The sequence below is a fragment of the Lytechinus pictus genome, chromosome 10 (assembly GCF_037042905.1).
Source record: "Lytechinus pictus isolate F3 Inbred chromosome 10, Lp3.0, whole genome shotgun sequence".
In the NCBI taxonomy this organism is placed as follows: domain Eukaryota; kingdom Metazoa; phylum Echinodermata; class Echinoidea; order Temnopleuroida; family Toxopneustidae; genus Lytechinus; species Lytechinus pictus.
Genome location: NC_087254.1, coordinates 7,312,469 through 7,600,826, shown reverse-complemented (window position 1 = coordinate 7,600,826; position 288,358 = coordinate 7,312,469). Strand labels below are relative to the sequence as shown.

At 35.8% G+C, this 288,358-nt stretch overlaps 2 protein-coding genes and 2 long non-coding RNA genes across 5 annotated transcripts; 1 reads left to right on the top strand and 3 right to left on the bottom strand.

Moving 5' to 3' along the window:
• The first annotated feature begins 24,616 nt into the window (after nt 1-24,616).
• LOC129269803 (uncharacterized) lies at nt 24,617-38,580 on the top strand. Its single transcript, XR_010294769.1, has 5 exons — nt 24,617-24,754; nt 30,472-30,665; nt 31,921-32,703; nt 33,075-33,189; nt 37,095-38,580. It is a non-coding gene; the product is annotated as an uncharacterized LOC129269803 (long non-coding RNA).
• An 11,838-nt stretch (nt 38,581-50,418) lies between these two features.
• Nucleotides 50,419-70,156, bottom strand: LOC129269801 (uncharacterized). Its single transcript, XR_010294768.1, has 7 exons — nt 70,047-70,156; nt 64,089-64,223; nt 62,117-62,677; nt 57,600-58,331; nt 55,289-55,349; nt 53,019-53,712; nt 50,419-51,310 (listed from the first exon to the last, which is right to left on the bottom strand). It is a non-coding gene; the product is annotated as an uncharacterized LOC129269801 (long non-coding RNA).
• Nucleotides 70,157-73,617: 3,461 nt separating this feature from the next.
• LOC129269685 (neurogenic locus notch homolog protein 1-like) lies at nt 73,618-130,261 on the bottom strand. Of its 2 annotated transcripts, XM_064105225.1 has the most exons (58): nt 129,866-130,259; nt 124,384-124,497; nt 122,500-122,841; nt 121,660-121,773; nt 119,144-119,257; nt 118,422-118,532; nt 115,114-115,227; nt 114,383-114,496; nt 113,143-113,256; nt 112,012-112,125; nt 111,092-111,205; nt 110,274-110,384; nt 109,621-109,734; nt 108,530-108,640; nt 107,950-108,063; nt 107,271-107,498; nt 106,703-106,816; nt 105,931-106,044; nt 105,432-105,545; nt 104,448-104,672; nt 103,519-103,632; nt 102,806-102,919; nt 102,277-102,390; nt 101,752-101,865; nt 101,045-101,158; nt 99,984-100,097; nt 99,050-99,163; nt 98,507-98,620; nt 97,992-98,105; nt 97,336-97,449; nt 96,502-96,615; nt 95,968-96,081; nt 94,894-95,121; nt 94,202-94,315; nt 93,417-93,530; nt 91,870-91,983; nt 91,285-91,398; nt 90,348-90,461; nt 89,429-89,542; nt 88,818-88,928; nt 88,328-88,441; nt 87,279-87,392; nt 86,677-86,793; nt 85,737-85,964; nt 84,951-85,070; nt 84,093-84,206; nt 83,132-83,497; nt 82,366-82,488; nt 81,416-81,529; nt 80,219-80,332; nt 79,519-79,638; nt 78,930-79,046; nt 78,238-78,354; nt 77,622-77,735; nt 76,961-77,080; nt 76,106-76,256; nt 75,485-75,634; nt 73,618-74,194 (listed from the first exon to the last, which is right to left on the bottom strand). In XM_064105225.1, exons 1-58 carry the CDS (start codon nt 129,975-129,977, stop codon nt 74,116-74,118), a joined length of 7,605 nt encoding a protein of 2,534 aa, XP_063961295.1. In that variant the 5' UTR covers nt 129,978-130,259; the 3' UTR covers nt 73,618-74,115. The 2 variants fall into 2 exon arrangements, with proteins under 2 accessions (XP_063961295.1, XP_063961296.1); XM_064105226.1 differs by lacking the exons at nt 112,012-112,125; nt 113,143-113,256 and having other exon boundaries at nt 129,866-130,261.
• Nucleotides 130,262-134,665: 4,404 nt separating this feature from the next.
• On the bottom strand, nt 134,666-269,131 carry LOC129269684 (uncharacterized). Its single transcript, XM_064105224.1, has 103 exons — nt 268,870-269,131; nt 267,260-267,550; nt 264,765-265,040; nt 263,001-263,288; nt 259,357-259,635; nt 256,673-256,954; nt 254,541-254,810; nt 253,515-253,781; nt 252,859-253,113; nt 251,349-251,600; nt 250,333-250,584; nt 249,733-249,993; nt 248,408-248,674; nt 246,521-246,775; nt 245,679-245,930; nt 238,700-238,951; nt 238,175-238,435; nt 236,999-237,283; nt 235,636-235,781; nt 234,524-234,683; nt 232,228-232,350; nt 231,404-231,511; nt 230,633-230,746; nt 226,108-226,224; nt 224,646-224,762; nt 222,034-222,147; nt 221,464-221,577; nt 220,240-220,353; nt 219,244-219,357; nt 216,984-217,097; nt 215,790-215,903; nt 215,199-215,312; nt 214,437-214,694; nt 213,303-213,419; nt 212,377-212,493; nt 210,512-210,625; nt 209,468-209,581; nt 208,775-208,888; nt 208,125-208,238; nt 207,474-207,587; nt 206,200-206,313; nt 204,925-205,038; nt 203,225-203,338; nt 202,068-202,181; nt 200,462-200,575; nt 199,332-199,445; nt 198,421-198,534; nt 197,806-197,919; nt 195,435-195,548; nt 194,534-194,818; nt 192,942-193,058; nt 191,957-192,070; nt 191,315-191,596; nt 189,848-189,964; nt 188,323-188,439; nt 187,696-187,974; nt 186,911-187,018; nt 185,625-185,738; nt 184,947-185,066; nt 183,695-183,808; nt 182,803-182,916; nt 182,049-182,165; nt 181,071-181,184; nt 180,556-180,669; nt 178,766-178,876; nt 177,973-178,254; nt 176,942-177,064; nt 175,928-176,041; nt 175,205-175,318; nt 174,175-174,431; nt 173,022-173,213; nt 171,895-172,260; nt 170,960-171,126; nt 169,898-170,148; nt 168,072-168,329; nt 167,178-167,297; nt 166,659-166,772; nt 166,106-166,225; nt 165,540-165,653; nt 164,598-164,717; nt 163,527-163,646; nt 161,373-161,489; nt 160,411-160,542; nt 159,703-159,819; nt 158,911-159,039; nt 158,189-158,332; nt 156,700-156,810; nt 155,981-156,097; nt 154,797-154,910; nt 154,107-154,220; nt 152,565-152,678; nt 150,719-150,841; nt 149,947-150,066; nt 148,907-149,023; nt 147,976-148,163; nt 146,983-147,157; nt 145,012-145,137; nt 144,415-144,528; nt 141,671-141,787; nt 140,284-140,400; nt 139,100-139,265; nt 138,081-138,197; nt 134,666-136,767 (listed from the first exon to the last, which is right to left on the bottom strand). The coding sequence occupies exons 8-103, from the start codon at nt 253,648-253,650 to the stop codon at nt 136,701-136,703; spliced, it is 14,424 nt and encodes a 4,807-aa protein (XP_063961294.1). The 5' UTR covers nt 253,651-253,781; nt 254,541-254,810; nt 256,673-256,954; nt 259,357-259,635; nt 263,001-263,288; nt 264,765-265,040; nt 267,260-267,550; nt 268,870-269,131; the 3' UTR covers nt 134,666-136,700.
• Nucleotides 269,132-288,358: the final 19,227 nt, after the last annotated feature.

The window sequence follows — 288,358 nt, the reverse complement described above, 5'->3', positions numbered from 1 at the left end:
TTTTAGATCGTTCTGAATATTTTTTTTTTAAAGTAGAAATGAAGGGAATGGTAGAAGTTGAATTGGAGGCATTTAACATTTTCTGCTTGAAAAAAAGAATTTCTACATCTTCCGGATATTACTGTAGCACCAAAATCTTGTAATTTTTTTTTTACACATTGCCTTTCAAAAACGTTGATACTATGTGGCCATATTAGACGAATAGTGTTGACTGTTGAGAAAATGTGAGAACAGAATGAACTATGATGTTTATATAGGTCTAGCATATAGAAAATATTGCGATTGTCTAGTAATTGAGCTGGGATATTTTTTAAAGCTTATTCTTGTGTTATTCGTCACGAATATTCAATTTTGCTTCTTCTTCTTCCAAAGAAAGTGCTGCTGCAAGATGATGAAGGTAAACACACTGGTTGTTTGTGTGTGGAACTTTTCACATCCAGTTATTTCATAATCAGTTGAAGCACTACCACGTTTCGCTGAGGTCTTTTCGGCCTTTTATATGCTCTTAAATATAATGCCACACCTAAACGTTTTGTTGGCTTTGGCAAGCAATTTTCTTAATCTCATTTTTTAATCCCACTTCTTGATAATAAGACATTGTATTAAAGGAGGAAACGGCTTCCGGAACAAAAGGTACTTTGGCATACATGTACACTGGCTGAAAACTCCAGGCCTGGCAGCCCCCTTATGAAAAATATTTTTGCTATCTTATCTCTTTAGATGTAATCTACATCACAGTGACGGCTGTCCTACTTCTGATCCTTCTGGTTCTCTCTAGCTCTTTAATGCTTTGCTCCTGTAAAAAGAAAAGGAGGTAAATATCTCCCCCACTCGTTAAAACCAACGAAATATTTATAATTTCACTGTTGATTAGATGAAATACAATGATATATTTGCTAGTCCGATGATATAGAACTCTAGATAAGTTTATATGCTCTTCATTATTAGGATATAAACGTGATGATAACGTTGACCAGGGCTCGTTTCATAAAAACTTGTTATAGTAACAAATTAACAACAACAGTTTGAAGGTACTGAAATCCTTTTATCTCGTTGGTTAATCGTATTTTATTGTGCATTTGTTATATAACAAGTCGTTATGAAACGGTGAAAATTGTTCCAAAACCTTGAACGACTGCGATGAAAATCCACACGATCATATTTTATTTTCTCAACAACAATTTGTTGTTCTCGTCTAACCTGTGCTATTACATGTATGCTTATTTCTGCATGAAATCTATATTGTTTCTCTCAATTAATAAAAAAATGTTCGATAGGATTTATTTGAAATAATTTGGTGTGATCGTCGGGCTATGCTGTGGCTCCCTACTCAAAAATGTTGACCTGGTGGGTGTTTCATAATGCTTAGCGATTGAATATAAGGCTAATGTTTACGATTGATCATACACAAAACTCAATACAATCAATCGTACAAATCGTCCCCACTATCAGTCACTAATTTTTGTGTAACATGGCCCTTCTTTGTCGAGCTAGACAGAAATTTTTGCATCATGCTTGATAATAATTCGGCCGTGGGACCCCGATGGACTCGTGCTGCCGTCAACGGAAAATAACCATAACGTAATTACTATATTTATACAAGAGTAATAGTAGAGCAAATCAATAACTATTAAAGTGAATTTCTCTATTTTTCAAATTTGGTAGTGTTACGATAGTGCAGCAAAAAAACAATGAAAATTTGGTTTTAAATTTGATTTCCTTTTCTTTTCTTACAGGAAATAGATCATACACTAAACAAAATAAAGCCAAACATCTTACATGTCTCGAAGAGTTAGATGTGCAATCTGTAATGATATGGAGTTATGCCAGGCAAGCACACAGTGTGAACACTCCCATGGTCATTATATTTGTTTATTTCTAACATATCCTCTTCTATTGATGCACCTTCTGTGTGCATTCATCAATGTGTTAAGCAAAAATATGCACTTCTGATCATACTGAACAATTATAAATCTGAACATGCATTTAAAGGGATGGTCCGGGCTGAAAGTATGTATAATTTAATAGATAGAGTAGAATTGACTGAACAAAATGACGAAAATTTCATCAAAATCGGACAACAAATAACAAAGTTATTGAATTTTAAAGTTTAGCAATATTTTTGTGAAAACAGTCATCATGAATATTCATTATATTCATTATGTCAGATCTCCACTTGTTCTTTTGTATTTTATTATATGAAATTAGGTTAATTCAATTTTTTTCCTCCAAGAACTAGAAAAATTGGATTGACAACTGATTTAGTGCGGTAGATATTTATTGCTGCAAATTATTTCATTATAAGGGAGACATACTTTTCACACAAGTATGAAATAATGACAAAATTATGATTTTATGTAACAACATAAGAAAACGGAAAGTGGAGATGTGACATCATCAGCCCACCTAATTAATATTCATGACAACTGTTTTCACAAAATATTGCTCAACTTTAAACTTCAATAACTTTATTATTTGTTGTCCGATTTTGATGAAATTTTTGGCATTTTGCTCAGTGAATTCTACTCTATGTATTAAGATATAAATATTTTCAGCCCGGACCATCCCTTTAAAGGAATAAATGAAAATACAGTTGTAGTATGAAATAAAAAAAATGTTTACATGTACCTTTTACTGCATTTAGATCAATTTCACATTCATATCAAATATACTAGAAAGGAGAGGTTCCAGAACATCACCTTTAAACCAAGTTTTCAGCACTTGGGTCCCTACAGATTTAATATATATTTGTTCCAATGGTATGAAATAAAATGGAATATAATAACTAGAAGGAAGAGGTTCAAGAACTTCACCTTCACACCAGGGGAGCGTTTCATCAACATTTTCGTCCGACAAGTTGTCAGATCTGACATCTTTCCTCTATTCTGATTGGCTGAGAGGCAATGTTACTATGGTAACTGTCTGATAAAATGGTACTTGTCGGATAAATCCTTTCATGAAACGCTACCCAGGTCTTCAGCACCTGGGTCCCTACAATGATGGATTGTTTCAATTCGTTCAGATGCTGAAGTAACTGCTCAGTTGGTGCTCGTTTTAATGTAAGAAGAATTTACAAATGATAGAAATAGTGAAGACTGTCCTTATCGACGAATCACGTTGACTTGGCGAGTTTTGTTGAAAAGTTTTGTCCATTGAAATGCATTTTCTTAAATTTATCTGCATTTCACATTTACATCCTTCGCTTGTTTCCATGGTTCCAAACTTTTAAGTTCTTTTGCGAAATTAACATTCTTTCTCATATGGTATGTTAAACAAACTATATTGACATAGCTATCAATTTCAAACTCTATTACAAATCTGATGACTTTTTCATGAAATAAAAGAATCAATCTGTTTTTCTTTTAGAATCAACTCATGTAAAATAAATGTTTCCATGTTCTTTATAAGAAATATGTAATTAAAATTGATCCTTGGTTTCAAGATGGATCTCTAAATATTAACAAATGTTAATATCAAACTAAGTCAAATTTCTATTCAAAAGTGTCAAGTCTAGTTCAGTTATTTTTCATCCTTTACATCTGAAAATCGTCATATTTTCTTGGACGTTGAGTTTCGCGTATTGTGCGTTGTCTCACAACTGTTGGTGTACGCGCTAGAGGTGAAGTTTCATTCTGCCCGGGAGTTGAAGTGACTGTGCTACTACCAGGTTCTGTAGAAACGCGAGGTGGAGTATGTACTTGTCGATGAGTTGTCATCTCTGCGCTGGTAGATGGGACGGTGGTTGGTACAACATCCTCATTTGGACTGGTGTAGGCATCATTGAGAACTTCTGCGCTGGTGTCAGATGTCGTCTGTGGTCGTCGAGTGAAGTCGGGCCTGATGTGTTGCCTATTACGGCGCAGAAAATGTCCCTCAGGGCTCTGGAGGTTGTAAGATCGTTGTCCCTCTGCTCTGGAATGGATTTTAGCAGGAGTCCACTGTCTGGTGATAGGGTTGTGATGTCGTACATGTTGCCCTGGGTGAAGGTCTGGCATGTCAGCTCTTCGGGCGTGTTTGTCGAAATAGAACTTTTGACTGTTCTGCCTTTCCCTCAATTGGTCGTAGATGTCATCAGCATCTCGTTGTGAACTCTGCATGTTGTTGGGAAGAATAGTTCTCAATTGACGATTCATGAGAACTTCAGCTGGACTTGGCAACTTCTCTGATATGGGTGTAGCACGCCATAGTAGTAGTGTTAGTTGAATGTCTGATGTCTTTTTCATGATGTTCTTAATTGTTCTGATTTGTCTCGCGACAAATCCATTGCCTTGTGGTCTCCTGGGGGATGATGTAGCATGTTCAAACCCCCACCCGTCTGCAAATGACTCAAACTGGTAACTGGCATACTGGGGTCCACTGTCACTCACTAACTTGGTCGGTATGCCATGTTCTGCAAACACTTGCTTTAGGATAGTGATTACTGCATTGCTTGTTGCTGGGTCGGGTAACTGGCGAACCACTGGATACTTGCTATAGTAGTCAACCACTATCAACCATTGTTGCCTTTGAATTCAAACAAGTCAGTTGCAACTGTGTTCCAAGGCAATGTTGGAATTTCATGGGGATAGAGTGGTTCTGGTGTTTGTGCTGGTTGATTTTCCTGGCATCTCTTACATGACTGTACCATTCTGTCTATGTCCTTGTTCATGTTGTTCCAGAAGACACATCCTCTGGCTAGCAACTTGTTTTTCTGTTGGCCTAGATGACGGTATGGAGTTTTCCTAAGATCTCAGCCTGCATCGACTTTGGAATCACGACTCTGTTTCCCTTGAGAATTATACCGTCATTGCCTGTTCATCTCTGTAATTCCAGAATTGGCGTAATTCTTGTTGAACTTCCTTCTGAGTGTTGTGTAGATTGTTTCAGTTCATCGACTTTCTTTGATGAAAACTGTACTAGATCTACTCTACATATATTGCCCAAACTAGATTTATATCGCCCGAGTCGTAGACGAGGGTGATATCAATTTAGTGAGGGCGATATATGTCCTTTCACACAACATAGAATCGCCATTTTTTTTACATATCAATGCATCAATAATATAATTCTGAGCAATTTGATACCTTGATGAACCTTCTACGACAAGTTATTACGGAATTAGCCTCCATCAAAGTTTACAGCACGCGCGCTAAACATATTATGTGCCAAAAAATGCCTATACAAAATTCATTATAGCTCTTCAGGAAGTCCGTTGACCCCCAATTGTTTTTTTCATATTCGAATCAAATATGGATAAGAGATGTGATTTCATGTCACATTTGACCCTAAATTTCATCATGACGTCATCGAAATGGAGTCGGAACAAAAAAAAAAAAAAAAAAAAAAAAAAAAAAAAAAAAAAAATCAATTTTGCTGCTTATGACGTCATCATAGTCATGCAAATTTGACTCCATAACTCTATAACTCCATAAATATTTGTCAATTTTTGCTCAGTGTTTTTATGTTGTAGCTGATGACATACTCTTTCTAATGTGTTGGCTATATTTACATTTTAAAGGTCAAGTCCACCTCAGAAAAATGTTGATTTTTAATCAATAGAGAAAAATCAAGCAAACATAATGCTGAAAATTTCATCAAAATCGGATGTAAAATAAGAAAATAATGACAGTTTAAATTTTCGCTTATTTTTCACAAAATAGTTATATGCACAATTTAGTCACATGCAAATGAGAAAGTCGATGATGTCCCTCATTCTCTATTTCTTTTGTTTTTTATTGTTCGAATTATACATTATTTCAATTTTTGCAGATTTGACAATAAGGACCAACTTGACTGAACCATAAAATGTTAAGCAATTGTAATTCAACATGTTCAGGGAGAAATAAAACTTTGTTTCACAGGACAATGAGGAGAAAATTAGAATATTTCATATAATAAAATACAAAAGAAATAGTGAGTGATGTCATTACTTCCCTCATTTGCATACCGACCAGATGTGCATAATAACTGTTTTGTGAAATTAAGCGAAACTTTAAAATGTCGATCATAACTTTCTTATTTTACATCCGATTTTGATGAAATTTTCAGTGTTATGCTTGTTGGATTTTTCTCTTTTTACTCAAATAAACTTTTTGTTGTTCTTTAAGGAACGAATCATCCTGAAAATGGCAATATTTAGAGGCATGTAATTTTTGCTTATTTTGCGTCCAATCTCTGTGGGACAGGGGCCGCGGAACAGGGGGGATGGGGGGGCTTCAGCCCCCCACTTTTTTCCAAAACCGTGTACAAAAACTTAAAAATGACCATATGATTGTGATTTTTAGCATGGTCAGCCCCCCCCCCCCCCCCCCACTTTGAAAACCGTTCCGCGGCCCCTGTGGGAAAATTACTTTTTCTCAAAACTGGATTCTACATTCCTCTATTTCGCGAGCCATATCTCCACTTTTTCTTGTCGGTTTTCTCTGAGCTTTGGGTTTGTTGTAGCTGAGATTCTAAGCTATCGCAAAGTGGTCTCTATTTGCCGATCAGATGCCGGGATTATGCTTGTATTTCACTTGCAAAATTGGATTTGAGATCCTCTTAATTTGCTTATGTGTAAAGTCTATGGGAAATAGTGTAGCTCAATTGGTAAGGCACCAGACTTGCGTCTCAAGGGTCCACGGTTCGAGCCCAATTGTGAACGTGATAATTTTTCTTTCTTTTTTGTTTCTTTTCAACATTTCACAAATGGTCCTTTATGATCATTTAAAGGTATATAAGTTAAAATATTTCACAATAAAAGAGATTAAAATTCTTTTTTTAATATAACATGTACCATGTGTATAGCCTACACCTTTTCACACAATTTTCTGATTTCCCTCTTTTTCAAGAAGTATGAACAGGTTCTTTTCGTAAGAAAAGTTTAGTTTTCATCATGATGATCATATTGATCTCAATAAACATGGTGATTGTATTCGTGATCATGAAGATCAGAGACATATCACCTAATTCGTCCTCATGACGGATTAAAATTCTAGTTTATTTTTATTTTTCCGCCCTTTTCTTGTTAACACCCAATCTGAAATCTACATCTTCAATTTTTTTTAAAGTTTATGGGGACTTTCATGTCATGTGTATGAAACAAGTTCAAGGTCAAAAGGTCATCATGACGTCATCTAGACGCCATCACATTTACCAAGGTTACCAAGGTTAAGTTTTTTTAATTATCATAACTGAAAGGTATGAATTTAATTTATTAAATTTGGACATAAGAGTATTCAAGCATCAGTGAACATCCTGTGTGAGTTTCAGGTCACATGACCAAGGTCAATGAACTTTGGCCGTGTTCGGGATATTTGTTGAATTGCCATCATAACTCTGAAAGTTTGTTCATGAACATAATGTGGACATAAGGGTGATCAAATATCACTTATCGTCTTGCACAAGTCTTTGGTCACACGATGAAGGTCAAATGTCATTTAGGGTCAATGAACATAGTAGTTCATCATCATAATGAATGATGTTTATTGTGAACGATTATTATATAAGCCTTTTCATAGTCAACATTGCTGCTATATTAAATAGTGTAATGCAGGCGAGACTGCCGGAGGATCTCCTTGTTCACTTCCATGTGAATGGGGACACTTCAAAATGAACAACTTTCAATTTGATGTCAGATTTCTAATGGTTATCTTGACCATGTTAGGGGACAATAATAGGGGTCAATTTTTACAATTCTTGTTACACTGAATAAAAAAGTATGCAACATCATATACCTTTGACCTCGCGTTAAAAAGTCATAACCGGAAAGGTCAAAACGTCAACGGACTTTTATTGGACAGGAAAATACACTAAAGTAAAAGCGGTTAGAAAACTAAGTTTTTCGTGGATTCTTAGTGTCTTTTTATTTTGAAAAGTCTCTATCTAAGAAGCCCCTATCCAGTAGAAAGAAAGGGGTCAAATTAGTCCATCTAAGAACAAAATATATGAACCGATTTAGACGTCAATGACATCCAGTGTGGTCCATTATATTGCAAGAATACCTCAGAACGATCTGACAAAGTCTAACCAGCAAATTGTTGTACGGTACCCTTCAGTTTTTCCCATCTTCATGATGTTAATTGCAACTCTTCCCGAGTTTCCTGATTTCAATTCAAGTTCAATTCAATTTCAATTCATTAGTCTTTGATATAACAAGAAACATTTCCTCCAACACTTACTTTTACAGATTATCAACAAAAATTTGTAATGTATATATTAGGGTATTGGGATAATACCATGTTTATAGAATAAACACATCAGTTGATCAGTGCTCCCAGGAAAAAATACCTAACTTCATATTTGGATTAACTTACGATTTACATACTAAAGAGGTTAATGATTGAGTGTGATATAAGTTGGGCTCCTTCCAATGTGTGATAGCTTCCAATTATTTCTGACAAAGAGGCAACATCACGCAGGCAGGCTCATTGTAGTCATGGTAGTTGTCTATCATATTGATGTGGTATATGACCATAATATTCTGGAGCCAAGGACTATGGCACTATCTTAAAACAAAGAAAAAAATTACTATCTACCCCACTCACATGACTCATGAAACTTAAAGGTCAAGTCCACCCCAACAAAAAGCTGATTTGAATAGAAAGAGAAAATTCAAACAAGCATAACACTGAAAATTTCATCAAAATCGGATGTAAAGTAAGAAAAATATAGATATTTTAAAGTTTCGCTGAATTTCACAAATACAGTTATATGCACATCCTGTTCGGTATGCAAATGAGGGGACCGATGACATCACCCAATCACTATTTCTTTTGTATTTCATTATATGAAATATTTTGTTTTTCTCGTCATTGTCATGTGAAACGAAGTTTTATTGCTCCCTAAACACATGTAATTCCATTATTTTGACATTTTGTGGTTCAGGCAAGGAGGTCCTAATAATATTGTCAAATTCGTAAAAATTGAAATATTGTATAATTCAAACAATAAAAAAGAAAAGAAAAAGTGAGTGAGTGAGTGAGTGACATCATCGACTATCTCATTTGCATACCACTGAGTAGAGCATAGAACTGTTTTGTGAAAAATAAGCGAAACTTTAAAATGTCGTCATTTTCTTATTCTACATTTTACAGTTTTCAGCGCTATTCATGTTTGATTTTTCTTTATCTATTTAAATCAACTGTTTTCTGGGGTGGACTTGACCTGTAAGGCACGTAAAATTTATTCTGACAAGATTTCCCTTCATAAGTAGTAACATATTATTAAGGACACCTATTGCAAGAAGGCAAGGGGGCACTTACTCACACAAAGATTCCTTCTCATGTGAAAGGGGCTAATAACACGTTCGTGAGGGGCATTTTCGGTAAAAATTGATAATTAAGGGAGAGAAGGGCGAGTCCGCCCCCTTTTTTCACGCTCTTCTAAAATCGTCATTTCCTTAGCAGGAAGGTCGTGCTTTAGGATGTATAGAGTTCTAGGTAATCTACCAAATACCTTATTTTCGGCGAGGACGTGCATACGGTTTTGGCAAAATGGGCCGTATAGAAAATTTTCGCTGCAGGACGAACCTGCCCCACCCTGGGGTAAAGTCGCCGGTTAGGCGGGGCGAGTTCGCCCATAGGGAAAACAGTGATATATTGAAACAAATTATGTGTTCAAATCCACTAAAAAAGCTTTCTTTTCAAAGTCTTACTGTTGATGATGTCCATTTTTTTCAAACATCCCTTTTTATGTATCGATGTAATGCCAACATGTTACCTACCTGCTTTTCCACTATGTTTCAACAAAATAATGCTATCCATACCTACCACACAAGACAAGCATCTAATATGCATTTGTATAACCCTCGCACGCTGTTGGCTCACAAATCTATCAGATATTATGTACCTGATGTTTGGAATTCCCTACCTACTAGAACTAGGAATATATTATCAGTTCATTCCTTCAAAAGTGCGGTAAAACGCATATACTTGTCTCTAAGATGTAATTTTTTTAGCAAGACACATTTTGTTGTACTGTCACTAGCGTACCTACGGGGGGGAGGGGGGCAGGGGGGGCACTCTGCCCCCCTGACGAGTCACAACCAATGCAAAAGACGTATCTTTGCCCCACCTGACGGGCTTGAAAAACCTTTTTTTGCCCCCCCCCCCCCCCCCCTGACGAGCTTGAAGGCCTTTATTGCCCCCCTGACGAGCTTGGAAGACCTTTTTTTTTTTTTTTTTTTTTTGCTTTTTTTTGCTTGTCAAATTTTTTGGCGGACGGTTTTGCCCCCCCTGTGGAAAATCCTAGGTACGCCACTGTGTACTGTACATTATAAACTTAAATATTGATATAATTTCAATTATTATTACGCCTCACACACTCTTTGTAAATATTTGTAAATAGTTGTGGTACATAATAATTTGTTTATTTGCTTTTTTTTCTTTGTGTAATCGTATTTTTTTTATATTTATGTATGTATTTAATATATCCAAAGGTGTGACAACAGCTCAAGCATATGCTTATATTGTCATACCACTGCATGTCTGCAACCTTGGTATAATCAGTTACGTAAATGATCATAATTATACATTATCATTATGTAAAATTTGATGTATTCAATTTTTAATATTTTTTCTATAATTTTTCTTAATATGCGTAATTTGACACTTAATGATAGTTCGTTGACCTATTGGCCTTTCTGTCATAACCTTTGTACGAAAGGTCAAGGGTGTATGGTGCTGTACACTTTTTGTTCAGTATAACAAGATAAACAATTCGATGTATCACACGACACAATCGGGACATTTTCAAAAATTGACCCCTATATCGACCCCATTTTGATCCCTCCCATGGTCAAGATGACCATTAGAAATCCTTGTAATGTCACAGAGCATATGAAATTGAAAAATCAAATTTGTCCGATTCGTCGAAGTAGATGACATATATGCTGCCTGACTATTCCATAATGATAGCCAGGGAATAGAGGTGAAACACCAGGAAAGAGATGAAGAAAGGGATTGATAGAGAGGGAAGGGAAATGATTAATGCACCCAATGACAATCACGTGAAAAAAATATATTCTTTTGTATTTCTATCTTATAAGAAGTTCAAGGAAGGAGGAGCATGAGAGTACAGAAACCAACCTGAAACTTGCACCTTTACCTCCAAGACAAGAATCAGGACCATACGACGACACGATGACTATACAAACTACTGCTACAGGGGTTTATAATAATACATACGAGGAACCACTTGCCAAGTACTCCAATCTTGGACCTTCGCCTCAGACAGCAGAATCAAGATCATCCGACACGAGGATTATCCAAACTCCTGCTACAAGGGACCATTCTGATGATAGACAAATCAATCATGTATACGACGAACCACTGCCCGTGTATTCTAATCAATACATTTTCTAGGACACGTACTCTAAAAGTGATTGGAAAATAACGATGTAAATGCAATCAAGAATATTATGTGAGCATGTTGTGAATGTGATAGATATTAGTAATATCCACTAGTTCGTGTGTGGATGTGGAGGGAGTTTTGGGGGCGCCATGGGCTTGGCCTGCCCCCCCCCCCCCCTCCACGTTTCTCACAAAAATTACTGTTTAGTTCTAGCATTGAATTGGGTTTTTTTTTAACTACCCTACTGATTGGAATGTCCATGCAGTTTGACAATCTATTGCAATATTAATCATTTATTAAGAAATTAAGGATCTTCGGCTTACCTGATTCGCTTTCCCATTTTTTTAACAAATACGGAACCTTAATTATTCAAAATCATATAATACTAAAATATGTGGTGTGAAAAGTAAGAAGTCTATGTAAAAAAAAATTTGATAAAATTTTTAACAGCACGAGGGTAATTATGTGTGAAACTAATCTGGGGCAGTATTTTACTCAATGCGGGAAGCATATTGTCCAACGAGGTAAAAAAAAAAAAAGGCAGCAATTACGTTAGTATGGGCAATTTTTTCATCACACTGTATAAATAAAAATGCCCAAAAGAAATGTCCAATGTTGGTTGAATACATAATTACCCTCATGGAGCATTTTTACCAAATACTTTTTTTTAGAGTGATAGATCAATGCATGAAAACAATAATGATCCTTCTTTTTTTCAATGTACAACCATTTCATTTGTTTTGCTATAGCTTCTAATTTGCGCGTTAGAATATGATGACCCAAAACTATTGCAAATAGAAATTTACTTGCCTCAAGTTTTTTAACATTCTCCCGAATTCATCTGAATTTGATATTAAAAAAGGATACAATTGAGTGTTATCAAATAACTCATTTATCAAAATAGGAAAGTTATACACAAACACCAGGGGCCGCGGAAAACCATGTACAAAAACGTAAAAATGACCGTACGATTGTGATTTTTTGCATTATCAGCCCCCCCCCCCCCCCCCCCCCCACTTTGAAAACCGTTCCGCGGCCCTGAACAGTACTGTTTAAAATGGGATAATCGCTTTTTTTTTTCTTTAAAAATAAAATACCAAATTAATTACAACTTTCTTGACTACTATTAATTGATTTCTGTATGACCTAAGGGGGATATAATATTTGCAGGAGCTGCGGAACTGTTTTAAAATTGGAGAGCTAAGCCGAAAGTGAGGGGGGCTGACCATCCATAAGAACACCCACAATCTGATCAAAATTTTACGTTTTGTAGTCGTTCATCGAAAGAAGTTAGATGGGCGGTTGGGCCCACTGCCCCCCTGTTGCACCCACAAATGTAATAACGCCCACAAATGTAATAACGCCCACAAATGTAATAACACTTTACCCACAAATGTAATAACGCCCACAAATGTAATAACACTTTACCCACAAATGTAATAATTTTTGATCGCCCACAAATGTAATAATGACTTTACCCACAAATGTAATAAATTTGAAGGGATTTTTGGCGAATCCGTTCTAAACTGAAATCCTATAGTAATGCGTTCATATAGCACAAAAGTGTAAAGTCTTTTTTCCAGACCCGATTAATTCAAAAATTATAATATGATTTAAAGTCTTTTTTCCAGACCTGGTTGTTTCAAAAATTATAATATAAGTCCAAAGTCTTTTTTTCCAGACACGGTTATCTAAAAAAATATAAAATAAATCCAAACTAGGATACGATAATGATATTCCAGTGGAATGAAAATGAGAATCGAGCTTAGTCTTTTCTCCAGACCCAGTTAATCAAAACTGATGGAATTAATGTCTTTGTTGTTGTTTGAACTTACACGGTGCGCTTTGTGAATATATACGCTAAGAGTAAATTGAGAATCAAGCGTAGTCTTTCTCCACACCCGGTTACTTAAAACTAAAAACTACATCCTTATAGTAATGCGTTCATATAGCACACAAGTGCAAAGTCTTTTTTCCAGACCTGGTTAGTTAAATATTTATGATATAAGTCTAAATTAGGTCTTTTTTCAAGACCCGGTTGTTTCAAAAATTATAATGTAAGTCCAAAGTCTTTTTCCAGACCCGGTTGTTTCAAACATTACAACATAAGTCCAAAGTCTTTTTTCCAGACCCAGTTATTTCAAAAATTGTAATATAAGTCCAAACTAAGATACCATAATGATATTCCAGTGGAATAAAAATAAAAATCGAGCTTAGTCTTTTCTCCAAACCCTGTTATTCGAAAATTATAAATAACAATATAACAAGAACAAAAACAGTATAAAGACCCCATAATCCTATTAATGCTGGATAACATGGACATATAGCATAGTCTTTCAGCCAGACCCAGTTTTTTTTTTAAATAACGCTAACAGTAATAATAAGAAAATTCCAAATCTAAGACCAAACAATCCTTCAACCTAAGAACTTGTTTTAAAAAGAGGTTTAGAGCATTGTCTTTATTCCAGACCTAATCATTAACAAAATTACCAAAAAAAAATCTTCTAACGTAAGACTATATCATATTCTTATTCTTCTGGAATAACACGAGTTTTAGAACGTACTCTTTTCACCAGACCCGGTTATTTAAAAAAAAATGAATTAAAAAAACTTCAACAGTTCAAATCTAAGACCAATCTTCAAAAGTTACACCCTTACTGGGTGTAACTGGGTGTAAAAATATGTATTTACCCCGCACACAGTTTTTTTTTAATAATACTAAGACCCTTACAAAACATTGTAACAATGCATGGGTAAAGCAAACATCCTTTCTCCAGACTTGGTTATTATTTGAAGAAAAAAAATAGTTTTTACAAATATTCTAAAATGAATACCCAATAATCTAATTACTGTGGAATAACATGAAGATCGATTGTAGACTTTCCTCCAGACACAGTTATTTCAAGAATAAAAAAGCAATAAAACCCAACCCCAACAACGAATCTAAGAACAAACAATCCTCCAAATTAAGACCATGTAGAAAAGCACATGTTTAGAGCGTTGTCTTTATTCCAGACCCAGTCATTTAAAAAATAATTCAAACAGTCTTAAAAACACAAGACTTTGTCATATTCTTATTCCTGTGGAATAACACGAGTATTATGCATAGTCTTTCGTCTAGACCCGGTTATTTAAAAAACAAAGAAATATTGAGAAAAAAAACTAAGACCAAATTTCAAAATTAAGCCCAGTTAAAATGCTTGGGTTTAGAGTGTTGTCTGTACCCCACACCCAGTTTTCTGAAAAAATACAAATTAAGCGAAACTTTAATCTTAAGACTTAACCCCAGCATCTTCTAAACTATTAAAACCCTGTGATAAAGCATACCACAAAAACGACAAATTAATCATAGGCGTAAATGTTCATATCTGAATGATACGCACCTTAAAACCCAAGATAACAATAACAACGTTATTCTACATCAATGATATTGTGGGGTCTTTGTTGATATAGTTTTTTTTTTATTGTTTCTTATTATTTCCTATTTTGAAATAACTAAGTCTGGAGCAAAGACTACACCATAGGTCTTTGTTTTGTTGTTTTAGTTTTGACTTATATTATAATTTTTAAAGCAACCGGATCTGGAAAAAAGACTTTGAAATTATATTATAATTTTTTAAACAACCGGGTCTGGAAAAAAGACTTTGAACTTACAGTATAATTTTTTTAACAACCGGGTCTGGAAAAAAGACATTGGACTTATAATAATTTTTTAATTAACCGGGTCTGAAAAAAAGACTTTGCACATTTGTGCTATACGAACACATTACTATAGGGTTTTAGTTTTAGTTACCGGGTCTGGAGAAAAGACTATGCTTGATTCTCAATTTACCCTTAGCGCATATATTCACAATATGCGCCATATAAGTGAAAACAACAACAAAGACACTAATTCCACCAGTTTTACTTAACTAGGTCTGGAAAAAGACTAAGCTCGATTCTCAGTTTTATTCCACTGGAATATCATTATCATATCTTAGTTTGGACTTATATTATAATTTTTGAAATAACCGGGTCTGGAAAAAAGACTTTGGACTTATATTATATTATAATTTTTTTTAACAACCGGGTCTGGAAAAAAGACTTTGAACTTATATTATAATTTTTGAAACAACCGGGTCTGGAAAAAGACTTTGGACTTATACTATAATTTTTGAAACAACCGGGTCTGGAAAAAAAGACTGAACTTATATTATAATTTTTTAAACAACCAGGTCTGGAAAAAAGACTTTGAACTTATATTATAATTTTTTTAACAACTGGGTCTGGAAAAATAGACTTTGGACTTATATTATAATTTTTTAAACAACTTGGTCTGGAAAAAAGACTTTGAACTTATATTATAATTATTGAAACAACCGGGTCTGGAAGAAAAGACTTTGGATTATATTATACTTTCTTTATTAACCGGGTCTGGAGATAAAGACTTTGCACTTTTGTGCTATATGAGCGTATTACTATAGGATTTCAGTTTAGAACGGATTCGCCAAAAATCCCTTCAAATTTATTACATTTGTGGGTAAAGTCATTATTACATTTGTGGGCGATCAAAATTATTACATTTGTGGGTAAAGTGTTATTACATTTGTGGGCGTTATTACATTTGTGGGTAAAGTGTTATTACATTTGTGGGCGTTATTACATTTGTGGGCGATTATTACATTTGTGGGTGTTGTAACACCCCCCCCCCCCCCCCCACATGTCCTTGTCCCACGGCCCCTGGTTCTTCAATGCTGTGTTGTGAGCAGAACAACTAGAAAGGATTTGATGTAAGTTAAATTAATTCTGTAAGGTATTTAAGTTTATTCATAGAATTTCAATTGAAGTGCCATGACTTCGAAAATAAAATGGGCATTCATTAAAATGTACCTACATGTATATTCTAGAGTTAAAAGAAAAGCTTTATGTAATGAATTTAAAAAGAAAATGCTGGTCTTGAAAAGTGTAATTGTTTAAGATTTGCCATTGCTCAGAAGATGTCTTGGGCTATAGAAATCTTATTGATGATAATTTTAATGCTTCATGGAAGTGTAATGACTTAATAATTTTTTGAGTCATCATTAAAAAAACAATAAATCAAGATGTCTCTCTCTCTCTCTCTTGTAAAAATGTAATGCCCCAGAATGTGTTTTGAACTCTATGGGTAATGTGCAGTTAGCCGACTCATTTCAGAAGAAACCACTATTTAATATTATGGATTCAAATTCTCAAATTTGAGTGCGTGTCAATCGTTATGCTGTAATAAGTTAATTCGTTCAAAATCCAAATCGTATTTACTGGTATATTATGATTATGTTCAACAAGAATATTTTTACTATTTCTAATTTGTTTAATCCGCCTTTCCCTGGTGAAAAAAAATCTTGATAGAAATAGTTTAGGAGTTTGCTATTCCTGTACTCAGAAACAAGAAAATTTATATTTTTTATTAAAAATATATCAGAAAAGTGGATGGTGGATGGTGAATTTTGAAGTTGATATTGTTGGTGTTTATGATACTATTGTATTATTGTATGAAGAAAGTTCCTTAAGGCCCGTTTACACTGCATCCTGCGCGGCAACCGTGCACGGCACCCCGGCACATTCCAACCACGAAATATGTGTTATGGGGTGATACTCGAAGGTCCACTGTATGGATTTCTTCTGTACTCTTGATACTCAATTCATGTATTTTTACTTTAAAGGAATGCTCCAGTCTGAAAATATTTATATCTAAATAAATAGAGTAAAATGCACAGAGCAAAATGATGGAAATTTCATCAAAATCGGATAACAAATAATGAACTTATTGAATTTCAAAGTTTATCAATATTTTGTGAAAACAGTTATATGCACATCGTCATGAATATTCATTAGGTGGGTTGATGATGTCACATCCCCACTTTCCCTTTTCTTATGTTATTACATAGAGATGTATAATAATTACGCTAGAGTGCGGAGTCGCCATAGGCGCGCGTACTTAACGTCTGTGATTGCGCGGAGCGTGGTCGGCCATAGCCTCTTGTCGAGGCCCTGGCGGCTGCTTCGAAGCTTCCCGAGCGAAGCGAGGGCCTCTTGACATCTGAACTGAATTATATATCCATGAGGAACGTCTTCCTAATGAATATACATGAGTCATGATATTACCGGTCACCGAGTAAACCAATGAAATGTCAGAGCTGTTTCGTTTTGGGTTCGGAATACTATATAGTATAGTCCATTATTCTGCAGGGGATTCATTTAATTGCGGGACACTAAAGGGGATATAACCAGCAAAATGCTACAAGTAGTGGTACTACTACTACTACTGGCCGTAACAGACCCATCACCGCCCCGAAACTTCCCGGGAGATACATGCATGCTCAGCCGCTGGTCAGACTCGAGTCAACTCCCAGCAACTCCACCCCAGCTTCCCTCACTGCACTGCACAGCGGAGATCGATAATCGACGCCCCGGTTCGACCGGTGGAATCGCATGAAATATTACATTTTTTCTATATCCTGTGGGTAGATTTACAAAGACATCTCGTCCTTTCAGTGCAGAGTTAATTTCATCGACTTGCAAATCCTTAAATCGGTCAATATTCAGCATTTTAGAGTCATATTCAGCGCTCTTTGATATTTCGTAGTCACTCCTCGCCAAGAATCTAAGGGTCGCCATTCAAGATGAGCTCATGAATATTTAATATGACGTCATAGCAGCTCGCGCTCTCATTGGATGATTTTCACCGACCAGTTTTTGGTCGGTGAATTGGTAAAAACAATAAAAAACAAAAGAAAGTCGGTGAAATTCGGGTCAGATGTCAAGAGGCCCTGTCTCGCGGCGCTCTGCTTCGCTCTCTCCCTTGCTTTGCCATGTTCGCTCGGAAAGCAGCCGACAGGGCCTCGACAAGAGGCTAGCTAGGTCGGCCATTGCTCGATAGGTCTTGATTTGCAAAAGTACCCGGATGTACACATAGCTCGTGCGTTGTACTTAACGCTGTGAAAAAGGGGAAAAGGGATGCCGTCTCCGGCCTTTTTTCTTGAAGAAAAGAATCCAACCTCATTACAATCGAAAATATTAATGACAAATTGCATTTCGATTGATTATTAGTGTAATTACATGGGGATTATGCTGTGAATTTGGCATTTATACCTGACTTCTCGGGATGAAATTCTCTTATATAATTTTTGCATTTACCTCTCTGTTTATAGGCCTATTTTAGATAATAATAGATAATAATATCTATTACATCAGATAAAATAAAAATATGCAACGTACATTAATGGAAAAATTAAAAATTAATTTAAAAGACAGTGAATTAGCCCATCTTCTCCGCTGGATATCCCTACCTTTAACTGCATCGTCCTTTTCCACATTCCTTCATTCACGTCACTTGATGTTCTTATGACCAATTTGTTTATGTTGGATATAATATTTTAATTTCTATATAGGCCTACTATATGTAACTTGCTTTAATTTGTAAGAAATATATCATTAACAATAATTTGTATAAGTTAGTGTTTTGATCTTTGATTATGCGCTATTATAATAGCAAGTAGTAATTATAAAGGGTATCTCATTACTTTTCTTGGCGTTACACCAGTGTACATTCTAGAATCGATTTTTTATTCGCTTTTTAAGGGGTGGGTGTAATTAAAGACTAGTGTCATACGCACCCAATCAAAATTACTTTGACACACTATGATCAAAATAAAATAGGGGCGCGAGGCTGCATGGATCCCTCCCTAAAGTGAAAATGAACATGACTTAATAAATTATTGTGATTTTATGCACCCCCTGTTTCAAAATCATTCTGCGGCCCCGTATGTCAATGATATTATAATTTTGTTCATCCGTGAAAACCTTATTATAAAACAAACCTGAATAATCAAACTCAGGTCCATAGGCTAGCCAATGAAATTAAAAGAATAAAATCAGGAGATCAAATTAGTTATACTTTTAAAGTGACAAACAAAACTGAATATGCAAAACGCATGTTTACCGGTTTAAGACATAGGCCGGTGCCAGTGCTTGGAAATCTTTGCCATAAATTTAACACAGACACAGTTAATAAATATTAACACGATTTCAAGACAGGTAATTATGATGATCACTCAACAGCTGACAATTTGTATAACATCTTATTCCAAGTATTTTCAGTTTTGCAATATTCAATAATATTATGTTTGGTTTTAGTACTCACAATTTTGCAACCGTTTTTATATAAGTTTATTAAGTTTGCATTTATGAATCTCTTTCATGATATTGTTATTAACTGGTTTTATACACCCAGTTTTAGTAATAATAATCTTTGTAGTATAATACAAATATCCTCAGTCTTCACGCCCTTTTTCTTCTCTTCTCCTTATTCCTCTCCTTCTTATTATTCTATCCTTGATTTGTTCACATAATATTGGTCCAATCATTATAGGATCACAAACGCCGGCCATAATTATTATATCAACAGAATATTTCAGCCGGTTTGCCGATCTGCATAGTATTTCAGCCGGAGTGAATCAAGTTTAGACTTTCCAGAAAATCAAAGTGAAATTGTTCTATGTTGCGTTAAACACGCATTGTAATTTGTTTACTCTCCGAAATATTGAAATGTTTGCAAGTCAATAATACACGGTAAACATCCTACACTTTACCCCATGGCCTCCTGTACATTGCAAAATTGTACTACTGCATGCGCGCATTTGATATGCAAATTTTGCTGTCAACAAACATTTCTTAATTGCTCGCACGTATATAAGTAATCAATATGACCGGATGGTTGACAGCATTGGAAATTTAAATCATACACTTATCAATTAATTGGACCAATGCATAAATCATTTTCAAATATTATCAATAAAAGTAATTTTATGACTCACGAGTTATTGTGATGTTGGTTACATCGACGTTTAAAACCATGGGGAAAGGAGTTAGGCTCTATATTCTTTATATGATTTCTATGTGTAGATCTAAATGGAAAATTAATTATATAAATTATCAAAAGTAAAGAAATAAATTATCAGCAATCAGCATCATAGTAATTAGGAAACTATACTTGAAAAAAATGCAATCGTGTTTTTTCGATAGCTTGTGTATCGGATGCATCAGACACTGTGAAAGGGCCTATGAAATTTCTGAGGTCAACTTGAACACCAGATCATGTTAAATTTGCAGGACCTATAGAACGATATGCCTAGGCCTAGCTGCATGTTATTTTTAATATTCATCCCTTCCAAATCATCAGAAAATAGAAGTCATATATAATTATGATACATCGAAATATTATGACCAAAGCAAAAACGATTGGGGATGTATCTTTGGACTGTATTATTTGTATATAGGATATATTATGCCCTATATAGATAGGTCTATATAGGCAGTTTTGTCCTCAGTTTTGAAAGATTCTTTGTTAATTTGAACTTTAATCCAGTGCGATTTACAATATTTTGCTTTTCCATTTGCTTTCAAGCTTATATGTCATCATTTTGTTCCGTTTCTGTGCTATCACTGTACATGCCCCATATAGGTAATGTACGCGCCCCCGGGGGGGGGGCACTCAGTATATAATGCACAGTGGGTATGTGCCGCGGAGGGGACCCCCATTTTTACACTCAAATTTCCGTTCCAAGGCATAGCATTTTTGTCTTTTTGAGAAAAAGAACAAAGAAAGCCGCTCCAAGGCATAGCATTTCCTTCTTATCGAGAAAAAAGAAGAAAGAAATCCGTTCCAAAGCTTCGCATATTTTTCGTTACGCCGTTCCGGTCGCATTGATCTGCTACAAGGAGCTGCAATTTTGGTGAAAAGCGGCCGTAGAGCGCTTTTCGACCATCGCCTAAGCGCGAACGGACCCGGCGGAGGCCGCGCTAGCTGCGTCATGCACGATTGCCCGTTCCATAGGGATGCATACGTTTTCACGTTTTCACAAATATTTGTAGTTCCGAAGCCCGCTCCGAGGACCCTCCTTTTTACAATAAGCCCGCTCCAAGGCCCCCGTTTTTTGCCTCGCCCGCGGCACACCCCTACCACTTTTTTGGTCGAGTGCCCCCCCCCCCCGGGTACGCGCATGGCAGGCTGCGAAGACCTATCGAGTAATGGCGGCCGGTCTCCGCGTAATCACAGAGATTTGACGAAGTACGCCCTCTAGCGTTATTAGTATACATCTCTATGTGTTATTACATGAAATCATAAATGTTTCATTTTTCATAATGTGTAAATGATGTGTCTGCATTATAATACAATAAGTTGCGGTAATATGCAATTAATGAGTTGTCAGTCCAATTGTTTTAGTTCTTGGTTTATATTTTTTAAATAAACCAAATTTCATATAATAAAATAAAAAGAACAAGTGGGGATATGACATCATCAGCCCACCTAACAAGCCTAATGAATATTCATAAAGATATGCCTAGAACTATAGTACCGGAATGATGCAAATCTTTAAAATTCAATAACCTCGTTATTTGTTATCAGATTTTGATCAAATTTTCAGCATTTTGCATCGTGAATTTTACTCTATTTATTGAGATATAAATATCTCCAGCCTGGACCATCCCTTTAAACTTTTCAAAAATTCTCTTAGCTGCAATATTTGTGGAAAGAAAGAGGAATCTCTCATACATTTATTTTGTGAGTGTGAAAAAAATAATTCACTTTGGAATGATCTTATTTCAGAAATTAAACTCAAACATTACTATAACCACCTTGGAAAAAAATGGTATCTTGGGTGATAAATTAATTCCTTTGTTCTTGACGTCAGTTACAATGCTAATGATAAATGCAGTTGTTCACTCGATCGTGCATAAGTATGATAGACCATACACAAACTCCTGAAAAACTTATTGATCATGAATTCAACATAATCATCCTCAATTTATGTTAGCTCTAACTGACTCAAAAACCTCTCAAAAACTGGAAAGCTAATATAGCACAACCGAATTGGGATATTCTTTACAAAATTGAGCAGTGCTTGTCCAAGCAGGAATAACTTTCGGATATTGTGGTATCAAATAAAGTACGCGATGACTTCGGTCTATGGGCCTTTAATGAATATACCTCTTTCTGGAATCATAGACATGTATATCATTTATTGGCAACTACTCCAAAAGTGTATTTTCAGACACACGTTATATACAGAAACATAAAACTACAAGATGTAAAGAAAGGCGTAAGCTGGTTTGAGCATGGGGAGGTGGTGGAACTAAGGTTTGTTTTGATTGACAGTGTCGGAACTCCTCTGCCTCAGCGAGAGGGTGCACCCCACCCTTATAACATACGCCCTTGGTAAACATGTGAAAAGAACCTGTAAAGGTGAAAACTTCATGGACTTTAGATGGGTATGTCTTTGTAAGGATCGAAAACACAAGCGTAAAATCATCAACAGAAGAGATGACTTGAACTATATCATACTGTATGATGTAAATATGTAAATACGACTAATTGCTTTAATACTTTTGTTTTTCAATTAGCAGTTTCCAGATCAAAATAACTTGAAATCATGACGTTGCGTTTCATCGAGCACTAGAATTGTATTTTACTAGCTGTGACTTTACATTAATGCTTCCACGTTTTCGAATTAATTCCCATGCATGCAGGAACTCAAACCTTTTTTATCATTCTATATCTTTTTATTCAAATTGGTTGTGTTATGTTTACTTTGTCGCTGTATATATATATGAATGTATATATATATATATATATATATATATATTTGAAACAGATTAAGCACTCTCTCTTGCTTTAAATTATTGTACCCAATGCAAAGTCTCGACAAACTTACTTTTTATGGTAATGGTGATGAATATCTGTCGAAGTAGTATCCGTATGTACGTTTAAATAAAGATATATTTAATCATGATAAACTTTGAAATTTGGCACTTACGAAGAATGGCCTACTTTATACTCTAGGATTGTGGGATTTAAGTTGAGCTAGTATTCTATGTCAGACGGTTATTAATGTATTTTTCAGGAAAACTTTTATAAAAAATAAATATATAAAAATCGGCGAATCAGACTTGTTTTTTGTTTGTTTATTTGTTGACGTTTTAAATTGTATTCAGCTTGACTATGGCTTGAACACATTAAGCTTATACAAGAAGTCCCTTTGCATAACTTGCACCCAGCACTGCTGTTATTTGTATATTCATATACCTCAGCTAGAGACTCTATAGCTAGTGCATATTATGTCAAAATCTATATCACAGAATTAGATTTTCATTTTAAAAAGGTGAAATTTTGTGCTCGTTCGCAGGCTTGCTTTATGCCACTAATCATTTTCTAGGCCTGTAAGTTTTGGCGCCGTAAAATATCCCTTGCCTTGGCTGATCGGGTGCCCCCGAAATTTGAAATTTCGGCTGAGTATATATTGCTGCCATCTCCCTCCCCACTGCTCGGACCGAATTTACGTCACTATATGGTACCAGGTAGTTGTTCTTAAAACGGTGCTGCATGAGGCCTATTGAAAAAATAGCTACAGTTACACTTCGCGCTCAATTTATATGTCGTCTTTTTACCACTAAAGATCGCTTTGCTCGCTCGCAACATCAGTGTACTGTGCGAGGACGACCTAACGCAATTAAGCCTTGGCGTATTTAGGTCTATATAGGCCTATTTGATTTTAAAAATCCACCTTTTCATGATTTCAATTTTCTCCACCCCCGCCATCATCCCGCTGTCTTATAAATTTATTAAATAAATAAGCACTTTTGATTTATTTCTGTCGATAGAGGTCGTTGGTTTAAAATCGCCTGCATGATATGCCGTTTAAGACTCGGAAAATGTAAATTGAATTATTATCTGTATAAATTTAATCAACATGAAAATGGTTTATGTTCCCATTGTCAGGTTCCTGAGACAATAGAACATTTTTTACTACAATATGTAAGAAATATGAAAGAGAAAGAAGAATTATGCAAAGAAGCCTGAAATTAAACAAGCCAATATCAGATATAGCAACATTATTGGGAAGAAATGCAGATTATAAAGTCATCCTGAATTACGTGAAAAAAACAAAGAGATTCGAATAAGAATATTCCACTGATCTCTCTCCATCTCTTTCTCTCTCTCTCTCATCCTTTTGTTCTGATGATTAGTGATAATTCTTAGACTACTAAAATTGAGCTTCGACCTAGCTTCTTATATAAGTTTGCATACTATGAAGTACAAAAACGCACAATTTAATGGTGGTGGTAACTAATCATAATTATATTGCACCTCGCTATATGACAGGTCAGACTAGTCTAACGCCGAGGACATTGATGCGGGAATTAAGCAACTAACTCGGAAACAGAGATGTATTAGTATATATCTCTATATATGCTCGGAAACGACCTGGCGCAGATAATCTACCAGATTGAAGAGCGCCAACTTAACTCCAACACCAACCAACCGCGCATTTACTGTAGGCTTATGAGCTATATGATATGAGTATACGTCCGGCCAGTCCGTGGTGTCTTTGGACTACTTCAGCATAATCGGTTCAAGCCCAATGTTGTAAGTAAACCGAAGACAATGTTTATAGATCTATATTTTTATGTAACTAAATGAATGAAGCCAAAGATTGCACAAAAATTAAAATTAGGTGAAAGAATCAGTTTAGGGAGTTCATTGAATTTGAAATTGAATGATGTGCAAGCTAGCCAAGCCCCAAGCCATGGCAATGGCAATGCAACTGCAATGCAAGGCAAAAGCCAATAGCCAACGGCAATACAAAGCTTGCTATGTACTGTAGTATGTGCCACATGGCAAGCTCAGTGTTAGACCAAAAGCTTCAGTCTCTGTATTTTGGTTGTTCCGCTGAACTACGTTGGCTCCAATGGGGATGATAGTAAAATGTCAGAAATTGTTGAATAAATCCCCAGAAACGACGGTTATTCCTGTCTAGCTCAGTGTGTGATGAACGTACTATGACAAGAGTCCATAAAATACGGTCAGTGCGGTGTAGCCTATCATTTCATTTGTAACGTAAGACCTGATGATGTACTTTGGGGAGAGCTGCCGACTTTGTTACCTGCCTGGGACTTGTGGGGGACTTGGGGGGGGGGAGGAAGTGGGGCCGCCTTGCTTGGCTTGAGCCTGGCCCAGGGACCAGGGTGAATGCAGACCCGTGGCGTGAGTTGGGCATTAACATTGGGCATGTTGTTAGGGGGGGCAATCCCCTCCCCTATGCAGCCACGATAATTATCAGGACTTTATTAGACATCATCATCAGACGTACGTCACTGTAAACTAACGTACTTTTGATGTCCAGGTCCACTCATTCAAAGAACAAGGTTATGATATAACCTTGTTCTCTGTTTAATACTAGTTTAGTTTACTACTCCATGTGTGGTAAAATAAGGTTGGCAATGTTTGGCTTATTTTCTCTTTTTCTTTGGGACAAATGCTTAATTGCTTAACCCTTAAGTAAATTTGATTCTTTAAATTTTTATTCTTAATTAAAAATAGAGATTGAAAAATGACAATTGTCTTGCCATATTACTTTCCACCAATAGAGGGTGTATACAAATATATGCCCAAAATTCAAGTTTTCGAGCGCTCTGGTGAATACAAAAATTACTCCCAAGTTACTAATGAAAAATAGATTGCAACTGTATGGAAATAAGTATTTTTGGTCACAAAAGTGATATTTAATGATTTTTTAAATTGTGTGCTGTGTACAGCATTGGCATACCATAGTCCTACCTGTAGATTCCCCACAGGCAGGATGGTAATGAACCCTTGAGTGGTCCAGGTCAATCCTGCGTCCAGGATTGAACCTTATTCAATCTGATACGTTCTTATCATATTCTCTTGCCTTTTTGTTTTGTTGACATTTTGCTCAATTTTTGAGACAATATGCCCGATAGTGTCGTGATACTGATAGTGATAACTAAATAGTCTAGAGTCTAATTTATTGTACCAACAGCTGTTTGACCACTTTAGGGGGATCAAAGGGATGTCAGATCAGTGGCGTAACAGGCGGGGGGGCAGGGGGGGGCAAGTTGCCCCCCCTGGCGGATTTCACCGGGAAAATAAAAGAAAAACGGGAAAAAGAAAAAGGGAGGGAGAAAGAAAGGGAAAGGGGAAGGAAAGGAGGAAAAGGAAAGGGAAAGTGAAAAGAAAACGAAGTAAAAACTTTTTTTTTAATGGAAAAGGAAGGAAAGCGGGAAATTGTACGAAAGAAGAACATTTGAGAAAGAACAAATCATTCCGAAATAGGCCTATGTAATGCAATAGCACGGTGGGAAATAAATTAAAAGATGTCAAAATGGCAAACAATAGCGGGAAACGAAGGTAGAGAGTAATTAGTCAAAAGCTAAATTGGAAAACAAAGAAAAGGGACAAGAAAAAAAAAATAATAACACGACCTGGCTGCCGATGATTGAAATTAAAGAGCGGGAAGAAAGATGGACTGCATACAACATTGTGCTATAAGCTTGCTAAATTTTATGCAAATAAGCTACCGGGGCTTTGCCCCAGACCCCACGCAGTAGGGGCTCTTCATTTATAACCTTCAAATGACTCTATAACGCCCCCCGTTCAATCACGTTCAATCACTGGCATACAGATGGGGGGGGGGGTCTTGGTTCCACACCCAAGAGAACATAAAATAAATTATAGGAGACAACGTATAATGAAATGAATGAAAACAATGAAATGTGTTATTTGCTTAATATAATGGAAAAATCTATCACATAATTAGAATTTAATTTCAATAGGCAATTTTTTACAAATTTTTCCCACATTGCTAAGTTTTTGCCCCCTCAAAATATTTGGTTCATTACGCAACTGGGTTGAATAAATGTGTTGTGTAAAAGCTATATTCTGTATATGCCTGCGATTTGATTAAAATAGCGGCAATCTGCGAGGTTTAAATGGCTTTGATATCAAAAAGTTCCGGGGGCTCTGCCCCGGACCCCAACCGCGCAGCACTGCCGCGTATGGAAGGGTTGGGCCATGGCCCCAAAAAGTTCTACAAACAAGAACAAAAAAGGAGGATAGAAAAGCAAAGGAAAAGTGTTTAGGATATGATTTTATTTACTGAATATAATGTTAAAAAAATAGCTCAAAGTTAGATTCTCATGAAAAGGTGATTTTTTTCTCGCTCGCTTCGCTCGCTCGGGACTTATATAAAGCAGCTTTTTAGCACATGTGCTATACTACGCCCCTGTTTTTTTTTTCCTTTTTTTACTCTTCACGATACTGCCACAAAGAATCCTGTTCACAGTGGCGTACAGACCACAGAAAAGGAATCTAAAGAGAGAAGAGTGAAATATATTATTTTCTGGATATTATGTCAAAATTTATCACAAAATTGGATTTTTGTATTAAAAAGGTCAAAAATTTTGCTCGCTCGCTTCGCTCGCTCGCAACTTTTTTTAAAAGATAAATTCTGCCCGATCGGCAATATCTGGCCTTCTCAAAATAGTCGCCCCATAACACCATTACGCCTGTTCATACCAATATACCATGATATGACCGGGAAATTTTTGGCTCTTGCCCCCCCTGGCCACCGACCCCTGTTACGCCGCTGTGTCAGATGCGAAGTCTAGGAACCAGTTGGGAGGGAGACCATGTATTGTAAGGGAGTGTGACTGAGTGGTAGGCCTAGAGAGTATATAGGAGGGAGGTAATATACCACCTGCTACAGTAGGGAGATTTTGTTTAATTTGAGATGGATGAAATTATTGGATTTAGGGCATACCCTATGACTGAGACCAGTGGCCGACCGTGACCTGAAGGAGACAACGCATTGTAGGGGCGCTGTATTGTTTTTGAACAATGCTGTGCCCCTCCAATGTTTTGTCTCCTCCGGGTCACGGTCCGCCCCTGACTGAGACAATTTTGTCAAAGGTGTGAATTGCACCAAATCTCATGACTTCACTAAAATGTTAACACTGCACCCAAATTCATACGTGCAATTGAAAAATTAATTGAAAAAACAGATCGCGACCAGAGATCAGGGGATTACCAAGTGCTATTCAAACTTATGGTGACTGATGCCCTTTGCCAACATTAGGGACAAAAAATATCATGAGTGAATAAGAAAGAAGAAGAGACTGAGAAAAGAAAAAAGGTGAAGTATTTCTTCATTATCCAAGCCTATCACCAACTTAGATTTTTGTGTTAGAATGGCCAAAATATCGGCTTACTTTCTTCACTCTTTAAAATTTTGCCCTTATGCAATATCTGGCCCTCTAAAATTTTAAACTCATTACACCAGGCCTCCCCCCCCCCCCAAAAAAAAAAAAAAAAAAAAAAAAATGAATAATAGAAAATAATCCCATACTGAGAACAATATTTTGTGTTGGTAATCACCCCCCCCCCCACCTTGAACACAAATAGACACCCACATGTTCATATCTACTTGAGATATCTTGCATAGTGTGTACTGCCAAGCCCAGCGCACGCTATTCGATACAATTTTTTAATAAAATCACATATTGCATAAAATGTGGAAGTTCCAAGAAGTAAAATTATTTTATGTGAAGTTCGGCATAATGTAAGGAATAATAAAATTATTTTGCTTTGAGGCAAGCCCTATGGTCGGAGTAAAGTCCAAATTGGCTTCAAGTTGCAGCCGATCATGTCATTATAATATGGAATTGAATTTGTTTTTATTTCTACAGGGGATGAGAATCAAACTAGACTGAATAATGATTTCAGTAGTCCTACCACTAGTACTCTGAACACTAAGATTTATAAGAATGTTCGTATCAACTGTTATTACTATTTTTTTTTTAATTTGGATCGCAATAAATCACATAGTGTGCGCTGTATGCAATGATTGCATGCGTGGGGTATACTTCCTCCCCCCATGACTTGATACGACATGGTTCCTGGCTGCCAGAGATCAGGGGACTGCCCATGCTATTCAAAACAAACTGAGATCAATGTTATTTTTTCGTCCCATTTATAAAAATCATTTAAAACTTTATATGATGAAGAATTACATGTATATACATTAAAATGAGGATGGGACGTCATCACCTCGCTCATTTGCATACTGCCATTTTCATGCATATCACTGATTTATAAAACTGCTTAATTTAATGAACCTGTAAATTTATCTAGTTTACATCCAATTTTGATGAAATTGTTACTGTTATAACTTTTAGAATTCAAATCAACTTCGCACAGACTTTCCCTTTGAATGTAAGTAATAATAAGTGAATAATAATGATGTCCAACTCCAAGATAGTACTCAAGCAAGGAAATATTTACTAAAAAATGTCAGTATTATAGTTTATGTGAAATGATACAAGTTATTGCCAAATGTAAGACAAGTGAGACAGCGTTTTTCATTTAGCTACACTTGCGCAAGTTTATTTGAGGCAAGGGGAAGATTGGACAGTACGTAGAGCGCGCAATGAAACTCTCGGGAAGAGCGCTTTACAGCGTTGAGTAAGTAACAACCTTTTTTTACCTTTGCGTATCGCGATATGGTTGTGTACAAAACATAGAGGAATGGGTGAAGGAATAGACGATTTTTACGTTATATAATTTTTTTTTATTTAAACTTTTTTGGTAAAGGCTTTTTGGTAGTAAAACTAAAAAACGGGCATACATACGTATGCATGCAGCTAGCCCGGCGGCACAGGCGCCGGGTGCGCAAGCGCAGATGCGATGGTCGGACAGCGCTCTGCGGCCGCTTTTCACCAAAATTGCGGCTCATTGTAGCAGGTCAATACGGCTGGAACGTGCTAACGGAAAATATGCAAAGCTTTGGAGCGGATTTCTTCTTTTTTCTCGATAAGAAGAAAATGCTATGCTTTGGAGCGGCTTTCTTTGTTCTTTTTTCAATAAGACAAAAATGCTATGCCTTGGAACGGAAATTTAATTGAGTGTAAAAATGGGGGTCCCCTCCACGGCACATACCCACTATGCATTATATACTGAGTGCCCCCCCCCCCCCCGGTGGGCGCCCTACCCCATGAGCATTAATCGAGCATTTCAAAAAATCACCAAAGTGTCCGATCTTCCCCTTGTAGTATCTTTCTTTGAGGTTCTTTAAATCACAATGACATAAGGTACATACATTACCGGTATGTGCATTCAGTATAGGACATGAGCGGAATAGTTGTGCAAGATATTTACATCACAATGGCCTTCCATTTGTGCAATGCATATTTGTTACCTCTTACAAATGCAAGTACATGAAATGTAACTGTGGAGGCCCTATATGCAAATATTTATTATTGTCTGTCTGTGTAATTCTTATGCTGCAGATTTGTGTGCATCATATAATAACAAGGAATTCTGCACTACTGAGTCATATGTTTGAGGTCATGGGCAGTTTTAACATTACATTAGCAATGACCACAATTGAGTACAAGGCACAAGCTGAGAAAAGAAATCATGTCTGATCCAGGCGCCACGTCAACCGCAGAATTTTAATAGCAGAAAGGTGTTCTCAAACAAGGTAACATTCAACATGTTTTCTTTTCCTGATATAACTGCATGTTGAACTTCATAAAGTGATTTCAAATATATGATTTTAGTGATAGCCAGGTATGTTCGAAACAATATTTAAAACGATTGGAACCTTTTAAAATGGCTTACTGAAGTTTGCCAATGCCTAATACCAATTAAATCAAAAGGAAAGGACTGCTCCTGTCAGAAGTTTATAGCATATCACTGCTTTAGAATGTGCAAGGCAAGAACCCTATAGGTAAAGGTCTAAATGGGGATTTGGGAGCAGTGAAAGAGAGTTTTTTCTTGTAAATGAAAAGTGCATTCAGTTTTTAAAATGAAATTTATTAGGGGCCCGTTATAAATGTAGGTTATCAATAATACACAAGATTATGATAGTTGCTATAGCCTATGGCAAAATTACCAGTTACCATTGTTGTAAGTCTCTATGAAATTGGCACAAGGATTTAGAAAGATTCTTGAAAGTATAAAGGCCAAGTCTACCACAACAAGAAAAAAGGAAATTTCGTCTTTCCTGCACAGCAGAAGGTTGAAAATAACATCTAAATTAAAGTCAAATTCAGTGATCAGAAAGCTGAAATGTCATAAAAAAGTTATGTAAAATACATATCTTTTAATTTTACATTTTTGTATGCATGCCCACATGAATGCATGACTGCGTTTGATACTGTATTTAACAACAATATGCAATATAACAAAATAAATGTGCTAAAATTTAATGAATTTCAAACATTGTAACTCTTTCGAGACACCATAAAGTCAGCAGGCCCGCAGCCCGACATCGACAGTGCATGCGCATGGATTCAGCTGTACACTGTACCTGTACATGTTATAGGTGCTGTACTGGGACTCTTGACCATGTCAGCCTGCTCATTATATGTGACCACTGGTTGGTCATCATGTGAATAGGTCAACAACAAAAATTGTGATTTTTGATCATCCCAGAACTATTTGAATGTTTACCCTGACCAACAACCAAATTGCAAAAAAGATATTCGTCCCATGCCTAATCTGAGTTGTTTGCAATGTCAGCATTGCTGCTATATTGAATCATGTAATGCAGGCGAGGTTGCCACTGAGAAGCATTTACACTCATTTTGGCATACCTGGTATGTGGATTGACAATGCAATTCTAAGTTGGTATGAAAGTAATGGGTTTCTAGATTTAATATAATTTTTGTAACAACAACATCTGCTCCATGGTGACTGATTCTTATTTGATTTTTTCCTCCTTGTTTATACAGGCAAATAATCAGCTTTTGGATACGTCCATGTCGAGTGCCCTTTGACAGAAGGAATGTGATAATACCGTATGGGTACTAGTATTCAACCCGGCATAATTCAAAGATTTTGACATATTCCCCTAAATATTTAGAAATAGGGAATTTATCTTAATTTCACACCTTTATTTCCAGGGTAATCTGTTGTCGATATTTTCTTTGTCAATCTGTCGACTGTATGCGCGGAGGATCGAATTATGCGGCGATGGCCTTTTGCACTGAATGGTACTAGTATTCAACCTAGTGAGGATTGATAGCAAATCTCAGAAGGGTTTAGATTGCTAAATTAGATCAATCATCTATGTAAATCTCTGGCTTCTATTAATTCCGTTTGGTCTCATCTCAAATGGTCTAGTCCATAGTCGGATGGGACAAGGGCAGATTGAGAGATAGGGCCATCTTTCATCGCTAGGTTGAATACTAGTGCCGACGGGTTGAATACTAGTACCAAAATCCGTCGCCGTATAATTCGATCGCCCGCGCACACAGTCAAGTGGTTGAAGAAAAAAATAACGGAAAAAGAATAACCAGCATTTGCTCTTGGAAATAAGACGGGTCTGAAATTCAGGTAAATTCTATATTTCTATATATTTAAGGAAACTCTCCAAACGGGTTGAATACTAGTGCCCTTACGGTACATTCAAAACATCAATTAGGGTCCTACATGTATATTGGATAACATGAATGAGCCAATCAATGACTGGACTTATTTTGAATATCTTGATACCATCATGCTGAAATCAAAAGGTAAAATTTTGACCTAAGTTTCAATTGAGAAATAAAGTCACACAAGAAAAAATACTAAACTCTCAAATGAAATCTTGACTTAGAAATTATTGTACTAGAATTTTTTTGAAGAAATAATCCAAAAGTATTTCCTGATCTGAAATATTCCATGAAAATACAAATTTTGTAGAAATTTTTCAATAATTAACTTTTTATGCAATGATTTGAGATGTGACACCATCATGTTCCTATGTTTATTTTTTTCAGCTATTTAGTGCTTTTTATGGTGGACATGAATTATACATGTGTTGATTAATTCTTTATCATCGTTTATATCATCATGTATTTTCAGCGTTTCAGGCAGATAAACAATTTTCTGTTTCATTTGTTAGGACCTTTATGTAAGCATGAGTGGTAACCGCAAAGACAGCTAATGACGATGAACTGGAGAAGTGGGAGCAGATGGAAATTTCCGCAGGTCAGGCTGTCACCAAGGCTGCTGCTCAGGTAATACCTCGGTCAGAATTTGCTCTACGGCGGCCGTATTGTGAGCCAAAAACAGCCGTTTTAACATAATTGGTATCAGCTACATAAAGGTGGTTTGAATAAAAATTAATAAAACGGCTGTTTTCGACTCGCCGTACAGCTGCCATAGAGGAAATGTGACCGAGGTATAAACATATAGCAATCATTTCATGATGCAAGTAGTGATTTTCACAGATTATTGTCATAGTTCACTGAAATCCTCACAAACTTATTGTCTCGGAACAAATTTGCCATTGCAAATCGTTCTCATTACAATCCTAAAAACTAGTACTGGAAACCGGTTCAGGAAACCAGTTTGGAAGATCGCTTTGCTAGCGTTCCCATTTGATCACCCAAAAGTGGTTTTCAAACCCACGCCAGGCCGCTAAACGGAAAGCGATCTTGTTGCTGTGGGTATGCTCTCAGTTTTGCGCAATATTTGAAAGCGTAGCATAGGAATTCTATACACGACATTTGCGAAGATTGCTTCCCGGAAGAATGGTTGTGTCCTCACTTGCGCCAAAACCAGTTTAACGAGGGAAAGCGATCTTGAAAACTACATCGCGAGGTGGTTTTCGGAATCGGTTTGGAAGATTGCTTCTGAGACTGCTTTGACCGTTCTCATTACACATTTAACTTGTTTCCACTAAACTAGTTTTAGTACAGTAGTGAGAACGGTGTCCTAGTTTCCACTATAGGCAAAAAAAAAAACTGAGGCTCTTTCGGGTTAATAATGTAAGCCATTAATATTGGCCAATGTTGACAATGGGTAGATGTTTGTTTGCTGATTCATATTTGTCTCACCTGCAAAGCAGAATGAGAATGGCTTATCTGACCGTTGGCAGCGTCAACATTGTTGTTTAATATCACAAATAGTATTAAATGAAAAATAGGTTTGCTTCTTGATAATAGTCAACGTCAAAGGTCATTTATGGTTAAAGGACTTTCTTTTATTATCAAATTAATGTTACTTTTCTCTTTTTGAAAAATCATTCATGTTATAACTGAACTAATTTGACGGCGGCGGCGTCAACACTAAATCTTAACCAAAGGTTAAGTTTTTGAAATGACAGCGTAACTTAGAAAGTATAAGGACCTAGTTCATGAAACTTGGCCTTAAGGTTGATCAAGTATTACTGAACATCCTGTCTTAGTTTCAGGTCACATGACTAAGGTCAAAGGTCATTTAGGGTCAATGAACCATGTTGGAGGAATCAACATCAAAATCTTAACCTAAGGTTAAGTTTTTGAAATGTCATCATAACTTAGAAAATACATGGAAGAAAATATATGGACCAAGTTCATGAAACTTGGACATAAGATTAATCAAGTTTTACTAAACATCCTGCTTGAGTTTCATATCACATGACCAAGGTCATTTAGGGTCATGGAGCTTTGGCCAAATTGGGGGTATCTGTTGAATTACCATCATAACTTTGAAAGTTTATGGATCTGATTCATGAAACTTGGACATAATAGTAATCAAGTATCACTGAGCATCCTGTGCAAGTTTCAGGTCACATGATCAAAGGTCATTTCGGGTCAATGAACTTTGGCCAAGTTGGGGGGTGGTATTTGTTGAATTACCGTCATAACTTTAAAAGTTTGTTGGTCTAGTTCATAAAACTTGGACATAAGAGTAATCAAGTAGATCACTGAACATCATGTGTGAATTTCAGGTCACATGACCAACGTCAAAGGTCAATGAACTTTGGCCATAATGGGGGTATCTGTAGAATTACCATCATAACTTCGAAAGTTTATGGATCTGATTCATGAAACTTCGACATAAGAGTAATCAAGTATCTTTGAACATCCTGTTGAACATCTAAGTTTCAGGTCACATGACCAAGGTCAAAGGTCATTTAAGGTCAATGAACTATGGCCATGTTGGGGGTATTTGTTGAATTACCATCATATCCGTGTAAGTGTTTTGGTCTAGTTCATAAAACGTGGACATAAGAGTAACCAAGTATTACTGAACATCTTGTGCGAGTTTCAGGTCACATGACGAAAGTCAAAGGTCATTTTAGGTCATTGAACTTCGGCCATTTTAGAGGTAATTATTAGATATCTGTCATGACTTTCAAAGTCAATAGATGTGGATATAGAGGTAATCAAGTATCACTGACAAGTTTTAGGTCACATGATCAAGGTCAGATATCAATGAACGTAGCACTGTATCATTACATGAATGGCGTTTTTTTGTGAATAATTATTTTATAGTAGTTTTCAAAGTCAGCATTGCTGCTATATTGAAGCGCGTGATGCAGATGAGACAGGCAGAGGCATTCCACTTGTTTAAAGTCGGCATTGTTGCTGCTATTTTATGCATAATGCAGCTGAGACTTCCAGAGACATTCCACTTATTTAACGTTTTCTGTTTTCTTTTCCCCCTTTCTGTTTCCCTTCCTTTGTTTCCCTTTCTTTTGCCATTCTCTCTCTGTCTTCCCCCCCCCCCCCCCGTTTCTTCCTTTCCCTAATATTCCTGCTCTTTTTCCAAGGCCTTCTTTTTCTTTCCATTTGCCTACTTTTCTTTCTGTTTTTCTGTTCCCCTTCCTTTTCTTCCCCTCCTTTCCCTTTTTCCCTTTCCATTTTGTTCCCCTCTTTCTTTCCCTTAAAGGGGAAGTTCACCCGGAAGAAAAGTTTGTTGTAAAAATAGCAGAAAAAATAATTATATATATTGGTGAAGGCTTGAGGAAAATGCATGAAAGATTAAAGAAGTTATTAAAATTTTTATTTTGGATTGTGACGTCGTAAACAATGCAAGCAGCTGCCCCATATGTTATGTAATATAAAGTGCAGAAATTTCAATTTTTTGATGGTTCGTTTTGACTTATTTTTTTCTCTTTAGGAATAGGTGTGAAATGATTTGTCTTTTGATATACTTAATGTACAGTAATTCATTTTTCTGAGAAAATGGCATTTAATTGAATTTTTACCATTCGATATGTATACATTACGTCTTACCCCCGTTTGGGAACGGACCGCAGTTCGGATTGCAAACTGCGGTATTTCACCCCATTTTGCGTTTGAAAATCTAAAACATCATTTCCAAGCCCTGGGGGTCGTTTCATAAAGCTGTTCGTAAGTTAAGAGCGACTTTAACAACGACTGGTGATCATCGCCAATTGTACCATTTACCACAAGACATGATCACCAGTCGCTCTTAACTTACGAACAGCTTTATGAAACACCCGCGCGCCTGATCAACCCCGCTTGGCCAGGTAATCCCCACAGGCCAGATTATGAGTGTTGAGCCAAGGACGAAATGATAACAACAGCTGTGCTATTACGTAAGTCTTCTCTGCCTGTAGAAGGACCTTCGGAATTAAATTATTGTATTCGATATTTAATCACGTTTTCAAAGGCATATTGTATTCAGAAATTCAATGCTAGCCCATTTTCAATTTCGAACAAAGAAAATCAACCTCGAAATAAGGAAAGTAAGTGAATAAAAAATGGCGACATGTTTTCCCGGACCGCACTCGGGCTGTTGTGTTATCTTCGGACCGAGGTCAAGAAACAGGTGTTTTGATACTTACATTGCATGCCTGGGGCAGTAGGGTTTTCGTACTTGGAGAAGAGGGGTATAGTGTTATCAAACGGAGCTCTTTCGTCATGAGGAAAGCTGCTCGCATATGCCGTCACAAGTCAAATAATCAAAATTTTAATAACTTTTCCCTTCTTTGGTGGATTTTTCTCTAATCTTTGGCAATATTTGTTATTATTTCTGCTACTTTTACAATACACTGTCAGGGTGAACTTCCCCTTTAAGTCAGTTATTTTGTTAGGTGCCTGAGAAACAGAATATGTGTATATATATAAGAATGTTCATCTTTTTTCTTTCTTTTTTTTTGTCTTCTGTTTTGTTTTTCCATGAGCAGAAGAGTTAATCCGGTGTCGACCAAGACTTCTATCCCATTGAATACATTAATGGATGATCCTGAGCAGCAACTGGGTGAGGAATGGAGTTTTCGTCCGGAGGCAATAGCAGGTCAGGTGGAGAGGAGAATGTTGCTTGGAAGGCATCCGCTTGTGGTTCTCTTAAAGTGAGATGAGGTATGACTTCATTGTTGGTCATTTCGATTTCCCCTGGAGAGGACCCATGCAGTTTGACCGTGAAAAGGAAGAGAGTGTGGCCAGGGATGTGAACAGTGGACTTCAGGCGCCTAATACACCATGCTAATACTATTTTTGGGAAGTCCACCCGATGCAGCTTCATCATCATAGATGATCAAGGATCCAGCTGATCATCCTGCAAGCCGGCTGGAACCCAGGGGACCTTACGTTACTTGACGCGAATGTTCCCAACGACGATCAATGCTCCGATAGCATGTGATGGAAAAATTGGTCACAGAATCAGTGCATTTTATACCTTCCATGCATGTGGCAATGCTAATTTTATATTATTCATATAAAATAATGTAAAGAACAAGGTTAAATAGAAGGCAGGGTCGGATCCATCTTTTGTCAATAAGGGGAGGGGGATGGGGGTGATATTTTATCCTCATTTTCCCTGAAGCATAAGTAGTTGCAATTTATAGGGCACCAAGGGGGTATAAAGAATGGAGAGATATGTATCAAATGTTGTGACAAACTCTAAAAATAAAGGGACTAGAGTGACTATCTTGACAGTTTCTGAACTTTCAGTGGTGAAACCAAAGGATTTTATGCACAGTTTGGTGAGTTTCAATCTGAAAATGTAACTTTCCAAATTTTTTCCCTTTACTTGAGATGGGGGGTTGGGGTGCAGGGGCAACTGCCCTTCTTGTTTGCAATGCTGTTTATGACCATGAAGGTAACCCCAACTCTCTCTTACCTCATAAACGTATATTTTGGGGCAGGCGGTGACTTGATCAAATGAACAAGATACCAGTATCTGAGTATTGAAGCAAAATATTTTTTAATAATAAAAGAAAATGCATTTCTTCACAAAATTTGTATTTCAAAATAGTATAAACCTAAAGGTAAACTGATATTGTGGCACCAAGTTGGTGTGTTTAGAAAATGAATTTCCGCTTGAACATACATTTTAGAAAATATTTTGAATTGATAAATTTTTTGGAGCACCCTGCATATTTAGGGACCACATGCACTGACAAGATATGAAGGTTTTAAGTTTGGTAGAGGCGGGGTTCCCCCCCCCCCATATCCATATACTGGTACCTTGTTGGTTTGATGAAAAGTACTGTGTAGTAGAATGATCCTACCCTTCCTGCTCTCACTGGCTGTGCTGTGGACTTACTAGCTTAGCTATTGCTTTGTTTTCTTTATAGCCTTCAGAATGATACAACTCTGTAGAAAACTAGAATGTTGTATGCAGGGGCAGATCCAGGATTTTTCGAAGGGGGGGGGGGGCACATTTTCCCCAAGGAAAAAAAAAACAAATAGAAAGGTCTTCACTTTCAAAGGGGGGGGGGGCACACTTCTGTTTTAACAGCATTTTTACATTACAAATTTTAATTGTGCCTCTCTAAGTGGGGAAGGGGGGCACAGGTCAGCTGTGCACCCCCGGATCAGCCAGTGATTGTAAGTGAAACAAAAACAGAAGCATTTGGCTAAAAGAGAGATGAATTAAGTGAAACGTATTATTTTCTACTACATCTTGTTTTTCATGTTTGGGGGTTATAGGGGTGGGGCGAAAATACATTGTGTACGTCCACCTTTTAGGTCGGGCTTACATCCCCAGCCCCCTCCTGTTCTTGGCACCCATGCTTACTCCATAGGGAAAATTTGCATCATTAAGACAATTAACTTATTTTTAAAAGTACATGTACTCCCATGCCTCATATCTTTATGAGAATATATTTCTTAACCCTTACTTGGTCATTGGCTAGGGGGCTTCAAGGCTCCCCCTGCCTCACCATGCTTTGCACAATAAGTTCAAATTGTGAGAATAATTGATTTTTTTAAGGTCTTGCGCACCTTTTGATACCAAATTTTTAACGCCCGGTATGTGGTTCCAAAGTTAGGTAACATATCGTAAATGTATGTGAGACCAAAACTTGCTCAAACTTGATTTCATCATTTCAAGCTAATTTTTTGTGCCAAAATTCTTAAATGTATTATTACTTTTACTTTCATTGAAATCAATTGTTTTTATTTTTATGATCCAAATAGTGTCTAACAATTTCCATTGAAGAAACAAGGAAACAAAATTTAGAAGAAAGAAATACATTGAAAATTCCTGAAACAATAAGATACAAAGGAAATTACTTTTAATTTTCCATACAAGATTTACATAGAAGGCCTCAAAAGGGTTTCTGGACCCCAAATGTTGACAGTTCAATATTTATTTCTTACTTTAGAGCAATATTCTTAATTCATTCCTAAAATATGCATGAATAAGTATATATAATCAATGTAATTCATTGAAAAAATACTATGTTTGCATTTTTTTTTCAATGCCATGGACAACGATTCGGGGAGGGGGGGGGGGCTTTGGAGACCCCTCCTGGCTTTATGAACTACCAAAATAGCCCAGCCAAGTTAGGGTTAATTTGGATGCCAAGATGCTATTGGCAAATGGTTACATATTAAGAATTCTCATAGCGCTGAATGTATCTTATTTAACATTTGTACATAACTGTGTGTAGTGATTTACCTCGGGGGGGGGGGGGGGGGGGCGGTGGCGTATACTGCTTTCACTAAATTCTTGATTATAGAGTGTAATCTGTAATAACTTTCAGAAATGAAATAAATGAACAAATGAGTGAATGAATGAGTGGATGGATGGGTGGGTGGGTTGATGGATGGATGTGGATTTTGGCTATTTGTATTTATTCTTGTACTGGTTTCATCAAAAAACTTTCCCACTCTAACCCCCCCCCCCCCTTCCCTCTCTCTCTCTTGGTATATCTCCCTTCAAAGTTAATGTATTTTTATCACCAACTATGTAATTCTTAATTTCCTTCTATATCATGTAAGATTTCTATCTTCTTAACTCTTATCATTTGCATTTATCATTTCAACACATTCCTCAGATTCCCAACTTTTTTATCGACACATTACAACCCCTATCCCCTTCTCTTTCTCTTTACAGATGATCATTCCTCTTGTCTACCCTCATAGATAATCTGTCATTCATTTTTATTATATCTGTAATGATTTTTTCATTCAAACTTCATTCTTTTATCCTAAAAAAACAAACTTACCCATCTCCACTTTTTGCTTGCTAGTTATCTGAAATGCCCTCATGTATATCTCATCACCTTTTTAAGCATTATGCATTTTTACTTCATAAATCCTTCACCTTTCCTTGATCACCTTCATACATTACAACTATTCTCACTCTATTGATGTTAGTCTTTAATTCTAGATCCATCCAACTTCACCCATGACTCTGTCACCCCTGCCCCCCCCCCCCCCCATCAAACAATATCTCATCACCTTTCTAATTCATTTAGTGGTATGTACTTTAACTTCAGTGATCCTTCACCTCTCCTTGCTCACCTTCATACATTACAACTATTCTCACCCTATTGATGTTAGTCTTTAACTCTAGCACAATCGCATACAACTTCACCCATGACTCTGCCCCCCCCCCCCTATCAAGCAATATCTCATCACCTTTCTGATTCATTAAGTGTTATGCATTTTAACTTCAGTGATCCTTCACCTCTCCATGATCATCTTGATACATTACAACTATTCTCATCCTATTGATGTTGGTCTCTAGTTCCAACTACACCCATGACTCTGTAACCCCCCCCTCCCCCCTTATGAAACAACATCTCATCACCTTTCTAATTCATTTAGCGTTATGCATTTAACTTCAGTGATCCTTCACCTCTCCTTGCTCACCTTCATACATTACAACTATTCTCACCCTATTGATGTTAGTCTTTAACTCTAGCACAATCGCATACAACTTCACCCATGACTCTGTCACCCCTGCCCCCCCCCCCCCCTATCAAGCAATATCTCATCACCTTTCTGATTCATTAAGTGTTATGCATTTTAACTTCAGTGATCCTTCACCTCTCCATGATCATCTTGATACATTACAACTATTCTCATCCTATTGATGTTGGTCTCTAGTTCCAACTACACCCATGACTCTGTAACCCCCCCCCCCTCCCCCCTTATGAAACAACATCTCATCACCTTTCTAATTCATTTAGCGTTATGCATTTAACTTCAGTGATCCTTCACCTCTCCTTGATCACCTTCATACATTACAACTATTCTCACCCTATTGATGTTGGTCTTTAGCTCTAGCTCAATCGCATACAATTTCACCTATGACTCTGTCACCCCCCCCCCCCTTCCCCTTCATCAAACAATATCTCATCATCCGACCTACTTTCTTTACTTTATGATGACACTTCTTATTTCCTTTTATTTTCTCACTCCCACCTCTTTCTCATTCCCACTCTCTTTCTGTCTCTTCCCTCTCTCTTTTCCTTTGTCTCTCTTCTATCCTCTATTCTACAATCCTGTCTACCTTCTCCATGATGACCCTTTCCTCTTTTTCTCTCTCTAACACCCACTTCTTTCTCATTTAACTCTCTCATCACTTCTACTTTCTCTATGATGACACTTTCTATTTCCCTTTTATTTTCTCTCCCTCACTGCCACCCTTCTCATTCCTCATCTGTCCTTTCTCGCTCTCCTGACACCATCTTTCATTTTGCCTTTCTCCCTCTCTTGCCCCCACTTTCTCTATCCCCCTTCTATCCTTGCCCTCTCTGAAGGGACTTTCACACTTGGTTGTGCGACTGTTTGATTACAATAATTGTTGCACATGATAGCAATGCGCACAGTCGAGCAACCACTTTTGAAAGCTCCTTTATGTAGATTCTACCCTTGGAAACGAGAGTAAATTTCATGAAATGCAAGTTATTAAACCTGATCCAACAATAATTTCTGCAGCAGAATTGAAAAATTTCAAATTATCCTCGGTTCAAAAACTCCTGATAGATGTGAGACACATTTGAAAACTAAACTTTAACCAGCATGGCATTGCCAATATGAGGTATAAAATTTCTTTGTAATATCCATATTCTTTTATGCATTGTCTCTTGAAACATTGACGATTAGTATTCCAAAATACCAATCAAGTTTATGAAAAATCTGAATCATTCTTAAAATCAAAATCTAAATATTTTCATTTTCAGAAGTTTACTCTTGTAGAAGCCCCTACTTTTTTCAGTACTTGAAATGTTGCAAAGTTGATTGTTCTTGACGTATTCATTTATACATAAACATTTTACTTCATGATTTTTCTTTTGCATCATGGAAAAACTTTGTGCTAGACCATATTTACTTCCATTTGAATGGATATTGAAATATTTCATTGGAAAATAGCATAACACTTGGCATTATAAACCATATTTTATGAAAGGAGAAAAAGCTTGTCATCAATTTCAATCCATTTTGCAACATTTTATCAGGTATGAAATCTGGATGGGAGTGGGGCAGAATGGCCGAGTGTTGCACATCTACAATGAAATAATTTATTTTAGAACCACGTAAAAATGAATTCAGTGGATATTATGGATAACATTTCATTCAAAAGAATAGACTGGCAATATGAACTTTGTGAATGTGCAATGCTCAGTTGTGGGGGGGGTGGTCAAGGGGTGTTAAATATAAGGCCTTAAAAAAATTGTTGCCCTCATAAGCCCCAAATTGGAGAGGTGCATTGTTTGGTCGGTTTTTTCTCTCCCCCCCCCCCCCCTTTTTATACTTTGCTGCTGTGCAGAAAACCACGCATTAAAATATGTTGTGGAAGTGCAAATTAATTTTTTTTACCAGTGAATACAAATTTGAGCAAATTCTTTACCAATCTCTATTATTGGGTCAGGTATATGAGGGCAACAGTTTTTTTTTAATGCCTAACTTGCTGCAAGCCAAAATGTGACAATCTTGCCCGGGGGGGGTGGGGTGGGGGCCACTTCCATTGACGAGTGGATACCATGCGCGACCCCCAAAAAAAGGAACGTAACATAATAAGGGTGTCAAAAACACTAAAATGAAAAAAGGGTAACTATTTCGTTAGGAAAGCTATACGTGTTTAGGGTCAAATTTGAGGGGGTATGAAAATTAAGTTTTATAAAGGGTATACTTGTTGCCCCAACACTACGTGTTTAGAGTCCGATTTGCGCGAGATAGGGCCGTAATAAACCCAATATGTAGGTAAAGGTAAAACTGATGTCCGTGTAATAAATATCACTGTACTTGTTTAGGGGGTCAATTCAGGGAATACTTGCAAAGAGTACCATTTTGTTTCCAATAGTTAAGGGTAGGGTTTCACACGCCAATACTTGTAAAGGGGTGCATTTTCAGAATATGGAAAATACATGTTTAGGGTGCTTTTTGAGACCCCATGGTCGTGCATGGTATCCACTCGTCAATGGAAGTGCCCCCCCCCCCCCCACCCGGGCATTCTTGAAAGCACTGTCTAAGCTTGAATAATCATGGGTTTCCAAATATCTGCATGCTTTAATATTGTGTTCAGTGCAAAAAAGGTCATCCAAATCATTAGGCAAATGAGAGGCATTAATTAGTGAAAATTTCAGCTTGACCTTTGTCAAAACTCCCCCCAAATGGAAAAGTATGGGGAGGAAATTTGGATGACCGACACATTACATAGTACCCATGACAAACCTAAAAACTGGAGCTTTCAGGAATTGTCACTTTTTTTGCACTGAACAATATTTAGGCATGCAGATATTTGGAAAACCATGATTATTCAAGCTTAGACAGTGCTTTCAAGAATGTCACATTTTGGCTTGCAGCAAGTTCGGATGGGAGGGGGGTATTAGGGGATCAATTTAATAAGGGGGGATAAAAAGGATAAAGGGGTGGGGAGACCACAATGGATAATTAAAAGGCAGGATAAACAGTATACAGGTACACATTTCTTCTTCATTTTTAAGGTTTAATTGGCATATTCTCAAACAAAAAAGGTTTTAAAAAAAAACGACCAGCAGCACAGAAAATTCATCCAAGTCTTCATACCATGGCAGCTAACCTCTTGATCCAATGGAGTTGACCCCTTCACTCACAAAGTGACCTTCATCCTGATCCAAGCTGGGGTCTCCCAAACAAAACCACTCAATATGTGACATCATTACAAGAGTTCTATTTTAAAGCATGCAGGGTGGGGCACTGGACACTGTCATGCATGACATACAGCATCTGTTATGTATGTGCTTTATTTTCAATGATACTTTGTGTAGCCATGAGTTTCTTATCTTTATTTTCTTATCTTGATTTTGAATACAATAAATTCTTTTCTTTATGTACCAAATCAATCTGTTGATCTCCTTTGTAATCTCTTTATTCATCCGTGAACAAAGCCGACACCCCCATTTCCTTTAATCTGCTCCTTTTCTCAATACCATCTCCCCTTCCCCTCTTTCCTCCACCTTTCTACAGGTTTACCAGTTAATCCACTAATTGTGATCTCTCTCCATACCTCCCTGTACTATCTATCACTTTACTGCCAATCTATCATTTCCCATAATTTTAACATTTATTACCCATGACTGATATTAAAATGTTTTAATTTGGTTTTTTTTGTGTGTGTGTGGGGGGGCTTTTTCTTTAGGGGGAGGAGGGTGGAGCTTTTTTTAATATCAAAATGTTCTAGATTTCATTATTTTGTGTTTTTGGTTCATTTTTTTTTTTTTGGGGGGGGGGGCTATTTTTATTATTTTTTGGGGAGTGGCCTCTTCTGTTTAAACGAGCAAATAGAATCCATTACAATTTTGCAAATAAATACACCTCTTTCTGTACATAATGCAATGTGTTTCTAGGAATTTCAAATGAACACTTCATTTACAAATAGATATTAACAAAGAAACCAACAGGGAAAACTAATTTGCTGGTCTTTCCTGGGTTTTTTTTTCTGTTTCTTTGCTTTTTTTGTTTGTTTTTGTTATCCCATCATTTTATTCACCATCTCGTATAGGACAGGGATGTAGTCAAGGCCGTCACTTCCGAGTTCCGAGGCCGTTGGAGAAAACCTTCTCCCATAGATTTTGTACGCGAGATTGAGGCCAACGCCAGCAAAAAGTGACCTCGAGGCCGGCCTTGACTATATCCCTGGTAAAGGATCAAATGTTTTGTGTTTGCATACTGTACCCATCACTTATTTTCACACAACTCTGAGAGACAAGGTAAGGCAGTTGAACTGATAAGATATGTGAATCAAGACCTCAACATAGGCCTGTCCTGAGGAAGTGCACTTTAAATCCCACAAATTATTTATTAATTATAATCCCCTATCAATCATCAACAGTACAATGCATGTATCCTAGTCATGAAGTGCAATGTCAAATTTCAGGGATAACATCCACCAAAATTTCTAAATCTCATTCAAGAGAAGACTGGAAGTAGAAAACCATTTCTTAAGACAAAGGGTCGTTGAGGAGCAATGTCAAATTTCTGAAACCACATCCAAGTATTTTCCAAAACTTGTTCCAGACTGGATGAAGGAAATTTCTTTAGCCATTGGGTCATTGACAGCTGAAGCAATCTACCAGAAGTCATCAAATATACTCCTTATCTTCAAACAGAAATTCATAATTGCTTTAGAACACACAATTGTCCCTGCCACACTTCACCCTATCTACATGTAGGCCAGGGTATTTTAAGAGATCATATGGCCGGGGGGTGGGGGCCTCACAGGCCCCCCCACCCCCTCTTGAAATCTCGGCCGTCGATCCCGCGATTGCGCCGAAAATTGACATACAGATTGTCTGGGACATAATCTCAAAAGTGTACAGTAATTCATTTCATTCAAATTGCTATTTAGTAATTATGCTAATTTATGCGCACTCAGTTTGCAAAATCATACTTTTTCCTCTAACTCCCTAAAAAGGTTTAAATGTTCTAATTTTTGGTATTGAATCTCTTTGTAGTGTTTTCAGCAAATGTACGTGAAAAAAAATTGCGATATCAGATCAATTTCTTATGTTTTATATTGTTTTTTGCAATTATGTATTTCTTTGTTTTTTGGACCTTATGTTTTTCGTTTTTTATCAATAAACTTTGTTGGGGGCTCTTTTGAGATCATAGATGGCATAAAATAAATCCATTTAAACCAGCTAAACTAAAAATAATCATAGATTTATGATTTTTGGTTGAAAACACAATTTGCATTGACTTTGTTCACAAAATCACGTTTTTGAGCCATTTTTGGTCTGACATGCACTAACAAAATGTTGTTTAATTGTACCCAGGGTAGCAAAATTGGTCTCAAAAGATGCGCAAGATTTGAAAGTAAAAAATCAGCAGCAGCGCGGTCAAAAAATTTTGTGCCCCCCCCCCTCCCAGCCTAGATAGGGTTAAAAGATGTTGAGGCTATTCAAGGTAAGACAAGCCTCTTTCATTGATCACCATGGTCAGGTCTCGAAGAGTCATTCAACTCTGGCTCCTTCTCTCAGGATCTGTCACCATCCTTTATGACCTCAATGGGTATATCCGTGACTAGAACCAATTTTTTTCAACCAAATCAGATATGCGAAGTGCCATCAAATGCCTTCCCAAACCTAGCCACTCCTCTAACATTAATCCCGCCAAGAGAATGAATGCAAATCTCATTCAGTCAGGATACGACTTGAAAAGGAAATGTTCCCTGAGCCTGACGAGAATTCTCCAGATGATGCAATGATTGAATAAACATGGCGGAAAACAGGACATTGGAGAGTTCAGAAAGCTGACAATCTGGTGTATCACTACCCCACCAGACAGACCGGAAGGTGGATGAACAGCCTGGCATCACCTCATGTCAAGCCTCTGGATCTCATTGAGAAAATTCAACTTTCCAAGACTTCAAACTGCCTTTTATTTCATCAAAATCTAGTGATTCTGGATTTAAAAGCCAAGAAATCATCAACTGGAACTAGATCCACTGAGAACAAGCTAAGGTGCAGGCCTCTCAAAAAATATCAGCATTTGAATGTCCAATTGTGATGATGATGATTGGAAGGCTCTGGATGTCACGTGTACGCTGAAAAGAACACCATTCCTCTTTATTCGACAATACTTGAGGATTATCACATTACCAGAGCACCAGATTTTGAAACATCAAATACAGAGATGTCAATGTGAGTAAAGCAAATTTCTGGAAGTGAGCAGCACTTCATAGTTTCTTCTCGTCTTTGTGCAGATACAAATGGGGAAACTGGATCCAATTTAAAGAGCCAAGTGGTTCTTGATCAATCCTGATCGATGTCACCGCGCTTCACAGACCCATGATCTTGGCTAAACCACTCCAGTGATGATATTTGACAAACATGCAAGAATCCCATTACAAATGCATGTATTGATAAGGGCCAGTAAAGCTTGGAAAGTAAATCAATGCTGGCAGAAATAAAATCTAAATTTGACATTGCACTTAAGACACTAGATTCAAGACTAACATGCATTGCTGTGATTGAAGGAGCTTTTTTGTTTACGTATTGTGGGGAAAAAAAACATTGAAGCACACAATCCTCATAAAAATAATTTGACATTTTATATCCGAAGAAGAATAAATAAAAAAATTTGAGGCAGACAAACCAATGAGATTGAACCTTCATCACATATCTTATCATTCCAATGCGGGCATCTTAAATCTCTACACGTTATGCGATTACATGATGCATACGCATATACAGTTTTGCACAAACATGAGGTTTTTATGGTGAATGGGAAATACAGTGACTCAAATCGTCTGTCCCAAAATATAACATGTACAGAAAAGGGAATAAATAAATTGCAAAATTCATAATGCTCTAAATGGTTCTGAAACTGATCAAAAAAATGAGATCAAAGTCTGTAAATACATATAAATTTCCTTGCAGAATAATTTCTTTGTCTTTTTAGCACATTTTTATATCAGTCATGGCATATATCATGTTGCAACAATGTGAAACAAAGATAAATTTAGAGCAGCAGCTATAGCAGATAGTACATGGAGGTACATAAAGAAAGAATACAATCAATGGATCAACAGATAATGCAAGTATTGTTGAGGTGAAAGGAGGTGAAAGTTGAGGGGAGGAGGGTGGAGTAATGAGAAAGACAGAGATTATGGAATAAGAAAGGGAATGGCTACATGTACACAGGAGAATAGAGAGACTACAATAAACATCAACAGATGGAGATTTCAAAATAAGTCCCAATGTGGTTTTGACAGATTTTCATGAAAAGAATTTCATCCAAAAGCTTTAAAATGTGATTGAGGCAAAAATGTAGATAAAAATCCCAATTAGCATGCAATGCTGCCAAATGTTTCTTATTTTCCTAACTGTCAGTGTAATACATTTGTAAATGTTGGAAAGACCCCAATTGCATTGTCTCACATACTCTAGGCTACACAAAATATCATTAAAATCATCAATAAAGCACTTACATTATGGAAGCTGTATACCATGCAAAACAGTGTCCAGTGCCCTCCTCTGCACACCAAAAAATAGATCTCTTGGTAATGATGTCACTAATTGAGTGATTCTGGTAGGAAGACCCCAGCTGTAACCAGACAAAAAGTCATCTTTGTGAGTTCAAGGGCCTACTCCATCAATCAATGATGAGGTCAACTGCTATGGTCCTCCAACTTGAATGAATCTCCTGTGCTGCTGGTCTTACATTATTTTCAAGAAAGAAACATATAAAATCATTAATACAAAGTAAGTACAAGGTAAAGACAATAAAACACTAAAGGGCAGGTCCAAGCTATCTGACATTACATGTGATATAAGAATTCAATGCAAGGGGTGTTTCACGAAGATTCAATATCTTAAATATCTAAGTTACGTGTGAAACTCACTGAGATCATGCTCATGGAATGTGCTTTACTGGATATCAATCAATAAGACAACACTTTAAATTTCATATGCGCATTACAACTTCAGCAGGAGTTCTTGTCATATCAAGTAGATGAAGTTGTGAAACGCCCCCCACTAACTGTTTTGCTAAGTCAAATAAACTTTTCGTGGATTTAAAATGAACTTATCTTATATAATTTTTACCAACACTTAGATACTGTGTGGGGTGTTTTTCTGGATTTAAAAATAAAAACACACGGCTAGCAGTAGCACCATGTATTACTCGATCTATGGATAATTTGAACCAAAAAATCCAAGAAAAAAACAAATTCACGAATGAATATCTCCAAAATATGGTCATGAACACATGTACATTAACACATTAATTCTCCTATAAAATCTTTGTCAGGCACTGTACAGGTAGACTTCATTATTCTGCATTCTGATATCATTAAAATGAACACAGACAGGCCACACAATGATCGAACCCATGATACATACATGTATCTTTGGATTACATCAGGGTCAATTAATAAACTTTGAGATTTTGTAGAATGAAAGTCAAAATCCCATTCTATATATTTAAGGTGAAAATCCTATGAAAAATGTGTTTATTTCCACTTTCAGAAATATGAAAAGAATTTCAACATGGATTTTTTCTTTGTGCATGTGGATTACCCTTAATCTCAAATTTGGCAATTGAAATAGATTATTAGAAAAGCGAATGAAAATATAGATGGAAATAAAATTGATCAGTACATGTACAAAGGTATCATTTAGGAACATCTTTCTATTAACCCTACAATGTACATAGCCGGGGGGGGGGGGGGGTGGGTGTGTTGTAAATTAGTTGGGGGTGTTGTAAATTAACCCCTTGATATTTTTTTTACAATAAAACGAAAATAGATGACGCTATTTTTTAAACCAAATTCATAATGCCTAGGTATGCGGTTCTTAAGATCCCAACATTTTTTAATATATAATGTTCAGATCAAAATATTTGAAGTTTTGGAGTTTCACAAAACTTAGCATAATAATTTTTTTTTAAATACAAATAATTTGCAGTGTTTGTACAACCACCTATCCAATTTACTGACTTTGTCAGTTTACTTGCATGCTGATTTTTGTTGCATGAAAGAAAGGCTGGGATATGTTATTTATTCCCCCCCCCCTCCCCCCGGCTATGCAATTTAGAAATAGCCCAGGCTATACAGGGTGTATCAAGAAAAACGAAACCCAACTTCTAACATGAATAATTTTGAGAATGGATATTTGATATCCAAATATCCATTTTTGTGTAATATTTTCAAAACAATGTGTTCAGCGCTGCATAGTCCTATATACATGATGAAAGTACAATTTGATTGCAAATAAGATGCACTTTAAGGTGTTGCTGATTTTCTATTTTTCCCCAGGAAAAATAATGAAGTTGGGTTTCCTTTTTTTTGATATACCCTGTATAGGGCTAAACAATTCTACAAGTAGAACCAGGGTAAAAAACCAGAGATAAAACACAAGAGGGAAAAACTCTGGAAAACCTTTGGATCCACTTTTGCAGAATTGTTAAAATGAATTGATAAAAATACAATGGAATCATGATAAAAAAAAAAGCCATGCCTTACATAAACAATAGACAATTCAGATATTCGAATTGTCAGAAATTAGATAATAGCTTGGACCTGCTTCTTGTAGTGACACAAATGAAATCTTAAAATACATAACAAAAATAAGTTCAGGAGTAGCAAAACCAAATTCAAGTCATACATGTGATGCCTGAAATATTTTTGACAAAGTGACCTAAAAGTTTTAAACTGTTGGTTCCTTCAATTTGATTTACACGACAGAAGATTTATGTAAAATATTTTGAGTTTGACTTCTAGAAAATGGTGCTTGCTTCTCCAGGCACATGGACCTTTGAACCCAATGTTTTGCGATGGATTGCTCTGATTGGTTCCTGGTGCATGTAACTGTGATCTTAATTGGTTATTGTAATAAGCGATTGATTGCAAACATTTGTTATGTAGCCTTAAATAAAAAAATATATATATTGGGATATTTAAAGGCAGTAACTTTGTCCAGGATTCAAGATTAAATCAAAATCAATTATTCATCTGATAATTCAGTCATAATCTGCAATCCTGTAGGTTAGTCAGGAATGAACTGTAAAGTCAAGTGGTCAGTTAAAATATCTACAATCTCTGCTTCCATCAGGCACTGTTTCCATATCTCACACATTGCTGTGCTGGGCCACCCACATGATCTGTCTGTCCTTGTCTCTGATAGACCATCTCTCTCACCAGATAGGGGGTGTGTCCATGTTGCATACTGAGTCACATGACCTGTGTAAAGAGGAAAGGAAAAAACATTTTAACAATTTTTTTTCAAAAACATTCATCTCACTATGATACATACCGTATTCATAAAAAAAAAAACTTTGTATTTGGGGAAAATGCACTTCTGGTGTTTATTGGGCAACTCCATAAAGTATTAGATTTGCCAATCTGAAACAAGAACATTTTGGTATTTTGGTAAGGAAATCTGGTTTTCCAAAGAAATATCATTGGACAACACATTAACTGGAACTTTAGAAATCAGTATTTTGAATGAAACCATCGTGTATTGTATTTTTTCCAGTACTAATTACTGAAGATCAGTACAATTTGCACATTTATCAACAACACAAAATGAAATGAAAAAAAATCACTTGCTTATTTAGTTTTCTAACTTGGATATCTTTTTGGAAAAGACATATGTGAATAATGCAAATTAGAGGGGAATCCAACCATAGTCATAGTATGATGTGTGGGAAACAAGAAAAATAAAACAGAATGGTGAAAATTTGAAAGAAATCAGACAGGAAATAAGAAAGTTATGACAGTTTTAAAATTGAGGTCTCTAAAACGATGTAAATTTCAATGACAAGTGGGAAGGACACCTTTTCAATAGGCCATGTACTTTAACCCTATCTTAACTGGGCTATTTCGTAGAACCGGATTTAAACTACCAGAGTGTATAATAAAATTTTCAATTTCTTTTTATTTTTTTATTTATGCAAATAAGTATATGAAATTTGCCATAAATTTGGTTCTTTGTGTATGTATTTGCCTTTAACTCAATTTATATAGCTAGTAGAATGCTAATTTTTGGTGGGAGTATCAATTATAACATTTCTAACAAACATCTACAAAAAATAGCAAAAATGTTAATTTCTTATGTATTTTATTGTTTTTTAAATTCTTATGTATTTCTTTGTTTTTTCAAACCTTTGTTTTTTAGTGTTTTTCCCGATGAACTATGTCGAGGACCCTTTTGCGATCATAAATAGCATAAAATAAATCCTTTTTAACCAACAAAACTAAAAATAATCATACATTTATGATTTTTGGTTGAAAAACACAATTTGCATTGACTTTTTACACGGAATCACGTTTTTGAGCAATTTCTTGTCTGACATGCACTTACACAACGTTGCGTAATTTTGGAACCGCGTACCCGGGCGTCGCAAATTTGGTCTCAAAAGATGCGCAAGACTTGAAAGTAAAAAGTCTATGAGCGGCGCAGTCAAAAAAATTCGTGCGACGGCGTAGTGACAAAATTTGTTGAGGGGGAGGTCAAATTGATCCCCCCCCAGTTTAACAAGGGTTAAAGGATTTGTGGTTTTTTCTCTAAAGTACCTATTTCCATGGGGCAGTGCTCCGAAAATAACAATGTGTATCCTCATGAAAGTAAAATATGGTTTAAAATAAAACTTTTGAAAAAACAACAATTTAACAATTCTATGTATTGGAGTAAATAGGAGAGTAGTCCTTGCCTTACATCATTATGACATCACCAATGTGGCAAATTTGAAGTCTCCATGGGTACAGCGATAACAATTTTTTACAACTTTTAAAAATTCATAACTTTTTCACAGAGTGTCCGATTTTGTCAAAACTTTCAACCATGTACTTGTCTGATTTTTCTTCTTCCGATAAAAACAACTTGTTATTTGGGTAGGATTCCCCTTTAAGGCATAATATTGTTTGATAACAAAAGATCTTGACCCACCTGCACTTTCTCTGCCTCTTCTATGGTACACGTATCATCTCTCTGCTTCCTAAGATTCTACATCTCTGCATAATAACCAGGACCTGGAGCTACCATTGGTGGTGGTGGGGGCAGGAGGGCTGGGTAGGAGGAATAAACAAATATTCTCCATCTCTACATAATAACCAGGAGCCAGAGATCTCACTGGTCTTGGTGGGTAAGGAGGGCTAGGTAACTGGAGGAATAAACAATGATTCTCCATCTCTGCAGAATAACCATGAGCTGGAGCTACCATTGGTGGTGGTGGTGGAGCAGAAGGGCTGGGTAGCTGGAGGAATTAACAAAGATTCTCCTTCTCTGCATATTAACCACAAGCTGGAGCTACCATTGGTGGTGGTGGTGAAGCAGGATCAAGGGCTGGGTAGCTGGAGGAATTAACAAAGATTCTCCTTCTCTGCATATTAACCATGAGCTGGAGCTACCATTGGTGGTGGAGGTGGTGGAGCAGAAGGGCTGGGTAGCTGGAGGAATTAACAAAGATTCTCCTTCTCTGCATATTAACCACGAGCTGGAGCTACCATTGGTGGTGGTGGTGAAGCAGGATCAAGGGCTGGGTAGCTGGAGGAATTAACAAAGATTCTCCTTCTCTGCATATTAACCACGAGCTGGAGCTACCATTGGTGGTGGTGGTGGAGCAGGATCAAGGGCTGGGTAGCTGGAGGGATAAACAAAAAACAGATGCTTCTATGGAGTAAAATTGACAACAGAAACCATTGGACAAAAACACCAACTAAAAATTCAGCACTTTTGTCACTTCCATATAAACCAACCTCTCTATAGGGTCATGACTTTGTTCACAACACAGTGCTGATTTACCCCCAAAACAGTCATAAAATCTGGAGTGATGAATCTTAGTTGAGATAATAACGAATGTAGAATGGTGATTTTTGGACTCCATCAACCCCCCCCCCCCCACTCAACCCAAATGACTTTTGGGGGAAGCAACTTCTCACTTTTTGCTAACTTTACAAAATTGGTGTTGTATGCCGAGGGAGATCATATTGCATCAAATGAGCATGATCCTATTGATTCAAAAGACCATAATTTTATGGTCAACCCCTGTTATTGTGAAAGATCATTTGATAATTCTACTTCTATCCATTTTCACGATATGGAATGAGCGAGGTGAATGATTAGGCTCTACAATGAATGTATAGCCAGACAGACTTCCTGAATCATCATTCATCATACATCTGGAAGACTGACGTCATATGTCCAGTTCGGAGACAGTATTTATTACATGTAGCAACTTTTGGATGGATTTGGCATGATCGACTGTCAGTATCATCCGAGTTCTTGGCTCTAATAAATTAAAAGGCCTTTGGTGTATATGTGGGAGAAATCACATATTTTTCCTGCAAAATGAAAATACAATCCGTTCCAAGAGCATGTTTATATTGCAACTTTATGATGGACTTGGCATGATTGACTCAGCATAGCAATTCTCTGTCAATATTGTCTGATTTCTTACCTCTAAAAGGCCTCTTGTGTATATTTAGGACATATGACTTTAAAAATTTCATTTTTTTATAGCGTAATAAAAATAGAATTATATTGGTGACAATTTTCCTTTTATAGACATCAAATCACAATCAGAAGAATTTGTATATCAGGGTTCCCACACAAATTTGAAAACAGAATTCCATGACTTTTCCACGACTAAATTGCTGCTTTCCATGACTTCCCGTGATGTCCCGAGAGTTATGTAGAATTTGGGATGTCACAAAACTTGGGAAAATGGAAATCATGAACACCAATTATAAAAGCAGACTATGATCACAGAGTATGAGAGTTGCGAGACACGACAAACTGGGAAGCTGCCATAGCCAAGAGGCATAAATGCAATTCCATTACTTTTCCATGACTTTTCATAAAGTTTCCAAATTCCCTGACTTTCCATGACCACAAAGTTTTCCAGGATGTTCCAATAATTTCCATGACTGTGGGAACCCTGCATATGTATTTTGATCTGGATTCTGTTATAATTGGGCTATAATCAACAATTGAATTAACAAAATTTATGTTGACGATTGTATGCATGCATATGAAACAGGTTGGATATATTTTATTTTTCTTCAATTGTTGACACAATTGTCAGTAGTGAAAGCAGTTTATTGACATAGATGATAGTATGTCAAACTTTATTTGTCTAAATCAAAATGTCAACTTTCTCTGGCTAGTTAGAATTTCTAGAATAATCCAAAACGAGAAAGAAATTATACTGAACTCACCTTCTAATTGAAAACCTATTCAAGCTTTTTTTGTTGATACTGATCCTGTCAGGGAGGTGTCCTGTCATAAAAAAAAATCATACGATAGATTATAAAACTACACTGTATGCCTTCATTGCAGAAATAAGATTAAAGACATATTGCCAGCAAACAACTTTTTTTAGATCCAATCCAGGATGAAGTGTGGTCAGGTCCATATCAACAAACGGAATGCCTCTGGCTGTCAATTCAATATATCAGCAGTGATTTTTTTAAAACAACTTCTATGAATAATTTTTGGAATGCACGAAGGAAGGCACATCATGTAATATTTTTAGGAGAGTACATTGTGAAATATTTGTATATCTTAATTCTTAAAATGTCACTATCAAATGTAAATGGAACCCATTTTTCATGTTCAATAAAAGAACCGTGTGAAAGGGTAAATACACGTAGCAAAACATAGTTGGAACACCTCTGGCAGTCTCAGCTGCACTACGCAATTCAATATACAATGTCTCCAGGAATTATTTGTAACATAGAACAATGCAAAATAAGATGAACTATGTTAGAACCAAAATATTCCTAACTTGGCTATTATATATATATATATATATATATATATATATATAAAGAGAACAAGGGTAGGCGTAGCTTAAATCAAGGTTCCCCAGAGCTATCTACCCTTTTGGAAAAATTGGTGATGCCGAAAAAATGTCTCTGCCGGGAATCGAACCCGGGCCCCCAGCTTTGAACGCCAGGGGGGGGCCCGGGGGCCCGGGTTCGATTCCCGGCTGAGACATTTTTTCGGCATCACCAATATTTCCTAAAGGGTAGATAGCTCTGGGGAACCTTGATTTAAGCTACGCCTACCATTGTTCTCTTTATCCATTTCTTTCACACAATATTTAAATAAAAGAGTTGCCAAAGCTGTAGTACATGTATAACTTCACACATTTATTTATATATATACAGTATATGTATATAATGGAAAATGGGTAAAGCCTTTGTTTTTCACCTCGTTGCACATTGTGATCGGTCAAACATGAATGATTATGAATCATAATATGAAAAAATGCAAATGCAAATGCAAATGGTGATATAAAGCATTGATCACAAAAGGTATGAAAATTTGCATTATCTCAGTTAATGAATTATAATCATTCATGCATGACTGATCACAATTTGGAACTATACTGTAGCTGAAAAGCAACATCTAGATGCTTCCTTATTTCCTATGATTAATGTATACATTTGTATATTCATTCATTTTATGAAAGCCATGTAACGAGTTTTTGTCTTTCATCATAGTTCTTCCAGTCATTTTACACTGTTTTTAAGGTACAGATTACAAATAAATTCCTATGTACATACACTTTTAATAGCAGCAGTGCTGATTTTGAAAACAACTATTAACATGAGTAATTATTCATAATAAACAGCATCCATATGATTATAAAATCATTCATTGATCCTGAATAACCTTTGACCTTGATCATGTGACCTAAGATATAAGGCTCAGTCTTTAAAAAAAATAGTTCCATGAACGGCATTTCAATACCCACAACATGGTCACAGTGCATTGACCGTGAATGTCCTTTGACCTTAATTATGTGACATGAAACTAATGAAAGAGAATCAGTGATACTTGAGTACTCTTATGTCCAAGTTTCACGAACAAGAGTGACATAATTCTTTAATAAGTTATTATGACATTTCCGAAATTTAACCTCAGTTAAGGTTTCAATGTTAATTCCCCCAACTTGGTCTAGGTTTATTGACCCTAAATGACCTTTTACCTTGGTCATGTGACCTGACACTTACATGTAGAAAGAAACTATATAGTGATACTTGATTACCCTAATGTCCAAGTTTTATAAAAAAAAAGGTCCATATACTTTCTAAGTTATGACATTTCAAAAACTTAACCTTGGTTTTCAATGTTGAGGCCAATTCTAGTGCCTTAGGGAAAGATGCGCCTATAGTCTCACTATGCTATGCAGGCGAGAGCGAGACAAAGTTAATTGTTAGCACTTCATATTCTGGCACCTTAGGAAAAGATGCACCTATAGTCTCACTCTGCTATGCAGGTGAGAGCGAGAAAACATTAATTGTTGCCACTTCAGTGGTAGTGCTCGTTGAATCTGTCCACCACCCAAAATATAAGACAGGCACTCGCCTGCCAAGCACTTATTTCCCCATTGAAAAAGAAAATGATATGAAAATGATCAGACCACATAGTTTTCGTCCCCCTAAAAGTCCCATGGCAATGTGAGGGGTGTTTTATCCTACCACCATTTAACGTCACTCGTAATAACCCTGTTCAACATACCTCTTGATGATCTGCAGAAGTTCCTCAAGGTAGTCGCCAAGGGTGTGAAGGACGTTCCCGAAAACCTGGTCTTCTTGTAGGCTATCTCCACTCTCCTCAGGGCATCTCCAACCAGCCAGCGATAGCAGTAGAAGCTACCCAATTCAATTACTGAAGGGTCTTCTCTTACCAACAGGTTAACTCTAATAAGACTGGGGTATTTTTGGAAAGACGGCCGCCGGGGCTAAACGCCCCCTAAATATCTCTGCTGTTGTAAAGTGATTTTAAACGAGAATCCACTCATGACATGATCAACAAAATTGTATATTTCATTGTTCCGAAATAATTCAAATCTATTTTCAATCATACTATTAAACTTAAAGAATGCACGGAATTAGAATGTGGCTGTAAATCCTTAAAAAAAAACCTTCATGTGCTAATTTTTTTCTTTGTGGCATCCGAATTGAATGCACATGAAAAAACAATTAGTATCAATAATGTCCTTTATAACTTTGAATGCGTCTAAAATTTCTCATTTATTCCTTTGTTTCGCAACCTTTTTTTTTTCTTCTTTTTTTTTTAAATGGAAATCGTTGGAGGCCCCCAGTCTTTTTAGGGTTAAGAGGCATGGTAGAGAGACCCAGCTGTAAAGAGGTCTTGACCGTACACCAGTTTGGTACTGCAGGGCTGCTGATGGTAGGAAGCAATACGGGAGAGGCATGCCTTATGCTCATCTGCTCTGGCTCTAGATTCCTGGAAAGAAAAACATGAAGGCTTAAGAATAAGTACCTTTTTTTTATAGAAGTGGAAGATTTCATTCTTAAAGGATCACTATTTTTTAAAGGAGAAGAGTTCAGTAAAATACAAAAAAAATAATCACGTACTAAAAGGATAACAATAGGTATTCTTTTTGTAATATCATGCTTCTTTAGATAAGTTTGTTTCCAAATAAATTTGGTTTTGCTCTGTTTTTGCTTAAGTCAATAAAATGACTGAGTATAGTCTTTATTTACTGGCTGTTAGTAAACTTGCCCTCACTCTTCTGCTATCGATGTATTATAGTTTATGTTTTCAATCACAGGGTGCGACATAAGCGCTTGCCCGATTGCCCGGGGCAAGTAAAAGTAAGAGTCAGGCAAGTGTTTTGAAACAAAGACAAAAAGTAATTGCCGAATCGGGCAAGCAAAATTCTCCTATAAAAATAATATTTTAGAAAGATTCCCCATATTTCACCATGAAAACTATAGAAAAGAAATAGAGACAAAAAAGCCATATCATTTTCTTCTTTCAAAAAAGTTTATAAGTCATGATTCGAACTGCAAAATTTGCGCGATTTTGTGCAAGAGACACACAGCTCAGACACATACATATATACACACACAACCTCACACACAGAATCAATGGCATGCAAGTCTAGCATACCTAGCTAGCGCCTGGCCACGTCCACGCAGCCCATATGCATGTAGTTAATACCTCTTTCATAAACCCAATTATGCGGCTAATAGCAGCATAATTTGGTCGTAAAATCGGAGGAGGACCAGAGTTATCCGTATTATTTTGATGCTGAAATTATCCGCATAATAGCGGCATCGGGACCAGATTTTGACTTTATGAACGCAATCCAAAGTAATGCGGATAATTGCCATGGTGCGGTCACAAGGTCACCCTTTTCCAACACAACCGCATCGGAGGGGGTGTGTGCGGTTGCCATGACGATTATCCGCCTTTTTCAGGACGGGCGCTCGTAAAAATAGTGCGGATTATTTTCGGAGTTTGTGAACGCAATTTTTATTGAATTATCCGCATTACTCTTAGGCAGCTAATGGGAGGATGGGTTTATGAAAGGGGTATAAGTTTCTACCGACGAACGAAGTTTGCACTGGAAGAAATCTCATACAGAACTGTCAAAATTCACATTTCTTACCAATGGAAACTCTTGTAATGTCCATATTTCCAAAAAATTGAGGTAATTCTGTCATTTGTAAGCAGTAAAAGAAGAAATCATCACTTCTGTATTGCTTCAAAACGATCGGGTTTTTAATAATATCGTCTGTCACATATGCATTTGTGTGTATGTTGATAAACTTGAATTGGTTTCTCTCGTAACTATTTTTTTTAGCCAAAAAGAAATTGATAATTTTTCTTCTTTATTTATGACTGGATAGTTTGAGCTTTCTTCCTCTCTGTTTTCTTTCTTTCTGCTTATCTTTCCTACATTTCTTTTCAATCTTTGATCTTTCTTTTTTCCCCCAACCATCCTTTCTTTTCTTCCTTATTTTTTCTTTCTTCCTTCATCTCTTTCCTTCATTCCTTCCTTTCTTTCTGTTCTACTTTTCTTTCTTTTTTTCCTTCCTTCCATCTATCCTTTTACATTTTCTTTCTTCCTTTCTCTAGTTGTTTCTTTTCCTTCCTTCCATCCATCCTTTTTCCACCTTTTCTTTTTCTCTTTTCTTTCTTCCTTTCTTTCATTTTACCTTTTTTCTTTCTTTAGTCCTTTCTTACCTTCCTTTTTCTTCCCCTTGGTCTTTCTCTCTCTATTTTTTTTCTTCAGTTTTTTTACTTTCTTTCTTTCCTTCTTTCTTTCTTTCTTTCTTTCCATCATTCTCTTCCCCATGGCCATTCTCTCTCTCTTTTGTTCTTTTTGTTTGTTCTTTCTTTTTTTTTTCTTTCTTCCATCCTTTATTTCTTCCTTTCTGTCTTCTTTATTTTTCCCTTCCTTCCATCTATCATTTTACCTTTTCTTTCTTCCTTTCTTCTTTCCTTTCGTTCTTTCTTTCCTATTTCCTTCCTTCCAGCCATCCTTTCTTCAGCTTTTCTTTTTCTCTTTTCTTTCTTCCTTTCTTTCCTTTTACCTTTTTCTTTCTTTTTCTTTCTTTAGTCCTTCCTTTCTTTCTTTTCTTCCCCCCAGTCTTACCTCTCTATTTTTTTCTTTTTTCTTTACTTCTTTCTTTCCGTCCTTTCTTTCTTTCTTTCCATCTTTCTCTTCCCCACAGCCATTCTCTCTCTCTTTACTTCTTTTTTTGTTCTTTCTTTATTTTTTCTTTCTTCCTTCCTTTATTTCTTCCTCCTTTCTGTCTTCTTTATTTTTTTTTCTTTCATTCTCTCCCCCTCTTAATTTTTGTTTTCTTTCTCTCGTTATTTTCAGTGATTTTCCCTTTTTTATTGTGTGTCTTAATCCCCAACAAAGTACATGGAAAATATATGAGATTAAGAAATTAATTAAAGAGCATATTGACCATATTTTTTGTCAAGATGTAGAAGATAAAAATTATTTTTTAAAAAGAAATACAATTACACGGTATACATCAGTAGTCATGTTGAAAAATATATTAAAATAGCCATCAATGGTATGGAATGTAAATCGTAAGCCTATATTGTTTTGAAGCAATAAAACTTTGTTTTCAAGGATTTTTTTCGGGCAAGTGAAATCTACATTCGGGCAAGTATTTTCCAACTATTTGAAAATTTACTTGCCCGACCGGGCAAGTGCTTCAAAAAAGTTATGTAGCACCCTGAATCACCAAAAAAAAATTATCTTTTCTCATTAATATAGTACTAATACAGTATTCTATTTGTATGGGAGAAACAGAGAGAGAGAGAGAGATGGGACTAAGATTGATTTCCCCTTTTCTGCTTCCTTGAGTTTCTCAGCTGCTTCTTTCTTTCAATGATTTTGAACTGTCCATTCTTGTTGACACCATTATAAAATAACAGGGATGAATGTATTGGGGACTTTAAAGGAAAACAATCTGGAAATTCATCTAAACAGCACAAACAATACATTATACACAGGTCTGTCATTTGTATTACCCACCCCATGACCCCCGGGAATGGTGCATCACTTGTCTAACGTGCATCCGATTTTACTTTACCATGACACACCTGTGCGTCTAATCAATAACCGACACCCTCGTCAAATTTATTAAACCATTTTCGGATTTGGACTGTGCTTCTGTAGATATTGACGCAACAAAGGTATAGTGACTGACACTGGTGCACACCACGGGCTACGTTGTGACGCACAAAATAGGTAGAATGACTGTACCTTGCGTCACTAATTTGATGTAAATGACTCATCCATGACGCACCTTTCCCAGGGATCATAGGGTGGGTTATACAAATGACAGGTGTATTATTCACTAAACTTTCGCTCAATACCATTATACAAAATGCACTGTGACTCATCTTGGATGCAGTCCGATACAGTCTCTCATTTGCATATCACTATAAATGCTGAGTATACAACCATTTTTTTATAAAATAAAGCTGTATACACCAAATATTGATTCTGTATTCTGCTCTGGTGGTTAGATTTTTATCTTTTATTCAGGGGCCTAATGCAGAAAGATTTGTGTTTAAACCCAAGTCAAAATATTAAGCGCATGTCCCGAATACGGGTGCTTCATTGGCTGAAAATCAAGTTGCTCAAGATTTTTTTTAGTTGCATTTTATCGCAAATCTTTATACAACGGGCCCCAGATCTCTTTAATTCGGGGTGGACTTTAAAATGTATAACTAAAATGTGAAGGTTATCTTACCACTTGGAGAGAAACTGGCCACAGTTGTCTGACAGACTTGAATCCCTGATCATCGTAGCAATATTGGTTGCCTTCTCAAATGCCAAGGACAATACAACAGTCTTTGTGGAAGGACTTGACATCCTTGACACCTCCCGACATAGCACTTGAGGCAATGACATTCCTCACTGCCTAATCTATGGTAACATATGGACTCCTCGGCCTTGATTACGAGCTCACACAGTATAGTATGTCATGCACAACTTGTTTGCGGCAGTTGCTGCTGTTGCAGAACTACCTGTATCTGCTTCATCTGTAGAGGGAGACCGACCAGCAGTGACCTTTGTAGAGACTACAGCCTGAGCCACCCTGTGCAATCAACTGTCTTTGAACTGGTGTAATTGCTGAGCAGCTTGGAGCTGGGTGGCAGTGTCCGACAGAACCATTTGCAGAGTGCCTGGTCTTTGGACAGCATGGGTTGTGGAGTTTGACGAAAGCTGCACATTGACAAGGTTGGCTTGGGTGATTGGGTTGTCAGAATGATCTGGTGTCCTCTTGATGGCTGAATGATGTTGATACCGCCTGATGAATGAATAAAAGAAATACCATGTGTGATATCAACTGAATGTCTCAAAACTAGTAAAACTACTGTAACAAACAGAAGCAGTACCAACATTTGTGTATGATCATGGCATATATATTTTTTTGGTATTCAAATGAAATAGTAATACCTTCCCAGAATCATCTATTGCAAATCATGTAGAGAGAGTACACAAGGATCTACATGTAATCTTACTTTTGGTAACAGGATGAAAATAAATATGAGACAGTATACTATGAAAAATACAATAAAAAGGTTATAATGACAGATTGTTGACATCATATCTCATCAGTGATTTTACGATCTGGCTCAAACCTCGTCTGGTCTCCAAAACATGATTTCGAGATAATTGCGGTCAAAGTTTGGATGTTTTTTCAGACGCTCATAACTTTGCGCTTTGAGAGAAACCAGGGGAGTGTTTCACAAAGATTTAAGTATGACTTTGAGTCGCACGTAAATACTGAGTTGCGTACGGTATGAAAGGCTTTATCGCATTGGTCAGATCGTGTCATGAGGACGCGCACTACTGCGTATCTATCAATAAGATTGCACGTTGCATATCATGTACGCATAGCCATTTAAGTGCGACTTACATGTAAGGCATACTTAAATCTTGGTGAAACAACCCCTGATCAATTATTTACACCAATTTAAAGCATACATTCTATTCTTTTGTAATATACAAAATTTTGTTCGCAATTCGTATTCATTTTTCAATATTTGAAATGAAGCGCATGTATGCATTTCAGAAGCTGCTGATTTTTACCCCAAACAGGTTTGAGCCAGTTCGTAAAATCACGCGAACCATGCACACTGTTTTTTAGCGGCATAAACCACAGTGTGAGCCAGTTTGTAAAATCATTTATTCCATGCACATGTTTTTTTTTTTTAATAATAACGGTTACTTATATGCGCTTTACATAAAAAGTATCACAGTGCTTACAATTGTCAGAAATAAAATATGTATATAAATCTTAAGTAACAAAAAAGAATAGAATTGTATACATTAAATTGCATCAACTATTGGTGTTCTCAACTGCGCCAGATGAGGCCTGGTGGCCTCTTGCATAAACCCTGCGCCAATCACAAACGCGGAGCATCTAGGTTGGGTCTTTGATGTATGTGTACCATTCAAGAGACTTTATAGTACACAAAGAATGGTTTGAGCCAGTTCATAAAATCAAAGGAGGTTGAACCGGTTCATAATGCCCTCATTTTTTAAATAATGCAAATAATGCAAATTTCGATCTGAAATTTGGCAAATCAATAGAGTGAATCACAGGCTTTCAGAATATGCAAAAAAAAAAAAAAAAAAAATCAGGTTTGAGCCGGTTGATAAAATCACTGATGATCTTATGAATGGGGAAAGTACATGTAGAGTGAAATGGTTACCTTGTGGGAGTTTTATAATTGACCTGCTGGTAACCTTTGACCCGTTTGCTGAGCTGAACTTGTGTCCCTGATTGTAGCTGTACAGTGTTGGTTGTGTAGTGATTAGCAAAGCTTGTCCATTCCAGCTCCACTCACCTGCAGATGCAAAAAAATACAAGATAAAATTTGGACATTATTACCTTTGAATTCTAGAACTAAAAGAAGTCTGTTTTTTAATATGCTAACATGGCATTGAAATTAAATCTTTTTTAGACAGAAAGTAAGGTAATGAATAAATATTTTTTCTGGCTCAATGATCAGTAATATTTGGAGAATCTGACATCATTCTAATATCTGAAATGCTTCTATACATGGAACCAGGCATTCAATAAAGTGCAGCATTTATTGTCTGTTATTGAAATTTCACATTTTTTAGATTTGCTTTTTGTTATCTTTCAGTTCACACTATTTTTAAGAATGGACAGTGCTGTTAGACTTAAAAGAGCAAACAAATAGCAATATGAATAGATTTTCCATCTTAAAGATACAATTATAAACTATATTGCTAAATTTGAGGAATTTTTTTTGGATTTTTCGACTGAGTAATAGAGGTTTGAACTAATTGTAGTGATCTTGCGAGGTCTAAAAAATTTGCAATTCTTAAGAATATCAATTTGGGTGAACTTTGAAGCTCTACATGTATAGCAAAAAAATGGACCCATGTTGATTGTTGCATAATTGGAATATTCAGGTGCTAAAGTATCTATAATGTTTGGAGATAATGACATGGATTTCACTTGAACTGTGGAACATCCTCAAGTGGTTGGGAGTGATAGTGATACCATCAATCATGCGAGGGAGGCCTAACGTAAATCGTAACTTCGAGAAGGGAATATGACTAGCATGTAAGTGGAACTGCCACTGGCATCCAGTGCACAGTGGCAAATATCAGTAAAGGGCAGGTCCAAGAAAAGGACTCCCTAGAAGTCAACATTTCATCTCTGTAAGAGGTTATCTTTGGTTGAATAAGATGGCCCAAATGTTGAATTAAAAAAAATTTCCACTTCCCTCATCCGTCTCTGACCGACCTCTGGATGTATATTCATCTGTTATCTCAGAGCATCCGAGATGCACATGATGCTGCGAGAGCCACCCTCCGGAATACACAGCGAGGGATGAAGCAGGATTATGACATAAAGGTGTACTTGTGGCAATTTAAGGAAGGGGACCGAGTATACCTTCTCACCAGACCCCCAAGGGAAAATGTAAGAAGCTGCAATCTCCCTGGAAGGCTATAATCGTGAAGCGATATACCCCTTATGTGTACCGGGTGACCTATCGGAACATGGCCTGACTGTAAATCACAATCAACTCAAAAGGTGCCTTGAAAAGACCAAGCCCTCAAGCCCTGACTGGAGGGAGGAAAGATATTGCTAAGTACTGTAGAACCCTCGATGATGGATCCTTCATGATTCAGTGTGATGGATGCAATGAAATGGTTCCATGGTGCATGTGTTGGTGTTACCCATGCGGAAGGAATGTCCACTGACAAGTATTATTGTCCATTTTGTAGCTGTGGGTAACCCATTTCCTTTTCTCTTTTCAGATGGCCAAGATTGAGCTCCATGCAGATGAGGAGATATTTGACCCCCCCCCCCCAATTTAGATGGACACTCGCCCTCCTCCTCCCCCCAAAGGCTAGTTGGCAGATAGTTGAAAGCCCGGATAGGTCCAGTCCCACCACCCGGCACTAAGCGGAAGCGTACATGGCTACGAAAGTTAAGACGTCTTATAGAAGTCAACTAGGGACAGGGTCCAGGGATTCCTGCCCCAGCCATGAAAGGCATTAAGACACCCAAAGCCATGGGGAAGGGAATAGGAAGGGTTAGCAAGGGCTCCATGAATCCTGGTACCAGTACCGGTACAGGGACTTTTCCTAGCAAGGGGAGAGGGAGGGGTCTCCTCAATTATCTTAACAGACAAAATAATCATCTCAATGTCTAAGGAATACCCCCGCTTCTGCTCCCAGCTCCCACCCCTACCTGAAGGGTTTGACATCCACATGGCTGGTATGAAAAAAGGGGAAGCGCATGGTGACAAGGCACCCTGTAGAGGTTGTTGGTGGGGTCCTGATCTATTGCGCCCCAGAGTTCTATGGACCCCAGCTTTCTCTCCAGGGTGCTGCCGTGCTGGCCCACAGCCCCCCAGCCCCCCATATATGATGAGGGATTCGTTACAAGCCGGGAAATGGGTTGCTGCCTTCCCACATTGTTAATTCGGCATTGCTGGGATGGCAGCCTACTTTACAATCAATCAGATTCCAGGCCTTAGGGCTGTTCCCGCAAATCAGCTGATTTTGGAGACTGATGCTCCGCATTTCCCTCCTTGCCCAGACAGGACGGTGACTTCATCTGAAAGCCTGGGTGATGTGGGGCGGTGGTAAGGGGTCTTACGTTCTTCTCTCCCATGATGCATTATTTTCACTCTCTGGAGAATGTTTTATATGCCGTTTCGTGGTGGAGAAGGTCTGAGAAGTTTTCCCAACGTACCAGGCCGAACTAGACCACATTTTACATCCCCAAGTAGAAAGTGTCTTTTGGCTGTCATCTTTCGGACCCTCCTTTAGTCTTCAGGGATTGGTAAAGGTTGCGGACCCTTATCCAGGGGATATTAGTTTGATTATTTTAAAAAATATTGTGCCAAGTTGTGTCACACATAAAATTATATATCCAGGTGATATTTTAGTTATTTCAAAAACATTGTGCCAAATTACTGTAAGTAACAGATGAATTTTTTTTCTTAGAGCTCACCTTACAAATCATGAATCGATTATTATGCCGTTATCTGACGTTTTCCACCTTTTTTTACAGCAAGGAAGCCAGGAATTTGTGTCATTTTGTGATCATTGTGCTTACTACATGGAGAGTGGAATAATCTGGTTTGTACACTTGCATTTATTTCTGGAGGATATACTGTGAACATATATGATCAAGATCACTACCAAGTATCCACTCTAGTCCCATCAACTTCTTTCTGTGCATGTGGAAGAATGATCTCGTATCTCCAGAAGTAGAGCCGAAAGTGCAATATATATACTCTTCCAAATCGTCGTGATTTGTGGGTCCAACCTCAATACCCTTCATACTACCCCGGCATACTACCCACATCAATCTCGTTGACTTTATTTAACTTTACATTTTGTCTTAACATGTGAATTATCATTCATGTTACTTTGAACTTTATATGCATCAGTCTGATATTTCATGGAATAGCTCGCTTCATACTGTTCTGATTATCCTTGCCCGATTCACTATGCCTGTACAACTAGATTAGAAAAGCGTAATATCGATCGTAGATGAAGCCATTCAGAAAAGTTTTCAGAGTGACAAGTTCTACAATAATGTGGGACTGGCAGTGCGTGAAGCAACTGAAAAGGATCTGGGGACATTAATTGAGAGAATGGAGCGAGCCAAAGCAAGAATAATTGACTTAGAATCAGCGATGGATTCCAAAACAAAGGAGATTGAGCACCTTCATAAGGTGATCGATGGTCAACGAAGTTCAATCCAGTCCCTCAATGCATCAGTGGACGATCAAGAACAATACTCAAGAAGGAATTGTCTTCGGTTTTGGGGGATCCCCGAAACGGAAGGAGAGATCACTCAGATCACGGATGAGATAGTCTGTGGCATAATCCAAAGTAAAGTAAACATCCAAGTTAGCAAGAGTGACATCGATCGCTCTCATCGCGTAGTACCGAAACAGGACAGGGGAGGATGTGTGACCACTGACCAGGCAATCGAAAACAAAGGAATCCAAACCAAGAGCTATCATCGTGAAGTTTGTGTCATATCAGAAGCGGAGGTGACGAGAAACGAAAGAAGGCTAAAAGGAACAAAAATCGCCATCGAGGAAGACCTCACGAAAGTGAATGCTGACCTGCTAAGAGCTACAAAAAAATGTAAAAAGGTCATCGAAGCTTGGCCATCCGAGGGAAAAATAATCACGCTCCTTCTATACTGGAAACAAGACTATTAAATGAGTCATCTGACACAAAGCTGACCTGGATTAGATATGAAAAATTTATGAACCCAATGGATAGATAATTCATGGTTTCGCCAATACATTATTTGACTGATGCATATGTCATGCATACATGTACGTTAAATTTGATTACCCTTGTTAATTTTTCCTCAAATATTTTATAGCTCATTTTCCCCTTTTTCTTTTTAAGCATATTTCTTTGTTTTTTTTATATTGATTTGTATATTTTCTCACTTCATTACCAACCTCTGACTATTCTGTTATACTTTTAATGTTTCATTTCATTTTTAGTGTTTATTTTTTACATTACATTGTTTAATGTGGTAATGTTTTCTTCTGCTACTTGTGTGATAAGCAATGATGAGTCACGTATATATTCCCATTTCACGATATTGATAATAAAGAGTTTGTTCAAATTGATGTATTTGAAGTAAAAACTGAAAATCGTGTCAATCTAGACAGATTACGACTTAATCTAAATTCTCATTTCGAGAACGACAAAGATGTGAGCTTTAAACCAAACGCCCGTTGAGTATATATATGACCATGATGACTATGAATTCAAATGAAAATTAGATACTGATGACACTACTCTTCTTGCCTCCAATAGTAACTTTAATGAACTATGTGCAAATGTTAATTTTAATCTCTCAAAAGTCGCAATATGGTTTAACTTAAGTGCAATAAATTGTTTAAATGTAGATAAAACAAATTATATTCAATTTTTTAAGTATAATTCTAATAATGACATGTCATGTGTGTTTTGAAAATTAATGATAAAATAATCAAACGTACGGTAATTCTTTGAGATTTCTCGGAGTAATTCTTGATGAATTTGGAATGAACATACCGTATTGATATTGAGGAGTAACTTTACAATCCATTTAATCCAATGTCATAATCGATTATGAGAGCATGGATTACACACTGTAGTGTTAGAACGAGGCATCATACTTTAGCTCATGACATTGGATTCTAAAGTAAAGGTAAGCCGATATTGATAACAATTAACATATCGAGAAAAATTTCAAAATATTCTGAATCATTTAAAGTATGAATTACCTTTTGAATTAATATTTTATATCAATTGTAATCAACTGAAATGCACCAAAACGGGAAAAATAAACTTATAAGGGGAAAAAACAGTGACTTACTTCGGCTGTAGCGCAACTCCCAGACTTAGGTTAGCCTACTCGTAACCCAGAGAGCTCCCGCCCGCACAGCGGGCGGGAGCCCAGAAGCTTACCGTGTATTTGACCATATTCACCGGACTAGGGTGATTTATGGTCTAAATATTTATCCAAATGAATTGTGAAAACAGAAAGTATACAATTACCACGATTATATGGATGAAGGTCTAACGAGTGGCAGTTTCCTGACATCTGGGCACAGACTGGAACCTCAAAAAAACGAAAAGTTCTCTCCTCTACCCCAGTCTCGATCGGCCATTTTGTTACGATTTTTAACAAAAATGGCCGATCGAAACGGGGGTAGAAGGAGAGAACTTTTCGTTTTTTTGAGGTTCCAGTCTGTGCCCAGATGTCAGGAAACTGCCACTCGTTAGACCTTCATCCATATAATCGTGGTAATTGTATACTTTCTGTTTTCACAATTCATTTGGAGAAATATTTAGACCATAAATCACCCTAGTCCGGTGAGTATGGTCAAATACACGGTAAGCTTCTGGGCTCCCGCCCGCTGCGCGGGCGGGAGCTCTCTGGGTTAGCCTACTCGCTACTGTCACTATTTTATCCTAACTTAATACCGGTACATAAACATATGGCCATTGAGTCCCTGTACAGATGGAGCTAGAACTTTGGTCTCTGTATTTGGGGAGTGGAGCCAACGGAGTTCAGCGGAACAACCAACATAACACGTTGGTTTCCCAATTCACCTTATGCGAATTTATTTCGTTAAATAAATCAAAACACTCACCTCTAAATTATGCACGTACTACAAGAAACAAAACAGCTTTTTGAAAGACATGTCTGATCTGCTTGCCTTTTTTTCTTTCGTCACATTCTTGAATATGGCGCGTCCACTGTAGTATCGGCGAAACGTCCAATAGCAAAATGAAAAAAAAAATCAGAATACCCCATGTAAGAAACCGAGCAGCCCGCTACTTGGGGCTACTTGGCGCCCCTGGCGCTAGTCAAGTGATTGTGCTTTTTTGGGGGGGGTCGTTATTTTGTTTTAATTTCGTAATAAGTGACCCCAACTCCCATCCATAAGACGAAAGAGACTTTAGCGACCTCTTAGAACGGGGGGAGGTATATAACGAAAGAAGTGTGAAAAATTGAAAAGGTTACTATTTTTAAGGGGAAAAAAGCTGAGCCGACGAATGCCCCTTGTTATTCTCGTCAAAAGGTGATGATTCTTGACATTTTATAACTAATGCCCCAATACCCATCCACAATACAAAGTGACCGTTGAGCAACGAAAGGATGGGAAACCTTTATCGCCAAAGAAATGAGAAAATTGAAAATGTTCATATTGAATAGGCCCATTTGTCGATAGGCATAAGTGATGATTTAAAAAAAAATACCCCGAACCAACTCTTGGAGATTTTTTTTTAAGAACTACTTAGAAATGAAGAGCTGTCATGGCCGATGAAATAAGAAAGTAAAGGAAATATTTCATAGCTTTTAAGCAAAATTTTGATTTTTTAACCATTGTATTATTTGTCAAAAACTGATGAGTTTTTATCATTATTTCGTAATTACTGCCCCCCCCCCAAAAAAAAAAATGCAAAAGGCACAAGTGAATGCTGAAAAATACTCTAGGATGGATAAGGCTTCAATCAAACGAAATAGGATGTAACAATTTGTAATGTTATTTTTATAGTAGAAATTTCCTTTTGCTAAACAAAAAGTGTTTATATATATATATATATATATATATATCTTGATAACAGCCCCGTTTAAACCCCATCCAAAAGACAATAAAGACTGTTGAGCAAACTTATAGGATCGATGAAAATTCATATTCATATATAAAAGATTATATATATATCCAAAGTCAATGTGGAAAACTGAAGCTTTCTAATTTTTAACAAAAAAATCTAAAATATTAATACTTATCATTATTTTTATTTTTTGCTCATGTAGGCAGTGGATAGGGCAAACCACTAATTTTACTTTTTTGTTGTATATATTACATCTCTTCTGGTTTACAGTTCATCTCATCTGGTTTACAGTCCTTTTCAGGACTTCGCTCACTTTCAAGAAAAGAATACTTCTAATAGTCTCTGTTCATTCTTTCTCGTCTTTCCATTTCAATCTTTCTGCCTGTATTTCCTTCCCTTCTTCATATTACACATGGTGAACCGTAAACCTTCTCCCCTTTACAAACTCCACCATGCAAACCTACAAAGATCATATTACATCTGTTATGCTCACTGTTTTGTTCTCTGTAATGTTTGAAAGAAAAATAAACAAACTTAATTTATCTTTGACTCGAACTCATAACTAAAGATTGATTGAGCCATCCCTGAAATTAAAGGTAATGAACCATTCGTTTTTTACGTAATGCCATGTAAATAATTAATCTTGCCGATATGTTACAAAAATACTAGAATCCCGCCCTTTTTCAAGGTGCACACTGTATAGGCCTACTTAGCTGCAGGGGTGGATCCAGGGTTACACCGTCCCGGCGGGGGTGGTATTCTAAATACTGCCTTTTTGTCTAATTTGAGTAATTTTTTTAAAATTTACTGTTGATTTTTCAACATTGTACAGGGCAAACATATATCATTAAACATAATGTAAGCGCGAAGGTCGAGCTTTTTTTTTTAAATAATTCATTTACTGACCTGAATAGGGTGACCTTATAAGCACCGTGTGAATTCATCAAGATCGATGATAGGTAGGCGTAGTACGGTGCGAGCGCGAAGCGCGAGCTAAATGTTTTTGATATACTGTCCTCATAGCATTTTTGTTATCATGGGAAAGAAATAATATCATCAATAAAGAACGCTATTATTGTAAGCATGAATATAATTGGTATTTTACTCTACAAATACTACAGGCGTGCAGGAGTGCAAGCTGAAAATCAAATTGACTAAAAAACGAACATGTTTTTTTTAATACCGGGTAATCATAAATGCAATACATAAGCAAAAGCGGAGGGTTTGAGATTCCGATGACCAGGGTTCGATTCCCACATGGTGCGCTAGGGACCTTTGATATGGCTTTAATCCTCATTATCAGGTCCATCGTCGGTCCTTTGATTGCTTGCTATTACAAGCATTCACGCTTTCTTAGCAATCAGATTTTATAAAATCAGCACCAGGTTAAGATGTACTAGAACTTCTCTTAAAGAATTCATTAACAGGATGTGTATCTCAGTAACCAAAACATATATGAGCGCGAAGTGCGAGCAAAATTTTTGTTATATTCAGGAGTAAAACCATGACATTAATGAAAATGCGAGGAGCTAACTATAATGACGTAAGAATTAGACCTTTCATTGCCAATTCTAATTCTTAATTATGAGTAAAATAGGTCTATCATTAAACGAGCCATCCTATGGCGCGAAACGTGAACGGATTTTTTTTTAATTATTATAATGTCTTAAAAGGTTGTTTTTTTTTACCAATATCCCCTTATTTTCTGCACTTTTTGTCATCCTTCTATTTTTATATCCTTTTCTTTTCTTATCCCCTTCCTTCCTTTACTTCGTTTTCTTTTCTCTCTCTTTTTTTCTTGCGCCGCGATGGGGCGGGGGGAGGGCACGCCCACTATATCCGCTTATAACTAGCTTTTCATTTCCCTTCCTTTCTTTCATTAATTTGATACAGAAGGAAGCAGGGCTCCTAGGCTCTGAGGCTCAAATTTTTTATTTTATTTTTTCTTCCTTCTCCGTTTCCCTTCTATCTCTATCTCTCTACCCCTCTCGATCTTTCCTCTTCATGTATTTCCTGCCCCTTTCCATTATTTACTTCTTCCTTTCTTTCCTTCCCCTCTCACTTATCCTTCTCTTTCTCTATATATTTCCTCCTTCCTTTCTATATCCTCTCCCTTTCCATTTTCTCGTTATTCCCTTCTTTTCTTTCCTCTACCCATTTCCATATATCTTTTTTCCCTCTCCTTCCATTCTTTCTTTCTTTTTCCTTCTCTTTATCTCTCTTCTCCCCTCCCCCTATTTTCCCTCTCCCTATCCCTCTTCTCTTTCTATCTCCTTTTCCCTTCATTCTCCTTCCCCTCTCCGTTTTCTTCTTCTTTTCCTTCCCTTTCTATCTCTTTTCCCCTTCCTTTTCTTTTGTTTTCCTCTCCCTACCTTTCCCCCACCTATTTTTGTATTTTTTTTTTTTGGGGGGGGGGGAGGTCCCCGAGGGTAAGGCCCCTTGAATATGCGAAAAGACTAGGAACCCTTGGGGAGTGCACAAAATATGATATTCTAGACATAAAGTAGCAGAGAGTGAAGTGTTTGGATATCATATCTGGATTCATTCATTTTAAATGACTTGAGATAAAGACTCGCATGGAAGACAATTACTTGTAAGTGATCGGAGAGTAAATAAATCTTTATTATATTTTGCGATAGGAAATATTATTACATATGTGCTAAATTATGGTTTCAACAGATCATATGACACAGATATACATGGATATTCGATGAAGAACATTTAAGTAAAGAAATATATTTTTTAAGTTAGTTTGAAAAAAAAATCCAACGCCAATGTTCGAATATGTTCGTTTTGCTTGAAGAAACCAAACGTTATTCATTAAATTTGTAGATAATCATGCTTAAGAAATTCAGATCGATGATTGTCCAAAGTATTTTTAAAGTATTGTCCTAAAGAATTGTATTAACTCATGACCATTATCCTTCCCGATGTTCGGAAATAAATTGCAGGTATCAAAGTTTTAAGAAAGCCTTTATTGTTCACGTCAATGAAATAAAAAAGAAAAATAAATTCACTTCAAATATATAAGAAAATGCGTTAAACATTAAACGTTTGATAAGCAGAAATGGAAATTCTGTTGCATCGCTTTTTGTCCAGTTAGAGGTGGGTCTTCTGCATCTCATCCGTACTCTGCGGCCAGGGATTCTCGTAACTGTTCACCTCTCGCACATTCGATCTAAAAAAGTAAATAATAAAAAAGAATATCAGAAATTTTGCACAACAATAAGAATAGTAAAGCAATCTTAAGCAGAATTTTTGCTCTGCTCGGCATGGCGGAGGTGGTGGATTCATTTTGGGGTGATCTGTCAAGTGATGATCTGTTAAAAAAAGAAAATAATCCAACATTTCTATAACAAGTTCACCATCAGCCAATCAAATCTAATGATTTCAGTAACTTATAACTGTCATTGCAAATCTGCTATCATTCAAAACAGGACCCTGAAGCCAAGCGGCGTAGTGAGCCTAAAAAATGAGGGCGCCAGATATGGCATATTGGGCAAAATTAATATAAACAAAACTGTAAGCATGCAAAGCGAGTAAGCAAAGATTTTGACATTTAAATTACAGAAAAAAAATCAAATTTTGTGATAGATTTTGACATAATATTCAAATGATATATTTCACTCTTCTCTATTTCTTTTTCTCTTTTTTTTTCTTGGTCTTGAAGCCCTGCCCGCCCCATCTGAACACCCTTGCTGGAGACCAAGAATTCATACATGCGTCCAACACGTTTGTTCACTTTCATTAATTTGGAAAGACTGAGATATGACTAATGTTTAATTAAATTGACATTCCATTGACATTTAGGCACTCAATGAACGAAATGTGTTATTTTGGCAACATTGTGCTGATATGATAAAGATACCCTTTTTAGAGAAGATCCACGAGGCCGGGTGTTACGGTACGATTGTGTACATCAAAAGATTTTCTGCTGATCCCGATCTTTAATATAAACTGAAAACACTTCGTAATTGTAACCATGTATAAGTAAACTATGCATCTTCAGAGCATGTTTTTCAAAAGCAAAGTTCATACGATTAGGATAAGCAAAAAATAACTTTGATGTAGACAAAAGTTATCATCTGCCTGTAGGATCCTCGGCCTCGTGGGCACTAGCATATAGTGAATCTTTTGTGTAATGCTTCCACTCTTTATTCTCTTCTTTTTGTTTAATGGCAACCAGTCAAAATTGGTAGTGATATTTCTTTTTTACCTGATTGCTAAGAAAAAATTGACTATTTTAGTCACAGCATTTTTTTCCCTTTCCCCAAAACAAGTTATATTTATCTTGTCTTTTTTTCATTCCTTTTCTTATCATTTTTTACAAAATAAAACAAAATCCCTTTCTCTTGCTTTTCGATTTTGACTCATATAACTATCAGGAAATGCAAATTTCTTGTTTTCTTCAAATTATGTTTTAAGTGATAGTCTTTGTTGTTCTACTTTAATAAAAAGAGAGACTTACTCGACAGCATGCGGTGGCAGGAAACCATAGTCATTCTCACGAGAGAGTGGACGATCAATATCATCAAAGATCGGAAGAGTGTCATGTAGCTGTGAGTTAGGTACTCCTCGCTCCCTTTCCTTCTTCGCTAACTCAGCGTCGTAGAGGGCACTGTAAATGATATATATGACAGTGACTTTGTTATTCACTACCATTTTAGATAGGAAAGGAAGTGCTTCGGGTTATAGATATTAATACATATATTTTCCTTGTACGGCCACCATATGAATTACCATTGCATTTGACTATCATACCGACTAAAACATTAACAATTATGATGATAATAATGATAGTAATGATAATAGAAATAATAACGATATAATAACATTATCATACCTAGATTATCATTTTACATTCTTCATACAAAATTGACGTCTATTTTGTTTCCTGATATGGATATACGTATATATTAAACATATGGTAATTCAAAAAAAAAAAAAAAAAACATCTGTACAAAAGAGGAGTTTCTGTGTAGCAAAAATAAACAAACATTTGAACGATATACCTCCTCAGTTCTTACTGAAATCATATGCACGTTTATCTTACATTATGACTTTTTGGGTGAAATCGTTTGGAAATTACCTTTTCTTCTTCCTACAGACCGAGGATGAAATGAATAAGAGTAAGAAGAAGATGGCAATAAGAGCCAAGGCCACGATGAGAAGAATGTACCACGGGTTAAGATTGATAGATCTCCCCAAGAAAGTGTCTCCACTCTGCGCCAGCGGGATATCTGGATAAATAGAAGGGAAAAAAGAATGCTAATGAATATAAGTGATATATACATAAGGGGTGTAAGCGATGAAACCATCATAATGAAGAAGAGGTTGGGATTTTTCTTAAAGAAATAATGTGTGTAGGTCTCAGAAATAGTTTCACTTCACAAATAATTATGATGACACTCCTACCACATAATAAAAATAATGATAATAATAATGACAATGGAATAATAGTGCTAGTGCTAATAGTAGCAGTAGTAGTAGTAGTAGTAGTAGAAGTATAGTAGCAATAATTATTCCATTATCACTTTTCAAATTTTTTTATTTTTGACGATGGTAATGCCTTTCTCATGATATTCACAAAGGATATTGGCAACTGTAATTAAGTGAAAATAAATAATCTACAATAATGTATTTCTACTTTATAAATATAAATATAAATACAAAAAAAGAATTTTAGAACCACAAATGTGAATTACTTGCTGAAAAGTATACTGATGATTTCTTATTAGAATAATTTCTTTAAAAATTGAAACTTTCAAAAACTGAAAACCAAAGAAGTTTCAACAAACATTTGATACAATTCCTGAAAAACAATGTAAAGAGGGATATCAATGCTGATTCGCTGTTTAACATTCATATTCTCGATTGCATCCAAATTCCAAAGTGAAAAATAATATAGCTTCACGTCCAGATACAAGGACGCCATAATACTTACTAACAGGAGAAGCACAAACAGGTTGCTCAAGGGAATCAGGGCACTGACAGAAGAACTTGTTGATCCCGTTCAGGCAGGTTCCTCCATTCTCACAGGGGTTACTGCTACATTCGTCTATATCTGATCACATGACCAAAAAAAAAAGGAAACTGGTTTACAGATGAGCTATTTAGTCTTTCTTTTCCACCCCAGCGCATCTAATAGAGGGCCTACACATACACATTATTTAACCGATAGAATAGAATGATCGACACCCCCCTTCTTATGATATTCCTAGATTCACGATATCAAGGGTATCAAAATCACCGATTTTAAAAAAGGGGTAGTTTTTAAAGACTGGTCAATGGTCAATCGCAGGGTCAAACGTATTTAGGGTATTTTTTTTCCAAAGTTTTTTTTAAGACTAGCCAAACGTGTTTAGGGTATGTTTTTTCCCCAAGCTTTTTCCCCAGGGTCATATTCTGGTGACAACTTGTTTAGGGGCCAAAACTTAAAAATAAAGCCCGCGAAAAAACTTGTTTAGGGAGTTATTTTGCACACAGAGAAAAACTCGTTAAGGGGGTGTTTGGAAATAATTTGGCCATGCGTGTGTATAGCAATACACTTGAATGCCCCCTACCCCGGGCTGAAGGTACTATGTACGCTGGTACTGGCATCTTACCTATTTCACAGATATCTCCAGAGAAGCCGCTTGGACAGTAACAAGTGAATGCATTGACACCGTCTTCGCATACACCGTTATTAGCACAAGGATATGGATCACAGTTATCAATGTCTGGACAAAGATAGACCAAAAAAAATGAGAAAATTGGTTGAAAATGTGATGCTAACATAGCATATCAAGATGAATTTGACCTTTTTCTGTTGATCAATGAATTTGTTTTGACACCCATTATTTGTTTATCACATAATATTAAAAATAACGATAACGATGTAATTAATCATGATAATAGGGTTTTATAATTTGTAATGCACCGTTTATGAATGTCTCATCTAATATATTATGCATCAAGTAATGCAATATCTTATTGCCTTAACCAACGGCATATACTGAGGCGCTGGATAAAGCTAATCCTCAAATGCTCTATCAAGATTTTGGAATAATGGGTAGCCACATGCCACACAAAGCTGTCCTGATTGCTTCTAAAATGAGATTGACAAAATTTTATTCTGATATTGAAAAAAAAAAAGAAATATGTGAATATTGCAAAAGATATAATTAATATCACGAGATTAATGACATTTTCTCAATTTCTTGTTTGTGTGTTGATACATACTTGTTTCACAGAATTCACCGGTGAAGCCGGAGGGACAGGAACAGAGATAACTATCATCGATGTACGTGCAGAGGGCGCCATTTTGACACGGGTTTGCATATACACACGTCAGAGTAACTGTAGTGGAGAAAAATAGAGGCAAGTGACTTTAAAAAGTTTATATAAAAGACTTTCCTTGAAAGATAAACACAAAGAAATACCTGGTGCGAAGACGGTAAATAATCATCAACCATCTTATATTTGTTCTTTGTAAATGACATTCACAAACACACAAAAAAGGATATCTGTATATTATTCTATAAATGTTGCACAGAATTTACAAAATGCACAAAACAACGAGATGGCAATGATCACATGAATGAATTATGCGCTACGTATAAAGAGATAAACCATAAAGGCATATAAATCTTCTCCTAACTCCTTTCCTTCTACAACTTCATTTTCTGTTACTTAAACTAATTCAATCGCCTCCATCAACACAACATTAACTTTTTTCTACAACGTAAATTCTTGCATGAAACTGTTTACTCACTAACAAGTTCTCGAAATAATCAAGAAATGGATACAAATTTGAAAATAACACGAGAACAATCTTAATCTCACAATTCATTACCGATCAATAAGACAAAATAAATAAGAAGCTACAGTGAAGGGTTACAAAGGCAGGAGTATCTAGAACCGGAAATCCTTACCCTGTATAGAACAGGTGGTTCCAATGTAGCTGTCCGGGCAGTCACAGGAGAAAGTTCCATTTTCACTGGCACATGTACCTCCATTCAGACATGGTGCATCGCGACAGTAATCTACATCTAAATGCAAAACGATAAATAATGATATATAAAATTAGAACAAATGTTTCACTAATGAATATGATTATAGGCATCTTTACGTTCCCATAAATGCATGAGATTCTATATTGTTATCGAAATTTCAATATTCCGTCTGGATAAGTAAAACAAAGTTTTAAAAATACTCTTCCGTTCACAAACCATCATAATTATATCCCCTCCCTATGAGTTGAATTTCAATTTGTGGGGTTCAAAAATGCTGAAATTTAGAAACTGTTAACTTCATGCATTCTGTTTTAGCTTATATGAAACAGATTTAATTTTATCACATTAATTCTGATGAAAAACACTACGAATGTACATCCCATCATCCCTAATATTGAAGAAAGAGCTATCAAGTGCAAGTCCCTACTGCGCGCATTTCAGTTTGTTGAAAAATCAAGTTGCGTTTGATAGCATTTATTTCTGCAATGGGCCTATATGATGCATTTACCTCTCTCGCAGTAGATTCCAGAATAACCGTCTTGGCAATCACATTGGAAGAGTCCACCATAGAAGGAGCACTCACCGCTGTTCTCACATACATTCTTTATGCAAGCATCACTGATAGGGGCTAGATTGGTAGAGAGCAAAAAAAAAAACCATTCATTTGTGAAATCAATACGAGGGTGGTATTTTTCGGTGTTTTATAGCAAATGAGTTTAGTCATTGAATCTGAAATTTCAAATACAAATAAATGAATAAAATGTCATATTTGGGCGTAATCGGGGATTATCTATGTCTTGGCAATAATGCTATAAAAAAGACAACGAAAGTACTCCTTTATTATCTATTTATACTTATCACATTAAATCTATCACAATGTCTACAATTTGTTGTTTTGATCAAATTCGTTAATAAAGAAAGCATTTTGGATATAGGCTGTTATTGGTGATCTAGACATAAATGTCATTCATATTATGTATTGACTTTATCTTGACTTATGGGATGGCTTTAGATTTTATGATTGTTCTGTGCAAGGATTCGTGCCCACTCAATGAGAGTTCATTTTAAATTCATTATTGATATAACCATGTTGTTTAATAAATCATCTCATTCTCTTACGTTAAGGATACACACACAAGCAGGTCCCATAACAAATGTTTTAAATAACAATTTAGTTTGTCCATCTTGAGAGCAATCATCGCTCATACCTTGATCACAGTTGACACCAGTGAAGCAGTTAGCACAGATACAGACATAGGACCCAATGAGATCCTGACAGGTGCCTCCATTCAGACAAGGATTTGAAGCACATTCGTCGATTTCTGTTCAAGAAAAAGATACCAATTATAATCTACATAATAGTAATAGTGCCCCTTGGCTCTGATCTGTGGGTTTTCCATTTAAAATGATAATTTACAAATTTGTGGTAAAACCTTCATCATTATTGATGTGCTTGCACAGGTATATCATATAAAGATATTCCTTGTTAAAGAGAGAGGTAAGGGAATGGGGGACAGGAAAAGTAAAAAATAACAATGAAGATAGACAGAAAAGTGAGAGAGGGGGAGGTAAGAGGAGAAGGAAAGGGAAAGGTATATAATAGTTTCATACATGTATTTCATAGAATCAACACATAATATTCTTTAAATAATAAGAAGCCACTTTTGAATTTAGATTATAGCTTAATTTGAATGAAATAATTACTGTTATTTTTCTACAGATATACCTACCAAAAAGTTTCATTTGCATTTATTGATTTTTATAAAGGAGTTTGATTCATGAATGCTTTAATTGTTGAGGGGATCCTACTGTGACAAAAGCGATTTATCATTAAATATCAGCCAAGAATCCTAGGTGTTTGTCACAAATTATATACTTGCTACAACTGACTGCATATTGAATTTCATTGACAGATCAGGGAGGTGTTACGTTGAACAAATCACGAATATACGAATGATTTTACGAGTGAATGGAATATGGAAAACAAAACGTGGATTGTCAGTCATGTTTAGTCACATTGTTTTGCATGAGAGCTGTATGCAAACGTCGATTTTAATGCTCAAACATACAATGACATACTCGCGAGTACAAACTACGTATTTGAAGTAATATCAACAACTGTAAAAAGGTCAGTAGAAAGGATAGGCTTAAACTTTCAGAATAAAACTGAGAAATAGCCACAAGCAAAGAGTGTGAACTAACCCATTGAACAATTCTTGCCAGTAAATCCATCTGGGCATGTACATGTGTAATCAATTTTGATGCTCAAACATACACTGACATGCTCGCGAGTACAAAGTATTTATTTGATATAATATCAAAAACTGTAGAAAGGTCAGTAGAAAGGATAGGCACAAACTTTCAGACTAAACTGAGAAATAGCCACAAGCAAAATGTGATCTCACCCATTGAACAATTCTTGCCAGTAAATCCATCTGGGCATATACATGTGTAATCGTCTCCCATGTTTGTACATTCAGCTCCATTGGTGCAAGGATGGAGTGCACATTTATTCGTATCTGTCAATGGAAAAAAAATCGGTGTAGCATAATAATAAATTATGTTCGGGTTAATCATGAAAAATGTAAGATTGTTGCTAAAGAGATTTAAATAAGCTATTGACTCTTAACATATTATGCCCAACAGATATCACTCTGCCAAAAACCATTTGATACGACGCTATATGGTGGAATAAAACAAATGTTAACTTGAAAACAAAAATTACAAACTTTTTCACCAGAGTGAAATCAACTGATTTCTATAACCTGTTTTGTATAGTCTTAAAAATGCTAGGAACTTTTCTGGATCATCTGGTGCCCATTTCATAAAACTTGTTATAATAACAAATTTGCAATAACATAATAAAGCTAGTGAAACCATGCAATTTAATTGGCTGGAAGTAAAATTGTTGTAAAAATTGTACATTTATCATTATAACAAGTCATTATAAAACGACACCCTTAAGTGTTTTACAGCTTTCTTTCTCTATCATTTCATGATTTACTTATTTAACAAGGTCGTCTAACAGTTCGCGATCATTTGTATGACATATTCGAAATATAATAATAATAGCTGGATTTATAAAGCGCTTTTTGCCTGAGGATACAAGGCGCTGCTATTATTACCCCGGCTTTAGCTCGAGCTACCATCAACGGAGCTCAGTGCATGCAAGGAATTACTCCTGCCGGGTACCCATTCACCTCACCTGGGTCGAGTGCAGCACAGTGTGGATAAATTTCTTGCTGAAGGAAAACAGGCCACGGCAAGGATTCGAACCCACGACCCTCTCTTTCAAAGGCGAGAGTCAGAACCACTAGACCACGACGGACCCACAATATACCCAATATAATCTCACCTGAAGGTATCTCGCAACTCTGTCCTGTCCAAAGACTGCTACATGAGCATCTAAAGCCAGTTCTGCCAACGTTTTCACACGTACCTCCATTGATACACGGTTCAGCGTCACACGGTGTAATAGCTGAAAGGGACATCATTCCGGAGAAAATGTAGTTGATAAGTTTACAATTGACGAAATAATGAAGTGTTTTCTAGTTCTGGAAAGCGTTTCATAATTTTTTTTTGTCTGACAATTAAGTTGTCACATTTCACATCTTTCCTCGATTCTGATTGGCTGAGAGGAATTGTTACTATAGTAACTGTCGGATAAAATGGTACTTGTCGTATAAAACGTCCGACAAAATCCTTCCGTGAAACGCTCCCCTGTACATAGGGCTTAGTATCATTCCAAGGCCATAGAAGAACATGACCTTGGATGTCCTGTTGACTATCCTCTATGTTCCTCTCACTGACCTTGGACTTTTGTATCCTTTCTAATTTTCCCCGTTTATGATTCTAATATAAAAATATGTTGTTTTTTTTCAAAAAGTATTCTTGCCCCAAAATATTGAAATTTAAGACATGTTTACATGAAAAATAATCTTCTTCATCAAGCGATAATCAACAAATATATTTCGATTAATCTTTTGAATCATCTTATTAATATGATTTGTCGTAATCAGCTTTATCATGGATGCTTTGAAATTGGATTTCAAGGTTGAAAAGTCAACTTCAACATACAGTAATACTTCTCATTATCTACCTCATGAATACTGTATACTAACCGACATACGCAGAATCTGTTATTTCAATGGAAAACCCTCTCTCGGTTTTTTCGTTGTCGGTTATGAAAGTCGCCCAGATGTTGTTTGCCTGAAGGGTTGTTGTTCTTGTGGTAAACGGAGTCGGGCCGGATAGCGTTATCCGTCTCGAACCCTCGTCATTGGGATTCGATCCGACGCCAAGCCTGAATTCGTCATACCGATTCTCAGTGATGAAGTCTTTAATCTCCACTGTTACCACGCGTCCGTTGATACCCTGGATGAACCAGCGACAGTTCTCCATGTTGTTGTAGTTCGATGGATAGTTTTGAGAGTGTATTTCAATCTTAGTTCCTTCAGCCAGAGTGTAGTTAACTCGACAACCAACACCTGATTATGAGAATTACAAAAACATAATGTTGAATTACTTATAAGATACTTATATTACGCAATTACGAAAAGGTGATAAAAGGAAAGGATAAGTACAGATATCTAATTCTTTATGACTCTATCATAAGTTATAAATTATGTTTTACTTTGGGATCATTTTTTCATGAGAATCTGGCCAGCTGACTCAATTTATTTTATGGCATTATTAATAATAATTCAACACAATTTACAACATACAATAACAATAAATAACTATCTATAAATCATGTGGACAAAATTGAAAACATTGAAAATAATAAATGTAATGAAATCTGTATATCAAATGTATTTTGGAAATTATTTTGTGCTTTATTTTAGATCTATAGTCATTGGGAAAATAGTAAGCTGAGGACAGAATAAACGTCTTTGTGTATTCATTACTGTTTAAAAAATCCTAAGATAAGCATCCCAATATACCACTCTGTAAGATAATTATTGCTGCAATATATAATAAATAGATTAGCCGCAGTCAAATCCATGCTGGACCTGCTTTGAAATTACAAGGAAACTCGAAAGACATCAATTATAATCTTGTGAATTTGTCTAGAATACTTACTTCGTTCACAGTTATCTCCTGACCATCCCATGGGGCAGGTACAACGAAAGCCATTAGCAAGATCATTACAGATACCCCCATTGAGACATGGTTGACTTGCACATTCATCAATATCTGTAAGGAATAGCAACATGATAATGTTCACTTGTTGATTGTTTCTTTGTCTTGTTGGTCCCATATCTACATTGCCATGTCTCTCGGACATATTACTTTCGGTTCCCTTGAGCCCAAAGAAAAAAAAAATGTCTCCCACAGTGGTCTATATTATCTACATTATGACTTAAATGCAGGCGTCCAATTTGAGTAAAGGTACTATGATGATATCATCGTAAGAAGTTGAAATGGTTATGTACAACTCTTCAAACTGCAATACACTCTTGAAGGTGCAATTAAGTTATATTTTGATTAATTTGTATTTGGCATACCAGGTGAAAATTATTATTCTGTTAATTTTAATATTTTATATGCTAAATATTATACAATTTCACCTAGATGTTTAAAAGGTTAATTATTGTTTTCATAAATTTTTTTAAAGGTATTTAATTATCAGCACGAGGTAGAACGCACTATAATATGCAACAAAATATGTTAACAATAGATCTTGATGAATCGAGGCTCATCAAACTTATTTGAATTTTGTTTTCTATACATGCATAGTGTACAGTATTGTATGTTATGTATTACAAACATTTTTAATTTGATTATATTATTTGTAGAGAGATATTGAATAAAGACTTTCTTTTTTAAAGATGATTATGTATCACTTTCACATCTTCAAGTAAAAACAAGTTGCTACAACAACCTTAGTTTACCATTAAATCAAAAGGAACTCCAAAAACGAGTTAAGAGCATACTTACTGATTTCACAGTGGGTACCAGTAAACCCAGGCTGGCAAAAGCAATCATATCCATGGTTGTCTACACGGTTGACACACGTTCCAAAGTTATCACATGGGTTACTCATACATTCATTAAGATCTAAAAACAAAGAGTATGGAAAGAATGGTTAAAATGACATGAGGCATTAGCAGATTAAAGGAGTGCTGCAGTGTCCCATCAGTCAAGAAGTATAGGTTTGAGGAGGGATGCCCACGCAATATTTATCAGTTACTTCGGTCTAGAATAACAGAGTGACAAAATCGCACTTTGGAATTTGACGAAGAGTGATTTGAATTCTATCAAACACACATCCAAATTAAGGAAATACATGCAATGAACTCACTAACTCGAAAAGATGAATGACTATATATATTAATCCCCTTTTACCTTCCTTTTTTTCATGATTGATATAATACCTTATATTCAACTTGAATAAAGTATATAACAGTACTACATATATTGCCGAAGCCTTCGCACAGATCACTCGAATTCATATCTTATTACAGGGTGTGCCGGGTCGAGCGCCATAGGGGGGGGGTAAGGGAGTGGAGGTTAGGTAGGGCAACCGCCCCTATGATTTTTTTAAGTCGTAAAAAAAGAGGAGAGAATATATAAAAGCGGAGAAAAGAAGACAGAAGGAAGAGCAAACAATTAGATGTCCGAGTTGAGTAACTTTATATTACCCCCTCTATTCAACTGAGAAAAAATTATGACGTATTGCCCTCCCTATCAGTTCATCCCGGTGCCGCCTAAATAAACTCTCACCTGTTTCACATCGTTCACCGGTGTATCCAGTAGGACAGGAGCAGGTGAATTCGTTGATACCATCGCGGCAGGCTCCTCCGTTCTGGCAAGGGAAACTCTCGCACTCATCGATGTTAGTACCGCAGAGAGATCCCGCATAGCCCGGCTGACATAGACAGGAGAACGAATTGAGACCTTCAACACAGGTCGCTCCATTGAGGCAGGGGTCCGATGCACACTCGAGGATTTCTGATGAAAGAAAGCACAAAGCAATGTCTCGTTGTGTTGTCATACAGAAGTCAAGAAAGTGTTATTGGTACACATCTTGTATCTGTGAACAGCATTAAGCAGTTTCAGTCTTATACTAACAATATGTTTTTGGCAAATCATTGTCTTTACTTCTATTGAACCGCGAAGTTTAGCAGCGGGATGTCCCTGTACATTGTGGTATAGACGGGGAAAAATCACCAAGGATTATTCTATGCACGTTGATTCTACGCAACAATATTCCCTCTCATCCCAGGACAATAACAATTAAACCATTCTGGTATGTACGTGTCCGATCCAATAGTATGCGTTATATGGAGTTGTCTTTCTGTATAACATTTCCAGTAACATACTCTCTAAAAATGTTTACCCAATATTGGGTAAAATGGGAACATGCATGTTGGTAGTTATTTTGTAAGTTTTACGCGATTTTGCGTTGAAATAGCCCAATATAGGGTAACAAAATTACCCAGCAAACATGCGTGTTCTCTTTCTACCCAATATTGGGTATATTTTACTCAGTGTTTTTAGAGTACATATGTACATATGCCTGAAGACCTCCATGGGGTCCATGAAATTTACTTCCACAAATGATTGGCATATTCCAAAGAATGTGTTTTAAAGAAAATACAAAGCAGATGAATAGAATCCATGATTGTGCATGGAATTTTAATTAAAAAAATAGCATCCTCACCACTTTCACAATGAAGTCCGCTGTAACCTGGTGGGCACTCACATACATATCCATCACTTCCGTCATTGAAGCACAGACCTCCGTTCATACAAGGGAGACTGCCACATTCATCAATATCTGCAAATAAAAAAAGAGAGATAGATGATAAAATCTTAATTTGTATGATAATTCTTATACAAACACGAAGAAATTATTTTTTAAAAATTGATATATTTACCACACCTTCTATTGTGTCATAATACACCAGGGTTCCGTTTCATAAAGACCTGTTATAGTAACAAATGTACAATGTCTATAACAAATATACTATCAGCCAGTCAGATTGAAGGATTTAAGTAGCTTTTAACATTATTACATATTTGTTATTATAACAAGTTTTATAAAACGGGGCCCAGAACAGCTTTTGACGACTTTCACATAATATTGTAAAATCAAAAATTTCTTTACAGGGTTTTACAGTACATTTTACATTCAAGATTTTATGCAATATACGGTTGTTGTTGTTTTTTACTCTGAATTTATATAGGTCTACTGCCGGCCGAATGAACTTTGTAAAAGTTTTAAAGCATAGAACTGACAACACAAAATTTAGTGAATCTTACTTGTTTCACAGATAATGCCTGTATATCCAGTTGCACAAGCACAGGTAAACCGTGCAAATTCGTTGATACACACTGCTCCATTCAGACAGGGCATGCTCGCACACTCATCAACATCTGTATTGAGAAAAGGATCAACAGATAATATTACCATTATTATACGACTCTAATATACTGACTCTAAGAACAGAATTGAGAGTCGATAATTACTGCTATTTATTTTCAAGAAAGATAACACGGTGTTTTAAATACAGTTTCCAAGGCTATGTTCAGTTTCAAACATTTTAGATTTATTTCTGGTTTGTAAAATAAAAAGTCAAATACTTGATTCTCATACTACTACTACTACAATGAATTAAAATATACGTTAGATCAAATGTTAAACTGACACTATACGACTTTTAAACAGCAATTTCATGTTGTATTTGTAGTGATAATGTGAGATTTATTTAGATTTGTTTGTTTGAAAGAGACTGGAAATTGGATTTGCAAATATAAAAAAGTAATATCTCTTAATATTGCATAATTGGATAAACTTTTGAGCTGCAAAGCATTTACACACTAGATGAGTGGGGAATACTTACAATACTTGTTCTTATTTTTACTCTTTATCATGCTACTTTTTAAAACTGATAATTTCATCATTGGCCACACTGGCTGTATGCCTTGCTGTATTTTTATCAATAAACGATCTCAATACATTTAAATAGTCTTTTGTTTGAATGAGCACTCTCAGTTCACTGGAACCCTTTGTTCCTTGTTCTGAACATGGGTTTAATATAAAATTTTGTCTTTTTAAAAGTTTTTGTTCAAATGTTGATGGCCAATTGTGACGCAAATCTAAAGTAATACTGTATCAATTTATCAGCTCATCTTATGGAAACAAAAATCATCAATAGTTTTCTCCACAATGAAAGCATAAGTGAAAAACGCTAAACATAAGAATCAAACAATGTAAACAACATATTTGATATTTTCGACTTCCCATAATTTAATGCAAAGTGACTATGTACTACTTTAAAACTGATTTCATAATATAGTTAAAAATTTACCGTTGTTGCACAATCGACCAGTCCAGCCTTCAACGCAGACACACGTAAAACCGTTTACTCCGTCAACACAGGTGCCGCCATTCTCACACGGATCGCTGGCACATTCGTCGATATCTGTTTTGAAAAGATTGGAAAATGTCAAAAGATAAAAATTACAATGGAATCTACATTTTTGCAGTTAACATGTTTCTATGTGCGTTAACCAGTTGACTTGTTGGTCGTAATGCTTTTCCAGGTGATTACATGTTCATAAACAGGATAGAGAGATTCTTGCCACATAAAATAAATATTAAACTCAATATAGATATTGTGCATTCATTTACTTAATGAATCAGGACCCTGAGCTATGATATCAATCGTATAAACGTTTCTTTAAAAGTAAAAGTGTTCCCTAAGTGTTAAAACAAACTGGCCAACTAACTAAGTAATTAGTTCAGCTGATGAACTATACTCATGAAGCTATCAAGGTCACGTCTTAGGTAATACTTACTGAATTCACACAAAGTACCGTTGTAGCCAAGATCGCACCTGCACTCAAATTGATTCTCCTGATCGATACAGATACCGTTTACACATGGGTTGCTGGAGCACTCATTTATACCTGTGTTGGTTCACATAAGCAAAACATTGTACTAGTATATCTTATTTAATGAAATGAAGTATATACAATACATTTCGATTTATGCGGTACTTATCAATATATTGGAAAGGGTAAACAAACATTTCACAAAAATAACATAATATACTTGTGAGTAATATAGATATGCAGAAGTTGTAGTATGCTCTAATGATTATGATTCATTTATATTCAAACATCGATTGACTTGTACTTCAAACGAACTCTACTACATCAAATTAAATTTAACCTAACCTATCAATATGTATCACCCATCCACCCCCCCCCCCCAAAAAAAAAAACAATAATAATGATAATGAATGAATGAATAAATAAATAAATAGACAGATAGATAGATAGATAAATGGAAATCATTGTTCACAAAGTTATAAAAAAGAGCCATATTTCTCGGAGACTATTTCCTATATTTGAAGTCATTCAGGGAAGAGATAGGAAACATAGTTGATGAAAGGCACAATCTTTACCTATCTCGCAATTGACACCAGTCCAGCCTGCCGCGCAGGTGCATTGGTAGCGGTTCACAAGGTCTGTGCATTGTGCACCATTTTGACAAGGTACACTCTGGCATTCGTCAATGTCTAGAATCGAGACAAAGCAAGATACATTATCGAACATTCATTAAAATATCAAAAGTCGTTTTATTGTTAGTTAAAAGTACACACGCACAGCTGTTGTAAACATGTTTGCTTTGTAATATTTGTGTAAAATATTGGTATTGTTTTTGTAATATGATTTTGAATAAAATCTTTCTATGAAAGAAAGAAAAAAAAAATGATTACAATAACAACTTAACAAGCCAAACTCAGTACAGAATATATACATATAATAAATCCACTTAACCCCAAAGATATATAAATGGTGAATGTATTGACAGTATCTTCCATGCAAAGTTGTAGGGATCTATCATACAATTCTGATGAAACCATGAATATTATGATTTATCCATATAACTTGAAATTCTACTCCGTTATGAATCTTTTACTGGAATTCGCGACGACAGAGAATTGTGAGTTTCTACTGTACAATTTTCACAAAATTCCAGTAAAAGATTCTTAACGAAAAAGTAATTCTGATGAAACTTTAGCAATGAATAGATTACAAAATTGCAACTTCTAGACATAATTTCGGTCATTTTGGTTATGCATTATAATAGAATAAAGGCATTCAAAACTAAGCACTGCATATGATGACTCTTTAAGTGCATTTGGAGTATACAGTTTATTTCTGCTACTCGTATTGCTATTACGACTGCCTAATAAAAGCAATTGAAGTTTGGATATAAGCCATGTAATATCAGTAACCATTTGCAAGAGAAAGCTGCGATATAAAACTCTTATATCCGAAACCGTTTTCATTCATTGGTAAACGAAAATCTGAACTTACTTGTTTCACAGTTCGTCCCTGTCCACCCTGGTTGACAGGTGCATGTGTAGACGTTCCTTCCATTTGTGCATATACCAGAATTCAAGCAAGGCATACTGGCACACTCGTTGACATCTATGAAGGAAATGAGCAATTAATTACTTCAATAAATAATGAGAAATTCAGTGATCATTGTAAGTAACTGTCACTGTGACATTTGGGAATTCACTGCTATAAACAAGGGGATCTTAGTATAGGAGATCCACGCTCTTCAAGCAATGCTTTTTAGTGGATCCACTCATTTCCTTACAAGATTTTGTTAAAACTATCTTACAAATGTTTTGGAATTTGTAGTTGATTTGTAATAATTGTAATCATATTTCATTTGTATTTGTTTATAATGTTAATGATGGAAATTAAAATACAAATTCGAACAAGAATATAAGATCTTGTAGATTTAACGCTATTGATGACTTAAGTTTTACAAGTAATTGTATACAAAATGAATAGTGTAATGAGTAGAATATTTTGAAGGGCAAATCCGGGCCTCATCCGGGCCATATCATGACATACGGGGATTTTTAAATAGTCTAATTTCATATTTTACCTTTCCCCTTCTACCCCCTTCTTTTCTTTTTACTCAGTTGAGGACCCCCAAGGCTCTCCCCTCTGTGGGTATGCCAGTGTATGAAATAATCATGTGTTGAGATACGCATTATATAGTGTGTGTTTTTTGTTTCTGTAAACGTTTCATAACCTGAAAAGTCCACAACAGATCTTTAAATAATTATTTATGTATATGAATAGGCGAAAAGATAAAAGGTTTGAAACACTAAAAGAATCATATATGTTATCGTAATTTAATGGATATGAGAAGTGTTTGCCTTCGGAGATCAAGTATTTTCTTAGAGAGTGCTTGAAAGAAGGCGAAAAATATTTTGCTTTTCCTAATGCATACCTGATTCGCATGTAATGCCAGTCCACCCAGCTGTGCAGTTACAGCTAAAAGCATTCTGTAGGTTGTTGCATTCACCTCCATTGATACACGGGTTACTGGCACATTCGTTGATATCTACATAAAATATAAGTCAATAATTCATTATGAAGATAATAATAATAATACATAGTTCTTTTATAACTAATATCACATTATAAACGTCCCTATGCGCTTCCAAAGGACTTCTATATCATTAGCCCAGCTTCAACCCACTGCCTATTAAAGTGCACAAGCAATTCAAGGAATGAATCATGTCAGGTCCCCATTTACCTCACTTTGGTTCATAGCGTAGATAAACTCCTTTCTGAAGAAAATTGATCATGTTCACTCTGCACCGTGGGATATTACTGATGACCGACTTCTTACTTTCATTCATTCATATGGCAAAGTGGTTCAAATCTCTTCTCAGTTATAATTTGCATAAAATTTATTGCATTGGTGGAAAGAGGGTGCTTAGTAATCTATTGTTAAAAATAACGTTAATATATTTCTAACCATCTGAAGCATTAATAAATCTAATTTTTATATATCACATTTCAATCTTACCTTCATCACAATTGTACCCTGTCCATCCGGGGGCACAAATACAGGCGTACCTGTTGATTCCATCAATGCACGTAGCATCAACCTGACAGGGGTTGCTGGCACATTCATTAATATCTAGAATGCAAAATAAAGAAATAGGGTATACATTACATTTCTTTTATGAATGTAGCTCCTTTTTTGGTGTTTTACATGCTGATTATGCAGAGCAGAATTCTGTAAAGCACTTCAATTTTTATGTATTGAAATCTCTATCCAAACGTATTATCCAGCAAAATAGGATTTTGAATTTTCTTATATAATATTAAATATTATGTTATGCAGGGCCCGCTGGAAGAGCAGTCTCATGATTGAAGTGGCTACCGTGGGTAAATAAAACGTAATCGAGTGCAAATGTGTGGTTTGGCGGCCACCTTTTTTTATCTTTATTTACATCCAAAACCAGATTAAAATCCCCACCCCAAAGAATCGATTCGCAATGAAATTCATGTAACTTATGAAGTATTTCATCAAAAAATGTATAATTATCATTGTTAGGGCCATACATATTCATCAGTGTGATTTTTTGTTGATTTAAAATGGTATCTAATATTACAAAACGACCAAACTCATCATGATATTCTTTTTTAACAGTAATATCTAAAACGTTTTTCAAAAGAATACATACTCCTCGACTATTGGAGGTTCCATGCGAAAAGAAAACTGAACCCACTCCCCAATCCTCTACCCAACTTTTCTCATTAGCAATGGTAGAGTGGGTTTCTTGTAAAAAGAAAATACTAGCATTTTTACTGCGTAGCCAAGATAACACCTGTAATTATTATTATTATTATTTCTCTACTGGTTTCCGAATGTTTCAATGGATTCTTTTGTGAATTTTGCAATTTATCGGTCCATCTGTTTCCTTTCCACTCATAAATATTACAACCATTAAATCAACTAAGATTTTTTTTATTCAAGCTGCAATCTGGAGGTTTTTAGATGACAAGCTGTCTTTAATTTCGGGGCTTAATTTTTAAGTTGCCATAATGATAATTTTCTCAAAGAAGTACCTTAACGCCACATGGTTACACCATTGCCTCACCATGTAATCCATAAAGAAAGCAAGCAATATACTTCAATATCTACAACTGAGAATCAGTCATGGTAATTCATATACTTTGATATACCTTGCAAACGTTGTGTATAATTATCTGGTCTCATACACTCTGGAGGATGGGATGCTTTGGCGCTTTGGGTGCTTGTGGAGTACATGGCTGCCCTTTTAGAGAGCTATTTGGGTTTTTTTGGTGAAATTTTAACTTGAATCAAGATGCCATTACTGAGTTTTGAATTATCACTTTATCATCAGAGTGTGCATACTGCTGTTTTAAATATTTATATGTATTTTGCATCATGATATTGTAACTTTTATATATTTCATAACCTTGTTAAATCAGGACATTGATGTAAAACAGCAATTCAGCTGATCTTTTTATCCTGTATAACTATTTTCTAATAAATAAATAAATGGTAACATGTTAACATCGCTAATTAATAATATATACTACCTATGTCACACAAATCGCCTGTGAATCCAGCGAGGCATGCACACGTGAAGTCATTGTCACCGTCTAGGCAAGTGGCACCATTCACACAGGGGTTCATTGCACAGTCATCGGCACCTGATTAGATGAAAAAGATATATCATGTGAAAGGGACCACTAGAAATATACACTCATGTAGAGATTAAGTGAAATACATATTAACTCGCACTAAAAGAAATAACCAGTTTATTAGATACTCATTTCACAAAGCTCAAACAGACCGTTCATCCCCAAACAAAGCTTTATATGGAAAAACACTTATTATTGCCTTTATTTTATTTCAAAGTTTAAAAAGCGTAATAGAATGTGTTCTCCACTCTTCGACAAAATTATCTAGTAAATTAGATTTTCAGCAATAGGTACGTCACAGCAATCACAGCAATCAATCGATGCATTTAGATTGATCTTCTGGCTACCGTTTCATATAAAGACTAGTTAAGAATAATAAATTCGTAATTTACATAGCATGCTATCAACCAATAAGATTGATGTATTTCAGTAGCTTTAAACTGTCATTTGTTATCATAAGAAGCTATATGAAACGAGCCCCAGGCCCTACAGTTTATATTTCCTACACGTTTTTATTAAAACATGTGATGAAAACTATGTATTTTTACCAGGGATGATACCTGCTTGTTTTACATTTCTTACTCAATTCAATAATTAAATATTTCTGGCTAAAGCATTAGCATTCTGATTTGCGCCTTCAAATACCGTTAATCACTTGTCATATATTTCTGTAAGCTCACCTATATCACAATTAGTGCCAAGCCACCCAACCTGGCAAGTACATACATATCCGTTCACAAGATCGGTACAATTTCCACCATTTCGGCACGGGTTGCTGGCACATTCGTTGACATCTGAAAGTAAGGAAAATCATAAAGAGAATGAATCAATTAAGACCTACTGTATTTAGTTTTAGTTTGTGGAAAATTGTTTGACCTTAATCCAAACCAATTAATGTACTCAAATCTGCATTCCGAGTTTATTGTTTTTGTACCGAGATAAGCCATTGCTGTTTGTGATACAATTTGCATTTTCACGGAGAAACTCAATTCCTCATTAAATTCATATCTATTTCCAACTATTTTGCAGAGGTATACAGTAAAATGTGAAATTAAAGCATCTTGTTTACACTTTTCACCGATGTGATAAAATTCCAAAAAGACGGCGTCAGTGTGAAACATGTTGAGAGGATCTGTATTGACTATTTAACCAAGAACATAATATTACTGAGGTACTCAGAACAAGCACTTCATTAAATCGTGTATAGTGAACCATTCCGCCTTACACAGAGTCATATCTAAACGGTTACCAAGTGATTGCTATTTTATTAAAGAATGCAAAACTAATAAGGAATTTATAATGTACTTTTTTTTTTAATATGCCTCCATCATTTCAACTGGTGAATTCCTATTATCAAATATTGCATCTTTACCAATTTCACAGTTAATGCCCATGTATCCTGCAGGGCAAGCACACGAGTAAAAGTCGACAGACTGCGAGCAGACTCCTCCATTCTGACAAGGGTTACTTCCACATTCGTTGACATCCGTCTCACACGTGACTCCAGTATATCCAGACACGCACTGACAGGTGAACGAATTGAATAGATCAAAGCAACGGCCTCCATTGGCGCAGGGATTGCTCCCACATTCGTTGGTTCCTGAAAGAAGATTTGAATAACAACTGTTAGGGCAGTCCGATTATGAGCAATGTTACAGTGGTTCTATGTTTTTATTTTATAATATATCCTTTCCTTATTAAAAATTCCATGTAATATTATTTATGATAACAATTTTCTCTCAAATCAAATATACAGCCTAGTTATTCAACAGGGTTTCCAGCTTTTCAAGAAAACAAAATTCCCTGATTTTTCCCTGATGTTTAAAAATTCCCTGATAATTATTTAAACCCATTCCCAGTTTCGCATGTTTTCTAAGTTGTTGCAGTGAATTACATGTATTTTCAGTATAAAAGCAATAATGTTAAACTTATTAGTACTATTACACAAGTATGTAATGGCCTCCCTTTCCCCCATACAGCCATCCTTTCCTCACATAGAGAAAGAGGTTGATTCAAGACAATCCTAGTACATATCATTAAATTACAACACACAAAGTTAAAGACGCTACTTTGATGAGCAACAAAGTATAACAGAGTATGAATGACTATCGTGCTTTCGACTTTTGGGCCGATCAAAATTCCCTGATTTTTCCCTCATTTGAGGCATTTTTCCCTGATTTGAGGTATTTTGAAAAATCAAATTTCCTGATTTTTCCCTGGCTGGAAAAGGGTAAAATAATTTTCCCTGATGAGCTGGGAGCCCTGTTCAAATGAAATCTTCTGTATGGTTGAATGAAATAAGCCCAGGACCATGGGTCATTCCTTACTTTTCATCAATTTAGAATGCATACAAAATGGAATAAAGAAATAAATCTGACAGTCCCTATAAAAGAGAATATATTCTTTTCTATGAATACATTCCATTCGGCACTAGACTAATGCATACCCAGCTCGCAGAAAGTTCCTTCCCATCCAGACGTACAGATACAGTCGAAATTATCAACATCATCCACACAGGTGGCTCCATTCTGACATGGATTACTTGCACATTCGTCGATATCTGAGAAAAAAAATAGCAATATTCTTGATGATATCAGAGGTTGTACACAGTAAAAATTAATTTAAACAGAATGATAACATCTTACATCCTGATTCGAAACTTAAAATACATTTATTTGTTAACAAATGTTTGAAAAAAAAAATACAGCAATTCTAAACTGTACGCAATGAATATTACAAGATAAAGCTAAAGCTTATAGGGCCACTGTAACACATGCAGAATAATACCGCATGATTAAAACCTTTAGGAAAATATTTATTTTTTAATTCTAGTAGTGTTTCATGTTCTGAAAAAATAAAAATGCACAAAGTCTCTTCGTTTCAAAGAACAAAGAATCCACGCTTTCTTCTAAAATCTATTAAGTGAAATCCAATGTGTAATAAGAAAACAAGCAAAAATGGAAAATAACTTAATATTTACCTAGTTGGCAGTTGATTCCAGTCCAGCCACTGGCACATTCGCATGTATACAAGTCAATCTGATCTGTACAAGTTCCTCCATTCAGACAAGGACCACTGGCACACTCGTCGATATCTAAAGGATTATAAATGATTATTCATCACCAAATCCCATATCTCTATTATTGTTCTTGGTACTGACCACAACTATCAAATCCTTTAAATTATGTTTTTGGTATCAATGATGACAATCATGACTAGTCCCCATCACCATCATTGCTGTTTTACCGGGGGCTTGTTTTTTTTTCATTACCAATTCTATTTGGCAAGCTCCTAACTAATCATATTTAGTATCAAAACGTGGAGAGTAGAATCTAATTGAAAGTTTCTTGCAAAATGCCCTGACTGAATAATTGATTTGATTGGTTGATTGATCTTTACCTAAATATGGTTGAACGCCCTATAAAGGGAACGAAGGTGAAATGGTAAATCAATTTACCATCATATATCAACAGGAATGAGTCCCATTTGGGAATTATGTTGCATTTGAAACAATACTCAAATGGAAATTTCATTAGACATCCAAATGTTAATATCTTGATATTTTAAGCAGTTTGATTAAAACTCGAAAAGTGAAATGCTCACTTGTGTGAAACATCGTGATGACAAGATATTTAGATATCAGACACGTACAAGAATGCTACTCAAACCAATATACATCCATGAAGGTCAACTATGGAGGGAGACATAAACCTATGTCCCGTTTCCCCAAAAAGGTATATTGATTCTAATTTTTTGTTTTTAATCAGATTGTTACCAACCAATATTTTCCCCAAAAAAACATCTGGATGGTTACCTGATTCACAGTTGGTTCCTTGAAATCCAGAACGACAATCACATGTGTATTGGTTTACACCATCGTTACACACTCCTCCATTAAGACAGGGTGAACTGGCACATTCATCGATTTCTGCAAACAGATAATAGCTAGCAGATTAGGCATACTATTTCTAAATCCCTTATTGTAAAATAGATACAGCTTTTAGTGTTTATTGAGTTCATTATTATAAGAGATACAATTCAAAGACAGTAAATATGATGTGAACCTTGTTTAAAAATTAATATTTCGATGTCCTGTTTTGATAATGCGAAACATTACTCCAAAATGAAAGGATAAAGCATTGTCAGAGTACATACAATAATATTTGACTTGTTCTTTTCTAAAGGGAGATGAAATAAAAAATCAAGTGACTTGAAACTGGTGTTTATCATCGAATCTGATTCAATTGCACCATTCTAAGAACAGATGAAATAATAAATAGACCTTGAATTTTCAAATAATAATACATCCTGAGTATTCATCTCACATATCTTTGTAAACTATAAGCCTTTCGGTATGTGCTTCTGAATAAAAAAAAAGAGTGATCGTCTTTACAAAGGTATTCCTTCAGTCTATCTTAATTTTTCTTTACATTTTGTAAACAGACATCGAAAAATTGTGTATATTCTTACCAAATTCACAGCGAGGTCCAGTGTAACCAGCTACACAAGTACATGTGAAATCATTGACGAGATCATTGCAGATTGCACCGTTTCGACAAGGTCCGCTATTACATTCAAGGATGTCTACAAAGAATAAACAATCATTATAAAACAACTAAAAGAAAACGGGATACACGAGGCATTAAAGTCAAGTCACCCCAGCCATAATGTGTCTACAAGAAATAAAAGCTACATTGAATCACATAGCAATTTATAAACAGATATTTCAAATGGTAAATTTTTATAAATGAACGAGTCGATTGAATTACTTAGCAATACTAATTTAAATGTGACCCATGCAAGAAATTTAAATATATGTAATAAAAAACAAGAAAAAGAAAAGAAAATTTGTCCCCTTTATTTAAAAGGCAGACAACTGATTCATTGTTTATACGTGACATTATGCTTTTTACAACAGCTATGTTAAAACGACAATTTTTGCCTCTTGTTCTTGGAGCCACGCAGTATATTACATTGTGTTTTACCTTCCTCACACCGGACTCCTGTATAGCCAGGTTGACAGGTACACGTGTAAAGGTTAACTCGATCACTGCAGGTTGCTCCATTAAGACAAGGACCACTGGCACATTCGTTAATATCTACGGTTGAAAATAAAACGTTTTAAGTATTGCGATCAATTTGTTTACAATAACAACAATTGGCTCTTATTTAGCGCTTTTTACAGATAACTGATCAGAGCGCTCTGCACACCAACAAAAAAGATAGATATCAATTCTCACAATTGATTGAACAAACTTACACACATTTTACGTATTTAAACATTTTAGAAAGGGTAAGGTTTTGATATTCTCTAACTTGACTTGAGTATTTACATAACGGAGTTAATGTGGTAGAGTGCTCCAGATGGATGGTCCGACTGTCCTAACATGATAATTAATTCTAATATTCAATTTTAAATATAATAGAAAGGCAAGAACATTGTAATTGATGCATGGGGACTATCATATTCTTGAAATGAACATCTTTATAATATGGAACGACACAATTTATTTAAAAAAATCACTTACCGAACTGGCAGTTATTTCCTTCATATCCCGGTGCACACTGACAGCTATATTGATTGACCTGATTGAGGCATGTTGCTCCATTCTCGCAAGGGTTACTGGCGCATTCATTGATATCTACATCATTGAGAAAAAATAATTGCTTCCATTAATAACAAGGCTTCAGGGAATATGTTACCCAGTTGGATATCTTGCTGTTGGTTCAAAAGGCAATTATTTAGACATTCATTTAAATAATCAGCCATTTTTTACTTCCCACTTCCAGTTTTCCTTTCCAACATCACTTCACGGACTGCCTCAGTCATTATTATTTGAGAGCATAATACATATCCATAATCTCAGGAAGGTCCCACAAATAGAGGATTGGACGTATGTATTTCATGCAATGGTCCTACTACAAGAAAATGATAATTGTAGAAATAGAAAAGAAAATATTGAACTTGACATCTGTTGTCAATTTACTTTCATTAATGATGAAAGTGGTCCTATTATTATGACATGCTATCAAAATACATAACACCAAACTGATTAAAAGATTATTATTGACCCGGTTATCAGATTCTGTCAGTATTGCCCGAATAAAATGCGTGCACAAGAGTATCCACCGAAGGTAGTATTCCAGTGGAGCGCTTCATCAACATCTTTGTCCGACAAGTTGTCGGATCTGACAAGGTTCCTTGATTTAGAATAGCTGAGTAGCTCTGTTACCATGGTAACTTAGATAGAATAGGACTTGTTGGATAAAATTTCTCACAAGTTATTTCATGAAATGCACTCCAGATGGAGAAATTAATGAACAAATTTACTAGATGATCTAAACTGAATCCCAAAGTCAACAGGATCAGATTCCTTCCTATAAATTAGAGCATCACAATTTGCCTTTAACTAACTTTCTGACATATACTTTGATTTAAGATGGACATTTTGTGATACAGACCTGTCTCACAGTGGGTTCCGGTAAATCCAGTTACACACTGACAGAAGTACCCATCAATTCCATCAAAGCACATCCCTCCATTTTGACAAGGATCACTGCTACACTCCTGTCGATCTGTGAAACATAATGGAGAATGGTCTTATATTGAGGGACATAGCATCAAGTCCAACGTTTCTCAGTATCACATAAGATCAAGAACTAATGCATAATGCATTTTTATATAATCTGAGCAGGTCTAACCAAAGGGTTAAATGCAACAAACTAATGGAACATGTCATTTCATAGTTTAGCTTTTACTACAGAATTTCACTTTGATTTTCATATGCTACATAAAAGTAGGCATAAATGAAATGGATGTGTAAAAGTTTGTCATTCATTCCATTCTTAATCATATGCTCATATAGTTTTCATGCAACCAAAGTCGATTTTCCCTCGTATTTTTAAACATATATATCTTTCATTTTCTATTTTAATTGCCAAATAAGATAATTTCATTGATGAGAATAAAAGCTTAAATAACCTCCATTTTATTCAAACATGACATTATTTTAACCATTCCCTTTTTGCCTGCAAAAAAGTACTGATTGTTTGCATAAATGGAAAATGAAATATGAATAAAGGTAATAAATCTGAATTGCTTTGATTGCTTAAAAAACAACCGATTCACTTTTGATCATTACTGTGAATCAGTAATCAGTGGAGCGTCGTGGCCCAGTGGATTAGTCCCCGGACTGTGAAATAGAGGGTCGTGGGTTCAAATCCCAGCCATGGCGTAGTTTCCTTCAGCAAGGAATTCATCCGCAGTGTGCTGCACTCGACCCAGGTGAGGTAAATGTGTACCGGCAGGAAGTAATTCCTCAAAAAGCTGTGTACACCTGAATAGGTAGCCTAGCTCAGCTTGGGTAATAATAGCAGGGCCCGCTGGGAGAACAGTTTTCGGAACTGAAGTGGCTACCCTGGGTAAATATACCGTTATTATCATTATTATAGTTATTATGTTTATTATTATTATTATCATCATCAAATACTGGGAAGCATCAAACGATAAACTGTGGTCGTACCTGTTTCGCAATTGTATCCATTCCATCCGGGTTGACATGTACACACGTAGTAATCGATGCCCTGTGAGCACGCTCCACCATTTAGACAAGGACCGCTGGCACATTCATTGATATCTGATTAAACAGAAGTTGAGTGAAACAAGAGGATTACATTAGCTCAATGTACTCTATCAAAATTAGTGAAATATAAAAGGGCCTTCAAGGGGATAGACAGGTCTACATAATATTTTCTGTGCTTTTTCTTTGATGTAATGAATATATCTGCTTACATAGTACCTGGAACTTTCTCTAGTAGACATCTCTGATTATTCGACATAGTTCCCGTGGCTTTACTGGATCAGCTGATACGCTCTCAACTTTTCAACGAATGAATTTTTGTTAGTTAGATTTACCTCAAGTAGGATGACAGCCAAAAATATAAGAAGATATTTAGAACCATAAATTAGAAAATCACGTACCTGATGGTTCAAAATCTCGATGTTACGATCATTAGGTGTGTAAAATCATTTAAGTAACTGTCAACTGCATCTAATAATCAGGTGGTATGATTTAATTCCTACGAAAATGTTCTATGCGTGATGCTAACTTTAGTTGAGCAACAAAAAATGCACAATTCTGTAATGTAAATGATGACTATTTGAATGATAAAGGAGAGATGGAAATAAAGAGTAGATGTGTGTAATTACTTAAAACGATATTATAGTTACCTATTTCGCAGATAGTACCGGTCCAGCCTGAAGCACAATCGCAAGTAAAGCTGTTGGTTCCATCTTGACACGTTCCTCCGTTCTGACAAGGGCGACTTGAACATTCATTAATTTCTGCAGATGATAGATTTGATACGGTAACGCACGTATGATTTAGAGTTGGACAATTACATGTATAGACGATAATTTGTCATATGATCATGAGTATAATCATGCTTCATTTGATTCAACACAAAATATTGTATTTTACTTGCATGAAAATGGGGAATCTTCCGTAATTGACGCTGACGTGGCTAGGACAGATATGAAGAAATGTAACGTCAGTATGATACGGTCTCTATTTTCTGTCACAATAATTTTATTCTTCGTGCATATTTTAATTAAACATCACCATTTGACGATTTCCCATTATTTCTACATCCAATGATATGAAACAGAAAGGTTTAACTGTTTATTTTAGTTCATGAAATTACCGACTATCAGGACAGGGTGACACGAGTGACCGCTGCCTGTGCTATATCATACCAATTTCGCAGTTAACACCGCTCCATCCGGCATCGCAATCACAAGTGTATCGATTGACCTCGTCCAGACATATGCCGCCATTTAAGCAGGGAGTAGATTCACATTCGTTGATATCTGAAATAGAAAATATTAGAAGGAATTAGGTTTAACACAACTTGTGCGAATTAATATAAGTTTATTTACGAGTTTAACCGGTAAATTGCTTTCTCTGGCTAAGTGGATGCCATAGATTTCTTCAATCTATTTTCTTTCATTCAGTGGTATAGTACTAAATAGACTAAGAAGAGGCAAACGTAAAACATGATCTGACATATTAACATGGGTGAGCACGGAAAGAACAGGGAAAATGCTTAATAAAATTACGAAAGGATTGTCAACAGCAAGAATAAATGTGTTCTGTTATAATTATTTACTAATCATGAATGCCGAGATTGTGTTGTCATATTATCACATATACACTTCTTACGCCGTGCAGCAAACAGCAAAAAGGGTAGATTAGAAGATTTATGAACAAAGAATGAATACTTACTTGTTTCACAGTTTCCTCCAGTGAATCCACCGGCGCAGGAACACGTGTATCTGTTCTGCAGATTGTTGCAAGTTGCTCCATTTAAACATGGGCCGGACACGCATTCATCAATATCTATTACAGGAAATGTTGGAAAGAATGTATGATATGTTCAATGAAAAGACTTTACATCTTATTTCTGTCATATAATAGATGAAAAGCATTCTGATGCAAAATATTGTCTCTGTTTATTGATATACTGAAGGAAATGATGCTAGACAAAAGATATCAAAATACTATTATCTTTGCGTTTGAGTATTTGGGTTGTTGTCTGCATGGCTCATTAATAAATTATTTGGAATTTGAGCTTCTAATTCGGAAACTAATCCAGCAATGCGAGTTTCAAAAATTTAGTTTAATCATCTAAAAACCGAAAAGTTAAAGAGCGTTTCCAAAAGAATTGATCATTACTTTCAGTGTCTTTGGAAAAAGTACACAATTTAGAGTGTGATATACCAACAGTATATATTCAAATAGTAAGTAAACACGAAGTATATCATGAATTATTCTTACTGAATAAATAGCACACTTTCTTGTTAAAGAACTTATAGAGAGAAAGATCCGAAAGAGCATTTCTCCATTTGTTTTGTGAAAACGGTGTTTTGAATGTTTTCTCAACACACATTTTATGTACCATGTTACAAGTATACACACTTTTTTATTGTTGGACTTACCAACGAAACAGTTTGTTCCTGTCCATCCTGGTGCGCATGTACACAAATAGTTATTAACCTGGTCATCACATGTACCACCATTCCCACAAGGAAAACTAGAGCACTCATCGATATCTGAGGAAAAAAATGGTTGAATTAAAATAGAATGAAATGTGTAACAGAAACCGCTACATTGATGTGGCCACTTTCGTATTTACATGCATGGGAAATTGAGTTATTCATCATTAATTCATCATTGGGCGATTCCATACGTGTCGTACGGGACATTTCGACAACAATTTCTAGTTTCCTAGCCGAATGCTTGAGCAATAAAATATTTTTTTGTCAATGATAAAGCTATAGTGGGTAGTCATGTGAAAAACTAATAACCAACACAAACAAATTGATAATTGGTAAATTATAGGTGAATTTGTTGTGTGTCGTACGGGACGCAGAAATGTACCGTACGACACGCAACATTTTAAGGTCTAATTCACCTATGGACAACATATTTTTGTTGGTTGTCAATTTTTTGCATGTCTACCCAGTAGTACTTTAATATTACCACAAAGCAAATTGAAGTTCTTCGTTCGTTTGGACAGCAGGTTGAAAAATGTTGTGAAAATGGCTGATTTTTCTAGCATGGAATCGCCCCATTAAATCATCACAGAGTAAATGTGGAGTGATAATAGATATAACAATGAAAATGCTATTCCCCTCACGTAGATTCGATTCCCCATAATGTTGCCTGCCCTATTATAAAACATTGTTTTCCTTGGTCCTCCCTAACGTCGATGCATTGACCACCCCCTACCCTATTGTAGCTTTTGGGCAGATATGAAAACAATACCAAAAAGGAAACATCGGTAATAATAATAATAATTGTAATAATAATAGTAATGATTGCTGTTGTATAAGCATACACCTAATCTTAAGCAGGAATGAAATACCTGTGTCGCAATTTACACCAGTCCATCCGGGATTACAGGTACAGAAATACTTGTTGTTAGCATTACTGCAGATCCCATTGATACATGGGTTACTCGTGCATTCATTGATGTCCAGACTGCAGTGAATACCAGTCCAACCCGGTGCACAGGTACAGGTGTATCCATCTACCAGATCATTGCAAGTACCTCCGTTACGACAAGGGGCACTGGCGCACTCATCGATATCTAGATGAAAGCGGGAAAGACAGGAATAAAGAAAGATTGATAGATAGATAGATAGATAGATAGATAGATAGATAGATAGATAGATAGATAGATAGATAGATAGATAGATATATAGATAGATAGATAGATAGATAGATAGATAGATAGATAGATAGAAACAAAGAAAGAATGAATGAAAGAGAGGATGGAGAGAAATAGAGAGGGAGAGAAGAGGGAGGTTTATAAAAAGAGCATGAATGAGAGAGACATCGTGACAGAAAGGTAGAAAGAAATTTAAAAAAAAAGAGATTATCTTCTTTTATACTGATATTTCTTTTTTTTTTATTCTTGGGGCCATATCTTGTTTTGAAATTACCATCAAGACCAACATTCAAAGATAATCAGTTAAACGATCTTAACCAACAGGACTGATCATGGATTAAATTGAGTTTTGTCACTGTATATCACCCTGATTACAGTTCCAAGTAGAACACTATTGATCAATCTACGCCCCTCAGGCTAATATAAAGAGCTCCCGTATCTGTTCAATGCATAATCCCTTCAATAACAATTGATATATAGCTTCTGCCTGTACTGTAAATGAGCGATTTGTATCTGAAATGTCATCACATTTCTGTCGTTTGGAGGCGCTATCCGCTTTTATACTCACATTCCCCTCATTGCCGTAAAATGTTGCAATATGATTGGAAACTCCTTGCAGACTGATCAACACATCGAATCCTAAACCCTTTCTAAGATTCAAAGTCAAGGTTAACTTACTTGTTTCACAGTGAATGCCCGCCCATCCACTAAGGCAAGAGCAGACATAGGCATCAACCAAATCAAGGCATGCCCCTCCATTCTCACAAGGCTGGCTGGCACATTCATCAATATCTTTAGGAAAGAAAAATAAATAAACATAAAGCATACACACGTATTATAAAAAGAAATATAAACACAGTTATAGCAATTTGATTTTTAGGAGCGTATAAGCATTAGCATATTCCTCAGTGGAATACTATTGCTATCTTTGTTCAGAATTAAAAGCTATCTACATACATAAGATATCGTTAACTGATCAAATTTGAGTCATATCAAAAGAAAGGAGCGGGTTGATCATTAAGCTCTATGCAAAGCATCGCCGAATCAGATAATGGAATGGCAGTGCGATTCCATCTACTAAGCACTTGCAAGAGTATATCATATTGATGCAGGCCTTTGTTAAATCCTAGAAAGGCAAATTACATGTATGAAAGTGTACATAAGTCATTGAAATTACCTGTTTCACAATTGAATCCTGTGTATCCAACAACACAGACACACGAGTAGCTGTTCAGGAGATCGTTGCATAGTCCGCCATTCTGACATGGGTTACTACTACATTCATTGATATCTGAAGAATGAAAAAAAAACAAATTATATGACTGAGTGTGATAGTAGCAGTAAACTTTAATATATTAGCAGAAAAATATTGTTTTCTTTTCTGATCTTTAATTCTGACCATTTTCGTTGGCTGATTATGAGTGGAAACATTGTATAAAGTAATGGATAGTTATTGTCTTGAAATCAAAACCCCGACTCCAGAGTTAAACCATAGAAACCTGTAGAAGTACAACTATCATGCTCAAGAGTTATGGATTATGAAAGGCGAATTTATTACGTTTTTTCAAAACATTTTTTACTCAAAATTATCAGTAAAATGTTTGTCAATTTACAAAACCTCTTGAATCTTTATAATAATAAAAAGTAAAAGAATATATCAGCAATCAACACACAGTGGTGTTAGAATTATAATTTAGTAAGGCGAAGACGTAAAAATAAATTATTCACTTTACAACTAAAAGACAGCATGTTAGGATCAAAAGATTGAATAAAGAACTGGTACCCGTTTCCTAAAGAATTATAACTATTGTACCTTTTTTTCATTTTGTCAACTACCATGGTACAGATCTCAACAGCCAATCACCGTCAAGGTCTCCATGGTAGTTTAAAAAACTGGCAAAGTTACAATGGTTCTTAGTCTTCATGAAACGGGCCACCATTGATCTTACCTTCCGTGCAGAATGTCCCAGAATACCCGGGAGCACAGTCACAGGTAAATGAATTTAGTTGATCGTTACATGATGCTCCATTCTGACAAGGATCACTGGAACACTCGTCGATTTCTAGAGAAAAAAATGTTGAAGGATGCATCTTATTATTTTTTTTTTATATCAAATGATATTCATGGCACTAAACGCTTCCTATACAGCAGCCTTATTGACTGGGAAAATTAGAACGAACGCATATTACACACTGATTGAAGTCTTGCTCTTAATGTATTAATGGAATACAGAAAAATAGAGAAGATTTTATTGAATATAGTATGAAATAATTTAACAATTGATTACATTCTAAAATTAAATATATTTGTATTACTCTACATGGAAGAAAGAACTGAATTCAGATATTTAATACTGAAAACGTTTAATGACACCCATATACTAATTAAATTTTCTCACCCCTCCAATAATACATCAATGCTTCAAATGATCAAATAATTCTATCAAACCAAATATACAGAAATTTCGTGACGGAACCAACAAAAGTGGCGAAAACCAGCGTTTGAAGTTGTCTTACCGATGTCACAATTGACACCGGTCCAACCGGGAAGACACTGGCATTCGTATCGATTGATGAGATCGGAACACATAGCTCCATTTTGACAGGGACTGTTGGCACACTCGTCAATATCAATCTGACAGTTAATTCCAGCCCATCCAAGCACGCAGGTGCATACAAACTGGTTCTGTTGGTTGCTGCATATAGCCCCGTTCTGGCACGGGAAGCTGGCGCACTCGTCAATATCTGTGGAAAAAAGGAATGGTTATGAGTTTTATTTACGTCTTACAACAAGTGAATAATAACAATAATGATAAGCAGTTCTTAGAGACGCATAATACCTTATAAATAGTCTCTATGCGTGTAGAAGATTGTTGTTTTCTATAGGGCTAATACATGTGTTTCTTACAAAAATATGTTTTAAACACAGATTTGAATCTGTTGAAATCTGTTATTGATCTTATATTATTTTGTATTTTGAAACGTCCTGACTGTATATAAATATTAACTTACTTAAATCACCTTTTTTCGTTTCTGGAGAGAAATTTTAAAAGACAAAAGATTAAGAGTACTACTTAACATTCATGCGAGCGTAATCGAATTAAGTAGCTACCACCTTAGAACATATTGTTACTGTCCTGAAAGAAAAAGGAAAATTTCATAATGAGGACACATCTATACCGTCTATACAGCTTACCGGTTTCACAGTGTATTCCGGTCCATCCTGGTGCACAATCACATGTGTAGAAGTTGACAAAATCATTGCAGGTTGCTCCGTTCATACAAGGTGCGCTCGCACATTCATTTATATCTGCAAGTTATCATTAAAACGATTAATTTTCTCACTATAGAATAATTCTACATTATCATAAGATTTTTCTATCCATGATGGGGTTTATTACACAAATCTATCAAAAAACATATAAAAATACTTTCTTAAAAAATAACCGAAAAAAATTAATAGATTCGACTTAAATAAGGTCCCTATCCTAGTTGAGTTCGACATCAATTCAAAAGAGTAATCCTTAAATATCGAAAATTATTTATCGCTGTAGCATGATCTTCACGTCAGGTATAAACAATAAGTGAGTACGTTTTTAATCTAATACATTTCGAGCATCCAACTTCAAAATATATTACTATATGCAAATAATATTTATCCAGAAGTGCCCATGTCTTGGATATGGTATGACAATCATCTTGATGAAGAGAAACTAGGGAACAGCAACAACAAAAGTAAGGACATCGAGGATCAATTTTTTCCCTCTGTTACTTACTGACGTCACAATTAGTACCAGTCCATCCAGGTTCGCATGTGCAAGTATATGCATTGATGAGATCATTACATAAACCGTTTACACACGGAGCAGAAGCACACTCATTGATTTCTGGAAAATATATAAAAACATAAAACATCATAAAATGATACATGGCATGGGACCTATAAAATATGAAATTATCAACGCAGACAAGCGGACCCCTCCTAGATCCTTTTTTGTTCGAAAAAAATTAAGCTAAAAATGGCTAGAACAATCTCGAGCATTATGGTATATCAAAATATCATCTTAATAGATCGTGGTAATCTGAAATCTTATGCGAGACTCGCATTTCTGTCGAAAATGACTCTTATCTATAGGACCGATATGAATCTTATTTCCGCCACTCCGTCAGTCATTTTTGTGAAACTTTTATATCATAGAATGCACGTCATCGAGAGAATAAGAAAAAATTACATGCACGGTGTGTCTTTGGAATAATTCTAAGACGTTTTAGATTGTTTTTTATAGGTACCAAGTGTTTGAAAGAAAACGAAGTGTATCAGGGGCGGATCCAGGATTTTCTAAAAGGGAGGCACATTTTCCGATAAAAAAACCTGACAAGCCAAAAAAATTAAGGACATTTCGTCGACGAAAAAAATTGATAAGCAAAAAAAAGGAAGCACACTTCTGTTTTAACGGCATTTTTACATTACAAATTTTAATTGTGCCTCTCAAAGGGGCGAGGGGCACGGGCAGGCTGTTCCCCCCCCCCCCGGATCCGCCAGTGATGTGTATTATATGTTTTATAAGATAGTGATGCGGATACATGTTATTTGAAAAACCACCCTCATCTTGAAACCATGACCAATCAATAAGGAACTAGGTATTCATATCAGTCATTAGAAAATTAACCTGTTATTGTCTAAAGATAAGTGTTCGTTCACGTGATAGATTTCAGCCAATCATCTGATTGGGATCCATATTACAATTTCATAAACAAAATATATGCACTGAAATGAAATACACACATACCATTACAAATTTGGGGAAGACAGTACACTGTATACAAAGTTCGTTTGTTAATAACCCCTATTACGAAAGTTGCTTACCTATCTGACAAAGCACTCCTGTATATCCAGGTACACAATTACAGGTATATCTGTTGACCAAGTCATTGCATGTCCCACCGTTCTGACAAGGATCACTGGCACATTCGTCAATATCTAGAAAATTAAAATGCAGAGGTGTTGGATGGATGATACTCCTTCATCGGTGTTTTAGGCTTGATTTGATTTTTGTATATTGAATTCGTCATACATTTGGCTTGAAATGTCATTTGACTGCTAATTTGGTTTTCCATGGACTTTGTATATTTATGACATAGTGAGGATTAAGTGATTTATATAGGATAATCTAATAATACGATTTCTTTTCATTTCCTTTGGTAAACTGAATCTTGTGTATCTATTTCAAAGCCCTTAAGGCTTCGGTATTCTGCTCTTGATAGCAAGTGAGCAATATTATCAATGATATTATAATTATTTTATTAATATTTTTACCAATATTACTATTATTAGTAGTAGTACTAGTAGTAGTAGTTCTAGTAGTAGTAGTAGTAGTAGTAGTAGTAGTAGTAGTAGTAGTAGTAGTAGTATATATTATCATTATTATCATCATTTTAATCGTATCATTATTATTTTAATTTTCATCGTCATCATTATTATCATACTCATCAGACATACTGAAAATGCAATATACTCACTTATTTCACATCGCGGTCCTGACCAGCCTGCTCTACAGGTACATACATATGCATTCAGTGTATCGACACAATCACCATTTACACATGGATTGCTGGCACACTCGTTGATCTCTGGATAAAGAAAATTATAATCAAATTTTTCTTTTAATTTTGATATGTTATGTGCTAAATGATATATATTTCATAATAGATGTTTAAAGGGCTAGTTATTTTTTCACCATTGCAATAGAGATTAAGTGTCAGCATTAAGTACAACGATCTATGCACATGCAAAATCATATGGTTTATTGTACATGTATATTTTGATGGATCGAGGAACATCGAACTTTAAATTGTGTATTTTGAATATATGCATGGTGTTGTAAGTAATTTATAACATGCTATTTGTATTTGATTTTAGGCTTTGTGGAGAAATAATGAATGAAAACTTTCCTTGAAAAAAATCATAACGTGTCAATTCTATTGATTAAAATGAAATTAAACATTGAACAACAAATCGGACGGCGATCCCGTAGGGATATGAGGCTTGTCCGCCCCCCCCCCTTCGAATTTGAAATTTTGTACAGCGCTGCCCATAGGAGATAGTCGCCTCATACCCCCAGCACGTCCACAGGAGGGGGGTCACAAAATCGCCGCGCATGAAGCATATTGATGTGATGTTAAAATTGTAACATTTCAATCATTGGCAACCGAATGAGAAATTAATCATTGTGGACGTAAAATCGTTATCGAAATATTTGTTAGAGAGTATATTCCAGTCAATTCTTGTTCATAAAATTCTAGATTCTAGAGTATTCTCTTTCAATGTATTTGCTAACCTGATTCACATCTTGTACCAGTATAGCCAGGTTCGCAATCACACTCGTACCCATCCAACATATCCGTACAAGAGCCTCCATTGACGCAAGGGTTGCTCCGGCATTCATCCGTGTCTGAAAAGAGAACAATATAAGATTGCAAGCCTTTCCCCTTTTTTGCGCAAAGTTTTTCTCGATCATTGCATTATTCAGGCGCGTTGAAGATCTTGAATTCTGAATCAGTAGTGGGGAATATATTTCATAATTCTACATACACATAACATAAACCATATTGCAATGATACAAATGAGTATGAAGAACGAAAATTCCATCTCTTTGCAATATTGAGTTAAACCTGGAATATTGTCGCTCATTACATAAGCACTTCTTGTGTGTTTCACCAAAAAGTGCAAGAAATGAATTATAAAAAAATGCCCGAAATCCTTTTCTGAAAACAATTTTGTTTTCCCTGGTTTACTCGAAATGAACTATCATGGCGTAGGATCGTTCTTGTATTTATATACTTCAATATACATCATTGTAATATCTTGATAAATAATTTGAAGTAACTCACAATGTTTTTGAGAGAGAAATCTAAACATCTTAGACATTATAACGAGATGAAATAAAAATGAATAAATATTTAGATTAGTATTACATGCATGCAAGACCAGATATATATCAATATAGGACAGCAATGGATGGGCATTTTATGAATATGTTTTAGTATAATTACTGATATAATAATGTAAGGCATAATCTATGACTGCTACAATGGGGAAAGAGTTGTTAGTATGATAAAATCTCTATTAACAAATTCAGAGGGTTAAAGAATACGGATGGGTCGTGCATCGATTTTCATTATAAATGTAATTTAATTTGGTAAAAGATTCACAGCATGGTCTGGTTACCATCAACAACATTCTGACCATGCATTTTACCTATTTCGCAGTTAGCTCCTTCGTATCCTGCTGCGCATGCGCATGTATATCCATTGATTCCATCAGTACACACGCCGCCATTTTGGCATGGCATGCTGCTGCATTCGTCGATACCTGAAATTAAGGTTAGATATGAATTAATTTCAATAAAATAACACAAATTCACAAATGATTCATACCTTAATGCAGAAGTCTATAAATGTAAATGCATTGTACGTTTTGCAGGCATCAAAACTGCATATCATTGGTTCAAATAAAGGATACTGAAACTATAAGACGACAAAATTTAAATGCATTACATGGGATTGTTTTTAAGATCTTTTTCCTCAGCCGTGGAACCATAAGAAGAAACAAATATTCTGGTCTTAGATTCACTCAAACAGTGGTATATAATTGCGTAAAGTATAACGATATCTTGCCCCCCCCCCGAGCTTTCTTGATATCCAGATCACATCAGAAGGAACTTCAATTCATTATGAATAGGTAATCCCAAAATCATGAAAGTCATTTGGTTAAACGAAAACATGTAGTTGATTTGCATTCATTTGCTACTTAACCTTCTCGTAACTCCCAATAAGCTCGATTTGCCATTGAACGTATAGTTTCTGTTAATTATAATAATGATAGTAGTAGAAGTAGTAATAGTCAGTTTTTTCATAACGCATATCACTTTTTATACCTATGTCTCTAGCGATTCAGAAAATAAAGACACGAAAAAAAAACATAGGTTACTGCGTTCACGTTGTTGAATTGAGGTACATTTTAAAACAAGTTTTAAGAGCCGTTAAAGAAACGTCCAATTGAAGAAATAGCCGGCAATGAACGTTGGTGGCGCATGAATTATTAAACCAGAGCAATTAATGTGTGTGTGTGTGCCGTGGCCGAGTGGTCTAAGGCGCCTGGCTATACATGAAAAAGTCCGGGTTCGATCCCCGGCCGCGGCAGCTATGCCCGTGAGCAAGGCATTTAATCTACAATGCTCTTTTATCCTGCTTTAAAATAAATGGAAATGCTATATGCATTATTGGTAACTAGGTGTGAATTTGTTTGTTTTTTTTAAATTTAAAAAAAAAATTAATGAAATTAATTACTCTGCATGAAATGAACGGATTGATATGATTGGCTACTCACCAATGAGACACGTGACACCGGTCCATCCAGAAGCGCATACACACCGGTAAGAATTGACAAGATCAATGCACTGGCCACCGTTCTGACAAGGGATTGACGTGCACTCATCTACATCTAATGGTGGAAATTAAACAATTTACGCGTATACATATTTTAACAACAGATTAGTAGGCCTACCCACGTAAACCATAAGATTCACATCTTCCACCGATTCAGGGAAGCATTTCATGGAAGTAATTGTCAGTGATATTCATTGTCTAATGTTAAAAGCTACTGCGAATCCTTGTATCTGATTGGTTGAAAGGACATTAGTGAGTGAATATCACTGACAAACATTTTCATAAAACGCTCTCCAGATTAAACATGACACTGTATCTACAACCGCGCTCAACAAAGGAAACGTTTTATCCGCGACACATTTGTGCTACGTACTTTACTGTATATTCCGTTTTGTTTGAGGAAATTCAAATCAGAATTTTGATTAAAATTCGAAATGATAAGGAATGTTTTCAAATGTTTCTCACAATGCAAGATACTAAGCATCAATAATAAGTTTCATAGAGGTCTCTTTCAAAAGTCTGAATGAAACCAGTGTGACGTCAAAAATATTTTGCAATTGTACGATTGATGTAGTCTTTGAACGACCTGACTTTTCGTCATTCAAGGAATGAAAAAAAAACTATTGGTCATTTTCCATTTCAACGTCTTTACATAGGTATCACATTTCACATGTTTGTCAAAATACAACGAAACCAACCATAGTATACGCACTAATGGCATTCGAACAAATTTACTTTGTTAAAGCCGATTCGAACACAGGCTACATTGTTAGTCCGTTTTTACATTCAGGCCTGGTAAATCGGGTCAAATGCAATGCACAGGTGATGATAATAATACCAATGATTAAAATGGTCGAAAGCGAATTGATACAAATCTGCAGTTATAATTATGAAAGGTTACCTAAGTGAGATGACTTATTGTATACATTTTTTATTAGAGTCTTTTATCCCAAATGGTGCAAGATACTATTTAACGTGAAAGATATGGTACTAGATGTATCCCTGACTGCTATAGGCCCAATGATAATTGCATGATAGGATGATAAGAAAGGAGATGGTGAAAATGAGTAGGAAATGTTTATCAGTATGGGATGATAAGAATGATATGCATGGATTCGTTGCCTGGATAATACCATCTCTAAAAATAATAGTGAGATGACATTGCTCAATTCTAAACTCACTTATTTCACAATTATCGCCAGTCCAGCCCGGGGAGCATGCGCAGATGTACGCATTTATCTGATCAATACAGGATCCTCCATTCTGACAAGGAAGGCTAGTACATTCATCCGAATCTATAAAAGAATATTAGGAATAAACAGGTCAGCGACTTAAGGGATAGATCATCCAATAAAACTTTTTTTTATTTGCTTGTTTATTTGACCGAACAATAGGACACATGATACAAACATAAATGGATTTTACATGGCATAAACAAACAGAACAGAATGGAGCAGTTCTACACGTACATGCTGGTCAGGAGTGTCAAACGCATTTTAGCTGTTGCTCGGAAGCATATCACCCCCACACATTTAGTACTGTTTACAAATATCAAACATAACTGCTCATTAACAAAGATGTGAATAAAAAAATATCATGTGGATATTAATTGATACAGAATGATTGCATTATAAAGATATTAGATAAATCAATAAATGAATAGCAAGCAAGAAGGGTAGGATTTCAAAAACAAATAATTCTGATTTGTAGCTGCAAATACTATGTAAAAGGGTCAGCAAGGGGTGTGGATGAACTATTATTTTAAGCATGGTAACAAAATACAGTCTGGATACAATTTACAAAATTTGGTGGAAATTACACAATACAATCTAATTGAGTGTTTAACAAGATTCTTATGAAAGAATGATTATAATACAGTAAAAGCATATTTAGAAATCTGAGCAATTCTTACTGATTTGACAGATATTTCCTTCCCATCCTGACGCACATGTACAGTTGAAACCATCCACTCCATCGATACAAGTTCCTCCATTAAAGCAGGGACTACTGGCACACTCGTCGATATCTGAAATAAATCAGCAGATGCCCACACAAATACATCAATTATTGATCTTCGTGAGTGTGATCATTACCGTCACTGTGTCGTTGTTTTATTCATTGTTCCTTACTAAACAGTTGGCTGTACAAGGTGGCTAGCACGTAAATACTAACACCAAGACGATTATCGCTCTGACTTTCCACTTGTACAATACGATACTTCTGATTTACAAAGGTACCTTTCAATACGAGACGATAGCACGAAAATCACTATAATTCCAATCAAATGTCATTTTACGAATGAGGCAACGCTACCACTTTCCGTTTGAATGGTGATAACACGACATCAATGATTCGGTATGCATACTAGTGAAAGTTCGACAATGCATTCAAATCCATAACACGGTTTATCTAATAAAACATGGATCAGTTGGTTTTCGACGAAAAGAATGGTAAAATAAAAAGGTAATATTAAGTAAATAGAAAGTTATTGTCTTATTGATATTCGGAAGGAGATTTACAGATATGTTGGAAAAGGAAAAAGAGAACTCACAAAGAAAGGATATTGTATTTGTGAAGGGACGTGAGAAAATGATCATTAGTCAGAATCTCCATGAAAATAATGAAAACTTCTCTTTCATTCCTTCAACTTTTCCATCTAGCTACAAGTTATCATTTTCTATGAGATACTCATGGCGCCATTGGATGCAGATCGCTCTTACACGGGTGCATGTCTTTGCATTTAAATTGATTTTTTAGACAAATCTTACATCATCACATTAATTTCTTACCAGCTGAAAATAAGGAAATGTTAAAAAAATCTTATTTCCGAGAAAGTCCACAAATTTCAGCGTTATTCTGGCGTCAAATATTTACAAAACGATTGTAATAATTAGTTTTATCCTTCACCATTTTAAATTGGTAAGATAAGTAGAAAAACAGCCCGTGTCCTAATACATACGAATTTATGAAATAGTGAAATGGATCCTATACAAATTCAATTCAATTCAATTTAATTGAAATTCAAATGATTGAATTACAAATTATTGGGTCAATTGATCACATGATTATTAATTTTAGCCAAAAAAGAAAATTTGCAAGTGACTAGTAGTAATGACTAGTTCAATTGTCATTTTGTAATTATCTGTGTTATTGCTTGAACATTTTTGTGTCATAATTACCTCGCAAATACATCGCAATTTGGCCTTAGCCGCGATGATGTATTGATTTTCATTTATCTATTTATCTATCTATCTATCTATTGACCGGCCACGGCTTTGAAATGAGGATGGTTCATAATGAGTCGTTATATGTCTATCGGTTCATAAGGATCCAATTCACTACCTTATAAAACAAATAATACACATCATTTTGCTCCCGCATTAGACTACTTGCACACACTCTTTACCTTTGAAACAGTCCAAACGCCCTCGGCTACAACCTGTTAGAACTGTTCTAAAGGTACCTCGGGCGTGTAATTTTGCTTAATCCCAAAAGGGTTTGTATTAATCACCGGCATAATAAAAAGGGGAAGAAGAAAAATCGAATCCCGAATCTTTCAATAGAAAAACCACAGAACCGTCAAGTATTGCTCTCCCTTCAAGATATAGGAGATATACAGAAATTTGATTTAGCAATTTATCTTCCACTAATAAATATCCATACTGAACCAGATCAGAGGAATAGGGATTGACTCTGAATAAAACAAATGAGTAATAACCATAAACCAAGAATAGGAAATATAAGATATACCACTCTATTCCCTTCTATTTGGGAAACCAGGTGATGGAAAATATAAAACCTTCATAAAAGTAATACAAGGGATTCGTTGGTAATTATAAAATAATTGGAAAATACCACTAGGTCAACACGATCACAGAGGAAAATAACATATTTGGGATAAGGAAAATAACATATTTGGAATAAGGAAAACATATCTGGGATAAGGAAAGTAACATATTTGGAAGAAGGAAAACAACATATCTGGGATACGGAAAGTAACATATTTGGATAAGGGAAAGGCGTATTTCATATGATAAAATGTTATTTCATATAACATCCCCATGTATGTAGGAATCCTGCACCTGTATCTTGAATAAAATTTTGCATTATGATGACATACCAGACGAGTTAGACGAGCTAGACGAGTTATACGAGTCAGACGAGTTGGATAAAACACGGTACAATCCTGTTCATGGAGGCAAGTGTTCATAGAACGGTTAGAAAATGATTAGGCGTACACCTTGGAATCGCGATTCCCTTATGAGCAATGTCGCTGAGGTAAGATTGTCCGGAGGAACATACCCTTGGTTTTCGCAATGCATAATGCAGTCTAAAGAAGGAGACTAAATGCGCTCATGCTGTGCGGTGTGGCTGCTCATTGTTTGGAGTCTACTCCCCCCCCCCCCCTTCCCCCGCCCCGCCCTCGGTATGATATGTATTTGTTTTTTAAGACTAAAGCTAAGAGAAATATCTAACATTTTGATTAAATATATTCAGTCGAATATGATTTGAACAATCATGAATCATGCGGAAGTTGCAAATGGTATCTATTCTGCTGTACTTTTGCAAAAGGAAGCAAGTTAAAAAAATATCATTTGTTGTAAAGGAGCAATGTGTGTTCGTCATGTACATAGGCGTCGATGCAATTTAACAGCATATTTTCGTCGATATCTTTCCACAGAACAATCATTTCTTCCCCAAACTTTGCCTGAAAGTGCAACATACAAAGGGTGTTTCAGAAACAAGAATAACTCAAATTTGACTGATGTGTCACTTGTTTCCTTTTGCCAAAGTTGGGCAGTATTGTGGTTGACGGTACTCCAAATATCGATTGATTCGCTCTTTGCTTCCCAGGTACTCAACGGTGATATTCATTTTATATGCTGAATAACAATAATAAGGATAATAATAAAAAGCAACATGTATGCGCTTAGTACAACATTTCTATGCGCTGCATACTATTATCCCGGCCTTAGCACGGCTATCCTGATAAGGTACTCGAGCATTCTAGGAACTCCTTCCTACCGGGTTCCCATTGGGTAGAGAGTGGCAAATTATATAGCTAAACGTCTTGCCAAAGGACGCGAGTGCCGAGGTGGAATTCGAACCCCAGACCTTGTAGTTCAAAGTCCGGAGACTCATCCACTGGGCCACAGTACCTTTACAAATGACCGAATAAATAAATTTCCATTGAACTTGTCAATCAGTACTTGTACTTACCAATATCACAGTTCGTACCAGCCCATCCAGAATCACAGGTACAGTCATAACGGTTGATCCCGTCGGTACAGATGCCATTTTGACATGGATTACTGGCACATTCGTCAACATCTAAAAGGGTGGAAAGTGGATTAATGCTACAACCATGAAATCTTGAATAATTGATTTATCCTAATTAAATTCAAGGTAAGCCTGAGAGGCAGTTTGTACTAGCCCAACTCTGACATACTGGTAAAAATACGAGTGAATGGACTTGAAATCATACAATCCATAAATCAATCAATGAATAAATTAATGAGTACATAATACAACTGTAAATTATTCAATCAATCAATTCATGAGAGTTGAGACTGTGCTTATACATCAATATTACTCTGAAATAAATGCATTATTAATCTATCAGTGTGGGAAGTTCACGGTACGCCATATATTCCTTTTTGTGAGCATGAGTGTGGTCCCGGAAATTACCTCCCAAAGTCGAAGTTTCTACAAAAATGTTTTTGTCATCTTCTGACAAAATAGAATCCACAGTTTACCGTGAAGCATCTACATTGATTAACTCTGCGCCATAGAAACATCAGAGGTAACTAAATTGTTTATTCTCGACTCCCCGTGAAAGAAAATCTACGCATTGTGTCTAACATTAATCTCATTTAAGTTATATTGTCCTATATGTTCGTTTTATAATGATATTAAGAAAATTTTAAAAATATATATCTTACTGATCAGGCAAGTCGGCCCGGTCCAACCTGAAGCACAGTTGCACAAATAGCTGTTGACGCCATCTACACAGGTACCACCGTTCAGACATGGGTTGCTTGCACATTCGTTGATATCTTCAGGAGAAAATACAAAGATAAATTGCAGAATTACTTCACTAAATTCATTGAGTGAAACATAGAAAGGTGATATCCCAAAGGGCCAATTCAGATCATCGCCTGGTAAGGGTGTTAAAAATATTTTTGTTGTATATGAGCTTCTCCACTAATCAAAGGGAGCGTTTCATCACCATGTTTTTCTTTTCATGAAATGCTCCCCGGATCTGACAACTTTCCTTGATTTGATTGGCTATGTGTTTCTATGGTAACTGAAACACCCAACAGATGATGCTATTGGAGTATTGGGGTTTAATCCCGTCAGCGGAACCATGTGGTACATACAAAAAAGGTCAAATCGATAAGTCCACCCCAGATAAGACTAAATCTAGCATGGGTATTCATGGCAAATATTTCTTGCAACATAATCGGGATCCGTATCAAGCGTTGTATTCGAAGAACAAACGCCGCTTTGTCTGGATAATGTCGTGAAAACCAGTACGGACAAGTACGACATTGCTCCCGCATTTTTTTTCCATTTCAATTCAGTTTAGTTCTTTGCAATTCCGATAAAAAGAATTGTACAAAGAAGTGACATAATTATTTTTGCGGTTACAATGATACGAAGAATATTTAAATGAAGTAGTATGGACTAAATAGCAATACCTAAATTATACACATTGTAATACAGACATGAATACATAACGCAGCGAAAGTCGAAACGAACTTAGAACAAAGATGTTAAAAAGCCCCCTCAAGTTTCTGTTTACGTCATTGGACTTTAGCAAGGAGCCCTCACAATTTTTCCCATTTTCACCGTAACGTCTCCCTCTCTAGTCATGGCGCCTAAAGATAATAATTCTGTTGAGGGGCATGATCTTGATTAACCTTTGATTAACCCTCAACAAATTTCGCCGCTACTCCGCCGTGCAAAATTTTTTGACCGCGCCGCTCGCTGACTTATTACTTACAAGTCTTGCGCATGTTTTGAGACCAAATTTGCGATGCCCGGATACGCGGTTCCAAAATTACGCAATATTTTGTCGCATGTCGGTCCCGAAATTGCTGAAAAACGTGATTACGTGTACAAAGAGATCAATGCAAATTGTGTTTTTCAACCAAAAATCATAAATGTATGATTATTTTTACTTTTGTTGGTTTAGATGGATTTATTTTATGCTATGTAAAGTGAGTTAAAGACAAAAACATACATAAAAAATTATGGCAAATTGTATACGCTTATTTGCATAATTAATCAATAAAAATATAAGCAATTATATACCTTACTTAAGATTGTTGTATTGAGAGTGTACACAAGGAGAAAAAGAATAGTTTTACTACGAAAATGTTTGCCATGAAATAGTTCATTTTCCTTGCTGACGTCACGCATAGTCCATTTTTTTCCCTAGGGAAAAAGTGAACTACACGTTTTTTGACCCCGCCCCCTACTCGATTCGCGAGCTGTGCGGCGCGATGCGAGCAGAGCGCTGCTCAGCCCAACGGTACTCTCTACTGCATGCCACGGGGAACTTTCGGCGAGCTGCACTAACCAGGTGCGCTCGCTGAATAGACGATCAATACGGCAAGGCTTATTGTTTTCTCAACTTCTCAACGATTGTTCCACCATCGACTTATTAAAAATCGTTTTGCTGTAAAAGTCGGGTATCAACGAAGAATATCGTATGAAGAATATATATGAGTGGAAGGGATATAAAACAAATATACAATGACCCATTCTCGGAACTGGCTAAAACTATTTGCACTCAGGAACATCACATAGTACTATTCTCCCTCGGGCCGATGGCCCTCGGGAGAATAGTACTATATGATGTTCCTTCGATGCGAATAGTTTTAGCCAGATCCTCGAGTGTCATTGTATATTTGTATATTAGTTTTTTTTTAAGTGTTGCTATACTGTCTTGTAGTTTACATATGGCTCTACGCGCGTGCAAATTTTCGGGGCGATCGCGCAATCAACGGCCGAGATCTGACCCACTAGCGTACCTACGGGGGGGGGGGGCAGGGGGCACTCTGCCCCCCCCCCCTGACGAGCCACAACCCATACAAAATACATATCACTGCCCCCCCTGACGAACTTGAAAGACCTTTTATGCCCCCCTGACGAGCTTGAAGTTGCCCCCCCCCCCTGACGAGCTTGAAGACCTTTTTTTTTTTTTTTTTTTTTTTTTTGCTTGTCAATTTTTTTTCTGGAACAATAACCTTTATTTTTTATTGAAGACCTTTTTTTTTTTTTTTTTTTTTTTTTTGCTTGTCAATTTTTTTGGCGGCCGATTTTGCCCCCCCCCCCCCTGTGGAAAATCCTAGGTACGCCACTGCCCCCAGCCGTATTTGTTGGTCTGAAATAGCCCAGTTAAGGTAGGGTTAAGTGAGAAGAAATGACATATAATGATTTCTTGACAAACCTGTCTCGCAGTTGAATCCAGTAAACCCAGGGGCACAGTTACAAGAATAGCTTCGTATGGCATCCACACACGTTCCTCCGTTGATACACGGAGCACTCAGGCAATCATCACCATCTGAAAGAGTAAGGTATTGTGGAATGTTGATGATGTCAGTGAGAAGAGTTAATATGTTTCGTGCTATTATATTCTTCCCACAAATCAAACTCACCGATCAATATACCCACCATTGTGACACAATTGATTGTTAATGTTTTGTTCGTATATCGTATTCATTTATGTGTTATTTCTATTTTTCTTTGTTTGAAAACGAAAGAAACCTTTTTAAAGACTTCACATGCGGAAAAAATACAGTTCTGTTGATGGAACTTTCAAAGAGTATTTCCGAGACAATTCACAAATAGAACTACATGTACTGTACATTGAAGAACGTTCAGCGGAGTGTTTTATCGACATATTTCGTCGGTCAAGTTGTCAGCTCTGACAACTTTCCTTAATTTTAATTAGATGAGAAGCATTGTTGAAGTAGAAACTATGGGATAAAACGGAGTTTGTCGGATAAAACTTCCGATAAGTCCCTTCGCGAAATGCTCACCAGGGGCCCGTTTCATAAAGGAATTGCAACTGTTGTAGCTTTGCCATAATGGTAACCTTGATTCTGATTGGCTGCTGAGCCCTGTTACCGTGGTAGTTGCCATTATGGCAAAGGTACAACAGTTGCAAGTCATTTATGAAACGGGCCCCAGGAGGAGTATATCTTATTTTGATCAATGGTTGCCCAAATGGTCAATAAAGTGATTAAGCAAATGGTAGCTATTAAAAAATATTTCTACTAATTGTTACCTGCGCTGACGGAAATGCTAAATCCTTTCATCTGGACGTTACGATCCGATGAGAAGAGAAACCAGGCCGATGATCCAGGGACAGAGATGACCACTGGTAACGTATCAAGGGTACCCTGGTAGACCCCTTCTGGGTTGTTGATATCAACGGTGTCCCCAAAGCCGTATTCAAGCAGGTCTTTGTTGAGCTCGGTGCTGAAGTCTTCGATTGTGAAGTTCATGATATGCGCTCCGTGGCTCCGGATAAGGTAGAAGCATTCCTGTCGTTGTCCGTAATTCGAAGGATAATTCGGGCTCTGGAAAGTGCCTACCTGGTCGTAGATGTTGGTCCCGCACTCCTGAACTATAACATGTATAAGATAAGAAAGAGAAGAGGGTTGATATAAACAATCTCCTTTTTAGGGAATAGCACAAAAACGTACGTGTTCATCACGGTTTCATATTGATAGATAAAATATGACCAAATTGGATCTAGATGTCGTTCTAAGTTATAGACTGGCATTCTAAAGACTGTGAATCCAATAGGCTAGTGTACCACTTCCACCTATTATAAACTGACATGTATACATGAAGGCCTTGTTTCATTCGTTGAATTCATGAGGCAAAATATATCAGTCCTTACTACTGTAGACATGCCACACCCTAAACCACTGCTAATGATATTGGGTTCAAATAGAACATGGATGTAATATTGAAAATGTTGTGTGTTCTTGGAAAGGTTCTTTTATCATTATTTGGTGAAACTGACACAACACTGCTTGTTGGTGTTAATCAATGTATTATCTCTTTTACCCAAATATCGAATAGAGCTTTCTTAGGGGTGTTAAAAAACCTATTTGTAATCAGTTGCAAATTTTAGATACCCATTTTATCAAAAGCCAATCATTTTACACTTGTAAATGAAAAAGCAGACCATCAATGAACTGCACATTTGCAGTGAACAGGGTGACTTTCAATGGATATGTGGATTTCTTGAACACCCCCATTAAAGTGCAAACTACTGTCTCAATCACCATCGTTAATAACACTACTACTTTTTCAATACATTAACTAAAATCCATTATCGAATCAAAGACCTACATTTACATTAAAACTGTATAGAGTAAATGAGTAATAAATTATTTGTCAATAAAATAGACCAATACTGTGTAGTCCCTCATTGAATGTGTGTTATACAGGTTTGCTTGTTCGTATTTGACTTAAAGGGGTACTCCAAGATGAAAATAAAATGATTTCAACAGATTTTTTAAAAATCAGACAAACAAAACACTGAAAATCTGATCAAAATCGGACAGAATCGGATCATAATATATTTAAGATTTGCATTATTTCGGTGAAACATGCATGCGTTCGTGAATAATTGATAATGTCATATCTCCACTTGCTGTCGTGTATTTGTTATATGAAATTATGTTTATTCAACGTTTATCTCAAAAAAATGGATTGAAAACTAATTGAATTGCTGCAACTTATATGTTACTTGTAGAGGTGTTGTGGCTCAGTGGATAAGTCTTTGGACTTTGAACCACAAGGTCCGGGGTTCAAATCCCACCGCAGCACTCGCGTCCCTTGGCAAGAAAGGAATTCCGTGAATGCTTGATGCATATTATTATCATTATTATTATTATTATTATCATCATCATCATAAGGGAGATACATCAAACGCACATGTATGAAAATATGAAATAGTTATGATTTCATGTAGAAACGTAACAGACATCATCAGTCCATATAATGAATATTCATGGCAACGTGCATAAACCGCATACTCTCAAATATTTTGGCTAAACTATAAAATTCATTATTTTCTTATCAGCATTTGTTCAGTGGATCATTTTTAGCACGGAGCACCCCTTTAAAGGAACTTTCCCACTGAATTACTTACGCAATGGTTGTTCACAATTGGTGCCATGAAAATTCTGTGCACATTCACACGTGTATGAGCCTTCCAACCCGTCTCGGCATACTGCTCCGTTCTGACAAGGTCCACTGTCACACTCTAGGGATGGTAAAAATTTTAAAAATATGAAAGAAAAAAGGTTATGACGTCATAAACAATCTGTGCGGGTTAAATGGAAAGAGTTATATTCCAATGCATGACAGACGTTTTTGTGCAGACAATTCATTGCATGGTTTTATTTAAAAAATATTCAGGAAGGAAATGCACTATTAAGAATTTTTTTCATAATTTATTTTTTAATTCCATCTATCCTGTTTAAAAATCATGAATTTCTATTTCCAGAGTTCAAATGACCAAAACTGAACCTGTTTACAATAATCAAAACATATTGGTAGATGAATTAATAATAGCAACGGAAAAAATAATGAACAACGTTAAAACAAAATTATAAATATATGTTTATAAAACAAGACCACAGTGTTTGAATTTACATGTACTCTGCTTTTATATACATGCATATGTACCTTGAAATTGACGACAAAAAAGAACAAAAAACGATTACAATTTCAATACATTCAGTACATAACATGAAGCGTGAAAGTATCATCTGAATATAAAATCTCCATATGAATTCTGATTTAGAGAATATGAAATGCCACGGTAGGGCCTATCCAATGGCAATTCTATTACCGCTCTATCCCTGGCCCCACCCCTATACGTGAATAATTGGACATGACATAGAAACCAATAGAAATGCAGTTATCATCTGAATAATGAAATAAAGGAAAATACGCCAGTGTTTCATTATTCAAAATGAAACGATGCGCTGATCATTAGACTGGTATGTGGAGTAGAAAGTCATTTGTCATTCTCATTACGAGTAGATGTGTGTATTCAGACCTTTCTAATACAATCATCATGATCAAGTCATATATACACCACTACGTTCGCCAATTTTTATCCGATATAGTCCATATCTCTAAATCTACAATGCACATTATTTTAACTTGATTTGCGTAAAAATATGATTTAAAAAACTACAAATTATGCATCAGAAATAGCTCTTTTGATGATTAATCAACTTATTCATTTTTCCATAAATCGACACGCACATAATCATCATTTGACAGATATCGATATCATAATAGAATTATATGTTTGAAAAGGAAATTGATACATGTAGTATTGTTGATACCGTTTATTCCATTACTCTATTGCACATTTGTTGGAGGTCTACATACAGTAGACATGCATGGGAATTAATATTCAACAGGGTTTATAGCACAAAAAATGAATATATCACACGTTCCCTGTACGAAGCGACTACTAGAATGCACTTGCTCAAGCAATATAGATGATTATGGTGCGCGGCCATAGTTGTCATGGTAATGCTTAACGCTTTTAATTATCTCAATCGATTTGCCTTGTAAACAGACAGGGAGCGATGGTTGATGCATTGTCAACGGGATTAGCCCCAACATCATGCATTTTTGTATGAAAATTAACCATAACCATGTACATTTTGCAAATTTTCGTTTAATGTGTTATACCGAAATTAAATAAAGAAATTTATAGGAATGCTATGAGATCAACGCAGATGAAGGTTGAATTTCAATCGTTACTTTAATACATATCAGCAAAAAGTCGACCTTTGTGTAAACGATTGTGTACTTGTCATGATATAAAATTATTCACTTTCATTTTTTCAAATATCATTTTAGATGATATTTCCTTTCTACAAGTGTAGCATTTACTTGAGTATTAGTCTTGTGATGGTAGATGTACATTCACACCAAGTAAATGGTTCTGATTATATTTTGCTGCATGTAAGAGTTTACATGTACATCATACTGGATAGAGTAATGCCAATAAATATTAAATTTTGTAATATTTATTGCTTTGTTGCTAGATGTGGCACGTCATGCGTGGTCATAGACAAATGATACTACACCTAAAATTGATTAATGTGCGTATGCTCACACATCATCTGCGCAATCCCTGTGCAGCCAATGTGTTCCATTGAGTTTACCCATGTAGTACTTTTATGTACATTTATCATAATCGTTATCCTGAGAACTTACCGGGCACAGGGAAAGAACGGTTTGGAGTTACATATATAGAGAGATATAACGGATATTGCCAAATGAAAGCAAAACATATATATGTATTTCTATGAGTAATATCTTTGATAACGTAAATTCGTTCAAAATAAGAAGGAAAATATTGCTCCATTGTTCGAAATCGCCTTGCAAGGGTAGATAAATATTGAAGTTCTTCTGGTCTGCTGGTGGTGGTATGATGTGTCCTTCAAACCTGCTACTTGTCATAACGGTCAAATAACACACGAGACAGGCGTGTGATCCAGTTATTCAAGTGACTGATATACATGTATTCTAGTTTTGTTTTCTAATGGTACGTCAGCCATCATAATGCTTGTATAATTTCAAATTGCTTCATAAAGTTGTTGTGCGTCAACAACGACTAAATGATATAGAATTTTGTTACAGGCATTTTGGCACACTAAAGCAGAATTTGATGAAAAGCAACAATTTTGACAAATGCTACAAAAAGAATTTTTATAATGATAGAATAATAAATAGTGAAAGGGAATGTATATAAAAACAATCGCATTATTGACGTAATTGTGAGTGTATTTATGTATCTCAGAGAGAATAAATGTTTAGGACTTTTGTTTCTCATGATTCCTTTTCTGCTTTTTTTTGTATTTTATAAGCGCATCGTATACATGCGTCACAGTTACATGTATAAATTGTATATAACAATAATTATATATTTATATATATATATATATATATATACATATATATGTATGTATATATATATGTGCTTAAAGTTTTCTTGTTTTTTATTCCATATCCCATTGAGATCTCCATGCATATCATACCAAAGCTATGAAGTGGCAACCTGTATATACATGTAGCAGTTGTGATATTCAAATGCGATGTTTTGATTCAAGATTATTTTCCCCCATGTCTTTGGACAATAATTATCTTACGTAACGTCGCATTCAATATTAGCATTCTGAAAGGGATTTAATTTCGAAACCTATTGAAGGGGAACCTAAATCCGTTATAAGCTAGGGCAATTTGTACACAATTTCCACGATATGTCTGGCATATAATTCCGTTATATATCAAAGATCTCATGTCAAATGCTTTGGTAACGTATAAGGCGGTGGCAGATGAAAACTCAATATCAGCAACATGATCAAGGGTTTACACTGAGTGGGGAATAATCAATGAATCGATATCACGTGACCGACATCTAGATTAGTTTTGAGAAACACTTTCCCTTTGTATCCTTGATTCGTGGTTCAATGAAAATAAGGTGTTGCTGGTGAACGGGTGTGGTCGAATTCTTGCTTGAGGGGGGGGGCGAAAGAGGGAGAGAGTGAAATATAGAAAGGAAATGAAGAGAAAGAAAGAAAGAAAGAAAGAAAGAAAGAAAGAAAGAAAGAAAGAAAGAAAGAAAGAAAGAAAGAAAGAAAGAAAGAAAGAAAGAAAGAAAGAAAGAAAGAAAAAAATAAAATAAAATAAAAAAGATAGAAAGAAAGGGGGAAAGAAAGAAGGGGAGAGAGAAAGAGAGAGAAAAAAAAAATAAAGAAACCCAGTAGGAAAAGGAAAAGAGAGATATAAGAAAGATGACTAAACTTCATCTTCGAGACAGGATGCAGAGCTCTTTGAAGATTATAGCAGAAGGAGATTTAATGATTTAGGGGATTCAAAATATCTGCTTTTAAATTAATTCAAATTATTTATATCCATCTTTTTCGTTTACTTACCTCATTTGCTTTACGATTGTTCCAATTGTATTCATGTTTATGCCTGTTATGTTATTATACATGTATTTGATAAAATATGTATATAGTGTCGCATGGCCCCAATCACGCCAATGGCGGCCAACATGTTGTTCAATATGTTGATTATTACCGATGTGATCAATAACAATAAATACATCACATGAGTATATATAATTTTGTTTTTAGACAGAGAAATGTCAAAATGTCTTCATATTGATACGTGAATAAAACTATGTGCAGATAATAATTAATATGGCTTACGCATTAACATCATATGTACAGTATGGGAGGAAAGTATGGTAGTGGAAGAACCAGAGCATTTATTTCTTTTTAACATTGTATCTTCCAAACAAATTTCGTATCCGTGACACTGAATGCTTCATCTTGATCTTATTATTATTCCTCATCCCAAAAAAAGTGGGATGATACACTCTAATCATGAAGTGCCAATTTAGTGCTTAAGGAGCTTGTACATGTATAATGACTGCACTTCAGAGTGCTGATTTCGTAATTCAAATTTGAAGTAGAAAATCAGCACTCCAAAGTGCAGTCACTATACATGTATACAAGCTCTGTAAGTGCTAAACTAGCTAGCACTTCCCTTTTTAGAATATAAATACCAACTCCAATGGTAGTTGGTCAACATTTTCGGCAAAGAGGGAATACTATTTAAGTATATGGTTTGGGATCATTAAATTGATACAAGTCAGCAGAATATTAAAGCAAATTCATATATTACTTCCATAATTTCATAACTCGTTGCCTTAATAAATACAGAACGATAAAGTCTGCCGAATGAGTTATACAAACTGCATGCTTTAAAGTGCTTCTATACAAAGTCTATTAAGAGTGACTTAATAGTATTATCAGGTTATTAATATTACAAATGGGCATAAAAATATACATGTATATAAAATCTTTGCTTACTTCTTTACGTTATAAAGTATACAGAAGATGATGCACAAAAGTGTGAATACGCCTATTTGGTATTATACTTTATAATTTTTATGAAGTATAGAGTATTAAAGCGGTAGTAAATGTATATTATAGAAGCTTTTTTGTTTTGTAATTATATTTGATGGACATGGTTAGTTTGTAATAAATTGTATCAATTATAAGGCTAGAAAGTGTAACACCCATGGTAACTTATTAGTTGTGGTGCACCTCGTACTAGTGTGAGTGGTTCTGGTTTAGTTGCCACTTGTACAAATTTCTTGGGCTTAATTTACGTTTAATGCATTATAAACGTTCCCAATTAATAACAAGTCTTTCCTTATACATGAAGTTATGCATACCTAACAATGATCTTCAATGCTAATTTATTGACTCCAAGATTTCATACAACCAGAAAATGAACATGGAATAAAGATGAAATAACAAATGAAGATTGAAACTCATGTGTAATTTCACAACATACCTTGCACATGCTTAGAATGTATATTTCTCTTCCAGATTTATACAGTATCTTATGGCCCCTCAAGGAAATGTTGTCAATCTGGGGTTGGCCTGCATGCATATATTTACATGCATAATCCATATAATAGTATTTCACAACTACAGCAAATTTTAGTAATAATATTTCAAAGAACAGCATTTTCAAGTTTAACATTAATAAAATAAACATGCAAGAAAAGTAAAGATTCTTACCATTCAAAGCAGCAACTCCTGAAATTAAGACGAGAGAAAGGCCGAGAAGGGTGAACAAGTACGAATCCATATTCGTCTCACCTTTCCGTCTTATTGATATTCCATATAACATTAATTATCAACCAATCCTTGATGCTAAGAGATCAAAAGGCAAAAATATAACCACCTCTGTCCGTTTTGTAACTAATTTTGCAATACGTGTGGCAGGTTTGGTGGTGGCGCCGCGATTATGTAGGTAGCTTTCCCCGCGACTCGTCCGGTAGCTCTTCAAACCAACGCGGAATTCTGAGGTCACTTATTGATCATCAGTTTTCGCGAAACCCGCTTGGGTGTGTGTACATCCACTCAGCCTTCCTTACGTCGCCCGTATTGTTCTCATGAGAGTGCTCGCTATGCTCCGGTGGACGCCATGAAAAGGCATTTGCATCTTCTATTGTAAAGGAGCCTTAGTCAATAATTTGCCTATGCAGCGAACAACTCACCAGCTATTGAGCTCGATTCAAATAAAAGCAATGCTCACAATGATAAAATAATGGTCACCTGCTCATATCGATTGTTGATATTATGGCGAGTAAAATAAAATCATGGTACCTTTATCACATGATATCCTCTCTCTCTCTCTCTCTCTCTTCACTTCTTCACAACTTTACTCATTAAGGTTCACTTTATCATACACAGACACACAAGCACACTATAAAATCAATAAAAATTACCACCTTAATGAATATGAAGTATTCAAAAGAAAAATGTCCAGGATTATATTTTCAAAATTGTATCATAAACAGTAAGAACATACATGTCTGCAATAGACCATATCCAGTGGCGTATAACTACGGGTGGCACGCACCCCCCCCCCCCCCCCCCGAATCGGCTGGCAAAAAAAAAACCGGGGGAAAGGGAAAGAAAGAGGGGGAATCTTAGTGGAAATTAAGCAGGAAATAGCATATTTTTTCAGAATTTGATGAAAAAAAATTTGCTGAGGGCATGCGTTCACTCCTCCCGACGCACGAATTGGTTAATTGAATAATAAGATACATGATAATCACCGTCCAAGAGTATTGAATGGCGCTTAAAACGTTAACTCATATTTAAACATTCCGTTTCAAGTAACAAATATTTCTACACGCTGCGAATTTTCGTTAGTTTATTAAGTGCATACGCATCTTTTTTTCAGGATCACTGCTATAAGTGCTTATAAACTCCCCTTTATAGGTCTGAATACAAAAAAGCTTCAGCTCGCGCTTCGTACTCGCCTTTGTTTACGTATGGTCTTCATGAATTCTTAAAAACAGTCCTTCAAACATCAATATTTAGGTCTACAGTGTATCAGGACTTTTAAAAACCTTTTTAAAGAATTATTTGATTAGTGAGATACTACTTTCTTCATTAATTCCTACAAACAGTCCTCAAGTTGTCCCTTTTCAGTTCCGATAATGAAATTCTAGCTCGCGCTTCGTGCTCGCAATATTTGATGAGCGAGATACCTATTATTTTTTTATTAAAATGCTTAAAAAATGCTTAGAATTTTCCTGTTTTAAGGTCCTAATCTGAAAAAGTTTCAGCTCGCGATTCACACTTGCATTATTATCATTCACGCATGTATCCACTTGATCACATTCCTACAAGTCAGGCAGTGCTTAAAACGTTTCATTTTGAATAGACCCACATAAATATATATATACATGTATATATATATATTGTAAAGAAATGGATGAAGAGAACAATGGTAGGCGTAGCTTAAATCAAGGTTCCCCAGAGCTATCTACCCTTTGGATACCCCAGATAGCTCTGGGGAACCTTGATTTAAGCTACGCCTACCATTGTTCTCTTCATCCATTTCTTTACAATATTTAAAAATAAAAAAAGAGTTGCCAAAGCTGTTGTACATGTATAACTTCACACATTTATATATATATATATATATATATATATATAGTGTGTGATGATAAGTTTACTTCTACCAATCGCTGTTGAGTTGTGAATATTAAACATAATGAGATGAGGCAAGGCCAACTCAACAGATGACGCAGGACACCATTATTTGCTTTAGCTTTCGTCTTTTAATTGAGACTTCGTCAGAAGCGTCTGTAATTACAGACTATTGTGATAGTTTAGTATGACCGTATCCTATCTCGTTATTTAGGAAATAACGAGATAGGAAAGAACGAGATAGGATACGGTCATACTAAACTATCACAATAGTCTGTAATTACAGACGCTTCTGACGAAGTCTCAATTAAAAGACGAAAGCTAAAGCAAATAATGGTGTCCTGCGTCATCTGTTGAGTTGGCCTTGCCTCATCTCATTATATATATATATATATATATATATATATATGACGATATTACATTCCGCGTGTTGGTCACAGATGAGATAAAAGAGGCAAAGGGGTAATGCATTGTTATAGTTCCAACAAAGTTTATTTCCAAGTCCAAATTTTCGACGTAAACCCACGTCTTCTTCAGGGATACATTATATATTTATATATATATATATATATACATATATATATATATAAACAGCTCGCACTTCGCGCTCGCATAGTAAGCTGCGCGACATAAGTACAAAATAGTTAGTAAACCAATAAGAATGCACTGTTTTCAGGCCTGAATATGAAATAATCAGCTCGCACTTCGCGCTTGCATCATTTGATCAGTGAATTACCGATGCTCTTCATGAAATCCTAGTCTTCAAAATGGAACATTCTATAAATCATTTTCTTGTCCTGAAATCCAACAAGCACACAAATATAAAAGTCTATATTGTTTAATAAATTTGAAAAATATAATTAAAGCCTTCTCTATCGCTTTTTCTAAAAAAGAAATCCGATTTTGGTAGGTTCCTCTGGAAAAGCTGAAAATTGAAACAAGCTCAAACTCGGATGTTTGGAAACGCAGACCAAACATCCCTTCAACCTTCACATCTCTCTCACAGTAATGTTATGATAGATGTTGCTTCAATATTTTGAAAATATAATTGGAAATTCCAACAAACTGATATCTAAAGGATTGAAAATTGTCTTCATACGATAATTTTTTCAATATCTTGTGAATGTCGTGGCGGTCAAATAATGAATGGCAAAATGTAACCATGGTAACAAAACCAAAACCAAAAAAAGGAAATGGGTTACCCCAAGCTGAAAATCATTTATTTAAAGTTCAAGTCCACCACAGAAAAATGTTGATTTGAATAGAGAAAAATCAAACTAGCATAACGCAGAAAATTTTATCGAAATAGGTTGTAAAATAAGAAAGTTATGACATTTTAGAGTTTTGCTTATTTTTCAGAAACAGTGATATGCACAGGTCAGTGACATGCAAATCAGAGAGTCGATGATGTCCCTCACTCACGATTTCTTTTGTTTTTATTGTTCAAATTATACAATATTTCATTTTTTACAGATTTGACAATAATTAAAGGACCAACTTGACTGAACCATATAGTATTAAACTATGCCGATTCCACATGTTCAGGGAGGAATTAATCGTTTTTCACTAGACAATGAGGAGAAAATTAGAAGATTTCATATTTCATATAATAAAATACCAAAGAAATTGTGAGTGGATGACGACATCAGTTTCCTCATTTGCATACCGACCAAGATGTACATATAACTGTTTTGTGAAAATAGGCAAAACTTTATGATGAAATAACTTTCTTATGTTACAGGCGATTTGATGAAATTTTCAGTGTTATTCTTGTGGGATTTTTTAAAATTCAAATTAACATTTTGTTGGGGTGGAAATGTGGAATTACATTAACATGATATGGTTCAGTCAAGTTGGTCCATATTGTCAAATCTGTAAAAATGGAAATATTGTATTATTCAAACAATAAAAAACAAAATAAATAGTGAGGGACATCATCGATTCTCTCATTTGCATGTGACTAAATTGTGCATATAACTACTTTGTGAAAAATAAGCGAAAATTTTCTCTGATTTTTCTCTGTTGATTCAAATCAACATTTTTCTGAGGTGGACTTGACCTTTAATAAAGTGAGTAAAATTTAACAATCGAAACACTGAAAATTTAATCAAAATCTGATTAAAAAATACCCACTGAAGTTTTTGAATTTTTTTGAAGTTAGGCAGTATTTTGTAAATAAAAACGGTGATATGCTTGAGGTCATAGATATGCAATAGGTGGGCTGGTGTTTTCAAATCACCACTTTCCTTCTTCTTTTTTTATCATATTGCATATTTACATTTTTACATGAAATCATTATTTGTAAAGCATGTTTTCCTTGTAATGAAACAAGTTACTGCAATGAGTATTTTAGACACTAAATCAGAAGTCAATCCCATTTTTACATTCTTGGAGGAGATAAAAGATGAATAAATATGAATTCCTATAATGAAATATAAAATAACGAGGGAGGATATGACATACTTGCTCATTTCATATTCATGAGGACATGCATAGAAGTTTCATAAAAATAATGCAAACCATTGAAATGTCATACTCTTGTTATTCCTTGTCCCATGAAAAAAAAAAAAAGTGTTTTATTCGTCTGATTTGATTCTATTTTTCAAAATTAGAATTTTCTGCCTGGAGTGCCCCTTTAAGGTTTGCATGTTTTTACATATAACCAGGATTGTAAAGTAAATTAAGAGGGATGAAAGGATGGTTAGGAGAAAGAGAGAGGGAGAGAGTGAATGAGAGAGCGATGAAAAGTGAGAGCAGTATAATTGAAAAAATCACCTAGAAATCTTTATTTCTCTCACATGCATCAAATTCTCAACCAAACTTGCTCTTACTTTGATTCCAACTAAAAAAAAAGCAATAAAGGTTGATTTTGGCATGCCTTTTTATTTTAATAAAGTAGTATATAACCCATACAATATCCCCAATATATTCAGTAATGTAAGCTTTAACTTTTATAACATACTTTTAAATCAACTCTAATTCGATATCATACACATGATAATAAATAGAACAATTATAAGAATATAAACTAAAAAATACATATATTTGACATTTTCAGCAGATGGTCCTTTATCTTGATATACATTCTCTAACATTGACAGATACTTTATCTTAACACTTGTCACGCTAATGTTGCAATTTTTCACATTGGTACAATCACATTCAACAATCGTAGTAAATTTTTCCCAATAATTTTATTCCAGGGAAGCTAATAAATGGCTATAAGTCTTTAATTTTGTCTATACAATAATGATCAGTACGAAGGGTGCAAAATATGAATCTAGATTCATAGAAAATATCATAAAAATAGTTGTCATTATTCCCTCAGATATAGCTTAATATGATTTGTTGGCGCTCTGTAGTTACAATGAATATGTTCAAAGAGTGCCTGCTCTTCCAGTAAATGTAATTTTCTAAATGTATGCATCTAAAAGATTATTTCAAGATAATGCCTGTAAATAAAAAAAAATATACCTCATGGTATACAACTCAAATTTTAGCATGGAGATATGTTCATGTAGATTTATAGGTTGGACGACGGACATAAATCTACAACTTATCTTTATATTATGTCATGTCTTTTTGAAAATGAATTGAATGATGATATATTATGGATACAAAATATCAACTATATGAGAGAGATAATGAAATACTAAATTATGTATGTATGCCCAAGTCTAGCCGCTAAATGTCATAATCTAATGAAATTAAGACTTTTTGTGTTTTTCATTAGCAATGAAATATTAAAATTGAAACATGACATTCTAGAAATAAAGAATTTCTTACTGACAGTAAAGATTACTGGAACATATTGTTTGAACACTACAACTAGGTATGCATGATAGACAAATATCATATTTTAGATTGTTATATTCAACGTTCTTCATTATATTAAATTTTTTCTACTAGGGAGCAATGCATGATATATGAGCTGCATTTTAAGGATTAAGATATTCAATGTAGTAATGCTGGGTAAACTAATCTGAATAAAAAGTGCATCGGAAATGGTGTTTAAAGTGAATGACGCATTGTAAAGCATTTTTAGAGCTTCAAACAACCCAATGAGAACATTGGTCAATATTTTGGAAAGCAAATAAACTATAAATTAATCAATTTTTGCCAACTACACAGAGAATTCTGGTAACCATTTTGAAAATTGCTTTTCTCTTTCAGATATAGGCCTATTATTTTTAGAAAAAATAACATACCGTAATCTAAAAAAAAATGTGTGATCCAATAGAATAGATAATCTCTGGCCTCTAACATGAATAGGTACAAAATGTCATAATTGATTTGGCTTGAAGGCCTATGTTAAGCAAATTTTCCAGCTCAAATCTAATCGAGAGTGATTACATTTCTTCATTCTAAAAACATTATCTCCACATATTCATTTTGTAAAGAAGATTGTACTAGGAAAGTACACTGATAGGATTATGTAAACGATTATCAAGTTTATCCCATGACCATTTCCCTAAAATAAGCACACTGTGTAAATCATAAGTAAGATTACATTACCCCGACTTAGAGAAGTACAAACAATAACCAAATTGTAACAAGGAAGTGTGAGTATTATAAGTGTGAGTATTATAAGTATGTTCAAATATTAATTATTATATAATATGAAAACATGAAAACATGAAAACATGAAAACATGAACAGCATCAAACAGCAATTATCTGTGACATAATCATTTTTTCCCAAGAAGAAAGATGCTGCTGAAATCAGAGACACTTAAGATTATATATCCCAAAACTGATACACAGACATACAAACTATTATTGCACTGGAACAAGTGTCTGAGTAAAATGACAGTATTCTTAAATGTGTATCATATATCAATTACTAAATATCTCATATAGTATAGTTCATGTATATTTGAGGTTCTCAGCTCATCATATGATGGCCATTAGATGTTGGCAGCACTCTGGGGCCACGGTGACTGGTTCGCATTCATTGCAGAGACACTCCCAGATCTACATCAATCAGAAAGGGTAACAAATATAGTCAGATGTTACTCTAATGTTCTAAGGCAAAGAGAACTTTAAAGCTTGACTTGAAACAAATATATTCGGTGGTCATTCTACACTTCTAACGTAAAAAGAATATCAAAGCTTGTCTTGAAACAAAAAAATAACAATGACCAATATGAAGGGTTACATCCTCCCTGAGCATCAAATCCATTTATATTCTGCTTGAATCATATTGTGCTTTGAAGAGAGTAAAATAATTAGATGAATGGGAAATTGTGAATTTACTCACATATAATTCATTACTTTGACATGATAACAATGGTGATAATATCAACAAAACTATGAAATGATATTAGTCATGCAGACAACTGCAGGACTGCTTTAAGATATTTGCTTATGAGCAAGATTGGCACAAGCGTAATTTTATACGGGGCAAGATGGTGATTTGAATAATGATATTCTAAATTTACCTAATGCATGATACATCCAAACACCTCTTGTTACAGTGCCATATGACCACAATCTTTAAATCCATTCTAATTTCTGAATATCCAATTTGACAACAGTCTTAGTTTCCCTCTTAGACTAGTGATTTATTCGGGGAAGCATTTTATTTAACGATTTGTCAGTGATTTCCACTGAAAAATTGTTACACGCTATTGAAATCATGGCAGGTGATTGATTTACTTTCCCTCTGGATCAAGTGGTTTATTCTATAAATCATAATAATAATAATGATATGTTTACCCAGGGAAGCCACTTCAGTTACGAAAACTGTTCTCCCAGCGGGCCCTGCTATTATTATTACCCTGGCTAAGCTAGGCTGCCAATTCAGGTGCACACAGCTTTTTGAGGAATTACTTCCTGCCGGAACCCATTTATCTCACCTGGGTCGAGTGCAGCACATTGTGGATGAATTCCTTGAAGGAAACTACGCCATGGCTGGGATTTGAACCCATGACCCTCTGTTTCAAAGTCCGGAGACTAATCCACTGGGCCACGATGCTCCACAATGTCCACATACAACAATGTCTTACTAATTCACACCAAACCATCATAAGCTACATTAATCCTTGCAGGTGATTGGCTGAGAAAAAGATGGCCAGTGGAAAATCACTGAAAGGATACTCCGGGTGAGGGAAATAGGGGGAAAAAATCACTAGGAGGGACTCAACGAATGATCAAATTGGTCTGATATTCAAGATCAATCATGGGGATTTTCAGGGCTCTTTTGAGGATTTCGGTGGCAACATTGCCCCAGGGCCCCCCCAGGTGCATTTTTTCCCAAGGGGGACCGAAGTGATCTAGAATTCTACCTTGCTCCTCCTGGTAGGTGAACGAGTTCATAAGCTCCCATTTCAGTAGGAGGGACCGGATCCAGAGCTCTGTTTGAATACTCCTCAAGAAGCTGCTCTCCATCTTCAAGCCGTTGACTGTAAGGGATAAGAGTCAGTAACATTTATTAATTAATTAATTAATTAATTAATTAATTAATTAATTAATTAATTAATTAATTAATTAATTAATTAATTAATTAATTAATTCATTCATTCATTCATTCATTCATTCATTCATTCATTCATTCATTCATTCATTCATTCATTCATTCATTCATTCATTCATTTATTTATTTATTTATTTATTTATTTATTTATTTATTTATTTATTATTTATTTATTCATTCATTTATTTATACATTTATATATTAATGATTTTTTAAATTGATTAATCAATTAATTAATTAATTTATTTATATATTCATTTATTTATTTGTTTATTTGTTTACACATATGTTTATTTATTTACTTGCAAACCCGCATTTATTCATTTATTTTATTTATCTATCAATTTGCTTATTTATTATTTCATTATTTTAAACAGGGTAGCCCCCCATCAATAGTAGATAAATGTACTGTTAAATTGTTGGGTCATCAAACAAAACAAAATGCATTTATATACATGTGAGCAGTATACAAGAAAACATCAGTGGCAGTTAGTGCAATATGTGGCCAATTAATTCATTTACCATGACTTTCCAGTACCGAATATAGGCAGGCTTGATGCCTGCCCCCCCCCCCCATGACAAATCTTTGTATTTGCTTGTCAATTAATTTTTAGGAGATGGGTGTTATTTTTTTTTTGATAGTGATTGACTTATTTTTTCTTCTTTTATTCTTCCAGTTAATACTTTAGCTGATACTTACATAATTTTTAGGCTAATAAGACCTTTTTTTATAGCGGAAAGGAAGGAGGCCAAGTTTTTTTTTCTTTGCAAACGAATCAATTTTTGTCTCTCCCCCCCAATTAGTGGATCAACAACATTAATATGACCTACCGCCTTCCTTGATAGTATCTATATCCAATGTACATCCCCATAACAATGATGATGATGAAGAGGACAACGATGACAGCTATCCACGATGCTGATAGATTTGTTGATGCCAGCTCAGGTAAACTCAAGTTCATGCCATCCCGGGCAGAGGAGCGAGCAACATTAGCATCTAAGAAAACAACAGTATTACTCATAAAATGCATCATGGAATAGATTTTTCTCGAATGACATTGAGCATTTAAAAATGTAGGGTTAATTTTCTTGGATAAACTAACATTGGTATACTAGTGGAAACACAGGTCCCTGGGCAAGTGATAAAATCCCCCCCATTCAAAGCACTTTTTTTAAAATTGTTTTCTGCATTCATATCATTCATATAATATACTTTTCCATATCATAAGAAACACAATATACTGATGCTGAGGATAGCACTGAAATCATGTCTGGCAGAATTTTTGCATGATATTGGATCAAACTTTCATTTTCATAACTTTCGCCAACCCTGCTCACTCTTTCTGAGTGGCGTCAAAGGTGCACGTCCCTCTAAACCCCTCCAAAAATGTTACAAAGACTACATAAACAAAGTCAAAGGCTGTAAAACATTTTAAAAACAAATGCAATGAGATCAAAATAAATTTGGTTGTAAAAAAAAATATGAAATGAGCAGGACGCAGGAACATGGAAGTGTTCATCGCTATCAAAATAGCTCTCCTCAACAAACACAGCAGCTATGGAATACTAATTCATTAAAGACATGAAATAATAGACAAGGATATGAATTTGCAACATATTTTGGCAGATTATGAAGAGACAATCAGACTTATAAAGGGTGTGGCCTTCCAAGGTGTGAAGGATCGAGTACAACAAAGCCCATCTGGTGATTTGATTGGTCTTAGGTAATGTCTTTATGAGCAAGGATCCCCCAACCCACCACTCAGGGATTCAGCTTATCACCTTTGCTCTTCAGCTAAATCTTTTGTTTTTATTACGGGCATTATAGTGGCGAGAAAGTGTCCAATATCTGCACCTCTTTCCAGAAAGTTCTGTTACTATTCAATAATCTAGACATATGTTAGAAACAAAGAATAGTCATTTTTATAACAATTTTTAAGATGTTGCAATACCTATGGGAGGAAACATGTTCCTGAATTTCATTGTGTAAATTTGATTACATCAGGTAAACTCACTGTTTGTTTCGCAAAGTATTCCAGAGTATGGATCGCGACAGCTGCAGAAGAATCCATCAACTTGGTCTGTGCACATACCACTGTTGAGACAGGGGTTGCTCTCACATTCATTAATATCTGCAAAATTATATTTTAGAAATTGATTCATTTTAATCAAATTTCTGAAATAAGGTCCCATTATGATAATAGTCTTATGAATCTACATAATTTAAGTTATTCAGAGTTTCATTTCATTGACACAATTGCCTCCAATGAATATGGTGAAAACAGGTACCACAATAATTCATTAAATAGAGTAATTGGAGATAATTGCAATAAAAATAGCTTTAGCTTAAAACATGACTGAACTATGCCTTTTTGGACAATGTAAGGTGAAATTGACATTCTGTCAAAAAGGATTGGTTAATTGCCACTTGGACTTCAACAGCTTGGTCTACTTCCCGTTTGGTCTCATCTCACTAACCCTATAGTTCGTCTCATAACAATTCACTCTAATTTCCATTAAACCTACTTACCATCTTTTCTTATTTCCAATTCGGCTATACCCATTTTGTCTAATATCTGATTGGTCTATATAGTTAGATGAAATGTTTCAAATTTTCATTTTTACAAAGCGCAAAATAATTAGTAGGCGAGTGGAAATTAGACCAACTGTACATCAGACTGAAAAAGAATGAGACTAAGCGTGTATTACACCAAGTGTAGAGAAGACCAAATGGTCATTAGACTAAATTGATAACAAACTGATGGGGTTTTAACCGATTTGGTTTACTAGTATAGCACTATCTGAGTAGACCATTTGCTGTAGATCAAGTGAAATTAACCAAAAAGATGACAATAGGACACGATATTGTGCAAAGCCATTAATAGAAAGCGAGTTCGGCCAACTGGGTTTCAATGGGTAACCAACAGTCCATTCTTCTGTCCTATTTTTTTATGCTCAGTTCCTACTGTGTAATATTATTAATGTAACGCATAAAAAAATATTTTGAAGTGCAGAGTCCCTTGAATAACATTGAATGTAAGTAATTCGTTTAAGTAAAACATGGCTCGAAATAAGCATTCATGAAAACAGAACAAAAAATGAACTGTTGGTATGTAACATTATATTCTGTCAATTTATTTCTTGTTATGCATGGTGAAAAAATAAAACAATCAAACAAGGCCCAATTTTTTTATTTATTTGGGCTTGCCTAACAAAGCATTATGCGCTAAGTCGGTTACTCTCTCTATCAATGGCTCTGATATTGTCTACCATGAAGTCACTAAGCTGCAAACAAAAATATTATCTCTGGCAGAACTATCAGTCTCACAAATCTTATTAAATCATTTCTTTCCATTCCTCGGCCATTCCTTCTAAAATATAAATTTTTGGTGCTACACTCACTGGTTTGACACAGGTTTCCTTCATATCCAGCAACACAATTGCAGCTTGCCAAGCCTAACTGCGACATCACACAGGTTCCTCCGTTCCTGCAGTCAAGGCTGGTGCACTGAGTTGTTACTAAACAAAAATAGAGATTGATCAGTATACTGGAATAACAAGAACTGATATTGTCTGTAAACATGACATAATTGTTGTCAAGTTGGTTTCTTATTTATTCCTTATTAAAATCAGATTGATTATCGAAAAAAAAAGGATTTGAACTCAAAATTTACAAATACTAAGAGATTGAGTCTTTATGGATCTACAAGCTTCTATGACTATGTAACCATGATTTGGATAACTGTTTCTTTGGGGTAAAGTTTACATGTTTTCTCTTCAGTCTTTTGTCATTTAATGAAAGCAATAAGCTTTCATTAAATAAAAGTAAAACGCAGTGTGTGATTTTTAGAAAGAGGGGTGTGCAATATAATACTTCCAACATTGTTTTAAAAGTAAACGGAACCCGTCTACAATTATATGACTCTGTGCAATTTCTAGGTGTTATATTGAGTAACACACTCTGTTGGGATGTTCACATTAATTTTATTTGTAATAAGGTTTCTCGTTTTATTGGAGTTCTAAATCGACTCAAATATGACTTGCCAAAACACATTTTATTTACTCTTTATAACGCTTTCATTTTATCACATTTGACCTATTGTAACTCAATATGGGGAAATACATATTCTTGCCATCTACACAAACTGTTTTTATTACAGAAAAAAGCTATACGTATTTGCATGGGATCAGATTATAGAGCACCTACTTCGAAACTATTTAAGTCGTTAAGAACCCTTAAATTACAAGATATTAATAAACTACAGATTGCTTCTTTAATGCAGCGGTATCATACTGGAACCCTTTCTCCTCAATTAATGAATATGTTTTCTTTCAATTGTAATATACATAATCACTATACAAGGTCTTCACGAAAACTTCACAGATGGAATTACAAGAATGACTTATCTAAATTTTCACTGCGTCACACTGGTCCCACAATATGGAATAGTCTGAATCTTGAACAATTTAATATTACTTTTCATAATATTTTTAAAAAGCAATATAAAAATAAACTGATCCAAATTTACTAAGATCCTCATCGTACTATAATTTCCATTAGTTTTGCCTTATGTCTTGTTTTTTATGTTTTTATGTTTCTGTTTTTGTTTTATTTGTTTTGTTCTTTTGCTACTTGCCGCATCCATATATTACAATTATTTTAAGAATTTATTTATTTTGGGTGTGTGCGTTTTAACAAGCCTTCTTATGGCTTTTTAGTACACTCCTGTTTCCCATTCATTTATCTCTCGTCTTGTTTTTATATTGTTTCAATGATTTGGCAATAATACTTTATCACTTTCGTCTGTATATATTTATGTTTCAATGATATGTTTTAATTGTTATTGTCTCTTTGTTTGTACATTGTATTTTTAATGAATTGGAAATAAATGCTGAATTGAATTGAAAAAAAAAAAAAAATCATACACCATGCCATGAAATAAACTCCCATTCCAAAATCCTTATAACCCTTGTGCCACAGTCTTTTAAAAATAAATGCCAGTTGAGTTTATGACCTCAACATGAGTTAGATCAGAATCCTGTAAAATGACCACCCAAGTGTTTCTATGTATAACAAATATGAGCCAAATGATTGTGGTAGGAAATGAGCAAAACAAACATATATACCAGCTAGATGTTAAGTATTTTCTCCAGCAATAAATATATGTGGTCCCACGAGTGCTATTTGGGGGATCTGCAGTGTTATCGTTTTGTAAGCTTATATTTCATGATTTCATAATATAACTTTACCAGATCTAGATCTATGGTGATATCATGACAGTTGACCTTGATTTTAAAGATTTATACTCATGGAATCTTTATTTGATGCAATTGTACTAATTTTTTTTTTATTCAATTCATTATTCAACATTCTTTAAAAAAAAAACCCAATCACATAGAAAATGATATTAACACAATGACAAAACGATACAATAAATAAAAGTAAAAGAACTTTACAATATAAACAACAAGAATATAAAGGAAATGTAAACGAAATGAAAAGAGAACGTAGCGGATGTCGCGAGTGAAAAAGGCAATAAGCTTTAAATAGCATCATCCACCATAAAAAAAAAGCCCACTAGATTGGTGATACTATTAAATTGCAGTGAAGCCAACACTACCTGTTACACTTTAAAGGGGAAGTTCACCCTGACAAAAAGTTTATTGTAAAAATAGTAGAAAAAATAATAAAAAATACTGCTGAAGGTTTGAAAACATTCATAAAAGAATTAAAAAGTTATTAGAATTTCAATTACTTGACTTGTGACGTCATATGCGAGCCGCATTCCTACATAGCGAATGGTAAAAAATAATGAAATGTCATTTTCTCAGAAAATTGAAAATGGTTTTCACTGTACCTTTTGTATATCAATAGACAAATCATTTCACACCCGATCATGAATAGAAAACAAAATCAAGTCATCAGGAACCATACAAAATTTGAAATTCATGCATTTTATATTACATAACATATGGGGCAGCTGCTCGTTTATGACGTCACAAATACAAAACTTTGAACTCCAATAACTTTCTTAATCTTTAACGGATTTTCCTCAAACCTTCACCAATATTTTTAATCATTTTTTCTGCTATTTTTACAACAAAGTTTTCTTCAGGGTGATCTTCCCCTTTAAGCATTTACTTACTTGTTTGGCATCTGGGGCCAAACGTGCCTGAAATACATGTGCATGAGTATGCGTTAAGAAGGTCATTACATCTTCCTCCATTGAAACAGGGGTTGCTGGCACACTCGTTCGTATCTAAAAGTAACAGGATAACACAAGTACATATTAAGAAATCAATGTTTGTAATGCTTGATTATGTCCGGCATTGAATTACATTTCCCCGAAAGACTAAACCAATCATACTCTTCATGTGATTATTTGTATCATCAGTAAAATCATTATTGCAAGCAATATCATGATCATTTTCATCAACATCAATTCTATCATTGTCTTCACAATCAACATCAGAATTATCTTTTTATCATTATCATCGATCTTGACCTGTGAAAATGAGGATTAATAAAGCAATTAAAGCAACCCTATAAATGCTATCATCATCACTGCCATCATGATCTGCTCATAATCAGCATTATGTACTTCAGAAAATATTTACATTTTTTACATTTTTTTTTTATTGTCAGAAAATGTGTGCCCCTCCTGATAAGGGTTTCCAGATACGCCACTGCTCTTAACCACCCCCCCCCCCCCAGCCCACAGCGGTTGAAGATACTAGCTTACCATCAATGCAGTTATCTCCAGTGAAGCCATCCAGGCACAGACATCCGAGGACCTGGGGTTGATCAACTACTACCACACACGTACCTCCATTTCGGCAGAAGTCGGGTGGACAATCAGCCATGAATTCTGTATAAACACATTTCAAGCAACATGTTACAAGGCTTGAGATCACTTTTATTTTTATTTCTATTTTTTTCCATCACATTTGCATGTTTCACTTGCGAATAAAAAAGGTCAAAGTCATCAATTCACACAACACAATATATGATATATCTGAGATACATGTATCTTGTACTATGCATATCTTATATTCTTCTTTCTTAGCACTTTGAAAAGTCCGTATAAAGCGCTTTATAAATTTATATTATTATTATTATTATTATGATCAGCAGCCTGGATTACCCAGCATGCATCATGATTTTCGGCCACCTCTTTTTCCACTTCATTCCAGCTCATTGCGAGAGCAATGACTTTTTCAAAATGACACTTTTTTTTACATTTATCTCACCTTGTTGGTACAAAGAATACAGGGTAGACTTACAGATAAACCCTGCAGTTTCAGTGAAAGTTATTTAAAATTCAACCAACACATCCATCTCCAGGAACATCACAAAATCAACTGATCATTTACTATGCATACAGCCTATGCACGCACATGCAGCCAATACTGGGCAACTGGTTATGCCAATTAGGGCTTGATATTTGTCCTCTCCAATATACGCTACAATTATGTGACAATATCAGCATTTCTCAGAAGGGGTACAGAAAATGATACAAAGTTTACCTTAAAGGAGAATGAAACCCCTGAAACCAGCTGAATCCATATCAAAGAGAAAAATCAAAGAAACATATTGTTGAATAATAAGAAATTTATGAGCATTTGAATATTGAGATCACTAATGCCATGTAGATCCTCCAATTGGCAATGCGACCAAGATCTGTGATGTCACACACGTACAACTCCCTCATTACTTTAGTACTTATTTCACTTATATTCTCACTTTTATATAGTCTATCACAAGGTGAGGTGTTCTCTTTATAAAAGGACAAGTACAGAGGTTTCACAACATTATATCATTGATGAATCGTTTGTCATATGATTAGAATGAGCAAAAAGAGATGTTTTGGGGTATATTTTCAGTGTCCAAAAGGGGAGAATTGTTCATCTGTGACATCATAGATCTTGGTCGCATTGCCAATGGGAGGATCTCCATAGCATTAGTGATCTCGACATTAAAATGCTCATAACTCTTCTATTGCTAGTCCTATTTTACTCAAACTTTTGTTGATCTTATTCTTTGATTTTTCTGCTTTCACAACAGCTAACTTGCTCCAAGAGTTTCATTCTCCTTTAAGTTTGTAAAGATCAGTTTTCTGTGCCATATTATTTACTCTTCAAATTCATCCAAAATAGCGTTTTGCACTGAATTCAACAAAAATTCAATGGTTGGAAGGGGGACTTTAGTATCAACAGAGGGTAGACTGACCTAAGAGGCTGATATAAAGGAAAGACGGGGACAAGAAGATACATGAATACGAGCAGGAAAAAAGACACAAAACATCAAAGGATTGATAACCATAGGGTAAGAGGAAGTCAAAGATATAGGCGCGTATTCTGAAGTCGGGTTTAACTTAAACTAAGGTTTAAAGTTGTGGTTTAAGTATGGATAGCCAATTGTTACATAAATCACTAACGGTGGAGATATCATACTTCAGCTCATTTGGCACTCAAATCATTCATAATTGTCTAGGAAGTATAAATAGATGATTGTCTTCGCCATCAATGAATCAGGAAAGAGCACAGTAAACATAACAAAAATACAACTTAATAAAAATTTTGACACTTTTGGCTTTCCATAATTTTAGCACAGAGTTAGACCATGGTCTAAGTTAAACCTGACTTCAGAATACGGGCCAGTGAGTTTGATAGAGTAATCTGAATGTATTGGTGATACGAGAAGCTAAAGATACCTGTGGTATCCACATCTTGGACCGTGAGTGCGAATCCTGGATTGGTGACCCATAGATCACTTTCAAATAGGAGCCATCCCTGGTTGCTGTCGATGACAAAAGGCGGGACCTGTTCATCGCCAGACAGTCTCATCAGAATGGAGGTCTGATCATTCAGATTTCCACCATTTCCAGCCTACAATCAAGATCAAGTCGTTGATACATTTCAATGCTACAAATACTGTTTAGAATGCCAGTAAAACTGATGTATGTTTTGATTCATTCATTAAGAAAGACAAAGAGAAAATACATTTGTTTTCTCTGGACTTACTGTTATTTAAATAGAGAACAGAATCCGGAATATTCCTCGATGTCTCAAAGACAATAACATCTATTGTGCATCGGCGCCAAGTTGCAACGACGATTTCTCGCCAGTTCAGATGGGCTGAAGAAGCATTCCGGATCGGACGTGAAACTGTTCTGCGTTTCAATAACAGTATTCCAGATGAACAGATTGATCTTCTCTTTGAAATGCCAGCAAAATATTTTGGGTAGAGTTTCATTCCCCACCAATCAGTCAAAATGTGATGCCTACTTTAATAGAAAAAAGACAACTTTGCTCTTGCAGGCAGCTAGATGTTATTGTATTATCAACCTCCTCTAGTTTGAATATACTACAAGCAACACAATGTAAACCATACATAACGTTTTTTCTTCATCCCTATTTGTATTCTTCTCCATTCTTTTCTCTTTCTATATGGTCCACAAGTAAGACCAGTTGAAAGATATTGGTGTGGCTGGTGATGGGCTTTCCAACCATCTGTTATCTTTTTTCTTATACCTTGGTTGTAAATATCCTTTAATTATCGTTATTCAATTGTACTCTTCCTGACAAATATTTCAAACATTTTTCTTTCACATTTTGGTGTATTTCTATGTTGATCGTTTATAAGACCATATGATTGCACATTCCATTTATGAGGAAATAAACCCAACATAAAGACAAATGCTCACCGTAACATAGTCATGCTCACACTCGGTATCGAACTCATTGACAGTCACGCGTAGGCGCCTGTTTGGATCTGATGCTTGGAAGTAGATCTCACAGCGAACCGAGTTAGGATAGGGGTTGGGATAATTAGGGCTTGTCACTGCCACCTGCTGTCCCTGGGCTAAAGTATAGTTCCTGGAACATGTCGTTCCTGGCAAGAAAAAACAAACAAATGATAATGGCAATTCCATAAAATAATTACCCTCTTTGTGCACAGGATCTCCATTTTCTCCGTCCTTACTATACATTAACTACTCAGCCATAACAAATTGAGAAAAATGAAACATTTTTATGATGTTGAAAACAAAACAAAACAATGTCAGGAATTGATATGTCTGATGATATATCCCCTGCACAAATAAAATCACTTTCCAATCGTTTGAAAAAAAATGACATTTGGGGAATTTATATCATATGCAACCCATGGAGGAGCTGCTTTCTTGGGCTTCACAAAATCAAAACTTTAAAAAAAATCTTAGCTGTATTATTATTTGACAGATTTCCATCACACTTTTAACAACGTTTTTCTCAATTTTTTGCTACTTTATGTTCAAAGAATTAATCGTAAACCACCTTTAAAGCAATTAAATGCCTGCATGTGATTGGCCGAGAGCAATATTATTAAATGAAAATCACTGGCAAGAGAAATCTCATACCTGCCAACCCTGACAGACAAGAAATGGAAGCATATTAAGAAATTTCCAGAAATATTAACATTCTTGAATTTTCTATCCAACACTACAGACATTTTTTTTTCACAAAAATAGGAACACAAGGGGTAAAATGACAATTTCATCACTCCCCTGCCTCCATAGGAATGTTCCTATTTCATAGGAAGAATTGGGAAGTATGAATTCAGGATGCTTCCGTGGTCAACCGAACTGGAAGACTTACTTGAGAGGCACTGGTTTCCATCAAACTCTTGGGGACATTGACAGACATTCACACGATGAAGAACATCCAACACACACACCCCTCCGTTAGCACATACGAAAGTACAATCTGTAGCAGCTGATAAACCAAGATGAATATAACACAGACATTATATATTAATAATAATAATATTTTTAAAAAAGCTGTGCACACCAAAATCGGTAGACTAGCTTAGCCAGGGTAATATAGGAGAGCCTTGAGCACCTAGCAAGGTTGATACGTGCGCTATACAAATCCTATATTATTTATTTATTTATTAAATCTTGTATAATGCATATCACGTACCATGTAACGTCTATATGTGCTTCCAAAATGATTTGAATATTGACGTTGGTCTGGCAAGTCTTTTTCAGCGCACTGAGCATTTTCAGGAATACATCCCTTCCTGGTACCCATTTACCTCACTTTGGTTGAGTGCAGCACAATGTTGATTAATTTCTTGATGAGGGAAATCACACCATGGCTGGGATTCAAACCCATGACCCTATGTTTCAAAGTCAGGAGACCAATCCACTAGGCCACAATGCTCCAATAGGTACATATTACACCAACATATCAAGACAGATACTCAGTAATATATTTCAAGGTTTAACTTTCATAAAGAACATATTTAATCCAAAATGAAAATTGTATACACGACAATTTTTTAATCAATATCTTTAACCCTATAAAAATACCAAGGTTATTCATCTCTGCAATATTCATTTTGGTGCATTTATTTATAAATCAAAAAGTAAAAATTTAGCAATTTTCAAGGAATATAGTATTTGAAATTATAGTTAAAAGTCACTATGGTTGTAATGGAATAAAGAGATAATAGGCTTCTCTTATTTTCCTTTAACTATGTTTTATTACACGTGCAGTTCTATCTTGTCAACTGTCATTTCATGTTTTACTTGCCATGTACTGTAATGCACATTTGAGTGTATCCATATAGAAATTGAAAAATGTAAATTTACAATTATTATCATAATCATTAATAAATTATCAACATAGCTCACTTGGTGTCTGGCAGGTAGATCCGGTATATGTAGGCAGACATGTGCAAAAAAACACATTACCAATGGAGGAGCAGGTACCTCCATTGCGACAAGGGTTTGTAGGCTGGCATGGAGATGGAACTAGAAAAATATAATAACATAGTTTTATACTATTAGATAGGGTTAATATCTCTAAAGGATATATTATTGAAGTCAATGTTGCTGAACATTTCTTACATTATCTTATTCATTTGTGTTGTGATGTGATATCTCATTGGGGTAATATCATACAGCATTTGTCTTTGTATTTCAAGCATTTATTGTTATTCTGAAGTGACCCTTGACAGCCCAGTTGGCTTTCTTTGAGCCCTCACATTTTTCCATGTTTCTAGTATATACAACTACTCTTTACTGCGTAAAATTTGATTCTTTATCCTACATTTTTGTGTGAAAAGAAAAATGAAATGACCTGAACTAAACCTTTTATAAACAGAACTATTCATTAATGTATCTGCAACCAGTGTTCAATTTGGGAGAGCAGTTTAACTTAAGGTAACCACATGCCTCAAAAACACCTGTTCCTAATGCACTTTTTTTTTAAATGTCTTAGATATATTATTGTAGAATCTATGTATAAAGTCAGGGTGATAAATTTAAGTAATCAAGATAGATATAATTCATATTTCAAGATATGTTCTCTACTGGATTCCTTTATTCCCATAGGCTTTGTACAGAGACCACTTGATTCCAGTAGGCAATGGGTTAAAAGGCAGTATAAGATAAAGACGCTTACCCACTGTTGTGCATCTGGTGCCTCCGAATCCAGGTTGGCATAAACATATAAAACCACCAGTTGGTTGTTGTGCACAAGTACCTCCATTTTCGCAAGGATTGGACTGACAAGGGCTGGTAGCGACTTTGGAATCAAGGTGGGATCAAGATAATTCAAGTTCAAAATATATTTTATTTATTCCCAATCAACATTATTTTGATTTTTATCATAGTAATAATAACATTTATATCTATAGCATGTGTGAAAAAACATATTTGAAAGGGAGAAAATTGCTGTAGATCCCTTACTCTTAAGGGCAGTTCAGCTAACAATTCCAATGCCAACCTAACCTATACAATACAATCTTCCTCTTTATTTTACTAAATATTTGAACGAATTGCAAAACAACATGTGCAGACATCACTTGACTATTCTTAGAATCATATAATCCATTTCTTTGTTCTAAAAATGTTTTACTCCTAAAAAAATATCAATGCTGTAACTGTGAAGGCCAACATTTTCTCGAATACCCCCTTTTAGCAGACTCTCAATTTGGTGAAACTCAAAGATCCATAGCAGAACAAAAAAAATGAGCACATAAACCCATGTTAGATCTTGTATATCTGATTTGGCTTGTAAAGGTACTAAAGCAACTGTGCAAATTTTGGGGAAAAGGACTTGGATTTCATTTGAATTGAAGAATGTCTTTAAGGGGCGGGCTGTCACTCCTGGACCGTTTTAGCCACCACATTATGAACGTCAGTGTACAGTGCGTCTCGCAAAAAAGAAAACCCATTTTCAGAGATAGATTTCAAATTTATTAAACATGTTTTTAATCTGAATTTGTTACTTATGGTAAGAGCGTAATCTCATCTTTAAAGTGAGACTAACAGCTTAGGAAATCATTCATGCATGGCAAAAAACAATAAATATTGACGCCTATCAGAAACAATCTAAATCCACTCTCATTTCAGGGATCAGTGAATGAAACTTAACAAAGAATACAAAAGAAATGCTAATGAACCCATCGTCGAATAAGCATGGTTGTCGTATTACGAACCAATCTTGTCTAATTTCCCTGCACAACCTGCATTTGACATTGAAATTTCAAACTTGTCTTGCTCATTAATGCGAGAAGTGTTTGTCACATATTAGGTATCAAAATGTAGAGGAAAAATTGAATTGTATGATGATGTAAATGAAATATCATAATTTATTTTTCTTTGAAGAAAAAAAATGTGGGAATCCCGGTTTCCATTTTTCTGGGACACACTGTACACTGGCTAAAATATCAAGGTATATAAGACCCTAAAACTCCAATATTATAAATTATTATATAGATGTAGGGTTTTAGAGGTGCAGATATTTGTTGACGTCTTGCGAGGTTGTTTCAAAGAGACAAACTATCAAAACTGATTTTTAACGTTTATTCGTATGAATACCATCCAATAATTTCCATATTGGATGAAATCAATATTTTGCCCCGCCCACAAGATTATTATTGGTTAATATTAAGATTGTGCACATGAAGCTATTGTTACATCACAATGAAATTGCATTGCGTATTAGTTGCGCTTTTCTTCATTATGCAGACGACGCGAAGCTACGTGTTAATAAATGATTGTGCGCATGAAGCTACTGTTACATCACAATGAAATATGCTCATGAACAATTTTTTTTGCTTTTGTTAATTTATGTTTAGCTTTGTCGGGGAATCTAAATAATAATAATATTGGATGACCAATTTTCGTGGGATGCGTAGAAATATTGTTACTCGCTGAAGAACAATATTTCTACGCATCCCACTCAAGGCCATCCAATATTCCCCAAATGTGTGGTGCACATGTCCCCTATTGCATTTTCTTACCCAATATCTCACATCTGGTACCGGTATATGCTGATGGGCACGAGCAGGAGAATATCCCTCCAGATGAGGAGCACACTCCTCCGTTAAAACATGGGCTGGATGAGCAAGGTGATGCTGGAATATGATAATAATCATAAATATAATAATAATAACAAGAATAATAGAAGTAATAATAATGATAATAATAATACTAATAACAATGATAATAAAAATTATTAACAATAATTTACATGGGTCGTGTGGTCCAGTGGTTAGAGCATTGGACTCATAATTGCAAGGTTGTGAGTTCGAATTGCCACTCTGCCATTGTCTCCACTTTGATAAAAAAAACCTGAGAGTAATATCTGTCATCTCTAAGGTCAGCCATTATGACTGATTAACCTAGACGTAAAATGTTTCCTAGGTAATTGGTTATATACCAGCCTGGCGGCGTTTACCAGCAAAATACTGTCCTGACAAGCTCCTACAGGAGTTACCATAAACAGAAACAGAAATAATGATGACAAAAATTTCTACCAAAAAGCAAAATAAATATATGAATATGTAGTATTCTATTGCACTCCAACAGCTCCTAACTGCTGAGATGTTCTAAATGAATAAATATGTTTTTAATTTTGATTTGGAATTTCTTTTAATTCATTCATTCATTTCGGTATAAAAAACATTGCACAGAATTGCGTACAATTTACAATGTTTGATACAACAGTTAATAACATTTAAGAACACTAAAATAGTACATAAATAACTAAAATCTGATCTAGATTCATTGAATATTGGTAATATAATTTAAAAAAATGAATTTGATAAATAAAGATTTCATAGTATAATTTAATCCGGTTGTTTTGGGGTATATAACTATGTCTTATATGGTATATGTCATCTGTCATATAATTCTCTTGAGATAATGTTTTTCCTATTTTAAGTGGCAATTGATCACCAAGAGTTAAAGTAATTTTATGTTAGGATGTTTGCAGCATAAATTTGTCTTTGTTTACTTTGCTTTGAAATCTAGCATAGTATCTTAAAAAAGATTCTTTGTTGAACTGGCAAACAGTTAGTTCCTTAAGAAGAATGTAGTAAACAAGGGGGTTTCTTTGATAGAGAGTTAAGTATGAACTAAGCAATCATGGGCAATCATGGAAAAAAATATAAGTGGTCTCTCAATAAGTGTGTATTATGAATAGCTTGTCTTAAAATATCCCTTTTGAGACAACCATCAATACACAACAGAGAGCAAATTAGCTAATAATTTCAGTTTGTAAACTTTGAATGGGAAGCTACTTGTTTTCCTACTTGCATACTCGAGGTGAATTAGTATGTTGTCATTCAAGTAGGCCTATATCATAACACTACAACGCTCAGAATGTAGCATGATGGGTTTAGGAGCCAGGCCAGGCAGTTTAAGATTTCAGGTGATGCTAAACAGGGCAGCCGGGTAATATGAGCTCTAAGGTGCCAGTGGGAACATTTGAACACTGTTAGAGCACTACTTAAATGACATTTTATTAGTACCACATTGAATTCAAGGAAAGGAATACTTACGTGGAGTCTGGCATCTGTTTCCAGAGTAACCAGCTAAACACGCACAGAAGAATGTGTTTCCAGTGTTGCTGCAGCTTCCACCAAACAAACATGGATTGGAAAAACAAGGTAATGCTACAGGGGAAGAATAAAGAAAAAAAGTGAATTATATCATTTTCCATTTTAAAAAGCATGATAAAAAGGGAATATTTTGGAAAAAATCACATGCTATTGGAAGAAAAAAGAAACCTGGTATATTTAGAAAAGGAACACGAGGAGCAACTTTTACAGGTACAGCTTTGAACCTTTTCTGTCTGAAGGTGCAAGAATGCACCTGCAAAGGTGCCCCAACACCAGACAGATGCAAATTTACACCTTTTAAATATATATGTTACCAGTGTGGGATAGGAATGAAAATTAATGTTGAATCGTTTTCTTTAAGTGTCATTCATCTAAGATATTCAGATCATTATGATAAGCAGGGCCCGTTGGTAGAACATTTCATGAGAACTAAAGTGGTTAACCCTGGGTAAATTATTATCATCATCACTATTATTAATAAAAATTTATCATTTTTTATTATCACAGTCCTCATTATTCTCACTATTATCAAGATCATCATTATCATTATTGATATAAGAGAGAAAATGATGATAAAATGGCTTTTGAACTAACACAACGAACTATACGACGAGAGAGATTTGCACTTACGAGGTGTCTGACACCGAAGTCCAGTGAAACCATCAATGCAAGAACACCTATAGATGTTACCTTCCACATTACATGTTCCACCATTGAAACAAGGGTTAGACTGACACGGTGATACTAAAAGAACAAAATGAGACACCAAAATAATGTAAATTTCAAAATAGCTTTTAGGGATATCTAGTCAAAGTCAATTTGTACTCTACAACATATTTACCTACCATAAAAGAACATTCGTGTTTGTTAGTATCAAAATCTTGGAATATTCTACACACAGCTGTGTGATATTTACCCTTGAAATGTACTTTTTAGTTTTTGCTTAACATGATACCAAAGAAACATTAATGTTTGAATTGAATTGTTCTATTTCGCCCCGATCTGTAATTAATTGTTACTCTATTTTTTTTAAGTAGCAAATATATCACTGCCTCTCACTTACTAAAACCAGATAATACCTTTGCAAAGCCGGAAAGTCAAAAAATTGTTCACATCTGAACAATTCAATTTTGCTTTATGAATTATTGATGAAAATTATATTCATTTAGATAATATAAAAAAAATAATTACCAAACAATTTTATATCATTATGGTAACATATTTTCTTCATGGTTGCATGGACATAAGACATTTTAAAGAGGAGCAATAGTAAACTTGCACCAAAGCATTCAAGGGATTCAGACAGTTGGGAAGATTCAAAGCAGACAGACTGAAATACAAAATATATGGACATAGCAATGAAGGCTGCATAATAGGGCTATCGCTTTTCACCATGTCCATTGTGAAGGAATTAGATATCAATTGTATTCAACTTTGTTATTTAAAGTTAAATATTATTAAGGTAACATTTCAAAATCATATGTTATTGTTGTCAGTCAGTGTTTTAATAATAATCGGCATTTATATAGCGCTTTATCAATCTACGACTGCTCAAAGTGCTTCACAATTATTATTACCCGGTCACTGGATTCATAGCATTTCAAGCAGCCTGTTAGGTGCACACTTGCTAAACCAACCACAATGACGGTTGTTTCCTATCGGTACCCCTATCGGATTGACGCCTTGCCAAAGGACAATAGACCATGGTGGGATTCGAACACACGACCCTCTGATTACAAGGCGAGAGTCAGAACCGCTACACCACGGCGCTTCCTCGTTTTGAATATAAAATGAAAGAAACATTTTATTCTCACCGTTACTCTGCTCGCATCTGGTTCCAGCAAAGCCAGGTAGACAATTACACACGTAGGCATTGGTGGATACCTGGCAATTACCTCCATTTAGGCAAGGGTTTGAGTTGCAAGGAACAGCTGAAATCAAAATTAAAACAATGGTACGACATATAAAGCAATGGTTAAGAGCATGAATATTGCCATTTTCGTTTTACTAGTGTACATGTTTCTTGATATCTCAACAGCTATTGTGAAGTTAACTCATTATGCAATTTTGCGGGCACAATATTGTAACTTGTTCTCAATTCTATATGAATTATTGAAGTTTTGGAATCATTTTATTTCATAGATAATAAAAGAGAATAAATGCTAATTTTAGTTTTCTAATGACAGAAATATTAAGGAAAAATTTTGTTTTTACAATTGTTTAATAAATTTCAATAAATTTGCATATGAAATGCGCAACAAAATATTTTGATGGTTCACTATGATCATCTTATAATTTGACATGTAAATTGTCAAGATTTAAATAAGGGATACCATTAACAATGTTAATAATGTTGATTTGATATAAGCACAAAATCCATTAAGAATGGGCCCTTGGGGGCATGAATTAGTAATTTTTATGGCCAAAATTAAATTGCAAAATTAGGAATTCTTACTTTTGTCTGAAAAGTGGAATGCTTTATACACATGTTATGATAGAAACAAGATGGGAATTAGTAAGCTATCAAACTCACATGTTTGGCATGTTGTGCCGGTAAACCCAATTCGACAAGTGCAGAAGAAGGATAATCCGTTATTGGTGCATGTTCCTCCATTCTGGCAGGGATTGTTCTGACAAGGTGAAACTAAAAAAAAAAACACCAAAGATAACAAGATCTAACCTTGTTGTCATTGACCTTAAAGTTGCATTCGTGTCATGCTAATGAATTACTCTACAAGTGCAGGTGTAAAGGTAATGATGTGGGGATTATCATTTGGTCATTCAAAAATAACGAAAATAATGCATACAATTATGGGAAGCCAAAAATTTAAAAATTCTGTTTATATTGTACATTTCTAATGTTTACTAATACTATTTTGTTTTCTGATGCTTTCATAATGAAGAAAAATAGTTGTTATTCCCAGAAAATTATGAACAATTTGGGTGTCATTTGAGTTAATAAATTGAATGTGTACTGTTCGGGATTTCTGACCCAATTGGCTCTCATAGTTAAACCACAACTTTAAACCAGGGTATCATTGAAACCCAAGATCAGAATACGGGCCATTATGGTTTGGGAGACATCACAATGAACAGTGATATATTTGTGTGCCTGTTCCAGTAGTTTTGATTACAATTTACATGGAATTTCAATGCAACCAAAGACGTTTTCTTTTAATCCATAAATTCCATCCAGATCATTTCAATAGTAAAGTCACAATTGTAAAAAAAAAAAACAGTATGCAAGCCCAAGTGTAACAACACTATATTTTTGTGTCTATTATTTCACTGGCTGAGGATGAAACGATGTCTTTTTGATTACATAGAATCTCACTACAAGTAAATGATATTTTACTACAAGCCATACATAAGATCTTTTCAATCGCGGAGTCATATTTCTTTTAAAATACACAGAACTGGAGGTAACCAAAAGCTATTGATTCGTTGGGATTTTTTACCTGATTGCTAAGAAAGCATGAATGCTTGTAAGCAAGCAACCAGAGGACCGACGGCTTAAGGTCCTCTCCGAAGGACCTGGTAATGAGGATTAATGCCTTACCAAAGGGCAACGGCGCACCAAGTGTGAATCGAACCCGGGTCACCGGAATACGAATCCCCCGCTCTACCGACTGAGCTATCGCGCCTCCTCCTATAAGCTTGCCTACAGGTAATCTACATCTATTTCATTCCTTAATTCAGACATCGTAGTCCATTTCATAAAAACTAAACAGCAAAATAACCTGCCAATAGCATTAATAAGGAACAGTTGCCTGAAGCTTATTTGCAATCAAGTATCGAGCTATTTTTTTTCTCAAAAGCACATCAGGATACACTTTCTTTTGCATGAAGCAACAAAGAAATCTTTTTCAAGCCTTTTGTGAATTAAACAAATTATTAATTTTGGGGCTAAAAACCGACTATTAATTGATTGAAAGTTTATGGCAACATCCATTCATTCTTTTTATGTTTTAATGATATATTCGGAAATCAGTAAATTGTATAAAACACAATTTTGGCTCTACCTGGAGGAGTTATTAAAGTCTGGCATCGTACTCCTGTATAGCCTGCCTGGCAATTGCATTCATATCCGCTGATAGTTCCTGATGTCGTAAATACCGATGAGCATATTCCTCCATTTAAACATGGGTTTGATGAACAAGGGTTTGCTAGAAAACAAAAGAGCATTATTTATTCTTAAAAATAATACAACTATAGGTAGTACAAATATCCCACCAGTATTTATTCTTACAAAATCGTCAGTTCAATCTAATTCCTCTCTGATTATGGCCCGCTCAATTTTACATTAAAGCACGCACTAAGTATTATATCAATAATCTTTTTTAAATGTTTCTTCCTTTGAGGCACAAGACTTAAACCCATCTCATTATCCTATCCACGTATTTCTCATACCATCGTAGTGTCTCAAACATTTTATTTTCATGACAGTAAAATGTACACCCTTTACATGTATCCAGGCTATAGAAAATTATATCTTTTCTCCATGGCCTGTGCAATTTTATAACTTTTACACTACACATGCGTACATCAGCCATCTTTGTTTGTGAAGAACCTTTCAAAATTATGTGTTTTTGTGTACGAGCATGGTGTCCACCCCATCCCCGGGTCTCCCCCCTCCCTCCTTTCTCCTCCAATATTCCCATGGATAACTGCATGAACAGAAAGCAAACTAAATCACTCAGTACAACAAACGGAAGAAAGAAAATTTGGAAGTAAATGCACTTACCACCTACACCTGCACATGTGATGTCAGTCAAGCCAAGTCCAGGTGGGCACATACAGAAGAAGCCATTCTGACCACTGGTCATGGATACACATGTACCACCATTCTGACAAGGCTGGGGGAAGCATGCCGCTGTCAATTATAAGTCATTATAACAGTAATAATAATAATAATACGTAAAATTCTAAGGGTGCTTAACACTTTTCTGTTCTAAACGCAGTTTTCTGTTTATTAATAAAATGGACATAATGATCCAAAAATCATTTTAAAAAAGGAATTATGAAACAATTAATACTGAAAATTAAAGCTTGTGTGACCAACAACTGGGAAGGTATAAAAAAAAATAATAATGCCAGAAAGTCATTATCATAGCAGTAAAACTTGCATAAATTGACCTTCCATTAGTTGCATATCCATCAAAGTTGAAGCAATTATTTAACACCAGATTATACAAACGTGTGGAATACCTCTCCTTAATCAAATTCATCTCAAGTTGAACAGTTTTTGTTTGGGGTGGGGCAAATTTAACTTTATTCGAATGCAAGATTGTTATTTGTTTCAGAATTCTCTGAATGGTTAAAATCTTCCCAATGCCCTATTGTTTTAAATTGTTTGTAAACGCTGTGATATAGTTAACTATGGAGAGCGTACTAAATGCTAGTTATTATTATTATTATTATTATTAATGCCTACTTGAACTGAGTGGTCCCTGAGTAAAGCCTAATGGAATTACAGAATTCAGGTATCAACAGGTTAATAGACTATGGGCATTACGATAGTTCCAGACACACTTACTCTGCCCAACTTCACAATTATTCCCTGATGTCCCAGAGTAGCAGACACAGAAATAACTAGCTCCATTCTGAGTTGGTAAACAGGTAGCTCCATTCTGACAAGGTGAATCGGCACAAGCTGATGAAAGGAAATCAAAGGGGGTCTTTAAAGCTCTTAAGTAACATCACAAACATCTAATTTTTTCAAAAAATCAGATATTGATGTAAGATATGTATAAAGAAAGAAAACATCACTAAATTTAATTCCTGGGGACACAAATGTAACACGTGTTAGTATATGGAATAGTTTGGGATTGCATTTTGGATCACTTTTTTTTTTACGCACTAAATAATGATTTTGGGGTGCAATATTTCCAGGAGTTCATTTTTGCAGCATATCACAAGCACAGTGTTAGTGCACTTTCAGGAATATTCAAGATACATACATAGCAAGTAAACCAATTCTTAAATATTGAATATTTACCTCTTAGCTTTACATCAATTTACATCACAAAATGATAATTTAATCTCCCAACTTATGGTAAAACCTTTAATGAAACAAGGGCAGTGTTACTCCAGTTTCAGGAATATTCAATATACAGACATAACAAGTAATCAAACTCTTGAATGATAAACACATATCTCTTAGCTTTGAACCCAACTAGATCACAAAATAACATAACACACCCAATCAAAGGTAAACCTATAATGATACGAAACCAAATCTTACTTGTAGTATCGATCGGCTGGCTACATCTTACTCCAATAAATCCAGTGCGGCAGTTACACACATAGGTAGAATCACCAGTCCTTACACAGGTACCTCCATTCATGCAGGGTGATGACATGCAGGGATTGGCCACTGTATACATTAACATTCACCATAGATAGATAATGAAATACATTCAGACAAATATAACAAGGAAGAATCGACCACATATATTCTACAGCAAGCTCTAGCTAAATATATTATGCAGGATTGGGGTGATTAAAGAGAGGGTGATGAAATACAGGGGTTTGCCACTGTGCGCTTGGGCTTGGGCTTCGTACAGGATCCCAAGGTTTAACCCAGGGAAGTTTCGGTTTTCGCCGTACCCAGCATTTTGCTGATATGTTGCGCTTCATTGCAGAGCCAATGCTAGACGGAGTCGGAGATGACATTGTGGCCGTACTAAAGCAGTAAAATTTCTATAATTGTCAACTAGCATAATCATAGTTTCTCAAATCTATGAAGAAAAATGAGTGTTGCTCTTCCTGTGAAGTATGAATTTCAAGATCGGTGGTGTAAAAATATGTCATAAAAGGGGTTATTTTGAAAAAAATTTGTGCAGTGAATTGAATGCGCATGCGCAGGTGGGATCTCATGTAATAACGATTGAGGAAATATGAGAAAATATAAAATAAAATAATGGATAGTGTAATATATACACTAAATAGATTTTTCATGTATTGTTTTCTTTTTAATGCTTATATTGTATGTATTCCTGTACTTTTTAATAAAGTAAATTTGAATTTGAATTTGACTTGATTTTGGACTACAGGGACACTTTAAGCAGGACAGAATAAAATGGTGATACACATGATTAACCCAAATTAATACAATCTTGATTTACATAGACTACAAATGTTAAAAATAATTACTGTTTATGTTTCTAATAGAGTAACAATCAATAAATCCTTGAACATGATTACCTTGTATAGGAGTTTCACATCTTACGCCATTGAAGTTAGGTTGACAAGTACAGCTATATGCATTGCTTAAGTCATTACATGTACCTCCGTTGAGACAAGGACTGCTAATACACTCATCTATGTATAAGAAAATTAGGGGGTTATTGCTTAAAACCTTCAAACCATTTTTTAAATACATGTAAGAGGAATACAACTCTGTTAAAAAATAAACAACTTTTGTCTCCAGCAGATTTGCTCTGACCAGATGTAACATTGAATACTACTTTGATAAAACAAGTGGAATGCCTCTGGCGGTCTCACCTGCATCACGCGATTCAATATAGCAGCAGTGCTGACTTTGAAAACTACTATAACTCGCACAAGATGTTCAGTGATACTTGGTTACTCTTATGTCCATGTTTTATGAAATAGACCAATACACTTGCAGAGATATGATGGTAATTCAACAAATACCCACAACATGGCCAAAGTTCATTGACCTTACATGACCTTTGACCTTGAACATGTGACCTAAAACTCGCACAGGATGTTCAGTGATACTTGATTACTATTATGTCCAAGTTTCATGAGTCAGATCCATAAACTTTCAAAGTTATGATGGTAATTCAACAGATACCCCCATTATGGCCAAAGTTCATTGACCTTTGATCTTGGTCATGTGACCTGAAATGCGCACAGGATGTTCAGTGATACTTGATTACTCTTATGTACAAGTTTCATGAATCAGATCCATAAACTTCCAAAGTTATGATGGTAATTCAACAGATACCCCCAATTCGGCCAAAGTTCATTGACCCTAAATGACCTTTGACCTTAATCATGTGACGTAAAACTCATGCAGGATGTTCAGTGATACTTGATTAACCTTATGTCCAAGTTTCATGAACTAGGTTCATATACTTTCTAAGTTATGACATTTCAAAAACTTAACCTTAGGTTAAGAATTTGATGCTGATTCCCCCAACGTGATCTAAGTTCATTGACCCTAAATGACCTTTGACCTTGGTCATGTGACATGAAACTCAGGCAGGATGTTCAGTAATACTTGATTAACCTTATGGCAAGTTTCATGAACTAGGTCCATATACTTTCTAAGTTATGATGTCATTTAAAAAACTTGACCTTGGGTTAAGATTTGGTGTTGACGCCGCCGCCGTCGAAAAAGCGGCGCCTATAGTCTCACTCTGCTATGCAGGTGAGACAAAAAATTGTACAAGTACAAAAGAAAAAACAGTTTAGTGGTTATTGCCGCTACCCACTTAGGTAGTCATTTTTATCAAATCCTGACAAAGCCACACGAAAGACTTAAAATGGACACTTTGTTTTTTTCATTTTGTTCAATTTTGTTCAATACATGACACAGAAATGTGGAGGAAACCTTAGGAAAATGCTTGTAGATAAGGATCCCCTTTTTTTCATTCACAAGCTTTATTAATGCAGATGACATCATAATTAATATTAAAAAAAACAACTTCAGGCACCAGCATTTTGGATCTTATAAAGACACAAATACCTGCCAAAGAGTAGATTTATAATTGAAGTAGCTACATGTACCTTGGACAATAACCAGTATAAATTATGATTATCATAATAAATATGAAGACAAAGATAACTAAAATTCCTATCTAGTATTATCAGTTTCAATGTTATTACTACTACTTCTACAGTCAATAATTCAATAACAATGATAATAGAAATGATGATGATAATGAAAATTTAAAAGAATGGTAATAATGATAAGTACATAAATAGTAATAGTCTACTACTACTACTCCTACTGCTATCTACATCAATGACCTTAGAAATTAAATTAAATTAAAATAAATTATAACATTACAAAATATTACACGGGACCAATGAAGATATTGAAAACAATCAAACATGTCAAGGCATTTCTATATAACATGGATCAGTCATGGACTGGTTTAGAATCACAAAATTTATTCCTTTTTAATGTCAGTGTTAAATTCCATAAGTTCGATTCTTTGAAATGTTTAATTCTTTTCTTTAAGCTGTCAAGCTACAAGGAACAAAATACGTTTTATGCATGAACACTGTGCATCTCCCGAAAAAAGAAAGTGCTATAATAAAATAACTTCCAATACTAGTGGAAACTAACTGCAAAATTGTCATATAAGAATGAAATATACTCACTGTTGTTGATTTGGCAAGTGTCACCACTAAATCCAGGAGCACAATTACAGGCAAATCGGCCGTTACCATCGATGCACACACCACCGTTAGAACATGGGTTTGACAAACATTGATTACCATCTGATACAGAAGAAAGTTTATTTCAATAAGAGATCTAATTATGGAAACACAATTTACTTAATTGGTTTCTATGCTTAACCCTGGTTCTGATTCAACCCGTATCACTCTCTTTCCAGATGACAAGTCACCAATTAAATCAATACTGATAGAACATTCATATTTGGATGATGAAATTATTGAACTACTTGTAATATTTCAAGAACTACATACTACATAGCATTTCTCATTCTTTCTTGACCCAATTTGCCTGTATTAATGCAAGTGTCGTGAGGTTTTAAGACATTTTTTCAAATTAAGTTTTATTTTCAGGTAGTGTAAGGAAGACAACTTTTCTAAAAGTATTTTCATATTGTAATAGTGGTGTGTTGTGTAAATGAATATATTTTTTACACAACTCACATGACATATGCAGTTTTTTTCTCTTTGTTATGATACAATTATATCTTTATGTGTATGTATTTGACTTAATTGGAAGCTAAATATCTTTGAATGCCTGCATTCATGGACCAAAATAAAATAATCTTGAATCATTTACTCTCCACTTTCCACAGATGCATAAATTTCCACTTGGAATATTTGTATTATAACTTTGTACCGGTATATTTCTTTATGCTGTAATTTTCATATATTTCTGCAATGATTTTGCAATATATATTTTTTCTGTTTGCAATCTACATTGAATTTGAATCTTGACACAGTGGGTGATTTCAAGTTCAGTGTTGACCTTTTTTGGTGTTGGTGTTAGGTCAATTTTTACACGAGTATAACACCAAACATAAAATAAAGATGGTCCTGAAAAGTGTCTCACTAGTTGTTGAGAAGTCAATAATGTGATCTGGTTCAGTTTTACAAACTCAGAATAGGTTTTGGAGCTAAGGGAACAATCTAATTTGTCCTTCCAACACCAACACCAACGCCAACACCGGACTTGAAATCACTCAATTAACTCACCGAATTGACATTGGTTTCCACTATATCCAAACTGACAGGTACACAGGAAACTACTTGGATTGGCGGGGTTGATGCTGCATGTACCACCATTCAAGCATGGTGCAGTCGTGCAGGGGTTGACTAATTGCATGAAAGAGAGAAACAGAAAGTTGTTAGCATGTTCCAGTAAAGAGAATGATACCACAATTTTATTCAAATTGGATTTTATTTTTATTTTTAAAAAATACTGTGCAGCAGTTACACACATAGGTAGAATCACCAGTCCTTACACAGGTACCTCCATTCATGCAGGGTGATGATATGCAGGGATTGGCCACTGTATACATTAACATTCAAAATAATAGATATTGAAATACATTCAGACAAGTATAACAAGGAATAATCGACCACATATATTCTACAGCTCAGACATTAGGCTGTACACTTACATGCATGTTTCATTTTCATGAATATTCACGAGGTGTAGTATTTGATTAAATAAACCCTATCATTTTCTTTATATTTTTAATGCCCTGCGGATATTCTTTAAAATGTTTAATTTTTAGCTTACTACAAAGGAATGGTGGCTCAACAAGTAGATTTAGTAACAAAAATTATTTTCTTACTTTCTATTAAGAAACAAATGGCTGAGTTTATTTCTATAAAAACAAGGCAAAAGACCATGATTATTGTAACACATATATCAATCCATTGACAAAGATACGTTGTATTTTCAAACCGAATTATGCTACAGTAGAAAACTGAATAGAACTTATGCATTGATGTCACTGCGCCGCCATCTTGGAGGCTGAAGTCATTGCCTGGCATGCTTTAGTGATCTGCAGCTGGCGCATCTCTGACAATTATTTTTACGCATATTCATACTTCCCCCGAGGAGGGCGCTATGAGATCATGACGTCGCATAAGGTCTATACAATATTGCAAATTGAACAGGTCACTCACCAATAGCAAATGCACAGGTCTGTCCAGTGTAGAACTGGGTACAGGTGCACGTGAATCTATTCACTCTATCAAGACAGGTGCCTCCATTCAGACAAGGGTTCGAAGCACACTCATCTTGAGAAGAGAAACAATAATATACTTTCACATTAAACTGCTGTTAATTTGCAAACAATTTCAAAACTAAAATAATGGCTTTTGATGTACGTAAGTACAATCCGCCATCCAAATGTCAATATCAATAATTTTTCGGTCGGAACAAGAAATACAATGTGCCTACCTTCAATCATTACATATTTATATGCATCACAAAGGCTATAAAAAGATACCAATTTATATAACAAATGTGTAAAACAGTCAAACGCCTTAAACCTAATACAACTGATGTCGATGATACGTGTTAACATTGCCCATTTGGCAAAAATTATACTCAACTTTTCCATGGAATTAAGAAACATTGCCATCACCTAGTGTTCAAACTACCTCACAGAAAAGAAAGTAAAATAATTAGTTGCTAGTCTCTTAGAGTTTAAGCCTTTATTAAATAAACATGAAAATGAGTCATTTACTGATATTTATTTGACAATTAGCGCCTTGGAATCCTGGTTGGCAGAGACACTGATATCCGTTATTGATTCTTGTGCAGGTTCCTGCATTCTGGCATGGGTTAGAGATACATGCATCAGGTACTGTAACAAAAGATCAGAAGAAAAGATTTGGAAAGCTGTAAGCATTAATTTATATATATATATATTGAGGGGGTTTTTACATATCAAACATGAATATAAAGTTAGAATTACCAGGGATACTGAAATTTGCATCAGACAAAAAAGTATATATCTGATGTACCTGAAGGATTGTATTGAAAACGCCAAAATATACATTTATAGAATTAGTTGTCAGACTAAAATTCTAGACAAATAGAAAAAAAATCAAGTTCAGCCAAACCCGTCTTGGCAGCTAACAGTTTTGACTGTTATATGACCTTTCATGAATCAACGTGGCTGGAATGAACTCTTGCACACAAAAATGTCACACTGTCAGTAATTGAAAATACAAAGTAAAACAATATAGAGGGAAAAGGAATGAAAAGGTAGAAAACTGTAGCTCCATTAATCTTACCTAGTGGAGTTTCACATCGAGTTCCAATGAAGTTTGCGGGACAGTTGCACAGGAAAGCGTTGATTTGATCAAGACACTGTCCTTGGTTTAAGCAAGGATTGCTGCCACATTCATCTGTATTTGGTGAGGGGATATACGAGAAATGTTCAAATCATCAGTTTGTATCTGCCACAAGTAATTGTAGTATATTACCACCCATAAAGTATTATAGTGTTATTGAAATAATTTAATGTTTGGTAGTAAATGAACAAAGAAATGTCTTCACTTCAATTTAATCAATTTCCATTCAAAAATACTATCTTAATAATTCATAAGTATTTACAACATATGTGCCCACTTTCATAAAGTACAGGAAAAGGGAAGCTCTAACATTATTTACATATATGTGTCCAATTTCAAACAATAAAGGAAAAAGGGGAGTGCAATAAAAACACAATAAGATGATTTTTTTTTAGATATGTTCCCCTAAATGTAATATAACTGACATGGTATTTTGTCCTCATAATAGCAAATACTCACTGAAATTGGTTTCACAACGAGTTCCAGTATACCCTGACAAGCACATACAGGTAAAGCGGTTGTTTCCATCAATACAGCTACCAGAATTCAGACAAGGATTTGAAAGACACTGATTGGGGTCTAAAGGAAATAAACAATATACAAAACATACACATTGTCAAGGGCATGAGTAAAAATTTAATGCACATGTACCTTCAGAACACTTCTTACATGCTTAACCCTAAAAGAGCCGGGTTAATTGGACCCATCTCACAGCCAATCATAATCAAGGAAAGTTATCAGACCTGACAACTTGTCGGGTGAAAATGTTGATGGAACGCCCCCCCCCCCCCCCAAACTAGCTTTTATTAGTTACTTTGATCATTAATTTTTTATTACATAATATCCAATTCACTTTTTTTCTTTGTACATTTCAAATTATCTTCATTGTAAAACACTCTATATCAATTTCATGAGAGCACTTTATAGCACTAAGTTATTATCATCATTAATGTCAATGGCCCGTATTCTGAAGTCGGGTTTAACTTAAACTCAGGTTTAAAGTTGTGGTTTAAGTATGGACAGCCAATTGTTACATAAATCACTAACAGTAGAGATATCATACTTCAGCTCATTTGGCTCTCAAATCATTCATAATTGTCTAGGAAGTATAAAAAGATTATTGGCTTCACCATCGATGAATTAGGAAAGAGCACAGTAAACGTGAGAAACATACAACTTAATAACAAATTTGATACTTTTGGCTTCACATACTTAAACCACAACTTTAAACCTGAGTTTAACTTAAACCCGACTTCAGAATACGGGCCAATGGGTTTACAGTCAATAGGACTTAAAAGTAAATATTTCATGGCCACATGCCCAGACCTTGATCTGGTACCCTGACTGCATTACCTTGAACGATCTCACACATAGATCCAAAGAATCCTGGCAAGCAGTTGCAGAAGAATCTATTTAGACCGTCAGTGCAGGTCCCTCCATTCTGGCAAGGATTGGGTGCACAATCATTGGGGTTTATCTCACAACGGGACCCAGTATAACCATTAAAGCAACGACATGCGAAAGTCCCTGATCCGCTAAGGCAGTCCCCATTCACACAGGGGGATGGTGAGCACAGGTCGTTACGTTCAAAGCAATTGGCCCCTGTGAAACCTGTTGATGGATAGAAGATAACTATGTGATTATCAACAAAAATTAACCTGAAAGAGAACGGATATCTATGCAATTTTGCTGTTAAAAGAGTTGTAGAAATCCTCACAGGAGTGTCATATCCAATAAAATTTCTTGTGGAGTATCAGGTATTTTAACATAAAGAGAAAAGCTTAATATTTACAATTGATTGCAACTTTTTACAGTTACACTCATTTTAAAATTGATTGTATGTTTTTTGTTGCAAGGACCAGGGCCCCATCTTACAAAGAGTTACAATTGATCCAATCAATTGTAACTCTATGGAAATCCATCAGTGTCATGATTTTTTTTACAGGAAATTTGCAAACTTTCTTTAGTACACTTAGAACACAAAAAATTGTCGAGAAATCAATGAATTTATAGATATACATTCATATCTAGAAATTTTTTGAATTAACGTGCATTTTATATGTTGACTTTGCTGGCTTTCCAAAGTTGATCAAATCAATCGCAACTCTTTGTAAGACGGCCCCAGGGCCCCGTTGTACAAAGAGTTACGATTGATCCAATCAATCGCAACTATGGAAAGCCAGCAAAGTCAACATAAGAAATGCATGTTTGTTAAAAAAAATTCTAGATATGAATCCATATCCATAAATTCATTGATTTCTTGACAATTTGGAGTGTTCTCCTTTGATTACAAAAGACATTTTGCAAATTTCCTGTAGAAAAAATTATGACACTGATGGATCTCCAGAGTTACGTTTGATCAGATCAATCGTAACTCTTTGTACAACGGGGCCCAGATCCCTGTCTTACAAAGAGTTACAATTGATCCAATCAATCACAACTATGGACGGCCAGCAACGTCAACATCTATTATGCATGTTTGTTTGAAATATTTTGTAATTATGATGTATATTCATGCATTCATTGTTTTCTTGAAAAGTCAGTGTGCTTCTTTTTGTTTACAAAGGACATTGTGCAAATTTCCTGTAGAAAAAATTATGACACTGACGAATTTCCATAGAGTTACTATTGATTGGATCAATCATAATTCCTTGTACCCAGACGTGCACATTTTTGCTTTAAAACATATTTGTATAGGTCACTTGAGATGGCTAAAAGATATATTTTGTTGAAGTAATTCGTGATCCTGCTCACTTATGCACACAGATTTGATTTGCCCTTGATTGACAATGTCAGCTGAAAACAAAACAACCAGGTTAACCAACTTTAATGTTAATCTTACATATTGCAACCAGGAACTCTATCATAATTTGATGGCAATTGGGAAAACAAACATGCTCAAATACATGCGAATATTCATTGGTGATTCAAATGGTGATTAAGCGTTACTTTGTATATTTCATTAAGGGCATAAACAATTAAACACTGAGTCTTAAGGGTTTGAGTAGTGTTACGATCTGGGCCTTGTTTCACACAGACTTGTTATTATTTTGTACATGTTTACCATCAGCCAATAAAATTCAAGGATTTCAGTAGCTTTTAACCATTACTGCAAATTCACTATTATAACAGGTTTCATGAAGTAGGCCAAAGAACCTCTTAGTGCCGAAGATTCTCACCTTGTGGACAATTGCAGATATAGCTATTCACATTGTCAATGCAAGTGCCACCATTGGCACAAGGCTGTGACGCACACTCATCTACGTTGATTTCACATCGGATCCCCGTGAAACCCAAGCGACATTGACACGTGTATCGGGCTAGACCATCCAGGCACGTGGCTCCATTCAGACAAGGTGAGCTCTGGCATTCATCAATGTTAGTCTGACAGAATACCCCAGTGAATCCCTGATTGCACTGGCAAATGTACCTGTTGAAACGATTGAACAATTGTCATTCATACTCATGGTCAAAGTATTGTTTTTGGTGGTGATTTTTACCTGATTGCTTTGAAAGCATGAATGCTTGTAAGCAAGCAACCAGAGGACCGACGGCTTAAGGTCCTCTCCGAAGGACCTGGTACTGAGGATTAATGCCTTACCAAAGGGCACTAGCGCACCAAGTGGGAATCGAACCCGGGTCACCAGAATACGGATACCCCGCTCTACCGACTGAGCTATCGCGCCTCCTAAAGGACTTGTTTTCCCCTTTGCAGTGGAACTCATACCTACTGTATCTAAAGTAGGTATTTATTAAAGGTTGTCTTTGTTTTCATGTAATTAGGGATTGATTGCTAATTTCTAGTAAAGGTCAATGTCATTGAACTACATTGGAATGATTGAACTTTGATTTGAACCAACAAAGTTTTCATCAGAGAGACTTTGCTTCCACACTAGATTTCAAAACACATTGATTACTATTACAGTAACTTTGCCATCCAATGGTTACTTCCCTGAAATACTTGATTCTGATTGGTTGATTAGCATTGTTACCATGGCAGTTACCATTGGGTGGCAAAGTTACTATAATAGTAATTTTTATGCAACGGGGCCCTGATGTACAGATATCAAAAACTTCACATCTCTCGTCAACAGACAACACCAATGAAAATTAGATAGAAAGGAGTTATAAATTTCACATGCTACATCAATATCAATGAAAATAAGATATAATGCAGTTTTGTTCACGGGTTCGATACTCATAGACAGGTTTCATCAAATTATGAGTTAACTTATACCAACCCTTGTTGCTGCGTAAGGCAAGCACCGTTTTGACATGGATTACTCTGGCATGGTGATGATGACAACTGACAAAATATTCCCCCGTAACCAACAGGACACTGACAGATGAAAGAATTCACCCCATCAATGCACGTTCCTCCATTTTGACAAGGTCCACTTGAACATTCCTGTATTAAAGTGATGCAAATATTTGGTAATTTTTCCTTAATATCTCTACTGTAACTACTAAATACTTATGTTAACATGATACAAGTGTCAAACATTGATCTCAAACTTTTCAAGATATTTCATAATAATATTAAACATGACTGTCATTAAAAATATATAATTTTTCCTAATAATAATATTTAAGTATTGATCACTTTAACTAATGAGATTAAAATTGGAATGCATAAAATATCCATATGGCTTGGCCCATTCCAGTCATTCTGTAAAGCATTTTCATGACTCTGCATCTGCTCTGATGTATGGATACAATCATCATATTTATGAATAAGTATTCCTGTTACTTGGTCATGTTAATCTGTCATGGTGTGAACAATGCAACATCAAGGAATCATAGTATCACAATTACTTTGACACATAGGCCCGTATTCTGAAGTCAGGTTAAACTTAAACTCAGGTTTAAAGTTGTGGTTTAAGTATGGATAGCCAATTGTTACATAAATAACTAACGGTAGAGATATCATATTTCAGCTCATTTGGCTCTCAAAGCATTCATTATTGTCTTGGAAGTATAAATAGATGATTGTCTTCGCCATTAATGAATCAGGAAAGAGCACAGTAAACATAAGAAACATACAACTTAATAAAAAAAAAATTGAGACTATTGGCTTCCCATAATTTTAGCAGAGTTAGACCATGGTCTAAGTTAAACCTGACTTCAGAATACTGGCCATATCATCTCAATAAATATTGTGTAACATGTTCCATACCGGGATATTAATTTGACACTGTTGACCTGTAAATCCATTGGCACACTGACACTGATAAGTTGTGGATAAGGTTTGGCAGGTTCCGCCATTAAAGCAGGGGTTGTTGGCACAGAAATTCGAAATCTGGCAGAGATTACCAGAGAACCCTGCCAGACACGTGCACGAGAACGTGTTCACTCCATCCACACATGTGCCACCATTCTGACAAGGGTTCTGCACACAGTTGTTGCTGTTTGTTTGGCACCTAATTCCAACAAATCCACTGACACAACTACATGTGAAGAAGCCATTATTGCTGTTGCATGTACCTCCGTTTAGGCAAGGAGAACTGGAACAAGCATTCTGAGTAATCTCACACCGTTGTCCCTAAAAAGAAATAAAATTGAACAGAGTGAATGTATTTGTACACAAATATTTCTTTTCCTATATTTCAATTTCTTGTAATCTTTTCCTTTTGATTTTATAATCAGCAATAGCATTTAATAGGCATGCATTACTTCTTCTGATTTAGACTTTTAGTATGTAAAGCCATGAGATTAATTTTTTTTAAATGAAGAAAAGTTAGTTACAAGCTGCCTTGTAGCAAGCAATAAACTGGTTCTGTATAACTCCACACATTGTAATTATAGATTATCTCCACGATATCATTCTTTGCTGTGAATTGGAATATGGTACTCTCTGGGTAAATTGCTATCCGCATATCAAGGGGGGGATATATTGATATTGGGACAAATAACCAAAAGAAGACACATTTTTCTTCATTGAGTTATATGGGTATTAAAGAATAACACAGGCCAGAACTTCATTTTCTTATACTCTTCTTTCTTTCTTCCTTTTGTGATCTTTTTTCCCCTCATTTTCCCCTTTTCACTACTTAAAAAACCAAGGGCAGTTGTCCTTAACCTCCACTGTGATGCCACCCCTTTTTAGCACCATGTTATCAAAACATATTCATACAGAGCACATCAAACAATGAATCTTACATTCCTCTATTCTAGAAGCACGCAAATCATGCTGAATAAATGACACCATGTTTGAAGGTTTGCATGATGGTACAGAGAACGTTTACAATGAAATGATACCATGTTTACGATTTGCACATAAGAAGACACAAATTGACTACTTACTGAGAAACCTAGAAGACAAACACAGGTGTAAAGATTGATTCCATCATTGCAAGTACCTCCGTTCACACAAGGATTTGAGGTGCATTCGTTGATATTCACTTCACAATTAACTCCACCGAATCCAAGGGGACAATTACAGCGATATGACCCTTGGAGATTAGTGCACGTCCCACCATTGAAACATGGTTGGTTCTGAGAAAAGTATAGTAAATAAATTATTTTATTGGTAACATTTCAATTTCCATACTATAGAAAAATCAGTCCAGTAAAGTTCTTTCTGCAAAGAGATTGATATATTTCATCTTGAACAAAAACACATATTTTAATGTTTGTCGTACATAGTGATAAGTCTGTATAGATATGTAATGACAAAAAAAATCTGTAATAATGAATCATTCTTGACAAACGATTCTTTTCGAATATTTCAACAAAATATTTCAAAATATCCTTTCTGTTATCAATTTGTTGATGATGAAGGTTATTAGACCAAAAAACAAATGATTTTATATTTATTATGGCAGTAAAGCAGTAATGGTGCTGCTTCAGAAAACTTGATCAAATTTCACTCACAGTTTATTAGCATTTAAATAATGTATAAATTATGCAATAGGGCTATTTCTCTCAAATGTTCTTTTAAATGTATGAAGGGCACATTATCTTTGGACATGCTTTTGTCTTGATTAAACGAGTATTCTCATTAACTAGCTCCAATTATCACATATTTTCATACCTATATGATATCATCAAATATACTTTTAGAAATATTTGTGAGATATTGCTTGTAAATATCATTGTAAATGTTTAAACTGTCCTGACATACAATATTTGGGTATAAGTATTATACATAAAGTAATCTACATGTATTAGTCTGTTTGAAGAACCTCCACAGGGCAACTCTGTATTATTAATGTAGTTTATGAATCATGTTGGGAGATAATATGAATTCAGTATTTTCATATGGCATTCTCTTTAGAAGGTTGGGTTAAAGAAGATATTTATGTCGCACGCACTCTCAGAAATTCATTAACCAACCTGAAATTCGATTAAAATATTAACCTACCAACTGTTGGTCAGTTTAACCGACTTTTGGATTAGTTAAAACAATTCTGAGATGCGTAGCTTGAGAAGTGCTTGAATTCTTGAACTCCCTTACCTGGCATTCATTGACGTCTGCAGAACAAAATATCCCGGTCCATGCGGAAGGGCAAGTACAAGTAAAGCTACGGAAGCCCTCGTTGCAGGTACCTCCATTCCTGCAGGGATTACTGGCACACTCCACCCCATCTATGGGGTTCTCACAATTCACACCGTTGAAGTTTTGCGGGCAAATACAGACGTAGTTGTCATTGTTCTGATTGTTGCTGCACGTGCCACCATTTAAGCATGGGTTTGATGTACATGGTGGGTTGACTTAATATTTTAAAAAAAGAAATGCAAAAGGGGATGTTTGTACTTGCAAATGTGAGTGTCAATGAATACAGACATTGCAGACTAATAAAATGAAAATGTTACAACATGGAATTGCAAGGAGAAATGTTGATTTATTCCAAAAGCCTTCTGGAGATTTTTTTTGTTTACAATCAAACTCGAGCCAAATTTTAAGGAGAAAATATGTTTCAGAGTCATATGGGAATAACAAGAAATGGATTAAAACTGAAAGTCTTTTTTCATGTGACGTTATAGGCCACTACCAGCTTCATATAATTGCTGATGGTAAGATATCCACAAGTTATCTGCAAAAAATGTTTTTACTGATGTCGTCCTTTATATGTAAACAGCATTCAGTGAATTTACCGGTATTTTGCTTCCTCCTTGTAATGCTCATTTGCAGCAATAGTAAAAAAGGTCCTAAATTCTACTAAAGAAAAACTAATGCTGCATTCACATTTCCCCTGCGGTGCCCGCACTGCGAGTCAAAATCAGACGTTTAATTTATTTTCATTCCAAACACCTACATATGTAGCTGGTACAAAAATTCTAAAACGGCTGGTTTTGACTTGCCGAATAGCCACCATGGGGAAAATGTGACTCGCCATTACTATGATATTGTAATATAAACAATTATTTTTCATCAGATTCATAGCATTCTAAAAGAAATAAAGTTCATATTAGAGTCTCTATAATTTTCAAATGTTAAGGCATAACTTGCATTCAAAATATGAAGCATGAAATTAAATACTTACATGATTCACAACGTACGCCCCTAAAGTTTGGTTGACAATTACAGAAAAATGCATTAACCTGGCTAACGCAGTTACCACCATTGAGGCAAGGAGAGCTGGTGCATGAATCAAGAACTATCAAAAAAGAAAAGAAGTGGAAAGTCATCAACATAATAATGAGCACTGCATTGTTAATAAACTACTATATACAATTACGTTTCTACTTTTTAATCATCCTATCATCAAAAATTGTAGAACACTGAGAGACATAGTTGAGATGTATTGAGCACAATATAAGAGTGAAATATTATATTATTCATATCATTCAACATCAACAGGGTTCACAGAATGACCATCTGATCGTGATTTTCTACAAGGTCGCTTTCCTACTGTTGGCTCAGCCCTCGCCACCCGGGACAATTTAAAAACTGTTCCGCGGGCCCTGATTAATTATTGATATAAATGAAAGCGCATTAATGAATTATTATATTATAATCAGTGTTAATTTAATTACCTGAAATGTTAATTTAATTACCTAAAATGTTACCTCCAAAATGAAGGCAATTATGCAAAACGGACCAAATAATACCAAAGTTCTTTAGCATGTAACAAACAAAAAGTACTTAATTAATAGTAATATCTTCACAATACAATGGCGAATAAACTAAAATCCCTTTTTCTGAAAAGACATGGAAACTGCATTTTGAAATACTAAAATTCCAGCATATAGATCAGAAAACTTACCAGTTTCACAGCGAATACCCGTGTAACCCACTACGCACAGACACGAGTATCCATTGACTGCATCTATACAATTTCCCCCATTGAAACAAGGCCCAGAAGCACACTCATTGATATCTACAAAGGGAAAAGCAACAGCATTATCAATTATTTCAATCAGAATAATGATTTTGATTTGAAAAGATGCTTTGTTCCCATAAACCCTATGCACATGACGTCACAATCTCATAGCACCCCAGATGATATGGGAATATGCATAAACAGAGTTGTCAGAGATATGCCAGATGTAGATCACAATACAAAGGCAATGGCTTTAGCCTCCAAGATGCATAAAGGTTTATTGCATTTTTTTTTCTTGAAGGACCAAATTACATCTTTTGAACATAGAAAAATAAATGTTAACCTATTTTCCTTGTTACATAGGCTACATACATGTCAATTGTATTAGAGGTTACAAGTCAGCTTAAAAAAGGAAACTAACTGTTGTCTAAAATGATTTTTACTTTCTTACATGAAACATTTCCAAGCTTTCAAGAAAGTACACAGCAATCCCCCCACCCAGGTCCATGTCAGCCATATTTCACAATGAAAATCAGTACGCATGTCACCCATAAAGCAATGTAAAGAATAGTAGCCTATAGTAAATTTATCCCAAAAAATTACACAATAATTAAAGCTAGAAAATGCTAGATTTTGGTCTGGATACTCTTTTTAAGCTTTGTTTATATAAAACAGATTTGTAGTATCATCCCCCAACTGTATATATATTTTTATTTTCAATTTTATTTGATTTCATATTTCTTTGGGTTTTTTTTTACGTTTTATTTTTAATGTGTTTTCCAAGAAAATCTTTGTCACCTGCAACATGAAATTCATTGTTGCTGGACGTCACAATATTTGGTCTCTGAAATGCACGAAACTTCAAGGATTAGAGCAAAAGTACATTCAATCAGAAATGGCAATAGGAAAAACATATAATCAATCTTGCAGCGATCAGCAAAAGGTCTGCAGACATACTTATTGAACATGTGGTTCCAGTAAATCCAGGTGCACAGAAGCACATATACCCAAGAGGCGTGGCAGAGTTAGGTGAGCAGGTAGCCAGGTTCTGGCAAGGCTGGCTGACACAACCATCCTCAGCTGACATAAAAGATAAAATCAAATGTGACATACATCGAGAGGTAAAATTGTTTACATACTCAAGGAGATACTACCCCTATTGAGTGGTATCCATTCAGTTTAGTACTTTTATGAAAACTTTGTGTGAAATTGATCATAATTTTATTGTACATGGAGATTCAATATTTTCTTGATAACCAACTATTTTTATCTGTCAAAATCAAAGAATAATTGTAATTTTGAAATTGCATGTGTTACACTTTTTCACTAAGAAAATTGTCATCCAGGACATACTGCCTATTTGTGTTTTTACTAAAACTTGCTATGGCAATGCAATTTATTCGAGTTTGGTCATGTTGGCAGAAAGTAGATCATGGCATAAATATAAAAAAATAAATGTTATAGTTTAATTTCATATCTGTCATATAAGTAATCTTAACGGGAAATTGGGCTAAACCTTGTCAAGGGACCACAGGTAATTCCGACCAATGTCATGAAACTGAGAAAAAATGCCATGAATCCCAACATTCAACGTAACAAGCATGATTGGTACCTGACGAGCCATAAATAGTACAAAGGCTATTTACAGCATGGGCAGAGCTTACATCATGTATGTAAAATGAAGAATTTGTTTTGATGGCAGTACAAGAACACACAGTGATTAATCAGACAATCATCTTAATCAAATTTTGTCAATAATTTGTGAAAATTTCATCTTATTCAAAAACTGAGATTCCCTAGTGTCATTTATTCAATCACCTACATTTCACGTCGTGTATAATACCAATGACAGATATAAACCAGATTCAATGGCCTTCAGAGGTTTGAGGAAACGTTGGTCCCCTCAGTGATGCAAATGCAAGCATTTTCTTTCAAGAACCATAGTTAAAACCACCTCCTCTGACGACGGTACATATTTGTTCACTTACCATCTGTAGTGAATGGAACACGGACTAATTCAAAGCTCTCCTCTGCCGTGTCAGCAGCAATGATGACTGTGTACATCGCTCCTGGATTAAGATTTGAGAACACATAGCTTATCTCGGTATTGCGCGGTGGAGCGGTTGGTAGGGTCGTTGACTGCACGACATCAGTTCCATCAAGTAAGAGAAGACGATGTGCAGTGGCCTCGGTATTTGGACCAATGGAACTAAATACTATTTCAAAGGAATTTGACGTAACCACACCTGGTCCAGCTGGAATTACCCTTGCTGCAAGATAAAAATAAGCGTTCTTTGATCACAATCTACACAGTAATATTGATAAAAAAGACAACAAATGTAATATGGAAATCCTAGTACTTAGACAGTCAAAAGGGAAATATTTGGACCAGCGGTGTGAAAAATTAGGAATCAGCATCAGTCCTTTACGCCTGATGGGTCCATGATATAGTATGTACGGTCCTAATCATTTTCACACTGGTAATATGTAATAAATAAATACCAATCATATGGTTTACAAAGAGAATTGTAAAGAGCATTGAAATTTACATGGAAAACAAGATGTTTGCAACATAAAATCATGAAACAATGTTAGTTTGTCTTTTTAGACATGGTTAATGCAATAGCCCTACTGTGTTTATTTTCAGACCTTTTTTTATAGAAACATGTATGTTTTTTCCCACTTTAAACTGTGTTTTGGAATAATTAGAAACAAACCTATGCTAAACATCATAATTGGGTGTTTAACAGGGAAGAGTAAGATAAGGGTATTCATACTTACGAATAGTGCAAAGATTTCCTATCCAGTTGGTAGGACAAAGGCACATCAGAATTCCTGGAACACTCAAACAAGTCCCACCATTCTGACAGTTCAAACCACAGACATTATTAGCTGCATCCAAGAAAAGAATTGTGGAAATGAGGGATATGTACAAAGATGAAAATGGTGCGACTAGAAAACAGGTTAGGACAATAGGAAATAACGGATTCAACCCTCAACATATCCCAAATGTTATAGGATCAAAGTTGCACTTGTCAACAGATTGCATGTAATATGTTCTGGGCCCCGTAACACAAAGCTCAGCGATGAATAGCAAATATTAAAGAAAAAACCTGTATTTTAGATGTTGACGTTGCTGGCCTTCCATAGTTGCTATTGATTGGATCAATCACAACTCTTTGCAAGACGGGCCCCTGATTAATTCTTGGTCAGTATTTTGAACTAAATGCACGTGTAAGGTTGATCTTGATTGGTCATTCTATTTTTTATGGAGATTGATCGCTAATCTTTGTGTAACGGAGCCCAAGTGGGTGTTTCATAAAGCTGTTCATAAAGTTACGAAAGACTTTATGCGCGACTGGAACATATTTTTAGGTCATAACTCAATTACATAGAGATATCACATAGCACAAGAAAGGATCATCAGTCGTTCGTAAAGTCATTCTTATCTTACGAACAGCTTTATGAAACACCCACCAGGTTGGTAATAGAAAGTCTAATTCAAATTCTATAATAGTGACAAGTTTTAGGCATCAAGTACTGGCAAGAAATGTGTCCTTCTTTCATACATTTTCGAACAACAAATTATTTGCCATGGGCTTTTTATTCATACATTTTTCAAAGAGTATGTCCAATACAGACAGCCTCAGCTTGTACTATCGATGAAGTAATTCCATGCCCTTATTATACTTTCTAGGAAGTCTAGAGCTCCCAAACTGGTAATGCACATAATTTATTTGTTATTATTTACTTTTTAAAAATAATATTGAAGCAGCTTATGAGTGAATAACCACTTTGAAAGAAAAAGTAACTAATATCAACGATAATAAGAATATACAACATTCATATATTGCTTACTGCAACTTTTCTAAGTGGTACTACATACTAGTATCTGGCTTAAGCACAGCTAACCCGGTCAATCTCTCAAGCATTCATGTAATTTCTTCCTACCGGTTACCAACTTACTACACCAAGTGGCCTGGGTGTTCCATAAAGTTGTTTGTAAGTTAACAGTGACTGGTGACCCGTTCTTACGTGATAAGAACGTGATAGCGTGGTGGCCCAGTGGATTAGTCTCCAGACTTTGAAACAGAGGGTCGTGGGTTCAAATCCCAGCTATGGCGTAATTTCCATCAGCAAGGAATTTATCCAGTGTGGTGCACTCGACCCAGGTGAGGTAAATGGGAACTGACAGGAAGTAATTCCTCAAAAAGCTGTGTGCACCTGAATAGGTATCCTAGCTTAGCTAGGTAATAATAATAGCAGGGCCAGCTGGGAGAACAGTTTTCGGAACTGAAGTGGCTACTCTGGGTATATATATACCGTTATTATTATCATTATAAATAATCACCAATGAACATCTAATGGTGAATATCATTTACCACAAAAAAGAATCAACAATCGTTCTTAAAGTCGCTTTTAACTTACGAACAGCTTTATGAAACAGCCCTCTGGTAGGAGAGGCAAAAGCAGGTAAATGACAATATGCTTAAGGAAGCAAATGCTGCAGTTGGAATTCGAACTCCGGACCTTGTGGTTCAAAGTCTGGAGACTTAACATACGACAAATACCTTGTCCACAGAGAGTCCCAGTGAAAGTAGAAAAACACCGGCAGGTGAATGTAGATCCCGTTGGTGTGCAGGTTCCTCCATTAAGACAAGGGGATGGATTACAAGGGCTGTTTACTGGAACAGACAAGAACAAAATCAATCAATAGTTTTGCATTGTTTTCTTTGTCTCTGCACTCAATACCTTGATATAATTTGGGCAATTCTTCAGAGTTGGAGATTACTTACTATGGTTACTACAGTAACAATTATAACAACCAAAAAAACCTTTTAAATGTAAAGCAAGGGTCTAGTTTTTATTGGAATCATTTCATTCACTTTTGACGGTGACTGTGGAATGTCTGTGAAGACTCTAATGTCACTTATGCAGAGCAGTCTGAATGTTGTTGAGGAATACTGCATGAAATCTGGCAAGATATTTCATTTCCACGATGGAAACAGAGGCAGAATATTCTTCAAGTACAATTTATACAATAGAAAGTGAGTAATACGAGAGGAGATTCATCATGTGAACTTACAAGTTTCACACTGAATACCAAGAAAGTTGGTTGGGCAGAAGCAGAAGAAGCCATTTACTGTGTTCTGGCAAGTCCCTCCATTCAAACAAGGTCCCGAATCACAAGCAGATGGAGCTGCAAACCAATATGTAGAAATTATTATTATGATGATTGTTTTCACAGTCAGCATTATATACCTCTCTTTAAGAATATCGAATAATACATTCCTCTGATTGGTTAAAAGTGGGGTCATGTATTTCTTCATGCCTGCAAAACAACAAACTAAGGTGGTTACCAACTTAAGGGTAATGGGCATAGTTAATTGTGTCCGTTGCTCCCTGATCTGGCCCTTTTCAACGGGCATAGTTAAATTTGGCCGAGATCCCAATTTGATTGTGTGCAAAATGTTGCTTTCTGTGGTGATTGCGGATACCATAAATACCAGCGTGATTTAATCCAAAACTTTTGACAACTCACGCATTTACACGCTTATTGTGCAAGTGCACGCAATGGATACGACATATCAATGAAACTTTACCAGTTCGTGACTCCTGTTTGTTCTATCTCCAATATTTTATTGAGTATTGGTGAAAAATAAAAACATTGGAAAGAATCTAAAGGAAATTTAATAGCAACACTTTGCATTAAAAATTCAGCAAATAAATTTGTCAAGAATGAAGGTGTCATGTCGCAGTAGTGCTCTACAAATGCATGACATAAACACTTTCAGTGTTAAATAAAATGAAACTTATCGAACAGGAAAATATGTCGGGAGATATGCACATCAGAGTGGTTTAATAATCTAATCTCAAAACAACAATTACATTTTTGGATGGCTCACACACTGATACAGTAGTTTATGAAATATTAAGCCATGGGATTGGGATGCTCGATTTTAACCCATGCTCCATAGCATCCAGTCAGAGCCACGCAACAAGAGAAAATCACAATGGCAAAGTCATGTCGGCTACAATTTACAACTAAGAATGTTTGACTCACGTCTTTCACAGAAGATGTTTGCATTTGAATTTGGAGGACATATGCAGTCAAAGCGATTGACACCGTCGATGCAGGTACCACCATTCAGACAAGGATTGCTGACGCATTCGTTGTTATCTAATCAAAACACATCAAAACATCACATTGCAATTATAAACTCTTAAACGATACAGTTTTATTTTGCAATTAGGCAGAAGCCATTTGGTGCAAGACATTATACCAATAGCTCTACTTCATTCAAGAATGCAATCTAAATTCATTGAACAATATAGTTTTGTCAATTCACATTCGTTGGTGTGTTGAACCTAATCATTAATTTCCTTGGCAGCTTCCTCGCCCATTATATAAAAATAATATTGTACAAATGGTCCGCGGGTAGAATGTGCCAACCGGGCCTATAATAGGGTCAAAAATCCATGTTCGCAAAGTTGCATTAAAATGTTTCCATCAAAGAAAGAAGTACATACTCAGTAGCTACTTAAAATAAGCTTAGAGTGCATCCATGCGACTTCAAACCCCTGGACACCAACAGTCAATATGAACAGATCTTTTTTTACAGCATGAAATTCAAATTGTTATTCAGTAACAAAAAGCATAATGACTATTAGAGATATCATACTTCCATGAAAAGTTTGCAGACTACTTTATAAAAGGTCAAAGACTGGGCTATTTTGATGCCTGAAATTCTAATATTTCACCAACAAATTTGATTTGAATAAAGTGAACCCCGAATGATAATGCAAAGTCCACTTACTTGTTTCACAGTTGGTACCAACATAACCAGGGATACAATTACAAACATATCCATTGACTCGACTAACACAAATTCCTCCATTTCTGCATGGCAAATTCAGACACTGGTTGACGACTTCAGGGAAAAACAAATGATGAAAAATTGATTACTAAAAAGTACATCACCGGAGAAATGTTAAAACACATGTACAAACATAATGACTTCCCAACCATGCCATAGGGCAGGCATGAAGGTGGTGAGGGAATAAGCCATGACCCTAATTTTCTTGCAGTCATGCACAGTGTCACATGCAAGATTTCAGAATAAAGATGAGGATGATGGTGATGACAATGATATGAATAATAATGATCAATGAAAACTTGTTCTACGCAATCAACATAAAGCTCTCCAATAATATCATTTCATTGGTTGATGAATAAACTCTCAAATCTATGATGGCAATTCAACAAATACCCCCAACACGGCCAACGTTTGTTGACCCTAAATGACCTTTTATCTTGGTCATGTGACCTGAAACTCATGCAGGATGTTCAGTGATGCACATTACCCTTATGTCCAAGTTTCATGAACTAGATACATAAATTTCATAGTTACGACATTTCAAAAACATAACCTTGGTTAAGATTTTGATGTGGATTCCCCCAACATGGTCTAAGTTCGTTGACCCTAAATGACCTTTGATTTCGGTCATGTGACCTGAAACTCGGGTTCCCTTATATGTTCAAGTTTCATGAAGTGGGACCATATACTTCCTAAGTTATGATGACATTTCAAAAACTTGACCTTGGTTTACGATTTCAATGTTGGCGACGCCGCCACCACTGTCACCGTTAAAAAAGCGGTGCCTAAAATGGTATGACTAATAAATGAATTAAGTTAAAGTTAAGCTTACTTGTCTGGCAGAATTCCCCAATGTAGCCTTGCAAACAATTGCATGTGATACCTATGGTACCAACAATACATGTACCTCCATTTTGACAAGGACTAGGGTTGCAACTTGGTGTTTCTTAAAGAAAAACAAATCAATATGACGTGACATGGTTAATACAAAGATTATAATTATTGCTCTTAGAGTTTCAAGGTAGAACATAATTTTTTTTTTAGAAAATAGGTTGACATTCTGTCAGGAAAGCTATGTAATCTAGTTCACATTAAATCAAATCAAATCATTTATTTCCACAATAATATAAAAACATTGCAAATATGTACAAAAATAGGAAACAAATAAACATAACTGAAAAAAGGAAAGTGAACCGAGTTGTTTAAAAGTAATACAAAGAAATGTATATTACTGTGGGGGAGCCAAAGAAGACAAGATAAAGTCTTAAAATCAGGCACCCAACATAAAATAAACAGATAAGTGCTATTAAAATAGACATTTCTTAACAATATGTAGCATGTAAATATGGCTCTCATTCATAACTTTCAAGATAATAGTTAAGAAAAATTAACACATTCATAAAACAAAATCAAATAACGTTACGTATGGGAAAAGAATTTAGAATAATTACAACACTAAGAAATACATGTTTAATCACTATTTTTTTTACACACCTATAAATTGAATTGTGTTCATTTACCCGGTTTAAGAACAATGAAATAGGAGAGGTGTATAAAGTATATTCCAAACATTGCCCCCGCAAAAATTTATCAAGGCCATACTAGGGTTATATACAGTCTTATCACTTAAAAAAAATGAAAGCCAATTAAACCTTTTAAATTGTACAAAAAAATATTGGAAACAGTGTCAAGCATTTAAAATAAACAGAACCCAATCTCTACGATATACAACTTTCCTTTTTCAGTTTGTACGATGATAATAATAATATGCAACATTTATATAGCGCTTAATACAAATGTTTCTAAGCGCTGCATACTATTACCCCGGCTTTAGCACGGCTACCCTGATCGAGCGCATCAAGCATTCAAGGAATTTCTTCCTACCGGGTACCCATTTACTACACCTGAGTCGAGAGTGGCAAATGTAGATAAACGCCTTGCCAAAGGATGCTAGTGCTGCCGAGGCATTTGAACCCCGGACCTTGTGGTTCACAGTCCGGAGACTTATCCACTGAGCCACAACACCTCTATACGATGATATGTGTTTGAAAGAACTATAATGATGAACTCTGCTGAAAACTTACGACTTTCACAAAAGTCTCCTTGAAAACCGTTTCGACAAAGGCAATTAAATCCAGGCTGCTGTGTAGATGGTACACAAGTCCCTCCATTCTGACATATATTTGGACGCAACGTGCATTGGTCTGGATAATGAGATGGAAATATCAATTTCAGAAAAATCAACGGAAAGATTCGAGTATCAATTGAAAAATATTGTTTGGCATAATTTTTTAAGAAAATATCATTAAAAAAATAATTATCATAATAAAATAAAGACAATAACCATCATTATAACAATGGTAGGAATATTGATAATGGTATCAATAACTTATAGCATAATCATAAATCATAATTTTTATGATAGCTTCTTCTCTTCTTCTTATGTTGGTTTGAGTGGCAATTAGTCATATTTGACTATTGTCGCCATTGACTTTATCTATAAAATCTCACTTCTCATATTATTACCAATATGATGTAGCATTGTGATTATTATTCTTACAATTATGGTGTCCTCCGGTTAAAAATGAACATTCAAATCCAAGTATCTATCTACATTTTCTACTAACAACATCCATCAATTAACATGATTAACTATTATATTGCACATCATGGTTTAATATTTTGATGAACACACAGAACATCAAATCTGTTTAAAGTTTATTGTGAATTCTATGAAATAATACACAAAACAACCAACTTACTATTTTGACAGTTTACACCGGATAAGAAAATGGGGCATGCGCAATCATACCGGTTCTGTCCATTGTTACACGTTCCCCCATTCTGACAAGGCTGGCTCAAACATTCATTAATATCTGTATTAAAATAACAAGTTCATGAAATTGGCAGTATCACAGATGAAGGAAGAAGCTTGTAGCCATGTCATCCGATCCCTTGTGGTGGGTAGACAGAATTGGATCTTTTGTCTAATATCAATGAAATACTAAAAAGTTGCACACAAAGATTAGCAATCAATCGCTAAATGAGCTAACCAATCAAGAGCATTGTTACAAAAGCTTTGGCTCAAAATACTGACCAGTATCCAATCAGAAGTGTTCTTCCATATTTTCTATCAATCGCAAAGCTTTGTGTTACAGGGCCCAGATCGCATTTAAAGGGTAGTTCAGAAAGCATATAAGCGAGGAAGTGTGACTCTTAAATGTTGAAGCAGGTTGGATTAATCGCATCTGAGAACAGAATTCCTTATTCAGCTGCAACTTAATTTTTTTTTTCATTTAATTCATTTCAGCCTATATTTATGTGCAATGTAAACTACTTTATTGATAGTTACATGTACGTGATACATCGTTTATCATCAAAGAACATCATTACACCAAACTTTTAAGAAAAGCCATATCAGGCTTTTCAAAGATTCGTCTTTTCCATTTTTAGAATCTATTGTAAAAAGAACATTCTTTGTGTTTTACTGCTTACATTTTACCCTGTTTGAAATAATGGTATCATTATTTTACATGAGAATGGAAAAAATGATTAATCACATCATTTTCTTCTGGTAGGTCACATGTTAAATGCAAGAGTCAAAATTTCAATTTCAAGTCAAACATACCATCCAAACTCAAGAATAAGAAATAAACACATGAACATATAATTGCTAGTGCACGTTTACTCATTAACATGACTCTGTTGTCGTGTGGAAAGTACATAGACAAAAGAAAAGACAAGAAAAATAACAAGCCTTATCTAAATTGGTTGTTTACAAGCAACGTCCAAATCATCATCTTTTCTTTTGTCTATATATATATATATATATACATATATACTTCGGGAATTCTATCCTTGTATAGAGTGCTCGATGTCCTTCACATGAAGAGCTTTGAATAATAAACACAAGTTCACAAGGTCATATATATATATATGTGTATACATATATATATATACACATATATATATATATATATATACATACATTCAGTATTTATGCAATACCCTTGAAATCAAAGGATAACTTTTTCAAATATAACCTTACCTTGGCAGTTAGTATTTGGATCAAAACCAGGCTGACAAACACAGAAAAATGATATTCCAGTATCCACACAAGTTCCTCCATTCAAACATGTAGTTGGGGTACACAAAGCTATCGTGTATAAATAATAAGGTAACAATTCAATGTTTAGTTATGCATTAGTCTACTCATACATTTCTCTGTTTATTTATGCATATGTTTAAACAAAAAACAGGACTAACCTATTGGTGAACAAACCAATTCACTCCAAAAAAAATTGTTAGTTTAATAATTGCAATAATCTAAGAAATAAAAAATACTTACATGCATTTGTGCCCACTTTTAAACCAAATGTTTTGTTGGGGTTTTTTTTATGTCTTCATTCTCATTTTTTTTGGAAGTCATATTATTATCACTATTATCATTATAATCATTAATATTATTATCATCATTATAATGCATATTAAATGCTTTTATAATCATTAGTATCGGCAACGTATTATTATCAAAAACAATATTACCATTTTTTTAGGCCTATAATAATCCAGATAATTATTTTCACTAGTATTTTCACCATCATTAAAAGCACTAATACATTTCTTATAACCATTATCATCAACAAAATTAATCCCTTCTTCTAATGCTAACTAAAGTTTTTCATTCATCTAACATTATTTACCGGGAGGCATTTCATGAAAAGTTTGTCATTGACTTTCACCAACAAGCCGGAAACAAATAAGTCAGGATAATCACTGACAGAATTGTTCATGAAAGGCTTCCTAGGTGATTCCCAATGCCATATCACTCACAAGGGGTGTTCACTGGTGTAGAGCCCAGTTGGAATGTCTGTCCACTGATAGTTCCTTGCACGAATACGATGTATCCCGAGCCGGGCTGAAGGTTATTGACCGGGACAGTAAACTGTCCATTTGAAGCTTGGTTAGGATTGACAGGGACATTTTGGACAAGGTTTCCCTGCAAATCATCAACTTCTAGGGTGTATTGGGCAGACCCGCTTGGTAGCTGGGTGAATACGATTGTGGCCGAGGTCGGGGTGACTGTGCCGGTGCGTACAACAACATTCAGTGCTAAATATGAAATGATGAAAGTATCATACTTTAATGATCCGTACTGTTGGCTTTATTTTTGTTCTGTGGATCATGAATTAGAATTCAATTAAAAACAATCATGCTATGTAAGAGAAATAAAATGGAAACTAAATCTATAAACATTGGTAACATATTAACAATACATAATCAATGGAGTGATCAAAATTTAAAAATATAATAGCAAACTACATCAAAAATAAGTGACAATAATGATGAAATAAGGAAGCATATAATATAAATTCAGATATAAATGACACAATTTTATTAAAAAGAGACATGACTTTACTTCAATATCAATAAATTATCATTTATTTGATGGATACTTACGAATCTGACAAGTGGTTCCAGTAAATTGAGGAAGACAAGCACATCGGAATGCGTTGATGAAAGGCTGTTGACATGTGCCTCCATTTGTACAAGGGTTACTCAAACACTCGTTGATATCTTTTCAAGTTGTGGGGAAAGATGGAAAGATTATTGTGAGTTCTTTGTTTTGTATTTACGAAAAAATCATATTCATATCACCTAAAGCAAATTATCATTCTAAATGCTCTCACATTCAAATAATGCTTACAGCTGCAACAGATGGATCATCAATTTTTTATGTAGTTCCATACATTGGCTTTAGTGCAGATGACTCTCAGAAGAATTGAGTCAAGATATTACTATTATTTTTTTTCAGTTATTATTTTAACCGGTGTCCATAATTTTCAGATTCACTAGTTGTTAAGTGACTTATAGGCTATTGCTCCTTATCACTATGATAAAGTTTCTTTCACATTTCAACCTTGCAACCAGAACTACAGTCTATGGCCCGGATTCTCAAGTCAGGTTTAACTTAAACTCTGGTTTTAAGTTGTGGTGTAACTACGGAAAGCCAATTGTTACATAAATCTCTAACAGTAGAGGTTCAATGTACCAGCTCATTTGACTCCCAAAATATTATTAACTGTCTGGGAAGAATAAGTATGACAGTTGTCTTCACCATTAAAGAATTAGTAAAGAGCACAGTAAACATGAGAAGCATCACTGTAAACAAAATTTTGAAACGTTTGGCTTTCCATAATTTTAGCAGTTAGACCATGATCTATTAAAGTTAAACCTGACTTCAGAATACGGGCCTATCTCTTTGCAAAAGTTCCAAAGTACTCTGCAATACCCGACCTTCATCAGATCAGCACTTTCCCACTAAAATCAAATGCTAATACTCAACAACAAAGTGGTACATATGTCAATGTCATCAATTACATTAAAGCCCAGCTAGAGCTTTGGTTAAGGGTCAATAATATGCATTTTAGTACTTATTATTATTATTATTATCTAAACATACCAATCTTACAAAAGAGTAGTAGTCATTGAATAATTTTTCAACTGCCAATTTTCTGTGAAAATTCAAATATTCAATTATTAGATATATCTAGCACCCTCTTTTGTGAATGCTTTTTTTAAAGGCACTTTGAACTCTTATCTTACAAAGTTTTTTATTTCATATCTGGAAACTACAAAGACTATACCATACAATTCTGACATTTTCATCCCATTCCACTTTGTTGATTTATTTTGATAAAACTTTTGGAATGAGTTTTAAATTAAAACAAATGCAGATATCTTCCATTTTGGAAATATTCTTTTTACTGACTGGATACCTGACAAAAATAGATTTCCATGTAAAATTCAAAACAAGGTATAAAACACATTTTAATTTCATATCATCCACATCATAACTATTTTAAAACATAGCCATTCATATAATCTAGTAACAAACTGCAATTGTGACTTAACAATTCAAAAATTTATGACGATGAAACCAACCACTATAATAGGAGTAGGAAAAACAATAATTCTTGCTTACCTGTTTGACAATTAATTCCAGTGTAGCCGGGAAGACAGTTGCATGTATAACCTGATGATACTGCTTGATTATTTTGGCACAATCCTCCATTTAGACAGGGTGAAATGTCACACACATCTAGGTATCATTCAAAAAGAGAAAATACACATAGCATCTTAGTTTGATAATGTGTAAGAAAGGGTAAATTGTCTCACAGATCTAGGTATTATCATGACGAGAAAGATCTAAATAACATTTTAATTTGATAACATGTGAAACAATCTATTCACTCTTGTCTAGGTTAGCGGAACAGTTAAGAAATGTTGATTTGCAGAAATATAGGGACCTACTAGGAGCGTATGCCAGGGGGCCATTTCATAAAGCTGTTCGTAAGTTAAGAGCGACTTTAAGAACGACTGGTGAACCTTTCTTACGCGCTAAACCATCGCCAATGAATATACCATTTTCCACAAGATAGGATCACCAGTCGTTCTTAAAGTCGCTCATAACTTACGAACAGCTTTATAAAACACCCACCTGGATCAATTCAGAAAGATATATTGGAGCATGACCATAAATAGATTTGAATGTTAAGAGAAGAACTTTGAAATGTATGCAAAATCTTATAAGGAGCCAATGCAATCAAGGTGTATTTTGTTTGATTCTTTTGAAAAAAGTTGGTTTTAGTGCAAAAACAGAGAATTTTGTGAACAGAATCTTACACTTTTAAAACCTCTGGTCATATAAAATAAAACCCTTGCAAAAATAACAGCTAATACAGAAGTGCATATTAATAGGTTTATGTTTATTTTGTTCAATAGGATAGTGAAAGCTGAGGAAGAAATGAATGTTTCATAATACACTTTGTGTGTTTTAAGAGACTGCAAGATAAGAATCATATTTACATATTGAGATATTTTCTTATTGTGTTTAATTATACTGTAGTTCAGTTAATTATTACCCTGTATTCAATCCTGTTTATCTGTAAATTAATTTGCAGTATTTCGAAATTGTTAAAATAAAATATTCATTTATCAAATCTCCTTTAACATGGACACTTTGCTGCCCACTGAAATTTACTGTTTCTTATGATATTATTTCAACTCGAAGTAACATTAATTCTGTCTTTACCTACACAACAGATCTACTTTATTTAAATTTCAATCACTTGACCTTTGCTTCAACTACATCACTCATTTTCTGCTTTTGTTCATTGTTGTTCATTTAGTCCTATTTGTTTGTTTCTGTATTTTGATTTCAAACACAATACTTGTAGTAGAAAATCAATTTATTGTCATTTCTATCAATTGCATTTGGCATTTTATCAATGTTAATTCAATTTATGTTTTATCTCTCACCATTGTATAATTATACTATCTCTGTTGATGTTTTTGCTTATAAATTGAACATTTTCAGCCTACAAGCTGCCTGTTTGATATTTTTTTCAATAAACCATACTAATTCAAAAAAACAAAATCAATTACTTACTTGGCGTCTGTGTGTTGGCACGACCAATATCAAGAGGTCCCTCTGCAGTGCGACCAGTCACTTGCACCTGGTAGGCAGTGTTGGGCTGTACTCCATTGAAGGTGTAGCGGAAAGTACCGTCTGGCTGTATCTGGGCGGGGCTGATTACACCGGTCTGGACCGGTTGTCCCACAATGTCTAGCAACGTCACATCATATGAGCTGTACTGGCCTGGGGGCTGGTTGTAGCTAATGATTAGGGTGTTGGGATTTGGTGTGTTGAAATTTATTGGTATCGACCGAGCTGTTGGAGAATAAAGCATTAACAAACTGTGAGATGAATTAAGGATTTTTTTATGAAGTGTTAAATTGTGATAAACAATAAATAATGATCACACTTAAGTAAAACATGGGGAAATATGTTACTTAATCAATGTTGCATCTAATAACTAATGCTTAAATTTTGGGAGATATTAATACAAACATCAATATAGACTGACCACTATGAATCAAATAGCAAATTAACTTGCAAATCAATTATGAGTTCCCTATTCTAGATAATGAATATTGGCTTATTTAACTTGTATTGCTATTGCATTAAGCTGTGGATTTTAAATGGTTAATTAGGGAACAAGAAACAAGAGGTCATGATTATACCACTTACGGTAAGTACAGATGCTTCCTTGCCACGCAGCTGCACATGCACAAATAAATGATGATCCGGAATTCAGGCAAGTACCTCCATTTTGACATGGATTGCTGTCACATGGGTTTATTTCTGGAAGTCAATGATGAGAATATTGAAGTTTTTGAAAAATAAACTGATATGATTGTTATTATATCAACATACAAAATTCTATTATATATTATTCCTTTTGTTGTTATATTCATTCTTACATTCACATGTATGTATTGTGTCTGTGGCTTTGACAGAAGCATGAACAGTCTATTGCTGCTTATGTTATTTAAGTTAATGAATGGATATAATGACATTGTTGACGTACATCATTTTCTTCCAATAAATGCTGTTTAGCTATTGATCAATATGACTTGAAAATAATGAAATTAGTTATCTGACTGGACTGCTATTCATTTCTAATATTTCTCTGAGAAAATACATTTAAGTAGCAATCATCATAAATTTTCCTATGATTTTCATTCTAAAAGTTGATCTCATGTATATTATTTCTATTTTGATAAAATGAAAGAAAGTCAAACCAAACAAAATAAAGTAATGCTGATAATTATCAACTTTTATTTAGCAGATGGGGCTGAGTCCTTAAGATACATATTAAAATCATGGTCATTTGATTTTGAAATATATACTTGTAGGAGATAGGAAAAAAATGTTAAGGATGAATTATCAAAACATAGTTGAAAGAGATTGAACAGACTTGTCTATAAGATATTTATATATCATATGAGATATTTAAGCAAGGCATTTTGGGTAAAATAACAAATTGATGCTGAGGTTTAAGGTTTGAGCCCTTGTCAAGTCTTTCAAATAGCGACAATTAAGGTTGGTAACGGACATAAAAAGTGACATCTGATAGATACGCTTCTGAAAAAATAATTACAAACATATGGTTGGCAGAATGATTATTTGGAAAACGTTGAATAGAAAATATCAAGGAATACAAGGTACTCACGAATCAAGCAATTTGGCTGTTGGAAACTTGGAAGACAGGTACATGTATAGCCCAAAGCAGTTCCAGGAGCTTCTGTACAGATCCCTCCATTGAAGCATGGTCCCGAATCGCAAGCACCTGTCATGGTTAGAAACATTACAAAAGTGAATTCCGTCAGAATTTGAATTTGGATTCATTGGTTTGTTTCCTTTGTTCATCAATTTTCAACATACAAATCAGAAATAAATACAAATCAATAATAAACCCAAAACAACAAGAGCAATCAGCTCTGTGCTGGTTTGGGTTCTGATTGGCCACATAAACATCTTAGCATAGATGTAACAAAGAGGCACAGTTGATTGATCAGAATACATGCACTTGATTTGTAAAGTGATTCAAGCATTAACTTTGGCAAAGTGTATATTTTTTGTTTGCTTCATTGCAAATTGGGCTTCATCTTCACATGATCAAGATACATATTTCATATTTCAACTATTTTGAGTTCACCAAGTATTTTGATGAGAGTAAAGAATGGTTCCTAAGACTCATTGCATAACTTAAACCTCATTAGGGGGTGTAAACTAACCAACACTGAATGATTGAATGTTATAAGAATCTAGTCTTCAAATACACCTTTTGGGTTAACTATTGATGATAGAGAGCATAAATGTGCCTCTTAATTTATTCATATAGAGAAATTAAAATGTTTTTATAAGAAAAGTACTGTTTTGCTACTTGGTAACAAAATTATTGCAGTACGAATGTATTAGATATTTTATTAATTAATGTGTTATCATTGAAGATCAAGTTTTACCTCAGCATAATTATATAATAAAAGCCTGTATAAAATAGTATTAAGCGTGTATGGAAATGAGGGGATCCACTAAAAGGCATTGCTTGTAGAGCGTGGATACCCTATTGCGAGTTGAAGAAATAATATCTATTGAGCAATTGAGAAAAAGCTAAGTAATAACAGTTAATGAAATGTGGAAATTCATTCGATTGTACAAATATACAATATCATAAAATGGGAAAGTAAAATGTAATGAATAGAAAAAAAAGTAGGCCTATTAGAAGACTACACAATATTGCATTATCAGGGTTCCCAGCTTTTCAAGAAAACAAAATTCCCTGATTATTCCCTGATGAAGTTTAAAAATTCCCTGATAATTATTTAAACCCATTCCCAGTTTGCATGTTTCTTAAGTTGCTGCAGTGAATTACATGTATTTTCAGTATAAAAACAATAATGTAAAACTAATTAGTACCACCATAACCAGTTATTCAATGGATGTAATTTCGATATGCAACAAAATATAACAGAGTCTGACTGACTGCCGTGCTTTTGACTTTTGGGCTGATCAAAATTCCCTGATTTTTCCCTCATTTGAGGCATTTTTCCCTGATTTTAGGTAATTTTTAGGAAATTCCCTGATTTTTCCCTGACTGGAAAAAAAGTAAAATAATTTTCCCTGATTTCCCTGATGGGCTGGGAACCCTGTAGACTACACAATGTTGCATTATGGGTTAGAAACCCAGCCAGATTTGAGTAAAGGGCGGACTTGAGGTGGGGCTATACAAGGCTGCTGGTTCATTTTTGCTTTAAATCTTACCTGGTGGACTACTCATCATGGTATCAAGAGTGAATGTCCCTTCCGGTGTTCGGACCTGCAGATCCACCGTGTAGGTGAGGTCAGGATCAAGTCCAGGGATATCTGCCCTCACCCGTCCGTCGCTGTCCACATCAGCGTCGGTGAATGAACGCATGTCAACGATGGTCCCGTCTGGTGCCGTCACGATGACATCATATACGGCATTCGGTTCGCTGTTGATCGGGTCAAACTCAACACGCAGGGTCCTTGGGACCGTGCTTGTGTCAGTCATTTGAATCACAAGGGCTGTTAATGTGAAGTGAAGAAATGTTGATTCACTAGTGGGAACACATTCTATGATAAGCATGTGGTCTACCTTGAAATTGAAGTATGAATTACCTTTTATTTAACTTTCATTTAGGCTGCCAGACCTCAATGATTAAACATGAAATTCATAAATAAATTAAAATACATATTTCACTACACATATCCAAATAATAGCTTTATTTAGCTAATCATATTCAGATTCTTCATGTTCAACATGAATTATTTAGCTTCCTTATTTTTTATCAATATTAAGCCTGTGGAAATTACAGACTTCAGTAATCAACAGGTTAACACTTTGCCCAATGAAGCCAAGGGGGTCCCTGTACAAATAAGAATGACAGAATTCAGTGGACAATGGATGATTTCAAGTCCGGTGTTGGCCTTGGTGTTGGTGTTGAATTTGGATTGCTTCCCCTTGCTCAAAAACTTATTCAGACTTTGTAAAACTGATCCACATCACATTATTGACATCTCAACAACTAGTGAGTGACTTTGCGGGTTTATGTTTGGTGTTATAATCGTGTAAAAATTGACCTAACACCAACGCCAAAAGGTCAACACCGAACTTGAAATCACCCAATCGGTGAATACGTACGTATCGTGCACACGATGCCTTGGAAGAAAGCAGAGCACTGACATCTGAATCCGTTGATCAAATCGGTACAGACACCGCCGTTCTGGCATGGGAAACTGGCACATTCATCGATATCTAGTCAAGATAAAACAAATATATTACAATCATTTTAGAGTAGAAACCCCTTCATTTTAAAGGGGATGAGTATTAACCTTGTTGAGGTTTGAAAAAATATGAAATACAGGGCCCGACATGCTTTCAGTGCATGCAATAATATTTCAACAGGAAACACTGACAATTTTATTTCATGAGCATTATTTTATATTTTATATTTTGCAATAAACGTTTTAAAAGATTATTTGCACTCCATAGACTACAGTGTTAACTTAGCATACCTAGGAATACTTTTGAAAGTCAAAAAGGGGCCTAAGCTTTCGATCCTAGCAGAATCTTCGTCGGAGGCAAAATGACAAACATATAAAGTGGAACAACCATAATATAGACCACAAACAAGCTACAGCAACACTAGAAACAAGGAGACAAAAGGGGCATTAGTGAGTAGAGAAGACCAATCAGGTTAGTGAAGGGGATGAAAGAAAAGGAGTAGGCAGACACAAAGGGAAGTTAGTGTAAGTAAGGCCAGTAAAATAGGAATACTTTTAAGATACTAAATAAAGTTACATAATTCCTTTGACGACAGTCATCTAATTCTGAGTTATATTTGGGGTTGAAGTGATACTTTCTTATCACCAAATTATCCTTTTCCATCCTCAACTCTAAAAGGACTAAAAGGGCCTCCATGCCCCCAATGCTTCACGCAATATTTCCAAAACGCAAAACGATAGAGCCGCAAAATTTTATAACTTATTTTTCAGAAGTCTCGCGCAACTTTTGAAACCAAATTCGTGATGTACGGGTATAGTGTTGTGACGCCATGTGATTTTTTATGAGGCAATGTCATGCCAAAAATGGCTCATTTTTATTCTTTGAGTACAATATCTATGGGAGATGAAATTCATAAAAGGGTGATTATTTTTCATTCTAATTGGTCTGCTTAATTGATTAAAAGTTTAATTTAGGTTGATAAATGGTCTGTAAAAATTTCCATTGAAAAAAACAATGAAAAACAAAAGATTAAGAAACACAGAAATACATAAATTCTAAAAACAAAGAAATACAGGAAAATTTGGCTTTCACAATTTTTCTTTGTGGAAACCTTTAAATAACATTACAAAGATGACACCTCGGAAAAAAATGGAAATTGAAGTAAAATTGGGTGTTAAATATGCAAATAATGCTTTTCACAAATAAATTTGCACATTTCATTCCTAATAAATAAAAAAAAGAATTATTTTCGAAATGTTTTTTATACTGGCTTGTAGATTATGTGGTAAAGAAAGTGCTTGACGTGATCAGAAGGGGGCCATCATGCCCCCCCCCCCCCAGTTCTCAATAAATCTTGAATAGCCCAGTCCAATTAGGGACAATACAAGGTAGTTGCCTTTATAAATGACTACCTTGATTCCAGGTTATACAACTTCATCTGATGTGATATCACTACTTCTGGTAGAATTAATCAATCAATCAATGAGGTAAATTGCTTCTTTTATTTACAATTCCACATGGTTTTTCATTGAACAGAACACCCTATTTATTTACATCATATTGATACCTAAAAAAGATAATTTTCGCAACAATAAAATTTTGAATGGTTATCTATGAAATATAACATCCAAGAAGCAAATGCATTAGAATAAAAAAATATGCATAATAATAAATATGTGTTGCAGATACACTTGAAGTAACATAACAATTCATCAAGCCCAAAAGCACTTTTAATGTTAATTGGATTGATTTCTTTTCAAAATCAAATGAATAGGGGTTGGGATCACTATAAGTTTATGTTAGAGACCCCAGCTTCCGTTTTCTCAAATGGTAATTCCAAGTTCATCAGTAATCTATTATTTAAACATTACATTCCATGTTCTTCGATGACATTTACAAAATATACGAAAAAGTGATTGTAGAGAATTAACCCAACGATAATGCAATAGTAGATAAAGAATCCTTTCAAAAAATTAAGTTTAATTGTAAATAATCATGGCAACCAAATGCTCTACAATGTCACTGCAAACACTTTGATGGGAAGATTTTTCACTTACCAATTCTTTTCACTTATAGTATTTTGAACTAATTTTCACTGTATTTTTTAAAATCAATGTTTGGGAAGCCATGAAATTGTGTTTTCCGTGTATTTCATGGTCTTCCTGAATTCCATGTGTCTTTACCCCGTTTTCCGTATAGCAAAATACTGGGGCTCTTGTTTTAAGTGAAATTGGGCAGTAAAACATTCTCAATATTTAGCTTGAAACATTGAAATGATGCTACATACTTGTCTGACAAAACTGGCCATTGAATCCTGGAGGGCAATTGCAGGTGAAGGAGTTGATTCCGTCCACACAGGTTCCCCCATTCAGACAAGGATTGTTGAGGCATTCATTAATGTCTTTAACGAAAATGCAATAGCATAACAAGAAACAAAACAAGACACTGTATAATACCAATAATGGCCAAATTGGTCCCTTGATTAAAAGATAAATTAATCATATACGTGTCAGAGAAGAGAAATCAGATTCCTTTTTCATGTGTAATGTTTTTTTTAACATTGTATATCTTTTATAGAGATTGAGTTAAATTCTAGGGAATGTAAATGTTATTTATTTTATATACATGTACTATGATCCTTTATTGAATATTTTAATAAAGTAATACAAAATCAAACTCTTTTTTACACACATTTCAAGTGAAAATGCTATGACCAAATAATTTAGCAAGATATTTAAGTTAAAAATACAATTTTCGATGTAGTTCAATATCCACTTCTGAAACAAAATATGCTGGAATATCTTAGCCAATATTATTTGGTAAAATGTACAAAGTGAATGTAATTCTGGAAAATGGAAAATTTAGAGAGCAGAGAAGAGAAGAGTAAGAGGGTAAAACTTACCAATATCACAGGTGGGTCCGGTAAATCCAGGAGGGCACAGACACAAGAATGATGCTCCCACAGAGATACAGGATGCCCTCACAGAACAAGGTGAACCCAAACAAAAATCAATTCCTAGTAGAAAAAAATGAAATGCACCGAATGTGAATGTGAATCCGAGTTTATAGATAACAAATAAAAAATCAAAATGTTAAGATATGATTCAAAATTTATTCAATGGAGAGGGGGAATGTACAGATACTAGGTGTAGGTTAACATGAGGCACAAAATATATACAAAATCTAGTGTTGTCTACGTACAGAGGTGCTAAAAAGAAAGTAAACCCCACCAGAAAATGAACATATTCAAAAGTGTTCAAATTCTGCCATCTTTTAGATATTTGATTGTGAACTCAGGTGATAAAATATAACATTCAGTAAAGTTTATTTTTCTAGGCTCTCTGAACATTGAAGTGTTGCTGTCTATGTTCATCATTCGGCATAAAGAAGTGCACTTTCTGGTGGGGTTCACAAACTTTTTTAGCACCACTGTAATTGAAGTTTATTCTAAGGGGGTTGACTTGAATTGGCAAACATTGCACTTGGCTGCTGTACTATCATACCACACACACACACACACATATATATATATATACTTCGAGAATTCTATCCTTGAACAGAGTGCTTAATGTCCTTCACAGGAAGAGCTTTGAATAACAAATACAAGTTCAAAAGGTTGACTGGAGGTTCATCAAATTTAATTGCAACTCATAGGCCTGAAGATCGCACCTCACGTAGGTTGCGTGAAACTTAAGCATATTGATCGGAGGCACTTGACACAATCCGGGTAATTTTCCCCCTCAAGGCCAGTCAATATCACAAAAATTTGTATATAACAAAGGTAAGAAAAAATAGAGGAATGTATCAACTTACGTTCAGCGCAAGTAGCTCCTATAAATCCAGCCGCACAAGTGCAAGAAAATCGATTTATACCATCCACACATGTAGCACCATTCACACATGGATTGCTGTTGCACTCAAGGATATCTGAATTGAAGAAAAAAATACAGTATATCACTGACCACCTATTCACATCCACATCTTTCTGAAAATACTTATGTCGATAAATATGAATGACTATATCAGTTCACGCATTGTCCCGACACGTTCACAACATGTTTGCGCATAGTTCACAGTGTTCACGCACTGTCCCGACGCGCTTTTGGCAAATATTCTCAACACCCTATTTTTAAACATATCTAGTGCAAATTTAAATATTCCAATATTCTGGGGTTGACACCCTCTACTTTCGTTGATTAGGACGACTTACACTGATGCACTTACAATTTTGCGCACATCATTCGCGAACTATTCGTGAAGTATGCATAGCCTATGCGCAACCTGTCATGAACTAGTTGTGTTCTGCATGCTACTACCCTGGGGGTGTGCCTACTATATTTTGCGCCACAAAATCTCTATTTCGATGCCACACAGAGGTAAGCAGTGGCACAACTATGTTCCGCATATTTCACGAACAGTTTACAAATTTGTAATGCGTGCCAAAATTGTCAACATGTTGAAAATGTTGGCATGCATTTCACACACTGCCACGCACCTATTCGCAAGCTGGCACGCATAGTTCGTGCATTGGCCCACATGAATGCGTGCCCATGTTCAAACTATGGGGGAACCACAATGTGTGCAAGTGTCAACCGAGCATAATACGCGTTCCGCGCACTGAGCGCGTGGCTTCAGGAAAAGTAGGTCAGTAAGCGCAGCGGGTTATCTTGGTACAAATTTAAAAAGGATGAACTACGAGTACAAGAACTAGATTTTAAAATCTATTGCTCTAACTTATTAAAGTAGGATGTAAAACAAATATATCAGGCCTTCATGTCAAAAGTATAGAGGGAATTGTTCATCCTCGGTTGTACTGGCAAAATTACTAAATAGTAATGCCAGTCCAACCTCGGATGAATAATCCCCACTACACTAACTCAAAGCCTTATATATTTGTATACTATATACCCAAAGAACAAAGGAATTAAAACAAATATTCCTACTTGTTTGGCAGTTGAAACCTGTATATCCAAGAGCACATGTACAGGAGAATGTACCAGGAAGATCTTGGCATGATCCTCCATTTAGACAGGGATTGTTGAGGCAATCATTTATATCTGTGAATGTAGAAGGACCATAAAATAGGTGTATTATTTCAAGCATCGCGACTGGTGAATACACATCACATAACATTCAACCTAATGCACAGCAATGCACAAAATGCACAACAAATATTGAGATCGCATGCTCCAGCAGACCAGAGGTTATGACAGAGTAGGCGAGCAACAAAAAATGTATAGACCTTATGCATTGACAACATAGTGCCACAATCTTAGAGGCTGAAGCTGTTGCCTTTCTCACATTGGGGACAACTTTGACAACCCCTTTGCATGTATTCCTATATCCTCTGAGGGAGGGCGCTATGAGATTATGATGTCATATGCATAAAATCTATTGTAGAACCTTTTACAGACTCATGTTTCTGTGTTGCTCTTGCATAAAACAAATAATGCACTTCCTCTGTTGTGTGTGGAATTAAATGCAGTGAAAGCTCAGTTTCTTCAGAACTTGCACACTTTGCACACACCTAAAGAAAAGTGCACAATGTGACACTTACCTCGCGTGCTCTGCATTTGCACTCGTGCACCATAGCATTATTATTAATAGTAGTATCAAGATTATGAATGAGGAAAGTAACATTAATGCATCCGTTTTTCTCTGCGTATGTGGAGATATCATTACATCATATGTGTGAATGTGGAAAATGTTATCATTACATTTATTTCTATTTTGCATATATAGAAGTGATATCAATTTGAACTTGGGATTCCAAATGTAGCAGTAACTAAATAATGGATTCCAATTAAATGGCATTGGTCATGACAAGTATTTGATTATTTTATTACTGAACACAATTAAAATACGGACTGTATATAGATATATACAGCGGTAATTGAAATTTTCCTCATTGTATGTTCAAATCAAATAATGTTCTTTATTGCAAATTCAACGACAACTTAGCTTTTTGGTTGTGAATATTAAATAAAATATATCTTCATCCTGATCTCTTTATCTTATATAATGCTTAAAATGATATAGAAATATATATGAATTGATAAATTGACAATATTATAACCTATTGATAAAAATTCTTTGAATCCCTGACCACATTTCCATCCTATCCATCTATCACATAAAAAATTCATAGGTTCAAGTTTCCAGAGAGCAAATCTGTAAAAAATAATTTATATTCAACTTTTAAACACAAACAATATCAGAGGGTGGTGATAAACATGTTTACATAAATTGGATGACTTTATGTACAACTGGTGGCTCATATTCTTTGCTAACAATTTTCCTGTTTAACAGAGTTGGAGTTTCTATCAAGGCACTCTAATTTAAATAAATAATAAACTTTGTATTGATGTGCTTCTCCACAGTCGGACATGCATTTTACACAACTGTTTTTCAATTTTAGTTGTTGATAATCAAATTTATTGACAAACAAATTGAGCTTCCACTAACATGTCGTGAGTCAAGGTTAGAGGAGTTCCGACAGCTTTATGAAACATCAACCTTGAAGCATTATAGTATATGTATATAACTTACCAGTTTCACAGATAATTCCAGTCAACCCGGTGGGACATTCACATCTATAACCATTGACCTGATCAATACAGGTACCTCCATTCTGACAAGGTGAGGAAACACATTCATTTGTATCTGAAAAAAAAAGATGTGTCACATTCAATATGATGAAAACTATCTTAAGAATCTTCCAACTTATGATAGAATGCCCAAAAAAAAACAAATTTGCAATCTGTATTTCATACTGAGATCTTATATTCGCTGTAGGCCTTAACAAGATTAGGAAATCCCAATGTCCTCAAAATATCATAAGCTGGTACTATCATTAGACCCATATCATAGGGTCATTTCCTACGTTGTTTAAAATAATTGTATTCAGAATGATAGTATGTAGAGTGCACACAAACTTACAATTTTATTTGCATGTACATTACATGATCATCCATGTTGCTTGTTTGGTTTGTTTTTAAAGGTAAATGATAGTTTTGGTAACGATATCAAAATGAGTTCGTACAGAATCCAATGAAATGACCACCAAAGTGTCTGTTTGTATAAATAAAACGTATGTGCTAAAGGATTCTGGAAGAAATTGTGTAATTGCTGAGAGATCAGCAAATAAGCACAGGATTCGGGTAGAGCATCGGGCCCGACGCTCAAAGCAATAATTATACACTGTCCCACGTGCGCTTATCTGTGTTGGGGAAGTTCAGTCTGAACATTATTCAGCGTAGATTTCAAGATTTCACAAAGTTCAGTTTATGTAACTGTACCAGATCTAGATCCTCGATGATATACTGACAATTAAGCCTGGTTCTACAGACTTTCTCATGAAATCAGTGTTTACTGCAACTACTGGAATTTCTCTTTAACTAAAAATTGTACATAGGTATAATATATTGTTTATTACGAGGGGGGTGCCATACACATAATAAATTATGTTGATTCCATTATTCTCAAGAAGAAACCATTCCCAAGTCAGTATTTTTTTTTTCCGCAAATCGCTTCTGGAAATGTCAGTGACCATTGATTTTTTTTTTTAGATGTCAGAATATTTTGGGAAAACCCCAAGGCCACCTGACAAGGTTTCCCAGGTATGCCACTTGTAAAAATTGTATTTGCTAAATCACAAGTTTTTAGTAGAAGTAAATTAAGCAATCAGGATTTGTTTTCAGACTCACTTTGTGTGCATCGAGTCCCAGTAAATGCTACTGTACATATACACCTGTAGCTAGCAACTTGGTCCAAGCATGTTCCCCCATTAAAACAGGGATTTGACAAACACTCATTGATATCTGTTATAAGAGAAAAAAAGTACAAGTAAATTTAGCTAATTTATTATCGATTCATGCTATGAATATTCATTAATGCTATAAATAATAATTGATGCATCACCAAAAGTAATAATTCAAGTATAGACAACGTCCAGAGACATACATCATTTCATAAAGAGTTCCGACTACGCAAATTCTGCCATTATGATAATGGCCATTTAAACAGGACTCAGTAGCCAATAACAATCAAGGTTTCAATGGTTGTTACAAAAAATGTCAAAGTTATTAACACAGTTGTAACTCTTTTATGAAATGGGCACCCAGACTGATTGCGTTTAGATTGTACCAATACAGGAGCACTTCATCTTGCAACTTGTTATTATGACAAATTTTCAAAAACAGTCCTAAGCTACTGAAATAAACCAATGTGATATTGGCTGATAGTAAAATTCATACAGACATTACGCATATGTTATCACAAGTCTTCATGAAATAAGATTATGTGTTCCCTGCAGATAGAGGAATTTTGATATCACACCCTATTTTGGCAGAGAATGGTGGTCTTTCACATTGTGAATGGTGACAAAAATACTCATCAAGGGCAGAAATCTCTCCCTAAAGGTAGGGGGGACCAGGTGCTGGAAATTAAAGTCATTTTGACCAAAATAAATTTGACAAGCAAAAAAAAAAGGTTATCACCCCAAATGTATGATCATCTCGTCCATAATACGTTATTTATATCAATTTTGAATGATGTTTTTCTTTCCATCATAAAAGACTAAAAGACTACCCCCCCATGGTCACAATGTACAATATGCAACCTCAAATTGTCAAAAAAAGGGAAGCTTTCACATTAAAAAAAATACTTTTTGCTGGTGTGTGATTAAAGGAAATAAACATAGATCTACGATCAGTTAGAGGAAGCAGTCAACCAAGAGATGTCTACCAAAGTGTCCACTTATGAATGAAGTGGACAATAATGGACATTCTTCTAATCTACTCTATCCTTAGAAATTTCCTTTTCTCCTGTCCTATTGCATTCCATTCAAGAAAAAAAAAACAATAATAATTATAATTCCAAACTGAAATATGCATATGATACAATTTAATAAGTCACAACTGCACATGCACTTCCACTGTTACTTATCAGAAAACTTTTATTCCTGATGCCATTAGACTGTGGAATATTCTCCCTGCCATTACAGTTAACTGCAATTCAGTAGCCAGCTTCAAGGCTGAGGTGCAGAAAATCCAATTGCGCTAAGACTGCGCTGATTTTTTTTTTTTTTAAACCGCACGTGTACGTAGAATAGATCTTCCACAGCACTGTACATACTCCTGCATGATTCTACAATTACGATGATACACCAACCTGGTGGACTGTACTTTAACGGATGATGATGATGATGATTTCCAGTCATATATTTTCTTCTGCATTTAAGTATTTGTAGATATCTCAATGCTCATTTTTTTTTCAAATATATATAATGATGCTAAGGAACATACATTGTGGGTGACTGGTGCCAGTTGTATTGAGATCAAAGTTGACAAGTATATGTACATATGGGATGTCTATCCCAACGCGATAGGGTCATAGTTAAACTTACTATTTTCACATCGTGTTCCATCGTATCCATCTGGGCACTGGCACAAAAATCGGCTAACTTGATTGATACAAGTACCTTGATTAAAACAAGGATTGCTACTGCACTCATCGATATCTGAAAGAGTAAACAAACAAATGAATCATAGAGTATTACTTTACTCATTGCTATCTGAAACAGAAACAAATTGCCCAAACAAATATCAATACTTAAATTTTATTCAAGTCATGTCTAAAAATCATTAACAGAGTTTAATTTTGAATGGTACTACATATACTTCCTCAGTTAGATATATGTTTCTTCAGTTTTTGTTAAAGGGGGGGAGTGGGTATATTTACTACTAATTCAATAGCATCGTACATATTCAGAAGCTTACATAGCATGTAGGCATTAAGTTAAAAATCAAAGAGGTCATGGTTGAGTACACATTAAAATAAACAAGTGGAACGCCTCTGGCTGTCTCGCCTGCATTACGCGATTCCATATAATGCCCAAAGTTTGTTGACCCTAAATGACCTTTGACCTTGGTCATGTGACCTGAAACTCAAGCAGGATCTTTAGTGATACACCATTACCCTTATGATTATGTATCATGATCTAGGTTCATATTCTTTCTAAGTTATGACGACATTTCAAAAACTTAAACTTGGTTAAGATTTTGATATTGATTCCCCCAACATGGTCTAAGTTCATTGACCCTAAATGACCTTTTACCTTAGTCATGTGACCTGAAAGTCAGGCAGGGTGTTCAGTAATACTTGATTACTCTTATGTCTAAGTCTCATGAACTAGGTCTATTTACCTCTTAAGTTATGATGAAATTTCAAAAACTTAACCTTGGTTAAGATTTCAATGTTGACAACGCCGCGTCGGAAAAGCGGCGCCTCTAGTCTTGCTCTGCTATGCAGGCAAGACAAAAAGGGATGCATTGAAATCACTTTTAATATGGCACAAAATGTCTACTGCAAACTTTAAATAAACTTTAATATTCCTGTGTTTAAGGTATACTCATTCATGCACAACTTGATAAATCTATTAATTTTTACACAGAAGTCAGCAAGTGCATATATTTCTCTATGCAATCAGTAATTCTACTCAAAACCTTTGGTTAAAAAGCTATGCTATTTTATTTAAGGAGAACTTTTGATTAGTACTATGGTTACTAGTTCTTTAGTATTATTTGTTGACATGGCCCTGTGTAAAGAGAACTGATGATAAACTATCTATATATTAAATCAATAAGAGTGATAGGTTTTCTCATAGGGTGACCAATCTTACCATTTTCACATCTTACACCAGTAAAGCCTGGAAGACAGCTGCATAAAAATCCATTCACGATGTTGATACAGTTCCCTCCATTCTCACAGGGAAAACTTATGCAAGTATCCACCTCTGTTGATTTAATACAGACAAAGTGCAGATCAAAGGAAAACCCATATGAATACATATAAGACTGATCATTCAAAATAATCAACAATTTGCATCATATTGGAAGAATTCTTTGAGCAAACAAGCATAAAGCTCCAGCGACGTCAAGACGCTTTATTTTCAAATGTTTCATATTTTTCACCAGTAAAGCTTGGAAGACAGCCGCATAAATACCCATTCGCAATGTTGATACAGCTCCCTCCATTTCGACAGGGAAAACTTATACAAGTATCACTTCTGTTGATTTAATACAGATCATATGCAGATCATAAGAAAACCTTGATGTATATACAATACATAAGAGAGTTACCATGAAAAACAAGAAACAACAATTCGTCCATAGATTTAAAGATTTCTTGAAATATAACTCTGAGTACAGTTCTACTGACAACATCAGGTCTATAAGTTTTTCTTTTCAATTGTGCATGATACTGGGGCAGGGGAAGAGGGGGCATACTTCCGATTAATCCCAATCAACGAAGATCTGTCATTGATAATATGAATCTGTAAAGAAAATTGCCTGGCATTTTCCTGAAATTATTGCCTGTATTTATTACTGCTTTTTTACCTTTGCTGTATTTGTGACTCTGGTTTGACTAACAAGGTGCCTTATAAAGCAACAAGTTTGTTCTTTATTAATTTTTTCAAAAATATTACCATGCGATGAAAGCCTGACCAGGGCCCCATCTTAAAAAGGGTTACAATTGATCAAATCAATCGTAACTCTATGGAAATCCATCAGTGTCATAATTTTTTCTACAGGAAATTTGCACAATGTCCTTTGTACACAAAAAGAAGCACAGTGAATTTTCAAGAAAACAATGAATGCATAAATATAAATCATAGTTAGAAAATATTTTGAACAAACATGCATTAGAGATGTTGATGTTGCTGGCTGTCCATAGTTGTAATTGATTGGATCAATTGCAACTCTTTTTGAGACGGGGCCCAGGAATTTCTCAGCGCATACGCAGGGTGAAATTTTACCAATAGAATTACCTAGAGTTACCATCGCTGGCCTTAAACAAAGCAGTCTCGTGGATCAAGTGAAGGGGAAGTACTGAAGTACGCCTACTCTTTTGTAAATGCAAGCATATGATTATATATTACAATTGGATACGTACGGGTTTCACATCGTAGGCCAGTGAATAGACCTTGGCAAGTACAGGTAAACTGATTGAGTAGGTTAAAGCATATCCCTCCGTTCAAGCATGGATTTCCAGCACACTCGTCGATATCTACAATTGAAAATAAAGAAAAGGAACAAATATTTATTAGGGGTTTTGCCTAGACATGGCTCGTAGAGGGTATACAGCTGAAAAAGTCAAGTAAATTATTATTTTTGCCAGTTTTTTATATACTTTATGTATATGGAAGGGAAATGTGATTGTATTTTTTCACCGATTTATACCGTGTTACAATGGCTCATAGTCAAGAGAAATTTAGTGAATTCACTATCCCAACTATTTGCTGCCCCTTTATAAGCTTGCCTTCATGGTACACTGCCAGGTCAGAGGATGCTTATGATTGCGTATCAATAATAATATTAATACATTACATTCTATTCTAAAGCACATGAAGCCCTTAAAAACACTGCACTAATATCTCGCTTCTGCTAGGCTGGCGAGACTTAAATGATGAAAACATGTGATTCAAATTTTTGTGTTTTATATATCTACTCCTCTACAGCTTTACTTCACTGTGATAGTAAATAGCACGGTTAAATGTTACAAATTTCTTGTTCAGTATTCTCATTCACGTAGTGGATAGCTTACCAATTTCACAGTTAGTTCCTGTAAATCCAGGGATACACGAACAGAAATACCCCGTAGCAACATCCGTACACGTTCCACCATTCACACAAGGAAAGCTTAGGCAAGTACTTATTCCTAATAGAGAAAAAATTATATACCATAATAATATTAATAATAATGTCATAGTTTACCCAGGGTAGCCACTTCAGTTCTGAAAACTGCTCTCCCAGCAGGCCGTGCTTAACATGATAAAGTTATTATTACCCCGGCTTTAGCATGGCTACCTTGATCCGGAGCTCGAGCATTCAAGGAATTTCTTCCTAACGGGACCCATTCACCTCACCTGGGTCAAGTGCAGCACAATGTGGGTATATATTTCTTGCTGAAGAAAAACACGCCATGATTTTCTATCACAAATTTTTTTCATTTTACTGTACATCATATGCATATTATTGTTCAGAACTCTCTTTATTACAAGATAATTATTCTTTCTTTAAAAAAAATTCTGAGTTTGTCATGATTTCACTTGCAGTTATAATTATGTCCATAGTTCTTCAACATTTGTAAAATTTGAATATTCATCATTTTTAAATCAAACACATCATTGCAATAAAGACTCATATTGATCATACATCATATTTATTCATATATATTTTGTTATTGATACTTACTGTTTTCACAGTTAGTTCCTTCAAAACCTTGTGCACAAGAGCAAGTGAAGCTAGCAATTCCATCAATACAGGTTCCACCATTCAGACATGGTTGGCTTAAGCACTCATTAATGTCTACAAAGTAAGTATTAGAGATAATATCAAATTTCCAAATTTTCTGCTGAGTGATATGATTAAATCTCTAATTTGTCTAATTCAGTGAATGTCAGACTGTTTAATTTACATACAGTATTTCAGAAATATTGATGTTTCTCAATCAATTACCCACTGTAACAGCCATAATTGATGTGTATTTACAGCTTTAACTACTCTTTTGAAATAGAAATTACTTGAATAATTGTGTGACCTAATTGTTATACGATGCAAACATTGTAGTATAGTATCTAGACTAAAAGATCATATGGGATAACATTATTCAATCAAATCTTTCAAGCAATTAATCAGTATTTATTTTTACAAGTCACTAAATTTAGTTTTACTTCTATTGCTAACATACAAAACGATTATCAAAATAATTCATATCTCTCATTTATCCTTTTCAAAAAAAAAATTTAAATAAAAAAGAAATGTTGTTGTCACTGCTGACGAGAAGAATGGCATTCACGTAAGCAAATTCAAATATTGAGGCTTGTTTTATTATTATCTCTAGTTCACTACATCAAACATGTTGTAGAAAGTAGAGAAATCCTTTACTTGTTTCACATCGTGAGTCAGTATATCCGGGAGGACAAGCACAGAAGAATGAAGTAAATGCATTGATGCATGAGCCTCCATTGTTGCAGGGACCACTTGCACAGTTATCTATCGCTGAAATACAAGAAAAAAATTATAATAATAGGCATTTATATAGCGCCATCAATCTAGAAATAATCTATTCCGAGGCGCATTGTCATTATTATTATTACCCCGGCTTTAGCTTGAGCTGCCTTTCAGCACTCATTGCATTCATGGAATTAATCCTGCCGGGTAACCATTCACCTCACCTGGGTCGAGTGCAGCACAGTGTGGATAAATTTCTTGCTGAAGGAAAACACGTCATGGCTAGGATTCAAACCCACAACCCTCTGTTTGAAAGGCGAGAGTCAGAACCACTAGACCACCATGTGCCCACACATAATAAAAAGGAAAGGTTGAATTTCATCTTAATCATACAAAAAAATTATTACATTTTATGAATCATTGATTTTAAGATACATTGCAGACTTTGAAGTGTCTTATAAATAGCATATTAATAGTATTAACACAAAGAGCAACTACATCTTTTATTACTGTATGTAGAAAAACCCCAAAACAAATCATTTAGTTACAAAAAAGCAGTATTCAAGATAGCATTCAAACAATACTAATATCAATACCACCATACTATAAACCACAATGATCCTGACAATGATAACAAGGAATAATTTTCCTGGGATGGCATAGCAATTTGCTCCACAATATTTTAAGGCTGCTACACAAACTTCTTTTGTGTAGCAGTTTCCTCTATGACTAAATGCTTATCAAATTTGGTATTATAAACAAAAAATGTTCCCCGACAAAAATATAATAATTAGAATTACAATACTGTTCATACACTGTCTTAGAAACATTTTTGACAAGTGAATTATGAATAAGTCTAATTTTTTAATCTCATTCCACGTATGATTAACCATTACTAGGAATTTCATTTCATTAACCATTCACAACAAGTGACTAGCAGTAGGAGGTTTTACAGTCACTAAAAATAGATTTACTTACGAGTTTGACAATTAATCCCAGTAAATCCTGGCGGACATCGACATACATATCGATTGGGTTCATCATCACAAATACCTCCATTCTGACAAGGATTGCTTAGGCACTCATTAATATCTGCAAAACAAAACACCATATCACGCATGTTTGTGGGACTAAATATTATTTTGTAGGCCTACTTCATCCCTTTTTTATTCTTCAAATTGTATAGTATAGTATAGTATAGTAATGGTTTATTGGCAATACGTGATTGGCAGCGAGTGGCTAAAATATACAAAATATAAGAACATACACAGATATTTTACAAAGAGTACATAAATTTAAAAAAAATCATTCAATACCTAGTAGATTAATTTACACAAAGATTTTTATTATGACGGATCTAATTACATAAAGGAGTTCTAAGTGTAAGTGAAATTATAAATCGCATTGAATCAAATATTGCATATATAGACATAAGAATGCAAAATGAAATCAAATGGTAAAACAAAAGAAAATCATATTCAAGTCAGCAAAAATCTTATTACAGATCAAGTATTAGAAGATTCATTACTGATTAATGAGTAAACAACATAAATGTGTAAAAATCTCATTAATGTTGCATTGTATTAAATAAAAAGAAATTAATGGAATGATAGATTCAAAGGAAATGCATAAATGACCATTAGTTATTACAAACGTACAAATGTATTTGGGTTTCTAATAGAACAAACGAAAGCAGACTCTAAAAATTACGGGCAATCAGAAAGAAAGAGATCGGCAAGAAAGTGTATATTTGATTATTAAGAAATTTGCATAAAAAAGAGAAAACGTGCTTCAGTACGGGTGAGCAAAACAAACTACGGTAATCAAGGTTATTTTTTGCCATTTAACAGATCAACAAAGTTGGGGAGTGGACTGTTTTTTAATCTTTTCGTTTTGCATTGGATTTGTTCATAGATGAGACTTTGACGGAGTTGTTTGGTGTTATTTCTTTTTGGGGGTAGCCAGTTAGAATAGATAGAGTGTTTTGATAGAGACTTAGCAAAATCTAGACATAATTTTCTTCTCCTTGTCTATGTAATATTTTCATTTCATTGCGATATAGCACTTTTTTCTTCCTAAATTTGATGTTTTAGAAATGAATAGAGATTGATAGAGAATATCTCTAGCATTTTAACATTGCAAAAGTGCATGTGAAAACAATGAATTTGATGATTCAATCACATTCCCAATTTGGGGGTTTTATTGATCATCTTTTTTTAAATTGGTTTAAATGAAGGTGAATTACGGATGAAATCTACATAGGTAAAATTTCTTCCTCTTTATCCTGATGTGTATTGAATATTTTAGTAACAGGAGAGATCACGCTGAGATCATACTCACTCTATTAAAGGTATTGTTTAACTTTGTGAGCAGCCGATTTAAAAAATTCTCAAACCAAGATGAAACATGTGTACAAGTGCATGTATTAGAACTAAAAAACCCTGAAAACAACCATTATTGAGAATGAAAAGCTAAAACTACAAGGCAAACCCCGATTTTGTAAATAGGCATCTTATAGACACCTAAATAGTACACATAAGTGTATGGGATGAAATTAAGATGGTGTTTTCGGTCACTTTATATTTCAATTTTTGAAGCACTAAATAATTATTTTCAAACGCAATTTTTTCTGGGCTTCATTTTTGTAACATATCACAGACACAGGTGACAAGTGTGACCTTCTAGCTCAGATTTTTTTAAATTCAAACCAATGTTAACCAATCACTTTAAGATTGTGTGCCTTGGAAGCCAGCATCGCATACCAATATACAAATATACTACATGTTATTACTCACATAGAAATAATGTAATGGAAACATATATATCTGATATCATATACTCACCCTGTTCACATTGTGTGCCTTGGAAGCCCGGGTCACATATACACATAAAAGAGCCAAAGGTGTCAAAGCATCTCCCAGTCCCACATAGGTTAACAGTCACTAAGCACTCATTGATATCTATCAGACAAGGAATGAGGTTACTTTTGTTTGTTTTTAATCTGTGATTGAAAATATGATTCCCCGACAAACCAATAGAAGTATTAAGCAAAATCAAATGCAATGAATGTGCACACACATACAATAGACTATGTTAAATCAACTTAAATGAAGCTTGATTTTATAACATATTTCAAGCAAGAGTCCAATAAAACCAAGTCATCTTGGCTTTCATGGTCTAATGTGTTCAGTTATTTTGATACTTTTTAACTTGTACCTGTTATGTCATGCCTGGTATAATGTAATACATGTGTGTGTTATATTAATGAGCAATATTTATATTCACATGCAATATTTTCTTTATGCAATGAGGAATGTATTCTCATGTACGCGATTGTGCATAATGTGAACACACATGAAACAAACAATGAATAAAAGAATTAACAAATCAATAAATAAATCAATAGATAATGAATAATAAAGTTAGATAAATAAATAATAAACAAAAACAAATTAGTTTGTAAACAAATTTTGGGCATTACTCCTATGTGTTTAAGATTGCATGCTTGATCTGTAATGAAAATCATAAGTCAGAAAAAATTGGAACCAGTGGGATTCAAACCTGCCATCTACTGCTTTTCAGGCAGCGACTTAACCACCAGGCTATTCCGGTTCACGGCTAAGCATGCGATTTTAAACACATAGGAGTAATGAAGAAAATTCTTTTACAAATTATAATTTCCTCCTATCAAAGCCTCTTTATTTACAAATCAAATTAATAAATGAATAAGCATTAAAGGTTCAATTCAAAAGAAAGAGCAATTCTTTACTTTGTTCACAGTTGTCACCAGTGTACCCAGTTGTACAATCACAGGTATAACCACGTGCTGCTGTGCTATCTTCCCGACACGTCCCTCCAAAGAAACAACGTGCGACATCACATGGTGCTGCAAAGGAAAGAGCAAGAAAATAACCATCATGGGGCTGTTTCATAAAGCTGTTTGTAAGTTAAGAGCGACTTTAAGAACGACTGGTGAACCTTTGTTAAGCGCTAAACCATCGCCAATGGTATATAGCATTTACCAAAAGAAGGGATCACCAGTCGTTCTTAAAGTTGCTCTTAACTTACGAACAGCTTTATGAAACACCCACCTGATAAATCCATAACAGATAGAGGAACGGTAACAAAAAAAAAAAAGGTTATGTGTAACAGGTGGGTTTTTCATAAAGTTGTTCGTAAAGTTGCGAAAGACTTTACGTGCGACTGAAACATGTTATTAGGTCATAAATCAATTACTTAGGGATATCACATAGCACAAGAAGGGGACACCAGTCGTGCGTAAAGTCATTCGTATCTTATTATGAAACACCCACCTGGGTTAATCTAAGCTGAATATCATTTCACGGTGGTCAAAACCAGTACTGCAATCTTAAGACTTTAGAATTCACAATGGTATATCAAAGATATATTTGTATTTAATAGTTTTTTTCTCTCTTTCACTTGCAGCACTCACTCAAAATAAATTCTATCATAGACAATTTCTGGCAGTGATCACTCTTGTGATGAATGTGATGTTATCATAACAATGGGATTTCTAACTCTCCTCGGTCCTTTTACACAAGATGTACCATCTAAGATTAACTCAAGGGCCATTTCGATGACAATTCCACACATTCTAAATGACATAGTCATTGTCAATGGGCTCGATTCACTCACTGATATAAACTAAACACATTTGGGACTGCAAGCAAATGACTTGAAAATTAGCTGATATGGTAAGTGAACTTAGTTTTGAAATGGTAAATTAAGGTTTATTCATCTAATGATAGAAACCAATACCAATACTAAAGGGAGATGGAATCTAAATATATACCAAGTTATCCATTCTGCAACCTTTTTTAAAATCATCTAAGTTTCTGTTTTCATTTTAAACCTGCTGCTTTCCCAAAGACCGGAAACTCACGTGTATCTGTTGTACCAAAATCTCGACTGAGATTGTAGTCTACACCGTCTGCAGTTGTTTCCAGAGAAACTAAGTACGTTGTGGTGGGGTCAAGGCCGGAGAATGTTGCAGATGTCTGGAAAACTGTTTGGGGAGGTGCAGCTGGGCTCCCATCTAGATTTTGGAGAGATATCCTGTATTGAACGACTCCAGGTTGTGCTGGCCAATCAAAAGTAAGTGTCGTGGGCGTTGGGGTGTAAGTGAGTGGGATGTTCCTTCCTGTGTAAAAAAAACAATGATTAGAATAAAAATAGCATTAATACTAGTCATATTTATTATAACAACATTGATAACATAAGTGTAAATATAAATGATACAAGTAATAATGATAGCAATGATGATAGTAATGATAATAATAATAATGATAAGTCCTTTTCATCCTGATACTTCATGTTTGAAATTATTTATCCGCAGTTACTGAAGCATGAACACAACTACATGTGGGTATTAGTGCAATCATTTGAAATAACTGAAAGCAATATCAGTAATAATAACAAATAACATAAACAGGAGGAATCAAATGAGAAAGGTAAAAAAGAACAAGAAATAAGGGCCTGTTCGATAAAGAGTAACCACTAATGTCACTTTGCAACGACCAAGGGTACATGTCTCAACAGCCATCCACAATCAAGGTTTCCATGGTAGTTGCCATAATGGCAAAGTTGCAATAGTTGTAACTCTTATATTCTATGGGCCCCAAGAGTATACTCCGTTTTTACTCACCTATTTGGCATCTAGGACCCTGGAAAGAAGCAGTACATGAACACGTATACTGATTGATACCATCATTACAAGTTCCTCCATTTGCACAGGGAAAGCTAGAACATTCGTTGATATCTGTTAAAAGAAAATTGGAAACAAGTCTTCAAGCAATTGTGATGTAAGGAGAAGTGATTGTCCTTTTAAATACTATGCTAAATCTTAAAGTTGATCCTTCAATTGGTTCTTCCACTATCATGATAAGATATCTCAATGTATGTAATGACCTTGGTGATCTTTGACATTTGACCTTGATGACTGAAAATCTATAATCAGATCATGGTTCATATTGCATTCATACTTGGACCAAATTGAAAGTTTATCTGTCAGATGGAAGCAGAAGGATATAAATGCAACAAATAACTCCAAAAATTTCATGAGAATTAGGGTTAAAACACAAAAGAATCCTAATGTGGAGCCGATTATTTCAAACACTTGCTATTTCAAATTATGTATATGTCATTGTATGATAAATTTGATAATCACTCTCAAATTAATATTGCTTTGTCCGACTTCTAATGAACAACAGTATTATATGTTAAAATAATATCCTACTTGTTTCACAGTTTGTTCCAGTGAAGCCAGCGGGACAAACACACTGGAATGACGGGAAAAGATTGGTACACGTTCCTCCATTCTGACAAGGTGGTGGGTTACATGCGTCCAATTCTGTGTATGAGATATCAAGAAAATATTGACGACAAAAATGTTTAAAACTTCACAACTGAAAATCTGATAATTTAAAAAAACAAACACCTACCTTGGCATTAATAAACAGAAGAAAATGCATACAAGTACACAGAAATTTCATACATAATTTATTACACATGCCATTTTTGTTGTTGAAATGTAATGTATGTAACCCTGTATTATGGAGATTAATAGACTTCAAACAAGCAATTAATATGGATCATACACATTATCTTTTCTGAAAACTTTCAATCACGAGCAACTGTTTATCAGAAACCAGGGCCCTGTTTCATAAAGACCATTATGGTTAAAGGCCAGGTCCACCCCAACAAAAAGTTGGTTTGAATAAAAAGAGAAAAATCCAACAAGCATAATACTGAAAATTTCAACAAAATCGGATGTAAAATAAGAAAGCTATGATGTTTTAAGAATTTTGCTTAATTTGACAAAATAGTTATATTCACATATTATATTCTGGTCTGTATGCAAATGAGGGGGCTGATGACATCATCCACTCACTATTTATTTTTGTATTTTATTACATGGAATAAGTAAAATTTTCCCCTCATTGTCATGTGAAGCTAAGTTTCATTCCTCCCTGAACATGTGCAGGCCTATATACCATTCTTTTAACATTTTGTGGTTCAAACAAGAGGGTCCATAATTTTCAAATCTATGAAAATTGAAATATTGCATAAATCAAACAATAAGAAACAAAAGAAATAGTGAATGGGGGACATCAACTCTCTCATTTACATATCACTTACTTGTGCATGTATTAAGTTAGGAAAACTTTAAAATGTAAAACACTTCCTTATTTTACATTCAATTTTGATGAAATTTTCAGTGATTTGCTGGATTGTTTTTTCTCTTTTTATTCTAATTAACTTTTTCCGGGGGTGGACTTGACCTTTAAACTTTGCCATAAGGGTAATTACCATGGAAATATTTTTATTGATTGACTGCTGGGGACATGTTATCAGAGCAGTTACCAACATGGCAATGTTACCACAATCGTAAATTCTCCATGAAACAGGCTTCTGACATAGATCAACTCACGCATAGCACACGTCGTTCCGGAAAAACCTGATGGGCAAATGCAGGTGAAAGACTGCGCTCCATCTATGCAAGTAGCTCCATTCAGGCAAGGGTTATTTCGACAATCATCATTGTCTGTTGAAAAAAATGAAGATATCCATCATGTGTTGATATGATTGATAACAGTGGTACTTGAATAGCCAATAGAAATAAGTGCTAGCAAAGAATACATTAATATCTTGGTAACTCCCGTAGAACTCAGAAGGACAGCGTTTTGCTGATAAAAGCCAGGCTGGTATATACCGTATTTTCCGGTGTATTAACCGCACCTTTTTCCATCGGGGAAAACCTCGAAAATGGGGGGTGCGGTTTATACACGAACACAGAGAAATCCGACCTCAGAAACTTAATTGACTTGACGAAAATTTAGCATATATAATGAATGTGTGACATGTTTGAAACGTGGACTTGTAAAAAGAATGAAATAAAACTCACTTTACATCATCTCTGTCTTTCTCTTTTCATAATTTAATGATTTTTGTCGTGGCGTTCGTGGACGGCAAATCCATGTTCGGTGAGCGCTCCTCGGTAGCGCCTGCTGGCATGGCTGGTCGGCGCTGGGCGCGCCGCAGCCTAGCGACGTACAGGGAAACTGAAGGCGGAGCGTCGCGCAGTACCGTAGACGTAGTTAAAATTTTACCCTCTTCTGTTTGAGACCGATCTGCTAGTGTAATTGACAGCTAATGTCATACCTCTAATACTGAACAGTAGGGCACTAAATTTTGAAGCTGCCTACTATCGCTTTTCCAAACCAAAAATAAGAAAAATCCCAGAAAGAAACAGAAATCTTGCTCGAGGCCTTTCTAATGTGCAGCTAACTAAACTTGAAGACTGTACGTGTTGAAGCGCCATCTACCGGTATTGATTGCTTTTGCAGCAATGGAGAACGTTGCCAACTAACCCTTTCGTGACCATTGTCGCCAAATTGCGACAAGCGGCAACCCCGCGCCATTTACCAATGTCGCATTTTTGCGACGAGAATCAGTCCCTCCGAAAAAAAAGAATATAGGATTTTAAATCCTCTGGCCCATTTTATGGGCGGGCCCTTTTCAGGGCCACCAATTCTCCAAGAAAGAATAATCTTAATACCCCATATGAAATAAATATTCAATGTTCCCTTAATATGATATACGATATCATTACAAAATAATAATATACGATATCATTAACAGTACTATATCAAGAAGACAACAAAACAATTTAAAAAAAAATTGTATTTCATCCACATCCACATCACATCATTTTTCTCATTTAAAAAAAAAACTTAATATCAATGCAAGATGCAATGCCCGATCGTCCCTTCCCATCCCCCCCCCTGGCTGCGGCGACTCACGAGCCACGCGCATGCGCTCCCTCCATGTATGCTCAGAAAAAAAAAGTTAAAAGCCGACGTGACTGCTCGTCTCGCTCGGCCAACAGTCCGTTCTCAAATTATTTGGTCATGTGATGGTGTTGAGTTGCTTAAGTAAACACAATCCCAATTCGTCGTCAACAGGTAATAAGTCTGTTTTATGAGTATTTATGCAAAATTCATACGTCAGGACGAATCACTTTGGACGTACCAGAGGCAGAGCTCGGGGCAGCCGGCAGCAGCCCGTAGACTCAGCACCACGCACAGGCATTATCGCTGTGTATTGCATGAGCGAGATAATTGCGTCAAAATTGTCGAAGTGAAAACACTTTGCATCGAACAAATAATATCTTTTCGTATATTTTATTGCTTCAGTATCACGGAGAATGCATGAAGATATTCCTTCAAATATATAGAATATGACACAGATTTCACTATTTCTGGTTTCCTCAATTTTTTTTTTCTTTTTTTCCAAGAGTAAAAAATTGGGGGTGCGGTTTATACACGGCCGCGGTTTATATACCGGAAAATACGGTAACCAATTACCTAGGAAACATTTTCCGTCTAGGTTAATCAGTCAAAATGGCTTACCTTATAGATGACAGATATTACTCTCGGGCCTTTTTATCAAAGTGGAGACAATGGCAGAGTGAGGATTCGAACTCACAGCCTTGCGATTATGAGTCCAATGCTCTAACCACTGGACCACACAACCCGTAATAACAGACAGATAAATTATTTCACAAACAGCGAGTTGGGTTCATGGCAACAATAGATATGTTTTATGTGTGTCATGTGTGTATTGGGAAATTAGGAATGAATTCACAATTACGGTGAGGCTTCAGGCTTCATGCCCATGTCAATACTTACTTATTTCACAGCGTATACCAGAGAAACCTTGGACACAGTTACAAATGTATATCCCTGGGAAGTCCCGACATGTTCCGCCATTCTCACAGGGGTTACTTGCACATTCATTGATGTCTGGATGGAAAATACATAAAATTACTAGATGATACAAACTGAAACACAACATCCATTTGATTGATTTGATTAATTTAGGTTCCACACAGTTTCTTACAATGCATGCATTTACATTGAGATCAATCTACAATACATACCAAGACACCCAATGAATGACAAAATAATTATTTTTTCATATTAAAGAAATGTATTCTGATTGGTTTTAGATTCATGAAATGGTTTTTACTGGGGGATAATTTTTATTTCTATTTGTTCGTCAACAACTGCGACTTTGAAAAATAATTAATATTGAAATTATTTATCGTTATTTATAGCGTTGTTAGAAAAAAAATATGTAGTATCAAAACAATGCAAACCAGCAAACAGTATCTTATATTGCACAATTATTATTGATTTGTTCATTCATTCATGTCTTTAATTAGAAAATATCTTCATTGAGGGCCCTACGCAATGATAACATATATTTGAATAATATCTACAAACCAACTCCGTCACACTACTAAAACATAGAGATATGTCATTTTACTCCATGAAATATTCCCAGAATCACGGTCATAACATGATGAGGGTTTTGTAACCATTATTCATTCAGGTTCCGAGAGTTGATCTATAAATAGACAAGTTGGATAATGCTTAGAGTAGTAGTTATTTTGAGATTGTTATTCTTTTTCGGTTTCACAATATTAGATATCTGCATGCTACCCTACGCATTTGATGGCCTTGCATTTCAATTCATGCTCACATTTTCTTTTTCTATCATGCCTGAAGCATTAGTACAAAATGATTTTTTGGGGGCGAGATGGGAATGGACTTTTTGCCTTTTTTCCAGGATTTGAACACCTTTCAACGAAATATGTATGAAGGCTATTGAGACTGACTTACCCGTAGCGCATGTTGGTCCCTCGTACCCTGCAGGACACTGACATCGGAAGAACCCCAACTGATTAAAGCATGTGGCACCGTTAATGCATGGTCCCGATGAGCATTCATTGATATCTGCAGTAGTGATCCAATCGTGGATTAAGTGATGATAGCGAGAAATATGACGAATATTACTTAATGAAAATACTAATACATCTATAAAAAGGAGTGAATAACAATAACAATACTAGTACATTTTACTAATATATTAGAAAATATTACATTAGAAATATGACAATGAATATAATGAAAATACTAATACATCTATAAATAGGCGTTAATAACAATAACAATACTAGTACACTACTGATTTGTTAACATTTAGAATAGTGTAATGATCATGGTGATACTAATAAATAGACACAAAAACAATTTGCTAATATATTACACCACGGAGACTGCCAAAGCTTAGTTTCAACTGACGATTTACTTGAGGCAAACAGTTTCCGTTGCTAAAGGTGCACAAAAGAATCCAAAGGAAATTAGGTTCCTCTGATGTTCAATGCCATTTCATTGGAAAATCAGGAAATCAGTTCAAGGAGCATAGTGACAAGGACCCCGTCTTACAAAGAGTTTTGATTGATCCAATCAATCATAACTCTATGGAAATCCATCAGTATAATTTTGTCTACAGGAAATGTGCAAAATGTCCTTTGTAAACAAAGGCAAACAGACCAAATTGTCAAGAAAGCAATGAATGTATCAATATGCATCATATCTAGAATATTTTTTGAATAAACATGCATTTTAGATGTTGATGTTGCTGGCCTTCCATAGATACGATTGACTGGATCAATCGTAACTCTTTGTAAGACGGGGACCAGATGGTAAATATGAGAACCAAATCTTTATTGAAGTATGCCTAAGAACTTGGGATATGTTTGATCAGTTTCAATTCTGAAAAAAATACTTATTTTGAATTCATACTTTGTTAGTACTCACACAGAGCAAGTCATGTATTCATCATATCATCAAAAAGTGGCAGTGAAAAGGAATCATTACAAATACCCAAACTGCACTTTGAATGGCATGTATGTCTGTATTAAGCTAGTGAAGAATTATTTCACCAATCTGCAAGAAAAGTTCAGTTTCACAGGCCTAAACTAGTTTTGCTGTTGACTTCCATCGTGGCTCAACAGGAAATGTTTACTGCGATTCAAAATATTATATAAGCCTGGCTCTGACCTGTTTCACAGTTTATCCCACCAAAGGCCATTGGACATCTACACTCGTACGAGTTTACACCATCCAAGCAAGTTCCTCCATTGTTACAAGGTTGACTGGAACACTCATCAGTTTCTTTTGAAGAAGAAAAAATACACAGCAAAAATTTTAGTGTTGATTGGTGTAGATGTACATACAGGACAACACCAGTCATTTTACTTACGTGCTAAATTTGTGGTGTTATTTCAACACCCATGGGTGTTAGTTTCAATTGAACACCTCTGCTTATTACTTTTACACAGTTTAGTGTTATGTTCGAACTCTAGGGTGTAATTATATCACAAGGTGTGATCCACTATGGACATCAACTGGTTTGGAGGAGAAAATGTGCTATACATTGATTAGGAGTTGACCAGAAAAAAAAGAACAAGTAATCTCTGCAAAAATTCAATTGTTTCCTAAAGTACCATCAACCTTTTTAGATATTTCAACAAAGTATTGAGAAAGAAATTAAAGCAAATCTGGCCGAATCAAATGTTGATGATCCAGTGGTCTAATTCTATATGAAACTAATATCACTGATCAACTTACGAGATTCGCAGTTTACTCCGGTGAAACCAAGTAAACATCTGCACACATAGCTTGAAAGAGCATCTACACAGGTACCGCCATTTACACAGGGCAACGAATTACATTCATTAATTTCTAAATAATTTAAGAAAAGAGAGTGTTGAGAAAAGAATTAATGTAAAGAAAGCACCACTATTATTTCAATGTATAACAAAAACAACTACATATAATTACAAAGAATTTATTTGAAAAATACTTACTATCTACTGTTTGCATAGTTATTATTTTGTACAACTTTACAAATACCAAGGAAGTGCAAAATTTACTGGAGAAAATTATTGCTATTCAAATTTTATATTGCTTTGAAAATAATGTAAAGCATTCAATATATTGTTCATGTATTTGTCTAACATCACACACTGTGGAATATTACATGAAATTGGTCTTTTAATACATTTTAGAATACTGGAATTATTAAACAATTTTTAAGCTTCAACCAACCTTAATGATTATTTAATTTATCATCCCCAACTGATGCAAGTTTTCTGTATAACTGGAATTATTCTCTCTTTTTATTCTATTATTTTACTTGGCTAAGTCATTTTTTTGTATTTACTCCTAAAAAAGATATTGTTGAAGTAAGTTATCACTAAAAGGATGTTTAACATTTATGTTTTGTAATTCTTGGCTGTGTTTACTTTCCCCACTGTGGTTTTATGTCTCATCCAAGGCATATGTGATCATTCACCTGTATGGATACAGTGGGGTAGTCTTAAATGAAACAAAAATCCAAGAATTAATTTAAGAAGAGTAATTTATGAGACGATCAATATAAAAGTAGTTTTAGCAGTATTGGTTATAAAATAAGAGATTTATAGAAAGTCTGAAGAGTGTTAATGTACTTTCTATAGGGATCCTTAAATCTACAAAACTATCTTTCAAATGATGGAAATCTGAAGATTTGTGTACACAACAAAGGGAAAGTTGTCCACAATATCAGCCATTTTAAAGCATGTTTGCTAATTTGAGGATCCCTGCAGAAAGTTTTTCAAGGATTTTAAAACTCTATTATCTTCCCGGCTACAGAGAATTCAGAATATCTCCGCAGGTAGCGAGTACACGCACTAGATATACAGCACCTACTTCATCCATTCTGCCCAATCTCCACTGGCTCCTGGGGCGGTATTCTGAACATTGTCTTTTCTCAGAGATATGACAAAATCTGTATTCATAAATTTTGTCTCTTCTCTTTAGCATGCACAATAAATATGCGTTCTTAAATGCGCATAATCCCAAAAACAAGCAAAAGATATGACAAAAGTTATGACAGGGTCTAGCAGTCATAAATTTTGTCATATCTTTTAGATACCAAATATCCCGATACCCTGCATGCAATGGTATTATTTAGATTAGATTGTGGTGTTAGTTTCACTCATCATCCATGACTATTTTCAAAAATATTTTTTCATGCTACAATTAGTTAGGCCCTACATGTCAATTCTTCCTCTTTTTCTATGTTTTCCTTTTTTTCTATCTTTCTTCTTAAAATCCTTCACAGCTACCTGCCTCTCTTTGTAATTAAGCAGACCAATATATGAGCAGTTACGTGATGCCAGCTACTGTATTGAGGATACGCCCCACGTGCCGCCGGGCCATCCTGTTGGCCAGAAGGGCTCCCACTAGGAACTAACGGTGATTTTAATTGGTTTTCCTCCAAAGAGATGGGCGGGAAATTAGAGATATGACAGGGAAAAGACAATGTTCAGAATACCGATTTGTGACAATCAAAGCGTTGTCACATCTCAGAGAGAAATAACAAAATTTATGACAAAAGTTATGAGTGTTCCAGAATAACACCCCAGGTTGATAAACGAATGTAATTCAAGACACTTCGCATCACCTACAAGGCTCTACTTGGACTTGCACCTTCGTACATTCCAGAACTACTTCAATGGTATCACTATTCGCGTACCCTTCGTTCACAAAATCACCTACTCCTCCGGATCCCATCTGCACGTACCAAGTACTATGGTTCTGGGACATTTGCCTTCACTGCACCAACACTTTGGAATGCTTTACTACTGCACATCAGAACTAAGACCACAGTTGAATCATTCAAGATCGCCTTAAATGTCACCTCTTCACAATGAAATAAACTTTTTTTGAACATGGATATTGTGTACTTTACCTACTTATATATGTTTATGTTATGTTATAATTATTTGTACCTACCTGTTTAATGAAAAGCACTTAAAGATTGATTTCTTTTAATATAAGCGATATATAAGCTTAACATATTATTATCATTATCATTTAATAACAGATTTTGATGAATATCCTTTAAATTGCTCCAATAAAACTAATTCTGTCCTTGGGTTTTGATTTCCTTTTAAATTCCGATCTCATTTGTGTTCACTTTCAGTCAATAGTGGAACAAAGTTTAGTGAGCGATCACTCTTGTTGCGATTCTTATGTTGACAATACTTACTTTTGACTTTCAATGTGTGATAAACTCATCAAGAATACTGTATATTTTAATATGTGATACTTTGAAGCTATCATGATACTATTTTCTCACAAGCTTGAACTGCTTCTGTACAAAACAAATAGAAAGTAGAACATATGAAGCTTACCAGTCTCACAATTCTGCCCGGTGAAGCCTTGATTACAAATGCATGTGGATGGGGATCCCGGTCCAATTGTAATACACACACCGTTCTGACATGGATCAGGATTGCACTCATCTATATCTATAATGTATGATATCAATACATGTATGCATATCAAATATATGCATTTTATAAATTTGTGTAAATCACTCATTCCAATTTTTATCAGACATTAATTCATTATTTATTCATTTACATATTATCCCAATATCAAGTCATTACCCTGCCAAACGAAAGGAAACCAAACTGAAATAATCTCTATGTAATTCAAATTTAATGCTTTCAAATGTGGGCATTGTACCTTGAAAGGCTAATCTCTTAACCCAATACTCCCGGGTTATTTCAATGCTTGTTATTACAGGGGAGGGGCCATTATGCTCCCCCCCCCCAAGATCTCTTCCATGGGTCGCCTGATTGCCTCAAAATTTTGCAAAAGGGTCAAGAATTGTGTAATCTAACAAAGTTGTATAGCTAGATTTACGGAAGTCCTGTTTTTAAATCACATGTAATTAATTTATGCTAATTTATGCAAGAAATCATAGATTTTGGTATTTCACACTAATTAAAGCCTCAGGAATAGCAATTTTTGGTACAAATGTCTTTCATAACTCCCTCATCAATTCTTGAAAGAAATAAGGTTGTGGTAATCATTTCTTATGTATTTTTGTTGTTTTTTCTATTTTCTTACGTATCTCCTTGTTTTCTATCGAGCATTTTCAGATGCCTATGTATAGGGTGTGAATGTGGGTGAGGGTGTGAGAGGTTGGGTGTGTGTGGTAATTATTTACACTAATTGAAACGATGATACTAAAAAAGTATTTACATAAATTGGAAACGCTCCTGATTTTGTCCATATAAGGTAACATACAGTCATTTAGAGAAATAGCGAAATTTCAGTAAACGTGTTCGGTAAACGTAATCTGACACCTGCGCTGTAGGTGCAATTGCCATAAAATTGGTGCCGGTATCAAAATATGCGGAAAAGATCCGAAAAAATGTCATGAAATTTTGTTTTTTAATAATGAGGCATTAGGGAAGTACCGACAAACCCCCCCCCCCCCCAGGAGTATTAGGGTTAATGGAGCTGGGCATTATGGCGTGCATCCTTCCACACCTGCAACCATGCATACACACATTAACAATCCCAATGATCCTATTTCTTATATGCCAATACAAATTATTCATTTTTTGTGTCTTTGTCCAAGATAGAAAAATCTGAATTGTAGTGCCAACTACTACTGATCCAACTGATTAATACACAAATTTAATTTTTTTTAAAATATAAGTCCATTACTTTTCATTCTATGAAAAAGAACTGTCAGTGATGTGAAATACCTTTTAAAATTTCCCATGAATAACCTCATGGTTTCATACTTTCCAATAATAGTTTGGTTATATTTATAAATATATGAAATTTTTGTATTACCTATTTCACAGTTAGTGCCCGAGAAACCAGTTTGGCATATACACATGAAACTGTTGACTGCATCTACACAAAAGCCACCATTGAGACAGGGGTTGATTGGTGCGCAGTCATCGATATCTGTGAAGTAAGTTTGAATTATGTATATATTTTTTATTTCACCAATTTCTACATTCATTGTTTAAGAATCCCTATCTTGGAGTCACCAACAATGCAATTGGATTATGACAATGCAATAAATAATCTTGGTAATCATAATGTTTGAACAAAACAATGTCAGCTTATGATTGGTCAAGGATGATAACAGGTTATTTTATTTATATATAAATACATATATTCATATAAATCAAGATATCAATATAAACAAAGAATGGTGCAGGAGACTAATAACCAGTGCTTAAGCTTTAGTCTTATTGGCCCGTATATAAAAGTTGGGTTTAACTTAGAACATGGTCTAACCCTGTGCTAAAATTATGGGAAGTCAAATATGTCAGAATGTTGTTTACAATGTACAATTCTTTTGTTAATACAGCACAGTATTTTGTAATACTGTGCTCTTTCCTAATTTTCCTATGGTGATGACAACTATCTTATTTATCCTTCCTAGACAATTAAGAATGATTCAAAAGTCAAGTGAGCTGGTGAATTGAGCCACTACTGTAAGAGATTTGTCACAATTGGCTTTCCATAGTTTAATCACTACATTAGACAAGAGTTTATTAAAATCAAACCCAACTTCAGAATACAAGCAAGTGACTTCACCAGAAGCAAACTTGGTACTGGTCTCCTTAATTATTCTTCGATATAGCTCTACTATACCACGTTGCATTGGTTATATAACTCAAAAGGATCTGGTACACTTTGCTCATCACGGCTATATATAAATATGAATATAATTGAAACCGTTAAAATTTTCTAGTAATCAGGCAGATAACGCAATTATATTCTATTCTCCGGAGATAGCAAGATGTAATTCCATTACATTCGTTAGTCAACAATCACATAGTTTTGTGAATCCTCACCCCATAGGAATAAGTAAGGAACTATCAAACAATAAAACAAATAGGGCCTCAAACTTACTTACTGTCAGACAAATTCAAAATAAAGACATTAATGATCATAAGAAAACACATCAGGTATCAATCATTATGTCCAGGGGTGGTATTCTGAGATCCATTTTATCTCAGATAAAATAAAATATTTTATCTCCGTTAAAATCAGTGAGATAAAATACCCTAAAATCTCTCCGAATTGGTATTCTGAAAACAATTTTATCTTCATTTTATCTCTGTAAGACACACCTATTTTTTAATCAATATCCAATTAGAAACGCGCTTTTATAGCTCTCTCATATCACTGAACCAATGGAAATCCATTCCGCTAGGAGGTGTGGCGAAGGAGTGAGATTGCGTCAAATTATTGACTTCAATACGCTTGTGCGTCTTTACAGAGATTTATTTTTAACAACAAGTGGAACGCCTCTGGCAGTCTCGCCTGCATTACGCGATTTAATATAGCAGCAGTGCTAACTTTGAAAACTATTGTAAGATAATCATTCACAAAAACACCATTCATATAATGACATAATACCACGTTCATTGACCATAGATGACATTTGAACGGTGACTTAAGACTTGTCAACTACACCAGACTTGCCAACATTGGAAAGATAGAATCCAGTAGATTTCGCGGAGGTATGATTTTGTGACGGAGCGGCGGAACGTTGTCCCACAGATGGGAGTTTTGGGTAGCAAAACACATTAAGAAACAACATTTGATAGTAACCGACAGCTGTCTAAACCATCAAAAAAATTACGATAGATGAAATGCACATTAGAGAGAATTCATGAATTGTCATTGACTAAATACACACTTCAGGCAATACAGTAGATTTTTTAATTAATTCATAAAAGAATGCATTCAACATGAAAATACCTTTAATTGGCCAGAGGGGGAAGGGGCTGCAGTAGTGGTAAACATGGTAAATGAGCTTATAAATATGTGGACTGTTTAAAGTCTCCGAGGGATTCCTGTGAAAACTGTCACACAGTCCCATTCTGCTTGAAAAGTATCTTTATACTTCGACAAGTATTTTGTCGTCTTGGTCTTGGATGACTCCATCTCCATGATCTCCATGGTCACTGGCGATGCGATTGAAGTGTGGATGAATCGGGACAGGGCGTGCTTCGCACAGCTCAGCCAGCCAGCGCCAGGCTAGCTCACTCACGAAAGAGAAAATGTTTGTATCCGATCAACCCAAGTGAAAGTAGGCGAAAAAATCTCCACTTTGCTTCTAATTCTTCAGGATTGTCAATAAAATTATTCCTAAAACTGAAAGTCGAGGTGTAAAAGTAATCCACTTGTTAATCCCATCGTTGATCCACATTTTCAGCTTGAATAAGGCGCAAGCAAGCTTACAAAAATGCCTCGCAGTGCTTGTGAACTTTCCTTCTCGGAGCTTCCTGGCGCAGCGCGGCCGGCTGGAGCCCCGCCGCGCCGGGGCGCATCGGGGGCCATGTGCATGGAGTACCGCTGAAGAGTTTTCATCACACATTGCAGAACCCGGAAATAAATGGCTTGTTAGACTACTTCACCAGTCGTTCAGTAAAATTATCTTCATTTACATGGGAAATCAATGTACGATTATACAAAAACTGGTAGAAGTTACTGGGTAAAATGAAAATGTGATAAGGAGGTTCCACGTGGGTTTTAGGGAGTTGAACATGCTAGACTCGTTAAACAGTCGTTTGTATGAATTTTACAATTTAACAGCTAAAAATCCTGATTATCCGGGAGATTTTGGCATGGGGTCGGGAGAACGGGAGATTGGATTGCAATCCAGTATTCTCCCGCAGGATCCGGGAGACTTGGAAGCTCTGCTACACCCATGTCCACATTTCATTCACTCTATCCATAAACTTTCAAAGTTATGATGGCAATTCAACAATTACCCCAACATGGCCTAAGTTTATTGACCTTAACTGACCTTTGACCTTGGTTTTGTGACCTGAAACTCACAGGGGATGTTCAGTGATACTTGATTACTCTTATATCCCTAGTTTTATGAAATAGATCCATAAACTTCAGAGTTAGAATGGTAATTCAACAAATACCCCCAACACGGCCAAAGTTCATTGACCTTAAATGACCTTTGACCATGGTCATGTGACCTGAAATTCGTACAGGATGTTCAGTGATACTCGATTACTCTTATGTCCAAGTTTTATGAACTAGATCCATAAACCTTCAGAGTTAGGATGGTAAGACCCCCAACACGGCCAAAGTTCATTGACCTTAAATGACCATTGACCATGGTCATGTGACCTGAAACTCGCACAGGATATTCAGTGGTACTTGATTAACCTAATGTCCAAGTTTCATGAACTAGATCCATAAATTTTGAAAGTTATGAAGGTAATTCAACAAATACCCCCAACTTGGCCAAAGTTCATTGACCCTAAATGACCATTGACCTTGATCATGTGACCTGAAACTCAGGAAGGATATTCACTAATACTTGATTAACCTTATGTCCAAGTTTCATGAACTTGATCCATAAATTTTCAAAGTTATGATAGTAATTCAACAAATACCCCCAACTTGACCAAAGTTCATTGACCCTAAATGACCTTTGATCTTGGTCATGTGACCTGAAACTCGAGCAAGATGTTCACTAATACTTGATTAACCTTATGCCCAAGTTTCACGAACTAGGTCCATATACTTTCTAAGTTATGATGTCATTTCAAAAACTTAACCTTAGGTTAAGATTTGATGTTGACGCCGCCGCCGTCGCTGTCGGAAAAGCGGCGCCTATAGTCTCGCTCTGCTATGCAGGCGAGACAAAAATGACAATACTCTCATCTTTTTTTCGAAGTCTATATCGCATCTTTTCAAGCATCATTTTAAAGACAATATTAGTCAAGAAAAGTCTGATGAAATGCTTCCTGATTGTACAGGAATAACTTTAAGGTGTTGTTCTCAATGAATATATAATTTTTCTTAATTTTCATGCCAACATTTGGAGTTAATTAACCTAGAAATATTGGCGAAATGAACGTCGCGGAGATAAAATAGCCCCTACCCTCTTTTAAGTTTATTTTATTTTTTCTTCAAAGTAACTTGGGCGCAAGCACATCACCCGCGTTGCAATGGCCAGATACGCGATGGGTATGTCTACGCAGCCACTGCTCTGTTGCGTATCATCATAAATACGCAAGATAAAATTTATACGCAAGATGAAATTTTAAATTTTATCTGAGAGATAAAATGTCATCTAAGAATACCAATTTCATTTTAAGAGATAAAATAAAATATTTTAAAGATAAAATGACATCAGAATACCGCCCCAGACTGCCACTGGTTTATTTGACGAGGAAAGGAAGGTTTCAAATCGCAAATCATGGTCATTGTCATAACATTTGAATGTAGGGCTGTTCAAGCATTGCAATTTTGGTAATTTTTTTTAGTAGTTATACCCCTACTCCATGATTACTCTGGAGGAGTAGTGTAAACATGTATGACTTACCTGTTTCACACAACGTGCCAGTAAAGCCAGCAAGACAAGAGCATGTAAAGGTTGTCAATACTTCCACACAGGTCGCACCATTTAAACAAGGATTGTTGGCGCAAGGCTGGGGTCCTAAGAATGAAGAAACAGTCCGGATAGGGAAATCACAAATGAATATTGAGAGCTAGTTACACATAAAAGACGAGTATGCTTGAAATATTTCATAATTCTTTGGGTCTTGGTGAATTGCATTGTTCATGCTTAAACCATAATTGAATTTTCTAAAATGATTTGATTTTAAATTGATATTCAATAACATGTATTTAAAGAACTATTTGATGGATCCATATTCCAGAAGCTGTACCCAATGATTTCAATCCAGTGTCTTAACCCAGTACTCATCACTAGTTTCTAATTAAAAATAACTAAATAAAATGATATAAATTATTAAAGTTTGCCAAATAAGCCTCGATGTCAGCATTACTGTTATTAGGCTTATACAGTGTATATAATACAAGTATATGAATATTGACGCCAGATTCAGCCTTCACGATGTCAGCATTACTGTTATTAAGCTTATACAGTGTATATAATACAAGTATATGAATATTGACGCCAGATTCAGCCTTCACGATAGCCTCTTGATCTTCATACTTATAATATAATCCCTACAGTAAACAGCTTTCTCAGCATCAATCAAACTACATCCAACAGGAATCATAGAAATATACTACATTACAACTCACACTTTAAGCAACAATCGGAAAAAAAATATTCATGTTTACATACTTATCTCACAGTTTGTGCCAGTTATTCCAGCAAGGCAACGACAGATATAACCATTTTGGAGATCAGTACAGGTCCCTCCATTTAGACAAGGTGTGCTGCTACATTCATCTAGAAGGGAATGAACATCAAGAATATTAATTATTATCAGAGCATTGTTTCACCAAGAGTTAAATGTGACATCTAAATTCCCAATTGCAAGCAGTATAAAAAGTATAAAGTATAAAAAAGGAGATGCACATCAGGATTAAGAATAACTCTAGGTTAAATTCAAGTCTTTGTGAGACATTCCCTGCTATTCGCCTCTACAAGGTCAATTGGTAAATTTTACGCTACGTCAAGCGTTAATTTTACTTTCATAAAGCCCTTCCTAAGTTATGCTCAAATTTATGCTTAACGGGTTAGTTGGTAATGAGGTACTCCGCTTCCTCCCTGCCATTTCAAGCAGAGGTTTCAACAAATTGGAAATGAATTTCCTAAAACCCTTAATCAAATTTTGATAAGTAACAAACTCTGTGTTAATATACTTGCTAAAAGTAAGAATTTGAATCTTCAATCATCGAATATCACTCTAAATCATTTTTACTTACTGAGTTGCCTGTTCAATTATTCTCATGACCTATGTATAACTGCATGTTTAGCCTACCACAAAACCACTATAAAAAAGTGCAATCCATCATTTTCAGTTTTCTTTAAATGCCAGTTTAACGAATGAGGGCAAAGAGAATAGGGACAATGCTTTCTCCATATCAAAGAAAATGTATTTCATTTGAATTCACTCCCTACTTTCACACATATGAATTTGAGAATAAGATTATTATTATTACCCGTGTTTACTTCGCAGGTAGTACCGCTGAAACCATTGATGCATTCACATCTGAAACTGCCTCCTGACACACCAAAACACTGTCCATCATTCCTACATGGTCTACTTGCGCATTGGTTATCACCTGTAAGAAGAATGGAAAAAGTAAATCAGTTGTTGGTAGCAATAGTGGCATATCTAGAAAGACACCACTGAAGCATTCACATCAGAATATGCTTTCTGATACACCAAAACACTGTCCATCATTCCTACATGGTCTACTTGCGCATTGGTTATCATCTGTAAGAAGAATGGAAAAAGTAAGTCAGTTGTTGGTAACAACAGTGGCATATCTAGAAAGACACCACTGATGCAACCACATCAGAATATGCTTTCTGATACACCAACACACTGTCCATCATTCCTACATGGTCTACCTGCTCATTGGTTATCACCTGTAGGAAGAATCTTTAAAAAGGTTATAATCTGATATTGGTAGAAATAGCAGTGTATCTAGAAAGACATGGGACACATGCACCAAGGCCAATTTCAGGAATGCACAAACGAATAGGAAATTTATGGGGAGCAATAGTATTCTTCATTCAAAAAAAAAAAATTATATCTATCATATGACATTTGTTTTACAAACAAAAATAAACAAACAAGTGGAATGCCTCTGGCCGTCTCACCTGCATCACGCGATTCAATATAGCAGCAGTGCTGATTTTGAAAACTACTATAACTCGCACAAGATGTTCAGTGATACTTGGTTACTCGTATTTCCACGTTTTATGAACTAGACCAATACACTTATAGAGATATGATGGCAATTCAACAAATACCCCCAACGTGGCCAAAGTTCTTTGACCTTACATGACCTTTGACCTTGATCATGTGACCTGAAACTCGCACAGGATGTTCAGTGATACTTGATTACTCTTATGTCCAAGTTTTATGAACTAGACCAACACACTTTCAAATTTATGGCTGTAATTCAACAAATACCCCAATTTGGCCAAAGTTCATTGACCCTAAATGACCTTTGACCTTGATCATGTGACCTGAAACTTGCACAGGATGTTCAGTAATACTTGATTACTATTATGTCCAAGTTTCATGAATCAGATCCATAAACTTTCAAAGTTATGATGGTAATTCAACAGATACCCCCAATTCGGCCAAAGTTCATTGACCCTAAATGACCTTTGATCTTGGTCATGTGACGTGAAACTCATGCAGGATGTTCAGTGATACTTGATTAACCTTATGTATAAGTTTCATGAACTAGGTCCATATATTTTCTAAGTTATGATGACATTTCAAAAACTTAACCTTAGGTTAAGATTTTGATGTTGATTCCCCCAACATGGTCTAAGTTCATTGACCCTAAATGACCTTTGACCTTGGTCATGTGACATGAAACTCAAACAGGATGTTCAGTAATACTTGATTAACCTTATGGCCAAGTTTCATGAACTAGGTCCATATACTTTCTAAGTTATGCTGTCATTTCAAAAACTTAACCTCAGGTTAAGATTTGGTGTTGACGCCGCCGCCGCCGCCGTCGCCGCCGCCGTCGCCGCCGCCGTCGGAAAAGCGGCGCCTATAGTCTCACTCTGCTATGCAGGTGAGACAAAAACACTTCAAATATTGCACAATATGAAATTGGAAATGAGTGAGAAGTATACAGTAAGACAGAAGGACAATCAGTCTACAAATATTTAAGACTTAATTTGAGTCAGAGAAATAAGATGAGACCTAGATAAAAGCAAGCTTTTATAACTGTATACAGCGTATCCAACAAAAAGGAAACCTATCTTTACATGTTTAAGCTAGATATCACAATAATTAAATATGTTTTGATCATAAATTAAACATTAAATAGCAAGAATGAAATCTCATCTTTGAATTTGAGACCTAATACTCAGTGCATTGTTCATGCATTGCAGAATACTATATATAACAACAAATTCTGAGGCATGTCAAAAATAAATTTTGCAGAAACTCACATGTGAATCAAAATCCACTCTCATTTAGAGATAATCAAAAGAAACTTAGCAAAGTATACAAAGTATACATCTCTTTATTATTCAAAGTCATTGCATTCTTAAATCTCAACCGATTCTAACGCGCAACTCTGTGTTAATGCTGAATTTTCAAACTCTTCTTCATCATCTATACATAAACTATTCAGATCACATTTGGTATCAAAATGAAGAAGAGAAACTGAATTTGATTATTATATAAATGGTAGATTGTAACTACCTTGAATAAAGGTAATTGGGGAAAAAAGAACGGCTCGGTATCTTGGGACTCACCTCTATTTATTTCCAAGTTAGAATTTTGTTGCTGAAGTAGCTCGGCAAAATCACTAAATGTATCAGTTGAATTCCGATATGATACCAGTCCTATGGTAGAGGGTATGATAGGACTGAGTCCTGAGATGGCGTATGCCGTCTGACCAACTGGGATAATAGCCTGTTGGAATGTACATGTAATTAGAAAAAATCTTTATGAATCCTATCTGACCTGCAAATGATTTGTTTATCTCATTAACCAGGTGATGTTTCATAATGCTGTTTGGAAATTATGAATGACTTTGACACACAACTTGTACTTGGGTGTCAAATCAGATTCTCATTTATATTCCCATCATTTAACCCTTTGAACCCAAAAGGCCGGATTCCAGCCTCACGGTGAACTTGCAAACACTCAAAGCCATGTGACTTGAAAAACATGGGATCTAAATGTCAGGTGATCTTTTAAAGATAATGTCCTCTTTCTAGTATATGGAGAGATATTCAGTAGAAAATTTATGTCAAGATTGGTACTGATTTTGCAAAGTTTTAGCATAAAAATGACAGAAATATACTACTCTACAGTAACTGCGGAGGCGTGTGTGGCATTATACATGGCAAGTCACCTGCTGACTATGGGGAAGTTAATGATACATCTTATTTGAGTCAAAGCAGTGATTTTGAGCCTAAAATAGACACTATAGATGATACTGATATCTGTAGACTAGGTCTACAAGAAGCTAAACTACTTCAGTCGGGCCGGGCTGGGTAACAGCATGGGGGGGATGCTGTTTGGGGCTTGAATCATGGAAGTTTGTGAATTTGTGAATATGGTCAAAATGTGTTAATAATGCAGGATTCAAAGGGTTAAAGTTAACACACACCTGAATACAAAGTGTACTTTTTTGTCAATAGTTGATTTAGGCTATAGGAAATTTAACTTTAACTATCAAGATTCAATGATTTATTGATAAAGAATTTATTTTTCTTCAAATGTTAAAGAATAAAATCACATGAGTAAGTGAGCTATATCAGACAATATGAGGTCAAAATGTAGGATAGTGCATAAGATCTGTAACAAATGACAAGCTGTTGAAAGCAGTTTTATTCAACGTCCATGTGAGTGCCCTTACCTGGGTCAAAGTAGTTGGATCCTGGGTTTCTGCACCATGTATCACTACATACCCATCTATTCTCCCATCAGCAGGTGGATTCCACTCAAGTAGTACTGTCATTCCATTTATCTCGGTGAAGCGACCATCGATAGGCGGATTTGGTCCTGTGGTCATATGAGGTATAGACATTACTATCAAAGCATCTAGGGCTCATAGGGTGACGCATTCAAAGATACGTTTCATATTGATAAAGTGGAAGTGAGAAGCACACAAAGCGATTTTGTAAGATGTTAATTCTGCGGGGGGGGGGGCAGACGACCCTCTCCCATAGGCTGCAGTACAAAATTTGAAACTCGAGGGGTACCCCAGTACCCCCCCCCCCCTCCCATGATCACCACTCATTACATGAAGGCATACATGTTGAGTATAGGGATATGGACAGCAAATGGGGGTATAATTCTGGTGACGGTTTAATTGGCTTCCACAATGCAAAATCAACAAATCAACATTGGATTTCATTGGACGCATCATGGTCAAGTGGTTCTGACTCTCACCTTTCAAACAGAGGGTTGTGGGTTTGAATCCTAGCCATGGTGTGTTTTCCTTCAGCAAGAAATTTATCCACACTGTGCTGCACTCGACCCAGCTGAGGTAAATGGATACTGGCAGGAGGTAATTCCTCAAAAAGCTGTGCGCACCAGAATTGGTAGACTAGCTTAGCCGGGGTAATATAGGAGCACCTTGAGCACCAAGGTGGATATGTGTGCTATACAAATCCTATATCATTATTTATTTATTTATTTCAAAATACAATATGCCTTTGAAAACTTGATTAAATATCAAATACAATAAATTCATTCTGAAGGGCCGACTACAGACAAAGCTGCTCTTGTGTAAGATCACAGCTGCTGTTTATCATCAAACCCTGGCTCAACACTCAGGCTTGCCTGCAGAGGTGAAAGTTAGATAAGTGGGATTAACCTGGCCATGCAGGAGTGATAGAGCTTGGAAATGAAATAGCTTGGATCCTCTAACAAGGATTATGTAACAGGAGGGGGGGTATACGACCGCTTTTTCAATCAGAGAAGAGGTGTCTCTCTAACAATGGTTTGATGTAATGTATATTTCAACCTGGAAAATAACTCTTAAATCCCTATAAAACGTTTTTTTTTTCCAAAAAAATTGTAGCATTTTTTCCACCCTATGACCTTCTTATGACTGTATTTAGAGCTGTTTTGGAGGCAATTCATTATTGGTAGCTCGTTTCACCTACAGATGTGTTCAACTGTGAACTTATCATTGAGGCCTATTCATCAACGGCTATTATCTATTTAAAAAAAAGTGTATGAAAAGGCTTAAAACTGTCAAGCGATCATCTTACTTGTGAAAACGTTGAAATTGACTTGATCCTCACGCACTCCAGTACTGGTCACACCTTGAATGTTGACATCATATTCTGTGCCGGGTGTAAGGCCCACAGCATTGACTACTATATCTCTACCATCACGATTTGCCGTGGCTGGAAGTTGTACTGAAAAGGTACCACCTACTTCACTGACTGTCGCAATGTAGCTAGTGTAGGTGAATTCGGGTCTGTCTTCCCACATGATGTCGAAGCTTGTCGTTTGGATGTTTTGAGCACTGGCAACCAGATTCAGCAGTGTGTCTGTGAGAGAAGGCAATGTGCATAACCTCTAGTTATTCATTACAGAAAAAATAAATCCAAAACATCTCAAATTATAACCAGGGCCCCGTCTTACAAAGAGTTATGATTGATCTGATTAATCTCAAGTATATGGAAATCCATCAATCTCAAAAAAGTTTCATTGGAAATTGCTCAATGTCCTTTGGAAACAGAGAAAAGCATACTGAATTGTCAAGAAAACACTGAATATAGGAATATACATCATTCCTAGAAAAATTTAGAACATGTATTTTAGATGTTAACGTTGCTGGCTTTGCATAGTTGCGATCAATCAGAGCAATCGCAACTCTTTGTAAACATGTAGATCAACTTGGGGAGCAGGGTGAGTCAGTACTTTGCCAAGTTAGTCCATCAGTGTCCCTCAACTTTGCACTGATCAGATGATTCAAGATTGGTAATCTTTAGACATAAATATAACATTTAAAAAGATAGCAACATGTACTCTTGACTTTATTGCATTTATGCTTCTCTTCAGTACAAACACAATATTTCACATCACAACACAGAATTACTTCTGACCATCCAAGTGGAATCCTATACCATATAAAAATGATAAATTATTTGAGAGGAAATAATCTATCAGAAAATAAGCACGTATAATATGGATTTTCGTAAATCATATGTGGGTTTTTTTTTCGCTGAATTAGCCATTTCTCATGTGTACATTCTTTCTTAAATACATATACATACATATATATATATCATATGTATACATGTAACATATTTGTATATAATGCTGAAACCTAATGCTTTTGCAAAATCAATAATTGCCTAATTAAAAAAAAATTAAACTAAGGATTTATTTTTTTATCATTGGGACCAGGGCATGAAACTGTAAGATATTATGTGTACCTGTAGTTGCAGTCGCAGTGCCAATATCTGTCTGTTGTCCAGTATCAGTGTTAAATGCCCTTACAGTGATGTCATACTGAGATGCAGGAGTAAGACCAGTAAGGGTGAAATCAGTGGTGGGATGAAAAACCTGCCCCAGTTGCTGTTGCCCGTCTGGTCCAGTATATATTATCTGATAGATATTGGTACCAGGGACAGGTGTCCAGGTGATGTCTATGGTGTTTGGTGTAACAGCACCCACAGTAACTGAAGTGTCAATACCTATAGCAACAGCAATATTTAAGGGCTATTTCTTTTAATCTTGAGCTGAAAACCATGACCTTCAGAAAAAAAATTACGCTTACTCTATCTTAATTGGGCTTTTCAGACCAGGCTTCTACAGGGGGGGGGGTGAGCAAGTAGCCAATTAATATGAACTTTGTATATATTTCATATTTCTAATTTAATCAAATTCATCAAATTACATGCAGATATATACAGTTGGGTTACATCAAGAATTCATGCAGATATAAATGAAAAGTGCACCTGTAGTGGCAGTTGTAGTGCCAACATCTACCAGTTGTCCACCATTAGTAATAGCCCTCACTGTGATGTCATACTGAGATACAGGATTTAGTCCAGTAAGGATGGTGTCAGGGGTGGTCGGAAAATCCTGCAGCGCTTGCCCATCTGGTCCAGTGTAAATTACCTGATAAGTATTGGTATCGGGGATAGGGGTCCAGTCCAGGGCGATTGTGCTTGATGTAACGGGGCCCAAATTAACTGAAGTGCCAATACCTGGAATAACAGATAAGGACTTGTAAAATATTTCCTAAAATAAGAACTTGCCTTTCATGTAAATCTATTTTCTTTTGAAATTCTTTGCCGGTTAATTTGAAAACATCTTGTTCATTTGATATTTTCAAACATAGCTTAAGAAATGTCTTAATGATCAATAAACCTGTTTGTAAATATTTTGTATATATAATTTTAATTAAACCATTGATTATATTATACCATTATACCAATTATTGATATTGTCAATAGTTCTTCTTTTTAAATTAATTTGGGTCAGAATTATTTCAAGGAAATTTTGTCCTTCTTGGCTGCTTCCCTCTCAATGCTTTTTTTCTTGTAACCTTACATGTCTTTGATGTTATGTATTCATTCTTCCTCAAGTATTTTATTATATGTTCATTTAACGCAGATAGAAAAATAACTTGAATTGAAATTTAAAAAAATATATTTAATGTGATGCGGCCAAGGAATACAGATATCAATAACACGATTAATCAAAGAGGTACTGCAAATACAGGAAGGTCTAAATATTTTTTAAAGAGCTGTTTACAATCACGGGGGGGACTCAGTATATAATAATGATATGTCCATTTATATAGTGCAGTTACTATGTGCATATACTCAACTGCGCTTTGATACTTGGTATATTATTACTTAGTACTTGGTATATTTGGGACCTTTCGCAATCCTCACGGACGCTAATATTTGGGTCCCCTTACACAAAAGTTAACGCTTAATCATACACTTGATTTTTAAGATTGATTGTACATTATAGTCAATAGAATCAAACGTAGAAAACTGCTCTACAATCAATTCTAAGCTTTGTGTTACAGGGGCGTTACAGGCCCGACAGATCTGCTTTTCGTGTGCAAAATCCTTTCCCGCGACACCCGCACCATACATACATGTATATAACGACTAATGGCTGGAGGTATTCGAAATGCAGGACCTAAAAAGATTATAACATGGATAAGAAAGTGGTTTTTCAAACCAATCGAGTACATATTAAGTGAGGAAAAACTTACTGAATGAAGGCTTAGATATAGATCATTACAGTCCATTGAATCGATATTGCATTTAATGTGGATTATTGGTGGATCACTGGCAATTGATTTCATGGGTCAGATCAACCTCTTTAGCCGAAACCATTTCTGTACACAGCATATGCAATACGTTTGAACTGTACGGGTTTCTTTTGTTCTATTGTTTACTCCTTCTACACAAACGATATGCCTCTAGCACACGATGTAATGGGCATTATGTTTGACTTTCCCCAGAAATGGGGATTAGATTCGAATTCCGGCGAATTCCAGGGGGACCACTTCCATTGATGAGTGGATACCTGGCACGACCATGGGGTTTCGAAAAGTACCCTAAACAAAGGAAGCAATTCTTTTCCAGATTATGAAAATGCATCTCTTAACAAGTATTTGGCTTGTGAAACCCTACAAGTATTGGATATATATCCCTTTTTTCAGCATTTTAAACATCGTTTTGACACCCTTATAACGTTACATAGGCCTATATGTAACGTACTTGCCCACTCTGTCCCCTTTTACGCGTAGTCGCTCCTGGTATCCACTAATCAATGGAAGTGGGCCTCCCGGGCGGCCTCTCGAGCTCTAGGAGGAGTCAAATGTGGCTTTTGAAAGTCGTCCTCAATCGGATATATCGCTGTTACCATAGTAGCAACCAGAATTTTGCACACGAAACGCATATTGAATGTTTCCGTTGCAGATGCGAAACGGAAAAAAAAATCTCATGTCACACAATTTGCATTGCAGGACAGAGTTTTACGACCATGATGACGGGCCCAAAAAGTCTCTTCCAAAATCAACTACCGTCGTAAATAAGCGTGCGCGTCCTCAAACGAAAGGTCAGGATTATCAGCTGTATAATCACTACATTGGTCTCGGAGAGTTTGAATGGTATTGTCCCAGCTGTGATGTACTAAGATTTAAAGATTCATTTTTTGAGAATGATACTGTAAACCCTGAAAATAGCGACTCACCCGATCTGTCTGACATGAGTATAGATTTAAACTTACTACCAAATGGAAACACTCAATCTCCATCTCGCATCAATTCACCAATGGTAATGCCCAATCTTGGTATAGGGAAGAATGAACAGGCAGATAAGCAAACTGGAATTCGATTTCAAACTAAGTGCATTGGGAAATGTGATGTTAAAATTTTGACAATTAATGCGGAAGGGCTGAGTAATAAAGTTGCTGCTTTTCATGCTCTCATAGACGAACATGAGGCTGACATTGTTTGTGTAACAGAATCTAAAATTGATGAAAATGTGTCCTCATACGAACTGTTCCCTACACATTTCAATGTGTATCAGAAGGATAGGAAACGTGGAGGTGGTGGGATTATCACAGCTGTTAAATCAAATCTTGTTAGTACTCATTGCCCAGAAATGGATACCGACTGTGAAATAATATGGATATGCATCCATTTACAAGATGCGAAACCACTGTACATTGGAAATTTCTATAGAGCACCTAGCCAACTTATTGAGTATTGGTCATAGCTTGAAGAGTCATTAGGTAAAATCTACCAAAAGTACATGCCTTTTATTGTGTTAACTGGAGATTTTAATTGTCCAGAGATTAATTGGTCTACTGATCCACCTACGGCTGGAGGCCACCTTGGAAGGCATCTGTTGTCAGTCTGTGATGAATTTCATCTTACGCAGATGACCAAGGAGCCCACCAGAGTCACCGAGACAACGGCCAACATCCTGGATCTCGTATTAACCAACTTACCCTGCAAGGTCCAGAGGTGCATAGTCAGGGCAGGCCTTAGTGACCATGATGTAGTTGTAACTTCTGTTGTGTCAAAACCCAAGCTTCTCAAGAAACCAAGACATAAAGTTTACGTGACTCACAAAGGTGACTTCGATCAAATGTGTAAAGATATGAGTCAGTTTAAAGAGCAACACTTCGCTCAAAATTCAACTCAGAAATCTGTTTCGGAAATCTATAACAGTTTCAAAGATGCTGTGCTTAGGTCCAGAGATAAAAATATCCCATGCAAAATGTCACGGCAATCGAATAGTCTTCCATGGGTAACTAAAACCATTAAGAAACTGATCAAAAGACGCAACAAACTTCAGAAGAAAGCCAAGAAAACTCTACTGTCTAATGACTGGGAAGTATGGCGAAATGTCAAGAAAGTCATCAAGAAGGCAGAGTCCAAATATATCAAGAGTAGCATTTATGACCTGAAGAAAGATCAGCGACCCTTCTGGAAGAACATCCGAGGTAAAAGACTGGATATTTCATCCATACCAACTCTGAAAAAGGACTCTAAACTTTTAATTACAGATTCCAAAAAGGCTGTAGCACTTGCTAATCATTTTAACTCCGTCTTTACAATTGAGAAGGATGACTGCATCCCGTTCACGCTAAGTAAATTTCCCGCTATGGATGACATCGAGATTAGACAAGAAGGTGTTCTGAAGCTTCTCAAAAACTAGTAAAGCTGCTGGTCCTGACGAGATCACTGCCAGGATTTTGAAAGAATCAGCAGCAGAATTGGCTCCCGTTCTGACATCATTGTTCCAACAATCCCTGGACACAGGGATTCTCCCAGACGACTGGTTCTTGGCAAACATAACATCAATCTTCAAGAAGGGATCTAGAGAAAATCCTGAAATCTACCGTACTGTTTCCTTCACATCAATTATGTGTAAGCTTTTGGAACATATACTTCACTATCAGATCAGCAAACACCTTGATAAGCATAAAATCTTGACCCCGTTGCAACATGGTTTTTCGGAAGAGACATTCATGTGTCACTCAATTGATTCAGGTTGTCAATGATTGGACGGAAGGAATTGACAACTCGCAACAAATCGATGCTGCAATTTTGGACTTCACCAAAGCCTTCGACTGCGTGCCTCACGAAAGGCTTAAATAAGAATTACACCATTATGGCATCAGAAATAAAGTTTTGAACTGGATTAATATGTCCTTGACCCAGCGACAACGTGTTATAATTAATGGGGTAACCACAAAATGGCACCCAGTAATATCCGGGGTCCCACAAGGGACTGTATTATGCCCGCTGTTATTCTTAATCTACATCAACAACATTGTAGAAGAGCTTCAGTGCAATGTACGACTGTTTGCGGACGATTGCATCTTATACACCACCGTCTCTAGTGTTCAAGATTGTTTCAGGCTTCAAAAGGATCTTGACGTTGTTTGTCGATGGGCCTCTAAGTGGCATATGACCTTTAATCCTAAGAAGTGTAATATCATGTCCCTGGGTCTGATGAGATCGAAACTCTTTCATAAGTACACCATGATCGGAGAAACTCTGGATCGAGTTCATGAGCATACCTACCTTGGAGTAATGATTTCTGCTGATCTTACTTGGAAATCACACTATCAGCGAGTAGTCAGCAAAGCAAATAAGATTCTTGGTATCCTTCAAAGAAATATCCATCAGTGCAGCTCTGATACCAAAGGGAAAGCTTACAAAGTTCTTGTTCATCCAAACCTGGAGTATGCATCTGCTGTTACTGATCCCTACCAGGCTAAATACATCCATATGTTAGATAAAGTTCAGAGAAGAGCCACTCGTTTTGTGATCAACGACTACAGTCATAAGTCCAGTGTTTCTAAGATGTTAAAACAATTAGAGTGGGAAAGTCTTGTTGACAGACAACACAATGCCAGATTGAGTCAGTTCTACTTAATTCATAAGGGGGAATCTCCAGTAACGTCAACCAAACTCCACCTTAGAAACTCTAGCCGTCCAAGTCAACGCTTCTCACCAGATGCCTACAACATCATCGAATCCAGAACTGATAGGCACCTGTACTCATTCCTGCCCAGAACCATACGGGACTGGAACGACCTTCCCTTAGTCATTACATCAATGCAATCCCTTGACAAATTTAAGGCTGCTCTAAACTAGTCAATGTCGCATCTGCACCCGACCACAGGATCATGGAACTTTTGTTCTGTTGCTATGTACCCGTGATGATGATGATGATGACCCCGGCCGTAGCTGAGCCGCAATATTAATAGGCGCTAAAGCGTTCAAGGAATAAATCCTACCGGGTATCCATTCACCTCACCTGGGTCGAGTACGGCACAATGTGGATAAATTTCTTGCCGAAGGAAATTATGACATGGCTGGGATTCGAACCCACGACCCTCTGTTTCAAAGACAGGAGACTAATCCACAGGGCCACGACGCTCCACAATATATAACGCATATTGGGTATATGCCGCGGAGGGGACCCCCATTTTTACACTCAAATTTCTGTTCCAAGGCAGAGCTTTTTTGTCTCAATGAGAAAAAGAACAAAGAAATCCACTCCAAAGCATAGCATAGAAAGAAATCTGCTCCTATGCAAAGCTTCGCATATTTTCCGTTACGCCATTACGGCCGCATTGATCTGCTACAATGAGCCGCAATTTTAGTGAAAAGCAGCCACAGAGCGCTGTCTGACCATTTCCTTTGCGCTAGCGCACCCAGCGCCCGTGCCGCCGGGCTAGCTGCATGCACGTTCCATAGAAATGCATACGCACTCACACGCAGGCGACCCGTTCCAAGGGCCCTCATTTTCACAAACATTAGTAGTTCCGAAGCCCTTCCGAGGACCCTCCTTTTTACAAACAAGTGGAATGCCTCTGGCCGTCTCACCTGCATCACGCGATTCAATATAGCAGCAGTGCTGATTTTGAAAACTACTATAACTCGCACAAGATGTTCAGTGATACTTGGTTACTCTTATTTCCACGTTTTATGAACTAGACCAATACACTTATAGAGATATGATGGCAATTCAACAAATACCCCCAACGTGGCCAAAGTTCTTTGACCTTACATGACCTTTGACCTTGATCATGTGACCTGAAACTTGCACAGGATGTTCAGTGATACTTGATTACTATTATGTCCAAGTTTTATGAACTAGACCAACACACTTTCAAATTTATGGCTGTAATTCAACAAATACCCCAATTTGGCCAAAGTTCATTGACCCTAAATGACCTTTGACCTTGATCATGTGACCTGAAACTTGCACAGGATGTTCAGTAATACTTGATTACTATTATGTCCAAGTTTCATGAATCAGATCCATAAACTTTCAAAGTTATGATGGTAATTCAACAGATACCCCCAATTCGGCCAAAGTTCATTGACCCTAAATGACCTTTGACCTTGGTCATGTGACGTGAAACTCATGCAGGATGTTCAGTGATACTTGATTAACCTTATGTATAAGTTTCATGAACTAGGTCCATATATTTTCTAAGTTATGATGACATTTCAAAAACTTAACCTTAGGTTAAGATTTTGATGTTGATTCCCCCAACATGGTCTAAGTTCATTGACCCTAAATGACCTTTGACCTTGGTCATGTGACATGAAACTCAGGCAGGATGTTCAGTAATACTTGATTAACCTTATGGCCAAGTTTCATGAACTAGGTCCATATACTTTCTAAGTTATGCTGTCATTTCAAAAACTTAACCTCAGGTTAAGATTTGGTGTTGACGCCGCCGTCGCCGCCGCCGCCGCCGTCGGAAAAGCGGCGCCTATAGTCTCACTCTGCTATGCAGGTGAGACAAAAACCCACTCCAAGGCCCCCTTTTTTGTCTTGCCCGTGGCACATACCTACTACTTTTTTGGTTGAGTACCCCCCTCCCCCAGTTTACAAACTTTCTCCAGTATGAAGACAAGCTAAACATACCAACCTGTTGTAGCAGAAGCTGAACCAATTGGAATGGTCTGTCCGTCCACTGTAGTACCAAGAACAGTTATTGTGTACGTTGTACCTGGTTGTAGACTATTAATAATTGCCGGGGGTACAGGTGAATTGATAGATCCAGTGTGTTGGCCATCAGCACTGACAAAGTCTATGCGGTATGTCAAGGCATTTGTTATCTCTGTCCAACTTGCACTGATTGAATTGGGAGTTGTTTCAGTTATTGTAACTTGTGTTGGAACTGCAAAAAACAAGATCACCGAGATACATTAGCATACATATCTGTAACTTCTGAAGGTTTCCATGGTGAAGCAGAAAGGGGGCAGCAGTTTCACGGTAAATCATGTTTTCTTGAGTGGGCATGTGTTGGTCCTGAAAAGAACCACCTAAACTCGAAATTTCAATAAGCGTTCTCGTTGTCTTCAGGAGAATGAGCAAACGTAAAAAGAAGCTGTATACTCTAACAGGGTTCCCTGAGCATTGCAGAGTACATGTCTTCGATTGGCTGGAAAAGTCACATGATACCAATATATAAGGACGTCAGTGACAGAGTTGCAGATGCCAGAGTTTTGGATGTCAGTACACAAATAAGGACATAGGGGTTTGCTATATACAATGAAAGTGATTACCACTCCCGCAACGCCGCAACTCTGTAATTTACGTATGTGTAGATGTCATGTGACAGATGGACCATCCATTGTGTTTCAGAGAGCCAATAGTGTTGCTATTGGATGAATCATAATAATCATACCAGATGAAATTTCTTCTTGAATGCATTTTTTGTGATTTTTTTCCTCTGGATTTAGTAACTATTATTTAGGGAATATTTACCTGTGGTAGCGGTAGTGGTACCAATGGCTGATTGCTGTCCTTGGTTAGATGTTGAACGTACTGAGATGTCATACAGAGTGGCAGGACTAAGTCCAGTAAGGATGATGTTGGGGCTAGTGCCTGAGGAAACCATTTGTTGTGTTCCATCTGGTGCAGTGTAGGTTATCTCATAATTTATGTTGTCTGGCAAATTTGTCCAGCGGAGAGCTATCGTGTTTGGTGTTACCGAATCCACAATAACCTCATTCAGAATACCTACAATTTAAATTTATATTATTTTAATTTGTCATTCACCTGCGCTCATTAAAATGATTTGAATTGACCTAAACATTCAAGAGATAATCTAACCTTTTTCTTTTCTTTTCAACACCCGATGAATAAAGGGTTTATAACGTTAAAAAAAAAGAACACGATTGAGTCATCAAAGGGAATGAGAAAATCAGAATGAAGACAATTAAATTCTAAAAATTCAAAAATGATAAAAAACGGGATAAGCAGATGACACAGATGGCGTGTTCATCAAACTCTCCGGCAAAGTCTTGAAGGTACCACTCATCGAAACTACAGAAACTATCGAGTATCCTATGAGAAGAGAGAGCCAACGGACTTTCCCATCCCTCCCCAACAGAATGAAGTTGGAGTTTAGAATGAAGTTTAGGTCCTGTGAGAGATGGGGCGGTCCCAGGAAACCTGCTCATAAGCTGTTTGTGTGTTTGTTTCTCTGATGTAAATGTAACTGAAATGTGCATGTACTACAAAAGGATTGCTGCTAATGATGGGGCTGTTAAACTATCGCTGCGCTTGTTTAGGGGATTAAAGCAAGGGAATGCTTTTCAAGGGTACCATTTTGTTTAAAATACTTGTTAAGGTAGGGTTTCACATTGTTAAGGGGAGCATTTTCAGAATATGGAAAATACTTGTTTAGGGTGCTTTTTGAAACCCCATGTTCACACATGGTTTCCACTCGTCAATGGAAGTGCCCCCCCCCCCCTCTGGAGTTGGCCTCTTATCACTCACACTCGTCAACTTGTCATCAAAAGTTTCAGAAGGTTAGCTGGAAAATGGTAGTCAATCCAAAAGATCTGGCATGTAGCCAGGTAAATTTCTCAAGGACGCAAAAATCTTCCAAGAAAATGAGCTCCTGTGTCCCATCTGACAAAGAGCTGTGATTGATCTGATCAACCTCAACTATGGAAATCCACCAATGTCATAATTTTTCATTGAGGAAATTTACTCAATGTCCCTATGGAAACATAAAGAAGCTCACTGGAAGGTCAAGACAATGAAGCATGCATGAATATACCTATTCATAAAACGTTTTTAACAGACATATGCATTTTAGATCTTGCGGTTGCTGGTTTTTCATAGTTGTGGTTGATTGGACCAATAGCAACTCTTTGTAAGACAAGCCCCTGGACTAGTGTTAGATGGATCATCGTTCTGATCAAGACTGAGCAAGTTGAGAGAGACACATATAGCATTGTCAATGACCTGAGATAACTGGACAATCAAGTGAGACTTTGATTAGGTTTTTAATTCTCCTCAGTCATCGACATAAATAATATTTGCTTTTGGCTCAACATAATTTTTGTAACTGGAAAAATATTGAATGTCATATATAAGGCATACTGATAACTATAAACTGAAATATGAAGGATGTTTTAAATAAATATGTATTTGTATAAAAATTGTAAAAATTGCCATAATAACCAACAGGACTATTTCTGTACTTTAGGAAAAAGGATTTTTGTAAATAAATTTATACTCAATCAAATATTTAAACACGTGGTTTCAAACTTTGGTACCATTTTGAGCTGCATAACACTACTAAGAACCATCGACATAGCCTTCAGATGTCGTGATTGAAGAAAAATTGTGGGTACGGACCTGTTGTTGGCGTGATGCTTCCAACTTCCAATGGTCCACCTCCCGGGAACGCCACAACTCGAATATCATACGTTGTAGCTGGTGTGAGTCCAGTTAGTGTGGTTTGGCTGTTTTGTGGTCCATTAGGAACTAATATTTGTTGTTCCGGTTGAGTCGTGCCAGTAGGCCTATATAAAACTTGGTAGAAAGTACTACCATCTATTGCCGTCCAGGAAAGTGTAACCGTGTTGTCTGTAACTGAATCCAATGTTACTATCGTATCCAAACCTGGTAAAAACATTGCAAGATAAAAATAAGTCTCCATCCAACTAAACTCTACAATGTAGAGCAAAGAGTAAAATGTAGTTTTATATATGACCTTGATGATCGACATATTTTCTGAAGAGAAAGAAATCTACAAAGAACTATCAGAGAGGCCTAGGCACGGGGGTCTACTTCCCTTCACGAGTGGATACCATGCGCGACCATGAGATCTCAAAAAGCACCCTAAACACGTATTTTCCATATTCTGAAAATGCACCCCTTAACAGGTATTGGCGTGTAAAACCCTACCCTTAACAAGTATTGGAAACAAAACGATACTATTGGCAAGTATTTCCTGAATCGTACCCCTAAACAAGTACAGGGATATTTCAAACACGGACGTCGGTCGTCTGTTTTACCTTTACCTATCATTGGGTTTAGTACAGCCCAACTCGCGCAAATCGTACTCTAAACACGTAGTGTTGTCTCCTGGGGCAAAAAGTACATCCTTTATAAAACATTTTAGTCTTGCTTCTTTATACCCTCGCAAATTTGACCCTAAACATGTAAATTTCCTCGCAAAATAGATACCCTTTTTTCATTATTTCAGTGTTTTTGACACCCTTATTACATTACGTACGTAACATGCCCTATCTTGAAAAAGACATCCTTTTTACATGTTTTTTTGGTCGCGCATGGTATCCTCTCGTCAATATAAGTGCCCCCCCCCCCCCAGGGGGCCTAGGAAATCCCTCTGACAACCCTCTTCTTTGAGATTGATGGCTTCCTGTCAATTTTGTTACTGAAACTTTGCACTTGCCCTCATAGAATGCCATACAACAACAATCTGTATTGATACTTCCATTCTAATTTATAGCTGTATCATGAAATTATCAAGCAGCATACAACTCTCAATCACACACACTGACCCAATCTTACACACACATACACACCCACCCTGACACACATGCACCCTCATGCTAATGCTTTTTGCAAAATCAATAAATGCCCAATTAACCCCCCAAAAAACAATAAACTTTTAAGTATTTTTTTTTCATTGAGACCAATAGGTGAATGTGTACCTGTAGTTGCAGTAGCAGTGCCAATATCTGTCTGTTGTCCAGTATCAGTGTTAAATGCCCTTACAGTGATGTCATACTGAGATGCAGGAGTAAGTCCAGTAAGGGTGAAATCAGTGGCGGGATGAAGAACCTGCCCCTGTTGCTGTTGCCCGTCTGGTCCAGTGTATATTATCTGATAGATATTGGTACCAGGGACAGGTGTCCAGCTGATGTCTACGGTGTTTGGTGTAACAGCACCCACAGTAAGTGAAGAGTCAATACCTATAGCAACAGCAATATTTAAGGACTATTTTTTTAAATAATAATAATAAAGGCATATTTACTCAGGGTAGCCACTTCAGTTCCGAAAACTGTTCTCCCAGCGGGCCCTGCTATTATTGAGCTGAAAACCAATACTCTCAGAAAAAATTATTACCTTACCTCTATTTAAACTGGGCTTTTTCAGACCAGGCCTTTACCGGTGGGGGGAGCAAGTAGCCAATTAAAACGAACTTTGTCTATATTTCATATTTATAATTTAATCAAATTCATCAAATTACATGCAGATATATACAATTGGGTCATCTCAAGAATTCATGCAGATATAAATGAAAAGTGCACCTGTAGTGGCAGTTGTAGTGCCAACATCTACCAGTTGTCCACTGTTAGTAATAGCCCTCACTGTGATGTCATACTGAGATACAGGATTTAGTCCAGTAAGGATGGTTTCAGGGTTGGTCGACAAAACCTGCTGCACTTGCCCATCTGGTCCAGTGTAAGTTACCTGATAAGTATTGGTATCGGGGATAGGGGTCCAGTTCAAGGCGATTGTGCTTGATGTAACTGGGCCCAAATTAACTGAAGTGCCAATACCTGGAATAACAGATAATTGTAAGGACTTAAACGAAAATCAAACTGAAGACAAAACACTTTAGAAGCATCATTTTTATCTTTTGACAGAATTAACAGTTTTTTTCTTTATTCAAAAGCTTTCATTCATTATCTTTAAACAGAGAAGAAATTTCTTTCCAATTCACTTTTCACTTCCAATAAGATATTTCCTAAACTAAGAACTTGCCTTTTGCATAAATCTATTTTTTTTTGTGGCCCAGTACTTTGGAATTCTTTGCCGGTTAATATGAAGATGTCTTGTTCATTTGACAATTTTCAAACATAACTTTAGAAATATCTTAATAATTAAACCCATTCGTAAATATTTTTTATATATAATTTAAATCATACCACTTGTGTCTCTATGTCTTTTTAATGTTTTCTAATTGTTTAATATATTTTGTAACTATTGATATTGTCAAGTTATTTGGGTTGGACGTATTATAAGGAAATTTTCGCCTTCTTGGCTGCTTCCCTTTCAATGCTTTTTTTTCTTGTAAACCTATTATGTCTTTGATGTTATGTATTCTTTCTTCCTCATGTATTTTATCATATGTTCATCTTATGCAGAGAGAAAAATAAACTTGAATTGAAACCAAAAAAATATATATATAGATGAGGACAAGGAATACAGATATCAATAACATGATTAATACAAGTAGTACTGCAAATATGGGAAGGTCTAAATATTCATAACAGCTATTCACAATCTTTTTCCAGTATGTAGACAAGCTAAACATACTAACCTGTTGTACCAGAAGCTGAACCAATTGGGATGGTCTGTCCGTCCACTGTAGTACCAAGAACAGTTATTGTGTACGTTGTACCTGGTTGTAGACTATCGATAACTACCGGGGGTACAGGTGAATTGATAGATCCAGTGTGTAGGCCATCAGCACTGACAAAGTCTATGCGATATGTCAAGGCATTTGTTATCTCTGTCCAACTTGCGCTGATTGAATTTGGAGTTGTTTCAGTTATTGTAACTTGTGTTGGAACTGCAAAAAACAAGACCACCGAGCATACAAATCTGTAACTTCTGAAGCTTATCATGATGAATCAGAAAGAGTGCAGCATTTTCAAGGTAAACCATGTATTCTTGAGTGGGCATGTGTTGGTCCTGAAAAGGACCACCCAAACTAATTATTTCAAAAAATGTTTTCTTGTTGTCTTCAGGAGAATGAGCAAACGTAAAAAGAATCTGTATACTCTAACACGGTTCCCTGTGCACAGTGCGTTGCGGAGTTGGCTGGAAAAGTCACGATACAAATATATGAGTTGCAGACGTCAGAGTTGTGGATGTCAGTACACACAAACGGACATAAGGGGTTTGTATACAGTGAAAATTATTACCATTCCCGCAATGCCGCAACTCTGTCCCTAACTCATATGCGGATGTCATGTGACAGATGGACCATCCATTATCATTACGTCAAACCCCCGTTTGGGAACGGACCGCAGTTCAGATTGCAAACTGCGGTATTTCACCCCATTTTGCATTTGAAAATCTAAAACATCATTTCCAAGCCCAGGGGGCCGTTTCATAAAGCTGTTCGTAAGTTAAGAACGACTGGTGATCATCGCCAATGGTGTGTACCATTTACCGCAAGACAGGATCACCAGTCGCTCTTAACTTACGAACAGCTTTATGAAACACCCGCCTGATCAACCCCGCTTGGCCAGGTAATTCCCCGCTGTCTCAATTTCACCTCCACAGACCAGATTATGAGCGTTGAGCCAAGGACGAAATGATAAACAACATCTGTGCTATTACGTAAGACTTCTCTGCCTGTAGTAGGACCTTCTGAATGAAATTATTGTATTCGATATTTAATCACGTTTTCAAAGGCATATTGTATTCGGAAATTCAATGTTAGTCCATTTTTAATTTCGAACGAAGAAAATCGACCTCGAAATAAGGTATGTAAGTGAATAAAAATGGCGGCATGTTTTGCAAGGACCGCAGTCGGGCTGTTGCGTTATATCCGGACCGGGGTCAAGAAACAGGTGTTTTGATACTTATATTGCTTGCTTGGGGCAGTAGGGTTTTTCGTACTTGGAGAAGAGAATTGATTGCAAGGGAAACTGGGGTATAGTGTTCTCAAATGGAGGTTTTTCGTCATGTGTGTTTCAGAGAGCCAATCGTGTTGATAGTGGATGAATCATAATAATCATACTAGATGTAATTTCTTCTTGAATGCATTTTCAGTGAGTTTTTCCTATGGATTTAATAACAATTATTTATGGAATATTTACCAGTAGTAGCTGTAGTGGTACCAACGGCTGATTGCTGTCCTTCGTTAGATGTTGAACGTACTGAGATGTCATACAGAGTGGCAGGAGTAAGTCCAGTAAGGATGATGTTGGGGCTGGTGCCTGACGAAACCATTCGTTGTGTTCCATCTGGTGCAGTGTAGATTATCTCATAATTTATGTTGTCCGGCAAATTTGTCCAGCGAAGAGCTATCGTGTTTGGTGTTACCGAATCCACCATAACCTCATTCAGAATATCTACAATTTAAATTTATATCATTTTTATTTGTCATTCACCTGAACTAATCAAATTATTTAAATTGACCTGAACATTCAAGAGATAATCTCACTAAGCTTTTCTTTTTTCTTTTCAACACCAGATGAGTAAAGGGTTAACTACGTTAAAAAAAGAATATGATTGAGTCATAAAAGGGCATGAGAAAATGAGAATGAAGACAAAAATTACAAAAAAAATTGCAATAGGCAACGGGACTATTTCTGTACTTTAGGAAAAAGGATTTCTGTAAATAAGATAATACTCTATCAAATGTTTAAACACATGGTTTCAGACTTTGGTACCATTTTGGGCTGCATAACACTACCAAGAACCATCAACATAGCCTTCAAATGTCGTGATTGAAGATAAATTGTGTACGGACCTGTTGTTGGTGTGATGCTTCCAACTTCCAATGGTCCACTTCCCGAGAAAGCCACAACTCGAACATCATACATTGTAGCTGGTGTGAGTCCAGTTAGTGTGGTTTGGGTGTTTTGTGGTCCATTAGAAACTATCATTTGTTGTTCCGGTTGAGTCGAGCCAGTAGGCCTATATAAAACCTGGTAAAAAGTACTACCATCTATCGCTGTCCAGGAAAGTGTAACCGTGTTCTCTGTAACTGAATCCAATGTTACCGTCGTATCCAAACCTGGTAAAAATATTGCAAGATAAGAATAAGTCTCTATCCAACTAAACTCTACAATGTAGAGCAAAGAGTAAAATGTAGTTTTATATATACATGTAGCCTAGATGATGGACATACTTTCTAAAGAGAAAGAAATACAAAATAAATCTACAAAGATTTATCAGAGAGGCCTAGGAAATGCCTATGACCACCTCTTTCTTCTTTGAGATTGACGGCTTCCCGTCAATTTTATTACTGAAACTATGTGTTTCACCTGCCCTCATAGAATGTCGTACAACTACAATCCGTACTGATATTTTGATATTCCATTCTAATTAATAGCTGTATCATGCAATTATCAATCAGCATAAAACTCACACACATTAAGCCAATCTTACACACACACACTTGCACCCTCATTCACACCAAAGCTCACTGGCCCGTATTCTGATAGCAGGTTTAAGTTAAACTCAGGTTTAAAGTTGTGGTTTAAGTATGGGAAGCCGAAAGTATCAAATTTGTTATTAAGTTGTATGTTTCTTATGTTTACTGTGCTCTTTCCTGATTCATCGATGGTGAAGCCAATAATCTTTTTATACTTCCTAGACAATTATGAATGATTTGAGAGCCAAATGAGCTGAAGTATGATATCTCTACTGTTAGTGATTTATGTAACAATTGGCTCGCCATACTTAAACCACAACTTTAAACCTGAGTTTAAGTTAAACCTGCTATCAGAATACGGGCCAGTGACTTCATTAATTTGTGTTTCGTATCACCTACCTGTTGTACCTACAGCTGATCCGACGTTAAATGTATTTGTGCCGTCTGTTCCTAACACTGAGAATGTGTAGGTAGTCTGTGGTTGAAGCCCAGGCACAACGACAGCTGTGTTGCCGTTCCCGTCTGGGTTAAACGCACCAGTATGAGAACCATCGGCACTGATGTAAGAGATTACGTAGTCTGTGGCTGCCTGGTTAAAGGTCCATGAGAGTGTTGCTGAATTTCCAGTTGTGCTGTCCACAGTAACGCTACTAGTACCTGGTAGGCTATCTGAAATGATGCACAGTCAGTGTTTTCATAATTTACTTTAACTGATACCAAACCTTAGTACACTTAAGATTTAATAACGTTTCTCTGAGAGACAATATCGGTAAATGATTGTTACACCTGGGTTGGTACATAATGCTCATGGCTGTCAAATGTAACTTTTGAATTTTACTCAATTTATTCAGAGATTATAATTAACATTTTCACCCTTGAGTGTCACTTTGATAACACGCACAGGCTTCTGTAGTAAATTACCTGGCTCTTTATTGAACTAATCCGAGACACAGGCTCGTATGACTAAAATAAGAACCATTATAAGAAAGAAAATACAGGAAGGCAAGTGGTATTGGTTTCATATACCAACTACCATCAATTTTTCAGTTTATGAAAATATCCCCCTCCCATATGGTGCATATTTGATACTTCAGGGTAGTGGAAATATTATTTTCTCTCACATAGTGAATATGACAGATTGTACAACGCCTACTTAGTTTGTTGTACGCGAACAAATGGGAGGCTGAATGTCAAACATTCGTACCGTTGCACAAAAGACGTACCATCCAAAATGTACCGTTGCACGGCTGTAGGAGATGACGTCACAATACGATTTAATTCATTGCGCTCAGTAAAAATGAAGGTGCAATACGCGTATAAGCCTGCTGGCTAAATGTGCAATGCTGCCCAAGGTCATGTGCGGTTGTGGGATTTTGCTTTTTGCTTTCAATATATTTGCTCCCTTTTCATAGATTACTGCAGGGAAAACTCTTTGTTTTTTAATATTTTTGCTAAATTCCGAGGCGTTGTACAACCCAAATAGCGAATATTCTTATTCGTGCAATGGTGCAAGATTTCGCATTCGGTGAAAGAAAGAGACGCTCTATTCAACTCGGCTAACGCCTCGTTGAATAGAGCATCTTTCTTGCGAAATCTCGCACCATCGCACTCATGCCTATTCCCTATTTGTATAATATTGGTCATGCTTCAGCAAACAAGAAAAGGAGCTAAAAATGAAAGAAATGCATGGGCACAATGAGAGAACTTGTCTAAAATGCTCTTACCAAACGGCTTACTCTTATAACATGTATGATTATGTTTGATGTTTAATTACATTTGAAACAAATTTTTTTTTATTCCTTTTTTTACTAAAAGAGCATGGAAGAAGGTTTATTTTCACTCGGTTAATACAGACGGTCAAAACCTAAAACTACTTGACCAGTATACTTATTGTGGTCCCACCATCACTTGGTTAGATAATATAATGGTTTAACTATCAATTAGGCTAATTCAGATAGAGGGTCTGTAATTTCCTTCAAGTTTAATTAGTATTTTGCATTTTGTCATAGGATAATTTGGTTCATAAACAGCTCAACTAATCATATACACTAAGTGATGTTAGACAAGGTGGATATTAGAATGATGCAGGTATAGCATCTAGGTCATCATTAAAGCAATGAAATTACCACCATTTCAATGTTTTCATCACTGTAACTCCTAGAAAGGATTCTAAAGTGTAATTTATTTCATAATTTCCTTTTATGTTGTATTGACTACCATATGTTTTAAATTCAGTGGATTGGGTTTTTTTACTCACACTCGGCATAGCATGTTCTACTGTGTATACAAATAGCTATGTCTACCAGTGGCTTCCAGTGGCTCACTTCATTCATCATCCCTGTAAGCTAGCTATACGAGCCGCCAAAAGGATTACAGCATCAAACTATCAAGTAATATATGTTCATCTATATTTTCTTTCAATGTTTGATTTTTTTTTATTTATATGTCTTTAGTACTGCCAGTTGAGGGCAAATTGTCTATATATTTTTTTACATGGATCAATTAAATAGATCTGAATCTACAATTCTTACTGGTTGTTGCTTCATCTGATCCAACAACAGAAGCTTGATCTGTATTCGTCAGTACATTTCTAACAATAGCTTCAACAACAGCAATGTACGGGGTGTCCGGTGTCAAGTTCTCAAATAGCACAGATGTGGTTCCAGCAGGGACACTTTGTTCAAATTGCTGTAAGCCATCCTCACTGAACAGAAGAACTCTGAAGGAGTCGGCAGCGATGCCATCAGTCGACCAGAGTACCTCCAGTTCTTGAGCTGTAACAGCCCCAATATTCACAGTACCAGCAACAGCAGCTGTATGGTTTATGAACAAATCATGAACAAAATAAGAAAAAATGATCATAATAATGATGTTAATGCAATGCATATTAACCCGTTGCATATACGAGGGCTGGAGGACTACAGAAAACACACATTAAACCAAAAATATTCAGTCTCCAATGGGTTAATATTGATGAAGAGGATAACAACACGCAGAGCCCAGGAAAATTCTGCAGGTGCTACCTGTAGGAAACTGAACAAAAATAAATTTTTGGGTATATGACATAAATGTGCCATTATTTCAACTTCTGGAAGAGTAATAAAAAAACTTTGCTGCTAAATTTGTTTTCAGTCATTTTTATTAGAAAATTCAGAAATTTTCAAATGTTAGCGAAAGAATGGTTTTAGATCAATTGAGCAAGTATAACACAACCATGAATTTATTTGGATAATCTAAATGTATTCTTTGCCAATTCTGGTATTTTCACGTGTAATTCTGCCATGAATCAGTCAATAACATGTCAGGCCTTTAACTGAAAAAATACATATATATTTCTGATAGCTTCAATTTTTTTTTCATATCCATGTTTGACAACTATTCCGACTAAGGCGATAGTCAGATACGATTGCATTAAGATCCGACTGCAAAAAGTTACAAATCCCATCTCAGTGCAATCGCATCGCAGGCCAGCGCACAAATTGCGAAAGCTTTTCAGCACGCTGCATCTCATGGTACCTCTTCTTTTGCGCGTATATTGTCTGCACTTCAGAAGCTTATCAAACAAGATCATTCCTACACTGTCTATCATTGTAGACACCATACTTTTCCCTACATTATCTGTGTCAGTAACCAGTTATTTTGGTATTCACTCCGGCAGCAATGGTAAGAAAATATCCAACCCCCCGGATCATCACGGATCTCGATCAGTAAAGATCAGTGTTGCATCCGTGAAGGTGTAAAAAGGGCTTAACAAAAATTTATTAATAAATGGAGATATTATGATTACATTTATGTTTAATTACCCAGTTAACTCCGTATTTACTCAGGCAATGCTGGGAAAATATGAATTAGGCATCATGGATCTCATCCATGTTGCATCCTTGAAGATGTAAAAAAGTCATAGAGATAATCCCTTTGTTAATAAAAATTTATTCTATTACTCCTACTAAAGATAATAGCGATGTTGAAAGTGATGAAGAATTTGGTAAAACTATGGCACACGTGCTTACCAGTTACCATAGTTACAGTTCTATTTTACAACTGCAAAAAAAAGAAGAAAGTATTCCAGGGGTGTTTCACAAAGATTTAATTATGAATTAGAGTTGCACTTAAATATCTAGTGCAGTATGAAAAAGGCAAGACTGCATTGGTCAGATCATGCCATGAAGGTGCGCACTACTGCGTATTAATCAATAAGATTGTGCGTTGCATATCATGTACGCGTCAGCATTTTAAGCGTGACTTTAAGTTCAAGTCATACTTAACTCATTGTGAAATGCCCCCCTGGTTAATAAATTATCAGGATCACCTCTTTAAATCATTGTCCCCAGCTATTGGGGTTCCAGTGTCTTTCAGCTGCTCCCACAGGCCTATCTGAAATTGACCAATCACCATCCTCCTGCTTTCCTATTTCTTAATCCTTAATTACCTCTTCGTTTCTGCTTTCCTATTGGCTAAACCTTAATTACTTCTTTATAACCAACCTGGTTATATACCAAAGTTTTCAAGTGGATCATCAATCCTGATGACGACCAGAACACGCTGGTCGAAACGTTGTTAGCAGTTCTTTTCAGAGCTTAACATACAATCAAGAAAGCATAACAAACAGTTCTTTTCAGGACTACATACATGGTGTTTACCATAAAAACTTCCATTATTTGAAAATTATGTGACCATCCACACCAAAACCAACAATAAGTGTCCAGGGAAGGTTCTCTGTAAATCGCCAAAATAGTAATTTGGTCTCTATAAAGCAAAAATTAGAATATTAATTTATCTGAAAGAACAAGACTTTTTCTTCATGCTGTCAAAATTTGAAGTTCTAAAGATGTATAAAAGAAACGATACAAGAAAATTTTTGACACAATTTTTCAACAAGATCACACAGAGTGCAAGTCTCATGCTTGAGTGAACCCAGAACTTCAACCCTTGTTTACTAAAGACTTATTCTTCAAAGCTTTTGATGAATTTCCTCTACATTCAATCAAGTACTTGTGAAGGTTATTGTTGATCAATTTTGACAAATTACACCATCATTATAAAGATTTGGTAGTGCTTTTTCAAACCAAATAAAAAATCTCAAAATGAATTTTGGGTGACTTATTGTTCTTTTGGGGGTGGCTAGTCACATATAGATAGCTTACATTCTTTATAATGTTTTCCTCTAAATTTTTCAATTCAAATAATAATTGGAATTATCTCCTAATGCTCTTACTTGGCGGCACAACGGTGAAACCAGGGAAGTTGCTTGTAACAGGTTCAATATTCGTAAGAACACTCAAGTCATAGCTAGTAGCTGGTTGAAGACCACGAATAGCATTACTGGTAGCGCCTTGGGGTAGGACATTCTGTACAGAAAAACCCAGATCCACATTGGAAGCAGACACCAAGTAGTCAATAAAGAAGTCATTTGGTGGAAGGGGACGTTCCCATGTGAACAAGATGGTAGTTGGGGTGAGCGGATACAGGAGTACGTTGTTTGGTGGTTTAGGTCCTGAAGAGGAAAATCCCGAAAACAAGTGAGTTAGAATTTAATTAAATTTCATAAAGTACACAAAACGTTTGATTCCAATTAAGTGTGCTTCAGAGAGTATACACTGCAAAAACTCCGGTGTTGATTTAACACCAGCCCGGAATCTATATATGTCCACACCAAAGAACACCGGTTTTGGTTTAAGTCTTACACCAGATAGGTGTTTATACAACACCAATTAGTATTAAAACAGCATCTGTCTGATACCAAACTGGTGTTGTTTCAATACTTCTCTGGTGTGGACATATATAGATTCTGGGTTGGTGTTAAATCAACACCGGAGTTTTTGCAGTGTATGATAGAGGTATTTATTGAGATTCATATAATTCTATTTATTTATCAACCCTTACAGTTACATCTATGCAGCGTACCACAGAAAAAATATTATCATCCCTTAATCACAATAACTAATGTGCAAATTTTTTTCCTCAGTCCAATTTTGCATTTCAGTCTGGGGGGGGAGGGTACTCTACCAAAAAATTGGTAGGGATGTGCCGCGGGCGAGACAAAAAACGGGGGCTCCGGAGCGGGCTTATTGTAAAATGGAGGGTCCTCAGAATGGGCTTCGGAACTACAAATGTTTGTGAAAATGGGGGTCCTTGGAACGGATCGCCTGCGTGTGACTGCGAATGCATCCCTATGGAACGGGCATACGTGCATGCCGCTCGTCCGGCGGCACAGGCTCCTGGTGCGCTCGCGCAGAGGCGATGGTCGAACAGCGCTCTACGGCCACTTTTCACCAAAATGGCAGCTCATTGAATTGGATCAATGCGACCGGAACGGCGTAACGAAAAATATGCGAAGCTTTGGAGCGGATTTTTCTTCTTTTTTTCTTGATGAGAAGAAAATGCTATGCTTTGGAGTGGCTTTCTTTGTTCTTTTTCTCAATGAGATAAAAATGCTATGCCTTGGAACGGAAATTTGAGTGTAAAAATGGGGGTCCCCTCCGCGGCAGGGGCGTCGATCCTTTTTTAAGATTGGGGGGGCAAAATCATGAATCAACTTTCCAAAGGCGCTTGATCACACAAAACAAACAAACTCACACACACACATATGCATATATAATTATATATATATATATATATACATATATATATATAAATGTGTGAAGTTATACATGTACTACAGCTTTGGCAACTCTTTTATTTGAATATTGTGTGAAAGAAATGGATGAAGAGAACAATGGTAGGCGTAGCTTAAATCAAGGTTCCCCAGAGCTATCTACCCTTTTGGAAAAACTGGTGATGCCGAAAAAATGTCTCTGCCGGGAATCAAACCCGGGCCCCCAGCTTTGAACGCCGGTGCCTTAACCACTAGACCACAGAGACGGGTTAGTGGCTAGGGCGACCCCGATCCAATTGACCGTCAGATAGACAGATTTTCGACACCATACCAATTATAATTTCCTTTGTTGGGTGAAGGTGGGTTTTGAACAATGACAAGCCGCCATGCCTCAGCTGGATCAAAGCTATTGCTTTGATACAGTACACGTATGGGAGAATGTATACAAATGTGTGAAGTTATACATGTACTACAGCTTTGGCAACTCTTTTATTTGAATATTGTGTGAAAGAAATGGATGAAGAGAACAATGGTAGGCATAGCTTAAATCAAGGTTCCCCAGAGCTATCTACCCTTTTACATGTACATGTATAACTTCACACATTTGTATACATTCTCCCATACGTGTACTGTATCAAAGCAATAGCTTTGATCCAGCTGAGGCATGGCGGCTTGTCATTGTTCAAAACCCACCTTCACCCGACAAAGGAAATTATAATTGGTATGGTGTCGAAAATCTGTCTATCTGACGGTCAATCGGATCGGGGTCGCCCTAGCCACTAACCCGTCTCTGTGGTCTAGTGGTTAAGGCACCGGCGTTCAAAGCTGGGGGCCCGGGTTCGATTCCCGGCAGAGACATTTTTTCGGCATCACCAGTTTTTCCAAAAGGGTAGATAGCCCTGGGGAACCTTGATTTAAGCTACGCCTACCATTGTTCTCTTCATCCATTTCTTTTACATATATATATATATATACATATATATATATATATACATATATATATATATATATATATATATATATATGTTTATTTATATGACTCATGAGATAGATACACATATCTCACCAACAAATTAATGCGAGCGCGAAGCGCGAGCTGAAATTTTTTAGTATACTGACATGAAAACAGGAAAAAGGTGCCTGTTTAGGACTGTTTGTAGTAACTCATGAGGAGGATACATATCCCACTACACAGATAGTGCGAGTGCCGAGGGGGAGCTGAAATTTCTTTATATTCTGACCAGAAAGCTTGATATTCTAAGCATTTTTGGTACCAATGATTAAGATGGGTATCTAAAAAAACAATAGATGCGAGCGTGAAGCGCGAGCTTAACATTTTGATATTTCGATCTGAAAAAAAATGACAGTTTAATGGACGTTTTTAATAAAGAACAAGATTATATCCAACAAAAGATTATTGCAAATCGAAGCGGGAGTTCTTTTGAGGTTTAGAACTGAAAACGGGACATTCTATTCACCTATTTAATCATGAAAAGTATGGGGTTTTGCTACAGAAATGATGCGAGCGCGAAGCGAGAGCTGAAAATTTTAATATTCCAATCTGAAAAGCGGACAATTTGAGCACGATTTTAAATAAAGAACAAGTTGTGTAGCTCAATCTCGCTTGCTGATTTATCTGTAACATTACCATCTTATTTTATTTTTGCACATGCAGAGTTATTGGGTGGGGGGCAAAATGATATGTTTGCCCCCCCAATATTTTCATTGGTGGGGCGATTGCCCCACCTGCCCCCCCAGTATCGACGCCTCTGCTCCGCGGCACATACCCACTATGCATTATATACTCCCCTCCCCCCCCCCCCCCCCCGGGATTTCAGTCATCATTGAATCACCCCAAAGCAGCCGAAGTGATTTGTACTCTCTGTGAAAAGGGAAAGCATTGAGAAATAGCCCTTAGATAATTATAATCTTGAAGGATTGAAACTTGCTTTCCACTGCCAGATCGATATCAATTATATTATTTATATATATTTATTGTCCCATGACATGATTTTGGCAAAACAATGTTTTTGCTGTTTTTTACCCTTCAACATTCCTGCACTCTGAACCAAAGATTTAATATATTTTGTCTGTAAAGGATCAAGCTTAACTCCAAAATTATTTGTAATTTTATGGAAGCTTGAAAGATATTTCCAGATTAAAAAAAAACAATCATTGACTTCCCAGACAACCAACTATCATCTATATATAATGGTTGGAAAATGCACTGGAAAGAGGGAACATTCAGAAAGAATCGTGCTTACGTGTAAACGCCAAATCACTTGCAAAGTCAATTTCAGTAGTTGGATTTGCACTCGCCACGATGTTAATATCAACGGTGTACTGGGTTCCCGGGTCCAGTCCAGCGAATCGATGTGTAAGAGGCGCAGCTCCTGCTGGGGCATCAATAAGTCCTCCATCTTGTACTAGGGTGACACCATCATTTAGAAGGAGAGTCGGGTGATATGATATAATGCCTTGTGTAGGGTCATGGTCCCAGACAATGTTGATGAAATCCTCACTACGGTCGTCGATGGTGAATATAGTGTTGTCTATATTTATTCAATAAAGAAGTAAAATATTAGAAGTCTGAAATAGATATTTTTTCTGAGGTCAAAGGTCAGCGAACTACCGTGTGAATCAAAAAACACTTCACAATCCCCATGCAAGGAAAAATATGTCAGATCATTATATTTGAGTGGAAAGAGTATTTTCTCCATAATAATTTGATACCATATTTACGTGGCATCTTCACGCTTGGATAATAAGTAGGTATTATTTGCAGTGATGTAAATTTTGATTTGCACCAAAGGTAAAGCATTGAATTAATCCAGATGCCAAAGATGTCATAATCTTACATGAGTTAGTAAACATATTTGCAAATCCCTTTCAATGAATCTAACTTGAGAATTGACACTAAAAACAGTGTTAAAGGTGTTTTGAAATGGATTTTAATGCAACCCTTGTAGGATTATGACATTATTGATATCTGGATTCATTCATTGCAGTCGTGCCTTACTTTGGCGCAAATTAACATTTACATCACTGCAAAGAAAACTTACTGATCATCCAAGCGTTAACACATAGGCCTACCACATAAATATGGTATCAAATTTTCTGGGAGAACATACTCTTTCAGGTCATATATGATAATTATGCGTTCACGACATGTTTTTTCCTTAAATTTGGGATTTGTGAGGTGTCAAGTATTTCTTTACTCACACGAGTATAATGTTCCAAAACATCTGTGAGGGACCAAAAAGACTGATCTTTGGCATTTTTGTGCCTTGACTCATAATAGAAGATGGGATTAATTCTTTACCCATTTTCTTTGCATTTTTGCTTTCCAACAGAAGGTGTTGATACTGGTAACCTACAATCATAATAACATCCTATTTGTATTCAAGATAAAGGAATCAAAATAATAGTGTAATAATGGAATTGTTGCAATGTTTAGTTCAAGGACACACCAACATATCTCTATCAAGGTATATGCAAGTGCGACGCTGGGATTTTGCTGCCAAAATCAAAGAGCTTGAAATTGGATGGCAGGTTATAGTGAACATAGTCCAGGACCAAGACATTGGTGTGCTGTCATCATTGGCCCCAAAATCCAGAAGTGACAGGCCCCACAAAGCGTGAAAATTTATTTCAAATTTCAATTCATCGAGAATACACTAAAACTGAACGATTCAGATGATCAACAACGTGACACTATTAGCATTTCTTTTTCATTAGTTTTAACAGAGTTTGGCATAAAATAAAATTGCTCAAATAAATCTTGGAATACTAATAGGTCAATTTTCCTTTATCAGCAACAGTTACAAATTGTTAATCTGAACAAGTCCAAGTTTCATGAAGTAGCTCCATATACTTTCTAAGTTACATGTATGATGGCATTCCAAAAACATATCCTTGTTTTTTTATTTTGATGATGACACTGCTGCCACCGCCGCTGTCGGAAAAGCGGCACCTATAGTCTCGCTCTGCTTTACAGGCAAGAGTACACTAAACCTGATGAGTATTACCTGGCGGTGTTACCACAGGGGGTAGTACAGTGAGTGTAGCTTGAGCTCTGATACCATTCTGTTGACTGTACAAGTTAAATGTGTAATCCGTATTGGGTTGAAGATTCTGGACCTGTTCGGATGTCCTATCTGCTGGTAGCTCTAGAGAATTGACTACTGCACCATCGGCGTATGAGATGACATATCCATCGACATTCCCCGGGCTAGACCAGGATATAGTATAACTCGTATCGGATGTCCGTTGTATGGTAGCAAGCACAGGAGGAGGGGGTATCACTGCAAATCAAATTTTAAGAAATAAAAGAAAGGAAACGAAATGTTGAATTAGAACTTCTTAAAATTACCATTTGTATTATCTGATTTTTTTCGGCAGGTGAAATGAGATCCTTATTCTCCCAACACATCTACCAACTGAGAAACTGGCTTAGCTGTAAAATGAGCTACCGACTCAAATGAACTTCGTAACTATGAGCTGCCAACTGAGCCGACAACCATGCTACAACTGAGTAATCAAATGAGCTTACTGAGCTATCAATGGAGCTACAGACTGAACTATCGACTGAGCTACAGACTCAGCGACCAACTGAAATACTAATTGAGTTGCCGAGTTACCAATTGAGCTACTGATTGAACTATCGACTGAGCTACTGGCTAAGCTCAGCTACCAACTCAGCTAAAATCAACAGAGTTACCGATTGGCCATCCATAATATTGGGTAACCATCCGGGGCCCGTTTCTCAACACCGTCAAAAGTCTAACTTCTTGACTAAATCGGAGATAGTGAGCTACTTGTCCGCTAACCGTTTCACGAAGCCCTCTTTACCAAGATCGGGTACAACAACCTCACTAAATATTTATGACACCTCCGAACCTGTCATAACTTCTTTCTTAATGACGTAGTGGCATCACGTGGGTAGACTATGACATGCAAAAGTGCCTAAAATTTTAAAATTATAATCTTACGTAATCAATCATAGGGTTGAAATTACATCACAAAACAAGTGGGATAATGCATTCAATGATAATTGTAATACAAAGAAACTATAAAAACTGTTGGTAAAACGCCACAAAACCATTAATTTTGAAATAGTAAAATGATTTAATCGATAAAGATTCTACCACGTCAGGCCATCCATAACTGAACTCGTATTTGTTGTTTTCAGACCCCTATTAAAAGTTGGATAATTCTATCTCTAATTTATGCATATAATTTGTCCAATATCGTATCTTTCGGTATCAATTATTAAAAAATGTTTCGTTAAACTATAATTTTGATGACTTTCGGAGTCATAAAAGACCGTATAATTATCATCATTTTACAAAGAAAACCGTTATGGTTTACTTTCGTAAACTATTAAAATTTGATATCCCGGGGGTATCCATCTCAACGTCCACAAGTGATTTTTAGTCATGAAATGAATTATTCATAATTTAATTTTCGCTGCTATTGAATGCTCCAGTCTTCATGGTCTAAGTATGTATGATGCATAATTCACCTGTGCTTTTATTTTGAAAAGATTTATTTCCCAATTCATCACAATATTTGCAATTTTGTCATAATTTTTCTTTTTGAAAATTATGCCATTTTGTGACTAAGGCTACGTCTCGTCTGCTCTTTTTACCGATAGTATCGATATCAAGGTATGCTAAGTTAGGAAGCCTTTTGAGAAACAGGTTTAGTAAGATTGGAACTAACTCCGTGGTTGGTGGATAAAGATATGACTAACTTGTCCATGTGTTGAGAAACGGGCCCCTGAGCTACACACTGAACTATTGTCTGAGCTATCAAAAGAGTGAGCTACAGGTTGAACTTCCGGGCCCCGTTGCATAAAATTTACTATTATAGTATATTTGCCATCCAATGGTATCTATCATAAAATCCTTGATTTTGATTGGCTGTTGGGTTATGTAGTTACCATTGGAAGGCAAATTCACCATAATAGTAACTTTTATGCAACAGGGTCCTAAATCAACTACAAACTGAGCTACTGATTGAGCTGGGTCTGGAGGGGGGGGCCTTGGGTCTGGGCTACCTACTGAGCCCAATGTTGAGTTGATTTGTCTATTTGGTTAAACTCTCGGTGTAATGATTATTCATCAACTTTTCTTTTCGAGGCTTCTGATAAACCATCAATTGATTACCAGCTGATCACCTGATTCCACAACTTCTTTATGTAGGTCTAAATAAAACAAACAAAATTGTTTGACAATATAAGTAAAGTAAATCATATATCTTTTATTTCATCCAGGTTATTCTCTTTATCAGACTAACTTTTGATAATCACTTTTTTATTTACTTCCCCTCATCTCATTTATTCTTCCCTAATTTTATTTCTTTATTCTCTTACCCTTTTTATCATTCGGTTCCTCTCCTTCATTTGACAATGTCAAATTGTGTCAAACATTTTTTTTTTATTTAGGCAATGTAAATTCCATATTGAGTTACTATTGTTTTTAAAATAGGTTTTTTTAATTTTAAATCACATTGTACTCACAATTCTGAGGGGGGAGAGACGCCACAGACCGAGTGTTTGGAATTTCAGCTTGATTAAAATCCAAATGGGCAACGAATGCACTATTCGGATCAATATCACTTCTACCCTGTAAGTTGTTGTCTTGAAATGTAATCGTTGTCACTGTATTGTCTAAGATGGTCTCGCCATTGGCCAATCCGCCTACCGTATATCCCACCAGATACCCGAACACTCCGGTCGGGTTCTGCGGGGCTGACCAGGATAAAGTGATGAAGTTCAACAAGTGAATCTGATAATATGATGAGTCCGTTGCTATAAGGGAACAGCAATAGGAAGAAGAAGAAAAAAGAAATGTTAAATGGACATTCGTACAAGTGTTTGGTTAACAAGTCTAAGGATACAATTTTTTTCGTTTATATGACATGTTTAGGATTGTAACCCATGACCCTCCGTCCATGTGGCTGGTGCTATATCAATGGCTTGGTCATAATTACACTGTTAAAAATACTCCCGGTAGTAATTCTACAAAGAAAAATCGTAAATTTACAGGATGTTTACCTTCAAAACAGATGACACAAATGATTTAACAAACCAAACGTATGTATGCAGTGATATGTAACGTAGAATTACTTAATGTAAAACAAAGTAAAACATAATAATCTTTATAAAAATACAAACTATCGTGTTTTTAAGATGATTGTGCAGTGCATCTATCGTATAAATAGTGTCCGCGTATTGGCGATTTTCATGTTAATGAATGTTAAAATGGTGGTGTTTTTTAGTTATCCAGTATTTTAGCATTTTTACAGCCCATCGTAATTTAACAGTCCATACTGTTTGTGAGTCCCAGCTGCCTGTAATAATTACTGTTTTTTACAGTTTTATTTTTAACAGTGTAAGAGCTGCTACAAAAACGGTGTACAAACAATTTTTAGACCATTTTATAAGAATGCCATACAAAATAACTGTTTGCAGGTAAGTTTGCAGGTGGTCTAGGCCAAATAAACAAAATGATAACAACCAACAAACTGTGCATAGTAAACCCTAACCCATTTTTTGTCCTATCTGGAACAGCTCCGAGCATCAACCGTATTGTGCAGGAATGTTATGTTGTGCAATTAACCCCCACCTTGAATAACATTATGTTGCACATCTCCGCCCAAGTATTTTGTGAATAAAGCAGTATCAATTTCAGCTTCACCTTTATTATTATCTTCATAAGATTTCTTAGGTCTAATGGGAAAATTCAGGCAATATCAATCAGCAATTGATTTTAATTTTCCAAATAGTAACATAAGATGAGGTACCTTGTAAAAAGTCAGAGCCGGTCTTTCCCGCAGGAATCCCACAAGCAGTCTTTCATTACCGATTCTCACACTTCATCAGAGACAAAACAATTGGGGATGCAGAAAAGCTGCTATGAAAAGCAGGGAGTCCTGCAAAATGACGCGGCACAACCTTTTGCAAGGTAGCTATGGGGCGGGGCCAGGATTTTTAAATAAAGGGGGGGAGATGATCTTATTGGGACATCATTCTTTTTCTAAACTGAACATAAGGGGTATATTATAGAGTTAACCCAAAATGCCTTCTTCTGTGACACCACCCTTGCATCAGTTTAAAAAAAAACTTACCCTGAGTCTCAACAGCCAAAGCGACGTCCTCAGCACCAAGCTCTTTTGAACCAGTGAACAAAGTAGCAACAAAGACGCTGTTAGCATCAGGAGCAGTGCCTTGGAATGTAATGGTTGTTACGTCGCTTGCTGTAACATCTCCTCCATCCACTCCACCTACTCTATATTGTACTAGATAACCAGTCGGCTGGAATGGCGGGTTTGATGGGGGTGACCATGATACGGTGAAGGAATTCTGGTTAACCTGGTAAACCGCATTGGTTGGTGCTGAAAAGAAAAGAAAAGAATTTATTTGTTTAATGTGAAAGCATATAGGTAGATATTTTACATTGATTTATTGAGTATTACATACACTCTACATAGTGAAAAACTATGTTTGAGTCCTGCTGTTGCTGTTTTTGCAAATGTATTGTTGAAAATATAAATAGATATTGAAAAAATTTAAATTGAAATATAACTAACATTTCGATTTCAATACAATCTGCTTTACAAAATGAGCATAACACTGCTCTTTAAGGGGCTTATTCAAACAACTTTTAGGCAATGGATATTATAAATTGAACATTGCAGTTCAAAACATTTTGGTTTAAAATTCAAACATTACCAGATCAGTAGTCTAATTTTATAAAGCATACATAAGATTCAGTTGCAGGCATCAGTTGGGTCCATTTAATCTAGTGACCACATTTGTGATGAAAGATTTCAAGCACATTTATTTTCATATCTTTAACAATAAACCATGGTGGACAGAGACATAAAAAAATCGCAATAGATTTCAGGTACCTTGTCAAAAAGTCAGTGCAGCGTTTTTTACCAGGAATTACGCTTTTAAAGGCACAATGTATCCTTTCTGCTTTGTATGATAAAGTGCAAGAATAGGAAATGAAAGGCCACTTCTGGGTCCCGTAACACAAAGTTGATGGAATCGATCGTAGAGAAATGTTAATATGATCATTGCTAAGTTTTGTGTTACGGGCTCCTGGAATTCCTGCATGAAAGACAGGGTTCAGACTTTTGAAAAGGTACCTTACTTAATGAGGTCTTTGCAAAGAAATAGAATCTCTAAAACTATATTGATAACTTTGATTTTTACGATTGATTGTACATCATAGTTGATGGAATCGATCGTAGAAAAATGTTAATATGATCATTGCTAAGTTTTGTGTTACGGGCTCCTGGAATTCCTGCATGAAAGACAGGGTTCAGACTTTTGACAAGGTACCTTACTTAATGAGGTCTTTGCAAAGAAATAGAATCTCTAAAACTATATTGATAACTTCCATGTAGGGTAGGCAAACATCAAATACGATCAGTTAGTACTTCACAGCTAGGACATAAGTCTTAATACACGGCAAGAATAATTAGCATTATTATATACGATTGTAAAAGTTCATTGGCCCTAAACAACCCTTGACCTTGAAGTTGATTATTACCTTCACCTGCAACTCACGTCAGATAATTGGTGATACTTGACTATCTGTATACATGTCCATGTTGAATGAAATAGGTTCATATATAGTTTTTATGTTAAAATGGTTACATTTCAAAAATAACCTTGGTTAAAATAAAGATTTCATGTTGATAACCCAACATGGTCAAAGTTCATTGACTCAAAGTTCAATGACCTTTCACCTTGATCCTGTAACTTGTCATTAATGCAAGATAATAAGTGATAATTGATTACCCTTATGTGAAATCTTAAAAAAAAAAAAGGTCCATCTACTTTGAAGTTATGACATTTAAAAAACCTGACCTTGGTTAAGATTTCAATGATGACAACGCTGCAATTTTTCAACGCCGTCGGAAAAGCAGCACCTATGAAGGTAAGACAAAATCTAACAGATGGGGTTTTAGACCCGTTAATCAGAGTTTGATTTCAAGGCCATTTAATCACACTTCTATTCATGTATAAACTTCAGGCCAATCAGTTTTGAGAGTGAACTTTGGGATCAGTTTTTATATCAATTTAAATTCAAGGTTTTTGATTTATTGTGCTGCTGCATGGTCAGAACCATTGGACTCAAAAGGCAAAATAGTTGGCTAACCTCAATCGTATTAAGATATCCTATACTTACGAAAGGAAGGATTCTTGCAGAATTTTGACAATGCCCGTTTGTAAAAATAAACCTTTGTCTTACTACATGCATGTTGGGTGTGGAAACGACCCACAACGAACAACAACAACAACATGTATTTCCAATTGGTCTTTGCTTCTGTCCAAGTGTATGTGCTACATGTACGCCCCTACATGTAGGCATATCAATTTGGAAAATCTCTCTTAAACTTTGGTCTTCAATTATTAGTACAGACCCAGTCATACATCTTCAACTTATTCCTTGCCCCTTTTCCAAATGTATTTACGTCTGTTTTCTTTTATTCTTTCAGCCTCACATACAACCAAACCTTCATCACAAATTCTTGAATTTCTACTCAACTGAAGTGATACTGCTCCCCTTAAACCCTTTACAACAGGACTACACTTTCTTTCAGCAAAGTATAATGGGCAGTATCAGAATGTCTAGTAGGCCTAATGAATACTAATAATATCATGCAACATTTATACAATGCTTAATATATTTCTAAGCACTGCATACTAGTATTACCCCTGCTTTTACCATTGGCACAGCTAATCTGACCAGGTGCTCAAGCATTCAAGGAATTCCTACCATCCTGGTATACCCAGTTGTTGTGTGTCTGGACAGGATGTGCAATGTGAGTAGGGAAGATCAATTTTAGAAAGTCATTTGGAACAATTTACAAGCAAAGTTTCATCAATTTTTAGTACAAAATGTTAGGGAATATTATAGACAAAAAAGAAGATGATTACATCCATTGAATTCATATTTTTAGTGTAATCCAAAGACAAAAAAAGAAGGCTTCAAAAACATAAAGTGTTCGGACACCCGACCCCCCATCCTACTGCTCTCATGGGAGTGGAAGCCATGATTGACCAAATGACTAGCTTCATATCTACTATAGATCTAGTTTTAGTCTTGGTGAGACTGAGCTTTGCATTGACCAAAGGATATGTTTGTTTGTTCAGCTGAACTAACTTACGTTGGCTCCACTCACCAAATACTAAATAGGGTCTAGGCCTAGATCTAGATAGGTCCCCCTAGGAAGAAAAATGTCAGAAATTGTCAAATAAATCCCCAGAAACGACGGTTAGATCTAGAACTATTCCTGTCCAGTCTAACTTTACTCTTTAGTCTATAAAATCTAGATCAGTTCAAGCTAACAAAAGTAGACTCTAACAACGTTAGGCCTAACATAATTCTCTTCACTCTGTATTGTAGTTTGTACTTTGTACTAGCTTAACTAAGTAAGGTCTACAAAGTTTAATCAATAACAATGGCGTTGTTAACTTGTTCAACTGGGCTAGACTAATATGCCGTAGAATCTATTCCGATTGTTCCATATCCGAGGAGAAATTTTTAAAAGTCGACAAATGCTTATAAACTCTCGCTCCAAACAGACTGATTTCAGCCGTGTTCTGTGATGTGCGGAAGCCCATATCGGCATCGCCAATTCGTGTTCAGACGCCCGAAGACGAAGTTGGCGACGTCAGCGCCCCAGGCCGCTTCCGGGGAAAACTTGTGTCTTTTTTTGTGAGGTTACCCAGTCCAAGACCCGGTAGGCCGGAGCTCCCTGGACCCTAACCCAGAGAGCTACGGCCCGCTTCGTAGGCCGGAGCCCATGAATCGACCGTGCAAAACAAGGGAGACACTGGGGTAGATTGGGGTCTCAATAGTAATCTTAATAAAATGTGGAAACAGAAATTATGCACTTACGATTATATTATGAATGGAGGTCTATCGTGACACACAAATCCTGACATCTAGGCACAGACTGGAACCTCAAAAAAAACGAAAAGTTCTGTCGCGATACCTCTCCTTCTTTCAAAATTCAAAACAAAAAAGTCAAAATGGCCGTTCAAGACCGAGGCTATCCTATACTTTTGTTTGAGGTTCCAGTCTGTGCCTAACAAGTTAGATGTCAGTATTGATCGATAGACCTTCATTCATTCACATAATCGTGGTAAGTGCATAATTTCTGTTTCCACATTTTATTAAGATTACTATTGAGACCCCAATCTACCCCAGTCCCGTGGCCGTGTCTCCCTCGTTTTGCACGGTCGACTTGCTTCGCGGGCCGGAGCTCCCAGCTCAGTCCCTGGGTTACTGACCCTGCCCCGGCCCTGGCCCGGGACCCGGGTTAGTGCAGAGCAGAGCCTTGAGCCTGAGGCGTGGTATTTGTTGGTCTTTTCAGAAGTATAGAACAGTGAAATAACGAATTCTTACCAATGATATGTGATTTACCGTATGCATGTGCTTGCTCTTTATACAGTATGTTAGAAAACATTTAAAAAATCACTTTATTCAGCTATATAGCACGTGGGCACGTGGACCATGTCCATGTACCGGTACTCACGATCGATCACGTACCGGTACGTACGTACGTACGGTACGTAAGGTACGGTACCTTCTCCTTCTTCTTCTTCTTCTTTTGTATCCTTCCTCCGCTGTAACGGAGATCCGCAGTTTAAGGACGTTCCACAGTTAAAGTGAAATCCATGTCATTTTCACCAAACTTTGCACATAGATACTTTAGAACCTTAATATTCGAAATATGCAAAAATTAACATAGGTCCATGTGCTTGATTTTTTGCTATAGAGCTTCAAAGTTCACCCAAATTGATGTTGTTAAGAATTGCGCATTCAAAAGAATTTGGCATTTTTAGACCTCGCAAGATTACTACAATGAGTTTAAACCTCTATTACTCAGTCAAAATACATGAAAAAGTCATCAAATTTCGCAAGAGAGTTAATAATTGTATCGTTAGAATGGAGAATATATTTATAGTGCTATTTGTTTGCAGTTTTAAGTCTAACAGCACTGTCAGTTCTTAAAATGGCGTAAAAGATAACAAAAACCCAATCTAAAAAAATGTGAAATTTCAATAACATACTACAAAAGTACAATAAATGCTGCACTTTATTCAAAATCCATGTCATTTTCACCAAAATTTGCAAAGTTGTAGAGGAAGGTATACCTAAGAGGTACAAACATAAAAAAATGGGGGTTCATGTGCTTGTTTTTAAACTATCAGCATTTTTATTAGAGCAAATGTGCTTTTTAAAACACCAAAAATGTGCCGAATGCTTTGTATCTATGTGAAGAAAAAAACAAAACCACTCTACCATTTATTCAAACTCGGGGACTTATTCGTGATTCTTGGCAGCACTGCAGAGTAAAGTATTTTGAAATTGTAGAGATGTTTTTTAAAATGGTCCATGGAATAATTCAATTTTTTAGCTTCATAAGATAACGCATCGGATCTGCAGTTAGAGTGCAGATGATGAGAAAAATCAGCTCATACCCAGAGCTAATTAATCACCTGTTCATCCATTGTGACGTCAGCGCGCAGAGTGTAAACTATGCGCAGATCATAATGCGCACAATCATAACTGTGGAACGTCCTTAATACTGCATTAATATTAGCGTTACATATTTTGACGTGAGAGTAAGGTAGACCGAGAGAGGTGAATCTTATGCAAGAAATTTAAGACAAGTAGGTTGAGGTCGTTTCTGGAGGAATCTGCTAATTCGACGTCAGGAAGAAACAGAACGGAAGCGGTAAATTGTTGAGGTTCTTGATCATTGAAATGCACAGAAAAATACTGCAGTTCCTCGTCTTCTTTTATTAAGTTTAGAAGGGTTTTCCTGTGTGTGCTAAACGCTGGGCATTCTCCAACAAAATGTACAACACTTTCCAGTTCGGAGTGGCAGAACTTGCAGGACTTTGTGGTACTTTGATTCAGAGAGAATAACCTTCTATTCGTTGGGTATGTACTGCAGGATAATTGAGCTCTGATGGACATAGCTTCCCTCAGGAGAGGGCTGGAGACTTGCTTTGGGTAATAATTCTTTTTATCACGTTGGGTCATGCCCGCCCATAGACTAAGAGAAGATTTTTTAGCAATTGCAATTTCAAGGGCAGCATAGTGTTGTTTATAAATTTTTCCCAGTGCTAGCTTCTTCCATACTTTATAAAGAATGCGATATCTAAGGATGTTAGTGAGACTTGGAAGCTCATAACTATTGAGGATTTTTATCCAGCGTCTTACCAAAGGTGTATTGTATGCTATACCATTCAACAGGATTCTTCTCTCAGTGCGCTCGTCTGAAAGGCTTGCATATTGCCCAAGTAAGAGAAGAATTTCATAGTCGATTCGCTTATCCATTGGGAGGATATCGAGCAATAAATATACAATTTCGTCCGCCGCACTCCTTGGCAAACCAAGCACTCTTTTAAAAAGAAATGTTTGAGCCTTGTTCAAACGGGACAGCATGTAGTTGGTAAGTTGAATAATCTGAATCCCATATAGCATTCTTGGTATGCAGAACATTTTCCAAAGATGAGTACATATTGGTGGCAGCAGGCGTAGAGTTCCTTGCTTAGTTCCAGTGAGAGAGAAGAAGGTGTTATATCCCTTTGAAATGATGTTATTGGTATGGTCAATATTACAATTGCTTTTTACTATGCCAAGGTGTGGGTGCTCTCTGCTTTCCTCGATTGTCATTCCTCCCATTTTCCACTCGACTGAACTTACACTGGTTGATGCTTTTTTGTTTATTACTACTACGGCACTTTTTTGTGGATTAATTTTATATCTCCAAGCACAGGAATAAGAGAAGGTGAGGTCCAGCATTGATTGGAGTTCTCGGGGCATGTACTGATTAGAGCAACGTCATCTGCTAGTACTATCACTCCCATGTAGCAACCATTAATAGAGCATCCAAGACAAGCGTTCCTTAGTGATTTGATCAGGCCATCGATGAAGACTGTATATAAGGTGGGAGAGAGCACACTCCCCTGTTTTACACCTTGAAGGATTTGAAAAGGAGAGCTGACTTTTCCTTCCCACATGACTCTACTGGTACTACCGTTGAAGAACTCTTCCAGTGTAGATAACAGGGATTCATGGAGGCCTAGGTTTTGAAGCTTAGAAAATAGGCCTTTATGCCAAACGATATCAAATGCTTTCTGTGCGTCGAGAAGAGCAAGGTATGTTGTACATTTCTTGGCAGAGTTCAGTTGGATTATTAATTCCAGTGAAGATGCAGTAAGGAGGCAAGATTTGCCTTTCTGGAATCCCAATTGTAACTGGTCTGGGACATCATTTATTGCGAGTGGAATTTCTAGTTGAGATTTGATGAGCATTTCCAAAACTTTACCAATTGTTGAAGAAACTGTTATGCCTCGGTAGTTAGAAGGATCTTTTACATCTTTTCCCTTTCCTTTGTGAACTGGGACTATAAGGCCGGACTTCAAAGGTTCAGGAATATACTTTAGGGATATACATCGATTGATGAGGGCGAGAAGTAATTTCCGAGCTATTGGGCCAAGATATATAAGATGCTCAGGAGATATATTATCAGGTCCTGCAGCTTTTTGTTTCTTGAGAGAGTTAATAGCTTCATCTAGATCTTTTGAAGTAGAGGGTTGAAGTGGTTGATTCAAATTTTCCTGGAACGGGCGAGTGGGAATAGCTTCATCCAATTCAGGCGGAGAAGAGGCACTCATGTAATCCGGTTTAGCAAGATCTGAGAAATGTGAGCTGAAGCCATCTAAAACTGCCTCTCCTTCATATGTTGTACCCCTATAAGACAGTGTATCAGTGGACCGAGATCATTTAGTGCTTTTGACAAGCCTATAGAAGAGTTTATCATTGCTACCTTTAGCATCCTCAATTTCTGAAAGGAGATTATTGTGATACATCCGCCGTGCTTGCCTGATGCTACTTTTAAATAGACGTTTTGTATATACATGCTTGATCCAGAGAGGGTCCTTGCCTTTTGGTTTTCCGCTGGCCCTCCAGAGACGCCAGTAATATTGAGATTGTTTATAACATGCCTCTACCTTTTTGGTCCACTCTCTTTTCCCTTTCCTTCTTCTTTTCTGACGGCCCTTCGAGTGTGGTAGAGTTAGTGATACCTTCAACATTTCTTCGCTAAGTTGATCAAGCAGCAAGTCGATTTGAGTCGGATCCAAGCACATTGCAGGAAGATTATAGAAAAGGTTCTTTGATATTTGTTCCATAGGAAGAGTATAGAGAAGGTGCAGCTGGTCAGCACTGCACTGATGCCAAGATATCTTAGGACGAAGTATAGACTTTCCAGATCCTTCAGCTTTGCGATCAGGTATATCATGATCTACTTGATGATTGGCTAAAAGTGGTAGTGAAAATGTCACTTTAACCGGTGTGTGGTCAGAGGTGTTTAAAGGATCATCATGCTGAATAAGAAGGTCAGAGAAGCAGTTTTCGAGTTCTGCAGGAATTATGAAGTCATCAATGTATGATTGTCGTAAACCATCATCTGATTGGAAGGTGTATGGCTCCATTTTATTTTGGAGAGATGATAAGTTAATCATGTTCTCACTAATCAGAAATTCCTTTAGAATACGCTTTGTAGGTTTCTTACACGATGCATTTGTCAGATCAGCATTCAGATCTCCACCAAGTATAATCAGGGCCTCTTTATGGGTTGTTTCGATGTGGGATATGGTAGAGAGCATATGATGATACTGAGAAATACTATTGGCATCAACATCACACGGAAAGTATCCATTGCAGTTATTAAATGCGAGTTTGAAGGCTCATAACGTAGATCTGTAATGACTAATCTTTGCGATTGAGATTCTATCTTTGTTGCTTTCCAAGAGCTTGATGTTCTGATGAATGTAGCTACTCCTCCCTTTGCTCTCCTTCTTGGTAGTGGTAATGATGAGTTATTTTGCTGTGATATACTAAAGACTTGGAAGTTATCATTGATATTAGCACTGGCGTAAATCCCGGGGGGGATGGGGGGGATATATCCCCCCCACTTTTCGAGGAGGGGGGGATGGCCTGTACAAACATCCCCCCCCCCCCACTTTTTACGAAAGAAATGAAAAAAAAATCACAAGAGATAATTGTTTTATTGGTGAAAATTCTTCCTAAAATACCGCTTAACAAATAAAACAATATTATTGAATCATAAAATGCAAATAAAGAGCCAGTTCACCATTTCCAAACGAAACACTTATGTCCTTATTATAACATTGAGGAGAAACCCCCGTTTCTTCCAATTCATCAATGTTGGGGTCTTTGGGAAGGGATTAAGATGGAATGTCAAAATGTTTTTAATGTAATCTCTAATAAAACCATTAAACCATCATAGGGTAGAAAAGATAATAATATTGGAGGGGTATTTGCCATATGGACATACAGTGGCGTAACTACGGGGGGCATGGGGGGCACATCCCCCCCCCCCCCCCATCGGCTGACCAAAAAAAAAAACGGGGAAAGGGGAAAAGGAGAAAAGAGGGAGAAAGGAAGAGAAACGTAGTGGGAAATAAGAAAATATTATTCATTATAATGTTATATTATATTATGATTATGTTATGTTACATTACATAATAAACATATTTATCATAACTTTATGAAACATAATTTGCCCAGGGCCTACGTCATCATCGTTCCTGGTGCTCGCATTGTCTGTTTAACGTGATATATAATCCTGTTGTACTAAAACATCCCGTTTTCAAGTCAATATAAACCAAATATATTTCCTAGCACTTGAGTTATCATTGTTTTATGTAGTGACATATGCTTCTTTTTCACGACTCAAAAAGTGATTGCCCCATGTTAAGGTCTTGGTATATATGAAACATTTCATGTCCGTGATTACGTTCGCATTAGTGGATTGGTGAGATATGTCTGCTTTTCATAAATTCCTAAAATAAGTCCTTAAAATGTCCCTTCTGATCTGAATATAAAAAAATTTCAGCTCGCGCTTCGCGCTCGCATCATTTGGTTAATGAAATACGTATATGGTCCTAGTTAATTCTTACAAAAAACCTTAGAATGCCCCACTTCAGGTCTGAATTATCTAAATTTTCAGCTCGCGCTTCGCGTTCACATTGTTTAGCGAGACAGGTACCTATCATGATTACACAAATTTGATTATAATGTCCCTTTTTAGGTGTGAATATAAAAAAAATCAGCTCGCGCTTCGCGCTCGCATTATTTGATCAGTGAGATACATATAAGTTTAATGACATTGTCCTTAAAATGTCTCTATTAGGTCAGTATAACTGGCAACTGAGCGCGCTCACTAGCGCACTCACTCAGTGATTCAAAATTTTTGCTGGTGCCCCCCCCCCCCATGCCGTGACCCACGGTACGCCACTGTGGACATATCAATGGCAATTCCTTGCATATCTAAAAACATGATTGCACAAAAAAAAAGCCAAAATATTTCAGTCATCCCCCCCCACCCATCAACACGGATTTACGCCAGTGGATATTAGTAAGCTCATTAAGGTCCCAATGGTAAAGCCAGTGTTCTTGAATTAATAGGATATCCAACTCTTCTAAAAGACGTGATATGAAAGCATTGTTAGATTGTGCCCCCCTGCAGTTGAAGGTTCCCATTCTACATCAAATACATCAAAGACATTGATCAATGCAAGTTCAAAAAGTTTGCAATGAAAAAGTGTCTGTCATGTTTTGATCTTTTTAGGGAGTTCATCCAAGACATAGGCGGATATGCAGGGGGCCGAGGGCCCCCCCCCCCCCCATTGGTGGTATAAAAAAAAGTAAAACGGGAAAAGAAGAAAAAATAGAAAAAGAAGGGGAAAGAGGGGAGGAAAAAGTAAATAAGGTATACACACAGCAAACCTAACATTATCAATAGCACATTAATGTATACGTTAAAAAAAGACTTTAAAAAAAAGAATAATGCTAAAAAGTGACTGTAGGACTACCCTCTTCAAAGAAACATACAAAAATCAACTTTGAGCGGCCTATCAGGAAATATATGGGTGAAAATTTTTGTCGGACCCCCCCCCCCCCCCCCCCCCCCATGCAAGATGTGTGTGAAACTTTGAGGGAAATGATATAACTCGCGGCCTGCGCTGCGAGAAATTGAGACGGCAAGGCTTCCCCTATTTCATTTCTTTCTCCTCTTCTTCTTCTTAGTTCTTCTTATTCTTATTTTCCTCCTCCTTCTTCTTCTTCTTCTTCCGTTAGGCGATAATAGCATTGCAGGCACTTGCAACAACATATGAAAAATGGTTTGAAGTTAACGTCAGGGGCCGCGGAAGCAGAAGCGGGGGGGGCTGGGGCGGCTCCCCCCCCCCTTTTTTTCCAATACCGTAAACAAAAACGTAAAAATGACCATATGATAGTGATTTTTGCATGGTCAGCCCGCTCCCCCACACTATTGTATACAAACTTTCGAATTTCCCCATTATCTTTCAAATTACATCTTATTCACACCACTATGTCAAAGTCAAGGGGGAGATAATGTGAAATATGTAAAATAAAGGGGAAAATCTGAAATTTTGTGTACAAAACAAAATAATGGAGAGTTGTCCACAAAATCAGCCATTTTGAAGCACGTTTGGTCATTTGAGGATCCCCATAGAAAGTACAACAAGGCTTTTTAAACTTCCATAACTCGCTTATTCTAAAACCGATTTTGATGAAACAAGTTTTTGATTACTCCTCTCATTTTATTCTTCCTGATAAGATGGATTCCCTCCTTGTATTTTGGTTTCCTTTAATGTGAGAGCAAAGTGCTTGCTGGTTTATATATATATATATATATATATATATATGTATATATTCTGACCTGACTTTTAGCATGTAAGAAAATTGTTAATGGCATCATCGAAATCTCCTCTATTTTTTCTTATTTGCAGACAATATTCTCACAAAGAACTTAATTTATTAAACAACATCTTAAAATCACTCAGCAACATATCAAAGTGGTTCAAAGTCAAATATACTCTCCTTTAATACATTTATGTTTACATTAAGAAATTTATTTGCATCCTAAATGAAACGCTGGTACTACTATACATTTTGGGGAGTAATCTTGCACCCAAGTGGGAAAAAGGTGCAAAAATGCACTTTTAATTACCATTTTTACCAAGAATTTCTCGTTTACTCACTATGAGGCGCCATTTCTTCACATGGTTGGTAACACTTTAGAAATGTTCGTATTTGCACCTTTGTTGCATAGATCATTTCTGAATTCTGATTCTATGATATTTGCTCCTGCGATTACTCCGATGGAAAATCTCCGTATTACGCCAAACATAAAATCTAACCTCCAAAACTAAATAAACCCTAATCCTTATGTTAGCATTATTCTGAACCAAAAACCCTGTAATATAAAATCCTAACTAAACCCTTTGCCCTGCCGTGTCATCTCATTTATTATAGGATGCTTAGTGTCGCTATTAACTACACCTTTAAGTTTTTCCAAATAAGCATATAGTTACACTCATCAGCACCCTTTGGGATGCTGCTATATTGTACCAACACCACGGGGTTAAAAATTTAACCCATACGACATAAATTAGTATGATCCTGTGTCATTTGCTCCGGTCTTAATGTAACAAGGGGCGGGTTAGAATTATGGCTGTTGAACATTTATAATTTCTCATGACTACACACATATATATAAACTCATCAAAAAAAGTTTGGAAATCTGACTTTGATCGATAATTCCCGGGGATAATTCCTCCTCCGTTTTAGTAAATATCAATGTTTCAATTAATATTAATGAATAAATCATTTAATTCTCTTCAAGATGATACCCTACATGATAATGATTATGGTTCACATGGAGGTGCAGTGCCTTGAAATGTGGGGCAAGGTCAAAATTCAAAAGTTGCAAAATGACACTATATTGAAAGTCACTGTTCTTTCTTCTGTGGTGTTGAGTTTCTCAGCGGTTTCTTTTAATTGTTTTCATGTGCCTTAACATCAACATTAACATGGAATCAAACACACCTCTGCACAACCAAACATGTATGCAGGGTATTTCAAACCACGACTCAAACCATGTTATCTCACAGAACCATCACTACATAAACCACAACAAAACATTAAAAAATGCATGGAGAAGCAGGGGCTTGATTTGAATGGATTTTCATCTCTATTGACACAGACAAAGAATCATGTTCTGTATTGACTGTTCATGACTATTTCTGCTCGTTTTGCAGCTTTTCAGTTCAGACCTCATCCAACACTTTTGAATCCTGCTCTTTTCGTGATGGCATGATCATAACAAGCATGAGATCATTTTTAAAAAGAATTAAATGATCTTTTGAATGATGTCAAATATGCATCGTGTAAAATTGGGAGTTGGGAGAAATTAATGGCCAAACTCAGATTTCCAAACTTTTTTTGAGGGGTTTATATAAAATATGCCTTGATAAGATCTATTGGCGCGGCTTACCCGTTTGCGTCGAAGCCGGGTTGGGAAGACATGCCAAAATAAAAATAATAGCAGCAGTAGCTTCCAAGACGGAAACTCTTTTCCTTCTAAATCCTAATGGAAGATCCATCGTGATATGGCAGCTTGCGCCACACTGGATCCGACAAATTTGTACCACAGCCCCTGAAAAATAAATTTCCTGATATTTGAGCAATGTTTTAAGATGGTTTTACTCCTTTTCTTAGTCCTCTGCCATTTAACTGCTTGGTAGATTTATCAATCCAGTAAAGATATTACTCCTTGTTTACCAGGGATGTCAGTTCTTGGAGAGAAGCCTCCTGAAAGCAAAACTGTTCCTTTAGCTAATGTCTCTTTCACAGGTAGATCGTGTTTACCAGCTCCATGTCATCATTACCGTTTTCTCACGCCCAGATAAAACAAGGATCGCTTAGTTTTTGTTTTTTGTATTGTTTTCTATGTCTTTTAATATCGGGGCGTTGTAAATCTTGGAAAGAGATCGACCCGCTTACGCGCAACAAGGCCGTGTTTTGTATCGAGAATAATAGCTGCCCAGAACATCTGGCGTATGCCTTGCCACCTCAAACAGAGAACGTAGCTCTGGAAAAGTTCAAAAATTTTAAAGTGATCCATAACCCACAAATTTCATGGCAATTTGCATCGATATCTGTGATGCTATAGTAACCAGAAAAGGTGATAAACTGAATCAAATTTGTGTTTACATAATTGCTGTAAAAGGCACCCAAATCTGTAGCCTAACCCCGTTTTTATGCCAATGAATAAATGTATTCCATCAAGACACCATTCTGGGCCCCGTCTTACAAAAGAGTTACGATTGATCCATCCAACCATGTACAACTATGGAAAACCAGCAACTTCAACATCTGAAACACACGTTGTTTGGAATATTTTCTAGAACATATTCATATTTTGCTTGAAAATTCAGTGTGTTTCTCTTTGCTTACACTGTACAAAATATTAGGTAAAATTTTAACCAGCACGAGGGTAATCATGTGACCAACCAGTTTGGGGCAGTATATATTTACCCAAAGCGAAAGCATATATTGTCCAGTAAGGTTAAAAAGTAAGCAGCAATTACTTTAGAATGGGAAAACTTTTCATCACACTGGATGAATAAAAATGCCCAACGTTGGTTGGACACATAATTAGCCTCATGGAGCATTTTCATTCAAATTTTTTTAGAGTGTACAAAGGGCATTATGCAAATTTCCTGAAGAGAAAATATGACATTGATGGATTTCCATATATTTGAGGTTGATCGGATCAATCATGTTTGTAAGACTGCATGGGCCCATGACTTTCTGGTGACACCACGAACTCAGTATATTCCTCTATTTCTTAGAACACCCCCCCCCCCCCCCGATCTTGTCATCCCCCTTCTATCTCTCTCTTGGTGTGTGAGGGTGTGTGTGTGTGTGTGTACTATCTACTTTGTCTATTATCCTACCTACCAACTAATATACCTTATTTTTTCATGCTACCTCGCTCACTTATCTTTACCTCACTTCTCCTTTCATTGTATTGCATTAGCTAATTTACTCCACAAACTTTCAATTCTCATTTAACAAACTTACATGATGATATGCGTGGGGCATCATAAGATTTATTGTCTTTTATGATTTGTTAACAGAATTTTGTACAAAGTGATAATGAATTATGATAATGAAATGAATTTTAGTATGAACGCTTTGTGGGTTTCATTATAGACATTATGTGAGCTTCACAACTATAATTCTCTCAGTTTACTTCGAACACCGCACACACACACACACACGTACCCTCGCACATTCACCCACACATACATATATGCAAATATTATGTATTGAGAATAACTACTAGTTATTCTCAATACGATCAACCAACCATATTATGAATATATACATAATTGCGGAATGTCATGATTTTTATCCGATTTCCAGGAAATTGTTGGTTTTAATTATATTATATCAGATTTTCTCAATCTCTCACAATTCGCTTTATATTTTTACTTATCCTGGGCACCACGGACCAAAGGTAACCTACATAAATGCAACTGTTTTTAGAAACTAAATTGCAATCCAGAGTCACGACAGACAAACGTTTCTCAATTTTGATATATTTAGAGATTACGATACACATTTGGGCGTGATTCAAAAACAACCAAGCCGTGAACCAGATTTGTTACACTTTAGCGTAGACAGGTGTAATAGCACATTGATTTTATTAGGGCTGAACCAGCTGTGATCGATTTGATTTTACTGTAATTGTTACCAAGTAGTAATGAAAGTACATATCATATAAACCTACGGAGGTTTGCAATACTTTAAGGGTACACTAATTAGTAGGAAATGTTATCTTTCAGTTCTTTTCCTCCATTATTATTTTTGATAACTTTATGATTTATTAATACAAAAAGGTAATATTGTAATAGATTTTGACAATACATTTAGCAAATAATATCATATTTCATCCTTTTCCCTTTCAGTTTCTTTTTTCTTTTTTCCTTTCTGATTGAACTTTTGAGGGGGCCATGGCCCCAAAGGCCCCCCCCCCCCCCCCTCACCTGTATGGCAGTGATCATCATATTTAGCGAAACTTCAAAGGAATATAAAAGTTATATTCTGGGGAGCATTTCATCAAAAATTTTCCAAGTTATTGGAGCTGAAAACTTTACTTTAATTTGATACGTTGAGAAGCACTGTTACTATGAAAACCACTGGCATACAGCCCCCCCCCCCAAAAAAAAAAAAGTGTTAAAAAAAAGGGGGGAAATAGGGGGAGAAAACAAAAAGGGTGAATTATGATATCCAAAATGTATAGGTATTTGCTTTCAGAGATAAGTCTTCAGTATGGACTCCAATACACTGGTGTACCCAAATATTGTGTAGCTAAAGGGATAATTCTTTATTTCTTCCATAAAATGCCTCAATAAAAATAGGACAGGGAGCGCTAAATAGTAGTTGCACATTTGATATTCAAATTTTTACGAAGCATTTAACTCAAACATATGTTTATCATCAAAATTCATTGAGACAAAAGACTTCCAAAGCAAAACTAGCTCTCAAAACCTTTTCAAAATCCTTGAATATTATACTTTTCAATGTATAATACATATAGGCACTGATAAGCATAATAAAGATGCATTCACAATAGGAGGAAACAAATATTTTCATCTGTATAAAGTGAACATCAGAGCCTCCTAACAGTAAATTTATTTTGATGGTCTTAAGGACATTGTTTTCCAGTACATGCCTGCTCTCCTCTCTTCCTCTCTCTATCTCTCTCCCTCCCTCTCTCTTCATTGGTACCAAAACTTCATTAATTACTACCTGTATGCGAATATTATGAAATGACAGTACAATTCAGAAATTATGATGAACTACACACCAGCATCTTTGAATAACTACTTGCAAATTACATCCAGAATAAGTGAAAAGAGTTATGTGAACAATTACAACTGAACATTATAAATAATTATTATCTTTACTGTATAGAGTGTTGTAGCGATGCATCAAAAATGCGCATCTTGGTCTGCATCATATGCCTGTTCAATACAAGAGTGTATTGAACAAAGAACCTAAATCTGACAAATTGTTGTTCCATATGGTAACATATTGAACAGTCTAATGCGCATGCACAAAAACTACAACACGCACATTGATCAGTGCAATGTAATCAGCAACTAAGAGCGTAGTGCGACTTACATGTAGTTCTTTATGATGTCACAAAGAGCTACATGTAAATCACACTTCTATATGATCAAACTGACCCCATGAATGAAGTGAGGCCAATATTAACTGATCCTGATAAGTGACACAATTTGCTTACATCAATATTCTGGGGGAATAGATAATAATAAGTATATTGGATGGCTTTATTTCATAGAATACCAGAAATATTCCACTTGTTAGGACCAACATTGCACTCGTCTACGATTCATGCAATATTGGCCGAAGCTCTTGGAATATTTCTGGTATTCCATTCTGGGCTATCCAATACAATTCCAGTCCGACAATCATTGTTGAATACAGCAGGGTAACAACGTAAACAGATAACTAGGAGATTCTCACATATCATACTAAGAAAACGTTTTAATAGAAATTGCACAGTCATAATCCCGGCAAAATATTTCAGCGCATCATTTCAATAATAAGGTAAATACAGTTTTGTGTAAGTAATTCATAAGATTAGGTTATGCAATGATATCTTAAATTGGTAAATACAATTTTATGCAGGTAACCTAGACCCTGTGCCTGTGGGCCATGCAATCATATCTCAGACCTAAAGCTTGCAAATAACAATTAGGTATATACAATTTTGTGCATATGTAACCTAAACACTGCAGGGGTCCGTTGCAGAAAGAGTTGCGTTTAAACGCAAGTAAAAAAAAAAAAAAAATCGCAAGTCCCAAATGTGCGCTGTCGATTGGTTGAAAATCAAGTTGCGCATGATTTTTAGAGTTGCGATTGATTGCAACTCTTTCTGCAACGGGCCCCTGGTCATTCAATGATAGCTATGACCTAAACCCTACAATGATTAGGTAAAAATAGTTGTGCATTGTTACATAAACACTGCAGGTCATGCAATGATATCTACACTTTAAAGGAGAATGAAACTCTTGGAGCAAGTTAGCTTTTGTGAAAGCAGAAAAATCAAAGAATAAGATCAACAAAAGTTTGAGTAAAATAGGACTAGCAATAGAAGAGTTATGAGCATTTGAATGTCGAGATCACTAGTGCTATGGAGATCCTCCCATTGGCAATGCGACCAAGATCTATGATGTCACAGATGAACAACTCTCCCCTTTTGGACACTGAAAATATACCCCAAAACATCTCTTTTTGCTCATTCCTATCATATGACAAACGATTCATCAATGATATAATGTTGTGAAACCTCAGTACTTGTCCTCTCATAAAGAGAACACCTCACCAAGTGATAGACTCTATAAAAGTGAGAATATAGGTGAAATAAGTACTAAAGTAAATGAGGGAGTTGTACGTGTGTGACATCACAGATCTTGGTCGCATTGCCAATGGGAGGATCTACATGGCATTAGTGATCTCAATATTCAAATGCTCATAACTTTCTTATTATTCATTCAATCTTCCTCAAACTTTCAACAATATGTTTCTTTGATTTTTCTCTTTGATATGGATTCAGCTGGTTTCAAGGGTTTCATTCTCCTTTAAGCCTTACAAATAAAAATTATGTAAGTACAGTTCTGTGTAGGCCTATGTAACACAGCATTGCAAAACATGCATTTAAGATATAATGTAACATAATATCTATACCCCAAACCCTTAAACATGCTGCTAGAAGAGATACCATTATCAGATTGGACTTGCTATATACTGCTCTAACTTAAGTCCTGGGGGCATCTGCAGCAGGCCCCTGCCTAGAACCTCTGGGGCCTGTTGACGAAGATTTGCAATCAAACACGACTCTAGAAATCACATGCAACTTCCTTTTCAACCAAGCGAAAACCTGTATTTGGGGCTTGCACCTGATTTTTGTAATTTACATTTTAACGTACCTCTTTCTGCAACAATGCAAAAATATCAAACGAATTGTTTCTATCAAGAATAAATATTTTCCACACTACTTGCAGATTAAATGTATAATCAAGCCCATTCCAGAATGAATGAGATCCAAGGAATCTAAGATAAACTTGGCTTTTCAGTTATGTTGAAATGCAACTGTTACTAGAACAGGGTAGCTATATCAGTACTTCTTGTTTCTATCAAAATATAAGGCCATCAAATATAAATATTAATTCTCCACACACCTCGCATACATAAATACCCGGACAGCAAAGAAATGAGAACAAATTACTACAGAAACTCCCAGAAATAGAAAGAACATCATATTTGTCATTTCTTATATATCACTTTAGGACTGTAGCATTTCATCCGATTTAATATTTCAGTGTTTTACTTGCTTTAATAATTTTATGTTATTTATTCAATTTATATTCATTTTTTGGACCAAGTCCACCACACCATCACATTAATTGAAAATCATTAGATTATACAAAAGGAATGGCGAGTGTGTGACCATCAACATCAAAATTTGCATAATAATTAAAATAATAATAATAACAACGTAATGTGGAGCGTTGTGGCCCAGTGGATTAGTCTTCGGACTTTGAAACACAGGATTGTGGGTTCGAATCCCAGCCATGGCGCAATTT

Excerpts from the sequence above, each read along its gene's own strand:
- LOC129269685 (XM_064105225.1), bottom strand. The coding sequence starts at position 129,977 with ATGTTATATGGAATATCAATAAGACGGAAAGGTGAGACGAATATGGAT. Across the intron at positions 108,641-109,620 it reads AGGAGTGCTTTGTCAGATAG|AAATCAATGAGTGTGCTTCT; the intron begins GTAAGCAACTTT and ends TATATTTTCCAG. Across the intron at positions 84,207-84,950 it reads TGGTACCCACTGTGAAATCA|ATATTGATGAATGTGCAAGT; the intron begins GTAAGTATGCTC and ends TATTCCTTACAG.
- LOC129269684 (XM_064105224.1), bottom strand. The coding sequence starts at position 253,650 with ATGATAGTTTCTAATGGACCACAAAACACCCAAACCACACTAACTGGA. Across the intron at positions 182,166-182,802 it reads TGGTACCAACTGTGAAACAA|ATAACAACGAATGCGTCAGC; the intron begins GTAAGTGGACTT and ends TGTTTTGATTAG. Across the intron at positions 166,773-167,177 it reads TCGTTGTGAAACCAATTTCA|ATGAATGTGGCAGCAATCCT; the intron begins GTGAGTATTTGC and ends CACCAAATACAG.